Raw genomic sequence first — 288,358 nt, forward strand, 5'->3', positions numbered from 1 at the left:
TAAATATTTCAAACGTTAGCAAATTGGTTTGATTTCTTTCAGAAACATTGGAAAAGGGTAATCAGCAACTTGTCATGAAATGTACTGCAAATTGAAAAAAATAAAATAAAAGGTGGCAAAAAAAATTAAAACAGAGAGAGAATACTTAGAGAATTATCAAATGAGTGGAAAAAATATCAAGATGAATGAAAAAAATATTATAATTCCACATTTAAATTTAGGTTATAGAAATATGTTTATTGTTATTATTATTATTATTATTACTATAGTTTTATTTAGCGCCTTGTTCATGTAATTTCCTGTTATTCTTTTTCCTTTTTTTAAAGTTTATTTTGGGTAATTAAAGTAAAGTTTTGCTGTTTTTGTTTTTTTACGAATTTCTTATTTTGCCCTCTTTCCATGTTTTACAAGAAGCCAATTGGCTCAAGTTTCAAATTGTTAAAATTAATACAAAATGTGACCATGTAAAGTTCAACGACCCTCTTATAAGCCAAAAAAAAAAAAACAAAAAAAAAACTCCCTGCCCAGCGTTTAAAATATTATCGGAAGTGCCTCCCTCGTGTAACACCGCCCCCTCCCCGCTCATAAATAAAGACCAGTCCCTATCTTAGGACATATTTTTAAATGCACACATTGCTGCCTTTACTCAGGTAAACCACTGATGTTTCTACAGGACACATACAGTTTTATAATAGATCCTAAACCCTGTGCACAGTGCAGTGTGGGCCGGTGGCGGCCCCGGCGGCCGGCAGCGGTACTGAACATCCAGCAGGACTCTGGCTGCGTTGATTCAGTCAGCCGGAGCTCTGCCGACTGGAGGGATGTGACCCCGGAACAGGACGCCCTCCTACAACAACACACCATTCAAACTGAGCACAGAAGAAAGAAAAGCTGGACCAGGAGGGGTAAGCTCGTATGTCTCGTTTTCTTGACGGGGCGCACATTGTCAGGGGTTTTTTGAAACGAAACCTGAGATGGTTTCCCGGCGTTCACACTTCTGGCAGAGCAGCGGTACCTGGATGGTGTTTGCACCCATAGGAACTTCATTCAGGCTTTTGTCTCGGGCATGCTAGCGAGCTAGCTTGGCTGGTTAGCATTGGCTGCTTTGCCAAAGGTAGCGCGGCTTTGGTGGAGACTAAATGAAATTGTTGTCAGGTTAAAATAAACACGACGTGTAAATTCGTTGAGAGTACCGTCAGTGTGTTTTTTCCCACCACGGATATTGATTAAGATTCATGTCGAAAACGCGTTGAAGGCTTGCTGCTCGCTAGCAAGAGCGCTGCTACAGTTTGAACAGTCTGCGTCCCGAAACATGATAACAAGACGACTCACAGTCATGTGTGTCCAAACCAGCGCTTTTATTGTTGCAGTTCGATGCTTTTTGGTAATTTTTTTTTGCTGTGTTAATTTCCAGTCCGAGTTTGGCTTTGAAAAAAACTACCAAAAACTCAAAAATCTCAGCTAACGTGAGTGCACGTTATGCACACCCTTATTAACGTTATACTTTTATTTGACCGTTACTTGTACCAACCTCTGTCGTGTTAGAGATCCTGCAGATCCTTAAAAAGTCTTAAATGTGAAAATTAGCCCTTAATTTGTATGAGAATGTCTTAAATCAATCTTTTTAAAATCTTAAAAATTCCAATGCATAGGAAGTAGGAATTTGTGAATCATTTTTTTCTGATGAATTTTCAAAATAACCCCAACTTTGTATGTACATATATATATGGGCAAAATGTTTACCCAAGTAACTAGTGTCAGTTTATGTTTTCTTTTTCTTCAATTTTGGTATGCATAAAATTGGTCTTGCGTTTCATTGAAATGGCAGTAAAAATAGTCTTTAAAAGTTTTAAATCTAACCTGCCTTAAGCTGTCGGACCCCTTTTGTAAACATTGTGCCTAGTGAATATTAAATATCGATATAACAGAAATGTAGCTTCATGTACGTAATGATAATACAAATTACAGACCGTTAAGTCACTGCTCAGGCTTGGAGAGTATTTAAAATGCTGCTGTACAATGTGGTCACTTTCTTTGAATGTGGTTTTCATGTTCGAGTTTTCTTTTCTCACATAACTCCTTCATTGGTTTTCTATTTTTGGACCATGCCTCCCATGGATGCATTGTACCACACAACCTTTTACAGTGTCTGCTTTCCCCCACATGTCAGATAGCTGACAGCCCTTTGAGTGGTGAAGCTGGCACCCTGCCGACAGTGGGGCATTGATGAGTGCTGCAGCCAGTGGGTATCAGGGCTTGGCCACAGGCAAGCACTCTGAATTCTCCTGGCAACTAGCATACTTGGTCATAGACCACAGTATGTCAAGCCTGCCTTCGTTTGCACATTCTCCCAACTGGATGGGTTTTGGAGAGAGATTAGGACCCCTGGCCTGGCTTCCCTCGCCTTCTCACAGTCAGGGCAGGTGCTCTTCAGCGGCTGCTTGTTCCCCGAGGGGACCTCATCAGCTGCCTGCGAGCAGAGTTTGGGAGGGAGGGCTGGTTCATCTCACAACCTCTTGCGCTGCGTTTGGCACACACACTTGTCAGACCGTCAGCATTAACTCAGCCCACGTAGTGGCCTGTTGTGGCCTGACACGATGATACCAGAGCTGCTTGGATCCATTTGTGGTTGCGCCCAGTCCAGATGACGGAGGCCTCCAGATGACCACCAAGTCTTTTTGACTGTTTTAAAGAACTTGAAAGCATCTTTTCTGCTCGCAGTTCTTTGTCTGTTGTGCATGGTATCCTGCACATTTGCAATGCATTGTATTGTTCCAAGCACATAGATAGTATAACTTTAGGATTTTTATTCCCTGCCTTGATGTTGGCGCTTTTGAAATCTTGCAGCCGTACCCCCAAGGGACCAGCTTAAGGCAGCAGCTTCTGTTTCAATTCCTTTGAGGGACCCTGAGGAGTGAGCTAAGATGTTCTGAGATCATAGACCAGATTTAATTATGTTATATGGCGTGGTCTGTGAAAAACTCGGTGTATCAAATTTGGTATTGTGGAATCATTTGCATGATCATGTTCATGTTTGTAAAATGTTTTTGCTGAAAATGATCGTATAAGTTCTTAATTGAACTGTAGTATCATTGCAAATGTACAGTTTTTTATAGTTGCCTATTAGACGGTAAATAAAAAATTTTAAAAAAAATAATTAAAATTTTTTAAAAATTACCGTAATACAATAATTTTCCGTGGATAATGTCTATGTACAACGTGCAGTGTAATAAAATTTAAATTTGATATCTATGAAAAACTCCAGGCAAGTGGGAAATGAAAAAAAATAATAATAATTTGGGGTCCTTAAAAAATTACGGAAAAGTTTTGAAACATTGTCTGTGAAAATGTGTGGTAACCCTGAAAAATGATGGGGGTTTTTTTTCACTATCTAGGAAGCGTTTCTCAGTGTATTCCAGGTATGTGTGTTAAATGTCACGTCCTGCCCACTGAAACTCACTCTCTGCAGATCCGAGCATCAACTTAATGTGGCACAGAAATAGTCAAAGGACAGTTAATCACACACAGAAACCCAGCTATGAACTAAGCCCGTACAGTTGAGCAGGATTGTTTGAGTTCATGCCTCACGTGGTGACAACAAGACATGACCTACTTATCAATCATGTATTCACAATCCAGTTCATCACCATTGTCCCCAAATACTGTAGCCATTGTTGTGGGCACTGTACATGTGAGGAGATGGCTTCACACAAAGGTGGCATGCAGACATCCTGTAAGTCCAGAGCCTTTCTGGCCTGCGGTGTCTGCCCGTCTGGCTCACGCTGTTTCAGGACCCCAAGCTGCCCCGACGCAGAGGGAGTCAGTCTGCTGGGTGCACGGCTGGTCAAAGGGTTTTCATTGTGTTTCATGCAGGTTTGGATGGGAAGAAGCTGCGTTCTGTTGGCCAATAGGACTGACATCACTGCAAAATAGATAAATCTTTATAAGAACAAGCTAGGTGGAAGGCATGCACATCCAAAAGAGTTATGCAGGTGCTGGATCAAAAAATCAAGATCTGCACAATGCATTAAAACCTCCCAGTAGTTTTTAATTATGCAACCTTTATTGATTTTGGACCATTGGATTGGACAACATGTCATTTGAAGACCTTTCAAACCCGGTGCGGCATTTTTCACTCATTTCTACCGTTTTAAAAACTAATTAAATTCCTTGATTAAACAAGTAAATAAGTGACAGGTTAATTCATAATGAAAATAATCATTACTTGCAGCCTAATTTAAGGCTGCACAATTAATCAAATTATTTTTTAAAAAATCATAATATGGCCCAGTGCAATATCCATATTGCAAGAGCTGCAAATTTTCAATGAAGGTAAAATGTGTCACAACATACCATTTCAAATTAAGAATTTTGGTGCTCTAGAGATGCACTGGCCATGGCAACATGCTTGTTTGGTACAGACGCAAGCAAAAATCCCATCATGATCATTTTAATTTATTTATTTTAATGATAAAGAAATGCAAAAATTACCAGATTATGACTCATATTACAGTTGCTGTCAAAATAATCTTTTTGGTTTTTGCATATGCTGCAGTCCTAGCCCATTTTTTAAAAACGTTGTACAGTATGACGATATTACTGAAAAAAGTCACAAGATTAAGGGAGGATTTTGCTTAATTGTGGTGTTTAATGAGTAAATCTGTCCTGTTTTCAGTATGACCACTAGTTGTTTATTAGGTTTCGTGACACGGTTAGCCATCGTTTGAAGGGAGCATGTGTGCGTGAGTGTGTGTACCTGCAGTGACACAGCTGCTCTGCAGAACCAGGGCAGGTTGTTGGCAGCTCAGCTGGCAGCCACACCAGGCTTCTAGCCTACTTAAGTTTCTCACACATTTGCTTGGGATGTCGGAGCAGCTCATGATCGAATTCTAGTTATTTTTTCCTTCTCGGTTTTTGCTGTCTGTAGAGCTGACCTGATGGGGTCTGAAAGAGTTCAGGCTGTCAGTGGCATTCGGGTGAAACTAAACTCAGTTTGTCAGTCAACTTAGACATCTTGTTTTTCTGAGTGCTGAGGGAATTTGATTACTTAAACAATCGGACACTGTGCATCATGCGCACAGCTGATTCTGGAGCCAACGACAAGCTTGATAAGTGGACTGGGTCATGTGTGACTTGGCTGGTGCACTTTGGCAGCCTCTGGCCTTCATGACCCTCAGCAAATGTGAGGGCCTATCACATTGCATACTGTAATCTCTGGCAGCAGATCCTCACTGCACTGTGTGGCCCGGTCACAGTGTTGAAATGGTCTTGAGAAGTCTTCTCCATGTTTTTATTGCTCAGAGACACTAATGGGTGCTGATACACAAGTGTACATAAGAAATCTGGAACGCAGAGATGCCATGCAATGAATAGGCTTCTCTCTATTTTTTGAAGTGGCGTCACAGAATGTGTAATTTGCTGTGGCTGTATGAAAATTAGCAGTGCTTGTTATAAATGCTGCGGCTACAAAAACAGTTGTTCTAAATCAAGATATGATTTTATGTCTTGGGTATTTTTAAAAAGGTCACATTTTGACCCCAGAAGTTATCAAAGAGAAATCTATCTCAGCTGTAAGTTAAAACTTGACTTCAATGACTTCAGTCATTGAAATCACAAGCTACTGCTCCATGTTTTGTTTAACATGTTTGAAGTTTTATGATATAGCAAAACAGCGGAGCATCAATTTATGTACTTATTTATGCACTTATTTATTATTTATGTACTATCAGATTTTTCAAAAGTTAATTTTAACACCTTGTCATGGCTCAACTATAACCATTTAATGCTGTTGCCAGGCTGAGAACAAGGCATTGGGTCTTGGTTGCCAAAACTAAAAAAATTTATGCCATTTTCTTCACCTTATATTACGAGTAATTAATAAGATATTGTGCCGTTATACACATCTGTGTTATAATGATAATGTGACATTAAATAACGTTTAAAAGCTTAATTACAGTAACCAAACAAAATTCTTTGTTGTATTTGTTTTCCTGATCTTATCTATTCGTTCATGCTCATCTGCTTTTGTTTGTTTGTTTGTTTTGTTTTTTGTCAGTTGAGTCAGTTAGAACATTTATTTGGGATGTTGACAGGTTAGTCAAATTTGTCAGCACACAGTCAACTTAATTTTCTTTGCCATTATCTCTGTGCCATGCAAGTAAATGCACCAGTGAAAGTGCAGCATTGTTACATGCAGTGTTATCTGGCTCTGACTGTAACAGCAGTATTTAAATATCACTAATGCAACAATATTACCCCTTTTTATGTTAAAAAGTGGTTGCCGTTAATCACAACCACAGGCTGAGAATTGGCTTCCCGTTTCTCAAAATGGTTGCCAATGGGGACCAGGCAACCATTGCTACTGAGCCCTGTATCTTGGTATCTGAAAAAAGCGATCAAACTAATGCATGTTGCCAGTAGAATTGAAATTCAGGCCATTTTCCATTATAATACTGATTGTTAGACAACCAGCTGTGATAGATAACTTTTAAAATGTCAATAATATGTTTTGTGCGTATTAAATATACTGTCATTTTTACACACAACTCGGAAACAATATTTTTCAAAGTGCATATTGTACTAACATAAAACAGTACACATTTTAAAGCTTTTTAAGCACTTATGCAATGCAACTTATGTAATTGAATGCCATCATTTAAATACGAGAATCCCATAAACACACAGCTGACCTGTAAGAAAGTAGAACTGCTAAGATGGGTGCAGTAAAGATACACCTCAGCATCACAACCAGGGGTGGAAATAGCATTTTTTGTCCACCTGCTCTTTAGGCTGGTGGATACCTAAATCTACTAGAAACTCAATAGATCACCATTGGGTTTTTTTTTGGCTGGTTATTAAAACAAAGCTAGCAGTTGCTTGCACATTTTACCAGTATTTTGCTGCTGTTAATAATACCCTGGTCACAACAATATTCCGTATGTGTCCCACCACTACCATGTGTAAGGACTGGACATTTGAAGCTGGCCATCATGTTGTTTTGTGCCTTTTAGAGTTCTCATTCCAGTATCAGTGATGCTGGTTTAGCTGGGCTGCCTAGAGGGACTCGATGTCTCAGCACAACCCAACATCACAACACTCACAAGAGCCCAACACAAGCGGTGGGGGGGCTAGATCAGCATTAAAGAAAGCCTTTGATTACGTCTGGGATATTAGCCGCATGCGTCTGAGGCTGGCTGAGCATCCCTCGAGGGATTAGTGTTGAGCCAGCCCACCTCAAGAACCCAACATCAGGCACACACAAAGGATTGTGACAGGATCCTTATTGTGGTCCTTGAAATGATTCACGACATTTTCTACAGAATAGCGTGTACGTCAGAATAATGCTAGAATGACCTGAATAGGCTAAATATAGAAGGTTTTTTTTTTCTCCAGAACACTATATTAAGGTTTTTAGCTTAGTCTTGTCGCTTGTAATTTCCTCTTTGTCACTGCATTCTGATCAAATCAACCATTTTATAAAATATTTTTCTAATTTTGCACAATGAATGAATTATATACTAAAAATAATTGCATTTTATGTCTCCATCTGCTGGTGGGCCATCACAATAAGAGTATGCACAATATGATATTAATTCCGCTACAGAATAGAAATAAGGTGGGGGAATAAAGTAGATATATGTGATCGGTGTTGATTATTGGCCAAATGAGTTGTTATATACTGGCATATCGGATATCCGCAAAATATCTGATATCATGTGCCCCCACAACATGTTTTCTATTAAAAGAAGATTTTGTCTTCTCAGAAGAGTATAACCTGAATGCAGCTTTAAGAAATAATAAGACATATACAGAAAAATGGTGTCAATCTCTTGCTGTGAATAAATTGGTTGGTCTGCATTTCATGTAATAGAACATTGGCTGTTTTGGAGGGGTTGTTTTTCCAGGTCATTTTGGCAAAATAGATGTTTGTCTAGTGCTGAAACAATTAATCAGTTAAATGATTAGGGCAAAGACAAGCAGTTATGTCATTTTATTATGCAAAAATTTTAAGTGTTATATTTCTGGTATCAGCTTTTCAGATGCGAGGATTTAGTCATTTTCATCACTTTAGATTCAATATCTGTGGGTCTTAGATAGAGACGATCTGATACCATTTTTTCCTTTCTGATACCAATTCCTGTACCTGAACTTGTGTATCGGCTGATAATGAGCACAGATTAATTCCACTGTGTTCAAAAAGTAATAATAATAACAGTTTTGTATGCTACTAACCCTGTATGGATGTAAAATGATTACCATAATTGTTGTATGGTTTGGTTCAGTTTGAACCCTAAACTGGGGGGACTTTCCAGTGTAAAATGTTGCCAGATTTCTGGCATTTTGCTAGTGGCTAAAGTTACACTACAAATCAATTCTTCTTCATCACTCTAAAACAGTAGTCGCTTGTGTAGGCTACTGTTTCAGAGGGACATAGAAGAGCTGATTTCTTGTGAAAACTGCCTATCTGTCTGATTGTGAAACTACTTTAAAGTTCATCAGTAAATTGTGTGATACTGGGTTGGTACAGAGACTTCAGTATTTGCTGATGCTCAGTCCAGCATTTTAGACGGTATTGGCATTTCCGATACTTACTTACAGTTTTTAGATGACACCTTGTGCTTTGGCATTCTACAAGGGACATTTGTCACTATTTTATGAAAATCTTTAGGTTTTGGGCGATGCAGGCAATTAAAACTTCACTTTAGGCTCATGAAAATTTATGTAATTACATTTTTTTCACATTGTTTATACATAGAGAACAATAAAGTCATGATTAATTCATGATGAAAATAGTTAGTTGCAGCATTTATTGTCAAGTATTTCAAGATCCAGGCCTCTGATAATACACTTGTCTATGAGGACATGCAGTATGTGAGATCTGGCTTCAGGATCATGTTGAACTGGACTTAATCTCAACCCAGTGTGTTTAAAGTGTTGTAATCCAGCAGTGATACGCAGGATGGCATTATTTAGAGGTTAAGTCAGTGGCAGCCAGGCATTGTGCGCCAGGCAGCGAAGTACCATCTGGCACATTGTTGGAATTATAAACATGGTTGGAAAGCTAGTTTGTTCAGCAGGATTGCACGGATGAAACTACCCGTTACATAATCATATGCACAATGTTAATCACTGTTGTAAACATGATGTCGTCCAGTTCACAGAGTGCCAGAACAGAAATGATTCCAGTTCTGTCGCTACTCTGCTGCCCAAAATGGTCATTTACAAATTTGTCTTTCTGCCCCCTCCATCCTGCAGAAGCAAAGGTGAAATTCTCTTTGTGAGTGAAATGCGTCACGACAATGGAAGAATGATCACGATCACCCTCATTTACAATTCCACGTTGTTTCTACCTCCCACAGAGACTCTCCCTATGGGATTTTACACGCTACGTTTGTTCTTCTTATAGCAGATATCGCTGTGAAAGTGGGATGAGACAAAATGGCTTTTTTTTTCAGGCTGGTAAAAATACAAATTGCCGCCTGGGCAGAGATGCTACTAAGTATGGCCAGTTTTCAAACTTCAAACGCAAACATCAGAGGATCAGAAATGCCTCATTCATGAAAGCAGTAGGCCTATTTATACAGATGATGAATGCGAAATATATCGGCCTTTTGTGTGGTGACAGACATGAAAATGGTTAAGTTGTTAAGTCTTAAAATATGCCTGAATATTAATGTGGATGTTTGTTTTATCATCCTTGTCTTTTAAGAAAATGTCAAGAGAAGACACCTTTTGGCAGCCAGAGTAATCCTGTTCTCTTGCGCTCACACGCAGTGACCGTTTTATTCCCAGTGAGCTCCTGATGCCGACTGGTGCTCCTGAGTTTATATCATGCTTCATTCTGTATGTCGTCTCACCGTTGGGTCTCTCTGCCTGGAGTCTTAGCTCCTCCGTTTGTCTGGCGCGAGGAGTTGGGAGACGTGATCAAACGTGTCGCTGCTGCTGATACGAAGACACCCCCTTCACCCTCAGCACCAACATTCTCCCTGAAGCCGCTGCACTGAGCAACCGAGCTCTCTCCATCTTTTCATGCCTGTCTTGCTTTGAGACTTCTGTGGCTCGCCAATTAAACTGTGCCTGACGCTCAGGTGGAAGCGAATAACTAATGTATTCATCTTCGCCTCATCCAGTGTCCTGTAACCACTTTGTGTAGCTGAAAACAGACAAGAAGACAAAGTCAAGTGTTATTTTCATGCAGTAAACAGCCACCAAAGGTTGGTATAATTATAAGGACTATAGCCAGCAGCATGGTCTCCAGCTGCTCTGATCTGGATGAATCCACACGCTCACAGTGGCACCCAAACGCTAGCCAATGGCCAACGGTGCCCCATTCAGCCTTCTCCCCCCTCCGGGCTCTGGGAAGTGGGGACGGCGAGCCAGCTCCTCAATTAAATATAACCCCACATCAAACGGCCTGTCAACATGCATTAGTGGTCCTTTGTATAGATAAGAGGCCAAAATAAATTGCCAGAACTATCATAGTCACTGCGGCTCCCGTAGGCTTTTTATGAAAGATTCTTAGGGGAGAACAAATCCTGACTTGCATACTGATATTCTCTCCATTAAATCTTATTTTTTTTTTCAGACCAGATTTATCCTTTTAAAGATTTATGTTTTCTACTTTCTGTGAATAATTTCTTCTTGTAGCTTTTTCAATTAGCAAATTTTAGCTGGATCTCAAGCCGCTCTGTATGCCTCGTTTTGTTGGTGTGTTACACCGGAGATCTAATGCGACAACAGCCGACCTTGATGTGTGTGCGCGCTATCACAGCGGAACCTATCCCTTTTCTGTCATCCGCATTAGCTTTGGCAGCTCCTTTTATCGCCTTCTATTCCCTCCCCCTTTTTTCCTCCTCTTTTGCCTATATTTTGCATCTCTGCAGACTGACAGAGAAAATAGGTCATTAGTTAGACGGAGAATAAGAGATGGAAGGAGCAGGCAGGGGCGAGATCTGTGTGAAAACTGCTATGCAATATTAATGACAGCCATTCACGCTGTGAAGTGCCAAACCTGCACTGTGACTGCACTGAGACAAGGCCTCTGACTTCTAATATCGCCACTGTTTGGATTATATGTATGAAGTGCTTATCACACAGACTGCAGTCTGTATATTATTATATTATTTATTAATAGTGAGACATCCAGCTCCAGTCTAGTCAGGTTACAGAGACACCGATAATTGAAATGCAGTCAGTCTTATATGTGGTTATAACAATAATACTCTAGTGGGTGTTAGCTCAATGCTGCTGACTGCAAGAGCCTTAACTTCATATTTGCTAAAGAATACTGCCAGGGATTATATGACTTATACAGAGGTTATTAATACTTGTTTAACCCTTTAACACATGGATCAACATCAGTTTTTTTGTGCTGCATTCAGACATCGTTTACTAGCATTTAAACCTCTGAAACTGGAAAACATATAATGAGTAACTTGACAAGAAATGTTACACAAACTGCAAAAAAATAGTAATAGGTGACAAGGAAATTATGGTATAATGGTTTGGGGGGATTATTAAATATAATCAGAAAAAACAAGGGAAAAATGTCCAGAAAACTATACTTATAATTCTCTTAACTATATATTTAAAATTATTTTACAGGAAAAAAGAAAAAAATCTAAATATTTTATCACTTTCTCAAGGTGATTTTGTAGTTGTTTTTTTGTTTGCATGTTATTTTATTATTAAAATAACATGCAAACAGGTAATTTTCTTGTGTTGTTTTACTAATTTCTTGCTAATTTTGTACCATTCCTTATTAAGTTGCTCATCACCTTCCTGTTTCAAAGAGTTTAAAAGCTTTAATGAGAGATGAATTCAGTGCAGAACTCATGTAATACAGGACTCTCACGTACAATCACAAAAGAAACAAAGTAAAATCACGCTTTAGCTATTGTTTTCAGGTCTGCAAGGATGTGTGTTCACAGTCAAACGGTTTCTAATAAAGTCTCACTCTGTCAGTTTATGGCCGGTCAGATAGTGTGGCTGAAACATCGCAGTGTTTTTAACTTCTAATAACATAGTGTGTTTGCGTAGCTGTGATTTTTCTCAGGTCTTGTGTAACGTGGATTTGTTTGTGTGTCCAGAGCCACAGGAGCAGGGGGGATGAACCGCGAGGAGGCCCCGGGGAAGTCTCCTGAAGACATGTACATCCAACAGAAAGTGCGGGTCCTGCTCATGCTTAAGAAAATGGGATCAAATGTAAGTGCAGTGTCTTGACTAAATACAACTATGGTCAAGTGATAATTTAAATTTGAGTATTTACATTTTGCATATTAAAAATGTTAAGTATAGCGCTGACTGTAGTTTTTGGTGTAATCTAAAAAGTCACACATGATTTCAGGGGTGCATTCACATCAGTAGTACAGTTCATTTGGTCCAGACCCAGAGGAAAAAAATGATTAATGTTCAAACTGACTTTTCGCAAACTAACCAAAAGGAGTAAACACTAAGTCTTACACAATGACAGTTAGGTAAGTTGGCAGTTTTGGTGTTAGTCACTCTGCATGACTATCATGCTACGACTGCATGGCTGACCTTTCAGGATGCAAAATCTGCAGTTGCAAGCTAAAATGAGAGCCTTGAAAGTGGACGTTATTTCCTGACCTGCCTGGTCATCTCTGAATGTGGCGATTCTCTAAAAACCCAGTTTGTGTGGTTAAAAGCTTGAGATTGCGCATACCCTGAGAAAGTGTTGCAAAAGTGTTGTGAGATCAGTTATAGGCAAAAATCTATTAACTAAGATAATGTCTGATACTATGATTAAATGACTAATCATCAGGATAGGAAATAAAATGCTGCATTCAAATGGGATCGTGTTAACTACGTTCTCGAGACGTGACAATATGAACACCCCGATGAGGTATTCACAACCTGTAAGCTCAGAGTTCACGACTTTGTGGACACGACTCCCATGTTGTGACGATTTCTCTGTGTTCCATTTGAACACAGAGAAATTCCAGTGACTGATAGAAGTTAATGCAGATCTTTCATTCTTTTAATGTGTACATGTTCTTTGGTGACACAAAGAACTCGCTATGAAAAAACAGCATTATGAATAGACTATTATAGGACTGTTCATTGATCAGACAGATTGAGGAGGATGAAAAGGAGGCATCTTTTACAGTAATCATTCAAGACTTATTACTGTAGGATCACTGTTACACACATTTTAATGGACTTAATGAATTGTCAAAGTAACATACACAGAGTCAGTTATAAGCACAGCAGTTTTAACAGCTTTTGGATTTATTAGTAGTTTAGTGTTGAAATCATGCTAAAATCTCATATCTGCCATTGTAAAATCCTGTGGTCGGTTTGTTTGCTTTCACACAACAAACAAACCACACCAGAGTCTGCTTGAGACCCAGCTTTTCCCTCACAGTGCACACGTCACTTATTGGTCACTGTGTAGCGCTCTGGAAACAGTAATAATTTCTAAGGGAGGCTGCACACTTACGCAGAGTCAACGCTTTAATCACCCACCAGATATTTTCAGCTGATTTTGTATGTTTGCAGCAGACAGAGCAGATAGCAGCTCCAGAGATGTGTTTTTTCTCCAGCTCGAGTAATGAAAGATATTCAGGTGAATTCAAAATGCCTTTTGACAGTGTGGGGGAACTTAGCAGAGAAGAGCTAGTTTGCAGCCTCTGGAGAACAAAAAGCCAGACCCCTCTAAAGCTCGTAATTCTAAATGATCACGAGCTTACAGAGGCAAGTATGTTATGCAAACCTGCCGTCCTTCAAATCTTTCTTTTTAAGAGATTAGCGGATTTAAAGGTGGAAAATGTTTGTATTTGCAGAGTCTTTATTTTTAAACCTGCGCAGAGAAGAAAGTCAGAGAGACACCCCTTTTACACTCATCACTATTTAAGTCTTTTTGAAGAGCTGAAGGATTCAGTCCACAATCTTGTTCCAGCTTGCAGAGTTTAATTTTCTGATTTGTACAGCTCTAATAAATAATGTTTGATAGCTACAGCTGATAAAATCCATTTTTTGATTGTGTCAAATCAGGCAGCAGAATCTACAGTTTCTAGCTAAATGAGACCTCTGTCATCGTTGCTTGACCTGCCTGATCATATGTGTAACATTTTAGCTATAAATGCACAGTCTGTGTGGACATGAGCTTGAGAGTGTGCTGTAATTTGAAGGCTGTTGCACAACTGTTACGTGATCAAAGAGGCAAAAATCTCTTAATTAAACCTTTATTTAAGGATTTTCATATAAAGTAAACACATAGTATGTGACTTAAACTCAGCCACGAGTATCTTTACAAATAACATAAAGAACAAACCCTTCAACATTACTCCTAAAATAAAATACATACAGTTCACACAGCGATAGAGGGCTTACAGTCAGTCCTGATACAGGGCAAATATTTCACAAATTTGGGTTTTGTTCTTAGTAGAGAACCTTAATCTCTGTAAGTGCAATGCATTAAAAAATCTCTTAATTAAGATAACGTCAGATACTGTAATTGCATGACTTACAAACATTTCAGACATAATTTCTGTCCTTCTAGGTCTAATGTTGAGACATTCCTAACACATTTCCGTAGGTTTTTTGCTAAAACTTAGATATTTCTACAATTAGATGTCTGTTTCCAGGCAACAAACAAGTGTTTCCCAAAGCTACAAACCATAGAGTTGAAACACTTGTTACCAAGAGACAACATAAGAAGATCAGCTCTACTTTCAGCGACTGAAAAACTGACTTTGTGGTTGTTAACACTGCAGTAGAATAACATTTTCTCCAAACAGTCTTAAAAGCAACTCTTAAACTTTCTAAAGGGGCAGAACTGTCAAATATCACTGTGATCCTAAAATGACTGAAGAGAGAGATGTTTACCAAAACACAAAAGGAGAGAGAAAAATAACCTTTTCATATTAAAACTCAAAATACTTTGGATATAAATATGTCACAGGCCTACTTATGGGAGATCTTTTTAGATTGAAGTCTATGGTACAGATTGGTAGTCTGAAAGAAGCATCTGAGGCACTCTGATTGTAAATAAAAATCCTTTGTTAAATACATGGATGAGTGGTGCATTTAAATTAAACATTTGGAAGCTTTCTCAATTTATATTAGGGATTTTACTTATTATCAGAGTGCAAACCGATACCATGGACTTCTACATTAAGTAAGCTAGCAGTTATGTTTAGTTTTAATTCTTATTCAACTACTTGACCTATATGTGAAGAGAATCAGGTCTTTTTACAGTCACCAGCTCCCCAGTTTCTTCACACAGTGCAGCAATCCCTATTTTTCTCCAATGTTTTGATTGAAATTTGATTTAACTGATCAGAGAAAAACATGCGTGTTCTCCTTCTGGATAAAATTTTGTTTGATAACTTGAAATGTTAAACTTGTTTTTTCTTCTCTGCAGCTCACGCCCAGTGAAGAGGCTTTTCTCCGGAATTACGCAGGTGTGGTCCACAGTCAGATGAGCCAGCTACCACAGCACAATATAGACCAGGGTAAGGCTGTGACGCTCACACACACACACACACACACACACACACACACACACACACACACACACACACACTTATATGTTTATTCAGAGTTTGTTCTGAATTTTGTGTTAGCGTCGAGTGTGATTCAGTCACTGTTTTCTATGCAGGACAGTAGTTTATATAGTTCTAGTTTTAATATTTAGATGTTAGAAGGATAGAAGGTGTTTACGAAACAAACTTGCTTCAGCTCACAAACACCACCTTCACATGTCACAGGATTGCTACTGTGCCCAGACAGAAAACGAGGGAAAATCCCTCCACACACACTCACGCATCGCTCTTCTTGAGTCCTTAACCCCAGCAGGCCTAACGGGTTCCCTGACTGTGCTCTGAGGCTGAGTCAGCGGCCCACCAGCACTGTGAGATTACTCACACAGCAAACAGTGTGGCTGACTGGAACCAAGTGACTCACCCTCAGCGTGAGAGCAGCGCTGCTTTCACCGCCGCTGCTCCCCAAGAGGCCTATTCAGAGATCAGATATTGATGTGTTTATATGATGAAGCAAATCACTTCTCTTAATGGTTGTTATGAGACTTAAAAGAGGTTTACCCTGTAATTTGTCCTAAAATGTGATGGCCATTGTTTTTTTTAGTGCACCAGAGGGCAATGTTGAGCTTTCTTTATGTCCCCCACAGTTTTTACATGTTTCAAACCACAAGAGGGAGCTAGATGAAACAAAACAGTGGAGTGGAGAGGCACTGCAGTTACCTGAGAAAACAGCAGCAAATGGTTTCAGATGGTTTTTGTATTTCTGTATTTTCTGTTAGTAGACTTATCAGCTGCTTTCCAGGCTCAGCCTAAATACGGCTGTCAGATAGGAGCCCTGCTGTCCTCCTGTAGTAAACCTGCTGGGGCCCAGGCCTCGCTTTGTCCCTTATGATATTGGTCCCTCCGGGGAGCGTTAAGTAAGGAAAACTGCCTGCGACAGTCTACCTACAGTGAAGAGTTATTTCTCCTTGTCCTTGTCCTTTCTCTGCAAGGAAACAATCAGCGTTGTTTGAATGAATAAATATGTGATCTTCTGTGTTGGAGAAGGATTAGATTTATGATTATACAGCATGTTAAGGAAGGCAAGTAAAAGGCGCAGTGACTTTGTCTTTTTGGTGCATTTTTTATCATCTTTGCTTTAACCTGCGGGGTATTAAAAGTGCATCGTCACATTTTGTTAAATTGAGCCTCGTTCTGCAAAAAGGGACGCATCATTCGAATTTTAATGTGGATCGTTGCATCGTGGGCAGTGTGGATTGCATTATTACAGTGTGTTTCTTCATCAAGCAGCAGAACATTAAGCATTGCATCAGATTGAAAAGATGGTATCATTTCTTAAAAACAACGCAGTGCAAAAACCGGGATCAGCACTGACTTTAATTTATAAAGGATGTTTAAATGTCTGTTTAAACAACTACAGACAAGCAGACTTCAGTTTCTGTCTTCATGCCCTTTAGTAGATACAGGACTCCATGTCTGCGCTGTCAATACTGCTAAGAAGAGGCTTATTAATTATGGACAAATCTGACTGGTGAAAGTTGCTCTGAGTATGCATTATACATTACAAAAACAGACACATTTAGTGTCATTTGGCAGCCTGCCACCTCCTCTGTGTGCCAATAAATAATTTGTGGTGTGCATCTTATCCAAAGTACTGTGATTAGGCGCTGTGAGGATAGCTGAGAGTTAATCACTTTTAAATATTCAGTGCTGAAGGACAGCAGTTTGTAGGTATCAGCACATTCAGGATCCTTTGAGGTGGAGTGAAGAGGGAAGTCCACTATTTGATCTCATTTAGGCTCGGTAATAGGGGGAAATAGATGAAAGGAGACATTTTATTGCCTAGCAACGTGCAGTCATTGTGCTACGTTAAATGCAATTTCACAGAAGCGCAGGCTTCAAACAAAAATTACAAGTGTGAAATATAACAAAGTAAGATTTTATTTGATCTCTCTAAAATATATAGGTAATTGTATGAGTTCACATTTAAACTTCTTGGAGAAAAGACATTCAGTTAGTCTAATGCCGGTGCGTTTGTAATGTTCTTGAGTGTGTGGAGGTAAATCAGGTTGTGCTCGCTGTTCACTCTGTTCTCACTTCATTAAAAAGACCTTTTCCGCATGCAGCAGCAGTAGTATTGTCTGTCTCAGCTGACCATCGCAGCAGCCAGACAGACACCTTCTGTGACTAGCCAGCAGATTTCCAGGCAGAGGTTGTTTGTCTGTTCTTGAAAAATTGAGGTATCTGCTCTCAGCAGTCCCACCTGCAGACCTCATAGCGTCGAGTGGCTTCAGTTCATTTCATTTTTTCAATTGTGAGATAGACAATTTCAAGGAATAACATCTATGACTTTCTTCTGAGTTAGTGTTTTGAGAAATGAACTGTAGACATAAATTCCACATTGCTTTTTTTAAAGATGATTTTTTTGGACTTTTATTGCCTTTAATTGACAGGACAGTGTGTTTGTGAAAGGGGGAGAGAGAGAGGGGGAGCAAAGGGCTGAGGCTGGTTTCCAACCTGCCGCCGCTGCTGCTCTGTACATGGGGCGCCGCTCTATCCGCTGAGCCACCAGGTGCCCCCACACCTTGCTTTTCTGATACAGTTTTACAAAGCTTTTTTAACAGTTAACCTCCTCTCCTGCACAGCCTTATTATGGAAAGAGGGTAATATTGGTTTGGTCATAAAAACACTGTTTTCTGTCATTGCTGCTCAGCTTGCTCTTTTCAAAAGTAACAGTTTTGAGTGGATGACTCACCGTTTCCAGCTTCTCAAATAATATTGTTAATCTGCTACTTTTAAAGATACAGCTCAGCCCCAAATCAGAAATATATATTTTTCTTCTTACCTGTTGTGCTGTTTATCAGTATAGATTGTTTAGACATGAGGTGCTGAGTGTTGCGGCATAGCTCAATATATCATAACGGTCAATCAATTCGTGATAAAAGCACCAAATTTGGCAGACATGAGTATGGATACATTAGAAACAAATCTGGATATCGGGCCATCACAAACTCTGACCCTTGCTGCCATGGCAACCATTTTTCAAAATGGCTGCCAGCGTTTGGCTAAACTTTCCTATCCATTGGACCCACACGCAATAATGTACATAATCTAGATCCTAGTTACCCTGAGAAGCAAATAAAATACTCACTCACAATTCTGTGGACATTTACAAAGTAACTGGTCATTTCATTATACTGTCTTTTCATTATATTGTGCCGTGAATCAGTAAAGACTATTCTATTATTTTGTCAGATGGTGGATACCAGAGCAAATGTGGCAGATGATTTTTATATGTAATGGCCCAGTTTTTTATGTTATTCATGTATGCGCTTTATTTTGTATGTTTACAGACAACCCCATTCAATTTCAGGCATTTCTATTTAGAGTATTAAAGGCATGAGATCACTTGTGGGTATTTAAGCTGTGAGCTGTATTCTTCAGTTGGCAGTTAGCACCAAATTAATATTTGTGGTGTTGAAAACATGGACACAGCAGCTTGGGGATGGATTAAGTGCTATATACCAGTAAAATGTAAACATTTATAGCATCCTTCTCGGCTGAGCTGTGGATTATCTTAAATAACCGGGTAATGATTTTTCGAAAGAGACATAGCTGAGTTTTTCAGATGGTTTTTTTTTTTTTTTTTGCACTTTGAGCACCACAAGCTGAGTGCAATAATTTAGATTTATAAATAGCACTACATGTAAGAGAAAGATATGTATTTTTAAGTTTGGGTTATAAAGATTTATATAATCTTTTATCACCTGCCATTTAATGTGAGTTGTTTGAATGTTGTTAAACTGGAAAGGGATTTAGGCTATTCACACTGCAGCCACCATAAGAAGTCAGAAGGCTCCAACCAAAGCCAATTTTCAGCCACATTATCCAGCGGTGCAAAATAGAGGATTGTTTGAGCATGCTGATGCAGGATACTCAGATATCAGCATCCTCAAGGGGTCTCAGCATGGAGCAATAGTGTCACGTGTCAGACATGGCCTCATCGATCGAGTGGCGGCGTGCTTAGAGGGCGATGAGGGCACTATGGCGTTATGGAGACACTCGAGTATTGATTACTCAAAGTCAAGGCCAGGCTGTATTCAGGAAATGTTAAATAGAAGAGCAGGTGTGAGAGCACACGAAAGCTTAAGTTAGAAATGGATAACGTTGTTACTGTCGGCTTTAGCATATTCTGATAAGAAAACAAATTTGTAGGCGTTGCAGTTCAATCTTTCCAGAGGTGTTGTCGTCCCTCGTCGCTTGTGACCAGACTGACTGGAAGTGTTGCTCAAACCCTGAATCTTTCCTTCCGACTCTGCTCAGCTGTCATATGTTATTCTGGGTCTTCTCTGTAAAAAACAAGAGAAAACCAACTTGGGGGTTGCCGCTCATATTTCTTTTAAGTCTATGGGTCACGGAATTTGCATTTCAGATAGTTTTTAATTGGCTGATTACCATACATGCAAATACAGAATTTTGTTTTGCAATTTTAATCAGGCCAAGAGGAATACTATGCCAAAGGCTCTGGAGCTTTTTTTTCCTCATTCAGCCTTCCCGCTGAAATACCTTGATGTAGCTGAATTTTGGACGGTGGCTGAGCAGGAGTTTGCACGCTATGTTTAAATGTTGTTATTGTGATTGGAAATGAAGTTTGAACTCGTGTGAAAAGTGGGGACTTTTTGGTGATACTGAATAATAACAGTGTCGCTCTGTGGTGCGGCAGTTACAGCATAATATGGGTAGTACAGAAGTTTTGTCTTTACAACCAGGCTGTTCTTGCCCGCTCGTTATCTCTCTTCAGGGCTTTTTGTGACTGACATCATGTCACTTTAAACAATACAGTTTGTCAGAGCCGCACATAAAGCCAGCAATCTCAGGACTTGTTATCTTGTCTGGTTTGACGAGGAAAGTTTACTCCTCCCCAGAAGGACGTCTGTGGGCTTTAACAAAAGAGGATAGACAAGGATGAGGTTGCCATAGCAACCTCGGTTGTCCCGGGAAAGCTGAGGTTCCCTGTGGGCTTTGGTGTTGCTGCTGCAACGTGCAGCATCAGTAGATTGGAGCAGGTGTCATTAGGGGGCCTGGAGGCAAGCTGGAGTGCTAATTACACAGCCGGAGTGTGATATTCCAATCTCTCTGTCAGTCTCATCCTTTCTCACAGAAATGTGGCGTCTTGTTTTAAATGATTCAGCAGCCGTGCACTCCATACACAATCTTGTTTCTTTTTTCTTTGGTATAACACAATCCTTTTACCGACCTTTTCAAGTTAAAGCCATGTGACAGACCCGTTTTTGTTTGGCGACTCTAGCCAGGGCAGAGTGGTATTGATTGTGACTTTATCCTGTTTGTCACTGCAGCATGAATCACACAGACTCAGATTTATGAATTGCCACACTCACTGAAGTGCCGGATTCACTGAAACACATAGGCTTGATTTTCTACTGTTTCTAACTAAATTTTATTTCTAATTAAACTGGCAACAAATGACAAATGTTTAACAAAACTGATTTTGAATTCTGGACCTGCTCCCTAAAAATCAGCTTCCAAGATAATTACTTTCTGGATGTGGCCTTTAAAATGTGGATTTCATTAAATCCATCTTTAAAGGATCCATTTAGAAAAGAAAAATGCTTCAACCCAATTATGAAACTAATTAAATCTCTGAAATATCACTGTGTGAAGTGAAGAAGAAATTGTTGCACACATTTGACATTGACTGGAATCAGTCATTTGCATTTAGAAAGTACTTAATTTTTTAGGTTCACCTTTGCTGTTACAAAGCTGTAAAACACAGAACTGAAGTGAAGACGTTTCCATCTTTTTTGTACACTTCTATAAATTGTAACATTATGATAAACATCTATAATAAACAAAATTCCTAGATTCACTTAATTTTTATCCTTTAATTAACCAGGGCGTCTATGGAACAGTGACCTTGCCAAAATGGCAAAGATTTAGGGAGAATTATTGTACACATATCAATAAGGTGGAGGTTTTTTTTTTTGTTTGTTTTGTTTTTTTAAAAAAAAGACTTCGGGATTAAACATTTCCTCCCAGAAATAATGGAGGTTGTATCACGAGTGCTCTCACTGTGTATATGATATACAAATATAGGTTATATGTCTAAACAGTATATAGTCTGCAGAAAATAAAAATAAAAAAATAGTATAATAAAATGTATTAAAAAGAAAGAAAGAATTTAAAAAGAAAGAAAGAAAGAAAAGAAGGCAGTAAATAATGACTGAATTTTCTTTTTGCTTTGTGTTTATTGATGTCAGCATGTTGAGCTGGACCACACACACACTCCCTGATGTGTGTTTTGCGTCTTACCCCGCCCCGCTGTCAGTGGGTGGATCTCGTGTCTTTATACTCTCAGCTGACCCTGCACAGATCGTGACCTCAAATGATGTCGCTGCTCCGACTAATAACTGGTGTTTCATCACTGCAGCACTGGAGTCATAATATCTGCTCTGCTGCTTATTCAGAAAGGAAAGACTCGAGGGATGCAGCACAGTGCCTTTAACTTCAAACAAACTCCCTTTGGGTTCATTTCACAGCTTTTTCATCCACAGAGGTTTCAGAGGAACTTAAGTGTGTTTTTAGTTAATTTCAGGCTACCTGCTCTCAACCACATATTGATTTATAGACTGTAAGAAGTGTGAAGAAAGACTTCAGGTGACTATATATATATATATGTATATTTGAATAAAAAATATGTTTTGGTAGCAGATGTTTTAACAGTGGCAGGTCACCACAAATAAATATATGTGTGGAAAACCCTGACAATATCCAGTCTCACATCAAATATCAATATGTCAATACATCGCCGAGCCCTATCTGCACCTAATGAATATTTCTTTATTGGCCCTTTCTTCTGTTAATAGATTCGTTGTTTTGTCTATTAAATGTCAAAAAATATTTAACAGTGCCCTTCAGAAAATCTTTTGGAGTGTCTATTGATAACCCAATTTTTAGTTGCTAAACCTACAAAATAATTGTTTTAGCAATTAAAACACATTGTGAAGGTGAATATCTAAATTTGACAATTGACAGTTTGCTTGTTTATTTCTGAAAACAAACGCATTCTTTGACCCCATATCCAAACAGTTTTGCTCTTAACCTCTTTTTCTTCGAGAGGGCATTTTAGGAGGATTTTCCTCCTCTCAAAGTATTTATGGAGAATAAATTGAATGACATACCCATTGTTGCTGTTATTTATGTAATCCACCGTCCGGAGCAGCTCTGTTCACCCCCGCCAGTCTGAGTGGGGATCAGTGCACAGTGGAGGGAGGGGCGGAGAATGGACGGACACAGAGCCGCATCCTTACAAACTAAAAGCAGTTTTCAGTCCACTGTTGCAGTCTGATTTTTATCTGTCGCTAGGCAACAGCTTTGAGGGAACTGACATCTCTATTGTGTTGGCTAGAGCATGTTTGTGTGTGTGTGTTTGTTTGTGGTAGGGCGAGGTCCACACGAGACATTTTAAAAAAAGTGAAACCCATATAGCCCAGCAGCCGTCCATTTGGCTCTGCATGGATGTATTTTAAGAGCGTTTTTACTGGTCATTCAGCTGAAGTGGCACAGTGTCAGACGTGTCCTTCCTCTGAACCGCCCGTCACACAGCGGTGAACTCCTTCACACAGGCACAAAAGATTCAGACTGGCATTTATTGTGATAAATGGGTGTTACTGTGCCCAAACATCATGTGGAGCAGCAGTGTTTTCAGCAGTAGTGTAGCTGAGGTCGAGTTTCTTAGTGTATGGCATTACATAATTGCCTCTTGTTCAAGCATCATTATCCTTCATGCTGTCTCAAAACAGATGAGATTTATGTTATTAACTGAAGTCGAACGGCATGTCTTTCTAATATTTTTTTTATCACTCTGTCTCCACTTTCCTCTCCTGGTGCAGCTTCTTCTCTGCTGTAACCTCATTTGCCATGCCAATGAGCTTTCAAGAGGAGTTCATATTAAAAGGCACCCTCCCCCGAAAAGTCTTGATCATACCAAACTCAGGACGAGCTGAATTCAGCACAGAAACATGCTAATTCTCCTCCCTGTAGAGATAGCCAAATGAAACACAAAATTCTGTTTGGAGGGTCTGTGTTGTCTGACAAGGAGCCGCCCTTTGTGCCAAATACATGTGGAAGCCCACAGTCCCTCCCTGGCCTACTTTCATATCTTCACAATAATTAAATCTAACAAGCACTAGAGGGCTGTGGTGGAGAGGGTTTCTTTTTTGTTTGAGCAGACACGAGGTGCTACATTAAACCCTCTAAACCATCTGCAAAGGTGTGGAACTTGGTGTTAATGATATTTATGTGATTGTAGCTTGTCAAAGTGTTTTTATTTCTCATGCTTACTGGAGGCTGTAACACTCTAGTTGTCATTTGCCCCTCTCGTCTTTAAAAGATGTTTTTAATTAAGGGTTTGAGGAGAGTAGAGATGTTGCAGCATGTACTTTTGTGGTCTCGCAATCAATTCACTTCCATTACCAAGAAGCAAATGCATTTCACCAGGCTGCAGAGCATGACAGTGCAAGAGGGAATTTAATACTTTACTACTTCATCTGGTAGAAGCGTTTTCAGCTCTCTCTGTCGTTTCAGAGGGTCTACAGAGAACAGTGTGTATTGTAATCGTACTCAAATAGAATTAGAAAATCTATATTCATTTATCAGAGAAAAAGTGTCTCAGCAGGTGTGGGCAGGCCCCAAATGACTTGATGAATCGCAGTTGGCAGCAGACTAATGAGTGATTCCTGTTAAACAAAAGCCAGCTGACAAAGTCTTATTGTGTAGCTGGCAGGGTCCATTAGTTGACTCAACCCGTACAAGACTGTAATTATCGCTTGGTCCTCATTAACTTGGTAAAGGGGCACAAAAGGAGGAGAAAGAAATCTGTCCTCGTACGCTGTAGATCCTTTCAGCCTCTTTTCTTTTGGCCCGTTGATTCTTCTTTGACAGGTTAATATCATCAGCTACAATCTAGTATTGTTTACACACAGACAGTCTTGCGCCTCACAGCCTGAGCTGTAACAGCGGAGGATATTGAATGGCACTGAGGCCTCAGATCTAAGTGTTATCGGGGCAGAGCAGGATGCTGCTGTCAGCGGGCCACTCAGTGTGCTGCTGCATCTCCCGTCAGGACGCTGTGACGGCAGGCGGTGGATTTCCACAACAGGTGAACACGACAATAGATGAAATTACCTGCTTGCACTGAAAGGATTTTCACGGTGGCGTTATTCCCTCTCACGTTCATAGTAATCACTGATAGGATTTACTGGATACTCACAGGACCCAGTGGCATGTAAAAAAACTCCACTTGCGTCTCACTTTGCACTTAAAACCGATTTTAGGTGATCTGATCATGAATTAATAGTTCAAAACGTGTTCAAGCTCCAGTGATTCAAACAATGTTCAGACAGAAAAGCGTTCGGTGTGAGTTTAAACGGATCCTTGATCAGGCCTTGTTTGCATGCGTGCAGCACAACAGACATTGCAAACAATTTTGGATGCTGCGGATGTACCCGTTTTTAGATAACACGGTCGATGCCCAAGGTACTCTGACTCACAGGATGTAGACTGTGAGTATAAATCCTGTCTTTGGCAGCTTTTCTAGCAATCTCTGTTGCTACATGAAATCAGTCTCACATAGCCACACCTATCGCCACGCTTTTTTCAGCTCTGTGCGAGAGAAGACGATTACTTCTGAGCCAGTAACCTGCACAATAAAATATCTTTCAGTGCTCTTTGTGGTGTTGCCGTTTTAATGCCAGTGCCCACCTTTTGCAAGGGCACCATGACTGCATCCTCGGCCTCGCACCGCCCAAGATAATGATGATGATGATGATGATTTAAAGAAAAATACATGAAAGCCAGAGCATTTTTTCCCTTAGCTTGAAGTTCTGATGAGAAACGTCTAGCTACCATACATGATTGAGATGGCACTTTTTTTCTGTAGCAGTTGTCACACTTTCAGAAAAGCAAAATCTGATCTCAACTGATAACCTGCCACCCATTATAGCAGCTGAAGCCAGACTCTTATGGATATACAGATGGCAAAAAATATTTTAAAAAACCCAACGTGTAGTGTCTTAGTATGGAGTCAGGTCACAACAAGCCCCAGAAAGAGCTTAAGGGCTCCTTGTCAAGTCAGTCAGAGTCTATCTGTGGGATGAAAACCAAGACTTTCCCTCATTTATGTATATAGTCTTTATTTACTCTGGTAATCTCACTGAGATCTCTTTTGCAAGAGAAAGAAAAACAAAAAGCCAGACGAAACAAATCAACATCAGAGACAACCACAGGAATCGCTTAATAGATTTAAAGATAAGTTTATATCAAATCATTTGGTGTGATCGAGATGGTGGCGGAGCAAATTGTCTCGCTCGTTAGTCCAAAATCTTGCGTAGCTGTTCAGCCGGGTTGAGATGTGATGTCTGTAAAGGCTGTAGTATTTTATTCACATCATTTTCATGCTCACCAAAGCCCTCAGTGGGCAATGAAGCATCTGTGTTTGATGTTTCACCACGCTTTTATGCAGGTTTCTTTTAGATTGTCCTGCATTTACTACATCTGAACGCAGATCTCTTTTGTGTATCTTTCAGAGTAAATGTTTGGTGTATTTGGTCACTCTATAGAAAAACTGCCAACTACAGGTCACACCGAGGACTGATGCAAAGCAAAGAGACATTTCCTCTTAGTCATGAAAGTAAATCTATTTTTCTGTGCTAGAAGTTAACACTTCATTTGTCAGAATCTCACACTAATAAACTCATCAGACACAGTAATTAAATCAACTGATATAAGATTCACCTTTTAGATTGACTTACACCATGTTTTGATTTCCCCTTTTTGACACATTTACATTAAAAGTCTTCAGCCCAGAACTCACACATTCAGCATTTCTGGATTTTTTAGTTTATATTATAAATCCGATTTTGGCCCCTGTAATAAATCAACAGTAATACTAAACCTTTTCAATTAATAAATAATAATAACAACTTAATTTACATAGCAACTTTAAAAACAGAGGCTACAAAGTGTTTTGACAAACAAAGCAAACGCAGAAGCAAAATCAAAATACCCCGAAGGCAATAGAACAATAAAAAGCCAAACACTAAGGCCAAACAAAAATAAGACAAAATTCATTACGATTAACACAAAATAAAAATGCAATAAAAGCACTGCAATAAAAAGACAATATCAGAACAAATTCTCCTTAAGGCAAGAATTTAAAATGGCTTTTTTAGAAGTGACTTAAACAAAGTCAGCGATTCTGCGAGCCTCATCTACTGCGGCAGGTTGTTCCAAAGCCGAGAGGCGTTGATGGCAAAAGCGCCGTCACCTTCAGATTTAAGCCACGACTGAAGGTTTCATCAGCTGGAACAGCTGGAGGACCTGAGAGGAGCTGAAAATATTGGGGTGTTTTTTTTTAAACGTGAACTACAAACCTCTCTATTTAATCTTGCTTTTATGTAGTGTCTTCTATCAAAATTTGATGGTTTTTACTTATTCTGTTTTTTAAGATCCATTTTTGCTTATTTCATATGTTGTTTTTGTTTTTTCAATTAAACTGTAAAGCACTTTGAATGGCATTTGATTTTTCTGAAAGGTGCTGTGTAAATCAAATTTGATCGATTGATACGGGCTTAATGTTGGGGGTGTATTGGGATTGTACCCATATATGATGTTTCTCACATTCCTGTTGCAGAAGAGCTCGACATTTGAATAAAACTGGTTTTGGAGGCCCTCCCTGACATTCTGCTGTTTGTTCTCAGGTGCAGAGGACGTGGTGATGGCGTTCTCACGGTCAGAGACGGAGGATCGGCGACAGTGACCCTGGGCCCCCTATTCCACCCCACTGCATCCCTCCCCGCCCCCATCCCGCCCCGCACGTGATCCACAACAACCCAAACTCCCACAAACACGACACTGATGAGCTCAGGAGAGGAGGGGCGCCGGGAGGGACCGAAGAGGAGGGGAAGAGACACCAGGAGGTGGCTGCCTCGCTGCCCCCCCACCCAGCCTCTTCCATCCCCGACTCCTCCTCACACAAGCTGGCACACCGTCACCTGAGATGCACTCAAGTGCTTCACTGTGGGTTGAAGCCTCAGCAACAAGGCAGTCAGTGAAAACACTCACAGATTGTGTGGATGAATATCAGATGTAGTTTCTTTTTTTTTTTTTTTTGTGGGTGGGTTGGTTTTGTTTTGTATTATTTCGTCTGTGTTGAGACTTTAGGCAGTGTTATGTGTCATATCTGCTGTGGTCACTGGAGGAAGTGACCAGTCAGCAGCTGATTGAAGCAAAGAGAAATATAGTTTTGGTCAAGCAGCGAGTGTGATGATCGATCGTGTTAGGGGAGAGTTTTTTTTTTAATTATTTCTGCTTACCCTAATGGGGCTAAAATTGTTTTTGATTTAGCTGTCATGTTATAAAGGCTTTTGTATTCTGTCACACAAGGGGGCCTCACTTATAGACACTTCATGTGTATAAAAAAAGGCTTGAAAAACGGGCGCGCCATCTCCCACGCTGGGATGTTTCAAAGCGCGTCGACATGTCTACTGGAAGTGAAGGCAAAGTAGTCAAATGAACCCTAACGTATTATTATCACTTCTAAGACAACTTAACTTTATATCAAATGCTGGCCTGTTTATTTATCACTTTCTTGCAGCAGGAAGTCAGTGGTTGAACCCAGACACTCTAATCAACTGCAGGTCTTTTTTTCTTTATCAATAAGCAGCTACAGCATGTTTTTGGTAGGCGTGATGTTTTTTGCTTTAGAATCATGTGACTTTCTCATCACGCAGTGCTCACCGCTGCTGATTATCTCTTATCACTCAAACCGGAAATACTGACAAACAAAATGCTTACAGTCATTTTTCCTTGTCTGACCCTTTGTTCACGTACAAATATAAGTATGTCACGCTGGTCGATGTGTGTATTTACACATTTGTCATTAACTCATGTTTGATTATGGGAGTTCACGGCGCAGGATGACGAGGCTAGCGGCACGATCGACTGCGTTAAGCTGAGGGTTTTTCCGAGTGCATGCGGTCTTCCTCTGTGCACGGTTTTATAACTGAGGCCCCTCTTGTTCTTCTGCTGCTTTATTTTGAACCATAGGCTGTCGAGAGTGCAACACTGCTTTCCTCTTGAGGAGAGTGTAAGAATTAAAGACACTAGCAGGCGTAGTCACATGAAACACAGGTGTACACATTCTCCCCAAACACACACTGGTTTTGGGTTATTGTGACATGTAAAATCTTTTTTTATTGTACAGATAGTTGGGGGAAAATACAATAATGAATTGATTGTGCCAATTGTTATTTTGTTGTTTTTTTATCTGTAAGATAAAATTAACATGATGATTTAAATTGATAAGAGACGAGCTGTAGTTGTAATTTATTGTTTACTGAATTGACTTCCTCAGACGCATCGTTAAAGATGGAGAACCAGTACATCGTTAAACGCCATCGGCAGTTTGCCCCTTTGTTCACACTAAAAATCACACAAACTCTAATTTTTAACTACCTGCGACTACACACGTGAAGCCAAACATCAGAGCTTTGTGCTATTTCTGACTGTACTGTATCTCTTGCACCATTATCAATGGGATATTTGCAAAAAATACATTTTGATATTTAGCGCAGAGATTATATGTTTGGTCCAATGGATAAAAGAAAACCTTGTAACCATATTTTTATTCCTTCACAGATTTAAGAAAATACCTTCTCTGTGTTAATTGACTCAACTGGAATAGCTCCAATGGATATTTGTTAACAACCGACATGTTTTTCTAGTGACATGCTCAATATTTAATGTGTTTTACGTACAGTTTGTTAACTTGTATAACTTAAAAATAATTGTAACGTAATGTTTTGAAGCCAAGCATGTCTGCCTCGTGGTTTATAATGTTCATTCACGTGGAGCCGAGGATCTTTGAAGCCTTGGCACATTGACCATTGTTTGTACATTCTTGACGTTTGTGGAAGCTACTAGCTCTTTTAAAATGTTTCAGAAAAAAAAAATCATTTTTTTTTGTATGGGTAAAGCGTTATCCATTATTTGTTGTTGGCAATAACTTCTATTTGAATGTCCTCAGCAATCATTGCGATGTAATCAGCCAACAGATCTATCACGCTGTCTGCCTATGACAAAGACATTTTGTCTTTTTATGTTTACTTTTGTTTTAAAACATTCTTTATTTGTCTATGCATTGTTTTCTCTCTCTCTCTAAAAGTCGTCTTACTGTACATTTTACCTATCAGGGTTGTTCTGCAGCCTTCGTTCAAGTTGTGGATGAATGTCTGTGTGTTTGAGTGTGTGTGATGATTGTTGAACTTGCAACCGGTTTTGATTTTCAGCATGCTGTTGAGTTTGACTAGGATCGATGTATCTTTTTACTGTGATGACCTGTCGTTGCCTAATTGTCTTTTTTTCTTTCTTTTTTTTTTTTGACTTTTTTTGTGTTGCTTTTGTATTTTATTTCCCTCTCAGTCGACATTGATTAGTTGGTTTTGTTTTGTATGGCTGCTGACCATGTCTTGACTTAATGCTTCCAAATCCTATACCAACTGAACCATTAAAGATATTTTAAACAGTGAGAAGTCGCATTTCCATCATTTCTCAATGATTTAAAGGTCCATTGTGTAGGATTTTTGGGCATCTATTGGCAAAATTGGTATATGATATATTAATAACTATGTTTTCATCAGTCTGTAGTGACCTTAAAATAATTGTGCTTCTTAACCGTAGAATGAGTATCTATGTACGGAGCGGGTCCTTTTCCATGGAGTCCACCACGTTGTATCTACAGTAGCTCAGAATGGACAAACCAAGCACTGGCTTTAGATAGGGCCGTTTGCGATTTGGCTTTGGCCACCGTAGCTCTACACATGTGGCACACAGGAGAAGTTTCACTTCTGCTACCTCACAACTAGATGCAACTGAGTTCTACACACTGGATCTCACAGGGATGATAAAACTGGGGCCTCATTACAGAAACTTGTGTTTTTGAAAAGACTGAAATGATCTCTGTTTAGCATGACTTAGTTTTCCTAACTGCATTTAGGAAAGCATACAATAGCTATCACGGAACCGCCCTAACTTCAGAGGTCTAAGTTGGGAATCCTAAGCATAGACCCTAGAGATGTTCCCGACAACGAATTTCCATGAAGTTTAAACAGAACCTTAATGTTATACAACTCGACAAGTTTAAAAGTAAGAAAACACTCAGAAAACTGTCAAAATTGATCACAAATCTTAAAAGTTACACGTTTGAGCCATATGAGATTGGTAATTCCATTTTTCAATAAGAAAATCATGTTTAAGTTGCTGCTAATTTGTGTGCATTATGAACATTGAACCCTATCTTAAAAAACACCACAACTCACTAAATAAAGGCCAACAAACAATCACTGTTTATTGTGCCAACTCATCTCCACACAAAACTTAGGATAAGCCAAAGCACATCTATTGTTCAGCCTAGCAAGTGTGTGTGAATCTGAGAGCAGTTGTTAATCAGAGAGCCTTAAGTTAGTCTTGCTTGTCTGGCAAATCTCCTCCTGTTTCCATTTGGGTATTGTGAGACTAAGTTTAACTAAGAAGTATTTCTGGTGCCGATCAGTGAGGGAAGCAACTAGTTGACTAATTATGCATATCCCTAATAGACCTTGTTTAAAAACTGTCAAAAATGTCTGTATGGCATTGACAATGCAGATGAGGACAAACATGACCATGGAAGTATAATGATTAAAAGGCTACTTAAACTGTATGATAACTCGTAAAAAAATTAAATAAAAAAAACTTCCTGTGAAGGCTGGGTTTTATCTCCTGCTTCAGAACAAATAGTGCCTGTAACTTCTCTTAGTTAGGGGTGTATTTTGGCTTGTCTGCTTCAAGGAGCCTGCTGTTACTCTCTAATCAAAGATGCAGGCATCACAGGACAAGTGCTGAATTAAAAAGTCAAATTTATTGTTAAACCTGTGTTTAGGATTTCTCACCTTAAGATAGAAGGCCTGAGATATGAGGATGGCACACAGCCTCATATCTCATATCTATTGCCTTTGCAATAGAAAGATAGGATTTTTCCTATCTTTGAAAAGTAAGATAGGACGAGCAGAATATTTTCCTCCAATGAGGCTCCTGATTGTTACAGTCCAGAGTGGCTGCTTGTCTCTAGATAAGGTCTCATGCGCTGCATCCAGGGGAGAAAACATGCATCAAAGTCATAATACGGGTAAAACTTTGGCTTCTTTGTTTCTCTTATCATCTCTGTGTATGAAATAAAATGGTGTTTTTGGTTCAGTCTGATAAGTGAAAGATGCAGTTTGTATACAAAGACAAGCCTTGATATTAGATTACATCTGAAATCTTTATGGTCGGAAACTTCAGATGACAAAACAATTTCGACTCAAGGACCACTTTTTCGGGGGCCTTCAAACATATCTCTATCCTTTTCTTTTAGTCGTCATTTAGCTGCAAAAGCTCAAGAGCTCTAGTATTTTGCAGCTAAAGGCCCACTTACTTGTGTGTTTTGAGCTTGCAAAAATATCAGAGATTTCTCAGTTGTGATGAATTCTAAGAATTTCTGCAGAAGCTGTGAATAAAATACTACAGCCTTTCTGCAGAAGCTCAAAACAGTTTTCAATTTATGTGAACTTCTTTACTTTACAGTTGGATGTCAAGCTCTGTTTTGCTGATGAAGACTGTGCGAACTGGTCGAAAGCTTTAGAACAGCTTTAGAAGTTAGCATTTTGAGTTTCTTTTAAAAAGAGGTTTAATCATTTTACTGTTATGCAGTGATCATATGTACATGTTAGTTCTCGTGCACATTACTTTAAAAGACTTTACATTGACCTTTCAACTGCACAGACTGACAGCAACAGATAAACGCCTTATGTTGAACGACTCTGGTTTGTGACATCTTAACCCTTTAAAACCTGGATCAACATCATTTTTCTGTGTTCAGACGCCTTCAAAAGTATTATAACTTTCAAACCCTGAGAAAGTTTTTTTTCTTTTGAAAACATGGGGACAGGCAAAGAGCAACTTGGCAAGAAATGTTCCACAGATTGCCTTTTTTTAAGGCTGGGGGAAAAATGTCAAAACCCTAAATAATTACTTTAATTATATATTTAAAATTATTTTACAGAATGAGCATTATTTTTCAGGAACTTTACTAATGTTGTTTTTTTTAACTATTTTGTTTTGTTTTTATGGGTTGTTTTTTATTTTTGTTAATTTTCAGATTTTTATTGTACCTTTTATGATTTTATGCTCATTTGGGGGGCATTTCTTATATGTGGCTTATTGCCTTTTTATGTTTTTGAAAGAAATCAAGCCAATTTGCTCTCGTTTCAAAGGGTTAACTACTATAGATTTACTTGTCGTTTTACCAGTAACCACCCACAGCCTCATACATTTTCCTGTCAGGTGTTCAGGCAGATGTTGAAATTGGGTGCTGTCTGGTCACCATGTTGGGACGTGGGGCTGCATGTTTCTGCTGTGCTAATGATGAACATCTGTTCACCGTTCCCATGCCTCCTCACACAGATGCATAAAAAAATCCTGCGATTTAGAGGGAGCAAGCTCTGGGGATAACATGCCAGCTGTTGGCACATTTTCATGCACCACTTTAGACTGTAGCTGTCATTAACTGATATTATAACTTCAGTTTCTCACTAGAGCAAGTTGCAGCTGAGTATGCAGTCTCTAACTCGTGGTATTTCTTCCTGGTATGACAACTATGCATCGAAGCTTCGTTTATGAACGCCACTGTTGTGTGGATTGAAGTTGTCTTCATTGCCAGAGAACAGATGTTTTGAAAGACCTGCTAAGTTAGTTATCATGACAATATAATTATCTTTCAAACATAAGCTCTTGGAGGAGGAATAATGGTCGTCATCAGAGTGTCTTCTGCCGGCTGAAATGTAGACTGAGTGCAGCATGTGAGAGCAGCACATCCACATAAGCTCCCTCTCTCACTGTACACGTGAGCCTCGACGCTGTGTTTATCCGATGTCAGACAGATCAGACCCAGAGCTCGGCACACAGCACCAGCCAGCTGATAACTGCCACCAGCACTATCACATCACGTTATGTAACAGTGTGTGTGTGTGTGTGTGTGTGCCTGGACAGCATACTGTAGTTGCTCTGTGCTGAATGTGCACACACTGACTGACTACAGCTGTTCAAGAACAACAGAGAGATACATGATCATGATCAAGTGTTTATGGAAATACGAAATGTACAAAATGTAACATCAGTAGTTTGGAGAAACACACAGTGCCAAAATGTATTCTGCCGAATGGGTTGCCTTTACAGAGACAAGTGCCGATGTTTGAATTTGTATCAAAATGTCCATAAAAACTTTCCAAATCACTCCTGCAGCATAATCAACGTCTCCTATATCCTTTTGTATGCTCTGTATTTATCAAATAGTTGTAATTTTGGCAAATATATACACTACTTCTGACTGAGCTTTGGAGCTTAGAGGAGGATGACAACAAGAGACATAAGCAGTGTATTTAGAAATTTTGGGTATAAATAGGCGTGTAAATATCAGACAAGTTATTATACCGATTATTTGGAATTACTGCAATTTAAATTTCAGATCCAAATTTTGAAACAGAAGAATGACTCATTCATTTTTTGCTTTTGGCCACTTTAAATGTGGAGTGGAGTGTAGGTACGGGCGATTTACAGTTTCCAGTTCTACTGACATAAATGCTGATTAAATAAAACACAAACAAACAAAAAAGAGCTCATTCAAGTAAATACTAGGGTGAGAATGACCAAAAAGTGAACGTAAGCTTGCTGTTAAGCCTTCCAAAACGACGCACACATACAATCTGCCAGCAATAATAAGAGCAGCACATTGGAGTCAGAAAACAAAGAAATTACTCAGTGATCTCTGATGTCTCTGTGAGGGACAGTCAGTCCCTCTACAGATGGGTCTTGAAGGTGTAGCCGTGATTAGCTGCCAGAATTTAATGAGTTTTATTTCTGTGTCGTGCCTTCTAGTACCACATTAAAAACACACAAGTTACTGCAAGTTACTTGTGCTTAATTAATATTTACACAACTCTGTTATGTCTCTTCACTCATGTATTATATTAATTTTTCCCTTTGTTTGTAAGAGCGTACACAGGAAAAGGTTTATCTCTGTGGTGCTTTGGTGTCCTTAACATGCAGCACTTGTTTAAACATGATTGGAAGGAAAATATCCACATGTTGGAATTTATTTGTCAAAACCCCATCAGACAGTAAAACAGCAGGACAGAAAAAATAATTAACAAATAAATAATACTGATAGCAGTATCCGCCAATTCTGACAAGAGAACCTCTATAAAAGGAGTTGAATAAATAAAGTTATAGTAATAATATCATTTTATAATACATGTCATGAAAAATGCATTGAGAAAAAGCTTTCTCAGCTCATGAAAAGCTGATGGTTTGGAAATACATGATTTTCAGACAGGAAGCATCATGTTTACAGACGTACTAACTAAATAATTTAAACAAAATTAAATAAAACATTTTAAAACTTTATTTCCGGTATCTACTCACATTCGTCTGGGATCATTTGTGCTTTCACCTTTGACCTGAGTACTTCTAAAATCTTGACAAAGTTTAAAATCAACATAATTGGAAGGGAGTCCTTTATTGTAGAAAGAAAGTTTGAAGCCACATGACTCTCCTGACCCAGCGCTAAAATAACTCCACCCCATAAATTTGAGAGGAAGGATATAACTTTACAGGCCATATGAATGTGATCAGCTCCACCTTTCATCTTCAAAGCAAAAAAAAAAAAACGTGTGGCAGCTCCAGGAGCGAGGGAGGTGACTCGCCCTCCCACCTTATGACTCAACTTTATTAAGCAAAAAGCCAGGAGGGATCCAGAGAAGAGGAGGGTGCGGCATGATGCATGCAGAGAGGGTACCTGCTGTGGTGTAATGCAGTGCTGCACAATCACTCACAAAGCTGTGCAGATAAACTCTGGTCCACCCTAAACCTCATGACTAATAGATGAGATTTGCTCTCAGTTCCTTCAACTTGCAGCATCTAAAGCTGTCTTCACGGAGGGGAAACATCTCCGTCAGACTCTCAGCCTTTTCTGTTTGTTTGTCTCTCTCTCTGATCTGTAATCCCACTGACACAACAATGATCAGGCGTCTGCTTGTGCACCGTGTGAGAGCTATATGCAGGAATGTATTTATTTATAGTGTATTGACAGGTGAGTGATACTGTCCCAGACTCTGACTGTGTACTTCACACACTCGTCAGAACTGGCGTCATAGTTGATATTTTACGGGTCTCATGCTCGGGTATCATAAAATAGCTCAGCAGCACCACTACAAAAGCAACAGAAGTACATTTCATCTAAATGTAAAAAGCACATGTAACATCCTAAGATGTACAAAAAAAGTCACTTAGAGCCACACCCTAAACCCCCATCTGGTCAATCAGATTTCAACTTCAACTTCACTACATAAAAGTTGTGTCTGTGCACGGTGTTTGGTGCACAACTTGAGTTTGTAATGGTTGACTGTGGGAGGTCAGTGGAGTTAAGGAGGTTGATGCATCCATTGACTTTTCCTTTGGTGTCTTTTTTGAGGAGAGCTGTCTCTCCCTCTCACTGTTTTCAGGTCTGCCACACTTTATATCAGACAGGATGACTTAATATAGCCTAATATTGACTGGAGTGGGGTAGACCCTCCAGCAGATCTGGTGCCCCCCAATGCTGACTCCATGGCCACAGCCTGTTTTCCATTTAACTCTGTGGAGAGGGTAGTTTAAGGTGTGGACCTGGGCAACTGCCACACCCCTCTCTGAGTCCTGGAGCACCCACACCTGTGTGGATAATCACCCACACCTCCACTCATCCGTGGAGCATAAGATCAACCCCAGCACCAGTGTTTGTTACCTTTGGCCACTGAGCTGTTTAATGCTAATGCTGTAAGTGTTTTTGAGAGAAAAGTGCTCTGTTTGATCGGTTTGACCTACCCTTGTTCCTCGCTGATGAGTTGGTAAGATAAGGAAGCCTTGTTGACGTTCTCTCCCTTTTGTTTTTGCATCGCTTTTTCTCCTGTTTCGTGGTTTGTCGGGGTGCGTTTACTTGTTTCTATAGCTCAAGTGAGTTTGTATTTGTTTGTTAGAGTAGGTTTTTGTTAGTTATTTTGGCCTCTTAGACCCTGATGCCTATTTGCTTCCCTTTTCTGTTGAGTTCATCTGTTAATCTCTTAAAATAAATGACATTTGTTGGTCTTGTGTTTGCACATACTTTGGGCAAACTGGTGTGGTAATTCCTGTTTTCCACAACAGTCTGAAAGAGTCCAATCCGGGCCTCTAGATGACTTTGCAAAATGTGTAATTTCAAAAAAGTCAATAATACTAGAGTCCGAATGAGTTATCTCAGAGCAATGATTTTTTTTTTTTTTGCTGGAAGTTGCTCAAAGTAAAAATTAAATAATTTTAATTCCTTACATAGACTGGTACATTCCAGTTGAGGTCTTCTTTCTACATACAGACAATTTATAAATATTCCAAAGGAAAAGTCTCACATTTCTATTTTGAAAGTACTTAAAATCTAAAAAAAAACAAAAAAAAAACTGGTGCACTATAAAATATATATATATATATATATATATATATATATATATATATATATATATATACATATATATATAAACCCCTGAAATAAACTGAGTTTGACACCCCTGGTCAGGACACTGAGTAATGGTCGTAACAGAGGTCAACAAGAAGAAATGACATTCTCACTTTGTTGTTTGAGCGTTTGGCTGCAGGTGACCACTCTGTAACTGTGACAGTAGAGGAATGACTTGTCACTGCTGTTGTTTCTTTCTGCCTCAAACCTCAATCTCTTTCTGATGCATACCTCTGAAGGCATTTTAAGCCCACAGTGTGGTGTTTGTTTTGTCACCCAGGTTTTATTGCATTCACATGAAACCCTTCAAGCTATGAAAAGCATCTCTCCAATTCTGCACCAGACTGCTATAGCACCTGGTTGCTCCAAATCTGGGCCATGTGTTGGTTTAGCTTCTGTGGGGTCGTGGGTTGTGGACCACCTGTGTTACATCTCCCTTTGTGATTAAAACACCCATGTCTAATGCATCAACCACTGGCTGTAAGAGGCCGGTCCAACAACAATTTTTGCAGCTTCCATGCTGTCTCCTTCCTGACTGTTATGGCACACTGCTCCCCTGAAGGCGTACTGACTCCAGCCATCTGTTTGAGCTCTTTCTAGCTGTGATATTGCTTTGACAGAAGCTTATTTCCACCATATACTCTCAGGATCAACATACCTGTCCACCTCCAGGATTCCCACTCTGTCGCTTTCCCTGAGTGAGATCTATTTCCTGTACATGATACAGTGTGTAGGCAAAGTGCATGGAGATGTCATCTCTGTTTTTTGCATATGACACATGCAGAGAGGATATCAGTGTGGGAGGAATTCAAAGTGTTCAGTCTCCCGGTGGTGGAGTCGTATCATTCATCTTTTTAAGGTTTTGTCTCTCTTCCAGTTCATTTTTTGTGGCCTTGTGGTTGTTTTGTGTTTCTTTGAGGTATATTTGTGTTGTTGTTTGGTCATATAGTGTCTCTTTGTAGTTCCTTTGCATCTCCTTGTGGTTGCTGTGTCTGTTTTTGGTCATAATGTGTCTCTTTAAGGTAATTTTGTGTCTCTTTGAGATATATTTGTGTTTCTATAAGGTCATTTTCTCTCAATTTGAGGTATGTTTGAATTATTTTTGATAGTTATTTATCTCGTTTGTGGTCACTTTGTGTCTCTCTGAGGTATATTTGGGGAAGTCTTTTTTTGTTGTTTTTTTAGGGGGGGGTGGGGTTGTCTTTTCATGGTCGTTTTGCGTCTCTTTGCATCTCTGTCGTTGTTGCGTGTCTCTCTGAGGCTGTGTCCCTTTGAGGCATCTGTGTCTTTGTTGGTTGTATTATGTCTCTTTGAGTTAATTTTGTGTCTCTGAGACATATTTGTGTCTTCTTGGTCATATGTGACTCTTTGCAGTCATTTTGTATCTCCTTGTAGTTCCTTTGCATCTCTTTGTGGTGTTAAATAATCTCTTCGTGGACAATACATGTTGATTTAAGTGACATTTAGCAGGTGAAGGACAGTTGGCCTGTTTAGTAATCCATCCACATCTAAACTGTAGATTTCTATAAAATGCGTATGTCTTAAAGCTCCTATATGCAAAACCTCTGATCTAATTTGACAGGTGCTGAAAAGACAAATCCGTGTTTCTTCTTAACGAATATACTCTGTGTGCAAATATAAGCACACCAAATGTTATAAATGTAATTGCTATTCATGGATAAAGACACAAGTTTCTGCTGCAGCCTCAAAATAACAAGACAGCCCTGTAACTGGCTGTCATAACAAACAGACTCTGGCAGTGCCATCAGGCCTGAAGTATGCATCATGTTGACTGAAATAAGCATGAGTGACTGCTGTTGCTGCAGGAACAGAATATACTTAGACAGTGTTTAGAGAAGATCCAACTACAACAATAACATAAGTGCCGCAGCTAACTGCAATGTCTGAAACATGAAAGCTCGATAGGAATTCAGTCTTTGTCTGATGTGTCATTTAAGTAAAGTTTTGTCATTTTCAAAACTGATAGCTTCTTTTTTTTTCATGTTTATTGTCCCCTAGAGTGAGTGAGTTAAGATTAAAGCCACCTGATATAATTCTCCAAACTTACTTTCTCATTTTGATTCACCCAATGCGGGTGGAATTTCAAAAAGCTGAGGCTTAAAGTTATAACATTCCTCCCTGAGGAGGTTGGGGAGGGAAAAGAGATGCACAGCCAGCAGCGGCCCTGACATTGATTAATGGGACAGACTGCGAGCTGTAAAGTTCAAAGCTGTATTTATTACACTGTTTTCTCTTCAGCAGATGATGGAGTCTGTAAACCGAAAACATAAACTCTTTGATATGTTCTTAGAGGCAGATAAATCTTAGTGTATTTGTGTGACTAGATTTCATCAGCTCAAACTCTAACATGTTGGGATGATCAGTCGATTTCAGAGCCTCACACACACGATGAATGCAGGATAAGGCGTTTTGTGACTTGCTGGTGGCTGGGCTATTTGGGGACTTTGACCCCAGATAAATAATTGGAGCGGTGAAGCTGGTGCAGCATCCCACTGAATGCTGGGAATGCGTAGAATGACTCAGCGTTCTCGGTAGGAGTTGGCAGAGTGGATATCCATCACATCACTACAACAGTCTGGTGGTAGCCTATAGGAACTTAATGCCTCCTTTGACATTGTGACTATTGGCTCACTGCGCAGGCAGGGCAGATAATGCTGACTGATGTGAAAAAATATTACCAACCTTGCCCTGCCCAGGCGCCAAAGCAATCTTAAGAGTGTCGGTAAGGAAGAAGTAATTAATGGAACTAGCCAAAATTTAAGCCATACATCTGAAGTCATTGTGACTGTCCAGAGATTTTACTTCAAACTCATAAAGCCACAATATGATGCTGGTGTCTGCGCCACAAACAGACATATTAAAGGAGAAATCCACGTAAACACATTAATGTGTTTGTCTATACTGATTGTTTGTATCATAAGACCACAAACAAGCTTTCCTTTTAATGGAGAATAATAATTAACCCGAGAGAAATCCATTAATAAAGAGAGAGAGAAACCAATCTCTCCACTGACAGTAATTTCAATGAAACAGGGTTTAGGGGATGCATTTTGCTGTCGCTATCACTGCGACAGTCTGTCGCTATGGCTACTGCCTCTTCTCTATCTAACTATACATGTAGAGGCATGTATAGTTGACGAGCGATTAACGATGCCCAGCATCCACAACATTTGACAGATGTTAGCGTCACAACAGTTGTATTTTTTGCAAGGATACATTTATCTGCATAATACTCTACAGGTGTTTTACAGCCTCCTGTAGGTGTGTAACACTATACCACTAATGTAAAGAAATACAACTGTTTGTATATCCGATACTCACCATTTGTTATGTTAAATTAATGAAAAAAAAACCCATTGTTTTTCACGCATGCCTCCATGATGAACAAATAATCCAAAAATAGAAAAAAAACCCTGATGAATTGAAGTCAAAGGCAGCCACATTTTACTACAGCAAAACCTTTTCAAAACATCTGTCTACAAACTTTCACACAATTTGTGCAGTATAATCTAAGTCTCATTTATCCAGCCGTACAGACAGACCTTTCTGATGGGGAAACTAACTGAATCATTTTTCCTCACTGAACACGGGAGTTCCTGGTCTACTGCTGCCTCGATCAGTTAGCTTGCTGGTGTTACTGTGGGGCTTTGGTGTTTTACTGGGTCACTTTGGATTCACCAAAGTCACAGAGTAACACAAACTAGCTGATTGAGGCAGCAGTAGACTGGCAGCTCTCGTGTTCATAGAGGTAAAATGACTGTTTCTGTAAACGTAGTCTGGCTTTGAGAGCATAGATAAGTTTCTCTTTCTGTTCAGTTCACCGTCAGAAAGGGTTATCTGTTTGGGAAGTACTGAGCATACGACTCGATAAATGAGGTTTGGATTATAATGTACATGTTGTGTGTGAGTTCGTAAACAGATATTTTAATATATTTGATATATCTGATATTTTTTGTTTTGGATTCTTCATTTACTGGAAGAGATTTCCTCAGGTATTCAACATAATTCTGTGTGAGTAATTAATTTACAAATGGTCATTTAGAGAGCGCAGTAATCCTTTAAGAACCACATAGTACTTCTGCCTCTACTTTGGACATAAATACAGTTCTTATTCTTGAGCTCTTGCTGATATCCTTCTGTTTGCTCTCTCTCTCACACACACCAGAGATCAGGGTCACCCACAAAGCAGCAGCCCACAGTTTCTCATTTAAAGCATGGTGGCTGACACAGGGACACACAGGAAACTGCACACCAGCCTCTGGAGCGGCTCATTGTGACGCCCTGTATAACCTCCACATCAGAATTTGCAAATGCGTATGTCAATACTAATCCCCAACAGCTTTATTGGCATGAATGAAGGAGAACCAGCACTGCCAAAGCATTTCAGTACATCAATAGGCAGATGCTGATGCACAATAATGAACTGACTGGATCTTATGCAACACAGTAATTGATGACTGACACGGCAGCAGCTCTAACCAGCAGCACCTGCTTTCATCAGATGATGATGCAAATATGACTATTTAACCGGCTGATTATCTGCACTTTGTCATATGCACAATCAACTATACACAAAAAAAAGTGTTTACGTATTAACATACTGCATAAACTATGTATTCTCATTTGGCAATCACCTCACACACATGCCGTTCAATCACACCCTCGCGATACAGAGGTGGTGGTTCTGAGGTGTCACTGTGGGTTCCTTCATCTGTCTGCAGGTGTAGTTGCCATGGAAACAATGGGTGATATTCTTGCAGTGAATCAGGAGTTCACTGTAGGTTCACTCTCTGCTCTGAGATCAGGTCCTGACCTCTTCACAGGAACCCTTGAGAATATTATGTCAGAGAAGTCAGTGAAATGAGTTTCAGCCCTGCACATGCAACATGCAGCTTTTTATTATTTTTAACCAACTTTAACATCCACTGGCTCTCAGCGTTCTCCGTGACACCCATATCCGCAGGCCCTACACTTAAAATTAGAGAGCAGCTGTCCCTGGATTATCTTATCCTGAGACAGATTCCTAGAATACCCCGGACAGAATTATCCTGAGGGCGATGCAGAGAGGAGGAACAGAGCTGGAAACCATTTCTGGGGGGTGGGTGTACGTAAATGCCTATTTTGAACTGTGTCTGTATCCTGGCAGCAGCCCGGCAGACGTGAACGCTTGTTAGTTATGTTCCTATGAAGCTGCCAAAATGTGGGCATTGTGCTCAACCTCCCCCCGTGACAGTTTTTTAGGGTTAAGGTTAGAAATCTGGGGATTAGAGGTTGGGTAGTAGCTGTTGTCAGTAAATGTCTGTTTGGTTATGTTTTGCATTTTGTGTTAACGTGTGCATGTTGTCACTAAACAGTGTTTTTAATCCCACTTGTAAGCTCCTCTGAGAGTTGAAAACCAATAACAGATTTGGGGTTTATGTTTTCCAAAAACCAATTTTAAGAATTTAAAAAAACTTTTGCCAGCATGCCAAAATCTAGTTTATTTTTCAGCGTCCCTAAAGAGGTTTTGGCTTCGTGCATGTCTGTCTGTGCATTTATCTGAGTGTTTGTGCACTTGTCGCCGAGAGTGCAGCTGTATTTTTCTGTGTGTGTGTATGCTCCAAGGTTTCCTAACAGAGCCCCACTGAGAGCAGTGACAGCCTATTTACAGTAGCATCCCACAGGGCCGCCTGACGCTCTATGGAAAATATATACCCAAACCTCTCATGGGTGTAAACACGTCGGGGGCTTTTCACAAACTGACAGCCCTGAGCAGCAATCGCATCTCATCAAGAGGGCTGTTGCATTATCTGCACATTGAAATATGCAGTCTTGACCAAATAATATTATTCATTCACACCTTTAACTGCGGGGGCGTGCTCTTTAAGGGGAGACTCTCCCATTCAACTCAATCAGAGCTCCTTCCGTACAAATATGGAAGCACGAGGAGCATGCCGTGTTAAATGAGACTGTGCGAGGCTGTCGTTAGTGCAGGCAGAAGTGCTGGATTATTGATGCCTCTGAGCGCCTCTGCTGGGCTCATTTCTGGTTGTCTCCTCAGGGAAGAGGTGTGCTCGTTCACCTCCAGCCTGGGTGACAGCCGGGTATGAATTACCTTCCCATTCCCCCCCTGCTGACACTGCAGCTAGCGGCCAGCAGCTACGAATTTTAATATGGAGACAAGTCAGGGAGAAAACAGAGGAGGGAGACGCAAATGGGAGAGAAAAGAAGAGAAGATGTGTGTGTCTGTGTGTGTTTGTGCATGCGGCTGTTGTAGCGATTTTGTGCTGAAAGAAAACGGGCCAGAAAGATAAAAAGATGGGGAGCGGCAGCGAGTAAAGGGGAAGAAGGAGAGAGATGAGAGGAGAGATGAGGCCTAGCGAGCTGAAAATCAATAATTAAAAGGTCATGTGGAAAGAGAGAAACACAGAGAGGGAGAGATGGAGAGAGAAGGCCCTTTAACTGAGTAACACCTTAATCCTACATTAGCATGCCGCAGCAAAAATCCCGTATCACGTGAGGTCACAGGAACGGCAGCACTCGTGCACCGTGAGATTTATTCATGTACATTTTCTATCCTGCTATATGAATGCACACATATTGTATTTATATACTGAATGAGTTCTGAGTTGACATGTGCCAGTGATGTACTGTAATTGCTGAATAATACATTCTGTGGTTTGCCTCACCCAGTTCACACACGCATTATATTAAACGTACACTGCATACTGATGGAGACTAAGACCTCATTTATCAGTGTCTCTAAAACAGGATTGGTTTAATTCCACGTTTCATCCATGTTAACATGTTGGATCTGATCATTTGCTCCAATTATGGAGCTGCTCTCCATGTGAAAGAATAAGGCTGCAGGGTGATATCTCAAATATTTGTAATATTCAAATATTGTTGAATTTTTTCTTATATTCAACAAATACTATTAATTTATAACTTTGAGAATGCACACACAGTGAGGTGCTGACCAGGGGGATCCTCATGATAAATATGTCATTATTTATTAGTCACATAAAGGATCGATGAACTGTGTACAGTATATGGAAACTGGAAAGAGCCTTAGATGTCTGTGGATTAATTAATGAACTTTGAGTAAACTGTTATTCAAGTGTTCTGAAAGAAAACTTCTGCACCTCCTCTTGGTTCTTTTCTCAAGCTTTAGAAAATCTAGATTTTAGCCAATCACAGGTCATTGCAGAGGGAGGGCATTTCTATTGGATGTTTCTGTCAAATGCGGATGTGTGTGCACGTCCTGCAGAAAAAGTTACTACTCCAGCACAGGCAAAAACTGCCTACACTGCAAAGCAACCCAAAAAATTAGGACAGTCTAAAGAGAGTCTGACAAAAACCACAATTAAAAATATCAGTGTTAATATCAGTGAAGCGTCGTTCCTAATCAAGCTATATATTGCTATAATCTTAGCTTGACTTATCTGTGCATGTATTTATGTAGCTAATGTTAGCTGGAGCCTCAAACCCCAGTGCGTCCTTTACCTCACCCCCTGCCGCCACGCTGCTGAAAGGAGAGCAGGCAGCAGCTCGAGAGAAGGAGCCCCCGTCAGGGGCCACAGAAACTCCCCAGCACCAGGGGCCAGACAGCCCTGATTCTTCGCCGAACCAGCACACTTTCTGTTGCTGCTGTTATACCACTTAGACTTGACGCTGCTGCTGGCTGCCGGCCCCACTGTGCCGCCCCATGCTGGGATGTCTGTGCTGGCTAAATCGAAGCTGCTACAGCTGCAGAACAAAGGTCCGTCTCCTGAGGTGCTGCCTGCTCTCTTCCGCAGGAGGTAGTCCAGAGGCAGGGAGTGAGGCAGAGGGACCGTGCAGTGGCTAGCTAGTTAATCCTTGTCTCATTTATAGTCTGGTAAACGGAGAGTGAGAGACACCGTGCAAGGAGAGGTTGAGAAATACTCTGAATGCAGCTCTGCACTGAAATAAGATTAAATTAATTAATTTTTTGAAAACAATGGATAACTTTATGAAGTGCGTGCATATGCCCATGGTCATCTGGTGGGAAGATCTTTGGACAAAGAGGGGAGAGCTGCAAGAGGAGGGTGTATTTTCAAATTCTGCTATTTTTTGCAGATTTCTGCCTACACCAGCTTTAATTATCAAATCAAATCAGTCAGTCAAATTCCCCATGATGCATTAAGACACCCAGTGTAATCTTTAAGTGCATCACTAGCTGTCTAACTTGGGTAAGAGTCAGACTTTTGTAAAGAAAAGGACAAGCTCAACAGAATCCAAAATGAATGAACATAATTAACCTAATGGATGCATTAGGGGCAGCTTTCCACCTTCCTAAGCATCACGCAGCATTGATGTTTTGATTCTGATAAGCTTAGCCGGAGACTTTCTTAAAGGGGCTAAACGACCTCCAAAAAAAGTCACGTAATGACGAGCCTGAGGATCCTGTGTCATGTTTTATCAGAGCTCAGAGTCATTTCCAGTGGGAATCATGAACTGAGTTTGACCAGGGGGATTTTTATCCCTCCCCGTCTGCGGTGCTGACCTGTTCAGTTAATAATCACTGATCTCAGTTAACGGCAGGCTAACAACATAATTACGAGCAGCTAGGGAGCAAGACAGAAACACTGCAATGGGTCCTGAGCCACAATATCGCCAACAGACTGCTAAGACCCTGATACGTCTGTGTGATTTACTCCTTTAATGTTACAACACCAGATTTAAGTGTGTTTATGAGTGTGAGCGCCACCACAGGCCAGAGGTCAGTTGACCTCCAGCTTAATTTCATAGGAGGGGATCAGATGCTGTTTAACAGAGAGAGAACAAATATTCATCTTTAGACCTAACTGAACTCACCAAGAGGGGAATACTTTGCTTTTTAAGTCTTAAATTTGGGTAAATCTGTATTTAACGCTTACATAATACTTGAAAGAAAATGAAGAGCTTGAGTTAATCTTCCAAGTCTTTTTTTTAACTGATTTGTACTGTATTAGATTTTGCTCGGATATTATTTGTTTACCAGATTTCTGTTGTCCAGGCAAGTTTCAGGTCAGCCTGCTCTCAACTGTGCTGCACACTCGGTCAGGGACGACGGAGTACACACTGGCTCCAAGCCATTTTTAACCTCCTCCACTTTAATATCACCCACTCGCCATATGAGCCTCCTTCAAGGGTAATGAGGGAGCAGACTGCTCACTTCCGCTGTCTGGACAGCAGGTTTTGCCAAACACAAACACAGGGACGCAGATTTTAATCACAGACATGTCTCAACTTGGGGGTTGTTAAAATGGGTGGGCAATGTGTCTTGGGTCTGCTTCTGTGTTAATGTCTTTATCCGGTGTGTGGGTGTATAATGTAAGTCAAGTGTTTAATAAAAAAATGAGAGAAAGATTTGCAGAGAGATTTGACGTCTGCAGCAGTGGTTCCCAACAGTTTTTTCGGACTTTACCGCAGCTCTGTGAGATTAATGGAAGTACCTCTTTATAGAAACCACCCCTAATGTTCCACATGTTCATTTGAAGTTTAAAATTTTAAACTGGATGGTATTTAACACTATCACTTATATAGAGTGGGCATTATGCAAGTATGTTTTAAATGCAGTTGAACTGTCATTGTTTTGTTTAGTTTAGTTTACATTCACACTACTACTTCTTGAGCTCCCTTCCCATTAACCCATTAACACCAACGAACATCTGCCTTTTTTTTTTGGAAAAGGTTGCAACTGGCATTGACTCCCAAGACAAGTGACTCTGCAGTAGTCATGTCTATTTATCAGCTCCAGCTCCAATCGGCCCTGATCAGCAGTGACGAAAATGCGACACCTGGGTGAACGCACTAATTTGAGCCCCTTGTCTGGCCACCACAAAATACCGTGAGTTTCAACATTTTTTCCAATACTTCAGGAGACCTGTCTAGATGGTAACCCCTCAAGTTATCATTTCAACCCAAAACATTATCTTTCCCTAACCCTTACCACTTTTTATTGACTAATTCTTACCAGACCTTTAGCACAGCATTGTAAAACTCTCTTTTGAAGATGCTTTTGAGAGTTAGTTGTTCCACTCTACAATCTTTTTTTAAGTACCTCTCTGGGGTACAAGTGCCCCTGTTCTACAACACTGTTTGTCTACACACTTTTCCTGTGAGCACTTTTACATTTTACACTTTTACAGCACAATTTACATTTAAATGCAACAACTAAACAACGTCAAACATGTCCACAATCATCAGCTGCCATCCCCAGAGCCTTAATTTTCAGTGCTCAAAATGAGAGTCTCTGGGGAGCCAAAGGACCCTGCCTCTCACGGATGAATGATTGGACTCGCTGTGACAGCCATGTCAGTGCCCCCTCCCTAAACTCTCTGAGGCAATAAAGCCAAGGAGGTGAGAGTTTGACATCAGCGTGACCTACAATATGAACCCACCCCATGGCATGTCAGAGGTGACCTTCTGTGGGGGTCAGGGGTCATTGTCTTAAAACAAGAACATCAAAATCATGGCGTCAACACTGAAAAACACTCTGAGCAACCTGATGCCCATCTGGAGGAATCCGCCACACATGGGTGGCAAATAGAGACATTTGCGTTAATGAATTCTGATTTTATATTGAGTTTCAGATGAACATGACGAATGCAGATGTAGTCAAACATGTTTGACATCTGATATAATTAATAAAATTAAAATATGGCTCTCGTGAATATGGATGTGGCTCAAGGTGCTGACTGAAAGCTTAATCTGCAGGGTCCTTGAGCCCTAAAGAGATGAATGAAGTTCTCTGTGAGGTTATCAAGCCTCCATCTGTCAGATTCCCACTCAATCCTCCCATGTGTTTTGAGTGTCCTGGCCTTATATCAGTAACAATGGGGCCTGAGAGACAGCTGAAACTGCTTGGTATTGACAGTCAGTGTGCCATAGAATATCCAGAGGCAATTTCACAAGCCAAAAAGTGTCATAGCATATTACCAGGGTTTCAGGGCAGATGTATTTATCAAAAAAAGGCTTGATACGGAAGTGCGGAGGTATGTGATATAGATCACAGTCGTCAGAATCAAAAATCATATCTCCCAACAGTCTCTTTGTTCATAAACCAAAATAGACAAGCAGGATTCTGCATAGCATCAGTGTAGAAATGAAAGAACAAACACGGAAATAAATAGATTTCTTGTCTCATGAGGGGAATTGCAAAAACTTGCCTGTAGAACTGACAGGAATTGCAATGTGGTTTCTGATTAATAAGAGTGAGATTATTTGGGTTTTTTTTTTTTTTTAAAAGGCAATTGACGGGGCGTTTTCAGGACATTCATAGTGAGAGTGTGTGCTCATGGAGGAAGAGCCAGTGGTTAATAAATGACCAAGCGCGACAGCCCGGGCTGTAAGATAAATGAGAGCAACTTAAGTGGAAGGGAATCAATCACAGAGGGTAACTTTTAAATGTTCCCTGTGGAGAATGTATGAATTAGACAGCAGAGGCAGCTTAAAGGTGCACGGCTTCAATTCCCTGTGTGATTTGTTGCAAGACTCCTGCACATACAGACCCACTGGCTTAAAAAAAAAAAAAAAAATCCTGCGAAAGAACTTGATAACATCCGGAACTTCTAAAGTGAGATTTAATTTCCTCCAGCCAAGGATTTTAAAAATGTATTCATGAGCAAAGTCAAGCAGACATCCGTACTGAAGCAGAGGAGATTGAAGTCTTGCTGTATATGAAATTAATCTTTCAACAAAAACTGAGAATTGAGGCTTATAAATTTATGAGGCGACACACATTCAGGTTTTTCACGGGATATATCTTTGATTATGAGATAAAGAAACTGGGAGTGAATAAAAACTGTAGGCAAATTGTCATGCAGAGCTGTAATCCTCTAAAATAACTTTTCTGAGATTTTTCCTTGGGCCAATTAAATACTGGGACACTCTCCAAAAAACTATGCTGTTCCTGTTGTGAAAAAAGACACCGATAAACAAATAATTGGATCTTTGACATAAAATCACATTTTAGAAAAGTATTTAAGAAAAGCGTTGGCCTCTCCAAACAATTCAGAGCAATTATCTCAGTAAAAATCTACATGAAAATTTGAGCAAATATTGGAAATCCTGCATCTTTAGGGAAGAGAAGGAAAACTTAATGACATAAGCCGCAGTCCAGACACCACACAGGAAAGAGAATATCAAGAAGCCGTGGTATTTAATGGTCACGACCACTTTGATTCCCATGATAGCAAAGTCTTTTTCATGCTCCGTCTGCTGCCAACCACCCACCATGATCGCAGGCCACAGTGAAGTCTGCAACAGCACGATTCCTACGGTCAGTGACTGAGTATGTTCAACCCCCAGTGTATCCACTCTCCGTCCGCACTGGCAGAGCGTATAACTGAAGCAGAAGGATGGAAGCCGATGTGGAAGGATCTTGAATAATTTGAGCAGCCGTGAGGCATTCGTGACCTTCGACCACCCTAATAATGTGGTATATCTAATCCCCAAATCCTTGTCCCGGGGCTTGAGACGTGAGCTCTGTCTCTGAGACGGATGGCAAGTCAGATTGTTTTATGCTGAGCAGCCGCAGAGGAGGAAAATAGTGCTGCATCCATCCCTCCATCCATTCAGTTATTCATACATTGTGGGGGTATTTATTACTTTTTGTTACATTAAATAAACTAACTGATTAATCAAAAAATAATAAACATAACTCTTATTTGCCGCCCTGCATGAGATTAGGTAGTATGTGACACTCATTTATATTAGGCCTGTTACAAGACATTTTGTCATTTCACAGTGGATGCACACACACAAACACCTGTGCTTCTATCGAAATTCTGCAGTACATCTAGGGCAGCAACTAGAAATTCTTATTTAAAAATCATGATTGATATTTATTTTAATTATATTATTTATATATTATATTATAAATCAATGTATACTCATATTATAATTTAATGATTATGTTAAAAAAATATTTAAATTATTATTAAATTAATGTTGTCATATTTCTAAATGAGTTGTTTGGGCTATGAAACATAAGAAAACTGTAAAAAAAAAAAAAAAAAGCCCATCACAATTTTCTACAGCCCAATGTTACATCACCAAATATCTTGTTTTGTCTAACGTGCAGTCTAAAAACCAAAGATATCTAATATACTATAACATGAGAGATGGAAAGGCAGCATATTCATACATACTCAAAGTACAGACCCATCAATGTTTTATGTGAAAACTACTTAAAGGTCCAGTTCGTAGGATTTAGGGGCATCTATTGGCAGAATTGGTGCATGCTTAATGGTTTCATAACTTTATAATCACCTGAATTCAATAATAGCTGTATTTTTGTTGCCCTAGAGTGACCTGTTTATATCTACATTTCGAGAAGGTCCTCTCCCGTGGAGTCTGGCATGTTGTTTCTACAGTAGCCTAGAAGGGACAAACCAAACGCTTGCTCTGGATAAGGCTATTCATGTTTTTGCATCGGCCACATAGTTCTCCCACACGCTTGGAACAGTTTTAGCTCTGCAGCCTCACTACCGCATGTCACTTAATCCTACACACTAGATCTTTAAATTATTAATCAGTAAAAATCTCACAGACAGCTATCTTAAAACCTGGGAAACAAAAACTGAAAGTAACTCTGTAGATTATTACTGTTGGGGGCGCAAAGTAGCAAGTATGTCTGTTCAAAATTTGGAGCGAAACGACCCTTTAAAATGTGGCATTCAAAGTATTGAGGAAGACAGTTTCATAAAAGGGTGAGCAAACAACCATTGACCTCTACAGCTGTATATCAGTGAAATCAACAACAATTTGCAAATTGGGAAGACAAAGTGCTTTCCAATAACCCTGCGTCCATAACAAACAACAGTCACTCACAGCAGTGGGTGAGATGTTCTGGAGGAAGTCACACCTTTCTGATCATCCGCTGATGTCTCACACCTATCCACCAAGCCCTCCTATTGCCTTCCATTGTCCCCCAGAGGAATGATAATGGCCACTCTGTCTCTTCCCTGGAGTGGACATCTGTGAAAGGGGCGGATGGGAGGGGGGGGGCTTCCACTTTCTCTCGGCCACTTCATGTGTTGCCAAACTGGAAACAAACAGACATTGTGCTTGAGCTCTGCTGCTGCTGCCCTAATGCCCATAGACTGTCCCTGTTTATAGACCCATCACCTAATTGTGGCCTCACACAACTATGTCCATTCTCTGCTGTCCCTCTGTGATAATTGCAACTATTGAGGCTGCTCTGAGGTTTGGTGGGTGGCCTCTCTTCTTGCAACAGTTGTATATGTTTGGGGGTTTCTTTTAGCACGTTGTTAAATTTAAATTTTTTTGCTTTAAAAGTAAAGCTTATATAAGACGACATAGATAACTAGTTAACTTCCTATCATCAAACTCACTGTTCGACTTTCCATCTGGGACTGGTGACCTTTACACAAGAGCCTCTCTGATTCATACAACAGCAAATTAAAGTCACATATATCTGCATTTGCATGAGTAGCAGCCATATCAAGGTTGCTCAGTATTATGCAAAAAAACTGATGTAAATGTAGTAATTCTCTGATTGCATTGCATCCTCTTCTCCTCAGGGGTGCCATCCATATCTGAGGGTGTTGATTAGATAGCAGCCCCCACCCACATTTGCAATCCCAGGCTTTGCTATTCTCACATTACCATGCACTTGTGAGGATGTGCTGCAAGGTGAGGACAGTGGTTAGCTCATACATGATCATTATGATGCTCGTTTTTATTGAATGCTGCACAAGTCTCTGTGCTGTGGCTGTCTGAGAGTCGCTCTGTGGAATAAACTTGAGGGGGTTAAAGCATGGATGTACTTCGGATTTACAATTTCCATGTTTTGCCTGTCTGGACAAAAGATTAGGCCACTTTTTTGGCTTCAGAGGCACATAAGCATTTTCACACATTTTAGTTTGTCACATTCTGCTAGTGTCATGTTGTTGAAATATCAATTTTACCATGCCTGGATTATCTAGAAGGGCCTCAAGGCAGCATGCTGCATGGGTCTGCACTGTGCCACCAACACCCTCCACATCTGTCCAACCCTTAAACTAAAGAAACTGATACCTAAACTGTCTCATTTCTGGCCTGCAGTTACATAAAAACCATAGGTAGAACAAATTTATAATGAAATTTGTCTTTGTCTTTAGCAAGCACAAACCTTAAAGGGTACTTTGGCCCCTGAGTTTTGTATGCACTTGTTGTGTTTAGTCATGCACTTCACATTGTGATGATCACTGGGTGCCTGTTTCCTCACAGACCCCTTTGTAGCACCAGAAGGCATTTGGCCCCCGCCTTCAGTCTTAGTTTAGCCGGCTGTGCTAAACTAGCTGCATGCGCTCCCACAATAACAGTATTGACGTCACTGGCCATCGTTGGACACGTGCTGCCTTCAGGTTCTCCTCTAAACCTAAGATTTCCGAGCACTTGAGATGTAGATCTAACTTGAAATGGCTGGGGCTGGAGAGAAATATTTTTAAGAAATAGACCTAGTATCAGCAGAATAATGAGGGGAAGCTTTAGAAAACAAAAATGACTCCATCACTTCAATTAGGCTATATAATTCAGGTTCTTTATGAATACAGACTGGGTTGGTTTAATGACAACGGCTCAGTTGACCAACCTCTTTGATGTTGTCTGTGAGTATAAATCCTGAACTATTTAGCCTTCGTAGTCCACCAATTGGTCAGCACAAATCGTGCTGATTTATATCTGAGAATTATTTTGCAAATGTGAATACTTTTGCAATGTATGCACCTGCATTTAAACAATGGTGCAACACTCCTTGTTGTGTAAAATGTGTCACTCTTCCTAAATATGCAAATGGTATGTGACAGAGTATTAGTCTGTTAGATGAAGGCTGTTTGTATGAACCATTGCTTAAGTGGGTAAAATTTGGCTGATAATCTTGAAAAAACACTACGCTGAAACTGGTGGATATGTGTAGACTTTTCCTCTCATGTCAGACTGTTAGTTAACACAGAGGTTGTGATTTGTGCTTCACATTATTAGTGCAAACAGTTAAAAGAAAGATGTTAGTTTTCTCAGCTCTTTCATGAGACACCTGCAGACAGAAGGTGTCAAACATGCAGTGTAAACCAGGATCATTTTGTCTGGAGTCAAGATAGGTTTTTTGTGATTACCCATAAACACCAGAAACTTTTCATTTTACCATCAGTGAGCTGATTGGTGTGTTAATTAAACTGCAGAGTACAATCTTGAAATAGCAATGTTTTTTTATGATATTTTTGGCAGCCATCTTTATATGATAAGACAAATGGAAATTTCAGAGAACAAAACTGACCTCATGCATTGTTTGATTAACCTGACAGGAGACAAAAATAAACTGGCTGGACACTGAAAATTTCATCATTCCTTCTTGTTATGACGTTGCCATGTCCTCAAAGTACAGGTGGTCCCAGCCCTAGCTGTCAACTAGGTAATATAGCCTGATGTTTCAGTGCTGGTATAATAACTTAAAACACAGATTTACTGTGAATGGTTTTGAGATATGATACATTAAACACAAAACAATTACAATAATGAAGTTCTTTAAGCCTATATTTAGACACAAGACACCACAGGGCCTCACAATCAGGTGGCTGAGCAACATTTATTATGTCAGCTGACAATAATTCAGCCTTGCTCCCATGCAGGAACTCTTACTTAAAATGCCATTTTATTGTGGCTCTTTTTTTAATTTAATTTAAAAAAAAAAAGAGTAAAATCTTAGGTTTAGATTTATAATCAGAGATAGGGTGATTCTCTGCCATTACAGTTTTGCAGGTCAAATCTTCATTGGATACACTCTGGTTGCTGGCTAAACTGCCTTTTCATGGGTTTATATTATGATTCAACAGTTATCAAATTAATGCAGTTGTGGAATATAACTAAGCAGGCTATATCTATTCAAGTACTAAAGTACAATTTTGAGGTACTTGTACTGTACTTCAATATTTCCATTGTATGCTTTAAACTTCTACTCAATTACACTCTCTTTCATTGTTTTTACTTAACTACATTACACCGATAAGGTTTTGATTTCAGTTTATGTTTTGCACAAAACAAAATGACTGAAATACAACATCAAAAGAATAACAGGCTGCACAGATGAGCTCTAGGAAACTCCTGGAGGAAGAATCTCACCTCAAAAGTCATGTAATTAAAAAAAAAAGCAAACACTGGGCAGAGAGCAAACATAAAATAAAGCATGTTACTTTGCAGGTTTCAATTAAAAATATGAAAAAAAAATTATCAAAATTCCAATGTATTATAAGGCCTTGGTTAAGCTATCTCACAATAGATTATATAAAATAATTTAAATTGCCCCAAACATTATCAATGCATCAATAATTATCTCCAGTCAGTGATTCTGAAATGGCTACTCTGCATAATGAGTACATTTACTTTTGGTAAGTAGGCCTGCTGTATTTTGATACAAATTTTACTTGAAGTTTGATTTGCTTTTTTAGACGGCTGTTTACAGTATAGTATTAGGTTACTACTTTAACTTCAGATGAAGATTTGAATACTTCTTGAACCACGCAGGCTACACATAAAGAGGGGCGCAGGAGTGCACGGGCTCTAATATGGGAGACTGTGTGTGAATCAGTGCGCAGGGAAGGTGTCCCACAAATATCCGACAGTCCCTGAACGCGTCAAGCTGCAAAACTGCGAGAGAAGCGGTGATTGAAGGGGATAGCAGAGCGGCGGCGGCGACGACGGCCATCTTAGAGCTACCGTGGTAACCGACACTCATCTTCTGGATTTTATTTTTCTTGTTGGAGAAACATCCCGCCTGACTGACGAGGGAAGAAGAAGGTTGTTTTTTACTTCGCCGCGGTTGAACTTGAAGTCGGGATGCGGTTCCGAGGGAATACACCATTTGCATCCGCTGTCGGACTGGTCCTCGGACTATTATGTGCGGTGGAGGCAGCTAAAGGTAACTAAGCTGGGATTTATATCCCGTTGTTTTGTGTCTGCCTGTTTGTGTCACACTGGTTTCTCCGTGGTTTCGTCGGGGTTGACAGTTAACGGTTGTCCGGAGCTTTCCGTTTTTTCCCCCCCTCCGGTCGTTAACGGTTAAAACAAACGTTAGCTAGACAGTGCGGTCCTGAGGGATGTTCAGGAACCTGCTCAGGGATGGTCAGCTCCGGAGCCGCAGCGGAGGGATGTAGCGAAGGAGCCTATCCCGGCGGCAGCAAGTGCATCCCGCGACATCATATCCATTTTTACCTTCAATTATAACACACATTACTCATTATATCCAAACCACAGTTATCACAAGTGTGTAAGATTTTATCGCGAAGCGTAAAATCACCAGGCAGGCTACTTTGGAGATAATATCAAGGCCACGAAACGACCCCCTTCTGTCATCTGCATTCAGGCTATTTCTGGCTTCTGGTTTCTTCTTCTGCATTCTTAACAATGTGATGTGAAAATGTTAAATATTTCTCACCATCTACGGAGTTTGTAACATTTTTTTTTAAACTTACCTGTGTCTGGTACTCCCTGTACTTATCCCTTTTTAGAACATATTTGACTACATCTGATATAAGGCGAGTGATTATGTGTTTTCTTAGCTTTTCTTATTTATTTGTGATTTTTATTCTCCCATTAGTGGGCCTAATCCTTGGTTTGGCAACGTTGTGGTCGCACCAGGACGCAGCTTGGTTGGCTACGCATTGCAGATCCTCTCTCCAAGCCCCTGTTTTGTCGGTGGATTTAATAATTAATGTGCTGTGATCACAGGCTTAAGTAAAAAGCCCTCAGTAGGTCCGGGCCTGCTTACAATGCCCAGAGACTAAATAAGACCTGAAAGTGCAACTCTTCATTTGCAATGTCACCGATGGACATCACCACACAGTGAGAGGAGACATGCATTTATTTGCTGCAGGGCGGTCCACCTCCCTCCTTACAGCAGCTCACTGCTCAGACATGAACACCCTCACTGCATGAATTTATAGACTGTGTTTTCACGTTAAACTCAATCCACTGACTCCCCAGGGTGAGCTTCCTGTTTCAGGGTGTGTAAAGGCGGGTGCATATTAGTCACTAGCCATATCAGCATGCCTGGGCAGTCCCTATTGCTGGAGGCCAGTGTGTGTTGTTTTCTTTTAATGTTACACCCCGCTTTATTCTGTATGAACACACCATGAAAGGGATATTGGTGGCCATAAAAGTCTGCACAGGGGCTTCTAATCCAGCCATATTTTTTTCTGTTGCCATGTCAAGCAGCTGAGAATGCACAGCACCGGGAGGCCACCATTTGTAAAGCAGTAACTTAATTTATTTTTCCATCAATAGAAAGAAAAAAGGCCTGTAGCGGTTAGTCCTGGGTAATGTGTGATTCTGACTTTTTTATGTGGTAGCCAAGTGTGTGTTTGTAGAGTGCACCTGCTGACTTCCCTGCTCTTATCAGCGCAGGAGACCTGTGAAATCACCATCTTGGTGAGGTCTTATCTTTTATTAACCAAAGGTCACTCCCTCATTTTGCGCGCAGCCTCTTGTCACCTGCAGTCCGGCTTTGCCTTTTCACCGCTTGTTGATTTGTTGTTTTATTATCAGCCACCTTGTAGTGGATGAGACAGCATAACCCCCCCAGATTTTTCCCTTCATGCTCTTGAATCCTCTAGATTAGGTGTCTACAAATGATTTGATTTTATCACTGCAGAAGCAGATTGAGGTTTGGCACATTCAAGAGAGTTTTTCAGCCCTGGCAAGAGATATTGTAGCCTCAGCTATTCGCCTACACAAACATTCAGCACTGATGACGTGGCTACAACCAACCTTGAAGTATCTGGTGAAAAAAATATGTTTTTAAATTCGTACCTACACTATATGATTCATTACACTTCCAGCAAGGAACTGTCAGTGAGTGTAAAACTGGACAAACGCAGATCTTCTGTGGCAAGCCTGTTGAAGCTTCAAAGCGTTTTAGGTGATTAACTCTTTGGTGTTGTCCACTACTGTCAATATTTTTTTCCTCCTCCGCAGCTTCTCGTCTCGTCGGTGGCTTTTGTCGCTTGTTTTAAAGGTCTCACTCATGTAATCTTATTTATGTTGCTGTTACCGTGTGCAGCTGCTGCTGGGTGTCCTCATGTTCAAGAGTCAAACATTAGGTCTGCTGAAATGCACGAGCTTCCTCTGTGCACACACAGCCAGACAAAGGAAAAGCCGGCTGCTGGGAAGTTTCTCGGCCCATTCATCATCGAATTAAGTAGTTCTAGTTGAACAAATTGGACGCCCTGCTTTGTGTGCTGCTGAGTTAACATATGCGTTCTCCTTACATTGCAGTGAAGAATATTACAGGTTAGGTGCAGTGTTCTCTCCCAGTCGTCCTCGTCTTACATTCATTGGAGATGCTTGCCATTGATCCACTGAAAATTGCATGTCAGTTACGGTTAGAGCAACGAATCAGGTCAATATTTTTCTTTTTCAAATGTAACACCTCTGAGGTTTCTCCTGCAATGCAGCCTCATTAAAAAATTTTCTATTTTTATATATACAGAAGCCAGGCAGAAAAAATTACTTACTTTTTTATTTATTTTTTTAAAATGCTTTACTTTCTATTTTCAATGACAGATTTACAGGACATACAAAAAATTGAAAAGAAAAGTCAAACCCAAAACAAAACAAATGGGCTGCCAGCCAATATACAAACTTACATGAACAGTCTTTCAAAAATGTTGACATCTCAAGAGCATGCTAAAGTAACAATACTTTATTTTTTCCCAAAAAAATCAATACAGCATATTATTGTGATATTTTTGTGTGGCAATGTGGTATCAATACATGGATGCCAGGTATTGATTTTTGTAAAAATTGTATATTGTTAATATTACAAGTTCAACTTAAGCCTATTAGAACAAGAAAATAAATTACTTTTAAAGGCCACTCGATACATTTTGCTTCAATAAAATGCAGTGACGTAAGATAAACAGATTGAAAATTTCATCGTAAAATAAATTTTTTAAATAAGTTTTCCTTTTGGGATATAATTTGCTGTTGAAAAAAAGGTAATAAATTGTAATTTATCGCAATGTATGTTATCACATTACTCAGCATGTTACTACATCTTAAAAATCGCAATAATATTAATTAAGTATCGTGATACAATTGTACCGTGGGGTTTCTGATGATTCACACCCCTAATATCCTTTGTGTTCTTACTTAAAAAATGATTTAAATGATGATTATCACAAATGATTTATTAATCATTTCAGCTTTAGTCTAAATACATATTCACAGGCCTTTTCAGCCATACAAGTGGCCATCAGCAGCTTCACTCACTCAACCATTATTGAGATCTGCCTTCAAAAAACAACATTGATTGAAACCTTCTGCTTGGTTTATGAAAGTCTCTCATCCCAAATAGGTCTATTGATTAAAGGATCACAGAAAACAAAGCGTAACATGACTGCGAACAGTGATCTGGTTGACCCTGGGAATATGCTCAAGTTTTCTGTTAGTTTTCTGTTTGTTGTAGACACTCCGATTCCTTATTCCCACCCTTTTAGCTCCCTACAGTCCATGTGACGTATGTCATCTTGCTATGTTATGGCAAACAGACAGTATGTGGATGCACACAGCTGACAATGACTGCATTGTTTCGACTCTCCCATGCAGCTCCTGTAACACTGTTTTGTGCCGTCATTCAGCGCCAGTTTACAGACTTGCTTCTCCTCAGAAATAACATCATTAAATATCAACCATCAAATCAGTTAAGTTTCAGATGTTTGACTTTGACCATGTGAGGCCTTTTGTCATCTGGTAAAACACAAAAGAAAATGTCAGCTGTCATCAGTGCGTCACTCCAGGTGGTTTTGATTGATGGGAAGGATTTTGTCTGATGTTTTAGTGATCTGCTCCACGTATTCCTCAGTGTCTTGTCACTACAAGATATGTGGTTTAATCATCATTAGTCATTGCACACAGATGCAACTTAAAAGGACCCTGCAGGAACTGCATATTTATAAAAATGTGCTATTTAAATTTTGATCGGCCCACCCAGGATTTGTACAAGGCTTTGCACTGGGATGAATTTTGCAAAATTTCCATTAAACAGACTCATGGTCTGAGTCATGGCCATTTAATATTATCCTCTTGTACCACCCTATATGCAAATGCAACCATAACTTGCATGATTATTCAAAGTTGCTGTGAGCATGTCATCCAAATTTTATTTCAGTTTTGCAAAGTGTTAGAGTGATAGTGTCAAATATGCCATGTCCAAAAGATGTTTGCAGCCATTATATAGAAACAAAATCCAAAAAACAAATGAGTAAACATTCTCACGCTTAGACTATTATGTATCAAATTTGGGGAAGATTGGGTGCTGTTTGTTGGAGCGGTTAAAATGATTTCAGAGAAAGTTCAAGGAAGAATTATGTGAGACCAATACTCATAAATTTAGAAGCAAATTTAGGGGGAAAATATGCTTCTACTCCTCACGGAACAGGATTTAAGGGCCAAAAAATGCCTTGTAACTGACCGCATGGTGGCGCTGTCCATAATCAAACCTGATCACACACTCACTGGGTCGTGACCTACATTTACAGCTAATATCTTAAAGAAATATCATGCTGGCAAACTGACAATCAGGACTGAGATAATGAAAGGACTTTGCATTGTTATTAAAGTGGGATTTATAATTGATTACTGCTTCTGTTGAGTATTATAAGAACCATTACCAAAAAATGTACCTTCTATTGCCCTGGATAACTGTTTACTTGCCCTACATAGAGGCCCTGTTCCTACAAGTTAACTCTTGTATTTTTTCAGAATTTATTCAGAGATTTCTCAGACGAACAAAGGGCCTTCAGGGCCAGACTTCAGGGGTCGGGATCTTGTCTAAGAACGTCACAATGTGGTCACTGTTCGAAGGATCACGACTCAAGCCCTTCAAGAATGTGTTTATGAGATAATCCCCTGAAAGTGCTAAGTTGTTGAAGCATTTCGATTTGGTAATTTGCCACTTAGTGCTGGAAAGATAGGCCATGAGAATACTGGACTCAATTTGGGTCGGTGGTGACTTTCCTCTCATTGGTGCCTTCAGGGACTGAATGGAGTCAGTGAACTGTTAAGAAAGGGTCATTCAGTTGTGAATATTAAGTTGTGCCTGATGACTGGGAAGTTGTGTCAGCCACCAAGAAAGAAGTTTACATTTGTGTGAGTCATTGGTACTTATTTTATACATTTGGACCTGCAGGTGCAGAGCAAAAAGTAGTACCCACAAATAAAAACACCAATATGAGAAAGTGTCAGAATCTCCAGGATTTTAACTGTTTTACCCTCATACCATACCATGATACTGATTTGTTAAATCTGCTCAGTTAAGTTTTATTAGCTATATGACTTTACAGTAGCATTATCTTGTGAAGATGATATTGCAACAAACCACCAAAATCCACAAAAAATGTATGGCATAAATAGCATTTTTTTCTTCTTTAAAGAATTATTTTACCGATATAAACAGGGCCCTCACACAAAACCAGGTCGTCCATGCAGTAGAAAGACACAAATACTTTTGAACTTGGTGCTACATGACCAGAGACATTTGCTTTTGCTCAAGAGTCAGAACATCTACAACTACCAGAATGCACTGTGCTGTACCAGACAAATAAATGCTCCTGCTTGTGGGTCATGTAATGCAAACTTGCCCGCAATCTTATATCACAGTTAAACGGTAAGCTTTAACAAGTTTCTGAAAACATCTGAGGCATAAATGTGCAACTCAGTAACTGAATCTTGTTGTGTATTTGATCAGCGCTGCTTAGTTTAACTGTTGGATTATAGTTTCTTCTGCCTCTGTTTTTACTGTTCAGGCACTGGTTAGATAGTGGGAAGTTTACCACAGTTCATGTACACATATTACCTGCAATTTTTTGACATAAAGGTGGTTAAAATTGTCAAAATATACCTTTAAAATGTCATTATCAATGATTTATTTATTTGCAATAACAAAGACAGGGATGACATAAAGATGGATAGGAAGCTAGGGGTGGGTAAAGGTCAATGATATACAGGAAATTGAAATAGAGATATTAACTTTAGAAGTGCATGGAGAAGATGTAAATAGTTAGTGAATGGAAGCAGCTGTGTCGAGATGATTTGGGCAAAAAAGTATTTGAGTCTTTAATAGTACTTGCAGAAATACTAATTATAATAAATTAAGAAAGGACTGTTAATAAAAAGGAAAATCAATAAATGAATTAAAACAAACAAGCAAAAAGGGTTTTGAAAAAGAAAATAAATAAATAAATAACAGCAAAACCAATAGATGAATGAGAATCGTGTCTGTTCCTGTGTGACTTTTTCCATTTGTGTGTCTGCCTCTTGTGTATATGTTTGCATTTGATGCATGTTTGTGTTTCTATTTGTGTTTTTATATATGTTAATGCACATAAATGTTTTTTTTAAGGGGGGTTAGTCTAAACAACAATTAAATGTCACAAATGTAATTGAATACATTATCCTTATTGGTGTGAGTGTAATAAAAACCATAGCATACAGGTTTTAACTCGACCCGATTCTGCAGCTTATCCACCTCCTCCCTTTAGCACTGCAGATCTGTTCACATTTGGGCGTGCCCACATCTAGATTCAGGCTCCTTGGGAAATAGGTAACCAAAGTGCACATTACCTGCCGCAGGTCAGCTGCACCCGAGCGCCTGCGCAGAGCTCCAGCCATCTTGCTCTCACTTCTCCACTCTCACTGGCTCTTTTGTGCCATTCACACAGAGAGGTGATTGAGTTGCATTCAAGGCTCTGCGACTCCCAACCCCCTTCTTAGAGGAGCACTATGGTAGTCGAGGGTGTGTTCGTTCTTTTGGGTGGTTCAGACTGCTCAGAGGACAAACAAATGTTGTTGCCTGGCAGAGAAACTGAGAGGCTCTCCTGTGTGAGCGGGGTGTTTAGGGAGTGAGGGCCCCTGAGGTCTGGGTTTCCTATAAGGGTCCCTAGAACAGTCCTTGGTCTGTGATGGAGGTGGCTTTCGTCAACAAGCTGAGGAGCTTGTAAAGCAAGACAAACAGAGAAGTGTGCCCAGTGTTTCAGTCCGTGAGCAGATTGTCCATTGATTAATCCCAATCCTAAAATTAAAAGAGAGCCGCTCACCAGTATAATTGAAGTCATGACTTGACTCATATTTGCATGCATGTTATTCCTTCACTTATTTGCCTGCAATTTCTGTTTGTTTCTCAAAGATATTTCTGTCTGACTTCAGTAAGGCCTGAAGCTGCCTCCTAAACTGCCATGAAGGGGCCCTGTGGTTGTTGTTGAAAGCACTCCTGCTTCTGGCAAGCACAGAGATGTTGAATAGTTAGAAATCAGTCCATAGCTGGAATTGCCTACCGCTCATATTCTCTGAGGCAGTTGATGTAAGTGGTGCATTTTGCATATTTTTCTGTATTTTTTTGTTACAGTTTAAACATTTTCAAAGCTTTTTTTTATTTTGCTGTCGCCATGGAACCACCTCAAGGTCTTACTATTACCTGAACACGTGCTGCCGTCTCCTTTCGTCAATGTACCACTGCAGCTAAAGGGACAAATATGAAAATCAACCTGGCAACTGAGAGGCTTTATTTAGTCTCAAACAATAAAAAAAGACAGACTGCACACTCTGCTTGTAGACCGTGCTGCCACTTATGTTGCCTGTGATTGGCAGGTTTTCCTATTAAATTTAAGTTATTCATAATTCTGGCAATCAAACATTTGCAACAGAGCGTATTTGGTATTTTTAATCAAAGTTAAACACGTGCACCAGCTGCTTATGTTTTGATTAAAGACATGTAAGCATGCTAACATTTATTTGCTCTGTTTCGCACTATTTACAGTCAGCTTGAGAGTTTATTTAGTATGGAAGTTTCTTTAAGTGTGTATGAAAGGGAAATGTAAGTATTTTTGAACCTGGACCCTATGTTATCATGTTTTTGTGACAAAGTGACTAATGGACTCATCAATTTTTAAAAATGGTCCTGTATTGTGAGAGACCGCTCCAGCTGCACCTGCAACACAGGCTGCAGTTTAATCCCGATGGGCAAAGTGTTTGTTTTTGCCACTGAGGGTCTCATATTGTTATTAAAAGTGCCTGACAATATAACAGAAAGGACTTTACAGAGAAATCCCATAGGCTTTTTCACATTGTCGGAATCAGCTAGTTATTCAGCCATGACATTAAATATCTTTTAGATAAAACTAAAGGCTCATTTATGCTCCCTTTACGTACCAAAATCGATATGTACATTTCAAAAGTTGTAAATGTCACTGCCCTCATACTTATATGCGTCCTTTTTGATGGCATTGTACAGCCAATCAAAAGTTTCAGACAACAACAAATGGTGGAGAGGGACATGATTTTGTACCTTTTAACAGAGGCTGCACTGTATGTGGCATAGGTCTGTGCGGTCATATACATCCCTACATGTGGAAGGAGAATTCTTTTTTACTCATTTCAATACATATAACTAAAGATTACCGATTCATTCTGCTCTGCCATAATTTAAATTACTTCCTCATCTCTCATGGTCGTATCCTTCTTGAACTACATTACACTGGCACTCCTCTGTTTCATCTGTATCCATAAGCTTTCAGAAAACATGCACAAATACAGACAAATGAATGTAGAGAACGGACAGACGTCTCCGTCTTTCTCCGTCTCTCTATGTAACGATGAACATAAATGAGCCTTAAACCAAGCTTTCTGATCTCCGACACAACAAACTCTTGGTGGCTCTCCTCTGCAACTTTCACTAAAAGCTTACACTGTTGTTTTTCCTGTAACAAGTCACCTCTCACGAGACGGCTCCTAAGGGCAGAAAAGGTCAAATTAACAAACAGATTAGTGAAATGTAAGGAAAAATATTAATTTCTCTGTAGGGTCTTTATCATAATTTTGTCAGATACTCACACAGTCTGAGCCTGTCAGTGGCAAAAACACATTTAATGGATGTAAAATGACGGTGCACAATTGACCAGATTTCCTGTAGATCCTTAAAAAGCCTTAAATTAATCTAAAACTAAGGCCTTAATTGGTATTTTAATGGTCCTAAATCAATCTTTCAAAAGACCTAAAACTGCAACGACATGAAAAATAGGATTTTAAGATTGTTTTTCTTCTGACGTTGCATTGTAAAATCTCAGATACTTGGTAAAAACTCTTACTTAATTAAATGATCCCTAAATGCCTCTTGCATTAGCGAGACCATTCAGGATAGTGGAACCAACAACACTCACATTTTGTTTCGGGTCAGGATGCTCAGGGCAGTGAGTCCAATGTCTGCTAGCTAGTGTCAATGTACTCTTGATAACGTAGGGAAGTATAGATCTGAAGAAAATTGGGTATTTAACCAAAATTTTACAGTAAAGAAAACCAATAAAGGCAATGCACAAATGGAATTGAGGCAGAGTGAGAAACGTAAGAAGACCAACAAAATTGCCAACAAACAGCAGGTATTTCCCAACTCTTTTCTCTGCCTCAAGACAAAATCACATTTGATTTATAGTTACTGTAAACATTTAGGCAAAGTGATAACTGTCAGTTTATGTTTTTTTTGTCTTAAATTGAATCCTGGATGGCATTAAAAAAATCTTAAAAAGTCTTAAATCCAACTCGCCTTTAGCTGTAGGAACCCTGATTGACTGTAGGGATTACATTGCAGCCTGTTTTGCCACTGCAGCGTGAGTGGTGTCTTTCAATACTGGACCAGTTTATATTCAAAAATACCAAAGTTTTTCTTTGAAGTATCGCACTAGAAACTAAACTGCTTGCAAATAGATACTTGATCTATCATTGCACTAAAGAGTTAAGTGTTGCTCAGTAGCCGATTTGCCTTACAGGGAGGTGTAGTAGAGCTTCACATTTGCATGTAATCAAAGAGGATGAAAGCCCGCAGGCAGTCACACATCAAAAGTAAAATATGAGCTAAATCGATGAAGCAGATCTTCAGAACGCCCCCTAGGCCTGACACTTGGCCGCACCATCATCATTACACAACACGCCCTCAGAGGTTCCCAGGCATTATCGGGCTTCATCTGATAATTACAGACTGATCATCTGCTGCAGTGATGCTGCTACAATCCAGCCAGCTGTGGTAGTATTCCAGCAGCCTGCTAACAGTCTGGTATCATCGTATTTGGTTAAGTCCGTGGCAGTAGCGAGGGTTATACAGTAGCTGGACACGTGCTAAGCTTTTGGTGAGCGTTGGGGAGGCAGAGTGATTTTATTTCCCCTCCATGAAGAAGAGACATCACAGCACTGGCATAGAGGGAGAGAGAATGTGTACAGGCATCCTGTTGAATCTCGGGATTAGCAGGACCTATTGTGGCCCTAACGTTCTCACAGGAAGTTTTTCATCACGGTTAATAGGTCAAACTGTAAAGGTTAGGCTTCAATAAAAGAGCTAGGCAGCTATAAAGGGGCTTTGTCTTTTTATTCTGTGAATGGTCAGTGGTGTTACCCTGTTCTTTGGGGGTCATGAAAGTCTGTCTGACTGTTAAATATGTGCCTCCACAGAAAGTGAAAGTCTTCTTTGGAGTTTTATATTATTGATTGTTGATGTTGTTGATGGATTGCGGTTTCTATTTTAGGAAAATATGAAAAAAAGTGTCCATCTAGCCTTTTCAATGCAACACCATTTATTGTGAATAAATTAGTTGCTGTGCTAATCACAATGCACAACAAGTAGTTTTGTTCAGGCAACTGTCTGTGGTTAGTTAAAGTGGGGATAGCTTAATTTGATTCCTATTGAGTTGCTTTGTAAACAACTACAACAGAAGGCTGCAGCTTAAGAATTCATCCTACTTTAGGATTAACTAATCTTTACCTATTTCCACACATGACAAAGCGTGCATCATTTCAGGAACCACATCATTTGAAAGCATTAATGGCCTCTTAAAAAAAGTGCACAGTAGAGCCGACAGAGACATAGAGATGATCAGTCGATGGCTTGGCACGACACAGCTTGGCACCATGGATGTATTATAAGCCCACGTAGTACTTTATCCTCGTCCACCTATGTCAGAAGTCAGCTGTGTTTCAACCCTTGTCTCTCTCTCCCTCTCTCTAAAAAGTTCTTGTTCCCCTGAATTCTCCATTTATCATTTAGACATCTTCAAAGTGGAATCCTGGTGTTGGCAGACATCTTTTTTTCATGTCATTGTATCATGCTTGTCGTAAGACATGCATAATAAAGATTTGGCAGCTGTGCATGCTTTGTTTGATGACTTGCTTGTCGCCTGACCTTGTCAGTGAATGAAGTAGACGCATCCCATTATAGGATTAAGTGTCACTGGCTTATTTTGCTGCATAACAGGATTGAATACCAGGTACTGTGTTGCCCAGCTGTAAGTGGGTCCATTAACTGTCCATCTGTGCTCCTACATTAATGTTTTGATGTGTGTTTGTCCAATTCTTCTGACCTATCATTCCTTTCTCAAAGATCTGTTAAAGGAGTTTATTTTGCTAGAGAAATTTGTTTGGCAGTGGATACAGTATATGGGTCCATTTGTTGTTGGATTTTTGAGGTGAATCTCTTTTTTTTAAAGATGTTTCATTCTACGTCAGCATGGGATTATGTGGCAGGGTTATATCTATTATTTAGCAAGAGGCAAACTTCATCCCATTATATCTGTGTATTTATATCTCAACTCTTCATCTAATATTTATATTAAGGCCAGTGGTTCTCTGTGCTATAAATATGATGGTGGGTCACTGTAGTTCCTTAACTTCACAATATATGCATGTTTTTTTTTTTGTTTTTTTTTTTTACTTTTTTGCTCCTTTCTGTTCAGCTTTCTTCAATCACTCTTCTGCCATCTAGCAGTAAAAGACGCATTTAATGGAATTAATAATGTAACATCTTTACTTCTTGTTCCTTAAGGCATCCTGTAATAGCTTAGTGACTTGAAAATTAAGTGTCACAGCATCGTCTATTTTTTCAGCAGCTATCTTCCCAACAGATACATTTAGTGGCAGAGTCTTGCACAATCATTGTGCTCTTCTTGTCTTCAGTGTGAAATTTGCTGAAAAAATAGTAATTCCAATAAACAGTTTAACATTCCTTTTTTCCTGCCGTAACAATGACCTACATTGTTGTGACTTTCATAGGTTTGACTTGTGAGGATTTAGGAACATGATCTCTTTTGTCATTCTACACTGGATTAGCAGAAACAATCATTAGATTGGTTGATCAACAGAAAATTAGTCTGCAACATATTTTTATGAGTGAGTAATTGTTCAATGAATTTACACAGCAAAAAGTGTCAGCCATCATCTGTTTTCAGATTCTTAAATTGTAGGATTTGCCTGATTGGACAAAACAAGCACTTTGAAGATATCACTTTTGGCTCTGGGAGATTGTCATGAGTATTTCTCCCTGTTTTGTGGGGTTTAGGGCTGGACCCATATATTCAGCTATTGGAGTATTTGATAATTGGGTAGGTATTCGGTTTTCAATTTAGGCATTCAGATGTTTTTTTGCAGAGTATGAATGCCATTTCAGTGTTTGTGGTACTGCTGCTGCACCTGTCACACACAGTCACAGGAATGATCATTTTACCCAACCGTTATTAACTGAGTCGAATCATTTCTGTGTCGGTGTTTCCAGCACCGGAACGCAAACACATGAGCCTCCCTCACAACTCACCCTGAGCAGAGCCGTTTTTTCTGCAGCACAGAGCAGGTGGATTTCAAAATCCTCCATAAAATGAGGATACCTATCATTTTAGACACAATGAAAATTTACAGACTAATTTTACACTGGACAGATTGTTGTACTGATAACTGCCTGTAGTTGGGGGAGTTAAAAAAAACTCAAAGTTTCACAAAGCTGTCGACCAGTTGGAGGCACATTAGGCTCTCTCTCGCACAACACTGAAGCTCCGGGGTGCATGGTGTCATTCTCACCTGACACACAGTCTCTCCCCACCCAGCGGTGAAGCCGTGAAGCGCATGGTGTCTCCCTAACCTCCTGACTGTGAAGCTCTGGGGTGCAAGGTGTCACCACAGTGTCTGTCATTGTGGCACTGCAATGTTTTCTGAGATGATTATTGTGCCGTGAAAATTTCATACCGCTGCAACCCTGTGTATTAAAAGATAAGACATTATGTCGATTGACTGTGGATACACTGCAAAACTATTCTAATCTTTTTAAGCATCATCTGCAGAATGTCAGTCAGAGGGATCTTGACAGTTTAATGTTGATTATTCGTTTGGAGTCAAGAGATTTCTCCTAAATTATCTGCTTTTATGTGATTGAAGGAGTGAGTCTGCAGGTTGTAATTGGGCCAGTAGTGAGTATGCATTGCATTAGATGAATTGGTTTCCTTCTTAAGTTAAATTAAGAAAATGGCATTCCTCCACGCTGAACATCATCAGTGTTGCAGCAGCGGGTCCTCTTCCTAGACTGCCTCAAACATTTCAAAGCCCCTTTCCTAATCTCATTTTATCTTAAATCCGAAAAGCCTCCCCTCACGAAAAAACAACTCGTCCCTTGTTCACAATACAGTCTCTTATTTATAAGAAATCTTATCTTATAGGTAGTATATGTGATAAATCACCCACTTTCTGTGAATAATGGTGTCTGTATTTCTGCAAATAATGTCTGCAGTGAATGTTATTCCCATTCACTGCAGGCTTGCGGGGAGATGATGAAGCTTTCCCGTCTAAGGGGCTTTGTTGGCAATTTCACACAATGTATGTGAGAATTTCACGCATTAAATAACATCATGCTTTAGATTTCATTTCACAGGGGGTGTGTGTTAGTGAAAGGGGCTTTTATTTTAACAGTGATTTACGGTGGTAGTGCCTCTTTTGTCCTCAAACCTACTTTTATCTGTGTCATGTTTTTCTGCTCCCCAGTTTTCCATCTGTGAGCATATCTGCATTATCCCTTATTTCTATTGATCTCTGAGCATTGTTGGGAATTGGTCTCTCCTGTCAGACTTTGCTCGACTTCACAGCACAAAGTTGATGATCTGCAACAAAGTTGTCTGACTTCCAAAATACAGCATTTAGTTTAACCTGTGTCAGCAGCCCGTTGCTTGTTTACTGTGGATGAAATGCACTTTGTAACGTAAAAGTCTTTTCTATCCCCTTACTCATCAATCAAGGTGGAGATAAATACCATACAAGTGGACACAGTGCTTTTAAGATCAAAGGAATTTACTTTTAACTTAACCACAAAGAAAGAGTACATACAGACAGTCTTCTTAGTGAATTTCTGTGTTATTGGTCAGGATTAGGCTGAAATGTTTTGCATAAGCCTGCAGGAGCTTTGAGAATGCAGTTTGATGTTGTACCACTCAATGCTGGTTCAGTGCACCTCAGTCCTAAAGACTGTGGGTGAATCATGGACGAATGTGAGGCCCACATGTGACCTGGCTAACAGTTACTGTGACTCTGTTGGACGCTAAAGCAGATTATTGTAGTAGTCTGGCTTGGCAATCTGTCTAAAGACATCCACTTCACTTTAGGTCACAAGACGCTCAGTAAAGACGATTTATTGGGCTTGATCTATTATAAATTACTAGCTAACACAACAAGTTGTTCTTAATAAGCACTGCTTGTGTAGGACACAAAAGTAGAAATAGACAAGTTGTTTGCTTTAACTTTTCATTATGAAGTAAATGTTGTTTGCACAGTGTAATGGCTATAGAATAATGACCCTATTGGCATTTAGATTGGCTCCCTATAACCTCATTTTCACTATGCAATTTGATCTGTCACCAGGTAAGATCTCCTGGTTAGTACCAAACTTTGTACTTTTTAGATTACTGACTCATGGTCAATCATTCATGGTTAATCATCAGTGCCACATTTCGGTACTTGAGAGCACATCTGTGTTAGAGTACCCCGTGTCTAGACTGCAAGCGTATCAGACACGTTTTTCTCATTTCAATTCTATGCATCAGTTGTGTCTTACAAGTAGTAGTTGTTTTTTTTCTTTAAGTCTGTTTTTTCAACAATTGCATGCACAAACGTGAGGTTAATGCCCAATTAAGAGGCTCAGAATACATACAGTTATCTACATTTCGCAACCTAGATGGAGCAGAGTGTGTCGCTCTCTGGCTCTCTTCACATTAATAACAATTTTGAAATTGGGAACTTTGGACCTCTACAACTGAAATTAAATTTTTGTTACTAGAGAGAAAGTAAAGCACCAAAGAAAGGTACCACTGGGTACAGGAACCAGTATCGTGTCAAATGTGAACCCTAATCTGTAGCTATCCCTAGTTATCAAAGAGTATCAGTGCAGTTTCTTTACACTTACTGTCCCCAGTAGCAGAAATGGTGGATGCTGGAGTAACCAAAGTAACTGTGGACCTCTATTGCAGGAAAGAAAAACAGCACTGTCAGTAATACCACTTGGAAACACTAAGGGGGGAAAAGTTAAAAAGTTGTCTGTTTCCACTTTAACCAAATATACTCAAGTTCTAACTACATTAAGTAATTTATCTATAAGACAAACAAAGATATTTCAGCCATGTTTTTGAAAAAGAACTAGAAATTTTTAACAATGTGATTGATTAATGCTGCAGCACATTTAATGATGTTTATTAAGCCTCAAGGCACTCAAGAACATATTTACTTGGTGCATTGTGACAAACATTGAATACAGGTCAACTTCATTCAGAGGATACCTCTGAAAGAACTTTTCTGTCTGGAAAAAATAGTTTGGTGTGTAAGTAAATAACTGTGATGCCCACATCACATCAATCTTGAGCAAGAAGCTTGTAAATAATTTTCATTGATCGTGCAATCACTGAGAATTACACCAAATTATGTAAAGACACATAGCGCAGCGTCATTTGCTCTGCTGAAATTGGATTTGGCAGGCTGACATTTAAAGTAGGCTGAAAACATCCTCATTATTTATTTATGCTTTTATAGGTTTTCTTTTATCTGGTTACTGTTTAAGGCTCATAATATAATTGTAGCAAAGAATTTGCCACTGAACATCAGGCGTCCTTTTATTAGTCAGATGATGAATGTGTGATGTTGAGGCTTTCTTCAGCATGACATGGCTGCGGATTTAATTTCAGTATGCAAAACATATTGCAATCAGGATTTAACTGTAAAGACTCACAGAGGAAAAAATGATAACAACTGCCATTAATTCTGGATGCATTGTGTATTGTTTAACCTAAGGAGCTTTTTTGGATCAGCTAATGAGAAACAACTAATAGAACTGTTACTGGTAACTGGTATTAAATGGGTGAGTATATTACTTTCATTTTCAGATGTTAAAACACACAAATTGGAGACCATATATAGCAACAGTTACAGCAGTATTACGAGCACACAGGTGGCAACAACATTTTCATTCAGCAGTCTCAGTAAATGCTTGAATGGCGTAAGCATTTTGCAACAGAGACACAGTAATTAACCCACTGTCTGTTTAAATAATGGTGCTTGTTGAGATGAATGTCTTGCTCAGTGTGTCATTGTGTGCAGGTAATTGGATAGATGTGGGCGGGGGGATGAGATTCAGATTGTAAAGAAGCTACTAATATTGAGCATTTCCATTCACATACCCTTCGGCCAGATGCTGGAGTTGCCAAAGAGCTGATTAACATACTGCCCTGTCTAATAAAAGCAAAATCTGAAAATAATTGCAGTTTAATTTCATGGCAAAATAGCATAAGTAAGTTGAAAATATGATTTGCTTGTGAATGCGTTTGGTTGAATGATGGCCTTATAATAGTGTTGGAGGCTTTTTTATTTATTTAAGAAGCTCAGCAGTGCAACTTTGTGCTGCAGTGGAATAATTAAAATGAGAAAACGCTCATCAGGCGTGTAATTGATGTTTCACTTATTTGCTAGAAGTCAAATATTTGTCTCAGACTTATTCACACAGAGCATTAATCAAGACTTAAGCCATCAGTTGCTGCTGCAGCTGTATTGCAGCTTTTTGAGCATAATATCTCAGAAACTTTGACATGGTAGAGAAAGCCCACTTTTAGAGCTTTATTTTCCACTGCCTGAGATCTTTTGTGTGTTCTTTAACACTTCTGACAACTTCAGATTCCTCTGAAAAAAGTGAAAGCTCCTGCATAACCACTGCCAAATTATGCGTCATAAATTATTTAATAGATTATTGTTAAGCCCAGATGAATTATTATGTAACCAGACACATTACTTTTGGGCCAAATACCTGTTGTGCTGTTGTTGATGAATTCCTGCTGTTTATTGTTCAGGCTACTGCAGCAGTTCTTTGTGAGCATATGATTAGTTTAAATGCATGACGTGGCGGTGTGAGTGTTTACATTCAAAATGACCTTCTGAATGAGGGCAGTGGGTTTCAGATGAGGGCAGAGAGGCAGCCTGTCTGAACAGAGGATTTGAACAAGCTCTGGATTTCCTACATCTTTCAGTTGCTTCAAAAACAAAATATTGACTTATTTCTTTCAGAAATGGTTCAGAGATTTGACTCAGTCAGTGCGATCAAAGAGTAAAAAAGAGGAGCTGCTTGTAAATAGGTCTGGCACAAGGCAATTATGTAATTGCAGTCTGTGGCCCTGATTAATATTACCTCAATATGATATTATGCCTGAACTAAAATGATCACCTCAAAATACAGTCAGTTATTTATATGTATTAGAATAGATATGTGACCATTTCTGTATTTTTGCATTGTTAACATCTTATAAGCCCATGTGGGCTGGGCACAATTATGTGCATGACACTTGAATAAACAAATGAATCAATCAATCAGTCATATATAATTTGGACATACTTGCTTTTTTGGTTACTGTCTAGTCTTCAGGAAACATGCCTGATACATTTACCTCTCCCAGTGTTTCTATCCCCCTTAGTGGGTTGTCAGCTAGCATTAGCATCACCTTTGCAGATCAGTAGCACAGGAATGCCATCCACTCCCCTCACTCTGGAGCGAGCGCATATTGGCTGTAGGGGAGCTGCATCTCCCCTGCGTCAACGCTGGGTTCTAAGCCAGCCCAAATATGTCACTCACTGCAGCTTTTTCTGCAGCCGCCAGCTCCAACAGAGTCCAATCTGCAGCTGGGATGCTTCCCAGACCGACTAGCACACAAAGCTGTAAACGGCCCAACTTGTGCCCCACAAATGTGCCGGAAAGTCATAGCCAGAGCCTTTATCGTCCATGTAATCCCCTGTGAAAATTTACTAACTAATACAGACTATGGTTTTGTCTGCATCTTGGAACATTACTGGCATACAAAGTGCTATCAGAAAATCATCTTGAAAGAATTTGTCCTCAGTTTGGATAAATTGAAACATTAAATATTAGTGCATTGTATTAAGGATGGAGATTGATGTGTAATTTTGAGTCATATGTGGCAGAGTTTCACCCCACCAAACATTACACTAGCTGAAACCCTGCACAGTGTTGCTCCCACTTGACTCATGATTGCTGGCTCCTGTTTTGGGTGATCCCTCCATTGCATGGTGCTTCTTTAAATAATAGTAAAGCATCCAAAAACTCAATGAAAATTTACTCAAGCTGAAAATAAAATAAATAAAAGTCAAAGTAGGAATTTGAGAGAACACAGCTGAAATCTGATCATTAAACGTACAGAAAAAAGATGTAAATCACCAATTAGTGCTGGTGGGAGGAAAACAAGTTACCCATAAGCACATCATACCTCAGGACAGAAATTTTTTTAAATTATTTGCAGACACTTACATTTCCTCTCTCTGTTTCTCATAGTAAATAAGCACAAGCCATGGATCGAGACGACGTACCATGGGATTGTAACGGAAAACGATGACAAAGTACTTCTGGACCCTCCTCTAATTGCACTGGACAAGGATGCTCCTCTACGCTATGCAGGTGAGAGATGAGGTTTAATGCTGCTGCTGCTGCTATTCATTTACTCCGTCAGCTTCACTTCACTTGGAATGACTCATTTTTTACTGTAAATCAAAAATAAACCACACAAATTGCTCTGTACCGTAAAGCTTTGTGTTATAAGTAATGGATGCAGGAAAAATTGTTCATCTATGACTTATTACTTTTCATAGAGATTTCAAGGATATTGATGTGTATGTTTAAAAGCATGTCATCAGTTTGCTAACTGACTAGTTATAAACTGGACTCAGTGTTCTTTCAAAGGAGCAGTGTGTGAGATTTAGGGGGATTTAGTGGCATCTAGCAGTGAGGATGGCAGATTGAAACCAGCAAAATTTTCTCCCAGTTAGATCTCCTTCAGTGTTTATTGTTCAGGAGCTTTTACTGGGAGCATAATTATCCACAGAGGTCTCTTTCTCTCGAAAACAAATGGCCCAGGTGATTTGAATGGGTTAAAAATAAAAATAAAAAAGGAGAAAATAAAGCAGTTTCAGGACACAAATCAATGTTTCTCTGACATTATTTGGCATGTCTTATACGCCTTTCCCACAAGAATTAGCATGTGCATTTTCAAACATGGGTTAACCCGCTAAAAATAGGCGATTGGTTGTATTCCCACTGCCAGTGAACACACCGCTGGACCACATGAGTCTGCCTTTCTGTCAGCTTTTGTGTGTGTGGGGGGCTGTTTTGTTGGTGTGTCCGTGTGACGTTGCAGACAGGCAGGAGATCAGGTAAACTGTAGACAGCAACAGAAACAGAGGTCTTTGAAAACATTTGCTGTTTTTTCTCTCTTTATATCTTTTATTTATTCAGTTTCTCTTTCAAAGTCGGTGTTAGAGAGCTGCTTAGGAGGAGAGGGGCGTGCAGTGGGAATGAGGCTTTAGACCAGGCATGTCAAACTGGTCCACAGGGGGGCCGGTGTGGCTGCAGGTTTTTGTGCCAACCAACCAGGAGCACACAGTTTGACCAATCAACTGTCTGAAGACGGAGATCAGTTGATTAAATGAGTCAAGTCTGGTGTGCTGCTACTTGGTTGGAAACAAAACCTGCAGCCACACCGGCCCCCCTGTGGACCAGTTTGACATGCCTGCTTTAGACACAGTGCTAGCCCAGCACCTGCTAGTGTATGCTCACTTTTTATCTCTGATAACTAAAGATTCAGACGCTCAGGAGGTTTTTACCAGCAGCTGAATTATTCGCAAAGGTCTCTTTCTCTACAAAATAAACAACCCTGGTGATTTAAACCAGTAAAAACACTGAATAAAGCGGTTTCCTGTTACAAAAATCTGTATGTTTTCTGACACTGATCTTCTGATTGTCATGTGACGCTGCTAACTATGATGGCCAACATGAAACCACAAATGGCCCTATCTTGACCCAGGTTTTGGATTGTCTGTTCTGGACTACTGTAGAAACATGGCGGTTCAACATGGCGATCTCCATAAATGAGGCCCTGCATGTAGATATAGGTGGCTCATTCTAAAGTAATAAAAGCACAACGATTCTTATTTTCCAGTGATTATACACTAAAGAAAATATACGTATTAAGATTGTATTCCATATTCCATAAATCCTACACACTAGACCTTAAAATGAGAGCAAGACCACAAATCTACCCTCTGCATAATGCTTTGAAATTATGAGTGTGTCATGATCTTTCTCTCTGATATAGGTTATGTATGAAATTATATTTTTACATGACTCAAATGTTCACCTACTAGAGAAGAAGAAGATAACCTTGCTGATTGTTGAGCAGTCGTCGAATGCACTCCTGGTAGAGGACTGTGTGACTTGATGGCATGCAGCACATTTGATTTTTATGACATGTCTGTCATGCTGATGTACAGCTGGCTACCATATCCTCCAGATTGGCCCTTTTGATATTTAGCTCAAAATACTCTTTCATGTTTTGTTTTGTTTTGTTTTGTTTTTTCCCCCATCCATTGGAGAGCCACAATTAGTTTGCTTTTTGCACCTAGGCAGCATTCACTCTGGGGTTTTTAATCACGCCAGGATTGACTCTGGCCGGCACTCAAAGCACCACAGCATTGGAAATGATTTCCCACCATTTCACATCATATGATTTGGGTGATCTTTTGTCTGCTAGTCGCTTCACACTAAGCAGTCACTTCACTTGATATGACCATTTGTAAAATCTCAAATTACTTTTCTGATTTTGCAACTGAGGTTTTAAAGTCCATGCAATATCAAATGTAATATTCTTCACACAGTTATGTGAAAATTTTTTTCAAGAGCTCATCAGCCTGGCAGCCCACAGTTTTTAAGGTACAGTTTTAGCAAGAGGCCCATCATTTCTAAAGGGCAGGGGGTTGAATAATATGCCCATTCTCTACGTGATGTTTGTCTCCTTTCACAGCAAATTAGTGTTGGATACAGAGTTTGGTGCTCCCACTTCTCTCAGCTGGGGCTTCCTTTTTTGATGAGCCGGGCTTTGCGAATGGACAGCGTGTCCCTGTGAACTAGCTCTCTCTCTCTCTCTCTCTCTCTCTCTCGAGACAGAGCAAGCAATCTGGCTTCACGTGGCAGCAGGGGTGACCAGCTCTGTCGTGCCAGCCTCCTTCTAGTCGCTCCATCTGTGCCAACAAACAAGGTTCACTGTAAAGCTGATCCACAGGCCAAAAAAGCCCAATCACAGACTCTCAAGTCAGATTAGTGTGAATATGTAAATGTTTAGCATGAATGAGGATCTGCTGTGGGAGTCTGTGTTTATTACATTGATGTGCTGTGGGGCTTGCCTTAATAGTGTCTCTATACGTGTGGTGAGTTCAGTCAGGCTGACTGGAGCTGAAATAGTTTAAACCAAAGCTCTTGTGAACTTGAAAATGATCTCGGTGTTCATGGATGACTGTGCTCTAAAACAAGCAAGAGACACAAAGCAGGGAGTATTTCCCAACCAATCTGAGTTATTTGAGTCATGTAGGAACATTAGACATCCTTGTTTCTACAAATAGATAGAGAATATACAGAATATTGATCTATTAACCAATTAATATTCTGAATATAATTCACTGTATTTATTTAGTGCCAGGGTTTAGATTACCTCAGCAGATCAAGAGTGTACAATCAATACCTACCAAAGACTGGCCTGTGTGTGTTTGACCAGTGAAAAGCAGAAGGATCCCTGAATTGCTGGTGTGAGCTGGTCATTAGAGCTGTGGTGAACAGGGAGGCCCACAACTCCCACTGCATGACTGGCCCTGAACAGCAGTCCCTAATGTGAAATCCATTTCTAATTGTTTGGTAGGTGAAAACAAAATGACCAGGTCCAGCCCACTGGAGGCCCTGACAGGGCTTAAAAACAAACAGCCAAGCAGAACAGGATTTCATTATGTGGTTCTTTTGTACACCCAATCTGCTTATTACCCGATTTTTTCATGATTATCAAAATAAATTAATCAATCCATTATACTATTTTTAAATAAAATGTAGGGCTGTACCTGACTCAGAATTATGTCAGTCGAGTCAGATTCAACTCATTACCAGATAAGTTCAATAACCAGCTCAGTAACACAACAACGTGCTGATGGAGTCCGTGTTTTCAGCTGAGCTACACCAGGAATGTTCATTTAAAGCAGATCGATGCTGATGCTGTTTTGCATCCATTGTTCTCCGACAAGTTTAAAACATAACCTTTTTAATGCTGCATTGCTCATAAGCAACCTTTCATATGGTAACTTAGGGAGGCACTTTGGACTTGTGCGCTTATTTAGCATGTAGTTAACACACTGGGCTTGGATGGGATCTATTTTTTCGTAACTTGAGTGGTAGGCAAAGCAACTTAAAAAGTGACATTACTTTCTTTTTAAGTTAGTGCTGTGTGGTAGATGTAATTAATGCAGATGTGAAGAGTAGATCGCGTGGATTTCAAAAAGTAATGGATAAAAATGGAAAGAAATTGTTTTTGTTAAAGTGTTTAATTTCAGAATGGAATTTGGTGTGGCGATAAGTGGTAGAGTGAGTGTTTAAACGCCGTGCTGGGCCAAAGCAGTCAACCTAGGGGGAACTCTTGCAGTGTTTTGAGAGGTAAGATGAAGGGCAGAATCCCCAGAAACACGCTGACACTAAAAAGTTAGTCTACTGCCTGTTATTGGATGTTCTGTCACTTTTCGCCAGTTTGTTTCTTCTAAAATGAGCTTCTAAGCCATTAATAAAACTGCAACAGTTTGACATAACCAGCTTTTCATGAATGTTTTAATCCTTCTTTTCTTTCAACTGGCAGAAGACTTTTTGCTCATGAGAAACTGAATATTTTCTGTTGGTGATTCTCTAAGCTTATAGCAAGAGTATGTTTCCATCCTGTCCTCTCTGTGTTGTCTCTGCGATTCTAACTTTTCTTTTAACTGATCTGGGTTTATCTTCTCTCCCTTCCTTGTAGAGAGTTTTGAGGTGACCCTCACTGAAGAAGGTGATCTTGGGCTCTTTCTTCTGCCTTGTGCTTAGTTGTTACTATTAACCCACTAACGCAAAAAAAAAAAAACAAAACAAAACAGCATCCACACTTTTACACAGAAACTCCCACCATGCTCTGTAATCTCCCCATTTGGTTTTCTCGATTTTATGTTTTTCTCACCCTCAGTTTTTTGGACTTCCAACAGCTGGATGAAAAGTGTGATGTGGGGCTGACTGTACTTAGAAATATCTGTGCATGAGACATCCATTGCAGTTTGCAGACCCTAACAGTTTTTCAGCTGTCACCAGGAAACAGAAAGCTGCTTTAAAACAGGAGTTTTCAGTCACTTTGCTGCCATTTTGTCCAAAAAAAAAAAAGTAAGGAAAAGCCTATTTTTGGCACATTTTAAATAAAGCAAAATCTAAAAGGACACTTAAGATGATTTCACAACCAACACCCATGACAATTGGAGCAAAATTTTACACTAGAATTTGTATATTAAGAGGATAAAACCTCAGTGTGTTGAAGGCATCATCCATGTTTGTGGTGCCTCTCTGAGACCGATCAGATATATGCAGGTACAGTGACTCCTGTGGACTTTTCTGACATTAAAGTCTTCAACTGAAAGCTGCTGAGATTGTTAACTAATGCAAACTCTCTCTGCTACAAAGTTTCTGTTGTTGCATCTTTGCCTCAGTGGAACTCTTAAGTTAATTCTCCACCACTAATCTCTACCATTAGCATGGCTGCAGTTGTCATTTGATGTGGATGTCAAGCAAGTTGATATTTCTAACCCCAGTTCTCATCCAGTACTTTTTTGTTTGAATACTGTTGATTATGATTTCATTTTATTTTGATTCATTTTGCAGTAGTTTTGGGTGAGAGGCGAAATGACACGGGAAGACCATCTTTGATAAAGAACAAATATTTTCAGAGGTGTTGTCTGGGTTTTTTTTTTCTTTCAGACTTTTTAGGGTTTTGAAGAATGAATTGGTGCTTATCACAATGCTATAATGCACTATTGTAAAGATTTTATTTCTTTTATTTATATTAATTATTGTTTCTATCATGCAATAGGCTGTACTTTGTATTCATTACAGAGATAAATGATCTTGACTTCAAATACTGTTTTCTATGTACTTACGTTTTGGGCTGGGTTTCGTGAATTTGATTTCTAATATCCTAAGTACCCTTGTGAAATGCCTGTCCACATCTTTTCAGTTTCTGCCTGCATGACTGGATGCAATGTTTTCAAGTGGCTTGGAAAAATACACTCCGTCTACTATGATACTAAATGTCCCACACCCTCTCCCATCTCCCCCTCCAAGTACTCACCCATATGACAGTGCTTTTGGGCTTCCTCCACAGACACACCCACCCCAATCTACAACTCCCTGGCACCCAAAACCTGTGGCTGATCTTTTTTTTTTGCGTGGTTTTATGGTTTTGTTGTTAACATAACTTTTCATTTAAGCAATAAAAGTTAGTACCTGACGTCAGTTATTCTGAGCAAACTCTCTTTTGGCTCTTGACGTGTTCAGGTGAGATTTGCGGCTTCAGGATCCACGGGCAGAATGTCCCCTTTGAGGCAGTGGTCCTGGACAAGTCCACTGGTGAGGGGGTCATCCGGGCCAAAGACAAGCTGGACTGTGAGCTGCAGAAGGAGCACACCTTCACCATCCAAGCCTACGACTGCGGAGAGGGTCCTGATGGTGCCAACATGAAAAAATCCCACAAGTGAGTCAACATCTGCTACTTCAGGAGTGTCTGAACCTGATTTGAACCCCAAAGTTTCTTCTGTCTTGGCCATTTTCTGACATGAGTACACATCAGGACATGAGCGCATACATTTACAGTGATCTCCTATCCTGCTCCATGCATCAGCATCTACCAGCCTCTGACAGATAGATGTTCTAATTCACTGCCACTCAATACTAAATCATTTTTTTTGGTTTGAAATCTACCATATTTTACCCCCATTTAGCTGGTGGTTAGTGCTAAATTAAGTGTTGTGTCATTTGTCTTAAAAAAATGCTTGTCTAGGCTCTATTTTTGCAAAGTTAGCACTTGTGCCACTGCTTACGTATTGTCTTTTGTCAAAATCATAGACTTGCATGTAAAACATGCATTTATAAATGAGATATTCAGTCTTTACATTCAGTCAAGGGTCAAAGTATTCGCTGATGTCCTGATGTTCTTTACGTTTTCATTTCCCCTCCAGTCAGCATTCAGCATGGATGATAAGAGACTCATGTACAAGGTTAAGGAAATGATTAAAATTTTCTTTCCTCAATCACTTTATGTTACGAAGAGTTGTAAGATGGTTCTAAGATAGTTCTATCATTTGACAGAGAAGTTGACAGAAAATTAATCAGCATCTGTTTTGATCAACGAATCATGTTTCGGTCGTTTGCTGTTTTACCTTCTCAAATGTGACAATTTGATACTTTTTCCGTCTCCGTTTTCAGCTTGACTTTTGAAGATGTCCCCTTTGGCTGTGCAAAATTACAGGCATTTTATAGACAAAATGGTGAATGGAGAAAATGATGCCCCAAAGAGATCCAGTTGTATTCTAGACAAGGAATGCTTGTAGTTAAATGTTTCTTTGTTAGAAATGTGTAGCCACCAGACAGAAGATAAATAAACTTGCAGTAGCGAGCCATTTGACTTGCCTTCAGTCACCAGAATTAGATTTTTCCTATGTCCATGAAGCTGTGGTGATACTGGATGACAGTTGCCAAAATCACCTCATAGTTCATATGACCTTTGTTGACAAATATTTTGCTTTAAGTTTGTCTTTGACCATCTCCGGCCGAGTCCTAACTCAAGCATGTCCCCTGCAGGGCCACTGTCCACATCCAGGTGAACGACATCAATGAGTATTCACCAGTGTTCAAGGAGAAGTCCTACAAGGCCACTGTCATTGAGGGGAAGAAGTACGACAGCATCCTGAAGGTGGAAGCGGTTGACGCAGACTGCTCTTTCCAATTTAGCCAAATCTGCAACTACGAGATCGTCACTCCTGATGTACCCTTCACCGTCGACAAAGATGGTAAGAACCTACACCTCGTAACCTTGTGTTAGTGCATGTTGGGAAGAAGCCGCAGTGCAAGCCTAAGAGCCAGTTTTATTGACACACATCATATTGATCTATGTAAATGCAAGACTGTCGTTTAGAATTCAAGGCAGCTTGTTGCCGTGTAAGACGATGACAGTCTCCTTGAAATGTTACCACACCAGGGTTGGTCATTGGTGTCGGACCGTAGGATTATTCATCATCGTGTCTTGTTAAACAAAATTAAAGATCCAGTAAAAAAGACGGCAGATATCCAGGCTTGGCTGATGTGACGCCAGGCTCCGATAAAAAGGAGATGCAGAAAGGTGATAATATGAAGAGAACAATCAGTGTGAAGACGCACAATGTTGGCGAAGGTGCTCAACTGTGACAGCTAATTAGTGTTTAAGATGGAAAGAAAAATGAGATCTCATCTTAGTCAAACAAATTCCAGCACTTTCTTTTAATCACTTGCATGCTAATCAGACTCAGTATGCACATTAGCTTGGTATTGAACTCTCAGTATCACATCTTAAGGGGAAAGATGCTAGTCAAAATATTACGATGTGGCCCTAAAGAGATGTCAGTTAATATATTGCATTTGCAGTTCAGCTTGATAGTGATTCACTTTTGGGCCTTTTAGCAATTATTTCTATTTGACAGGTTTTTAAGATATTTGAAAATACTTTGATTTGCTCTGCTGCTTATTAGCTCTGAAGGTTTTTATAAATGTTCTAGCACATCTGCCGCTTTGAAATTAAACAAAGAGCGGCCCTGGCACACTCTTCTTTTTTCCTCACAGGCTTTATCAAGAACACAGAGAAACTGAGCTATGGCAAAGAACGCATGTACAAGCTGACTGTGACCGCCTACGACTGTGGAAAGAACCGTGCCTCCGAGGACGTTCTAGTCAAGATCAGCGTCAAGCCCACCTGCAAACCCAGCTGGCAAGGTATCGAAGCTCTCCTCTACTCGTAGTTCACCAGCCATCACTGTTTAGGTGTGTCTCTGTGTTGAACAAAAGCAATACACCAATGCAGGGTCCATAAACAGGCTGCCATTGTCAAAAGGGTTATTTAACTCCTTTAAGCTGCAAGGCCTTTTATCATGTTTGAAAGAACCGCAGTACTTCTTAATGAGTAATTACAACTGACAGCTCTTGTGTTGACTGTTAGCATGTTATCAGTGCTGTGCTGAAGGACATGTATTCAGTCTTTGCTCTCTCTCTCGTTTCGCCTTTCAGGCTTCAATAAGAGGATTGAATACGAGCCTGGAACAGGTAGCCTGGCCCTTTTCCCCAGCATGCACTTGGAGACATGTGATGAGCCAATCACATCCATCCGAGCCAATATCGAACTGGAAACCAACCACATTGGGAAGGGCTGCGACCGTGACACCTACTCTGAGAAGTCACTGCACAAGCTGTGCGGTAAGTTGCCTTTCAACTGGAAATGATTATTTTCAGCAGTGCATTATTTTTTTTAATAAATCCAAGTGCCCAATATAATTGCTTTTGTGCTCTTTTATTGTTTTCTAGGAGCCAGCTCTGGCACCGTGGAGCTCCTGCCTGCACCCAGCAGCTCCGCCAACTGGACAGTAGGGTTGCCCACCGATAACGGACACGACAGCGACCAGGTGTTTGAATTCAATGGCACCCAGGCCATCAAGGTTCCTGATGGCATGGTGAGCACCAACCTGAAGGAGCCCTTCACCATCTCCGTGTGGATGAGACACGGCCCCGGGGCCCATGAGAAGGAGACAATCCTCTGCAACTCTGACAAGACAGGTAATGTACCCAGGAAAGAGCCTAAAATGACAGCTTTAGCTGCATGGGAGCCGTTTCAAAACTCCAGTTTGACTTTAAGACTAATTGTTTTATAAGATGATATTGATTTGCAGGTAGTTAACTGTATAGTTAACTGTATAACACACAATAAACATACATAATTAACCCATTGAAACTTAGAACAAATTGGTATATATATATATATATATATATATATATATATATATATATATATATATATATATATATATATATATATATATATATATATATATATATATATGAAGAGTAGAATTAAAAAATATGGTTTTGGGACACTTTTCTATGTTTTAATGATCCTCCTCTCCTTTTTAAAACATTTTTTAGGGAATTTTCACCTTTTACTAATTTCTTGCAATTTCTGCTACATTTCTCGCCAAGTTGGCCATTGCCTTTTTTCCATGTTGTTAAAAGAAATCAAACTAATTTGCTCAGGTTTTAAATAGCTTGTGAAATGTACCTGAACGCAGCACAAGAAAACTGATGGTGATCTAGGTTTTAAAGGGTTAAAGGCAGAACCAGAATTTAGTTGACTGCCAAGTACATTTTTACATAAAAGAAATTTGCTTTGGTGCACACCATAAACATAATAAGAGGAAATTACATTAAAAATAAAAGCAAGTATTGCAGAAATCAAGAATAATGAATATAGAATAGAAGATAATGACATCAAAAATACAAATATAGACTGTAAAATGGCTGTCTCAGTGTGTTGTTCTTTGTTTTGTCTTGTTTTGTTTGTTAAAGGCATAATAACAGAAGGAAAGCAAACCCACAATAATATAGACATAAACCTGCTATTACTCCCACGTTGATTGGCAGGTTTTCTAATACAAAGAATATCGCTACAAATTATTTTTGTCTGGTGCTGTTAAAGGGTTGTTGACATAAATATTATTCGTGAAAATTTTCTAAACAAAAGACATGTACAGTTAGGGAAAAAAAACACATTTTTTTATTTTTCATTTCTAATTCAAGCTCTGAACTTATTAATATACCTGTCATTTATTTATACATTCAAAAACTACAGAATGGGCTGTTTGACATTGATGCCAGAATTGCCATTTAATGACATTAAAATATCTGGCTCTTCCTGTGCAAATCAGCTTTAACTCTTTTTTTGCATTCTCACTATCGCTGCACAAAAGGTGTCTGAAAATCTGCCTCCCATTAAAAAGCAACTCTGTTTCTTCAGGCTATAATCAGTGTTGGTGCTCAGCTGGCAGACTAACACATGGAAACTTTATGACCTTTGCCGGGCGCTCAATGACCTTTCCATTTTTGTCACTAGTTGTAAATTTTGCATGTGGTCACGAGCCTCTTGATCTTATTGACTGTAAAGTCTCTGCCGTGGTCCGTGAGAGGCAGTTCATCAGCTTCTGTTCGACTGCTTATATAAGACGGATTACATCAGAACGGCTGTGGCCTGGACAGGAAGCTCCCATACACATGATCTCAGCACCATTCATGACCTCCATTCAGCGCAGTGTCTGTTTCACAGACACATAAATGTCTCACATTCTGGCTGTTTCCTCCACACATTAGCTTGTAGCTCTCGATAGTGAAACTATGTGTTAAACACTAAAACTGTGACGCATGGACCACCAATGTGACCATGAAGCAGGTGAAACAGTCACGTTACTATAATTGTAATCTCTGGGTTATTTATTAAATTATGTTTTAATTAATTTATTCGTTCATTTGATGGTTGGTCTTGACATACATTTTATTCATCTTTCTTTAAAATGAAATTATATTTGACTTCCTGTCAGTTGAGTAATTGATTAAATGTCTTAAACTAGACTCCAGTGAATTCTGCTTGAGCGATGTGTTTAGTTTCACCCAAGGTAGGGATGTTACTAGGGCCATGATTTTCACTTAGTACAGGTAACACACTGTAATTTTCCCAAAATATCAGACCAGAGTCCAGAATCCTATTTCTGAAACATGATATGTTACGGTATTCCTAAAAGGGTGGCCTGTTGCTGTTGTTGTTGATTATCCTAATCAAATAATAGGAAGGTGCAGCTGTTGAGGTCTGTAAATGAACGATAAAAGTCCACAGTCCATTAGAATTATGTAGACCTATTACCTGATGCTCTCTAATTACAGCGCGTGATATCATATGACTGATTTTTATAAAATACTGTAATAGACTAAGTCTATAGGTACATATTGAAAAAAAAAAGTTCTTTAAAGATGTAAATCTTCAAGGCTTATCAGCCAGTTACTGTTTGTTATTTTCATTTATTTTATTTGTTTAATCTTAACCACAAGAGGTCCTGTTGAGATTAACAATCTATTTTTTTAAGATGACATTTTCAGCAGAAGTATGACTGTCTGAGTTATGTTGTTTTTGACGGCTTCCTCCAAGAAATGAGCAATCCTTGCATTCCTCGGTTAGACAACAGTGCATTTGTTAATAGCTGGTTGTGGATGGTGGTTTCAAAGTGATCTTTTCTGATCTTTTCCTGTTAAGGCATGTTTGTCAATTATAAGGGCAAAAAGCTCCATGGCCAACACTGTCATGGGTGAATGAAAATTCCCAGTAGCTTTATATTTCAGGGGTGTTATTTGTTCAGTCATTAGACACGTGGCTACAGGCTTGTGCTTATGACTTTCAGTGTTTAACAGTAATTCACTGCCCTCTTTTGTGTGGTTGTCAGTAAACAACACTTTGGCTTCACAAGATTTTTTCCTTATGTTATTGTGTTGTAGTCATTTTTTTCGCTCCTTTAGGATCAGTAGCAGTTGAATTTAAAAAAACAAACAAAAAACCACTTAATGTCTTCTTTTCAGTCTGAGTTGGGGCAGTTTATTAAAAAATAATCACTACCCATCCTCCAAATATTTACATATACAGTTACATATTTGGACACTGAGAATGATGACCTCAGTATCATATCAGAATCAGAAATATTTTAATGATCCCCACGGGGAAATTTGTGATTCGCTACAGTTGCTCTGATGCCAAAGAAAATTACAGAAGTAGTATTAACTAAAAATATAAAAAATAAGATACAATATGGTGATATAAAATAAATTAAAATATGTGCATTTGTAAAATATAAAAAACAAAATATGTGCATAATTTTACTAAATTAACTTATTTTTATTGTTATCCTTTTAGGCACTTGTGTCTTTACACCTAGGACTGTGCTGTTATTTTGTTGTAATCTTTCACCAATCTCTGGCACAAGAATTTCCCTCAGTATTTATAAAGCTTTGTCTAATGTGCGTTTATAGTTACAGATCCATATCTTGATCTCCCCTCTTGTGTTCTCAACTGCAGACATGAACAGACACCACTACTCGCTGTACGTCCACAACTGCAGGCTGATCCTCCTCCTCCGCCAGGATCCATCGGAGGCTGAGAACTACAAGCCAGCCGAGTTTCACTGGAAGCTTGACCAGGTCAGCTGCTTCTTAAACATTTTGTTGCAGAGTTTAGAGGATGATAGCCTGTGTCACATGACATTTAACCCAGAAAAATGTAAGTTACAGCCCCAATTTCAGCTTTTCATTCCCTCTGTGGTGTGTTTGCAGGTGTGTGACAAAGAATGGCACCACTATGTGCTGAATGTGGAGTTCCCCACTGTGTCTCTGTTTGTGGATGGAACCACCTTTGAGCCTTTCCTTGTTACAGAGGACTACCCACTGCACTCCTCCAAAATAGAAACTCAGCTCACCATTGGTGCCTGCTGGCAAGGTAAACTCTTGAATGCATTTTTTTGTGGAATGCTGTAAAATTAAAAGAGCAATAATCAGTCTCAGGCATAAACGCATCAGAAAGAAACGCGTGAATCCCTCTTATCTATAGTTTAAACATTTTGCTATTTTTGGTGGTTAGAACAGTGACAAGATGCTTTAATTCTTCTTGATTATAAAAAAATATAATGTGCATGTTATTTTGTTAAATCTTAGAAATGATTTAGAAATGTTAAATTCTCAAATGATACACCTCATATTGAGCATCTGACTCTATACTACAGATCCTGAACCTTCTTCCCTGTCTCTCCCTGCTTTCTTGTTTCTGTCCTTTACAGACAACTCAGGACATGACAATGACACTGAGTCAGTCTCTGAGCCCACCTCAGGTTGCTCAAATCTTTCCCTTACTCCTCAAATATGTCCATGTGTCCACAGTGTCCCACCACGCTAACTGCATCCTCATACCATTTTGACTAGAATGATTATGACACATTCTAGATGCAGAAAGATTTGTATTTTCATAACTGTTTGGAGCATGAGTGGGATTTTTTTCTTTCTTTTTTTTTCTTTTTGCATTGTATTTGTCCTCCATTTTTATGCTCCTTTCACTGCAGCAGCCGGGCAGTTGATATACAAGCTGGGCAGAAATAGAAATAGACATATAATGAGCACAAAACTGTGACCTGGCTGCAGCATTTTGGTCGGGCAGGCTCTTCTTTCAGAACATGACCTTTGGGTTAGAAGCACTAACTCCTCCATATCAGATAACGCTATAGCTCTCTCTCTCTCTCTCTCTCTCACACACACACACACACACACACACACAGAAACACATAAGTGGATGACTGTGTAACCTTGAGATGTGCAGGTCCAGGTTTGTTTCAGACTCTGCAGTGGCGCAGACTTATACTCATTATGGTTCAGCAGAAAGACACAATGTTTCACCTCTCATGCAGAGTGATGCACCTCACATCAACACTGAAATACTCAGTTTATTAATATTTCAAGGCTCATAATTCTTGTGTATTTTGAGCATATTGCTGTCTTCAAGATAGTTCCATTATTAAGTGAAAATAAGAAAATAAGGTGATTAGAGAGGATTCATTTCACCGTTATCTTAAATAATCCCCTCTTTGAGTTTCTTTCTTTCAGTTGATGTCGTTTTTTTTCCACAGTAAGGCAGCAGCTCACCCTGTTAATGCAAACGGTGCATGTATAAGGCGTGTATAAGCTCATCCATCATTCTCCTGTCTCCCTCACTGGGCCTCAGGCCTTGTAAGGGCACACATACTAATTTGCATGAACGCCATTCACGTCAGTTTTGTACATTGAGACAGCATGCTTGAATCACCAGCCCAGAAATGGTGAAGTCTGTGGAATGTGACTAACTTTTTTTTATGTGTGTGTTACTGTTTTTTTTTTCTCCCCTTCACTATCGTGACGTGCCCAGGTGGAAATGCTCGAATGGCCCAGTTTTTCCGGGGGAACCTGGCGGGGCTGATGATCCGCTCTGGCAAGCTGGAGAACAAGAAGGTGATCGACTGCTTGTACACCTGCAAGGAAGGACTGGACGTGCAGCTGCCTGAGGAGGTAGCTTCAGCTGTCAAGGTGAGGAGTTCACAAAACACACTCAACTTCAGTCAGGCTGGATCTGAGTGTATTTGTGTGTCAAGACAGTGGTGGTCGCAAACCTTTTTAGGCTTTGAGATTCTAGTCAGAGAAGGAAAGTGTTCTCTAAACTCCTTTCACAGCTAGCAGTTATGTGTGAATTGTCCAACCAAAGAGTGATTTAGAACAGTTTGTAGAGGCCTGAAGAAGCTGGATTGTCCAGTCTTTATCTTGTTACCCCTTGGGGGACTCCAGACCCCAAAGTTGGGAACCACTGCTCTAAATGAAAGAGCATTTGAAAGAAAAACAAAAACAAATAAATTAAAGGAGTTCTATACGATATTTACGGTGAATCTATGATGCAGAGATTTTCTGCTCACTGCTCTCAAAAAGGAGGCAGCTGAGCTGGTGGCTAGCAGCTAAAGGTGCTGACAGCATGAACAGTGCAGGTCGCCAAGAAGCGCACCAGCCTTTGAAGCCAATTTTACATAGTGGCCGAACCGTGTAACTTCTGGGTCCATCATGTGATGCCACTGGACTTTTCTAGCAGATGTTTTCTGTAACTAAGAAAGCCTCAATTCAAGTTACGTGAAATTATTCTTTAATTCTATTAAGAAAATTGATAAGGGACTAGATAAAGAATCAAGATGATGAAGAGAACCAATAATGGCGTAAGGACCAATAAAATGTAGTGATCCCCATTCTTACTTCTGCAGTGCAGCTGCACCTGCTGTGTGAGCGCAGTGCAGAGCGGCAGCGATTACAGTGGAATACAGGACTCACATGCGCTAACATGCACACACAGCCAGACCGTCTTCCCCAACAGAGACCAGAGAAGTTCTGATCACAACACACACAGAGGAAGCATGACTTCCTTTTCTGCTCAGGATGCCATCACTCCGCTATAGCTTTACAAAGCAAAAGGCTGATTGCTGCTGTATTAATACTCTGAATATTTTATGGATCTTCTTTAAATGTATATTCAAAATTTTACCATTTTAGCTGTATTGGTAACACATCATGGTATCTGTCTGGCAGCACACACTAACAAGTTATTGAGTGTAAGCGCTGAGTTAAACAATCATGCCGTGAATCACACAGTCTGTCTCCTTGATGTCTTTTCTCAGGTTGAGTTCAACCCCAACCAGTCCTCTCTGACAGTGGAGGGCGATGACATTGACGCCTTTGACAAGGTCATGCAGCACATCTCCTACCTGAACTCCCGCCAGTTCCCAACCCCAGGCATCAGGCACCTTCGCATCTCCACCACCGTCAAGTAAGAAGCAGAAGCCAAAAATACTTCACTCGTTATTATTATCTCATGTCACCTCACCTGACAGTCAGCAGCAGAACCACCGTTTTATGAAACAGGTTTTTTTGCCTACTAGACATTCAGAGAGGGTTCGTCTGTCTGCTTTAAATGTAAGGATGGTTTCATGAGGTAAAATAGAGGTCAAGTGTTTTACCCAATTTCCATAACAAAGGGAGTAAACATGAAATGTTTCAGGGTTAGAGAATGACAGCTGAGCTATAAGATTCTGCATTTTGTTTTTCAGTTCTCTTTGATGTGTTTTTTATGACAATGATGTATTCAGAGGTTGAAATGTGAGTAACAAAACAGCATTACATTAACGGATGATGTACAAAAAGAAAGTTTTACAACTTAGGTTTCTGCAGAGTGCACTTTTAGATCACTTCCAGTCAGTGTTGCAGTTTAACATTGCTTCTTACTTGCATATGCACAAATCTGAATGAGTTTGATTGGGTGGACTGAGCAATTAGACCAAATGATGAATTGTCCTTACACCTTCAGTTTCTACCTGTGAGGGCACCTCTCCAGCTGTTGGTGCCATTACAGTTAAATAACTGCTGAGGAAGCACTGTAACAAGCAGTTGTATGTGGAGGTGCATTCACAATGAAATGGAAAATGGCTTTTATTACCTTGCAAGATTTTTTCTCCACACCATTAAGCACATCTGTTTACAAGAATATGTTCCTGTGTTTTGTGTTACTTTTCGTCCTGAAAATAACTTAGTATTTACAACACACCTGAACAGTTGGAACACATAAAACGGCACACAATTACTCCAGAATAGCCCTTTTTATCAGCCCAGTGTCACCACTTCATAGCTTTCAAGAGATTCTCAAGTTGTAATCTTTTAGGGTGGCACAGTTTTTTTTTTATTTCCTTTCCCTTTGTTGAAGTCCAAATGGCTCAGATTAATTCAATTTCACTTGGTTTGACTTATTTCTTATAACCCTATCTGAACCTTAAATACATTAGAGGATACATGCAGGGCACATTCAAAATGTCCCTTTTTTTAGTTTTAAAGCAGAAGGAGAAGATAAGAAAGATCGTCTTTTTATAAAACTGAGCTGTCTGTGCAGTAGAAAGACACAAAAACTTTTGAAATTTCTGCTGTATGACCAGAGAAAACAGAAAAAAAAGCCTTTGGTATTTGCTTTTGCTCGAGACGTAGAAAATCTACAAATCAGAGTGCACAGCATCACACCAGACCAATAAACACTCCCACTGGTAGGTAACATAATGTGAGCTCATCCGTTTTGACACAGGAAACAATATGGCAGCGGGTCGGTAAAAAAAACAATCTTGGATTACAGTTAAACATTAAGCTAAAGCTAATTGTCAAACAGAATCCTGGTTTATATTTTATCAGTTTTATCATTTTTTCAGCCTCCATTTTATTCATTTATTCATTCACACATAATACCAACATTGTTATGATACAAAGTTGGCTCAAAATCGGCAGAGTATCCCTTTAATCAGTTAAGGGTAAAACATCCAGGTTTCCAGATATTCAATATTAAATCTCCCCCAGATGCTTCAACGAGGAGTCCTGCGTGACAGTGCCAGATGCCGAAGGTTATGTGATGGTGCTGCAGCCTGAGGAGCCAAAGATCAGCCTGAGCGGCATCGACCACTTTGCCCGCAGCGCTGCCGAATTTGAGAGTCAAGAAGGTGTGACACTGTTCCCCGAGCTACGCATCGTGAGCACCATCACCCGCGAAGTGGAGGCCGACACTGAGTCTGAAGCCGCAGAGGGAGCTGATGACGACCCTACGGGTGAGGGGAATGCTCATATGTCCCTTTCGTTAACCCCAGATAATGATATAGGAGGATTGCAGATACAGCTAACCTATTTTCTGTAGATAGGTTGTTTGTTTAACAGGTTGCTCATCCTCTGAGTTATGTAACTGTTCCTTCAAAACAACCACATATGTAAAATTGTGCCCCATTAGTTGCCTTGGTTGAATTACCTTGGACGCTGATTGTGCATTTGATGGCGGTGTAGATGTACAGTAGCTGGTGATGGTGAGGATTATGCCTGGAGGCAGAAAGGATTGGACAGACAGAGCGAGAGGGAGGGAAAAAAGAGATAAGTTGTTTACTACTTTATGGGAGGGGCAGTGACCAGCCAGCCATCTGGCTTGTATATGAGCTAAGACGTGGAGAGACAATAGGCGTGACACAGATACATGGAAATGCAACGTCCTGTGGTGAACAACAGGCCATATGGACAAAAGGGCTTACAGAGATCTGTTGCTATTACCTGCATTAGCCTGCCCCACCTCCCACAAAGAACAAACACGAGATGTCACCACAGATGACAGAGAATCACTTAACAGCAGCTTTCACAGAGTCAAAAGGTGCAAACTCTACGTGTGTGAAATATTATTTGTTTCATTACCAAAATGATAGGCTGCCTCAGCTGGGCTATTAAAATATAGTAACATTTTATTTGAGTTTCTGTGTTTCTAAAACAAATAAAAATATGCTAACAGAAGACACTCTAATTAAGATGATATTAAAAAGACCTCTACTGACAAAATAGCACCATGCTAATATGTAACCTTAAACACTGAACAGTATTTGCTGGTAGCAACACTGTGGTCAGCCTGCGGTAATGTATGATGAAGGACAGCTATCTCTGATGACCAGGGCTGCAACTCACGATTATCTTTATCGTCAATTATTCTGTCATTTATTTTCTGGCTTTTTTGATTAGTTGTTTGGTCTATAAAATGTAGGAAAGTGATAAAAAAAATATTGATCAGTGTTCCCCAGAACTGCAGCTACGTCCTCAAATGTCTTGTTTTGTCCACAACAACAAAACAACAAAAACGTCCATTTAAGAAGCTGAAATTTTGACTTTTTTCTTAGTAAACACTTCAACCGGTTAAATGACAAGCAAATAAATTAGCAATTAATTTGATACTTGAGAATAATTGATACATTTTTGCAGCTGTGCTGATGGCTGTGTTTGTAAATGTGGTACAGTAACAGCGTAGCTCAGCCTTCCTGTTGTATCAACGGTGGAAGTTGCAGCAGTTCAGGTTGGGCTGTGCTATTGCTGATCAACCAAAGATCAAACTGTGGAGACTCGTATTGTGATATCTTCTCTAGGATGCTTACTCATCTAGATTCTGTTTTTCATCCTCCCCCTCTAACCCTCACCCTGTTTTCCATTAATTGCTCCCCAAAATAAGAGATTCAAGCAGCTCATTAAGTAGTCTTTGTTTTTGTGAGCTCGAAATTTTTACGTCAACAGGAGGTTATTTTAATCTTGGAGATTATTCAGAACAGACCTCTGTGTCTTTTTTACAGGAATATCATGTTTTCCACATCTTGTTTACATTCGTAGTGTTTACTTGTTAAGGCACAGGCATCAAACAACTGATGGTGACGAAGGCTGACTGTTTTGTTGCCTAACGTCACCTGTTTCTCAGCCAAAAGGTTTCAACCTCAGTACACCCTAAAGACTACAGTAAATAAATAACTAGCATGTCCATTCTCTGCCTGTGGGAGAGAATATAACTCTCCATGTAATCTCCAGTTAGCACATTAACACCTCAGCCCGATGTTAAAGGAACGGTGGATATTTACTATACGTTCACGAACCACAACACAAACATTGTGAAGTGTTTGTGCTAAAGAGCTCAATGGCTGAAAAAAATCCTTCCTAATATAAAATGTTTGTTTTGATCTCACTCCGTCTTGACTTTAGTCCTTTGTTTGCTTTCCTCACTTCCGTTGTTTGTTTGCACTGAGCTGAACTGCCAGTCAGAGTGATTTCATTCACCAATAGTCTCCATCTGCTCTGATGCCAATTCAACATGCTGAATCTGCAAAAAAAAAAAACTGCTTTCAAGGACTGACTAGTGCCAATGGTGCAGGACAGACAGTTAGGGAGACAGACACTCACCGACTGGCCCACATTAACCAACGAACAACCTTCAGCCTGGTGTGTCAGGGCTGAATCAGTTGTTTTGTGGGCAATTTAGGCAACATGATTTGACAAGGAAGAAGAATGCATGGAAAGAAAATCTCTGGCTCTGTTGTATTGACTTGGATCCATGTTAGTTTTTTAAATATCTGTAATGTTCTACATATTACAGGAATGCAAAGCTAAATAAGTGGAGTACTCTTTTAACCTGAACAAACTTACATTACAAGCCCACTGGACAATCCTCAATCTGAGAAGAGCCCTGCAGCTCTCCATTCTAAATCTCTTCTCTCCATGTTTCATTCAGTCCAAGAGACAGTGGTGTCAGAAGAGATCATGCATAACCTGGACACATGTGAAGTGACTGTGGTGGGAGACGAGCTGGACGGGGAGCACGAGGGCCTGGAGGTGGACATGTCGCAGCTGCAGCAGCATGGCCTGGAGATGAGCTCCTCTAACCTGGGCCTCGTTATCACTGGTACAGATCACAAGGCTGTCTGAATTAGCACATAGTGGAGATAAAAAAGATAGCTCTAAGGGTGTAATAATTCTGAAGGGTACATTTCTACATTTGTACAAACCTGCAATTACGCAGCAGTGCTTCAATTTAGCTCTGCTGGGCCTTTCTGGAGATGTTTTATTAAATTTCTTTTTGACACTAGCTTCCTTCTCTGTGTTCCAGGTGTGAACACTATGGCCAACTACGAGCAAGTCCTGCATCTTATCCGTTACAAGAACTGGCACACTGAGGCTCTCTTTGACAGGAAATTCAAACTGGTCTGCTCCGAACTCAACGGCCGCTACATCAGCAACGATTTCAAGGTCGAGGTATGACTGTGCATTTATCAGTCATGTCATATAACAGTGACGCATTGGCATCAGAGGAGTGTCCGCAGTGCCACGGTCTTAGTGAAGCATGCTCGTGTCTCCTCACACTACATTTAAGAGAGACAGTAGACATGTGTGCTGTTTTTGTATTCTGTCTAGGTGAATGTAATCCACACAGCCAATCCTGTGGAGCATGCCAACAACGCCATGGTGCAGCCTAACTTCATTAACCCCGTGCATCATGCCTCTGTGGATCTGTCCGGTCACAACCTGGTCAACGCTCACCAGGCCTCAGGTACTGCAACATGTGAAATGTTTTAACAACAATACAGATTTTTTCTTTCTTTGTGCTTTGAATCATAATAAACAAAACTGTGTTCACTTTTTTTTTTATTTTTTTTTTTACCTTTACTAAAAAATATCTTAGCTACCGGCAGTGTTAAAGGACACGAAACAAAGAATGAATCGAACTCTTGTTTGCGATTTACTTAAACACAACCTTTAATATTTTTCCAAAAATGGTCAGTTACATTTTTTTGAGTGCCTGCCACAGAGGCAAACAGGGAAGAAAATTCATTTCAGACCCTGGTCGTAATCAAACTAGTAACCTGCTTAATTGTCGTTGCTGTAGAAAAAAGACTCGGCCTCTGGTGTAAAATGCATTGCTGGGGATGGATTACAGTCTATTAACCAGAAGTAGGACACGTAGGAAACGCTGGTTGTTTGCCCGTTTTTTTTAATGGCACTCGAGCTGTCTGTGACATCTGTACAGGCGGTGGTCTTAACACAAACCTTTTATTTCCTGGCTTTAGTAATCCTCCGGGCTGTCAGGCTCACTAAGCCCGCAGCGCAAAAGAGAGGCCCTTTCTGCTAATATGCGGCAAAGTGGAGCAGGTTGGAGGGAGACAGGCAAAGCTATTTATGGAAAGACACACACCTAGAGCTGCCGAAAGCATCTGCAGTTTACTGAGAAGCCATTAACATCAGCGCTGGTGCACCATGAAACTGCAGCCCTTGAAATGCCCTCAGACAGACGGGAACACTGTGTCTCCCCTCATAAAGCTGCAGCAAGGTTTTTATGCGCAGATTGAACATAGTTTATGTATAACTTGTCATTCTGCATTTGCTTCGTCACAGTTGTTCCCAGCGCTGCCACCATTGTCATTGTGGTGTGCGTTAGCTTTCTGGTGTTCATGATCATCCTGGGCGTGTTCCGCATCCGGGCTGCACACCAGCGCACCATGAGAGACCAGGAGAGCGGCAAAGAGAACGAGATGGACTGGGACGACTCAGCCCTCACCATCACCGTAAACCCCATGGAGGTAAAAGCATCACAGTGTCTGCTGGGAGGCAAACTAAGTGAACATTTTTTGGGTGATTAGTCAGTGAAAAGCTGAACAGAGTTTCACTTCTCAACAAAATGTGGTCGGGCTGCAGCCCAGACAGCTTTTCACCTGCTAATGCTGTCTGGGTGATGCTGTGACTGTGGCCTAGTTTCATCTGAGCTCTGGTGATTGACAGCCCTGTGAGGATGGGGGGAGAGACTTTGTTATAGATATTTATGGTGTGTTACCTGGCTAATTAGAATGAAAGATTTACGCATCAGTGTTTAAATTGTTTTTGTGCAGCCAGTTGGTCTTGTGGAGATTTAGAGCATCTGTAGTGCCACGGCCAATCATGCAGCAATATTATTTCTGTCTCCCAAAAGTCTAAGGTGAAAGTCTCACATTAATGAGTCAGCTTGTAGGCAAAATGAAAAAGACTCACACCTTTTTGAGTTATGTCTGGGCTTGCAGCTTTTTTTTTTTCCGTTGCTTATAGCCAGTCAAAATAATCCAGCAACAAACATCTTAACTTAAAGAGTAACTGAGTACCAGGATGGGCAGTGTTCCCTCTCCAGTACCCCTTTTCACCAAAATTTGGGTGTGTATGCATGTTTTTTAAATGCTGGAAAAGCTGCTAAAAATAGACTCCTTTCCCTTTGCCTATGTTGAGTGAGAATCCAGAAAAGCTGAATTCAGCGTTAGATCTGCTGTTTCTTTTGTCGAGAACATCACAAACCAGTTGAGTTGGTCAACATGAGTTTGCTGCATGCAGCTAACTCCATCTCATTCGATGGATTTTCAGTATTGAAATTTTAACTTAAAGTTGCCCCAGGGATGACCACTATCGCTGGCCACAGTTTAAATCATAACCACCATATCAATGAAGATATTTTTGATATCAGTTTATATCATGATGAAGGCAAATGTAAGCAAAATGATATATACTAAAAAAAGGCAATGGGCTTTGCTCTACTGTTGTGTATTAAGTGAGTTAAAACTCATGTTTTTAATGATATTTTGGGCATTTTGTGGCTTTATTAGAGAGCTGGTGGTTGAGAGATGACAGGAGATGATGTGACAGTGTGTGTCAGAATCCACTGTTTAAACTACAATTTAAAATAATAATAAAATAAAAAAAAAGTGGTTAACACTATACATCACAGCTAGTGTTGCTTCATTGCTGTATTTTAAGGCATAATTTCAGTCAATTTAAGTAAAATACGGACTTCTCACAGGCTTGCTATCTCATGCGAATGATCTGCACGAAACAGACGTGGAGGGTAATTTCTCAGTCACATGAGGTTCCTTTATAATACTGGTGCCATGCAAAAAGGGCTTAAGACAAATTTGAAGCAGCATGTCAAGATGTGTTTGTTACTTAATATGAAGTTAGTTGGTTTTGGTTTTTGAAAAAAAGAATGAAGCTACACGTGCACGAGCAATTTAGATCCCTAAATTCTTGCAACTGCTCACAAACAACCCCACCCTCTCATGCCCTCTGTCTCTTAACACAGACATACGAGGACCAGCACAGCAGCGAGGAGGAGGAGGAAGAGGAGGAGGAGAGCGAGGATGGAGAGGAGGAAGACGACATCACGAGCGCTGAGTCAGAGAGCAGCGAAGACGAGGAGGGCGGGGAGCCGGAGGACCAGCAGGGGGCCAGCAGACAGCAGCAGCTGGAGTGGGACGACTCCACCCTCACCTACTAAAACAACACACACGCACACGCACACACACACGCACACACACACACACACACACATAATACTCAACACACGCTCTCTCACACACACACACACACACACACACACACCACCAGCTCACACTCACTCAGATCCTCATACTCACTGCTCCACGCACACACTCCCACCCCTCTACAGTTTCATGTCCAAGGAGCCATGATGTAAAAAAACACAAAAAAAACAAAAAAGCAAAACAAAAATTCCCTTCCACGTATATTTGGTCAAGGCTTTCCTGTTGTTATCTTAGTGGTGGTACTCAGTGTAGTGTAGTCATCACCGGATTGCTGATTTTTACTGTTTATTTTTTTATTTATTATATTTTAATTCCCAGGAAAACTTGGCCTACATTTGTTTTGAACTGTGTGAGAAAGCCAACCCTGCACTTTTTGTTTTCTCTCAGACGTAAAGCTTTCAGACGGAGACTTTTTTCCCCCCCTAATGTATATTCTTTGCGTAATGCTTTTTTAGATTTGTTTGCCGCTAATCTCACGTATAGCTTTGACTTGAGTTTTCTTGACTTGTAGTCCACGGTGAAACGAAACAATGCTTTTAACAAGTAGACCGCTTTTTTTTTTTTTCTTTTTCTTTTAGTGCATGAGGATATTTCAGAACGTCATGTGTAGAGAAATAAATTGCTTTTTAAAGATTTTGTAAATATAAAGAAACCATGTAATTAGTTGATGTGTTAGTGAAGGCCTACTCAACGGGGTCCAATATCTAAAATGACGCAGTTCGTAATGTAGAATATTTGTGTCACACAGGCTGTAGCATGTCGCTAAATTTCCGCAAAAGCTGTTCCATCATGCTTGTAAAAAAATGTCTGCTTCATGATGAGAAACCCAGGACTGTTCAGCGGAGGTTTCCATGACAAAGTGGTGTCCATTTTGTCCGTTTTCTTTTCTTTTTTTCTTTTGCCAAGAGGAAAATCATTTCTTTTGCTTTCTCGTAGGCAGGACCTGTCGATGGTTTCAGCATCATACATTGCTTTGCTTGCACAGGTGGCAATGCTCTACTCCAGGCGTCGGTGTATTTCATTCCCAGTAGATCTCACTGTTGTACAGAAGGGATTTTCTTTTTGTTCAGAGTAATCATACTCAGAGAAATGCTATCGCACTGTCCTGCTAGATCGTTTGTGAACCCTTTAGAATTTCTGTATTTCTGCAAAAATCTCAAATGTGATAAGATCTTCATTCAAGTCCTAAAAATACACAGAGAGGACCCAGTGGTAGAAATAACACAAAAAAACATAACACTTTTTTCCTTTTTCAGTGAACAAATTTATACAGCATTAATTCTCCTTGTTGGAAAAAGTACACAGATGAGCCAAAACATTAAAATCACTGGCCGGTGAAGTGAATAACACCGATCATTTTGTTCCAATGCAGTGTTTTTTTGCCTTGAGGCTCACATACTTTCCCAACAGAGAGATGTTTGAATCATTTTGCCAAATAAACAAATACGATTTGTTAATTTGGATCCTCTTTTTTTTTTAGTTTTAGGACTTGATGTAAGATCTGATCACACTTTGACTCACATTTATGTAGAAATACATACATTTTGAAGGGTTCACAAACATTTTAGCCGCGTTGTGCGAAGCGACATTTCGTGTGAAACGGTACAAACACTCGGCCAGCAGGTACTGCAGTGCTGTCGATCTTGAAATATGGGTACAAACATTTCTTCCAGTATATTTGGACCAGAAGAGAGATTTCCTCAGCAGCTTTAAAAGCCTTTTTGTCCATATCACAGTCCTGCTGTGCTGACAGAAGTGGGCAGGAAAAAAACCCTTCAAACTACTGAAAGAGCAGATTTATGGCAGACAGAGCTTCAGTGGAGCCTGGGTGAATAGTGCAGTTGCTGGCATTGTTTTAGGGAGAGAATTGAAATGAAAGTACTTTTCAGGATTGCTTTGTTGCAAATTTATTTTCCATGGCACGGCTATTTAACCTGAAATAATAACACATATATTACGTGCATTTGATTCCTTTTGCAAAACATGCACTGTCTTTGTAGTTCAAAGGAATTACAGTTATGACTGCATAGTTTACAAAGGAAAACACTTTCAAAAATGAATCTTAAAATAAAATATTTTTTGCCATAGACCACTAGATTTTATTGTATATGGAACTGTACTGTAGAGTTGTTCTAAGATATTTGTTTACATTTGGTAAACTTATTTTCCTCCCGGTATTAGTATAAAGCTTATTATACAATTGATTGGGAAAATGTGTCCAAGCTCTGTCTCCTCTCAGACACTGTTGTCCATCATTGTTGTATATATCTTTCACAAAAACCAGATCCAAATGTACCGTCACACTTAACTATGTAGTGTTTGTCTCATGTTTTTGGGTACTAAGTTAAAATGTTTTCCCAAACCTGCTTCAGTACAAGCAGATCAGACTCGAAGTGAACAGAACGTGGCATTATTGGGATTGTAAGTGTTGGCGTTTTAAGTCTCATATTTTGCTCAAAAATCTAGTTTCAGAGGCCAAAATTGAATTCAAAAACTTTTTTTTTTCAGAGACAGTTTCCAGGCTACTTTTTTGTTGGTTTGAGTTGTGTGTTTCTTAGCTTCAATTAATTTATAATTTTAAGAGGTCTGTGGTGGAAATGTAGTGAACAGTCTCCCCTCCATGATGACTTGGACTTTTTAAAATAAAGAAGACCAGGTCTGAGCCGGCTGAGATGGGAGTGCCTTTTTTCCGATCATAGCGCAATTAGCAGGTCTAAAAAAAAAATAATAAATTGCAAAAAAAAAACAAACACTCATCCGTGCTCTTTTATTTGTGGCAATTTTTGTTTGTTTCTTTGTTTAATGCTAGATTTCTTACAGAGCTGGGGATTATAATTTGTTTCATCACAAAAATAGTCCACTGCTTGTTTTATTAAAAGTGAAAAAAAAAAACGTTTTACATAGATGTCATGTGTCCATGTTGATGTGTAGAGGAAGTAGATCCATATTGTATCTTCTATAGATATTGTACTAAATCATTGACGGAATCCACCTTTAAAAAGATGTACAGTACATTATGAAATCGCTTTGGCAGCATACATGGGTATACTGTTAACTGACCTATTTGTGTATAGTGGAAGGTAACTTTGAACAGTGTCCTATTGCCTGAGTTGTTGAGAAATGATTTTGAGGGCAGCATGAAATTCACAAGAACCAGAGTATAAGCCTGTCGGAGTTCTCCGCTTCATCAAACACTAAATGTCCACGTTTCATCTACAGTTTTAAAGTACAATACCAAGGGTCACCGATACGTGCACACTGACTGAAGTCTCCACAGTGACTCCACCATCTCCAGTTTTCTGGGTTTAATGATTTCTGATCAGCCCCCCTGAGCGAAGTGTAAGTTGGTTGAACTGAATGTCACTGCCTAACAAACTGAAACGCAGCCATACTGTAATAACACTAAGATTTAAGGGGAATTTACTTTGCATGAACCACAAGTTTGTGTAGTTCCATGTGGGGTTGTGAGACCGGAGTGAGAAAAGGAGACGTGACACACTACTGATTCTCAGATTGTCTGTTTCACACGTCCACAACACTCCAGATATAAATATTTTTTTCTTTTCTTTTCTTTTCTTTTCGAAATGTGTTCAAAATGGAAGGTGACGATGTTTTCAGAACGTTTGGATGCTTCCTTTGTGCTTGTTGGAGCTGCTCTCACTTTTCTACCAATTGAAAGGCAAATTGTAGTGAAGTTGATGCTTGCTCATAAACAAAATAAAGGATGATGAGATGGGGTATAACTTATGCCTGCTCTTGTTTTTCTTCGTCATCGGTAGGCGAGTTGTGGTACACACTTTGGGCAGTGCGACTGACTGTGCTTTAAATCTTGAGCAGTAGTGTCCTCTGGTGGTAAAAATGAAAACATTAAAAAATCCCAAAAGCAAAAGATCAAACAGAATTCCACAAATGAACCAAATGATTACATAAAACAAACACCATTGATATATTTTACACGCTTTCAAAAAAAATGGCTTCAAAGCTGAATATCAGATATGAACAATGCCGTCAACATTAAAGGGACGGTTCACCCCAAAATCAAAAATACATATTTTTCTTCTTTCTTGTAAAGCTATTTGTGAATCTAGATTGTTTTTGGTGTGAGTTGCCGAGTGACAGAGATACAGATGCACGCTTCCGTCCGTGTGATGATACAGTAGGCGGATGTGGTTCGGTAGAAAGAAAATAGTTCCTGCAAGAAACGGCTCAAAACAAGGTCTGTGGGTTATCTTAAGTAACAGGGTCATGATTTCTGAACATTTCTGACATTGCTTTTGAGTTTTTTAAATGTATTTTTTGGCGCTTTGAGCAACATGAGCCGAGTGCCATTGCATTCAAGAAAAGGTCTTTTGAAATTGGGTGAACTGTCCCTTTAAGTTCTAAATAAGTTCAAGTAGGCTAGTAACACTTGAACAATAATGCAATACTGCAATTGTAACTGCAGTTGTCATATTTACAATGCTTGATAATCAATGATAGAGAGGCTGGACAAAATAGTGAAATATCCATAATCTAACGAGGTGTGGTCCTCCTGCGTGTACGCTCTCAAATGTTCGAACATACTCTTCCATTGTCCATTTTCAAGATGATCCTGTATTTCTTTTTGAGGTGAAAATCTGCTTCATATTCAGCGCTCTAGTGTGTTCTTCAGAACTGCTGATTCACTCTCATGTCTAGTGACTGAAAACGTGCTTTTATTTAATCCTGTCCATGCTTTTGTGTGTAACACTGGGGCCTCAATCATTTTACAAAGTAAGGACACCCCAAACAGCAGTGCGGGCTGCATGCGGTGCTGTCAAGTGACCTCATGTTCACTGACTGTTAAACATCCACACAGACTATTAATCAAACTGAAACACTCTCATCTGATGGAAGCTGAAACCATCAAAAGATCCTCCTCAGTGTTTGACAGATGGCAACTAATCCACCCGCTGGATCTGTAATCACACTGCCGTCAACTGGACAAACACTCATCTGATTATGTTTTTTTCAGTTCAGAGTGGTGCTCCTTTCATTTCACCTAGTTATGCATCTTAAAGCGACATTATGCAACTTTTTATTGATTGTTCATTCTCATCCCCCAGTCATCAAATACCGATGTGTTTGTTTCACGGGACCAAAACTTCGGTATTTGACAACTTGGGAATGAGACTCAACAATAAAGAGCATGTTTTGTTGAGACGGAGAGAATTAAGGCCAAACTTGCATCTCTTGCTGTTTGAAAGCCGCAGGCTTGATTGTGAGTAAATGGGCTGCTGCGCACAAATATGCAAAAGGACCCACCACGATATGAGCCAGACAGACTTAGTGGTGTTTTTGTCTTTTTTGTTTTGCATCTCATTAATCCTTATTTATCTTTTGTCTCTTGGAGGTCGTGTTGTGTCTTTTTTGGTCATTTTGTGTCTCTTTGTGGTTATGCTGTGTCTCATTTGACTGTGTTGTGTCTATAGCTGTTTTGCCCTTTTTGTAGTTTTTTGTGTCTCTGCTGTTCTCTTTGTGTTTTTCATTTTTTTGTGCCTCAGTATGGTCTTTTTGAGTCTCTTTCTGGTTGGTACATGTTCATTTAAGGGACATTTTGTGTGTCTGGGAGGCCCATTCAGTAATTGCCCATCCATGCACAGAGCTGTTACTTATTACCGCCGCCCCCCTTTGTCAATTTCATATTTTGCATGCGTTCATTATTTTTGAGACATTCAACGATTATTAATCCTTCGTGTTTGACATACCTGTGATTCAGGTACTCTTTGGATGAAGTTTGATTGCATTAAAAGAGGTGACTGACAGATACGTTTGAGCTGAAACCCTGCTGAATATTACATAATGTATGTGAACTGCATACAAACAGACTTTCTCATAAAACTGTCTTTGTAGTGTATTTCAGTTACTTTCAAATGTCCACTCCCTTGTAAACACAGCTTGATTAAAATGAAATGACATCTTGAATATTTGCAGCACTCATATAGGAAATGAGCAATCTTCAAAACAACAATGTTGAATTTTCAGGATTTAAGACAAATGCAACCCAATAAGAAATACAGCACAAATCACATCAGAGTATTCCTCTTGAACTCTTATACATTCATGTACACGTCTTCATATTCAACAAATCACATACTCGTACCTATAATACAATTTTACACGCATCTGGACACGTAAAAGACATTTACAAAAGTTGAGGGTTATAAAACAATACTGTTAAAAAGTGTTAGCATCTACAGCAACGCCTAGAGGTGCACTGGTCATTTATAAAACCAATGATCGATTGGCACATTTCTTCCTTGGTAATAACAGAGTTAAAATTGACATTTTGTAGAGTTACTACGCCTTGGTTTTCACACCGGAGCTAGCTAAAGCCATAATTTTGTCTTCTGAGCCTGAAAGAGAAGGGGAAAAAAAGTAAATATGAATTTTTGTCCAATAACTTGTAAGAATTGAAATCCCATGTTTATTCTCACCTAAGTTTGCAGTCACTTTTTCAAACTGGCTCAGAGTAGCTGTAGCGTTTTCAGTGAGAAAAGTCTCATCCTCTGAAGTGAGCTGTCCACAAACCAAAAAGAATGCATTAATTCTCACTTTCAGCAGACAATTGTTCTTAAATGTTACTGCTGCTGCTGTAGCAACTCTGCCAGCGACATAACTAAAATTAGTCGAATGGCGTCATGGGCACAAGCCTCTGAATCACCCATGAACCCGTGAAAAAACATCACATCTCTGCTGTGAGCGTTTCTCACCTTCTCTCCAAGTTTTCTCAGGGCTGTGAGGATTTCCATTTTCTGCTGCGTGTACACATCCCGTGACAGTTTCCCCACCATGACATCGCGGTCCATCTGCACAGAATATCACACATTAGTTGGGCAATTTTCAGGCCAAGCAACGCACAGATAAACACTAAAGAGTGATTGAGCAGCTGGATTAACCAGGTGTCCTCAGGTATCACACGGTTAAATTGAATGCTTTTTAAGACCTTTTCAAGAAAGGATTAATCAATTTAAGAATTATTTTTTGTAACATCACAAAGGTGAACTTAAACCACAGAAGAGCTCGGCTCATTTTGACGAAAAGTTATTAATGATGGATAAATGTGTCAATTTAGACGTCACAAATTCAAATTTAAGCCTAATTTGTTACTTCGAAGGCCTAATATTTATCAAATTTAAATCAAGACATTTTAACACTTTTTACAGACCTGCGGACACCCTGATTCAACACGTACGACTCAGCTGTGCAATACACAAACACAAAGATCATGTCGTTGACACTGCAGTGCAAACCTCTGCTAGTCTGGTTCTCAGCTGCCCTGGTTGCTTCTTGGCAAAAAGTCGGATCACCTCTGGGGTTTTGAAAGCTTGGCTGATGGCAGCCTGGGTTGCCTGATGAAAACACACATCGGACACATTGTAACATTTCACAGATCACTGTTAAACTAGGTTATTTTAAGATACTTGCTCTACAAGCTCTCTAAGTCACCCTTAATACACAGTAGTTGCATATTATTCATTGATGGTTCATACCAGCTGCATCCCACTGAGCTCATCCACAAGTGTCATGTCTCCTGTCATGATCTTCTTCAGCGAATCGTTGAATTCACTCAGTTGTTCCAAAGTTTCCTTTTTTGTCTCCTCATACTCTTCCTCATCCAGTTCTTCTCTGAGATTAAAAAAAAAAAGACCGAATGATGTGACATGTAGAAGTACTTTCTGGCATAGATTTAATCTTTACTTGTCAGTGTTAGGTATAATTTGGTAATTCAGTAAATGTGCAGGCGTGTCAAACTCATTTTAGTCCATGGGTCACATAAAGCCCATTTCAGCCAGAAAACCATTGCACCACAACATATCAACAGTTTCAAATCTTTCCCTGTCTTTTTGCGTAGAGATGTACAAGGTTTGTGGTGTGTGACAGCTGTATTTGTCTTAAGCAAAATGACTGTAACTTCAACACAATGTCTCAGTTTTCCACATACATTGTACAACTCACTGTGTAACTTGCTCCTGAACCCTGGCACGTCTCAGCCAGTGCATCAATACCAGGTGTACCAAGTCATCCAGTGGGCAGGATGCGACCTTTGCGATGTCATATGTTTGACACCCCTACATTAGTAATTTGAATGATTTAATGAATGTGTCTATAATGCACCTGCATTCCTCCAGATCCTGAAGCTGCTGCATCAGTCTGTCAAGTTGCTCTTCCATATTTTGCCTCAATTTCACAGTTTCTGATTTCCCGCGAGAAGCCATCTTTAGTTAAAATCTTATTTCCCACCTACGGAGAACAAAATAAACAGTCAACAGATATGAATACTATAAGGCATTATCACATTAGTGTGGCACAAATAACTTCAGTAGACCTAGCATGCTATTTAGACTTCATTAGATGCCGTTTTGGAGCTAAAATTACAATAGTGTTCAACATTTAGCAAGACATCAACTATATAGACAAACTGTTGATGATCACATTTGCTGGAAGCTCATTATGTGCAGTTTTGACTCTTTAAGTTGTTTAGTTAGCTCAACTTCTAGCTAGCATGCTAAAAGCAAACATCTCACCGAAACTCTTTTTGTAAACAGAAGCAAATCAGTCGCGCGCTGACTTAAATATCTGCACCAGCTTGACGAATATACCAAAAAAAAATCTGAATCAGTAAATTGGAATTCCGCGAAAAATAACTACTTTCGAGAAGGGTTACAAAACCTTTATCGCGGCGTTAGCAGTTTGTGGATTTGTGATTGTGAACGCAGCCTGGCATTGTGGGTGCGGCTCCCTGCTTCCTGGTCGACTCTGTCCAATCAGATCCTTCGATCTTAATGTTGACGTCCCAAACAGGAAGCAGATGACCCACTTGACAGACATCACAGAGCCGCCGCTGACTGCCGCTGTTTCTCCTGGTAATATAAAGAATATTTACTTTATTTTACTGTGTGGTGGAAAACGTCTTCTTTATTGTTTATGCTAAGCTCTACGTTCATGTTTTGTCTGTATAAGCAACCTATGTTGGTGGGAGGCTAGCGTTGCCTGGTTACAGATAAAGCTAACTGCTACAGTGTACTCGAGGACACGCTAACGTTTAATTAGGTTAGCTAACTCACCGTATACATTATACTTAGCGTGTGTCACTCCTGTCACAGAGAGAGTCACACTGATATACCGGACGCAAAGCTTCGCCTCAAAGGTCAGAGAACCAGAGGGATAATGGACAGATAACCTAGCTGACTCCAGTCTTTGTTTACTTCCTCTTTGTTTGTTGTCGTAGAGTAAACACAGCCCCATTATGAGGCATGGACGATCAGAATATAACCAAAGTGGTCCTGCTGGCCTGCGGGTCCTTCAACCCCATCACCAACATGCACCTGAGGATGTTTGAACTGGCTCGAGATCATCTGGAGGACACAGGTGGAGTGACATGGCAATTAGAGCTTTTAAAGTATTCAAATCTTTTAGCTGAGTCAAGTCAATTTTATACATAAAGCCCATAATCACAATGTGCCTCAGAGGGCTTTATAGCATACGATATCCCTCTGTCCTCAGACCCTAACATCGACTTAGGAAGAACTCCCTAACAAAAACCTGTAATGGGGGAAAAATGGTAGAAACCACAGGAAGAGCAACTGAGGAGGGATCCCTCTTCCAGGACAGACAGATGTGCAATAGATGTGGTAAAGAACAGTAAAATTACAATAGATGACAAAATGATACAAAGGAAAAAGAGAGAGGGGGACAGATGCACAGCAACAATAACAGTAACATAACATATAACAATAGTAATATACATACAATTAATACATGTAATTTATGATAGCATATAGAATGCAAATATTGTAGTTTGTGTATGTGGCAATAACAGTCACATGTATATATTAATAGTGGAGTCATGACTAATAATATTGGCAGTAGTAGTTGGCGTCGAGTAGGATCACAGCATCAGTGCAACCATGACCATGATCCAGGTGCAGCCATGATCTGAGAAATCAAGCAAATACAGCTGTGCAATAATGTAGAAATACTAATTTATTACATAATGCATGCACTGAAGTAGAAAGTACATAATCAGTAGCAGCAATGTTGTGTTAAAAAGTGAAATTACTCATTATGCAGCAAAATGTCTCCTGTCAATTATAGCATCATATTTACTGGACAAGGCAATTCAAATTCTCTGCATAAAATATCATAGTATAAGAGAAACAAGTTATAAAAGGACATTTTAATTGAATTTTAAAACATATAACTTAATAACTCGCATTTAATAGCTTATATGAATACAAATAATGTAAAGAAGATACAGTGCAGTGTAAGAAATGAATAAATATTTGATTTAATGAAAGGTAGTGGCAAACAAAGTCTTCAAGAACAGAGAGTTGCAGCGGACGTATATGCTCCAGTTATGTGGTGCATGAAAACTAGACGCTGCCTTCCCATGTTTAGTCTTGACTCTTGGGACATGAAGCAGACCTGCCCCAGAAGACCTGAGGATGGTTCTACATTATTAGATTATGATTACTTACGCATAAATGTTAATAATATTGAATATTGCAGATGGTTGTGGTTGAGCTCAGTTTAAATGCTTAACATACTGTTGGGTAGTGTTTTACTACCTTTTACAAACTTTTTTTTGTTTATGTGTGAAGTCACAAGTACCTACAGCTGAAAAACAAGTGTGGTTGAGTAATGTTGTATTGTATTCCTCTAAAACATAGTTGAATAAAAGTGTTCAGTAGCAGAGAATAGAAATGGAGGCTAAGTCCTCGTCGCAGTGGCTGCAGGTTCGATTTCAGCCTTGGCCGTTTGCTGCATGTCATCCCTTCTCTCTCCCCCTTTTCACGCTTTAGCTGTCCTATGGAATAAAGGCACAAAAGCCCAAAAAATCATCTTTAATACATTTTTTTTAGGGTTAGTGTTGTAACCCAGTAAATTAAAAACACTGACATCTCGAGGATTCTACCTTTTAGCATTTAACAGGATTATTGCTTTGAGTTCCAAGTCACTCTGACACATTTTCAGTTTATAGGGTACTGAATACATAAATGCCTATTCTGAAATTTCAAGTTTTTAATTTGTGGATTAAACAAATTAACAGTTCTCTGCACCTGCCGTGCCATCACTGGTAACCATTTGTTAACACCATGTCTTTCAGGTCAGTACAGGGTGGTGAAAGGCATCATCTCTCCGGTGGGTGATGCCTACAAGAAGAAGGGTTTGATTGAGGCCTGCCACCGCCTGGAAATGGCCAGATTGTCCACAGAGAGCTCAGACTGGATCACAGTAGATTCCTGGGAGAGCCTGCAGCCGGAGTGGGTGGAGACAGCTAAAGTCATTCGGTGAGTTGACATTTCGTATGTCTGGTTTAACGCAGTGCCTGTGCTGTCAACAAACACGTTTGTTATTATAGGTGTAAAGAAATGTGACTGTCAGACACTTCATTATCCTCAATCAGAGACTCCTTGCTTGATGTTTTCCTCTAATTCTTCTTGGTTGACAGCTACACTTCAAGCCACTCATACATCAAAGCTCTTAACGTAACTACTGTAGGTAGTAATGACTGTTAAACTAATGATTTACAAGCAGCTGCTTCAGCAGTGTAGGATTTGATGTGATCCTTAAGTGCCAGTGATAAATGGTGGCAGTAAGTCTTAGTTATATTATCTGAATTATCTAGACATTGTTGCAACTCTTGTATCATTGTTATCTGTGCTGTTTGTACATAAAGTGCATAAAAACCTTTACAGTTTTCTAAGGATCACACGGTTGTTAATGTTCAGTGTCACACAGGATTTCCTTTTACTTCATATATGTATCACTGTTGAAGTTTTGTGCTACTTTGTGGTAGAAAATATTAAATATTATTTTTAGAGCAATAGTGATAGAATAATCTACCTCTAAATCCTCTATCACACTTTTGTTTAAAAGCGGCAACTTCATCTACTTCTAAGGTGCATGTAGAGGGGACTAAAGTCTGAATAGATACTTTTCAGCTTATTTATTTGTTGTTGTATTTTTATTGTTCTGAACAGATTCATAAAAAAACATTTGTCTGTATGAAAACAAAGGCCTGAGCTGAAGAAATGTTGACACTTTTGACTGTTTTCTACTGCAGTGTGGCAAGACGGTTCCAGATTGTAAAAAAGGAACTACATCGTTAAAGAAGTTTAGAATTTCCACTTCTTGAAAACTTCGTTAATTGCACAAATACATTTAAGAAACTTGCGGTTTTTGCTTTCAGTAGCATTTCATCTTAAAGGTTTTGACTTACTGCAAGATAATTATTAATATTAATCATTGAATACTGTCCACAAACTTGAGATCCAAACTAGAAATTAAAGCTTGGTCGAAGTCAAAATAAAATATTTAAGTCAGACTAACAGACTGACAGTATCACTGATGAAGACATACAGCTGTTTTTTTTAAATGTTCTTGATTAAGTGGTCAGGATTGAGGATTTGATGTTTCAGACAATACCACAGTGAACTCTGCAGACTGCTAAGAAGCACCTAAAAGGTATCTAAACGGTAGACTCACAAGCCAACCAACAGAAAACAAGTGTGAAGAGGTTCTTAAAAAGTTGAATTTAATGACCTTTGCAAGAAGATAAAATTACTTTTAGGTGGTAAGGTACATATTTAGTGCAAAGCAAAATCACAAAACTTCTATTTTACTCGCTGTTTGATTCCCCAAAAGCTTAAGCTATGGTAAGCAGTTGACTGTATACTGACTGTTGTCTTGTTAATATGACTAACACTGGTTAAAACTATAAGCAATGCATTTATCTCCACATAACTTTTTTTGATGTTGCATTAATTTTTTCTGTATCCAACCAGGCATCACTATGACGAGCTGCTTGCAGCAGAGCAGAACAAAGATGATGTGGACACGGTCAAGTACGCAAAGAAGAGACGTATAGAGGAGAATTATTTTGAGGGTTCGTCTCATCACAAAAGGAGAGGTAGGCTATGTACAATTATTTAACTTATTATTCTTTTCAGCTCCTCCCTTTTGTTAACTCTGACTCCAGACTATTCTGATCCTGCATCCATGGTATTCATTTTTTATTGTATTCAGTTTGACTCATAAAACACGGGACAGTGGTGTAGTGGTGCGTGATGGGTGACACCCTGTCACGCCACCTAATAAAGACAGGTGTTTGACAGCAAGAGACGAGCGTCAGTGACGCAGAGATTACAGACAACATTCTTTACATCAGAGACGAGATTGAACCGTGTGCATCTCTAGCATGTCGCTGCATTGCTCAGGATTATATACACGAGCAGGAGAGGTTCACACTGTCCTCAGTCATAACTATTTTATACACTTTTTTTTCACAATATTTTTGCCTACAGAGCACGTAGTGGTTGTAAAATTGTAGATTATTATTGTAAGTGTATTGTAAGACTTTATTGTTAAAGATTAAGATAATATTTATTCAACCAGAAAAAGCCCCAAAATCGTTATTTTCACGTCTAACTTGGTGAATTAAGAGTTTATTTCAACATAGACAGAGTTGGGACAGTTTAGATAAGTTTTTCTTTTTTTTTTTGTTTCTGTTGACTTAAAATTTAGTATGTTTTACAGTCATAAATTACTCAAAATATGCTGGCTGGTGGCTTTGGCAGTAGTAACTTCGGGGCAGTTTTTGGTTAAACAAAAGGTATTGCACTTACTTACTCTTGAACAAAAAGGTCTATCTCTGTAGGGATCCATCCATCCATCCATTTTCTACCGCTTATCCGGAGTCGGGTCGCGGGGGCAGCAGCCTAAGTAGGAAAGCCCAGACTTCCCCCTCCCAGCCACTTCGTCCAACCCTTCCCCGGGGGATCCCGATGAGTTCCCAGGCCAGCTGAGAGACATAGTCTCTCCAGCGTGTCCTGAGTCTTCCCCAGGGTCTCCTACCGGTGGGACGTGCCCTGAACACCTCACCAGGGAGGCGTCGGGGAGGCATCCTAATTAGGTGCCCGAGCTACCTCATCTGGCTCTTCTCAATGCGAAGGAGCAGCGCTTTACTCTGAACTCCTCCCGGATGACCGAGCTTCTCACCCTATCTCTAAGGGAGAGCCCAGCCACCCTACGGAGGAAGCTCTTTTCGGCCGCTTGTACCCGTGATCTTGTTCTTTTGGTCACTACCCAAAGCTCATGACCATAGGTGAGGGTAGGAACAAAGATCGACCGGTAAATCGAGAGCTTTGCCTTTTGGCTCAGATCCGTCTTCACCACGACAGATTGGTGCAGAGTCTGCATTACTGCAGATGCTGCACCAATCTGCCTGTCAGTCTCCCACTCCATCCTTCCTTCACTCGTGAACAAGACCCCGAGGTACTGCTCCACTTGGGGCAGGATCTCCTTCCCGATCTGGAGAGGGCACTCCAACCTTTTCCGGCTAAGAACCATGGCCTCGGATTTGAAGATGCTAATTCTCATCCCGGCCGCTTCACACTCGGCTGTGAACCTATCCGGTGAGAGCTGATGGTCACGGCCTGATGAAGCCAACAGGACCACATTATCTGCAAAAAGCAGCGACCCAGTCCTGAGGTCTATGATATTGCCAGAGACTCAATAATAATCTGAGCCTGTCAGTCGCGAAATCATCATTAGTGGACGTAAACTGACGGTGCAAACATGCCCGGAGTGTTTACATTGCAGCCTGTTTTGCTGCTTCCGGCTGCGGCACTCTTACCCAATTGTGAACCAATTTTTACAAAATCTTGTCATTATTATCATTTATTGTTATAATTATTATTAACTCTTCTTTTTCTTTGTGATCAGATGGCCCTCAGCTAATGTTGCTGTGCGGGGCCGATGTCCTGGAGTCCTTTGGTATCCCCAACATGTGGAAGCAGGAGGATATCGCTGAGATTGTTGGCCACTACGGTTTGGTTTGCATCACCCGCAGTGGCAATGACCCCCACAAGTTCATCCACCAATCAGACACGCTGTGGAAGTATCGTAAGAACATCCACGTGGTCCACGAGTGGGTGACCAACGAGATCTCGGCCACTCACGTGCGCCGGTCACTGCGTCGAGGTCGGAGCGTCAAGTACCTGCTGCCAGAAGCCGTGGTTTATTATATACAAGAGCACGGCCTCTACAGCGCCGAGAGCGAGCAGAAAAATGCAGATGTGGTTCTAGCACCCCTTCAGAGATATACGGGTTCCTCCTCAAGCTGAAGAAGTTTACTGCTGCAATAACAGAGATGTAAGCTGTCTCTACACTGAAGTGCTGTGAGTTTACTGAGTATCTAAAACATATCATACACCGTTCAGTTTATTTAAGCTTCCAACAGTGCCTGCCATACAGAACAGCTCTTTTTAGTAATGTGTGTGAGGTTTTTAGACTTTTCCTAAGTGAAATTAGTTAGTAACACTGAAACTAGCTTGTGTGTGTGGAAATTACAGTAGTCAAAAAGAGCAACAATAACTAAACTGCAGCTCAATTAGCTGTGTGGTCATCTAAATGTCACAACTACTGTGGAAATAGATTTGGCGTGGTTTTTTAACCAAGAAATCAGCATACAGTGTGTCTGGTATTTCATGAAATACAAGTAGGAACAAATTGATTTTAATTTTTTTATTTGGTTTACCTCAAGAGGACAGTGTGCAGGATTTAGGGGCATCTCTTGGCAGAAAATGATTATAATATTTAGAACTGTTTTCATTAGGCTATAGTCACCTGAAACTAAAATTTTTTGTATTTTTGTTACCTAAGAATGAGCTGTTTATATCTAAATATGAACCGGGGCCTCTTCCAGAGTCCGCCATGTTGAAAAATCAAACATTGGCTCTATTATAGGGCCATTCTTGTTTTCACGTCCACCGCTGTCGTTCTCCCACACACTCGGCACATGGGAGAAGTTTCAGTTTCGCAGCCTCATCACTACAGTAGATGCCACTAAATCCTACTGACTGGGCCTTTAATAATGCGTCAGTAAACTCAACTCTAGACTCATCACATTTTGTATTTACAATAGGATTTGTTTATGCACTCCTTCAGGCAAAGCAGATAAACATGCTTTCAATTTAGTGCCGCAGATTTGAAAGTGGAGGTGTGATTTGTATCAACTGGAAATAGAATAAACATCCTCTTTGTTTTCCACCTCGGGAGCTTTTCATTGTTGTTACAATGGTTTTGTCACACAGACAAGAAACTCTGAACATCCTCAGTTACAGTAGTGCCAAACTGACACCTTTTCTCTTTGGTTAGAATGCTGACATGAGCTAAAATCACAAAATGCAGCAAACTGAAGACTCTTTGTGTTTGCAGTGTGTTGAAATTGAAGTTTACCTGAGAACATCACGTTAGTATCAGAGATGTTGCCTTTTGCTGTTGGAGAAATGGTGTTAGATTGCATTACCTGAATAGTATTCAAACGAGCGAGTATTTTTAAGACATTGGACTTGACTTGAGTGCAAAGATTTAAGACTTGTGACTTGTAAAACAATGACTTGGTATCAGCTCTGACGTCGGGTGCATGTGACAGAGTTAATGCATGTGCAGAAGTCTGTATGTTCTACATTGCATCTCAAGCTGTTTACTGCTTAGTTGAAGTCACGAGGACAAAAAAGTCTCTCAGTGTTTGGACAAAGTCCAACTGGACGTGCATCAGTTCCTTTGGGCAGCATGCCAAGATAAAATGTCAGCATTATTTTCCTCATTGCACATTTAGCTGTGTCATTTCAATATAGGTCATCTTTATGAAACAACAGGTGAAACAAGAATATTGAGCATTTCAGAACTGTGCCTATCCATAGCATTCAGGGTGATAAATATGATGTTTTCTCACTTTTTACAGATTTTATCATTTTACAAAGTTTTATCACAGAAAGCGTTTGAGTTACTATATTTACATTGTTTATTGTAATGAGGAAAAAAAATACTAGACAAGAAGAATCATAATTAAGCCTTTCAAATGTTAAGGTCAACATATTTTCCCCTGTGTTATTGTGCATGTGTACGTAAATGATGTACAACACACGACAAATTCTGAAGGGTGCGTTATTCAGTGAAGTGTGCGGTGAGACCAGTCTGACATGTCTGTCTTCTACTCTTCACCCCTGGCACTGATAAGCACCTCTTCATGGGACAGCGAATGAGGGAAAAGACACACCTCCCTTTATACCTTCAGGTCTCTCAAAAAACATCATTTTCTCAGCTTCTTTGCAGAGCTCCTCGTCTGCCCTGCAGATTGATGATTGCATTTTATTAACACAACACCAGAAAAAGGTAATCAAAATGCCAGCCAGCCTTTGTGGAACATGGGACATGATCAGCAATGTCAACCTGGAGGGCTATATGATTGCAATCGGTAAGTCCTTAAGGCATATTTAAATCCAACAGAATTCTATATTAAATAAAGTATCTTCTATCTATTTTGAATAATTTTGAGTTTTTCGGGTGTATATATATATGTATGTATAGATAGATATATTGTATATATTTTATTGGTTACTTATATTTGTAATACTTAAAGCACATGTTCCTGGTTATATCTGCATACTTTCACTTAAATACCAAAATTTCAATGCAAGACTTTTACTGGTGACAGAGTATTTTCACAGTTTGGCATTAGTATTTTTACCTAATTAAAGGATCTGAATACTTCCTCTGCCAGTGTTTTCATAGCAATGCTGTGTTGTGGTATGCATGGGATTGTGTGAATGTGTTTGTCCCCCTAGTTTTGTACTCTGTTCACACAAGGAAACCACCTCCTCGATCGTTTCAGGTATCAGCTGCTGTGTACGTAAAGTTGCTCTGAGGCTGAAGTTTAGGAAGGTGATTGAGCAGCATGGGGATCAGTTTATCATCAAAACTATCAGCAGCTTTCGAAACTACACTATGTCCTTCAGAGTTGGTGAGGAGTTTGCGGAGTTCACCCAGGGACTGGACAACAGACATGTCAAGGTGAAGGCAGAGAATTGTGTATTCAAAGTGATGATGAGCATAATCAATGATTTCAGGTGTTTTGTAGATCATGTGACTTGTCTAATTTTTGATCCGGGCTGCTAAACCTGTTTTGTGTTGTGATTGACACTATATTTCCTCCTCTGACATCTGTGCAGTCACTGGTGACATGGGAGGGAAATAAACTGGTATGTGAACAGACAGGAGAGAAGAAGAACCGGGGCTGGGCTCACTGGATTGAAGACAACAAGCTACATCTGGTAAGAATATGGACAAATTCATCAAATTCTTTTCCTCATAATGCCCAAAACTTAATTGATATTAGTTCCGGTATTTATGTTCTTGTTCTTAAAATCATGGTATCTAATGCAATTTTATATAAATATTTCTGTGTCCTATTACGCCTCAGGAGCTGTACTGTGAAGGAGAAGTCTGCAAACAGGTTTTTAAGAAGAATGTGAACGAGTGAAGAGGAATTCAGGTTGTGTTTCTAGAGAAGTTACTCTGTGATTAAAGCCACTGTGTGTTAGATCCACCACTGTATAGCTGTGAATAACAAAAACCAAGCTAAAAGTTAAGTTTGTGGTATTTTCTCTGTAATGTGACTTAGTCAAGGAGAGAATGTTTTTCCTGTCAGGGTGTGGCTTTACACCACTAGATGGCATCACTGCATTTTTTTTTTTTTCTGATACTCACTGATCTGAAGCTGAGTGGTGCAGGTCTCAGTTTAAAAAAAATTGAACTTCAAGTCTGTTTTGGTTCTTTTAAGCTGGTTTAAGATGCAGTGCAGGCTCTGTTTAGTGGAGACTTTTTGTTTCCTTTTTCTATGTCTCTATTTTCAGATAGGGCGAAATTTAAATACCACATTGTCTTTGCACTGGCTTGTGCTGTCCATCTGACTTTGAGTTGAGCTATTTGTCAAAATAAAATCCCTCATTCATGTGGATACATTTATGCAGCAATGTGCAACAGAAAGTGAGGAGTATGATATGAGAAATACAGTTTTATGCAAATTGTGAATAACTAAATAGGTTTTGAAAGAAATCTGAGGTGGCATATGTTGTTATTCAGTCGTTCATTTTGGCATTTTATCTTCAGTGAAAAAAACAAAACAACAACAACAAAAATAATCTGTATGGCATGTGTCATCCAACTGGTGATGATGAGACAGCTGTGATGTAATAATACAATGAGGCTACAAGGTGATCGCAAAAAAATAATAATATGATGGGGCTTCCATTGCCTATTGTGTCATCTATAGCTGCAAATTATGATTTGGGATATCGGGCTGTATAAACTACACTGAAATTAATTAAAAAATGTAATAAGTAATGTAAATATTTTAGTAATGTCAATTAAGGAATGTATCTCATTACTTTAGATTTTTTTTAAAAACTATTTTTCATACAAATGTTTTGAGGTGGGCAATAAAGATGACAATGCTGACTGTTCATGTACTGTACTGTTCATGTGCTGTTTTTTGTTCAACCCTTTGAAACCTGGATCGACATTATTTTTCTTGTGCTGTGCTCAGAGTCTTTGAAGCCTGAGCGAATTGATTGATTTCTTTCAAAAACATGGGGGGAGGAGAAGAGAAACATCATCTTGGCAAGAAATGTCTCAGAAATTGCAAGAAATTAGTAAGAGGTTACAAGAAAATGACCTTAAAAATAGTTTTTAAAAAAGAGGGGAGGATTATTAGAATGTTACCTAAAAATGTCCAGAAAACTGTTTATGATTATAATAATTTAAATTAGAACTATGTTACAGGAAATAACATGATAAAATGTATGGAAAATAAATACATATATTTTAGGATTTTCAACACTTTTTAAAGGTCTATTCCGTGTTTGTTTTCACCCCATGTTGGAGGAAATCAAACTAGTTTGCTTATGTCTCAAAAGGGTTAAGCGAGAGGGGGAAACTGTTGTTAGCATGGATCTGATTAATTTAAGGCACTAGCACAGTTCACTTGTAGCAAATACATTACAGTACTGAAAACCATTAGACTGAGACAAGAACATGCACATACATAACAGGTGAAAAAATACATTTCTCTGTGCGACACAGTGCAGCCTCACACCTCCACCCCCAAGTCTCTTTAGTCACGTGACACCGTGTAGAACCAAAATGGCCGCTGTTGTATTTTGACGTATAATAGCTAGCTACTTTTCTTTTTGTTTCATTCTTGGTAGAACACTAGCAAACGACAGACTTTTTGGAGGAGCTGTATCTCGCCACCCTCCGCATCCTGGTGTCCTAGTTTTTATCTTGTAGACAATCAGGACTGACACTTATTTGTTGAACGAGTTGGACTATGCATATTTCGGTCTAATACAGGCTGGCTAGCTGGCTCTGGCTGGCACACATTGAAGCAGTCGAAAGTGAAATAGCTAGCTAGCTAACCTAGCTGCGATGGAGGAGTTGAGCGCAGATGAGGTAAGGTGGCAATGGAAAAAAAAAGCTCAAAATTATGCCGAAAATTAATGTAGCATTACTTTGTTAACGTTACAATTTATACTTAATTTATTTTTTTCCGTTTGACATCATGTCAGTCAAATTGTTCGCCACTAGCTGACCTGCTACTAAAGCTCACTGAGGCTAGCACAGTCCAAACTAAAGAAATGTATCCGCGACAAAATCACACGTTTAACGCGAGGTAAACACCAACATACACAAGTGCTTGTTACACGATGCGACCCAGAAGATGTTTATTTAGGAGAGTCGGTCAATAAAAAGTTTGACGTGTATATTTCAGTCACCATTGCCAGAACGTTAATTTAATTTAGCCGGAGCAAAATGCTAACGAGCTAACGTAACTGTTCACAAGCTGGTTTACGGGTTGCATTTTTCCTCACACAAAACAACTAAATTCATATAAATTCACTGTGTTGTTTTCACGTGGCAGGTGTTTGCTACGTGTGCTGTTTTTCAAGATAACACTACATTGATTGATTTGGTATGTTTCTCTGCGGAAAGCTAGCTGACAGTTGCTAACGTTGTTTTGCTAACAGCCAAAAATTAGCCTGCGAGACGACTCAGCATAAAAAACACACCGGGCCACCATTGTGCAATCAACTGTGGGCCGACTTTGTGGACACTGAACTGTTCCCCTCGAACCACACACAACATTTATACAGATTTCTTTCTTTAGCACCTTGTGCCGGTATTTTTCTACTCGATCAACTAATGTACTGTTGATTACTGTAGTAATGGTCCTCTGTTGGACGACTGAGCACCATTAGTACATTAGTACTCACGTTTGACTTTGTTCATAATGTAGATTACACTGACTCTTTTTAACAAAGTCTACCTTGATCATGTTAACGCAACATATGAATGAAATCCGGTCACTGCTACAGTCATTGTCTTTATGTGTGGGGTTAGAAAGAAAAAATGAATTTAATAAACGCCTCACATTTCACATCTTATCCAAGCTGATCCATTCATTTATTCAGATAAAAATATGTCAATGGTTCATATACATTTCAATGGTCCTGCTAAAATATACGTTCAAATTATGTGGGCTGTACAGATAGATATTTTATTAATCTGGAGAGAGATTTAGGCACCTAGTAGTTCATTACATGACACCTACAAAAACAGATATACAAAGGGATATGAAATATAAACATGAGACTAAAACATAGGAATAAAATCATGCAGCAGCGAAATGATGGCTGAGTCCCAGGGTTGCTACAGAGAGTTGTTGCTACAGTAAATTTGCCCATGATGTTGTGCAAACGCAGGTTTACAGTGCAGGTATTGCAATCAGGATTCCAGCAAATCATTAAAAAGGACACAGAATTTCCATAATCTAAAGATAAGGCCTTAAATGCTAATAAATTGAATTAAATTAATTTTTCAAAAGGCTTAAAAATGCTCTGACATAAGAAGTTGGATATTATTAATCGTTTTTATCTTAAGTTATTTTGTAAAATCTCAAAATAATTGGTAAGGTCTAATTTTTCGTTAAATAATTTAATAGGTTCCTTTACTTACACCTGTCATGATGGGAATCCAAGCAGTGAAATCTCACATGTAGAGTAAGAAACACAAGTTACCCAGAAAACTGTCCATAAATGCCAGATATTTCCCACTTCTGTTGGGAAATATCTGGCATTTATGGACTGTATGTATCTGGTAAACCAAATACATACAGTTATAATAATATGTTTATTGTCCTCCATGTGTCCACTCTAAAAAGGGCTGTTTTTTCATCGTTTGATGGAGATGATCTGACTTTTTTTTATGGGACAAAAAAAATTAATCATATTTTATGTGAAAATAACAATTTGCGCTTAAAAAATGTCTTTCAGTTGTTAAACTCGACTCTGAGTGGCATAAAAAGTCTAAGTAAAGTATTACATTTGCCCTGCCTTAAGCTGCAGGAACCCTGTGTAATGTAAAGTGAATAAATTAAATTGCAAGACCAGTGCAGGAACAATGAATACTGTGCCATGAATAATATGAAATACAGATTGAAGATACATTTATGAACAGATACCAATGCAAATACAGCTTGTGCAGAAGGCTAACTTAGCCGATGACTTGCTGTCCAGTTAACCTTTTTTTCTGAGCTTCTATAGTACTTCTAGTGAATGTTTTAATTTGCTGGTATATTCATTCAAGATCCGCAGAAGGCGGCTGGCGCGACTGGCAGGGGGACAGACGTCACAGCCCTGCACCCCTCTCAGCACACCCCTGACATCCCCACAGAGAGAGACACCCCCTGGACCCCTCCCTGGACCCTCAGGTGCCGCACCCCAGCCACCAGCTGCCTCTCAATCATTGGGGCTCAATGTCCACAGTGGTACCCCTGCCACATCCCCTATGGGCACCTCCGGTAAGAACTGAAAAAGATATACAGCTTTTGAGACGTATTTAGCCGTTTTTTCAGAGTTTCTGTCATTGCAGGCTACACTGTCAGTCATTCTTGCAGTTTAAGATTTAACAGCAGGCCAGGATACAATCAGCTTTCTCCGGTCGTCGCCATAGAGTTATTGTCGTCAGCCTCTTTTGTGATTTGTCGTCAAACCGTATCATCCTACTCATCCTGAGGCATATTATCTCGGAGGCTTGGAAGATAAACAACTTGGTTGTTTGCGACGCTGAAAAGGAGCTTTATATTTGGACCTTGATATTTGAACAGCAAGAACCCTGAATGACATTAACACAAACTGCAGCAGCTTGTTGTGATCGCCGGTGTCCCTGTGCGACACAAAGTGTAGGTCTGCTGTACAGACTGAGAATTGTTGCTTTTATGCATTGCTCTAGAAAATACACTAGTGAGCCATCTATGGGTTGAGCAACAATTTCCTGTCATTGTTTGCTGGTATGCACAGATGTGGTGTTGTTGCTGTAAAATGCTGGGTTTTAGGGTGTATAGCACCAGTAGTACTTTCCATAATTGGTGAAGTTTGTAATTTGCATCTTGGAAGTTTGGCAAACCCTCATTGCATGTTAATGCACATGTTATGAATGTTATCCTTGACACAGTGCAATCAGTAGTGACTTGTTGATCCCAGCCCTTCACCCACAGTAAGATCCTGGGTGTTAATCAGCTTTCTCTCTACCTGTTTGCTTTAATCAGGGCTTATAAAGGTATGGCACACCATGTTGATCTTAAAAACAGGATTCTGAGCCTTTGCTAATATAGTGTGGCTAAACAATTTGTTCTTCAACAAACAATCCTCCTGACATAAACAAAAGGTGGCTGCTTAAAGTTTGTTAACAAAGACTACTAAAGTGCAATCTCATATTGCATAAAAACTACATCATAGCATTATGAATATAAGATATTAAAAAAGAAAACACATGAAAGACTTAAGTCAAGGGCTGCACTGGCTGCAAGTACAAAACTATAAATTAGCCTCAAAATAGGTTTTTAGAGGAGAACTTGATGATGAAACTGTGTTTGAGAACCTTTTTTCTCTGGTAGGTCTCTCCAAAGTGTGTGGGCTTTGATTGCAGAGATATGATCAGTTTAGTCTTTCAGAGAAAGAGAAAGGCAAAGAAACAAAACCTCCAAAGGTACTCAGTTGTGGTATTTTTCTTTTGCAGGGGTGGCATATGGTAGTCAGAGCAGCGAGGGTGTGAGCTCCCTCTCCAGCTCCCCCTCAAACAGCCTTGAGACGCAGTCCCAGAGTCTGTCCCGATCGCAGAGCATGGACATTGACACTGCCTCCTGTGAAAAGAGGTAAGAGTGCTTTCAGTTGCATTTTGTGCTGCCCAATTGAAAAGCTTTAGAAATCCCATGAAAATACAAATTTTAAAATTACACTCGTTCAAAAATCAATGTTTTGATGATCAAAAACTCCTCTCCTGTGGGCTTGAAAGGTTGCTGTGCTCTGCCTGATTTACAGTTATAGTATATTCCATCTGCAACAAGTTTTTACGATTAACACCGAAAAAGTATACTGGAACTCTTATTCTCAAAATGCTTACAGAAATGCTATGATTGTTTTTATATAAAGATGTAACAACATTGAAGAGACATTTTTTCCTTTGATGTTACTTTAAAAAGTTATATTCTTCTTTTGTTGTTTTTTTTAGCAAACATTAATAAAAAAATATATAGTGTTTCATATCATGGCTGCATGTTTTGCTTTTGTGGGATCTGGTTATGAAGTCTGTAGTAAAAGAGACGTGACAAATGTGACACGTCATATCGAGGTTTGATTGTTAGTATGGTCTGCTTAAGGATGAAGAGAATAAAAGTCGTGTTTTGACCCAAAGTTCCTGGAACTTTTAGTCCCAGGGAAAACCTTTCAAGAGCTAAAAGATTCCTTTGGCCCATTGTTATCTGCGTTTCCACCACAGTGAGAAGACATGTGAAGATTAGGCAAATTAGTGCGCTGACATTTGAAAAAGCAACATGACAGGATGAGGGCGGCTGGTGGTCACAGAGGTGAACACTCTGCTGCCTGCAATTCAGTGTGCCTGCCTGCTTCATCTAAAAAATATATTAAAAAAAAAAAAATGCACTTAGGTTGGTTTGACTGCAACATTTCACCTACTGCTGCATAGTATGACTGCAAATTGTATATCATGAATGAAATGCAAAGGAGGAGGATGAATCCAAGAGTATCTGTCTCCATAGTAAATCAACTGTTAAGTGTTGGATTTATTTGTGCTCTAGACTGTAACTGCTTTGAAAAAAAAGAAAAGAAAATAACATTGGATTTCTCTTATTCACCAAATTTTCTCACAGCATCACAAGGCTGTCTCTCTCTCTCGCTCTGTCTTTTTTCCAGACAATATACAGTCATAAAACACATAACTTAACATACAGTTACTACAGAACAAAAAAGAGAGAAAAAAAGGGCTATCTGTCTTTTCAGAAGTTTATTGGGAAACTGTCAGTAAGGCCTTATTTTACTTGTAATGTTATCATTAAAGAAAAATATTCTCTCCTTGTCCTAAAATGACCCTTTATTTATACTTCAGTATTTCTTTCTTTTATGAATTAAGCGATACATGAGTTCAAAGCAGTAGCGCTGTTTATGTTTGACCAATCGGCGACAGCCTCCTTGCAAACCTCACCCTAAAATTTCCTGCACTCTCAGAAAGTATGACTCCCCGATCAGGGACTCTTTTTGGGGTTAAAATGTCCTGATACCTGTGGTGGAAATGCAGTGAGCTCCTCAAAAGGTGCCTTGTCCGTGGAGAAAATTCCTGTGTTCAAAAAAGGGTTTTACTGAATACTGTGCCTCGGTTTTATTGCAGCATGTCCCAGGTGGATGTGGACTCAGGGATAGAGAACATGGAGGTGGAAGACAGCGATCGCAGGGAGAAGAGGAACTTGACTGAAAAGGTAAACAGCAGCAGTGAATATTACTCAAAAGAGAATGTCTTTCATCCTTAATTACTTGGCCTGCTTGACTTTGATCATGCCGATCTTGAGATCAAGTGAGTCTTAAAATGAAGAAACATTAGAGGAGTCTTTGGGTGTTTACAGAAGGTGATTAGGGATGCTATGTTTTCTTGGTTTCATTTTCATTAATTTCGGTTCATTGTTATGTACCAGTTGTCTGTTGATAGACCAAAATGATCATAAGATACAGAGAGTATCATAAGAATCAAATTAATGCTTGTCCATTTGGCACTTGGTCTTTAAGTGGTTCTAGACTGTTATCAAACTGTGACTGTTGCATCTTTATTTCTGCTCCTCAGGAACCCTCTGCAAACTCAGATGTCTCAGAAGAACAGGCCCTGCAGCTCATTTGTAAGATCCTCCGCGTATCGTGGAAGGAGCAGGATAGAGATGTCATCTTTCTCCCTTCACTGGCTGCAGAGTTCCACCAGAACCCTAAAGATGGTCGGTCACTGAGCAACGTCGTAACTCTGTCACCTTCATAGGCTGAGTGACTCTGAAATGGCAAAGTTTTGTTTACTTACTGCGTTTGATAACTTGACTGTTATTTTTTTTTTCTCTCTCTTGTAGTATACTCTGACTTCAAAGACCTGATCGGTCAGATCCTGATGGAAGTCTTAATGATGTCCACTCAGTCACGTGTTCACAACCCTTTTGCTAGCTTGACCGCCACCTCTCAGCCAATTGCAGCAGCCAAATCCCCAGACCACCGTCTGACGCTGCTGCAGCCCTCCAGCCAAGGTGGCAGCCCCATGTGCCCCAGTGCTGGGTCATTTGGAGCCAGCTCTCTGTCCAGGCAAGTTCCTCGAATCAGTGTAATGAGCTCTGACAGTAGCCGCGTTTACACAGACATTGCGCTATACGGCCACAACAAAGTCCCCTCTTTATCTGTCTGCATTTTTACACAAAACCAGTGTGTTGTTAGACATACATGTTGAGCGTGTGTGATGATACATATGCATTGCGGCATCCCGTAAAAGAGGCATGACAGGCGTTACATGTAACGCAACAGCATCGACCTCTCGTGCGGCAGAGAATATAAACATAACAAAGGCATAACATGTTGATCACAATCATTTACCGTCTGTTACATGACGGCTGATCTTGCCTTCTGCTCAGAGGATAAGGAGCTCCTGAATGTCATTGTTCTCATTATTTGCAGACATTTACGCCCGTTGTTCTTTTTTTTTATATTAGCCACTAATTGCTACAGCTGCCTTTTAAATCTCTCGGGGTGGGTCGTACACAAAAACACGTCGTCAAAATGTCACACCCGTGCAGCCCATGGTGACTTCTTCCCGGCTTTATGTTTTACACTGGTGTTGTTACAACGATGTTACTACCTCCAGTTCTGGCTCAGAGGCAAGACCACTCTGCCCCCCCCCTTCAGCGACCAGACATTATAGACAGAACGAAGAGGCAGCATAATGACGTCATATTCCTGCCTTGAACAGGCATTGTAAACGTGGCTAGTTTAACTCCCAGGGACAGATCAAGGATCTGAATTGGTCGCTTACACCCTTCCTCAAATGTGTGCTCATTGATACTTAATTGATTTGGAGCTGCCATGTGTGATTTGTTTTTTTGTAGATTCTGCTTTTATCATTTCTTGTTTTTAAGACTTGGAGGTTTGATGAGTTTTGCCAATCATCGTCTCAATGTTGTCCACAGTCTGTATGGGTGTGGTAGTCCTCAAACGGTGGCTTTTGATGCAGCCAAGAGGACCTCCCCATCTCTCCCCACTTCTAATACAGCGTCTGTACCTTCCACACCCTCGACCCCGCAATTCACCGTGCCCCCTACCCCACCTGCTACAGCTGCTGCTCTGAGACACGGTCTCAACCCTCCATCTGCCCCCATGCCCATCTCCCAGCGCTATCGGCCTTACTCCATCACCTCTCCCTGGGGGGCTCCTTCCCCCTCAAGCCCGGGTCAAAGAGGATTTAGTTTCTTTGGACCCTCTCCTAGCCCTGCAGGGCCCTCTGTTCCTCCCAACACCCCAGTTCCCGTGCCACCACCCAGCCCCCAGTCCCTCTCCTTGAGGTCACCTCGGGCTCGCAACCAAGCCTCCTCCACACCCCCTCCCCTGGTGCCCCCTTCTCCCAGATCGAATACCCGACAGGCCGCCTTTGCCTCCAGGATCCCACCGTCTAGGTATCTCATCTGCCATTTGCATGTCAGCGTGTGGTGCACACGCAAGCAAACATACTAAAACCTTAACGTTTTGTGAACCACCAGATTTTTGGGTTGAGTGTGAGCTGAAAGTCTTTGGCCAGATCCCTTTTTGTTGTTTACTTAGCTTCTAATTTAGCCAGTTCTCATCTACACAAGTTTATAATGATCTCAGCTGGCTAATATTTGGACTGATATTCTAAAAGTCAGTGAACAACCTAATATTTTAGCATTTTTATGTTTAAAATCTTAAGTCTCTTAAAAAATGGAGAAAAAATGAATAAATGACGTGTATCTGTTACAAGTACCCAAATTGTGCTTAAGATTGAGGTAATTAATAAAACACACAAATTAACATTTAGACTCCTTATATTTCAAATGAGTTTCAATCACATTACTTAAGAAATATCTAAAATGCTAATATATGAGGTGTTCTGACAATTAACAGGCATTTTAGTTTTAGTTAGTGTTAATTTAGTAGTGCTTGATGCTTTCATTTAAAAAGATCTAACCCTTCTGCAACCAGCTTATATTAGAAATAGTTTAGCAAACATGTTTTATAGGTCTCGCATTGCTGTGAGATTCTCGAGCAAATAAGACGTGGCTCACGCCTCCTTGCATTGGCTTGCTCAAGACAAGTTGTGTGAGTGAATGTGACAGTCAGTTCAGCTATCGGTTAAAAAATGTTCTGACAGTGTGTAAAAGCTGCAGACAAAATGGCATTAATGAATATTTAAAAAGCAGCACGAAAAGTAGTCTTCAAGCAAGCATGCAACCCTCCAGCATCCTTTCCTCTTCCTTGTCCTCTTTTGTTGTGACTTGTTACCATTCCACATTTGTCTTTGTGCTTTTTCACTTCCCTTCTGTCTCCTCGTCTTCGCACAACATCCTCTTTTCTTCCAACCTTTCTCCTCGTGTCTTTTCCTCGTCATGTTAGCCCCTTGTCGTTCCTGTTCTATGCCCTCTCTGACATGTCTCAGGACAGCAGTGATGAAGATTCTGAGGAGGAGGAGGATTTTGCACGGGTTCAGTTTGGGTCCAGGTACACCGCTGCACGGTGTGTGTGTTTGTGTGTGCTTGCTCAGTTATGTGCCCACTGCATGTTCCAGTGGGCCCATGAGGCTTGCCACTAACGGCGCACAAACACACCTGAGTAGAGTGATTCAGAAAACAAACCGATGTGGTTAATTCATCTTAAATCACATTTTCTTCCTTTAAAACCAAAAATGATGTGGTCTGCTGATGCACAATAGTACTGACTAATAATACTCAATGATACACACCCACCAATCTGCAATCTTTGGAAACACAGCTAAAATCAAGTTAGTTAGGTAGTAAACATGCTGCCCCTAACTAACTGCCCCTAGTGGGATTAATAACGTTGTTTGAAGTGAATTCTGTTGAACTGAATTATGTCTGTTTGTCTTTGTTTCCCCAAAATATCATGGTTAATGACTTGCGGGCTAGAACTTATTGGCTTTTAGGAAAGTGGTAACTGTGTCAGCTCCACGTTATAAGCAAGGCATTTTACAGCAGACGTCTTCCGCAGCTACACGGAGCCCGTGGTGTGCTTCGTCTCTCACTACCTAACCCATACAACTTTCTTGTGGGCAATGTATTACCTCGTCTGAAACTTGTTATTATGAGACCCCCACTTTTCAGTAATCAAATCAACTTCCTCCCAATGTTATATCCCACCTGCCTTTCCTGTTTCAGTTGGAAATAATTTACGATACTGAAGCTAGATACTCGATACATGAAATGCTATTTCATCTGGATTTATTTGAAGATATTTATTGGCCTAGTTTTACCCATTTAACGGGTGAAGTAGGCTCACTTTGTTTTTTTTTAATTTCAATGAATATGAGCAGTATATTTTTATGAACAAGAAAATCCTGCACATCCCAGATAAATAATCCTCAGAACATGTAAACTTGAAGGTAAAATTTCAATGTAATTTAATCCAGTTAGCATGAGATCATTGTATGTAAGGTAGACATAATCTGTGTGTTTTATTTATTGAATGCGTGGGCATCATCATTGGTGAGAAAGGGGAGTCTGATTCCCTCCTGTGTGCGTTTATTTTGCTATCTAGTTTTTAAGTGTATAGGTTTAGTTCAACTTGCATTGCATCCCTGTCCAGGAGAAACTGTTGTGAATTAAATTACATTGTTATTTAACATTATAATGTGTTGATTTCATTTTTAGCTTCGAGAGCAATCGTAACCCCCGGCAGAGGAGGTCCCTGCTTTGCCTGTGTCTAATGGACAAATAACAAGTTAACTGTGTTACCTCCTGAGGTTTTTCATGCTTTGAAACAACTCGCATGCTGGTTTTACAGTTACAGCTGACCACTAACAGCAGTTTAAATCTTGTCACCTTGACAATTAAATGTGGCAAGCTGAATCTTAAAATCAGAAGCAAAGACTTAACAGAAACAGCTCTTGAATGTTTAATATCATAAGTTTCTCTTTCAAGAGCCCGCTACTGAGATGCTGAAATGCTGGCATTAATGCTTCATAGTTTGTTTCTTTCAGGATCCTTGAGAGTGGGTTTGAGTTTATTAACCATACGTACAAGATTGTTTTTGATGCTAACCGTACATTTGTCTGTGCTGCAATGTTTTCTGTTATCTAATGAGCCCATCTGTGTCCCTATTTTTGTGTTTTACCTTTTGGTGTACAGTCTTGGTGCATGTGGAGGGGGAATGTCCTGCGATTCAGCCAGCGACCGCTTTACCATTGAAGCATGCAAAGAGACAGAGATGCTGAACTACCTCATTGAGCGTTTTGACAGTGTTGGCATGGAGGAGAGGAAAGCTCCCAAGGTAAGAGTTAGAGATGAGCTCAAAGCATGAAAGCGTATCCAACATACTAATTATTTAGGTTTATACTTGTAATTTTGTGTTTCTACTAGAACACACTTTACCTTCAGATCCTTAACAAGTCTGAGAAAGCATTAAATTCATTCATCTATAAATAAAGCCATAATTTGTATTAAAAATGTCTTTAAGCAATCTTTCTTTCTCTCCTTCTTTTTTAAATAATCTATTTTCTTCTTCCTCTTTTTTTTGTTTAATAATTTATTGAATCTAACATCACACAGATTAGGATAGAGTAACCAACATCACTCATCCATTTACCATATCCAATCGAATGACAGATTTAAGCATTTTGTCAAGGCAAACCAAAAATATCCAATCTTACTATATATGTTCATTGTTTTCTGCTTGTTCCATTCTAGAAAGTTTTTAATCTCATCAGCATTTGAAGTAGATCATTTAACTTTTGACCTACAAAATCAAAAATCACAGACAAAAGCATCTAAACACACATGTTACAGCAGTAATATGATCCAAAATTGGGGAGAAATTGACAACATTTGTATCCTCAACATGAGCATGTAGCCTGGAGCAAATGATGATCATCTCTCATGAGCTGATGTCAGCTTCTCTTAAAGGTAGAAAAAAACCTGCTGAAAACAGAGTATCCAGAACACCTTAAAGCCTGATGCTTTTGCTCACAGTGATTACTTTATTTATATTTACTTAATTATTCGATTTATATATATGGCAAAAAAATCCTTGCAACCATTCTTCTTATTATAAGAACTGCAGAGTTCTTTTAAGCTTTTTCACCGTGTCTAAAGTGGTTACAAAATGTCCTGAGGACGGAAGAACAGTCTGTACCTCAGACACTAGCTGCAGGCCAGATGGTCTGGAAACAAGTGAGGGTTTTGCTCGTCAAAGAACATCGTGATTCAAGTCCAGAGAGATTTTCTGTGAAATCAACAGCATACATTTTTATCACACCTCTAACCGTTTTCTCTCCTCTCCTATCCTTTATTGCTCCTCTCTCAGATGTGTAGCCAACCAAATGTCAGCCAGCTTCTCAGCAACATTCGCTCTCAGTGTATTTCCCATGTTGCCCTGGTCCTGCAAGGCACCCTGACCCAGCCGCGGTAAGAAAGCCAGTCACATGCTGTGACAATCTTTGGGTTATTTTCTAATCTGCCATTACATTTGTGTGCATTCTGTTCTGTTTTATTTCAGTCTCCATAGCAACTACTCTGTCACCTTGACTCCAGAAACATTCATTTGATTTCTGCACAATGCTTGTCTGTTTTCTGCGTGTAGGAGCCCCCTTCATCAGTCTTTGCTGGTACCTTATCTGCTGTGTCGGAACCTTCCTTATGGCTTTATTCAGGAACTGGTGCGCATTACCCATCAGGAGGAAGAGGTGTTCAAACAGGTGGGAAGCACGTCCTACCATTTTTGATACATGATGATACGTACTCAGGTTTCAGCCAAACCAACACTTCTGTTCACTCCTATAGGCAGATGGAACTTCATTGTACTGTCTTTTTTTAATTAAAAAACTAAATCTTGTCTCTTAAGGCAAGAACAAACCTATAAGGCCACACAGTCCATGTACATGGAGTGATACCAGGTTTTGGGCAGTAGTCCTAAAGTATCATCACAGTGATGAAGAAATGTCAGAAAACTTTATACTGAGAGCTGGACATGCAATTCTGCAGTTTTTACATAAACAGTTATATCCCTATGTTAAAACACACTTCACATGAAGTTGACTTAAACAAAATAAAAAAGAAGAAAATCTTGGTTTGTCTTTCCACTGTTCCAACAATCACCAACTCAGTATTTTTTTGTGTCAAAATAAACCCTAGATTCACCCAGTTAGATCTGAAAACATGCTGCCTCTGTGCACATTAAAATTAATATTTTTTTTACATGGGGTCTGGTTGGTTTGGTGATAGTGCATTTGGGGCTGTTTCTGGTTAAAAAGAAATGATCTTACTTTTAAACCAAAAGGCCTGTCTCTTTAAAGTCCTGTCCATTATGTCGTCAGACACTTAGAGTAACAATCTGAGCTTATCAGTGGCAAAAACAAACACTAATATTTGATTTAACTTGACATGCGTAGATTGGTTGAGTGCAGTCTGTTTCGCTGATGCTGGCTGCAGCAGTCCTGCTTGACCAATTTTGAAAATATTGCCCTACAATCTGTGTGTCACTCAGACACACAAACATGGGAAAATAGGGTCCAGGTTGAAAAATGAAGAAGTTACCCTTAAGTTCTTCTCTTATCTCTCCTCAGTATCATTGTTGGTAGTTTTTTTTCTACCATTTGCAAATCCCTGTTATATTTTTGAAATAACTGATTCAGAACCACCACTCGATGCCTGTACAGTTAATTGTATTCCATTAGGTTCTGTGCTAGCCTCACTTTTCCCAATTTCTTGTAAAAGATATTGGCAAAACTGTCATTACTAGAATGGGATTTCAGTGATATACCAGTTTCAAGGTATACTGTCGTGTGAAAATGGACGGTTATCATACCTTGTACATTTGCTTATTTATTGTATTGAGAAAAAATGCAACTGGACAGAGAATCTTACCTGTGCATGCACATCTCCTTTCCTCCTTGACTGCTTTTCAGACTTTTTACACATACTTCCATAACAAAAATGGTTTTAATTTTCAGGTTGTTGAAACAAAAAAAACCCTTAAGTTTTCATTCCTTTAAGGGTCATGGTAATGCAGTCGTATTATATACCATGAAACTGTGATACATGGGATTTTCTAAAATGGTTATCCTGAAAAGCTTACACAGTCGCAACCCAAGTTCTGTAAACACAATTCTAAAAAACTGACATGACAGAGATATATGACATGTTTGATGTCTTTTTTTTCAGATATTCATTCCCATCCTCCATGGGCTGGCACTTGCAGTGAAAGAATGTTCCTTTGACAGTGACAACTTTAAATTCCCCCTCATGGTAAGGAGATGTTATCTTGGCCTGACGAATACAGGCAGGAGATGAGACTCAATTAAGTAAAGATTGCAGGGGGACATGCAGAACAGGAGGCCTTAATGAGGTCCTGTTAGCCTGTCCGATAACCTGTTTACTCAGTATATGGACAGCTCCGGATGTCCCACAAAGGAGAGCACTAGTTTTGTTTGTGTTTGTGCACATGGGTATCTTTTGTGGCAATGATGATAATACAGTGATGATAATCCTAAAAGGAATCCTACAGATCTTTTATACCAACATAAACAAACTACTGAAGACAAATACTCTGTTGCTGAGATGTTAAGACTGTTTTTCTCTAGTTCGTCTCCACCCTCCACTCCTGCACAAATAGCTAATCAACGAAACGCCCGACTTCGTGTGAATGCAGCATAACAAATAAATAATATCTTCACAGTTAAATTGTTTCTTTTTCTTAATGTAGGTGGTCATACCAGGCGACCCGGTTAACCTGTAAACCAAGTATGAGTTTTGAGGAAATTGTCACTTGATGCATTGGATCAGTTGTGTTTTTTGGTTTTTACAGGCATTAGCTGAGCTTTGTGAAATCAAGTTTGGAAAGACTCACCCATTGTGCAATTTGGTGAGTATACCTTTGGATGGCCAAACCTACATTATGGCATTGAAATGTTCATCATCATGTCCTCATGACTGATTATTCAGGCTGTTTATTCCTCAAGTCACCAAACAATTTAGTTCTATCAAGTATGTGCAAGTCTGGCTTTTGTCTCTGTTGTTTATAACTTCATCATACCAAGGTGGCCAGTTGACATCAGCATGAAAGAACGTGTTCTGCTTATTTTATAGCACTGAGTCTTTGTGCCTCACAGACGAAGGGCAAGAAAAATCCCCTGTGCGTGGAAAAGGACTGAACTTTTATTTGAAAGGCTGTTGCTAAATATAAGTTCTTAATCTCGTTTAGCTGCTTGTTAATTTATCATTTTATAAATATCACAATTATTGCATATTTATTGTAAGTCAAATTACAGAGGACCTATCTTGCTAAACACTTGATTTCTCTCATTCTGTCTGTCCTGGAACATTGTTATTCATTCTCTGTCTGAAATTATCTGTTGTAGTACCTGTCTCTGTAAGACTGCCTCCTGAAAAGCCCAGCTGGGGAAATGACTGTAACAGAGAATAGGGGTGCTTTCCACCTTGAAAACTCAACAAAAAAAAAAATCGAAACAAAACTCTAAGTGTAACTTAACCCCCAGACTACTTTTTTTCAGTTGAAAAGCATTTTTTATGGTTATGAAGAAGTGCTGTGGCTTAATTCAGGTCCAGCTCTCCCCTCTAAAGGCTGAAACCTGGCTATTGCACTTTAATTTTGCAATTGGCTGATCAGTTCCTATTAAGCATGTTTTCCTCATTAGCCAAACCCCTCGTCGCCACCCTCTTACCAAGTGACACCACCCTGTTAGTTATTCAAGTTTTGAGCACAGTCAACATTTTAGATTTATTTTTTGTGTATGTGTGCAGGGGGGCAGGCTGTGAATAGACAGGCGGCACAATTGAATGACTGGGTGTGTCTAAGCCCCCCTCCCATTCCTGCCCATTTTTGATACTTTTTTCACATTCCAGGGAGGAGGCACTCAAGCCAAAAGTGAGGAAATTAGTTTCTCTCTTACAACCCAGGCAGCCAAGATGACATATTAACCCTGATGTTCGCATGTAGCTTTATGTAGCAGTGTATTTAATGTGTTAAATGTTTGGGGAATGACAACACAAACCTGTCTAACCCTATTTAATATGTCTGTTGTGGTTCTTTTGTGCAGGTAACGTCGCTGCCTCTGTGGTGTCCCAAACCTCTGAGCCCTGGTTGTGGCAGAGAGATCCAGAGATTGTCCTATGTGGGAGCCTTCTTCAGCCTCTCTGTGTTTGCTGAGGATGATGTGAGTTGTTCTAATCAGTTATCAACAGACCACCAGAGTTTCGCAAATATACAATGAATTCTCATACTTTAAAGTTCTGCCAAAAGCTGACAAGTATTCTGGAAAGGAGAACAGACTTAATGCAATAATACAGCAAAAATAATGCAAGAAAAGCTGTTAATGTACAGACAATCTTAAATGACTTATTTTTCTTTTTCTTCAGACAAAAGTAGGAGACAAGTATTTCTCTGGCCCAGCAATCACCATGGAGAACACACGAGTCGTCAGCCAATCATTGCAGCACTACCTGGAGTCAGCAAGAGTGAGTCTCGGCTTCATAATGGATTAATTCAGTAGCTGTCCTTTTATTGGAGAATAATGTGTTAAAGTTATTTGTCATCTTTTTCAGGGTGACCTCTTCAAAGTTCTTCATAACATCCTGTTAAATGGAGAAACGCGCGAGTCAGCTCTTAATTACATGGCAGCTCTAGTCAACTACAATGTGAAGAAAGCTCAGATGCAGGTAAGTTGCAAAAGGCATTTGTCACTTCTCCAGAATTATTAAAGTAAGTTTCGTTTTGAATTACCAAGTACGCACAGGAGAGAAATCAGTCATCATTGTTATTGCTACGCTTGCTTGCTAGATCACTCAGGCTACATAGAGGCCACACTCTGATTTCATAGATTGACAGAATGAGGAGCAAATGTTTGAATGTTGCATGCATATTTTGGTATTTTGCACTAAATCATAAAAAAAGTGTACTTCTATTAAGTTTGAAATTTAAATAATTGAATGGAGTATGCAAAATATCTCCACAATTATGTAATACAGACTCACTATACTGTACTTTAAATAACTGAAATTAATGTATTTAATTTCTATATTTTCTGCTGATTTTTTGTCATATTCTGTTCAGCTTTTAAACAAGAATTTGACATTGTTCTTTTCTCATAGACTGATGACAAGCTGGTGTCAACAGACGGCTTCATGCTCAACTTCTTATGGGTGCTGCAACAGCTGAGCATGAAGATCAAACTGGAGACAGTCGACCCTTACTACATTTTCCACCCACGGTGTCGCCTTGTTGTCAGCCTGGAGGAGACGCGTCTGAAAGCCACCATGGAGGAGCTCAAGAGCTGGCTGAATGAGCTGCGTAAGTTGACATAAATCAAACCAGACAGATTTATGATTGTGAGGAATGCTTGTTTTTATTAAACGTTTTGTGTTTGATGTTTGAAATGCATTATTGATATTTGACATTAAAAGTTAGTTGAATCCATCGTTCATAGGCTGCTACCATTTTGAGAAATCTGTTAATTACATTTGGAGGAGCCATTTTGCATACCATCAGTTTTCAGAGTGATTCATCAACAAGCCAGATCTCTGATTTCTTTTTCTATGAATCTAATTAATCTCTGATGAATCATCCTTCTGCCTCTGCCTCTGCTGTGTTTGGAGTCACTGACATAAAATAGCAGCTCCACATGCTGTACTGTAGACAATTTATGTCATATGTTGCGATTTAAATAATTCATTAAAAAATGTGGACATGTGACCTAATTTGGCATGATACACTAGCCTACGTTTTTTTTAAGGCAATTAAGCTATATATGATATTTAACTGTATGATACTGGCAGACTGTTTCTGACTGATGGTGATATGTGTTTTTATATCAGAAACAATTTATTTTATTTGTTCAAATGGACAGATGAAGACCCCACCAAGTTCTCAGAACCCAAGTTCCCCACCGAGTGTTTCTTCTTGACGCTGCACACCCACCATTTGTCCATCCTGCCTGGCTGCAGGCGTTACATCCGCAGGTTGCGAGCAATCCGCGAACTAAACAGGTATTTATTCATTATTCAGGGACAATGCAGATTGATCATTGTCACTATAAAAGTACACACTTTTATTCATAGCATGTTCAGTCTGTGTGTAATATAAAGGTGTTTTTCCCATGCTAGGACTGTAGAGGAGCTAAAGAACAGTGAGAGTCAATGGAAAGATTCTCCCTTGGCTAGTCGACACAGAGAGATGCTGAAGCGATGCAAAACCCAGCTCAAGGTCAGTGTAACGTCCTCAGAGATGCAACCACCATTTTTCTGTAATTGGTAAAATCCTGAGCACTGATATAAAAGTTCAGCTCTGCAAGTATTTTGCTCTCAGTTTACTGTATTTGGACATGAGAGGACTCAGGACTATCCTTAAATGCTGAAACATGCAAGATTCCATGACAGAGCATATTTACGGCGACTTGATCCTCATTGTTTGTGACTGTGTCCTGTCAGAAACTGGTGCGAGCCAAAGCGTGTGCTGACGTGGGCCTTCTGGATGAGAACCTGCTCCGCAGATGTCTGCAGTTCTACAGCACGGTCATCCAGCTCATTCTTCGCATGGTGGACCCTGCTTACCCTAAGTGAGTTGCCTCGCCACTGACAGACGGACTGTTGTGATACTGATGTAAAGAAACAGATGTAGCATCACACAAAGAGGATATTATTATAAATCAAGATGTGTGGACCATATTTTTTTTCTTCATTCCTCATACAGCATTAACCTGCCACTGAACCCCGAGATTCCCAAAAGCTTTGCTGCTCTGCCTGAGTTCTACATTGAAGATGTGGCTGAGTTTCTGCTTTTTGTCGTGCAGTAAGTTTATAATTCAGTCTTGTGCATTTGTGCCGTCATTCAACTGTGTTTTATAAAGATATCTTTTAGATTGGAATCGGAAAATCTTCACCCTGTAACATGTCTATTGAGAAGAAAGGGCAATGTAATGTGAGGAAAACATAGATATGAAATGTCTACAAAACTTGAAAAATGTGTTTATCAGTACACTGATAATTTTTTTGTGCTATACATCAGTGTCAACATTAGGATTGCAGTGGTTTGCCATCATGGTATGAAAGTTATTTATGGTACTGTGTACATTTGCGTATCTACAGTATTTAGAAAATGCTACCTGATGGAGAATTTTACCTTTATTTTACAAAGGAAGACTTTTTACACAAACTTACACTCCAAAAATGGTTTCAAGTTTCAATTATAATAAAGTGTTATTAGACTATAATTTTGTGATGCATTGTAAGAAACACACAGAAACTAAAGTCAAAAGTGAGCTCAAAGCTGTTTTGTTTCATCCCTTCTTCCTCCAGGTATTCTCCCCAGGTTTTATATGAGCCGTGTGTCCAGGACATCGTCACCTTCTTGGTCGTGTTCATCTGCAGCCAGAACTACATCAGGAACCCCTACCTTATCGCCAAGTTAGTGGAGGTGCTGTTTGTCACCAACCCTGCTGTACAGCCTCGTACTCAGCGATTCTCTGAAATGATGGAGAACCACCCGTTGTCTGTCAAACAGCTGGTCCCCGCCCTCATGAAGTTCTACACTGGTGAGTTCTATGTACACTGTAATAGTAAGATGTTGTTGTATTAAATGGGATATAGTGTGAATTGTAATCTGAAAAAGAGAAAGAAAGTCGTTTCTGGTCTTTGTGTAGCTGACCCATACTTATTTGTTGTTGTGAGGTCTGGATTCTTTCCTCTTTTACTTAAAAAGTGTCTCTTCTGGTTAGATGTTGAGCATACCGGTGCCACCAGCGAGTTCTATGATAAATTCACTATACGGTACCATATCAGCACTATCTTCAAGAGTCTGTGGCAGAACCTCGCCCACCATGGCACCTTCATGGAGGAGTTCAAGTGAGTTAGCGTTTCATAATTTGTGTTACATAAAAATGACACAATTTAGTTTTGAATCGGTGGCTGTTTGACTTCATTGAATTTTAACCTGACATACTCTTCCACCTTCTTTCGTGTTTATTCCCCTCCAGCTCTGGCAAGCAGTTTGTGCGCTACATCAACATGCTGATTAATGACACCACCTTCTTGTTAGACGAGAGCCTTGAGTCCCTGAAGCGTATCCACGAAGTTCAAGAAGAGATGAAGAATAAGGAGCAATGGGAGCAGCTGCCTAGGGTCAGTGCTGAGCAATATAGGGTTTATTTACCATGTATTAAATGCATGCAAATGAGCTTAATGTTCAGCAATAAAACACAGAATTAAAGTAATAAAAAGTGGTTAGGAATCACAGTGCTAAATCTCCAAAAGGAAGAGATAAAAACATTAGGCAGCAAAGTCAAAATGGTATCAAACCGTAATTGTGTGAGTTGGCGCATTTAATCACCTCACTCATATTTGTGCACATTTGTGAAGGTGGCTTTGCAGAATAGCTTACAATAATAGCGTTTGTATTTACCTGCAAACTTCCAGGAGCAGCAGCAGAGCCGCCAGTCCCAGCTGACTCAGGATGAGAGGGTGTCTCGCTCCTATCTGGCTCTGGCCACAGAGACAGTTGAGATGTTCCACATCCTCACCAAGCAAGTCCAGAAGCCTTTTCTCAGGCCTGTGAGTGTCGCTGACCCCACTGCACACTTTAAAAAGTGGTCACACTTTTAACTTGATATGTTCTAGGCTCTATGAGTGGCAATGTATTCTCAATTATAGAGTAAGAAATATTGTAAAGGCAACATTATCAGCCTGAATTTGGGCACCCTGAGACCCACAAGCTTATTCTTAGCATTGCCGTCGTCTTCTTACAGGAGCTCGGGCCTCGTTTAGCTGCCATGTTGAACTTTAACCTCCAGCAGCTCTGTGGGCCGAAGTGTCGGGACCTGAAGGTGGAGAACCCGGAGAAGTATGGCTTTGAGCCCAAGAAGCTCTTAGACCAGCTGACGGACATCTACCTGCAGCTAGACTGTGCCCGCTTTGCTAAAGCGATTGCAGATGATCAGGTTGGCACTGAGGTTTACAGTTTGTCACAAATACAATATTTTCCCTCTAAGATTAAGATCTATTTTGTGCGAAACACTTGCTGACTCTAAATACAAAACACAAGTAGGAGTTTGTCAGATGAATTATGAGAAAAGGCTACAGGCAATTGTGGTAGACCTTCAAAGGCATGGTCAAAACTTATGAGCATGATCATTTTGACCATGCCTGTAGGGGTGGACGATAAATAGAATATACTTGATGTATCGTGGCTTGTTCCACATGCGATGCATAAAATGACTATCATGAACATCAAGTATAAATTGTCTCATTTTCTTAGCCACCAGAATGAGACTCACATCAACATTTTGTCTTTCCCTCTCTCTCCAGCAACTCTTACAGACACACACAAAAAGCAGGGCTTTTTGCAGAGTTCCAAACTGTGACTATTTAGTTGCAAACTTAGCTTCCGTAGGTTAATATAGCGTGCACTGAGGAATTTATTGCTTTAAATGACTACATTTTTGCTTGACATTGATCAGACATCCATCTTAAAACTAGCAAAAAAATAATTTGGATGATAAAGTTCTAGTTAAAAGAGGGTAGTTATATGCACATTACGTAGGTGCAAGGCGACCAAAAAACAAAGTACATGAGGAAAAAAAGGTAACACCTACACACTTCCTCCATGCCACACAAGTTTATTCAAGACGTTTCGATCCTACAATGTTTCAAAAAGACAGCGTTTCGTACCTGCTTGGATCCAAGTAGGATCTGTTGCTTGTTGCACACACAGTCTTAACCTATGAAAGTCAGTAAAATAGAGTTAAGGTAGTGAATACTCACATCATCTTAAAGACGCTCTTCTCTTGCAGCTCCTCTATAACAGTTCCCTTTTTCTGGTTTATGTGCAGCGGTCGTACAGCCGCGAGCTCTTTGAAGAGGTGATCTCAAAGATGAGGAAGGCTGGTATTAAGTCCTCTATTGCCATTGAAAAATTCAAGCTGCTATCGGAGAAAGTGGAGGAAATAGTCGCAAAGAACTCCCAGTCTGAAATGGACTACAGTGACGCACCTGACGAGTTCAAAGGTATATGTGTGTGTGTGTGTGTGTGTGTGTGTGTGTGTGTGTGTGTGTGTGTGTGTGTGTGTACACAGTGTGGTTAAGCAATATACCTTTTAATTCTACATATCTAGTACAGGTTAACTTGTCCGCTTTTCTGACAGTCCCATGTTATCAGAAGAACCAAAGGCCTGTCTAGTGTACATGTTTATTTTTCTTTTTTCTGCATAGTCGCCATTATAACAGAGGCCTAAGCCTGCATGTGTTTAGACGTTAGTTCAAAATTCCAAATCCTTACATTTGGTCACATTTTTAAACAAAATTTTCAAGTTTAAATTTAAAAATAAACTTTTCTGTGGTTACCCACATATACGAACTAAATGAATCTTTTGCCCCAAGCAGGAAAATTCACTCGCCTTGAAATGTGATGTGACCTCAGGTCAGTCAGTGCAGACAGACAGGATCATCAACAGCGTTTGTTGCTGTTGAATTCCAGACATTTGCAGGGGCTTTTGCAGCTCATAGAGGTCATATAGACAGCTTAGAGCAAGGCTATCCTGTAACCACAGACTTAATATAATCTAGAAAGAGAACGTGGCCCACATACCTCCTTTGATTCCCTGATATGCCAGCCAACCCACCACAGTTGACGGGAGTGTGCCATACAGGAGGCTCAAGTATCGTCTTTCTCTGTGGTTAAATTCTCCCACGCCAGGTGTTATTTTTATAATGCATGAGTCCTACTGTAAGAACCCTGTGACATTTCAAAATAGGGCACACTTTATCAAAAGCTCTCATTGAGTGTTTATTGGATATTTGCTTTACTGGTGTTTTGATAGGTGCATCAGTATTTCTGTCATATAAAACACAATTTTTTGAGCGGTTGGAGTTCAACTTGTCACAGACGTTTGATGAAGACATGGGGCTGTTCACAAATTCAATTGGCGGAATTATAAAACCAGGAAAGGTAGCTCCACCAGATATTTTCAGCAGCCTATACAAAACCATTTATAGCTTTGGTTTATGAGAATTTTTTTTACAAAATACAAATGAATGTTGTAAAAATATCAGTTTTTATGGTTTCACATTTGAAACAACAGTGAAGAACCAATAAAAAACTGAAGCGTGGATGGAACTGTGTCGCATGAGAAAATGTTGATTTATGAAAGAAAGATTGGCGGCGGCGCTATACTTTCGCTGCACTTCGTGCTCAGTCTTTACTGCATATGTGTAACTCAACAGACATGAGAAGGAAGCAAGATGGCTCACTTGTTTGCTATTTCCGACCACTACAGACCGAATTAAAAAGTTATGTACAATAACTTTTGGGTAGATAATCCGTGTGCCACATGCATCGAATAAAACTGTGCAGTGCAAACACTAACTCAAATAGTTTTTAGCCACATTAAAAGGGCATCCCACAAAGAAACTCAGTTTAAGTGTATGCTATATTTAGAATATTTTTCACCGCTTTACCTTGACATCAGACAGCCTTTTCTGAAAGGGAATTAAAGCTATTAAATAAAAGCCACCAGATTGCTTTTATAAAATCAATAATTTTACTTTGCAGAACACTGCGTTGCTGGTCTACCACAGCCTAAATCATTTGGTGTGTACAGTAAAGTGGACCAAATATTCAAAAATAGCACACAGATAGACTTTTTTTTTTTAGGTGGCTAAAATATGTTTTGTTGTGGCCCTGTCCTCAGAGATAATCAAAGATGATAGAAAGCAACAAAGTACATAAAATAAGCATAGCAGAAACATCAGACAGGTCGGACCACTGTGTTTAACCATACATCTGTTACAGTTACAGATGAAAACGACAACAGAAATCAACAAGTTAGCTGTCACAGTCTATATATAGGTAACATATTTATTCACAGCGGTATACCAGATTTATGTACGTTGGACCACCTGGAGGTTGCTTCTGGGCCGGATGCCAAATGAAAACGCCTACCTTACATGGTAGTTATACTGAATTTAGTTGTGGGTTTTTTTTTGTTCTTTTTTATTATTTTATTTTGCTTAAATCTTAAGCTAAGGTCAATTGCAAAAGCTCGAGGGTAGATTATCTAGATGAATGCACAACGTTTGGATACCAGCCCTTCTCCAAACACAAGGAGCAGCCTGTTGAGCAGGCTATGATGTTTGTTTTTGCCTTTTGAAGTTAAAAAGAGGAAAATGGGATACGATGACAATGGCTTTCTCTCTGATAAAAGAAAGGTGCAAGTGCTGCTTCTGAAAAACTCACAGGAGCATAAGCTCCAGGATTGTCAGCTCAGTCTTTTGCTTACAGTGTCAACAGTGTTTGTAAAAATGTACATGTGACTTTATTATAACAGACCCTCTGATGGACACACTGATGACCGACCCTGTGATGCTGCCGTCGGGCAACATAATGGACCGATCCATCATCCTGCGCCACCTGCTCAACTCCCCAACCGATCCCTTCAACAGGCAGCCGCTCACAGAGAGCATGCTGGAGTCAGGTAATGTTACTGCAATGCCTTTTCACCATTAACTTACATGTAAAGTTTTGTTCGAGGTAGGCCGGAGCAGAAGTCTGTCTTACTAGGAACGGCAAAGTAATCATGTAGTTTTAGATTTGCAACAAGCGATTGCAGAACATCTAAAATGAATGAATGAATGTCAAATGAACTTATTGTCTGTTAGATTATTAATATCAGTTTCTTAAATGCTGTTAACATCTGTTCTTAATTCTGCAGTCCCTGAGCTGAAAGAGAGGATCCATACCTGGATGAGAGAGAAACAGGGCGGACGGCCTGTCTGAGGTCCACATGTCACCAACGTCTGGCCTGCTAACCATCATTAAGAGAGCTGTCCAAATCGCCTGAATTCAGTGTCACGACCACCAATGACAACAACAACAAAAAAAAAAAAAACATTTTGAATGGAGAAAAATAAGAGACCTGATTTGATTTTTATTCGCATTTACCCTTTTTGTCTCAAACCATTATCATGGTTCTAAAAAACAAAATATAATAAAGTTAAGACTTTTAAGTTTTTCTCATGAGTTTGTGTATATATATATCAAAATATATACATATATTTAACAAGAGTTAGGTAATGCATTTTAGTGCTGCAAAAATACACCACCAACAGGTTTACCAGAGAGGTGCGTAGAGTCACTTCATTGATCATTTTCCTTTACGGTTCTCATTTTGTTTTGTAATACTCTGTATGTTGGCTTCATTAAAGACTCGTGATTATAGGGAGAGGGGAGGGCAATACATTTGGGAGAGTGTGGGTGGGTTCTGAATAAATTGCTAGCCCCGGGTTTTCATTATCGAGACTGTGACAATGATGAACTTGAGTCCACATGATGTATGCTGGGGTCCCAGAGCTAACAGATGCACAATTTGTGCTAGTAGATGAATTTCAGATCTGGGAATATCCATTAAGGATGTAGCTTAACGTGAACTAATCCTAAATGTCAGCTTCCTTTTGAGTGCAGTAGGAAGATAAGCAGTGGTTAGTGGTTTACCAAAATACAGTATGTTCAGTTATTCCTTTTAGTCACATGTTCCCTGCTGACTTCCATAGACTGAATTTACTTCTTGTGTGTGCATGGCCTCAAGTCCAGAACCTCCTAAGCGCCTCATGGACAAATAACCCTCTTTTAGGCGAATTGGAAGGAACATGAGAGAATGTAGCATGACCACCAGTAACACCATTGTAGGAGCACACCATTAAAAGTCTGCTCTCCAGAACCACTGACATCTCACGTTAAGATGGGTCTCTTTCAAACGGCACTGTACCTAACATGACCTTGCTGACCTTAACTGTACAGGAAACAATTTACTTTAACCACATACCTGTTTTGGAAGCTAGGGTTTTGAACTGAAATAAATGATGATGCACATTATTTCACAACTCGTCACTGTGTTTTCCTCAGATTGATGCCTTAGATCGTTTTTGGCCATTTTTAAAAATTAGTTTAGCATTTTTGACCCCTATGAAAAGGAATTTGCATCACACACCACTCTAAAATGTCAGATTACACAAAGTCTTTAAAGAGAGCAGGCATGCAGCAATCCAGGTTACTGGGTAATATATTACAAATACAATAAATACCAACATTGCCGATGAAATCACTCAGGCAAAGGCAAATGGCATTACAAAAACAAACGAACAGACTCATTTCACAAATGTTGGCCCCCCTAATCAATATCAGTATAACTTGTCTGCCTGTCAGTCTAATGTCAGGCACACATGGACATATCACCACCCCAGTAACAACCTCCCTCTACCAGTAACATCAGTGCCCCACCTCCACATTCCTGCAAGGACCCTCAATACTACAGCAGCTGATACATCTAAATATCAAACTACTGTCCCCACCACCACTACATCCATACTATTACCACTGCACCAAGCTGTTTATTTTTTTTCTAAAATACAAATTACTATAATTTTGTTTTTGCTATATGTATTATTATTGTTATTTATTTCATTGGGTTTACCCATTGCACACATGCAGTTACACACATTAACGTGGGTGCCATATTTCACATTTTCCTAAATTTAATTGCTTTTGCAAGATAATAGAATTATTTGGACTACTATTTTACCATTTTTTCCCTTTTTGTTGTTAAATGAAATCAATTAGGAAATTTTTAAAAATATATATACACGTTACAACTGAGAGGGTTAAACTATACTTCCAGGTCTCTCAGAAGCCACAATTTCACTTTTCTACTTAAAATAGTGATGGATAGCGATTTTCTTTTTTTATGTGCAAAGATAACTTATTCCAGTTCCCAGCAGCACATGTTTTCGTAAGTGTGATTTCCTAAACACAGCAGCTTAGTCATTCTTCTACTGTAATAGTTTGAAACTAATGGATTAATCTTGGCAACTGGCCCAAGTTTATTGGCAAGATTTAAACATGGGGCATAATTCACGGTAAACTGGAGCAGTTTGTCTAGCAGAACAATAATTTCCCCTTAGTCCAGCAGTACTCAACTTTCTTTGCCCGGGGGCCACTTTTACAAAATGACAGGAGACTGAGAACCAAACAAATGTCAATAGTATATATCAGCATATATAAAAATTTGAACTGCCTGTCACAACCTTACCATCTTTGCTGTCCTCACACATCTGTGCCAAAAGACACATCCAGTCACAGCAGCATTGCAGGTCAGCTGTCTGCAGGGGTGTTTCAGGGATTGAGGGCAATTGTGACATAGCCTGAATCTCTGTCAAAGGATCAGGGAAGGTAAGGAAAGTGCCCTTGGCACTTTAAAAATAAAAATCGTAAAAATGCTCAAATTTTATGTTTTATATGCACTCTGATATCTTATATACATTGAAAGGACAAAAAAATATCCCAGGATGCACCCTTTTGCAGGCCACATTTGGCCCACGGGCCACAAGTTGGGTCTCACTGCCCATTTAAGTGATAAACCATGATTTTAAAGTTAATATTTGTTGTTGTTGCAATCAACCTCAGTATAGTATTGCTGACATTGTGAATTTCATGAAATAAGTATAAGAATCTTTTTTTTTTTTTTTTTAGGCATTGAAATGTGACCATTGACTGGATGCTCCATCTCTCGCTAGACGGCGCTCTTTGCGGTGACCCTGGGTGTTGCGGTGACAGCGGTGCGGGGAGCGGTGGGTAGAAATCCTGCAGTGTGGCGTCACGGCAGAAAAAACAGAGAGGCCCCACCCACTCCCGCCTCCTTCCCATCCAGAGTATTCCCATTGGCTCTGCCACACATTAGTCACCGGTATCTCGTCCTTGATTGGCCCTCCCGGCTGTCAGTCAGCGTGGCCGAGCGAGGCAGTTGACGTAATCTCTTCGGTAAATCAAGGCAATCTATCAATTCTCCTCTTCGCTCGTGTGCAGATAGACGTCCGCCTTGTGTCTCTTCTGGAAAATAAACTCGCCTAGGAGTCACCGGGCGCAATCACTCGTCCATCCGGTGGAGGATACCGCTATAATGGGTGTTTTTCACCAAAGTGGACTTTTTAACAGTTTTCGTGCTCTCGGATTTTGATAGAAAACAACACATCCTGACACCCGCTAGCTAACGTTAGGTCTCGCCACTGTCCTGTGGTGTTTTCTTGGTGAGAGTCTTCAAACGTGAGTAAAAAAAAAACCAAAACGTTGAAATGATTCATTTGTTTCTATATTTAATGTTTGTAGTGCGTGAGGTTGTTATTACAGATTAATTTCAGGCAGTAGTTCGTGGCTGATCAGCAGTTGTCCGATTTAGCTAACAGACGGGTGAGTGTCTGGCAGCGTATTTGGACCGTTACACCCTCCTGATTCCAATAACAGTTTAATATTTCAAATTAATTCACAAATTAATTAACATTGCTTGTGTACGAACACAATGTGTTTCTGCTTCGGATAGTCGTAGCTTTTAGACGTATATACCGGAGGTTAGCTAGTTCCGTTTCGTGCCATACGCTGAAGTCAGCCGTCACATTTCTACTGCTAGCTTGCAATAAAAGATATAACATTTACCGTTTAAAACAAGCACCCTTTAGACTTTAATGTTAAATTCCTGAAACTCTTTCATACAGGGAACATTTGGGAACATTGTGTCGAGTCTGTGCAGCTAAAATAAGCATGCAACTCCTCCCGGCACAATTCCACAACATACAACAGCGGAGGATTAGCCTACTTCTTAATATCAAGCGAATTTAATTTCTTAAAAACGAAAACGTAAGCCTTCTGTGTGCACGAGATGGACAGTGTTGGATGTAGCAGACAGGCCCAGCTCGCTGCCCGTCTGTAGCCCACACTAAATAGGGTAGATAGAATTTCATGGGCGTATGCTTTAGCAAGTATGGCTGACTGCAAGGACATGGAAAAAACTGAGTTATTTGGCAAATGTAACGTAAGTCACGGAGCAAGTAATGTTTCGCTGTAATTGACTGTAAACGTGTTCGAAGGTTGTGTTTATAATTATTTAAAATACATTTTTGTTCATGCATTTCAGTTAATACATGCAAAATTCAGATTCTGTTTTTTTCCGCATATGCGACGGATTTGTAGATTTCATACATTACCTTACATGCTTTTTTTAATTGTTAAGTGTGTGATTGGCTAATGTTTACAAAATATTAAAGCGCCTCAGTGGTTTTGGTCGGCCATATTTGTTGTATGCTGTCATGACTGGAAATTGGGAAGGGAAGGGGTGGACTGTCATTGTGTTTTTGTGTGATTCATTTATATTATATGATAATGGTTTTGCATGATTACATTCTTGCAGGTAATCCCTTTTTTTTTTTAACAAAGTAACAGGCACAGTCCTGCTTCATTTATATAACACCAGATTTTCCTTTTACAAAGCAGATGCAAACATCTATTTTTCTATGTTTCCTTTAGGAGGGACATACAAGGAATCTTACAGGGACGCATTCCTAAACCGCGAACATGTCTGGGGCGTCTGTAAAAGTCGCCGTTCGAGTTCGGCCCTTCAACTCCAGGGAGATGAGCAAGGAGTCAAAATGTATCATTCAGATGCAAGGCAACACTACAAGTAAGTCTCCCACCGGCATGTACACAAGGACACACACAAAATCAAACACCATGTTTTGAAACTACGCAGGCTGTCTGCTAAGGGAAGTTTGGTACACCACACATGCTCCCACACACTCTTCCTTCAAGGCTCTTAGCAGAGAACAGTAGAATGAGCAAACTGAATAGCGGACGGTTGGGGACAAACAGCCTGAAAGAGAATAAAAGGCTTACAGAATGAAATTCCTCCTCCTCTGAAGGGGCCTGCATGCCTTAGGAGTCTCTGTGTGAGAAAACGCTGAGTTGGTTCATACTGGGAGACCCAGGGGTCGCCACACAGCCTGGCCTGCTAATACCTTCAATTCATCAAGGCTTTATCACACAGTTGGTGTTTTAGAATAGATATGTGTGTCACTTTGTAGTTTATGATTATGTTATCTCGTAGTGTACACAAACAGTTGTGTTTTAGAGATGTATAAAATGTTATGGCAAGAAGTTAATGATTAACAAGATGTGCTGCTTTTTCATTTTGCTGTAAATGTCACACGAAATATGAAGCTGTGAGGTTATAGTTATGAAGGTTTGCTGACTTTGAAGAAAATTGATCACGATTTCACACATGTCGCAGTTATCAGATTTGTCTCACCTTTGACAACATGTTATCGGGATCAGTGATTAACCCTTTAATACCTGAGCAAATTGGCTTGATTTCTTTCAGAAACATGGGAGGAAGGCAATGAGCAACTAAAGAAGAATGACCCAAAAAAAGTACAAGAAAACTATCTGAAAATTTGTTCAATAAAGGTGGTATAAAAAAGATACCACAAAAATGTCTTGGAAAAAAAGTGCCTAAAACTATCATGATTTTGTGCCATAATTTTAAATATGTAAATATGATTATTATAAATATAGTTTTTCCACTGTTTTTTTTTTCGTTTTATTTGTTTCCCTAGCATTTTAAAAGTAATCTCCCAAATCTACTAATTTCTTGCAATTTGTGAGACATTTATCACCAAATTGCTCATTGCATTGTCCCCATGTTTTTAAATAAATCACACCAATTTTGTCAGGGTTCGAAGGTTTACATACTTGAGAAAGGCGTCTGAAAGCCGCACAAGGAACGTGATGTTGCTCCAGGTTTCAAAGGGTTAAGGAGGATGTTGTATAGATGCACTTAATAGACTTCCTAAGTTTTAGTCTTATATTGAGGCTCATAATTTATGATTATGCACATTGTATGAATCCCTGCTTAGCTTTCCATGAACATATCAGTTAATCTGTGACGATATGCTGTGCATCCGTGCTGTAACTGTGGAATCAATGGGGATATATGAAAGGAGAGACAACAGCAGGGCAAGAGGAGAATGTGGTTGTATTCTCCTGATTCAACCTGCTTGCTTGTGACTGTGAGTCATCAGGTACCGTGAAGTGCTAGCTGGCTCCTTACTCATGGTTGTGCTGTGTGTCCCATTTCAGCTGGCAGGTGAACACAGTCTCCCTGACACGAGCACGGAAACATTTAATGACCCAGTAACAAGACAGCATGTGACGGCAGAAACCTGTTCTTCCAGCAGGCTCCCGTATATGCCTCAAGTTTTGTCTGTCAGTTTTACTGGGCTCATTAGACTAAGCCTTTATGAATCTTCCATAAGATCAAGTGTCCCAACCAGTTATGGCTCACTTGCTTTTATCTCTCACACTCTACCAAAGAGAAGCTTTATGTCAAATCCCCAGTATTTTTACTCCATATCCTCGGGTTTTCATTATGCCAATGTCACTCGGAGGTGCTGGAGGGTGACTCGTGGTTTGTAGCAGAACTGCAGTGGAATATGCAGTGTTTTTAGGGGTTAGTGAGTGAGTGTGTGAGCGAGGGAGAGGAGGAGGCTGCAGTACTGCCTACTCTACCTCCTATCACATGGGCAGATTGCAGAGCAGAAAGGGAGGCTGGCAGACGGCCATACTCTCCCTTCATCAGGACTTCATTGCAGATGGTATGCTGAGAATGCTGTCTTATTAGGATGCTGAGAGGTTACCTAGTGGCTCAGAAACACACAGGTTCATGCATGCAGTTGACTTTATATGACATGCAGTGAGAAATCTGACCTCTTTGTTGTTGTGGTTTACTGGATTTCCTCACACTGTCTGTCCATCACTGTCCACCAAAGGAAAGCAACTTGAATTTTTACTTTAAACTATTCAACAGCAGTGTGTTCGGAAGGCGGTCAAGGTTTTAACTATGTTTTAATGAATGGTCACACTTACTTTAATTATTATAAATAAAGTATGTAATGGCAAAATTCGAATTTGCTAACATTTCTTTATAAATTGTGCAAAGTATGTTTGTTTGATTTTGACAAGAGAGTGTTTTTGTTCACACAGTGATATGATTGGCTTTCATTAATACCAGATGTGCATAATTCCCTAAATAATCCTGTTAAGAATGAAAAGACATCATCAAAAAACAGATGGACTTTTTAATTTTTGCCCTGTTTTAAAGGCAGTGTAACTATGACTCATCACAACTTAATGTCATACCCCACAGAAATGTTTGCAGTTTACTTGCTTTTTGATCAAATTCATAACAATGGATTCCCAGCATAATCTACATCTCTGTTTCATTTTAAATTTCAGTGTTTATTATGACAAGCTGCTTTAATCACAGTCAACACTGCGGTAGTGGTAGCCTAGCGCTGTATACCATGCCTGTTAATTTCTATGATTTTATGGTGTCATGGGCAGTGTTGAAAAGGTTGCTTGTGAAATGTAATTGGTTACAGATTACTAGTTACCCTGTTAAAAATGTTATAAGTTATATAACTATTTTGTAACTTTATCAAAGTAATGCAACTTATTACATTTTAATACTTTAGGATTACTTGTCTAACAAATGTTTTAAACAGGGCAATAACACTGAAAAGACCTAAAAACATAAGTGCATAAATGTTGCTGACCCACATTGTCCAAAAACATGCCAAAAGAAGGCATTCCTGCACGGCAAAAAAGATGTAAAGCATTGTGTTTTTCAACACAAACTTTTTACTGAAACAGTTTTTTTCATATGTAATCCCTTTGTAATCACCAACATTTTGTTTAGTAACTGTAATTTAATTACATATGATTACATTTAAATCTTTTTTTATTTTAATTACTGTAACTGGTTACATGGAATGAGTTACTCCCCAACACTGGTCATTGGTGATGGTTAACATTTAAGCGAGACTGAGAGCTGCCTCATGGAAATAGGGTGTTTTATGGAGTTGCTTTGTCAGCGTGTAGGTGCTTGGCAGATGTGTGTGGATGAGGTCGTGACACTCCCCTTATTGTTGTGACTCATCCAAGGGCATATGTGTCGGTGCATGTGTGTCAACAACACGGAGAAAGAGAGTGCTTGGGGGCAAGGGCAGGATGTGCTGTCTCTCTCTTTCTCCCTCTCTCTCTTTCACCATGCAGGGAGGGTTGTCAAGGATAGGGTGCAGGCAGAGGGGCAGCAAATTGATTATCCAGTGTGCAGGAAATGTGTCCAAGGCCTCTGCAGGCAGGCTGGAAACAAGCAAAGGCCTCTTTCAGTAGAGTCTCTTAAACATACCAGAGCTAATGTAATTAGAAAGGGGTGACGCGATGGGCTGTTGCATTGGTTAGTGTTGGTGCTCCAAATGTTGAATAACGTCAGGACACCCAAAGCCTGGCTTCACTGGGGCTATGATGTGTTCTCCACATCGGTCTCTGTCTTGTTATGTAACCCATGTGTTGTTTTCCCCTTCAGCCGGTGAGCAGCCACTCATGAATGTATGGCCAAAGATGGTCGATAGAGCTCACACGGTGCACAAGAGAAGCAGATCCTCGGATATGTTAGACCATTACATTGACTTTAGTGGAACAAACCGGCATTCAGATAGATTTCTTCCCATAGTATTAATTTTTTACGTTATAGAAGATTAATGGCTTATCAAAAGATAGCAGTCTAGCCTATGCACATTTTCAAGAACTTGATGTAGCACAATATTATCCCCTAAGCTAGTGATACTCAATATATACAGCCCACGGGCCAAATCTGGCCCCAACACAGTGTTGGGTGGCCCCTCAACCAATTTATAATTCACAAAAAATAAAGTGATTCACAGTGGGAAATTTTTTTGTACTTTTAATATACATAAAGTACCAGAGTGCATAGAACAGCATCAAAATAGTGCTTGTTTATGAAAAAAAGAGCCAGTGGAGGATCCCCACAGAGCCCCTGATGTCCTAAAATCCTAGAGACCTCCTAAAATCCAAGAAATGTCCTTATATCCTCGAAATGTCCTAAAATCTTAAAAAAATCTTAAAATCTGAGAAATTTCCTAAAATCCTAGAAACGGCCTAAAATCTAAGAAATATCCTTAAACCCTAGAATCTTAAAAAAAAATCTTAAAATCTGAGAAATTTCCTAAAATCCTAGAAACTCACTGGAAATCCTAGAAACATCCTAAAATCCTGGAAATGTCCTAAAAGAAACATGTATGGGCTGCTGCGATTGGCCCTTGGCCCCCTGTTATTTTGCAACAGTGGCCCCAAAGCAAAGCACGTTGAGTATGCCTGCCCTAAGCTAAGAGTAAATAAATTGACAGATTGATAGAACAGACAGAAGGTCACCGTATCATTAAAGCTTCACCTTTCAGATACAGTTTTGCTGAGTGTCCTCTCAGTATTAGCTAAGTGGATGGTGCCCTTACAAAAGCCCTACAGGGATGAATCAGCTCAGCTCCAGTGTCAGTTACACATAAGAGGAGGCGATCACCACAGCAGAAATGAATATGAGCTCATATCATACGAATGAATCATGCTCATTGAGGGGAGATAGCTGTCATGTGGGGAGTAAGATGGGGACCATTGGTTTGGTTGAGGGAATGTCGTCCTGCTGCTGAACCCTGTGCAGACAGGGCTGATTGACCTGATTAGGACCAGTAATCCACAAGCTTGCCTCAGGTCGCCACGCCCTGCTGCTGTAATCCTGGTGACCCTTGGAGGTGTACACACAACTACACACACACACACACACACACACACACACACACACACACACACACACACACACACACACACACACACACACACTCACACTCTCAGGGTGTTACATTCCTCATCGCCTCATGCTGGGATTGTTTTGGAGGGACACATTTGCCCACATGCACTACTTACTTACACATTCCAGTCTGACCTCCTAATGAGGTGGGAGGACAGGCAGATGTCTGCGTCTGTAATCTGCTCATGCTGTGTCACAGCACTTACAGGCCAGAGGCGCCATTGCATGACGTGCAGCTGGGCCGTTTTTCAATACACCTGCCTATACAGCTGCTGTTACACCCCACAGCAACAGAGAGTGACCTATGCTGTCTTGCAATTTTGCATTTCTTTCTTTTTTTTTTTTTACACAAAGTTGAAAGTATTTGATCTGTAATGTCATTGATACTGTGAGCATTAGAAAGTTTTGTGAAAGTTTTTCATAAGAACAATCAGGAAGAAACAATAATCTTATGAGTCAGAGTGTGACAAACTGTATCTCACGCACCTATCGCTGTCATATCCTCTGTGGTCGGCCTTTATGCTGGGTAGTCAAGGCAACAGCAACCTTTTTCTTCTGTTGCAAAAACATCTTGAATAAATGAGTGAATGAAAGCTTTTCACTTCAATTACTTTTCTTTTTCATAATGTCATGTGCTCTGGTTTACTTTGGCTCGTGATGTTCTGCCTTTCATTTCTGCTCTGATACTCCCTTAAGGAAGCAATCTCATTTTAGTTTTCAAGTTGTTGTTTGACGCTGAGGTTTGGCAGTTATTGAAGAAGAATCGTTGTTAACAGTTAGGTTAAGGTGAATGTTTATGTAGACCGTCTCAATCAAGGTGTGAATTTACATGAATGATCAGATTTTCTTTGATAATAAGATTCTGTTATCAAAGTTGTTTTTTTTAAACTTCTTTTTTGAAAATGAGACATGCATAAAGTGTGCATTCAAGTTTGATTCGATGAAATTTAGTTAGTGCAATCAGCCCTTCAGTGTTTGAGTTGTAAAATCACATTGCATCATTACTCTTTATATTACAAACTAAAATGTGGCACAGAGCCATGTTGGCTTTTCCCACTGGTACTGAACCATTTTTCATTAATAAGTGTTTTGAAATGAGCGAGAAACCACAATGTGGCATTGCATATGAAGGGATAGGCTGAATGCTGGAATGTCCTTAATGTGGCCGAGCTCAGAGAGGGAAAGTGATAAATACCTTCTCTGACTAAACTGTGGTTTCAGCTTTGTAGCTGACCAAGCCACTTGTGGTTTTCACTCCACAGTTTCCGTTGACTCTTCGTAAACCTACTCAATTTATTGCTTTTGTTATTTAGCTTTTGTCTATATCTAAACATAAGAGACTTGACGCCTCCTTGCCTTAGTGCTGCATGGATTTTATCAAATTAGCACGTGTTAGCATGTAGTTATCTTAAAGCCCCCCCAGACATGTTTTAAGTATGTAAGTCTTATGTTAATATTTTGTTGAGCATGCTTTTCGCACATATAAAGTAAAAAAAAAACAACAAAAAAACACTGTCTGGAGGTAGATCCATTTTCTCCCTCAATGTAAAATTCGTCGCCCGGCCCAGCACTGCAGCTTACGTAAAGTTTTGTTTTCCACTTTCTCCAGAGCCGTTTGCGCTAGGTTGATCGATGAAAATTCTGTGTGCATCATAATGGCTAGCATTTGGCTTAAGAGGAAACACTGGAGAGATTCAGTCATTCATTTTTTGGCCTCTGTTGACCCAACCTCAGATGAGGAGTTGCACCAAAATCAGCGAATAGCAGACGTTTCAGAATGGTAAGTGTAGGAAGGAAGCCGCGAACTCTGCACTCTGTACTGGCAAGTCTGTACTGCTACGAAGGTTTCAGCTTTCTTTTCCAGGGCTGTGTTGAAGTCTGTTCCTGTCAGTATGTGTTTCTCGTATTAGAATATTATTTGACAACGATTGGCTTTTGTAAAAGTTATGTTACTTATCTAGTATGCCTGCTCTGAGTTTGAATCTCAGATTTTAGAAAAAAGATTTTAGACAAACTTTGCACAGATACAACTACAAGTCAATATAGTCCAGGTCAGACATTTTAGGGGATATAAACACAAGGAAAACACATTTTTTGAGTGGAGGGGGACTTTAAATTAGGGCCTTATTATTATTTATAGAAACATAGTTTTGGCAGATATCAAGACATCTGGAATGAGGCTGTATAACTGGTGAATTTGTTGGCATTTTTTCTGTTAGTATGAAAGGGCCTGAGGATCAGCTACAGATGACTTAAAGTATGTTAGTGACGAAAAGCAGTATATCTAGAAAACGACTGAATCTCATGAGATTTACTTTGTCACTCATTATATGCTTGTGTTGAATAAAGTGATCTTTTGTCATATCTGTAGCCCAGTGAGTGTCTTTGTAAAGGATCTCACATAGTATACTAGCTATATCGATGATTTTACTGTAGTTTCTCAGTACTCACCTCACATCAAAGGATTTCTTTGACTTATTGTTGTTAGCTTACTCCCTTCCCCATCCTGTGATGGGGTTGAGTGGAAACTGGGAGCCTTTTTTGCAGAAAATGTGGGATAACAGAGGGGAGGATGGGATTGGAGCTGATTCCAGGGGGGGAGGGGCGGTGTAAATGCAGCCTCAGAAGCAGAGACAGTGAAAGTCGTGCACGAGCCCTATTCACGTGTTTTACAGCGTGAGGCAGCACCACATACAGTCGCCCAGTGAGAGATGATGGTGATGCTCATATTGGTGGAGGTTAAGAAATATGATTCATGTAGATGAGCTGAATCTAAAGAAAAGGCTTTTATGTTTGCATTCTTCAGTATGTTGGCATTGTCCTGCAGTTTGTGCTTACACTGCAGGTCAGTGTCACAAGAAGCGAATGTCTTTGATAAAGACATCAAGGTAAAGCAGCCTCAATAGTAGCAGATCATCAGAAATGCGGAATATTGATTTTAACTGCTTATTTTCAGAATAATGCATGACTCAAAATTAAATTAAATATGTTTATTTTGATGATATTTTTGCAGCATAGAACCCCTCAGAAAAACAAGATGAACAACATATCGATGCTCATAGGGTGGTGTTCCTAGGGGGCTTCTGCTTCGATTGGCTTCTGGCATCCAGACCACACAAATCCATTAATATTTGTATTACTACCAGTGATAAAAGGCCAACCCCCCGCCTGCCCGCCCTCACATGGCAAGGTGGAACAAACGCAATGCTGAATTAGTCTGGTGAAATACAGTTCAGCCAAGTTCTGAAATGTGTCCCAGTTTTACAGCAGCACCCAATCAGTTGAAGGGTTATAGAGATTTTCTGTATAACAAAAGGGTCACCAGCTGATTTTTGTGCACGGAGAAGGGGGGATTAGGAAGGTTTGTGTGCCCATGCACCAATTTTGCTGTATGATCATAGGTTAGGGCTGGGCGATATGGCTAAAAATGTTACCATTATATAAAATTTTCACATTGATCGATATCGATAATTACCTACGGGAAAAGTCAAATCTTTTTCTTTTTTTAAGTTTAAAGGGTGATTTTTGCTCCTAGGCAAGTTGATTAAGTGTGGTTTAAACTGTTATTTATAGTCAGAACATGACCAACATTTGCCAGACAGCAGAACATCTCTCAAATCCTAGGTAGACTCAAAACAATTGTAATTAAAGTAATGTTAATAAATAAAATAATAAACAGATGAAGACATGTTAAGTCTGGTCAGCAAAATGTCAAACTCTGTAAAGATGGTTTCAAACATTTTGTAAATGTTGCAGTTACAATGGAAAAAGAATAAATAGACTAAACAAATCTCAGTTGTGGTCAGCACTTTCTGTAAGAGTTTAACACTCACAGTTTATCATTTCTGATGTTTTTTTTTAAACAAAACAAAAATAAAAGACAGACTGTGATGACTACAAGAAGTAGCAATAAAGGCTGTCTGATGTGACCAAGGCAGAAATCATCTTTACAGATGTGTTAATGTATAAAAGTTTTATTCACGTTACTTTTAGTCACGTTATGTCATGTTTTATGAAATAGCTGGTTAGTCAGTCACGGTAACTTGCTAATATACCGTTGGCATAGATGAGTACACGTAACAGCTGCTGAAGGTAAAATAATGTTGGGAATTCAGTCACGGTGGGATGTTATCCATGGTCAAAACAATCATATTAATAATAACTTTTAATGTTGCTGTAACGTTAAAACATTGCTGTATGCATTAGTGGATACAAATGTTATAAATTCTATTAAAACATCATAAAAAATTTCTTGTTTAAAGATATTTATCTGCACCAGGCACATGGTAGGTATGGTAGCCGTCTTTTTCAGAGGATGATCCTACACAACCACTCAGCTGAGTTTGACACTGTTCATCCCTGACTTGGTGATGCATTCAGGGGATGTTGTGTTTTGTTTTTTTAAGTTATGGTACTCCTGGCTTGCTCCTCTTACCTACTCTTTGGTTCATTGCCTAAGTTGGGGGAAATGGGTGCACTTTCCCACATTCAAGAGAGTGAATGTGTTTTTTAGTTTTTGTGCCCTCGTCGACACAGCTCTCTTTCCAGACTGTATTGTTTGGTTTCCTCCCACAGTCTAAAGGCTGAATTCAGAGGCAAACTGGAGAGCTTTGCAGTCCAGGCACGGGTAGCTTGGTGGTGGGCATGATGTTCACTTTGTATTATTCATGAGTAAAAAGTCGTGAGGGTTGGCAGTATATTAATTTTGAAGGCTTAATTAATAAGAGTCGGCCCTTTGATCTGGTTGGCTACTGGAATCTTTTGCTGCTTCAAAATGTATCTGTCTCATGCTGCTGTTTGAATACAATGAGGCTAACTGAGATTGGTAGTATACACACATACACATAAATGCATACACACACGGATACACAGTTTCATGCGTCATTTCCGCTCTCCACAGAGAAAATACTGGATAAAACGTGTCAGTCGTGACATTAGCTTGAGGCGTCACTCAGTGCTTATCCTTATTAATGTTTTCTGGCTTCACAGAACATGTCAAACATGCGGTGCAGCTTCTTTTTTAAGCTTTTTGATTTTTTTTATGTAGATATTGGCCTTGACTAAAAAGATGTGAGTTTTTCAGAGATCCATGTGCCAGAGTTGTGTTCATGATGTCATGGTGCTTATATAAAGCCAGAGAGCATTTAAAGAGAGACTTCAGTCTTTGAGTGGAGGCTAGTTGAGGAAATCCAGGTCACTGCTTTGTAAAATGGGTGCCTGTTGTGTGCAGTGAATGTAAGGGGCTCTGTATTTCCCTTGTCTGCACAGCCTGGCCTACACTGTTGTCTACGCAATGCCTGGATCATATGATGAGCTGTATGTTGTTTTGAAACTGTTTAATCATGAGTTGGGATTTTAAACAAATGTACAGCTGTTTTGAATGGATAGATTACATTATAATGCAAATCCAGTGTTTTATATTATAATATATTATATTTTATATATTAATATGATGATAATAACAGTCCAGTCGGCAATGGCTAATATTTGAAAAGCTTTCTGGGAAAATACACTTATTTTAAAGTCAGATTGTTGGAATCAGCATCTTTCTTATTGCAGAGAAGTTTCATTAATGTTCCTATTGTAGGCTAATATTTTGTGCCATCTCAATTATGTGCGCTCTAATAATTCATTATTACTATTATCTGTAATGTTGATAACCAAAGTTGAGCTTAGACGGAAAATTTGTTCCACATTTATAATATAGATATAAACTGTGAAGGGAATGCTTAATGTTGAATCTGTTTTAGCTTTAGTTTGTTAATGCAGCACACACAGAACTACTTCCTTAAAGTAAAATTGTGATAAGGTTGACGCAGGCAAGTTAAAACTGTCAATAAATTAAGTGCTATTTTTAAACTGGAAAATACCAGACAGGTCTAAAGCTGTAGAGGTATTACTACTATAGCTTTCCATGACACAGGATGTGTTTGGAAAGACCTCTGACCTTTTCGAGGCAGCACCTGCAAAGAGGAGAATATCCTCCTTGGATGTGATCCATGAGAAGCACTGCCTCTTTTAGCTGTGAAAGCAGCTGAAAACCCTGACTAAGGATCCGGTTAATGTTAACATAGAGGTGCAAACAATAAGTTAGCTCATTATACAAGCTGGTGGATGTGTCCAGACTTTGTTTCGACACACTAGGCATTAGGCCGACAGCCATTGGTATGTGATTTTGATATGCATTGTTATCTCATTTCTGATTTCATGCCAGTCCTGTGTGCCTTGTGGGTTTAACCCCCCCATGTCATCACCTGAGAGGCTGCCTGATATCCCGCTCTCTTTGTTGTAGTTCTGTGTTTGTTTAGCTTCTGAATGGAGTCCTGCTGGCTTAGCATGTTTTCTCTGTCTGGTGGCTTCTAGAAGCTTCTCTTTAGTCTCTGTTATCCTGGACTCAGTGAGTCTGCGTGAGCCTGCTAATATCAAAAGGCACTCGCAGGCCTCGCTGGCTATCAGTGTCTGCAGGCCGGGAGCAATGTATGGTTTGGCTATGAGTTTGGCAGAAAGGTTGGGCAGCTGAAATCTGTCCATTCCTTCCTGTCACTGACAGTCTGTCGGCATGCAAAGCACTAGCTGCCATCTGCTGCTGTATAAATAGACAGTAGTCAGAGCTGGAACAGCTGGCACATAGGCCAGGACCGGCCCTTTCCTACTGCTTTCGAGCTAGGCAGGCAACCCCTCTGAAAGCCATTTTAATGTATTAGTTTTTTTTATTTGTATATTTTGACATGTTATGAGAAGAAGCTCATAAATTTGTTTACATGCACCATTAATTTCACATTTCTAATGACTTCTGATTTCCTGCATTTTAGCAAGAAACACAGATTTCTTCATATGACGAAGAAATGGAGAGAAATCTTGTAACCAAATATATGTGCTCTCCCACAAAAGTGTGTGTCTTTTCAGTACACTGTCACTCCTGGCATGCTCAGGAAAAAAAAAAGAAAGTTGCCAACCAGCTGCGTGTAAAAGTGGACTTATTTATTGTAGTGTAAACACATACTCCTGACTTCCTGCCCAAATCAGATTTTTTCAAACACTCTTGTTTCTCGGATAGATGTAAACACAGTTTCTGAATTCATTTCAAATATCTCTATGATATTTTTCATTTCAGTCCAGTTGCTTTTAACCTGCACTTTACATTTAACTCCATATTAACAAAATATTGAATTTATTTATTTATTTTTTAAAAATGTGGTGATCACTTTTTCTAAAGAGGAGGGCGGGTAAGGCGTGTGAAAAGGGTCATTGTGATAGAGGGGACTGGGCACATAAAGCCTTGTCATAACAGATTACCTAATGTGTTTTGCAGGCTCTGTTGTCAGTTGCAATACCCTGCATTCAGTGCATTGTTCTGGTGTCTTCCTGTGCTTTTTTTCCCCTCTCCTCTCCCCGAGTAGGAAGAGAAAAATGACGTGATCAGCCTTCTGAGTAGAAACAAAGGATTTGTTAGTAGGACCTCAGTGCCTTCCTTTACTTTTACACTTATTAGTTTGATGTAGTGGCTTCTCTAATGAAATGACAATAGCTGCTCTCATTAATAGAGAGTTTGTTGTAGTTTGTTTGTCTGAGTCGATGACGGTGATGTGGATTCTGGTGTCTCCTGGCTAGACACATTCGTCTGCCTGCCCAGAAAGTTCCAGGGTTTTTTTGGCAGGAGTACTCAGCAGATGAGTATTGAATTGCTGTGTGGATACTTTTTAATTAAAGGCCACATGGCATCTGCCTGACCAGACGTGAAAGTGCATTGCGTCCAAAGGGGGAATCAAGATACCACATGTTTGTTTCTGTTTTGGAGATGTTGTACGTCCTCTGTTGTGGCTGTGACAAGCTCAGCTGTTTGTCAAATGAGCACGGCAGTGCTCAGACACTACTTTTAGCCCTCGATTCTGAGCTGCATCCAGTGACAACTCTGTCACCTGTGCTGCAGCCGTGGCAACCGGGTCATCACACACTCTCTTCCAAAGACACTGGATACAACACACGGAGCATTTCTGTGGCCACGTCAGAATGTGCCCCATCCAGTCTAAATGCTCCCTTTTTAACACTGAACAACAGTATTCGCATTACTGTGGCACTGCTCAAACCATCTGCTCATGTCAGCAGCTGCTTTGCTTCACCACTCATGCACAAACTGTGACACAGGTATGCATTTGTAATGTTGCGATCTATAATGGTATGGATTTCGCTTGATGTGTTGATGGCACAGAGCGCACCAAAGGTTAGGCTGTTCACCAACATAATGTATGAACAGTCCTATACACTGTTTATATTTCCCATTAAACACACAGTATATGAAACACGTTTGATGTACTTTTCATGAGCAACTATGATCACTACCAGTGATGCTTTCCCATACAAAAACTAAATGTGCTGCCTTCCTTGGTGATCTGTTGTTGGTTTTATCAAACCTTTGGCAGAAAAAAATTAACCAACCTGTGAACCTTGGTCCTATGTAGTGAACCACTCTGCATTCTCACCAGTTTTGCACTAAACCATTGTAATGAAGGATGTTTCATCAACGTTAAGTGTTGCAAGATGCATGATGGAATTAAACAGTAGTGTCCAAATTGTTGAAACTTTTGTTCTGTTATTACCCCAAACCAAGCATGGACCAACGATTAAAGAGACCACTACACTACTTCTACACACTACTTTTGTTTCTATTTCTCATCTGAGTTCCCCACCATTGTTCCTTTTTCATCCTGTCTTTGCAATCTGTAGAATATGAATAATGTCATCACGGTTTGCACTTGATGTCAAGGAAAATCTGCTACTTTTTGGTTCCAGCAGAGAACCAACTTTTCAGGTTCTGAGCAAATTTAGCAAAATTTATGACTGGTCGAAATGGTTTGAATGGTTCAAAATTAGGTGTGGGAAACTGGAAAGGAACTGGTTTCTATGATTGTGGAAAAGGGTATGAGTGTGTTAAACTGGGTGTCCAAATGAGAATAAACATCCATTTAAAAGATAAGAAATAAAAAAAGTTCTGGTGTTCTTGCCTTAGAGTCGTGATTTTTTTTTGTGTTTTTTTTTTTTTAGTTTTTATCATCATCAAATCATCATCAGTTATCATCCTTGGGTACATTATAAACAGGAACTGCTAATAGCTAATTCAGCATACTTTTAATTGTGTCAATTAACCAAAATGTACACAATATATTAATTTAGGCTAATGAAAAGGGGGCTCATGTTGTAACCCACAGCCAACTCCCTGACTCTTCCTGCTTACATCAACCAAAATGAAATTATTGAACTAATGTGCTTTTATTTTGATGCAGTTCTGTTTCTGCCTTTAGGCTTTTCACCCCAAATATAATCAATCATATATAATCAACATCATGAAAAATATGGTCCCATTATTCCAGATGTAATGAGTTAAGTGCACATGGTTAGGGTTGTATGTTGCTGCTGGTGTAACTAACAATTTTATTTGGTAGAAAATTACAGTCTGTAGTCTGTAGTAGTGTTGTGAATTAAATGAATTAAATAATGTTCCTCAGAAGTGAACCGTTACATCACACTGCTGCCCATATGCACACAGACCCCAGGGATGCTATTAAAATTCCTCAGTCTTGCTGAAAGAAGCACACATGGTAATTACTATTCTGCACAGATACTATTTCTCTAAATGCCTGGGTTGTGTCAGCAACTCACCCATTTGTTTTCCTTCATATTTTACATATGCATTTATTTAATGCCCCTTCCTGTGACTGCAGATGGGCATCGATCAGCTCCAACTAACAGCTAACAGATCCTTAGAGGGTTACTGGAAGGGAGAGACAGATACGCACAGCCATTTTAGACCCTGCTTGTCTGCTAGTCTCAGGTGAATGGGTCTAGCTTTTAGTCCCCATCTGGTGCTCAGAGACCTCCTAACAACCTAATTACGGAGGGGTAACTTTGCTTTCCTGGCCGGATTATAGGCCCCATGTTGAACACTGGAGCACAAAATGTCTGCCGGCTACAACCAGCTGAGTGATGTTCTTTAGATAGCAGGATGTGGTTAGTTAACGGGTATCCAGGCTTCCATGAAATGGAAAGCTCCTGTGGAGTGCCAGCATCATATCAGTCCTGTACGCTGCAGAACAGGAGCTGAAAATGCAGAGCTGTGGCATTTTGGACAAATAAACATTTGAACTTGTATACCACCTGGTAGCTTGTGTCTGTTCCCTGCACATGGGGTTGTTGGCTGAATGTCTTGAAAGAATCGTGTACTACTACATAGTCTCCCACACAGATTTGCACGTCACCCATTTATGTAATGGAAGTTTAGTGTTGTTTGGTAGCCTGATGTTGACACAGTAATGATAAAAAAACAGTCTTCTATCTTTTACTTACTGATAATTTCCTTATGTGGACCTTAAGCTTAGTGTGTATGTAATGTGTACTGTCTGTGTCACCAAGGGTAGTGCCTTGGGTGTTTAAATTATTCTGTGAAACGTTTGTCTTTTGTACTTTACTACCATATTCCTGTTACTAATTGTATTCTAAAGGTGTTTGTGTCATAAAAGTTGTTTCTGCTGTTGCTTATGCTTATGATAAGCAGCTTAATGTCTTAGTTACAAATCCTAAAGCTTTTCACACTATGCAATTTGCACGTCTGTTTTTTTTGTTTGTTTTTTTTAAGAATCCTGAAATCAATATTTAATAAATAATTTGAAAATTTTAGTTTTTATATAGTTTCTCCAGAACAGTAATAAGGGATGCTTGAGGAGGGAGAAAACAGAACGCAATGTGCCGCATCCTCCCCTTCTGTGCCAAGTTGAGGTTGTTATGGCAACCAGAATCTGGTCCTATACCTGTTGCCATGGTTGAGAAAGACAGAGTGATGACGTTTTTTAAGCAGCAGAATGCATCTGCCATTTTAAGCCCAGGAAGTGACTCTGTTGGGAATATTTACTATAAATGGAAAGCAGAGGAATCCCTTATTGACATCTTAATTTGTGACTATTGCTATCTTCAGTGCTTACATGGATGCTGCTTGCAAGTGGGATGTACAGATGTCAGTGTAAAAATTGAAGCGAGTGACTGATATACAGTTGAGACAAAGTAGGTGAGTCATGCTGGAAGATATGGGGCACTCCTGTCATATTTACTCAATCTGAAGCGGCAGGGAAAAAATTCACCCTATTCTGCCTCAGTCTTCAGTGCTTAGATGCAACAGTTCGACAGATGTGTAATTAGGCTTTGGCAGTATGTAATATTTCATACCTTTTCACACCTTCCTGGAATTTCACTGGGGTATACGATATATGACAGTGTAAGTGTTCTACTTACTTTCAGATTTTTAGACTAATAAATACACAATAGAAACCGACAAAATGCCAAATGTAAGGAAAAGTAATAAATCCACACTTATTTTCCTTATTAAACAGCGAAAAACAATTGTACACCTTTGAATTCAGCTTTCTTTCCATCATGGAAGACTGACGAGGCTTAATTGCCTCATTAACTCATCATAAAACACACTTCGTTCAAACTTGACAAAAACAAAATAAAAAATCATCCAAACTGTCATGGTTACTTTTGCAAGTAATCTAGTCTGTAAGTCCACTGTTCCAACAATCACCAGCTCAAGTTTGGTCAAAATAAATTCCTAGTTCACGGAGTAGTATGTAAAAAAAAACACAAAACAAAACAAAAAAAAAACATGCCCTGTGGTGTCCCTCTGCCGTAGCGGCCCGCTGGCTGTTTTCAGTCCTGTGATGTATCCCTCAACCACTAAGTGTCCTGGTGCTGTGCACTACATACAATCAGTCTAATAGAAAGAGGGCCGCCTGTATTTATGGCAGTGTTGAAAAACATAAAATTGGGATTTCTAAATACCCTGGTGTACTGTAGTACCACGGCTATGTGTGATAACATAATAGTTGGATATACCTTGAGAGGCAATGTACTCTTCTCAATTAGAAGTGATAAAAAAATTGAACTGCACACACGTGACCACTGCCAGCCACATCCCTTGTCTTCAGTACACATTTATAGACTCTTACATGAGAGTCCCACTCTCATGACGCACTGATGGGACCACATCGGTGAAGCAGCTGTCTGTTCTGAGAGCAAAAGAGTGGGCAATCGAATGACACGTTCATTCCACGTCGTGAGCATGATTCACCTTTAAGAGTTAAGCTGTCTTCCACTAACTGCTACCATGTAGCTTTGCTGCTGTGCTTAGGTGCATTTTTACACCACGACATCCACCTTTGTCTCTGATGAGTGCCCATGTAAGAACCAGGGAAGCTGATTATGTGGGAGATTAGAAAGCTTACATATTTTATTGTCTTCTGAGAGCACAGCTGTGATTCCCAGTTAGGCCAGTTTGTCACTCTGCTGGCCTGTCATGGGCATCCCACTGTCTAAATCACATGCCTGGCACTGTCTCATCATCTTTCTGTTTTTATTTCTAAGTTGCCCTGTTAACACTGAATTTGGCTGACACTGAATGACTGAATAAGACTGTCTCTTCATTAATAGCCACTGTAGATTGTTCCAGGAAAGGGGGATAGGGGCACTGGTAATGTAAATCCCCCTTCGTTTCATCATACCCAGGCTCCAATTTCCCTTTGGAGGCAGGTCAAAGGTGATATTGGGCTTAATTTAGCCACCTGTCTTGCTGTATCTTCTTCCAGTGCCCAATATGGAAGCTGCTGCTCCGCCTGTGCACCTTAACCTGATTGCAGGGCGGTACAGACAAATGCATTCTTTTTACCTGTGCTAGACTGTAGCTGAATTTCAGTGCAATGGCAGCTGCTATAATCATCACATATTTAGCATGAAGCAGTTAGTGTTCTGGTTTCTGAGGACACGCTGTGCTTTTCTGTCAGCATGTGACCTGTGGAGGGTGATATGCAATCCCTGTCTCTCCACATCTCCTGCATTATTGATAAGTGCGCTGAAATCCTCTGAACACACAAGGCACTCTGCCTGGGACATCTTGATGCAAAAGCCTCACAAGCAACCTCATGTCGAGGACCAGACCTGGCTTTAATTCGCCCATTAGCAAAGAACACAATTTGCATTAAACAAAGCTAATTACTGCTTTGTGGCCTACACTGATTTGATTGGAAATAGTGAAAGTGCATTAAATACATGGTTTCTGTAATTCTTACTAAGATGCATATTTACAGTTTTTCCTTTCACCCTGCCTTTGGTTTCTATTGTTGCTCTGTTTGGACTGTTGCTAGGTCCTTGAGCACACCCATTAGCCCATCAAACCTTTTTTTTTCACTAGCCTCTTTGTCGCTCCCTCCTCTCCCCTCTACTGATGTTAGACGTATGTGTTCGTCTGCTTAGACTGAGCGAATTCTCTACGCTGACGCAAAGCAGCTTTAGCCAATAAAAGTGCATTTTGTTTAAGAGGGGGATTTGAGGAACGGATATCTACAAATACCCTACAGTAATTTCTTAGTCTCCTCCTCTGTTTCCATCACATATCCAGTGCAGCGTGTGGAAAGCTTAAACACAAGTCCCAGGGGTACCAGCAAGCATGCTTGAGAGGGATGACATGCCAGGCATGGCTGCAGATTCTTGTTCATTAAGAAATGTCAGTGTGACCATGGGGAATGGCTGATAGTGCCGAAACATTGTGTCATTATGCCTTTTGCCGATAAAACAGGTGAAGGAGGTATAATGAGAACAGGCTACATGTGTTATTATTGAAATCCTGTATTGGTTGTCTCTGTAGCTGTGTTATCAGTTAAGACCCTGATTAAAGATGCTGTACTTGGTAAAAGTTGACACAGCAGTTGCAGTTCTCCAAAAAGCCCGTGGCTCATAATCTGTCACTGGTTCATGTGACTTTCAGTTCCAAATATATCACCGTTAGTGCTCTGATTGAAGAATGGGATCTTTGCAGGCACACAACTTGCTAACCAGGATAAAAATAAACAGTGTGTTAATCGGGGTCCACTGAGACAGTGCATTAAGAGAGGTTTGTTTTTTTAAACTGAAATGTAACTTTTTGTGTGTGTGTTTTTTTTTAAGAAGGATCAGTAGAAATACATGAATAATCTCTTTGAATGACGGATGGGAGTTTGATTAGATATTATTAAGAAACAACCCTCCCAATTGGCATGCAAAAGAAAGAGAATGTGCCAGAACAGCAAAACAAACTAAAAAGAAAAGGAATAAACTAAAACATATTTGATTTGATGCTTTAAACTAGAACTAGAAAAAAAGATAATGTATCATTAATGAAGTCACTGAAGGTAGAAGTTATGATGAAACTGAGCGTGGGAGTAGTTTTGCCTCATAATCACATTCAAGCCAGATGTTATTTATCAACCACATTACTACTTTTCTTTTTCCCCCCACAGCTATTCTCAACCCCAAAGCCCCAAAGGAACCAGCAAAGACCTTCAGTTTTGATTACTCCTACTGGTCACACACTACGGTGAGCGCTCTTTTTCACAGTCCAGTGTAATGACCAATAAGAAGGGAAATTTAGATATAATTATACATATGTTGTCAGTTTGATACCAATTCCACAAGTTTATTGAAATTCTATACATTTTAATTCCTCTCTCTGTCTTTGCCACAGCCGGAAGACCCCAGCTTTGCATCACAGAACCTTGTCTACAATGACATTGGCAAGGAAATGCTGGCACATGCTTTTGAGGGCTACAACGTTTGCATCTTTGCTTACGGCCAGACTGGAGCTGGCAAATCCTACACCATGATGGGCAAGCAAGAGGAGGGGCAGGAAGGAATAATTCCCATGGTTTGTTCTACATTACATCCCACTTATTTTACAAAAGTGCATAGAAGAGATTTTGAGGCTTTACCAACTGTATTGGTTATGTCTCACTGAATGATCAAAACACCACCTGAGTCACAGTCTTGGTCACTTTCTGTAATACAAGAGCAGTTTTTATCAGTTCTTTAATCATTCCCTCCCATCAAACTTCTTACCCAATTTGTTCCAGCTCTGAAATGCTGAGACTGCATCTTTACCTTTACATTTCTCTTCAGCTGCGTTTAAGAAGACAAATAAATCTACCTTCTACATTTCCTGTAATGAGAATGTTCTGTTTTCTACAAATGTTTGCCAACTTAACCCATATTGTCATTTGACATAGTCAGACCCGCCTCTAATGTTTGCTTAGTTTATTGTCTGATAGCCACTCTAATGGCATTAATAAGAAGAATATGGCCTACATGATGCGAAACTCTCAGAAAACGGTAGTTCTTCTCTACAATCTGCTGGCAAAATCTGTCTTGTCAGATGTTTTTTTCCAGCTTTGGATTAATTCTTGCATTCAGACTATATTTTACTCAGTAATGATTTTAATTGTTTAGTCTCATCCATGGGTGCTCTAGATTTAATGGTCGGATCTTTGTAATTCTATGGGTGTGACATTTTATTGCTTAAAAAAATGCTTTAATGATTTATATGTAAAATAAGTTTTTAGAATATTGTTGTTCCATTGATCTCTCTTCCTATTCATCCTCCCTCTCGCCTCCCCACATGCTGTTAATTTGTCCTAAACATCTTCTTTCTCTGCCTCTCAGCTCTGTGAAGATCTATTTGAGAAAATCAATGAGGACAGCAACAAAGATGAGCTCTCCTACTCAGTAGAGGTGAGTGTCAGACTGCTTTGCAGTGTGTAATCCCTGTTCTCAGCCCCTGCCGCTGGCTCTTTTGTTGGCTTGTCTCTAATGAACCATTTCTCGCCTTCTCCTAACTGTATATCTGGTAATAGTCAGTCATCAATCACATATTGGCTGAACCTTCAGTTTCCTCAGCAGTCAGTCCTCAAGCAGAGAAACACTAGAAGTCTCAGAACAGCAGATGATTCTGATATGGATCAGCAACTACAGATGCAAAAAATATATGGTGATATACCAACATTATTTAGACCTGAACTATAATAGTTCTACATTCAGCTTCTTGTTACTGCTTTGTGATGTTGCAATGTGGCTCCAGAACTGACAATCTGTTACTTTTGCTTCTAATTCTAGGTCAGTTACATGGAGATCTACTGTGAGCGAGTGCGAGATTTGCTAAACCCTAAGAACAAAGGGAATTTACGAGTGCGAGAGCACCCGCTACTGGGTCCTTACGTGGAGGACTTGTCCAAGCTGGCTGTCACCTCCTACACAGACATCGCTGACCTAATGGATGCAGGCAACAAGGCCAGGTGAGTCAAGCCCTGGGATCATGCTGAGGTCAGGGGAAGCAGGGGAGTTATATTGGTGATGATAGCTGTGATGATGTGATAACCGACATCCTCAGAATAATGAGTTTATGAAGGATGAAAATTTCCAGCAAGATGAAGTTAGCTGTTGAAGAAACAGCTAATATTCTCCATTGACAGAACCTTATTTAAATTGCAGATAGTGAGTGTTGCTCATTGAAATTAATGCATGTGATATGTGTGTTGTTTTTTCCGTGTGTGTGTGTGTGTGTGTGTGCGAGTGTTTTTCACGGAGCTCCCGTAGGGAGGAGTGAACCCTGCCTTAATCTTTCTGTGCTGACTCAGAAGGCTTATTTCTGGAACATGGCATGAAAAGCCTGTATCTCCCCTGTTACTGTCCCTCTGACTGTGTCTTGTGTATTTGTGTTTGGTGTCCTCACAGTATTATCCACCTCCGCCATACAAAGTAATCCTGTAGACTCAATTCACTCTAATGGGCGTAAAACCCAGTGATGTTAGCTCCAGTAATAGCCAAGACCATGAATTATTTAAAAGTGATTAAAGTGCTCAGAAAAAATGTGTTGCATGCTTTTTTTTTTTTAAAAAAAAAACCCTAACTTATGCCGTTTGTGCTCACCTGCAGAACTGTCGCTGCCACCAACATGAATGAGACCAGCAGCAGGTCCCATGCTGTTTTCACCATCGTCTTCACACAGAAGAAACATGACAGTGAAACAGATCTCTCCACAGAAAAGGTCAGAGGAGACTAGAAAGACAGCCTTCGTCTGATTCTTAAATTAGATCTATTATCTATTCTCACTTAATCTTTTTTTTTTCAACTTAAAACTGACTCTGATGCTATGCTTTTGGGAGTAATTTTCTTCATGCTGATTTTTACTTCCAGCCCATTTATTTAGTTTGCTCTTTTGACTTTGACTTTTTGACTTTGGCTAAAATGTCTCCTGTGGTCCTCTTAGTCAGCGGTGATCGCCATTTTAGATTTGACTTTTAACATTTCCTCTCAATGCTGCAGAGACAAAGACCACTGTGTCGTCGTAAACACAATGTCCATTGTGTTCAGCCACTCTATCAGATTTTACTGCTTAGCTGCGTCTCACTTGACAGTTGTATCCAAATGTTTAGAATGTTTTGCAAAAATGTTTGAAATATTTTTGAAAACATTATGAACTTTTTATTTGGTAGACAGTGCTGTTATTATTCCAGTAACATTCTCATCTTCTCTCAGGTTTTTATCGCTCTGATTTAAATCATTCATAAGCTTGATGCATCTAAAATTTACTCCCTCTTCAGGTCAGTAAAATTAGTCTGGTAGACTTGGCAGGAAGTGAACGAGCAGATTCCACTGGAGCTAAAGGTACCAGGCTAAAGGTAAGACTCTCTTTATCACAGACACCAAGCACCACTATTAGCAAATAGTCAACTAGTATTACTGTTATGGTTCTTACTGTTTTTTTTGTTCATCTATGGTTGCAGGAGGGAGCAAACATCAACAAATCTCTCACCACATTAGGAAAAGTTATCTCTGCCTTGGCTGAAGTGGTGAGTGTTTTATGTCTGTTTGTGCTTATTTCTGTCTTCTTCTCTCCTCCTCCTTTCCTCTCACCCTCGACAGCTTGACCCTGTCTTCTCAAGGAATTAATGTTTGTATCCTGGCATGCTGTAATGTCTGCCCTTCTGTTTTCTCTTCTCTTGTCCTTGTAATGCTTGCTCACACAGGATAACTGTACCAGCAAGGTAAACCCTCTGACAGCTCAACCACTAACGTCTGATTCCTCCCATGAGTCCAATTTGACAGCCTTTTGCCATGTGCAATGCTAGAGTTGCTGCATAGTGTTCTTCCATCAACATTTTATTTTAATTAAGTGCTGTGCTTTTAGGCACCATGCGCATTAAAAATCCACAATCCTTGCACCATAGCAAACGGTAAACAAATCAGGCCTCTACTGGTTTTATCCCACCACTTGTCCATTAAATATGAGCTGTTTGTCATGGTACATCATAATATTGCTCGACCGCCATCTCTAATTTGCAGCTTTAAAACAGAAAGTGTTCCGTCAGTGTTAACATAATGTTTGTTTACCGCAGAGCAAGAAAAAGAAGAAGACTGACTTCATCCCGTACAGAGACTCTGTTCTGACATGGCTGCTGAGAGAGAACCTCGGTATGATCATTAATATCACCTGCTAAATACACTTTATTGATGGAATATCTTGAAATTTATGTCTGTAAACTGTGTAGCAAAATCCTTGTTCATGGACAGCAAGAAAAATTGAACCATCTGTATCCTGTAAGATGAAGTGGGGGATAAAAAAAATGACTGGAGCTAGTGTACATTACTCTCTGCCAATTTAAGAAGAACGCTGTCAGCAGACTGTATTTCAACCTAACTAGACAAGCACACCCATCTCCTTGGCTCAGACATGTATGGAGGAGAGGCATAGTGTGTTTTCAATCTAAGCACACTTGACAGATGCAGTACTTTGCAGTTTAGTCTAATTAGACTGAAGACGTATATCAGTGGAATTAGTATTCAGCACTCTGTAGTAGTGTTTTCTACTGTGTTGAGCATTTTTACTATGCATTTCAGTGGAAATCATGTTGTATTTTGAAATAAATCTTTTTTTTCTTCAGGCTAAATATAATATATTAGAAAACAATGGTCTACATAGTAAGGTAACTAAGCTCTTTACTGCTCTTTTGTTCTAAGGTGGAAACTCAAGAACAGCCATGGTAGCTGCCCTCAGTCCTGCGGATATCAACTACGATGAAACCCTCAGCACACTCCGGTAAGATTAACACCCAGCACAATTTACAAAATAATTCCAGTTATTTGTATGCATTGGTTGCGTATAATCCTTAACTACAAATACAGTTAATCTGCGTTATGATTTTTAGCTATGCTGACCGAGCTAAAAACATCAAGTGCAATGCTGTCATCAATGAGGATCCCAACAACAAGCTGGTGCGTGACCTGAAGGATGAAGTGGCTCGACTGAAGGAACTGCTCCGTGCTCAGGGCCTGGGAGACATCTTAGACAGTGAGTTGAATGCTATCACAGCAGGCCACATCTGCAGCCACACAGCTCCTCCTTTCTCTGTCAGGGTCTAACACATGCTGGCAGCATCTCCTTTCTACTTCACGGTTTCATTTCTGTCAATCATCCGACTTTGTTTTCATCGCTTTGCCTGTACTTATGCTTAGTACAAAACTAAAAAGACTTGTAAGAGCTTTAAATTATTATTTTTTTTGCCATCATACAATAATGGTTTATTATGCCTCCTTTATAGAGTAAAATGTTCAGTGTATATTTTGTATAATATGAACGGTAGCACAGTACATTCTTAAAATATTTAAAGCTACGTACTGTATAGTTACAAATTATTTAATGGAAATATAAATGTTCATATTTGGCTTATTGTGAATGGCAACACAAATGGTAGTTTAACCCTTTGAAACCCGAGCAAATTGGCTTGATTTCTTTTAAAACATGGAAAAAAGAAAAGAAGAAATGACACAAAATTTAGCAAGGAATTAGTAAAAGGTACAATATCTAAAATTTTGTATAAAAAAAGAGAAATAATTTTGGAGCATAAATTAAAATATGTAATTATTATAATTATAATTATAAGTTTAGTTTTTAGTTTTTAGTAATTTCTTGCAATTTGTAAAACGTTTCTCACCAAGTTGTTCATTGTGCTTTTTCCATGTTTTTGAAAGAAACCTCGCTAATGTGCTCAGGCTTCCAAGTGTTAAAGCTGCATTAAAATATTACACTTAATTTTCTGTACACAAGATTAATGGCTCATAGCCTAGCGAACTAGAGACATAATGCATCCATGAATAACTTCTAATTTCTGAACTGATTAATAACTTGCCTTGTTGCTAATCACTGCTTAGATTAAGCCTAATAACATGGCACTTACTCAGTCACTCCATTGCCATTTCTTCTCATCCTTGTTACGGTTCTCATCCAGCTCACTAAGAAATGTCTGTAACCGTTTCCTCCCATTCTACTGGAGCTGACCTCTGACCCTTCTCATCTTTTCCTGCTTCCCCTCAGTTGATCCTATGGGGGATGATTGCCCAGGAAGTGGAATCAAATGTGTGTATAAGTGTGGTAGTCACAAATTGTCGATCACTATCTGCCCTATTAATAGTAGCTAACATTGCTTATGCCCCCATTACCTGCATTTTAAATTTGCTACCAGCTTTGCATGTAAATGCTAAAAAAAAAGCAAAAGTTAATAGAAGAATACTGAAAAATGCAAGGCTTCTGTAGGTGTGCTTATGTGGCAAGGTTGAGCATGCCACTACTTCAGCATGCTTTGCGCTTGTGTTTCTGTTATATCTCAGAATGATGGGGGTGAGGCAGCTATTTGCAGGCTCAAATCCAGCTGTATCACAAGTTGCTTTTGGAATATCCCTTTCAGAAAATTTACTTTTAGAATAGCTTGTCTGTATTCCCCACCCCAATGACACGCATAATTTTCTTACCAAATCACCTTTTCAAGCTTCCCTTTGTTGACAGTGGTTTTTCTGCTTTTATGTTTTGCTCATTTTTACTAACCATCGCTGCAGGTGACAGTGCTCAAATCTTTAGAACGGCAGCTCTCATTTCTCAAACTGAGGCTCCGAGCTACAGACGAAAAGGTGCATGATTTTATATTTCTAAGTAGCCACACCAGATCTGTGCTGTATGTATAGAGTTGACTAACTTTATATGTTATGATACTGAGTGTGTTATCGTTTTGAATAGTTAGTTTGCTAGTGTGTCCTCTGCTGTTTTCTCTGATATCCCTAATAATCCCCCCTGCTTGCCCCAAATTAGGTGTTCACCTACTTTGCATTATATGTGTGGGGTAAAGGCTGTTATCCCAATATGTACTGGTTAAGTTGAGTAGCTCAGTGCTTGTGTCTTGATTAGGCATGGATGGCATTATGGTATTACTGTATACCAGGATACTGCGAAATCCTAACGGTGTGATTTTAAATACCTTCAATAATATGGACCCTCATCTTTCTGTACTTCATTCAGGAGAGGCTGTATTGAGGATGTTTTGCATGCAGTGCACATCCTACTGTTATTACTACTGTATTTCCACAATTAAAAGCACATATTACTCCACTCATCAATGAAGCGGTGCAAGCTACTGCATCATCAACAACACCGTGTGATATTTGTTCGGTAGATTAGAAGCTTACGTGTTAATGTCAGGATGGCTGTTGTTTAATTTTAGCCCACACACAGCCTTTAATCAAAACAGGTTTTACCTACCAGTCCTCATGTGGCCTCTGAGCTTTACTTCTCTCACGCTCGCTGTAGACACGGTCCTGCAAATGTTTCATAGTAAAAGGCCTTGTGTGGGCAACTGAAATGATTCTGTTGACAGAAACGTTGTCAGAGGGCTTTTATTTTTAAACAGAAACACGAGAGGTTGAATAAAACAAAGAAAACTGTATTTCCTCGTGTCTGTGACAGGTAAAGACATTGACACTGTGGTAAAAGGTGATATATGGTCAATGTAGGAGACAATTGTCACTGTATATTTTTGTTGAAAATGGCGCGCGTCATGCGGAAAAATCAGTGGTGAGGTTTAGTTTCTCTAGATGTGCCACAGTGCTGCTCAAGCCGGCAGTGTGTATGCTCTAACCTGGCAATATGGGAACCAAAAAAAAAGAACCTAACAGCTTCTGTGACATGGAAGTCTTTGTTTCTGTAAAAGAGAGAAACTTGAAATCAGAAGGTGTATGGTTATGTTTCTCTGTTTGACAAGGAAAATAGGAGTAAGAATATTACCTTTTGTTGACCATACCATGGACCCCAGTGAAATTCAAGGAAGGGATGAAAAAATAGACACCCAAATCTTGTCTTGATACATGATGAAAGCTGTTAGCACCTCCCCAGTCATTTAAATTTTTACTTTTATTTGGCATTTGCTTTTGTTTTTTGTCTCTTATTTAGTTCTTTGAAAGCACAGTCGGTGTTATCTCAGAGGTCTTGAGGTCGTTATTTTGGCATGAGCTGCCTGACCTTTAGTAAGGCTGCTGTGGCTTCACTATGGTGGATGTGAGAGTGCACGCGTGTATGTGTGTGCGCGGTGAATCAAACTACTCGACTGCAGGCTGAACTTTGGCAGCATGTGTCAGTGACTCTAAGCTGTCTCCCCATGGACCGTCTTCCAGTCTCCATCCCCCTCCCATCCTGTAGTCTATACACTGATAGCAGTTTTCACACAGTGTGTTCTCATTCAAGACAAAGGCCTGCAAAGCAACATCCTCCTATTCCTCAGAATTGTGCAAACTAGAAATTAAGTGCTCAGAGTTAATTCCCCTGCTGTGTAATTTTGGTCCACATAAAAGCAGCCCTCTGGAAACTCTCTAATAAAGTACAAGCTGAAATTTGCTGTATTTTCTCTGAGAGTTGAAGAGTTGGTGCAAGCAGACTAAACCGCCTGGAGTGAAAACTGCTTCTCTCTCTAGCTGACCATAATGCTGGGTTTTTGTCTTAACCCTTTAACGTGTGTCTTACATTGGTCTTCCTCCCCTTTGTCCCCTTTGTCCCCTCTTTCCCCGTCTCTTTCTTCCCTCTCTCCTCCTATTTGTTATTTGGTTCCTCCATTTTATGTGGTTTACCCCCCCTATCCTGTCCTGGGCCTATCCCACCTCTCTCTGTGTGTTTTGCTCTTTTTCTCTCTCCCTCTTTCTCTCCTGCTGTTGGCTCAGACCTCAAAGACATTCAGAACAATAAGCATAGATACTTGATAGCCTCAGAGAACCAACGCCCTGGCCATTTCTCCACAGCGCCTATTGGTTCCCTGACAGCCTCGCCGTCCTCTGGCTCACTGTGCAGCCAGGGGGGCCTCCAGTCGGTCACCAGCATCCAGGAGCGCATCATGTCCACCCCTGGAGGAGAGGAGGCTATCGAAAGACTCAAGGTAAAGTTGACCAAAGACTTCAGCAGCCAAATCACACTTTTTGTGTCAAGAGAGAAAACGAGTCCCACGGCTGGCTGCCCACCCTGCAAAGACCCTCAACCTTGGTTACTTTTATCTTTAACCCTTTAAAACCTGGATTGACATCAAATTAAAAAAAATTAAAATAGTAAAAAAAACAGACAAACAAACTATTGTCCAGAAAACAATATTTATACCAATCATAATTACATATGTAAATCTGTGTTACTGTAAAAAGAAGTATACATACAGGCTTTTTGTTCATTTTTTAGTTATGTTTGTTCAGGTCATATTTTTCCAGCTTACTTCAGGTCATTTTCTTATAACTTTAGTTTTTTCACTTTGCTATTTAAACATTAGGACTAAAAACTACCTCATGTGGTTCTGTGTGGGGCAACGGACTGGCTTCTAAATGTTTATGCAAGATATGCTGACATAAATTTCCATAATATTATTGCATACAGTATATCTCAATTATTGGAAACACCATTTAAACGAATGTAAATCATTATAAATCAATTGATTGTCAACATGATTGTCTAATGTCTTCCACTGGCCCTTCTTCTGTATCGGTCAACAAAATATTTTCTCCCCTGCCTGCAGTGGTAAATACATAATTACCACAAATGTGAATATAATCTAAATGTAGCAATCATTGTCACATTGCATAAGAAAATATCACTTAGGTAAATATTTGAAAAGATACCTCAGAAGATTAGAGCTGTAGTGTTTAGAATTATATGTTAGTAAATGTGGAAGGTTCATTTTTCCTAAATGCTGAAATATCTGTGAAGAGATGAAGGTAAACTGATGAAAAATCTCACACAGCACGTCGTGTAATATTTGTTCAGTAGATTAGAAGCTTACGTATTAATGTCAGGGTGGCTGTTGTTTAATTTTAGCCCACACACAGCCTTTAATCAAAAGAGGTTTTGCCTACCAGTCCTCATGTGGCCTCTGAGCTTTACTTCTCTCACGCTCGCTGTAGACCTCTCACTCTGCTGATAAGGGAGCACATAGCATTGCAACAACCAACCATGAGGAGCTGCAGTTTCCATGGCAACCATGGTGCCCAGTCTGTCTGTCATCCAATGACGTCAAACACCAACGCAGATACGGAGGAAATTGGACCAAAATAGATCCTGTCTTATTGACTTTTAGCTTTAGTGGTGAGACACATGATATTCACATTCTTTGATAATGAAGGTTACCTCTATAATTCTTCTAAAAGCTGCCCAACATAACAGTTCATTATGTTGTCAAACTAAGATTATTAAACCTTTACAGCAATAAATATCACAGAATTATTAATACCCAGAAGAGCCGTACCTCACTGCTTTTAAAAGATGAACAACAGGTGTAGCCGCTGTACTGGACTTTTACTGGAGCTTTGAGCTACATTACCAGAGGGGATAATGTTGTGGTGTAACTGCTAATACACAGCAGCATGTTACCCTGCCCCTCTCTGCTTTTATGCCTGAATCAAAACTTTTTTTTAACAAACAAAGGACCTGAACTTGACCAAAAAACCCATGTTTGACTCAAGTATAACAAATCAGATCTCTTGAATACTTTACTGATTTAACACTACTGCACTGCTAATAGTTAAGACTACATTTCCACTGTTCGTGTTTTCCTCACACTTCTCCTCTGCTGTTCAGGAATCAGAAAAGATCATTGCCGAGCTCAATGAAACCTGGGAAGAGAAACTGCGGAAGACAGAGGCGATCCGCATGGAGAGGTCAGTTTAGCCCCCTTTATCTCTCGAGGGGGGAGATGTGTGTCATACGTTTGTGTGCCTCCCCACCTCTTCAAGTCGTCTGCGTGCTGTCACTGTTTGACCACCCGCCTGCAGCTTTGTCTGTGTCTTTTTACCCCTCTGTGCTGTCTGTCTCACTTTCTTCACCTATCTGTCTCATATCCTCTGGGCTCATTCTGTCCATTTCTCTTCCCTTCTTTGCTGTCACACTCTGCTGCACAAACACTCCTCCAACTTGATCCCTTTCTCCCCCTTTATCCACTCATCTGTGGCTCAGACATCGACCATGTTACCGTCTATCCATTGAGTCTCACTGGTGCCATTCTCTGCCTGTTTGTGTTGATTCCACAAATCACTCACTGTAATGTTGCACATAATCACTTCTCATCTTCTTCCCAACATTCTTATTCCTGAACCTCACAAATGTTTTTCCGTCACTACAGGGAGGCCTTGCTGGCAGAGATGGGTGTGGCAATCCGTGAAGATGGAGGCACTTTGGGGGTCTTTTCTCCTAAAAAGGTAGAACAGACATGAGACACAAGCACGCACGTTGATAGCATGGGACCGTGTCAAATTTTCCATGGGTGGTGATGCACACCCTTCCACCATCACTTCCTCACTTCTGTTTCCCATGTTATCTTTTTCCATGAGAACCCTCCCTGCACCGTCACATGTTTTTTCTCATCTGCTCACTTTATCTTTCTGCCTGTCTTTCTGTCTGTGTTATTTGCTTCCTTCATGTACTCAGCTTAGCCATGAAGGGCCATTTGATGAGCAGTTTGATTGTTTGCCCACTAAGAAGGTTTGTTTAATTAAGTTAGCAGACAAAGCACCTAGATGAGTTTAGTCGGTAGTAGTCATTTAACATTATAAATGTGCTTGTTTCTATGATGAGTTAGACAGATCCGCATTTTGTGTAACTACTGTGTGAAGCATCTATAGTTCATTTTTCACCCACGTTTGAGTCTATTAATATACAGTGTATGAGCTTTAAAAATTATGTATAAAGATTTGACAAGGGATCCCTTGAAGCTTCTTTGAAGTTAAATGTTACACAGACCACTTGAATCAAGGTTTATCTTTTGAAGATAATGCTCAGCTCTGAGTAGATTATTTAAAGTTTTCCTTTAGCTACTTAGACCCATTAGTGCTGTCATGAGGCTTATTAGATTACAGGCAATTATACATTCCCTCACTCTCCTTACCTGTCCTGCATCTTCCAGTAGAGACAGCAACATAAAGACCAGTAGATGCTTATCGAAAGAAGCACAATTATAACGGAGAAAGAGATTTGTTATCCTTTAATCACAGTTCAGTGCTAGCTGTCACTAAATCATCTCTGGTTTCAGAAAATGTCCCTGTTTGAAATGAATCTTTCTTTAGGTGTGTTCAGACCCTCTTCCTCTGCTATTGATGTGTTTTATGTTTTTCTTCTTCACATCCATTGTCTTCCTTTCATTTTTTTCTCCTTTCACTCATTGCCGCTCCATGGGTTAGCATTTCGTTGAGAAGCAGTGTGATCTTTATACAGACTTTAATGGGGTGTTTTCCCCAAAAAAGGTTGGTGGTTTTGCAGAGTAGCTGCTAGCATTATTTGTAGTGGTACTGTGATGTATCAGACTCTAGAGGTGTCAGCACTGTAACAATGTGATCCTTTCTGTCCATGTTCATGTTCAATATATCACGAATCACTGACTGTGCCCATTCAGTCATTATTCCTACTACTGGTATACTTTGGTTACTGATGAGAACTGATGAAATTAGAGAAAAATGCTAGAAGTGTTTTTGTGATTACTTGTCTGCCTCTTGTGTTTCATCTGTAGACTCCACACCTTGTTAACCTGAACGAGGATCCTCTCATGTCAGAGTGTCTGCTCTACTACATCAAAGACGGAATTACAAGGTAACCAAAACTTGAAAGACGACACTGAAATGCGGCAGAGGATGTGGAAAGTTTTTGAATTTATTCCAGTATCTCCGAACAACTATGTATTTCATTTTTCCTCTTTTGATGTTCTGAACTTTCAGAGTCAGAGAAAAAGTGGCTTAAAATCTGCCACTGATCACATAAAGTTTTGTCGTCTTAAGTTACTTTCTTCCTCTTTGTCCTTTTGCCCCCCTCAGTGGATTATTCCTGTTGAGTATTTTGTTACATTTGTGCCTCAGGGGGAAAATAAGAGATGACAGAATCACAGACGAAACAGTCTATAGTGCTTTAGAAGTGCCTCTTTCTGACAGAAATGGTTTAAAGGTTTTGTTTAAATTTTGTCGACTCCTTGATAAAATGGCTGCCAATACACCAAGAGGGCAGTGCTTACTCTCTCAAAATGGCCTCTTTGATTGTTTCAGGGTGGGTCAGGCTGATGCTGAAAGACGACAGGACATAGTTTTAAGTGGTGCTCATATCAAGGAAGAGCACTGCATCTTCCGCAGCGAGAGGAATGCCAATGGAAATGGTGAGGCACCATATTATGAGTTTGCTTGCTTGTGTTTGCCTCTGTTTGTATGAATGTGTATGAATATATGTTTTTTTCAAATTAAGCAGAGCTGATTGATAATTTTTCTGCAATAATTTAAGAATGGATACCTCTAGTCCCTAAATACATGCAAAAGAAACCAAGGCACTTTGTTAGAGGATGACATAAATTATGACATTCATGCTCTAAATGTCAGTAGTCATCCTTTACCATTTAAAAATGAACGGTGATGATCTTTTAAGAATGAGTCACTTATGATTGGTTGATTTGTTTTTGCTGAAGTTATTGTCATGCTGGTGCCCTGCGAGGGATCGGAAACCTACGTCAACGGCAAGCGTGTTGAGGATTCAATCCAGCTTCGTTCAGGTGCACATCTCATTTTTGTATATAAAGTTATTAATTATCTGTAAATGTGATATTTGTATTATATCTGTAGGACAAGATGGTTGGTCCTGGTTTCCTATTAACTGTAGATAATTGAATTCATTATTGGGTTTTTCCTGGGGCTTTATAAGTCATTGTTGTACAATGTAGTTCATAACACCCCTTGTGATGTTCTAAATTTAACCAAAAAATAAGGTAAAAACAAAAGTTAGGGCTCTTACATTTAGCTTGCTTTCACATCTGTAGTTTGGAACACATGGTGTTATTTAGGGGTTTCAAGGTTCATTGTTGCATTTTTCATTTGATTCAGATAGCATTTTAAATGTACTTTATTTAGCGTATTAAACATTGTAAACAATCAAATTGGTTGATTATCTGTTTGACAGAATATCGGAGTGAAACTTACCGAAAACTCCTGGTCTCAGAAACAATGGAGCAGCACTGAACTTAATGCAGTCTTGGGTTTTCTGGTTCTGCTTTGGTGTTACTGTCATTTAAATGTTTGAGAAAAGGCAAACAATATGAGCAGCTGACAAGACATTGAGTTGTTGAGCATTTCATTCTTGGAATAAGATGACTGAGATGTTAGCGAAGGAGAAGGCGGGCCCAGATGGGAGAGAGAAATAATGATAAATTCTGTGATGACCCTATATTTGAGTCAGATCATGTTCTCACCTAAAGTAAGCTGAACTCTGTAGTTTATTTTGAAGCAAGCAGAGAGCCTGGTTTCAGGTGAGACCAGAGTTTTGGTGTTTGGTCCACACCAAAGTTTAAATGAGCTTTCACACTATCCCAAACCAACTGGATCACCTGACAAAATGCACCAGGGTTCGGTTAAAATGAGCTGAATGGCTCAGGTAGTTCTATCAGCATTGAAGGTACAATGTCTTGTCATGTCAACGCTTATTTCGGCCCCATCCTCTTCCAGGTAACCGTATCATTATGGGAAAGAACCATGTGTTCCGGTTCAACCACCCAGAACAGGCCCGAGCTGAAAGGGAAAAGACACCAACTGCAGAGACGCCCGTGGAGCCGGTGGATTGGACCTTTGCTCAGAGAGAGCTTCTGGAGAAGCAGGGCATCGACATGAAGCAGGAGATGGAGAAAAGGTATGCAAGCCATCCTGCAGATTATTTTTAAATGAACTTGTAATAGTGTCAGTAGTTTTTTTATACATATATATTTTAATCTATAATATACTTGACTTATTTACTTAGGCTCACTGAAATGGAAATCTTGTACAAAAAGGAGAAGGAGGAAGCGGACCAACTTCTGGAGCAACAGCGACTGGTGAGTACAAAGAAGCCGAAATTAAATCAAACCCACTTTTTTAGTTTTATGGTTTCAGTCTGCTTTTTTTGTTATCATTATGTTAGAAGTTGTAGACAACTTATTACTAACTACAGAGTGGGTTTAATATTGTTAAGCCGTAACTTATTTCATGCTGTTTGCAAGTTAGTTTTAACTCAGAGGCAGCTTTCTGAGTGATTCAGCTGGTTCGAGATGTTTTGTGTGATTTTGTGTGAAATGTCTTAAGTGGAATTCAAAGTTAAAGCATGGTTATTCTATTGTCAATTACAATTGGAAAGCTAGTTCTTGTTTTTGGATGATAGTTTCACTCGGTCCATTTAAATCTGACTAGTACTAATTCTCACTCTGAGCTCTGACACTTTTGAGATGTGCGTGTGTGAAACACACTTTTACTCTTAGCGCATGCCTGTTCTTCTTGCATGGAAGATTTTCTGGTTTGAGATATGAGCTTTTACTCGCCTTCCTCTTGAGTTTACTGATTTTTTTCTGTAGCAATTTGATTGAGCGAGAATTAGATTGTAAAGCTTTCCCCTTTCCAAATCCCTGTTTTCACCTTTCTTATGTCTTCTATAGTGGATCTGAATCTTGCAAAACAGCAACCTAAAGCTAAAGTTGATTTGATACTAAGATAAAAAATCATTTAAAACTGCAAAATTGAATAGTACTTAGTAACCTTGAAAGACATGGCTTTGTTTTTTGTTTTTTTTTATAAAGTGACGCTGCTTTTGCATGGTTCATGTTAATAGCATGTTTACTTAACTCATTCAGTACTGGTTCTGGACTAAGTTGCAGTGTTTGCTGTTGAGCTGGTTGGCTTTGAAGTGGCTGTTGATTTGCTTGGATTAGACTTCTACACTAGTTTTCTTGCTCTGTTTTGTCCTGAGTTTCATCTCTTCAATGCAGTTGCTGACATGTACAATGCATTGTGATAACAAAAATTCCTGCTGTAGTTTTTTGACAGATAGTGACAATGTGGTTTCTCATTGACTTCTTTGGCTACCTCTTTTTGCTAGCCTTACCTGGCATCTGTGTAGCACACTGAGGGCTCGGCTCAACAACAGAGTTATCACTGCTTACAGCTGAATCAATGAATCACAGACCTCTTCCATACTCTGGTGGTTTTATGTGCAGAGCTACAGGCATAAGGGTTCAGACTGCCAGTGACATAACATGTCCAATTCTAGCCATAGTCACAGTATCATACACAAGATCCTGAATTATCTGTACCAAATGGTTGTGATCTGTAATGTACTTTGTCTACAAAAAATGAGAAACTGCATTTTTTCCAACTAACATCTTTCTTGTAGTGGATTAACACTTACCCTTACTCCTGCCTCTTCTCTCTCTACTGGCTTTCTGATCAACTGCAAGAACACTCTTCTTCTAACTCACTGCTAATACTAAAGCCACTCAAACCTTCTGGACTAAGGGAGACAGCTCCAAAATCCCACCTACATGCATGCCACTGTAGCATGTTTGGGATCCATCTTTGAAATCATTAAATTTTCAATTAAGAAGAGGAATATGACAAACGATACAGAAGTGCTCCAATCAGCAACTATTCTCTATTGATATTTCTTTTCTAATCATGATAGACATGCTTTATCTTTACTTTTAATATCAATATGCAACATTGGGAACAATACTGTTAGAGCGGATATCCCCAAGATTTTATCAGCCTAGTTTTTGCAACAGGTATTTTAAAGAATATACATTTTTCATATCCATGTCAACATTTTGCTAGAGAAAAAATAGGAATATCAAACTAACAAGCAAGAAAGTCAATGAAAGCCACTATTTATTGGATTTTCATTTGCGTTTCTTTATTTTGAACATAACTCTGTATGGATGGATTCTGCATGTTGCCATACATCTTGTACAGTAATGATGTATGCTTAATATTTAGACAACATTATAACAGAGAAATAGTTATCTCTGGTAAATATCCAAAATCTCAAAATTATGAACTGCAAAAATCTGTCTACGCTGATGTATTATATACAGATTTAACTTCAACTTCACTCATCGTTGAGGTTCCCATGTTGCATATTCATACCTTTATTCATTCTTTTTTTTTTTAAAGACATCATTTCATCCTCTCTTTGATTTCCCATTTTAATTTCTCCTTTTTTTTGGGAACCCTTTGGTTTGTTTCCTGTGTTGTTTTCTCAAGGATGGAGACTCTGATAGTGGGGATGACTCAGATAAGAGGTCTTGTGAAGAGAGCTGGAGGCTGATCACTTCCTTGAGGGAAAAGTTGCCCCCCAGCAAGCTGCAAACCATAGTGAAAAAGTGTGGATTACCCAGCAGTGGAAAGAGAAGGGAGCCAGTTAAAATGTACCAGATCCCTCAGCGGCGCCGCATCACCAAGGACTCCAAGTGGGTGACCATCTCTGACCTGAAGATCCAAGCAGTCAAAGAAATTTGTTACGAAGTAGCGCTCAATGACTTCCGCCACACACGGCAAGAAATTGAGGCACTTGCCATTGTGAAGATGAAGGAACTTTGTGCTAGCTACAGCAAGAAGGACCCCAACGAGCGGGACTCGTGGAGGGCGGTGGCTCGGGATGTCTGGGACACTGTAGGGGTTGGTGATGAGCGCATAGAGGATGTCATTACCAATGGGACTCGCCCAGCACCGGCTGTTATGGACGATCTAAAGGTGCACATTGATAAACTTGAGGACATCTTGCAGGAGGTGAAGAAACAAAATAATATGAAGGATGAGGAGATCCGTGCTCTCAGGAACAAGATGGTCAAAATGGAAAAGGTCCTTCCGCTCATCACCCCAGAGAGCCAAGAAAAGCCTCAAGTAGGATCCTCTACTAGTGCGGCCAGCGCTGCCGCAACTCCAACCCCTCTAGAGGGAAAGCCCCCTTTGCCGGAAAAGCCTGACGGAGAGGATGCAGATTCACAAACAGGCCAGAGTACAGGAGACGACTCAACCCTAAAGCGAGGGCACATGCGCTGGATGCGTCAAGAGCAGTTACGCCTCAAGAATCTTCAGCAACAAGAAATTTCCAAGCAGCTCCGCCGGCAAACTGGACCACATCGCTTTATACCCCCAGAGGACCGCAAGCTGCGCTTCCCCTTCAAAAGTAATCCTAAACATCGCAACTCATGGAGTCCCGGGACTCATATCATAATTACAGATCAGCAGGTCATTGAGCTTAAGGTGCCCAAAGAAGCTGTAGCAGAAGAAGATGGAGAAAACCAAGCTGGAGAAGGACTGCAGTCGAGAGAAAAGATAGCTGCTTCTCTGATCCAAGTCACCCCCCCTTTGCCAAACCCATCAGTCCAGCACAGGAGCAAAGACTTGGAGCAAGGCTTAAGCCAGGGTCACAGACATAACTATAGGAACAACCAGAACCAACAGCCCCATGAACGAGGCCGCAGCAACTCTTTTAATCACCGCCAGCGGCCTTCTGGCTCCATGGAGTCACTGCAGCAGTCTGAAAGCAGCAGGAGGCACACGCAAGCTTTCTACCAGCCCCGCCACCACCAGAACCAGCCGCCATATCCCCAGCCGCACTATCAGCAACAGCCTTGCCACTACGATAGCATGATGTTTACAGATGGCAGATTCAATGGCTACCAGCAGTACCATCACACTGACCACCCTAACCATCCAATCAACTTTCAGGCACCTCCACGAATGCGCAGGCAAATGTCTGCTCCGAATCTAAAAGCCAGCAGAGAGACGGCAGTCTGACTTGTGGATTGAGGAACTATTTTTTTTTTTTTTTAGTAGGCAAACACATTACAGATCACAACAGCTCAGAATCATGTGAGTCAGACAGCTCAAATGACTGTGACTTTTGCACTTGTTCAGTGTGTTATTGGTTGATCCAAAAGTATTGTATGTACTATAAGAAGACATTTTATCATCTTCATCATAATATATGCCGTTTTATCAGTTTTTGCTGCATTGTGTGCGCTGTCATCACTAGCATTGGGAGAGCTGTCATAAGGAATTGAAGCCAACAGATGATAAAGGGACTGTTTTTTTTTCTTCTGAAGAGACATGCCATGCCTACTCAGCTCATTTTTTCAGCATTTGAGACAATTCATGAATCATGCTTTGATTTGCCAAAACTATCTTTTCATGGTTGAATTCCTGAGTTTACATCTTTGCCATTTTAGTATTGATTTGTCATGAATGTTTTTTAGCCACTATTATGAACCACATGGAAGTGTCAAATTCTCAACAAGACTTTTTTTGTAGCCCAAATCAGGAACCTAGAAACACCCTATATTTATTTCATTCTGTGTACAATGTAACTGAGGGATAAAAGAATCAGTTCTTTTTGCAGTTTTGTGTTGTACCTCCATAAAACATTTTCTGTTATGAATCACCATTGGCCTAGATCTGGAATCATAAGACCAGTATTTTGGACATTTTAACTTGATGCACTACTCAACTACGTGACTGCCTTTTAAATAGACTGAAATAGTGTTCAAAGAAAGTGGTATTCAAAAGGTGCCTTTTTATGCACTAACTGTATTAATCCTGCTGTGCATTTAAAACTCAATGTTGCCTTTCCCTTCTTTTTAATTCAGCACAAGTTTTCAGCTTTTGCAAATATTCACCACTTGCCTAACCAAACTAACTTTTTAGTAATAACATACTGATTTATTCAAATTCTTAATAATACACTTGATTGATTGATGCCATTTTTTCCCTTTTTTGGTGATTTATTACAAATATTTAAATGCCACCTAAGTTTTTTTTTTTTTTTTTTTAGTTTTTTGCACTTCCTCAAGTCGTGGATGGTTAGTTAGTTAGTGAGGACACACTTTTTATTCTTAAGCAATGGGTCTCCCTATTATTAAAACTGTATTTCTTTTAAAGAAAACCTTACCAACTACCCACAATTATATATTGGTATGTTTCTCTTCATGATATTTTCCTGACAATGCTATTTTCGCTTTGTTTCCTGGAGTTTAGTGGCTATCAAATGTAAGAGCGACTATGCTGAAATGCCAGGAGTTTGACCTTACTGTAACATAAATTTGGAAAAAATTGTATCAGTTTGAAAATTTACTGTAACCAGTCCAGAAAGTTCAAAATAATTTCCCGTCTCTTCCTGTGTAAACCACACATCATGAGCTGAGGTCTGATTTCATGCAGCCTTAAAATTACATTCTGGGTTTGTGGTTCACTGAGTAAGCACAGAGTTCTCCGTGTTTCCATTGGATGTCCTACAGAGTGTTGTCATGGCTCCCAAAGACTCGCCTTAAAAATGTTGGAGGGAAGACAAAGACTTGAAGTGTTTGCATAATGTTATTTGGGAGAAATATCCATGTCAAATGAGATTTTGAGGACTGCTCGATTTTAGCTGCATCTAATGCGAAAGACTCATGCATCCTGGATAAATATCTCAGAGTGATACTCGATGAAATCATTCACCCATGTCAGTTTTTTTGCTACTCTGCTAAAGCTCTTGCTTATTTGAATTAGCAGCCTGTCAATCTGTCTTTTACTTGTGGCATTTGTAGCTTCAAAATAACCGATTAATTATAACATTTAAGCACCAGATGTCCTTCAAATCACTTTAGAGAAACAGTGACACTCAGTAGCATGGGCGAGACCTTTGAGGACTATCAACATGTTAAAACGTGGGCTCAGAATGATACAATGGTTTTCCTTGTTTATACAGTAGTTTTGACAGTGTGTATTCTGCCGTACTATGCTGTAACAAAACCAAATGACATAATCACATATGCAAGTTGAGTCTCTCCACCCTATGCCTCATGTCTTTGACTATCTTTGCATGCGATAGCTTACATTTCTTCATCCCTAATAAATGCTCCGTTGAAGAATGTTATTTAACATATGCACTGGTACTGATGGCAACCAGACAAGCTGGAAAGTATACAACATCAAACGGACAGTGAACTGTTCTTTTTAAATATACATATATGTCTGTGTTAGGTCTCAAGTGTCTGAGTGTTGTACGTCTGCTTTTTGAATCTGCAATATGAAGTGCCTCACTGTGGCTGTGTACCAAGCTATGTTGCTCCTTAATCAAGCACTTTGTGCAAACATGCAAGTGCATATGTGAACGAGGAAAGAATATACTGAATCCCTGTGTTGTTGCTGGAGGATTTTCAAAATCTGACTGAAATAAAATGACATGCTCCTAGTGCAGTTATTTGTTAGACATGGGTGGTATTTGTTTTTCACTGCCTAAAAAAACAGTTTAGGGACAGAATCAGATCTCTGATTCTGATACCATTTCTTTCTTAACTTGCATATTGGTGGATGCCGAGAACTGATCTGATACAATAGCGTTTAAAAAAAAGAGGAAAAAAAAAGCTGTATACTAATAACTTTGAGATGATGTGAAATGATCTCTATCATTGCTGTATGGCATGGTTTAGGTTAAAACCATTTATAAAACATTAACAAACACATCGAGAAAATGAATACCAGAGAACTTTATTTTATCCAGTGATTTGTTTGAATGAATTCCTGACATTTTGCTAATGGATAACATTCCACTATTCACCAGAAATCAATTATTCTTCACAGCTCTAAGAATTAGAGCCAGTGGCTACAAGTGCAACTTGTTACGTAGGCTACTATTTTAGAGAAACGAAGAATAACTGATCACCGGAAAAACGTATCTAAGTGTAAAACTACTTAAAGTTTATGGATAAATTACATGGTATTGGATCAGTGTATATACCTACACACTCACCAATACCAAATCTAGCATTTGAGGCAGTATCAGAGGGATTTGTACAGCACCTCAGGTCACGTCACAGGCTTTGTAAATGATTGAAATAATGCAATTTTAATTTTTATTTTCTATTTGAAGCTAGTACCAATTATTAATTGGTATTATTAACTATTATGCCTATACGTTTCAAAAAGCCTTATTATTAGCCATTTCTTATTGCTGTAATCACTTAATGTTACATCATGACACATTGCTGCATGGGGCAGGGATGAAAGTTGGATTAGTAAACACTTACGTCATCTCATTAACGTGACTGTAGACATTGCCTTTGCGATTTTTTCAACTCACTTGTGACTTTAAATATTCATGTTTTGAAAGTGCCTCAAAAATTGTCTTCACATGGTGCATTATGCTACACATGCAGACGACTCCATGCAGCAAAAGCTGCTTTTCGGATTTCCAGTGTTGTTTGAATGGAGAGATTTCAGCTTTTAGCTTGTTGGTTGGATTTCAGCAGGGAGGAGGTTAATGACAGATGAAAAGGCTGCATTGTCTTCCCAGAAGACACTGAACAAACAGGATGAGGTCATCGGGACCACAGCCTGTCCCGCTCTGATGATGATGGCGCCCCTCATTGGATTTCAGTCGACTCAGCTTCTACCAGCACCTCTCCTCTTCCATTCCAGCGCTTTCTCTCAGAAAACATGATATTTCATTGTTTTGTGAAGTTTTGTTTCACGAATGTTGTATACTGATTTCAGACACGAAAAAACAATTTAAAAGGTGAAAGTTTTTCATGTATAACATCGGCTTAAGAAGTGGGTTACCTACTTAATTTTAGTAATATGGAAAATGGGAATTACAATAATTTCTTCTACTTCTTGCTTTTTTCGTGCAAGAACTCTTCACTTGTGTCTGATTTTGCATTATGTCCCCAGTTTTCTTTAAGATAATAGATGTGGTTATTGATTGTGTTATATATTTTATCCTTTAAGGAATCAAAAGCTTTCACTGCAAGTGTTTTACATTCAGTATATAAAAGCATCGTAATATGTAATGTTTTGATGCAGGATAAGGAAAAGCCGACCTAAATTAATCTCAAGATTCCAAATGACCTCATTTGTCCCTCAGGAATCATAAAAGCTGCCACATAAAAACACATAAAATTAAAGAGCAGTAATATGAAGTGCATTAAGATATGTGCAACACAGCCCTTCATGTTACATCCTTGTTATGTCCTGATTTTGGGAGATTGATTGATCAAGGTATGAAAGATTTTATGCCTATTCAGGCATCTTCTTATGTATTTAGTTTGAACCCTATAATGTCTACCTGGTGGGAGCAGTTCTCATTACACATTTCATATAATTTTTAACACACTTCCATGTCACATTGCATTATTTACACATCCAGCTGCATGTATTCATAATCATTTGATACTTTAATGTAGTACTAAATCTCTGGTAGTGGATTTAAGGTAGAGATTGTGTAGTAATCCCGACATAATACTGTGTTTTTTGGGATGAAATGTGGTGTGCATGGCTAGCTGAGGTCGCCTGTTGTTGCGTCTGATGGACAATTGTCCGTGTCCTCTTTCCTTGTCCCTGTGTGTCGGCGTCCAGGTGTACGAGAGCAAATTGCAGGAACTTCAGAAACAGGTGGAGACTATCTCTCTGGTAGCCGAGACACCTGATGAAGAAGAGTTGGAGGAAGAGGAAGAAGAGGAAGGTATGTGCTGTAAATCTTTGGTCCTGCAGATATTTCTTTACTTCATGTACTAAAGCCCAAAAACGTCTATAAAAATGCACTGTATATTTTCTTCTACATTTCTGTCCAGAGCCTAAACTTCTGGGATGTGCGTATAGTATTTCCTGTTTTCTGATCAGCAGAATGTAATATCAGCTTCATTCAGATTAATTCAAATTTGTTAATATTGCCATACTAATTACTCATGTAAGATATTAAGTCGAACTAGTCCATAAATAAACAATCATTTAATTTCTTTAAAATCAAACATAGTACTAATGATGAAAAACATTTTGCTTTAAAGTCTAAAGGACCATACTTACAGTTTTTCATGTTTTAGCCCATCAACTACAAATTGTTCCAAAGCAAGCAGTCTTTCAAGTTGTGTGTTTAGAAACATTATTGATTTCAGCAAACCTTTAACAGCATCAGATTGATTAACTTAGACTCGTCATGCATTTCGAGTCATCTCATCCATCAAAGTAATACGATGTTTAGTCGAAATAAAACCATTCACTGGAATATAGTTGTTAATCAAGTTGAGAGCAATAGCAGCTTGTAATTGTAATGTTTTGAATTTGGTAATGGGCCTAAACTTTTCTTTGCATCTGGATGACAGAATGTGACTGATACAAAAACAAAAAACAATCTCCGTATTTCCTCCCTGTTTGTCTGCTGGGGTTTTATTTTCCTAAAACGGTGCAAGGGGATTTTATCTGCAGCTGACTGTAAACTCTGAACACACATCATAAAGGAAATGTTTTCAGCACAGTCACTGCTTGCAAGAAATACTGACTGAAAATGTAGTTGACAACATATTCCACATGATGGATTACCTAGAAGTTTAGGCAACAATGTTAAGTAAATTGAGTTTGTAGTTGGGCTAAAACAAGTGAAACCACTGGTATGGTCCTTTTTTGTTTTATTTGCATTTACATTATGTGTCCCTGGGCTTTTGTGTGTGTGTGTGCGTTTCTGTGTATATGCATGTTCACACCATCTGTGTCTCCTGTCTCCCTGCAGTGCCCTGGACTCAGCACGAGTTTGAGTTGGCTCAGTGGGCTTTCAGGAAGTGGAGATACCATCAGTTCACCTCCCTCCGTGACCAGCTGTGGGGAAATGCCGTCTACCTGAAAGAGGCCAACGCCATTAGTGTGGAGCTGAAGAAGAAAGTAAGCAAAAGTGTAGTTTAGTATTTGTTAAAAGACAGTTTTCCAGCTTTGAGAGTAAACAAAAAAAAGGTTTACTCAACACAAAATATTAAGATATGGAAAAGAAACATTTGGAGACCTTCTGAAGGAGTAATGTTAAAAGCTGAATGAAATATGTTTGCACGTGATGATATAAATATATGATCCTGACTGTTTCAGAAGGCTTTTCCACATACCTACACAGTCCAACAATAATGTTCATTGTCATGATTTATTTTTCCAGTATCCCAAAAGCTTTATTTGGGGAATATACTGTATTTTAAATGGTTGACCTTGTGCCTCTAGATTGCTCCCAAAGTAGAGACAACATGACGTGCTGCTTAATAAGAGTAGTTGTCGTCTGATACCATACTCACCTGGCAGCCACATTAACAGGTGAATCACTCTCAGCCATTTAGCATCAGGTTCTGAGATGTTCCCCCGGGAAGATGACAGCGTCATAATGTCATGAAAGACGCCACGAGATGAATTAAGATTCCTATCCAGGTGATCGTGATACCAGTAATTCATTGAACTGGATACTCAAATTAAAACATAATATGTGTTTGAGATAGTGCAGTAGGCAATATTTCACATCAACCAAAGTGTTGACTCATTGTCACACACGGAGGTGAAATTTGTTGCGGATTAAAAGCTGGTGTGCGATGGTCCACCTTCCCCATCAGGAGATCAGTGTGATTTATGTTCTGCTCCTGTTCTAGGTGCTGCATTATTGATAATGGAGATGGATTGTCTGTCACAAAGACATTTTCAGAGGATTTTTATTTATCTTTAGGGTTTCTGTCCGTTATTTATATCCAGGGTTGTTAATTGGTTTTAGTGTTTTGCCCCAAGAGGATTCTGGGAAGGGAAAGGCCACAAATTGGCAATGGTATGGATTTGTTTGACCTTTTCAACCTTGGAAATATCTGCAGTTAAATAGAACCGTACTAGAAAAGACGGTGAGCCCTGCATGCCCTCTGAGGCTTTTTATTTGTAAATTTATTTTTGAAAAAAAAGAAAAAAAAAAGAATAAAGGCTGGGAGAATTAAGTCAGAATGGATTCTTATGCTTGTTTTTTTGTTGTGTTTTGCTCTTGGCTTGGCTTGATGTTTTTTTACTTTCTGTTTTATTCTTCCCTTTGCTACCACCTCTCCCATTCTTCAGGTCCAGTTCCAGTTTGTCTTGCTGACAGACACCCTGTACTCTCCGCTGCCCCCTGAGCTTCTGTCGCCAGAACCAGAGAAAGAGCGTGACTCTAGGCCTTTCCCCCGCACCGTGGTGGCTGTGGAAGTTCAGGATCTGAAGAATGGAGCTACGCACTACTGGTCCCTTGATAAACTCAAGTAATGCCCATACCTTAAACAAGTCCTGGTTTTAGTGAAATGCATTTTAATGAATCACTGTTTAGATCTCAGTTTTCTCAATTAGCTTATCAGATAATTTCTCATTCCTTCAATAACATAAAAAATAGTACTCAAAATACAATGAATCATGAGACTGACATATGTACATCTCTTCCCTTGATCCATTAGGGGAGCCATATATTCTCTTTCTGCATCTCATCAATGTTACGTGTGCTCTGTCATCATTTGCAGACAGAGGCTGGATCAGATGAGAGAGATGTATGACCGAGCTGGAGAAATGGCCTCCAATAACCAGGAGGACGGCGAGGGCACTCTGACAGGGAATGACCCCTTCTATGACCGCTTCCATTGGTTCAAACTTGTGGGGAGGTATGTAATGTCACTACAGAAAAAAAGCAAACATTATTGCACATGTTTTTGTAGCTCCTGTTAAAATACTGTTTGTTGTGCTGGTTGTTTCCTGAGTTCTAAGTGACAGGTTTTGTTTTTGTGGCTTCATGCAGTCAACTTTAGGGATCCATTTATAAGATTCATTCTTCATTTTCACGGTCAAATGCTGTTAAACAGATTCATTTTCTGTCATTAGAGTCATGTGTATCAGTGATTATCACGTTTTGGCATAATTTATGTCCCGTGTTATTTTTGTTGCTCATTATAAATCTTTCATTGTATTTTTTTTGTTATCACGTTTATAATTTGATTTTACGTTTGCAATTTTATTTGGTGTAATTGATTTCATGTCACTTATTGGTATCCCTTTGCGTATCACATTGTGGATTGTTTTTATGTTTTTTTTTTTGTTTTTTGTTTTTTTTTAAATCATGAAAACTGTCACTTTCATTTATCCGTTGTATCATTTTGCTGTGTCTGTTGCCAAACTTGTGTCGATATCCCATCCAGTTCATACAAAAGCTTGTAAACAACATAGTGGATTTGGATATGGAAGTGGAAATCTGTGGCATTTTGTATTTCATCCCCTTTCAGCCAGCATACATTATAAGATTTATATGTTAATCCTTTTAAAGTGGCATTTCAATTTGGTATAAAAAAGTCATGTTTCTATAAACTGCTGTGACACTCAGCAGCTTCTTGTAATACCTGCTCTTTATTAAATGAATCCCCTGCGGCATTTGCGATAGCTCCAATGTATTAGTATTAGAGAAAATAATTTTCTCAATTGATTTGGTTTTGCTAATCGTCAAATTACCACAAGGAAGCAAAATGTAATCATGTGGTGTCTGTGAATGCGCGACTACTATTGGTGGTTAATTAATTTGCAATTCAGAAGATTAAAAAAAAAACATTAAAAAAAAGCTTATCTTTTTTCTATTAGTACATCGTTTTCAGGGGTATAATGCTGCCGGAGCACACTGGAACAATGTTTAATCACATTTTTACTGTAAGTGAGGAAATCAGAAATGTGCAGATCACACTATCTGGTTGAAACGAGTGAATATTTTAAAGTAGGCTACTTTAAAAAGTTGTCATATTGACAGTTTAAGGTGTTGTGATTGACTCAACTCATGGATTGAGAAACATGAGAGAAAACAAACCATTTAACAGTTGAGGGTAGCCGCTGGAAGCCTTTGATCAGCACAGCGAATAAAAGTATAACTCGTAAATATTATTTATATTCACAGTTGACTAATATGTAAACATGCCACCATGAACTGTGGTTATATACCCTTCGAAAGGAGCCATTTGTTGTATTATTTGTTGTCAGAAACCAACAAATAACAAACCATTTGTGAGAAAACAATGCCAAAGTGAAATGTCACATCAAAGCTGTACTCAATGAAGTTTCCTGTTTAACTCCTCGATCACTCCCATGTTACCTTTCCCTGGTTCTTGCCACTGTTCCCAAACTACCAACCTACTCAGCTCCCCCATCTTCCACGGTTGTGTCAACGAGCGCCTAACCGACCGCACGCCCTCGCCTACCTTCTCCACCACTGACTCGGAGATCACCGAGCTGGCCGACGAGCGCCAGAGCGAGATGTCTGACTTGATTGACGACGAGGCTTTTGTGGACGACACCAGCTCAGACGCTGGCACTGAGGAGGGCTCGGATATCTTCAGCGACGGCCAGGACCCCTTCTATGACCGCTCCCCCTGGTTCATCCTGGTGGGAAGGTTGGTGGTTGGTTTCCACGTCCTCCACACAGAGCCTGGGACAGGAGTTTGGGCGGATGATGGCTTGGTTTAGTGTGTGGTTAATTTTTAACCATACAGATGTAGAGTGAAGTGAAACAAAGAGGGGGAATAAATATTAAGATTAATGAGTGTTTACTCAAAAACACTTCCTGTAAAAAGTATGAAACATGATAATTAACATTTTATGAAACAGGCTTTATGAATGAATATGAAGATGATATGATGCAGATGAAGGACAGACAGATGTTGCACCCAACAACAGTGCTCAGCAGATGTTGAAGCTGCACTAATGGGATATAAGCTATCATTTTAGGTTTCTTCAGAATCTCTTAAAAATGTGAGCAAACACTAAGAGCATATCCCTTATTAATTATCAGTAAAGCCTTCCTTGGTAAAAGAATAATTTCAGCATCAGATCGGGTATTCATAGCAGCTTTGCAGAGATAAATTGGACCAGTCTTGGATTTAATATGATTAGTCATGCTTCTGTGCTCTCAGGCCTGCTTTGTGTGAGTTACTTTTAATTTAGACTCCGTTCCCAAAAATTGAAAAAGCCACCATCCTTTTCTCTCCCACCTCCTCCCAGCGTGATGTCTCATCCTCCGCCACATCACAGCGCTGACTGTATTAACTCCCATCTGTGTGTGAACTACATGTATCTGCTGTGTCTAAGTTGATTAGCTGTCTGTCATTTTGTTATATTTTTTTAATCCTTTCAACCTTGTTTTTTTTGTTTTATTACATTACTTTTGTATTTATAACCTTGTTTGTTTTAACATTGCTCCTGGAACTATGCAGATAACATTAACTCACGGGTAGTCGACAATCACATAATCTTGCTTATTATGTTTGTTTTAATTCATTGTCAAGATGTAATAATATGCTGCAGCAGCATTTGAAATCACAGCACACGTTGTACCGAGGCTGTTGCCGCCGCGCCGTAAACGTCATAGCTGAGTAACAAACAGCGAGTGCTGATCAATGCAGGCTACAAGCCAGCCAGACTCTGCAACAGCCATAGCTCAGCCACCTACCCCGTCACTGTGACTTCAGAGATCTCACAGATTGATGTGGCTCCTCCGCCTTGGCCTTGAGTCTCCCAGCAGAGGGAAAGGAGGAGGGAGGGAGGGGCGACAGAGAAAGAGCAGGTCACCAAGGGTGCAGCAAAACAAATCAAGCCCCACAAAACAAAAAGTCAGTGAGTGTGTGAGTTAGAGACTAACGTCGCCATAATACGACACAATAAACCACTCTTTTTACGGCCTTTACTGCTGGATCCCTGGTGATCTGTCATCACCCCGTCACGCAGTTTAAAAATATTGTGTATGGTTTGAACTGCTGCTGATTTCAGTGCCCTGGAGCAATTAGAGTTTTGTTCACTTTTTATTCTTTGTTTTAGTTTTGCCTATTCCTTAACATATTGTCACTAATATTTTACTGTATGTTATAGTTGTTATTAATATATGTTAAACACTGGGTATTTTTGTGCTTAATTCAAGATGTTCAAATCATTAGGAAAATATACTTGATAATGTAGAGCTATCAGAAAATTGTCTCTATGTGACTGCTCCTGTTTTTGAGAAATTGCGTATCTAATTTACTTTTAATGGGCATAATTAAATGCAACAGATGGCAGTTACATAACAAAATATGCATTATAATAAATGCAATTTTAATATCCTCTGGATTCAACGACTGCAGTTGTTCCCCGCTGCACCAGCATCAGATTTTCACGTCTCTCTCTTCGTTTTTACTCTCAGAGCTTTCGTGTACCTGAGCAACCTGCTTTACCCTGTGCCACTGGTGCACCGTGTTGCCATAGTAACAGAGAAGGGCGAGGTGCGTGGTTTCCTGCGTGTGGGGGTCCAGGCCATAGCTGGTGAGTAATTAATGAGATTGATGAGCAATAGTGTCAGGATTTTCATGACCAGGCTACATCCTGCTAATTATTGGTTTGATGTTGTCGTTGTGAAGCAGACTGTTTATCTGTAGTTGTCTGACAAACCTATCTGCAGAAGAGCAGTTAAAAAACAGACATTATTGCCAATATTTAGATACCAAAATACATGTAACTCAAATCAGATAAATAAGTGGTTCTAACTTCGATTTTGACATCAGTGTGAAAACATTTTTGAAAAGCGGCTGATCTGGTGGCAAAGAGAAGATTCCCTCAGATTCTCTGTGTATTCCTTTTGATGTGCTTTGACAGTTTAAGTCAGCCGTGTCTGTGAGCGATCCTGATAAAAGTATGGTTTGTCTCTTTGTAGCTGACGAAGAGGCCCCGGACTATGGGTCAGGAGTTAGACAGTCAGGAACCGCCAAGATTTCCTTTGATGATGAGTACTTCAAAAAGGTAAGCCCCGAGACAGATGAAAGTACTTTTGAACTTGAAGACACACTTTTCTGTCTCTTTTCTGTGCGAGTGAGAGAGTGGGTGTATAATATTTGGGTTAAAACAAGACGGCAGAGGAGGTTGGTTTTCTCTGAATGTTGTATGCTGTTTGTTCATTTCCTATTTATCTTATAAAAACAAGTATAGATAAGAAGTAGCAGTTATCAGCCTCACTCCTTTTCATTAAGTATTGCTCAATAATATAGAAATGCCTTCACACAGGAGGTTTGTCTACTCCTTATCTTACTACGAGCTATATACTAATGCCTTCCTCCTCTTGCATCTGTCTCCTTTTCAGAATGACTTTCCCTCCACGGTTATGACCCGCTCTGGCATGTCCCTGGAAGAGCTGCGCATTGTGGAGGGTCAGGGCCAGAGTTCAGAGGTCATCACACCCTCAGAGGAGCTCAACAGAATCAATGACATGGGTACGACTGCCAGACCTTCACCTCTCCACTCATAAATTTCGACCTCTCAGCCCAATGGGAAACACTCTTGGCAGATGGTCCTGTTGAATGCAAAGGAAGGCTTTAAATGTATAGTTATGGAAATGAGACTGATGCAGGTTTTCTCACTTTGTGAAGGAATATTTCTACAAATCACAAGCTTGATAATGTGCAGAAACCAGTCTGATTGTATGGTGCAGAGCTTGGACTTCATACGTAGATTGCAGAGCACAGATGCAGGTGCAGCTCATTTTCGATAAATCACAGCTCAAGTCCCCCTAACCTTCCCCTGTGGCTTTCCTCAGACCTCAAGCTGGGTAACATCGCAGACACCAAGCTGAGCTGTGGTGACGGTCTGGCAGGCCAGCTGGAGGTGGGCAGCATCTTTACCTTCCGTGTTACAGTGCTCCAGGCCAGCGGCGTCCCGCCGGAGTACGCAGACATCTTCTGCCAGTTTAAGTGAGTGTCAATCCTCAAAAAATAGTCTGTCAGAGGGGGTCATGGAGCCTTTTGAAGTCTTAAAATGAATTGAATTCACATTAACTAACAAAAGGCCTTAAATGTTATTAAATTGTTGTTGAATTCAGATTGGATGGGTCTCAAATGTTTTTTAGTCAAGTCACTGCAAGAATTTCCAGTGTTGGCACTATTGAACACATAATTTTACCAGTGGGAGACAATTTGGCAAAAGACCAACAGACTTTTCACCTAACACCTGTATTTTTGCCCCTTTTAGGCATTTCAATCACACAATGAAACTTTATGGTTAAACTAAGCTCTTCTAGCCAGCCTGCTTGTTGTTGTTTTTTGATAAACACAGAGAGTATCATCAGTGACATCAATGTGTTTACTTGGTCTTGGAAAGTATATATTTTCACTTATGGTGTGGGTTTCCATTGCAGCTTTGGTCTTAATTTTATTTAATTTTAAGCAGTTCTTAAAAAATTCTTAAATTTAGCTTGTTGACACCCATACGCACCCTGGTCTGTGGTAACTTAAATCTAAATATCAGTATGGTATAGTAAAAAAAAAAAAAAAACAGCTTACTGAGGGATAAACTAATAAATTGCTATAATATTACAAAACTAAAATAAATTTACAATAAATATTGTGACTTGGCAGGTTTGAAAGCAATTTGAGTTCATTAATCAAGTCAAAATCAATAAAAAACATTCGCAGTCGAGAGAATAATTGCTGTCTACCCAGCTGTCATTGTACCATAAGGAACATCTTTTTTAAAAAAAATTAAAGTGACTCTCTTTCTTTCCTTAGTTTCTTGCATCGTCATGATGAGGCTTTTTCCACCGAGCCTCTGAAGAACACTGGGAAAGGAGCTCCACTGGGCTTTTACCACGTCCAGAACGTGAGTGCACACACACTCAAAACACGCTCACACAAGCTGCATTTGAACAGCTTTTTGTTCATAAATTTTGACAACCCTTTTTTTAAAATGTTTTAACAGATTTCAGTTGAGGTCACAGAGTCCTTCATAGAATATATCAAGAGCAAACCCATTGTGTTTGAGGTGTTCGGCCACTACCAGCAGCACCCGCTGCATCTTCATGGCCAGGACCTGATCAGGTTGGTGGAGTTTCAGTCAGACATTATTCCGTGAAGATGCTAAATTTTTTTCTATTGCTGTGATTATAATCCATATTTAGTACACCGAATGGACTTTGTTACAATTTTCCGATTGGTTTCTGCAATTTAAGCTTTTTGTGCATTTATTTTAACAGTCCTCCAACACCATCAAGGAAATACTACCCTATCCCCATGCCTCTGTCTAAACCAGGTAAAGTTTTTAATGTCATCGCTCTGTAACAGCAGTATGTTCTGCACCTGTCACCCTCATTTTATCATGTTTCTGTTCTGTTCGTTACGGTTATATCAGCATGCCTCATATTTCCTTCCGCTTTTCTTTCATTTCTCGCTTCCTTTGGATTTTTGTTGTCTCATTTTTTCACCATCCATAATCCTCTTACCCAACTCCATGCTCCCTCTCCCACATCTCCTATTTCACATGTCCCCTCCAATCTCTCTCGACTTTCGTGCATCATACACTTGAACCCCAGACCATACCCGTAAGATAGAATTGGTCCGCTACCTGATGAGTGGCTATGTGAACGGCAAAGTGCTGGACACGCTGTCTGAGCATGCCAACGCTCTGGCCTCCTCTGCTGTGGCCAGTCTGGAGGACGAGGCCGACCAGCTCTCTCACTTCATCTTCCTCCCAGTGCCCAATGACCCTGTGCTAATTGTGCCCAGGCACCATGGTTGGTACAGCGCGCACTGTAGTAGCCGAGGCATTAGATGCACCTGTGTTGTAGTGATTAGACTAGTGCTGTGCTTTGCTCACGTGGTGCTCTGGGACTGCAGACAGAAGCATCACAAAGCTCTGCAGTGGTTGTGTGTGCTGCACCTCGCTGCAGGTCTATTTAGGTCCAGTCAGCTCAGTCCAACCCTCCCCTGTCGCTTACACACTGGCCTGAGCTGAACCCTGCAGGTAAACCTGCTGCGTGTGCCGAATCTTAAACCGAATAATGAAATGAGTATTTATCATAATCACAGAGGATCACTGACATGACGTTCACAGCAGAATTCAGAGGCTTAAGCTTTTATAGGTTCAGCTGCAGTCCAATTACGGTAGTTTTCATGTGGAATAATGTTCATTTCAACTGTATTGAACACAAATGAATGTAGCTGTGTGCCTCAGAGATTAGTCCGTTTCAACAGGAACATAATCCTGACGTGTCTGACAGCAGGGTGCTGTCAGTGGTGGTGTAATCTGTGATTTAGCTTCTCATAGCATCTCAGTATGTGCAGCTGTTGGGTTTGTATAAAATTATGTTTTATTGCCTGTTTTCTGTGTCCAGCTTTTGCAGTAATAATGGACTTAATGATTAACACGTCCTTTAAAGATATACTATGCAGGGATTGTCGTTTACTGTTTGCAAACATTATAGGCAGTTAAAGCTAACGTCAGATTCATTTTTGTTTGTGATATTTGCAATTTATTTATTTTTGTAAATTCCCCTCGGATGCATGCTGCTTACGATATTGCACTTGATCGATGCCTTTTTGTAAAGTCCGGACCTCACCTGCATGCTGTGCTCAGGAATGTCCTGAACACAACAAAATAAGAAAATAAGTGAATACGGGCAGAGGGCTGTGTCTCTGAAGATGAACACACCACCATGCACTTGTAGTGGGAAAGGTAGAAAAAAAGGGATTACCTTTGTATGGGCCTATACATCATTTGTTTTGGGGATCCTGCAACGTATACCTTTAAATATCGGTGGTACAGTATGTATGTGGGCAAATAGCTCAATCCAGGTTTAGCAGTGTGTTCACATCACATATCCAACTTCCATTTATTGATCTTACTTTCAATGTAAATATCTATTACTCATTTTCCTTGATTACCCTCTGACATTATGTGTGTGTGTCTGTGTGTGTCAGTTCCAGCCACCAAGTTAAACACCATCACCAAGTCCAACCTGGGTCAGTGTGTCAGCAAGTACGACCTGCTGGTCTGGTTTGAGATCAGCGAGCTGGAGCCCACTGGAGAGTGAGTGTCTACACATTCATCTCATATTCACGTACAGCAGCAAATAAAGCACTATGAAATACTTTAATTATACAAATCAAACACGTTCATGTTTCATTTAAAAAAAGACATAACGTCAGATATATCAGATTTATTTCTGAGTGCTGTTGAAGTTGAAAGCAGTACTCAGACAAAGAAAACAAAACATAATGGGTGATGAATATATGAAAACAAGTAAAAGGTTATTACAGGAAGAAATACCATATATAGATTAAAACATTAAAGATGTACACAGTATTTCTGGGTTCCAACAAGAGTCACACTACATGAAACAACACTTGTTAAACATGTCTCCTGATGCCAGAACCTATCAGTTACCTCTCAATATGAGCCATGATATCATATGACAAACCTGATATGACAGGGCCATAAAAATGGAAGTTGTTGTGAGTTTTGTAAGTGTCAGTGTGGGTGAGAGTCTTTGGACCTCAGGGCTCTACTTTGGCATATATCAGCAGCATATGAACAATAAGTCAGTCTTAACTCCATGGAAAAAATAGATTTGAGGGGTTTAGCTGAGAACCAGAATAGTCCTCACTTATGTGTGCCGTTTTCCAGATGGTGGATGTCTTATTTTTTAATACATGCATTATTTAAATAGTCCTCCAGAACACCATGAGGTATGTTAAAAGACCTCTCTTCTTCCACAGGTACATCCCAGCTGTAGTGGATCACAGTGGAGGACTGCCCTGCCACGGCACCTATCTACTGCACCAGGTACCGGAGATCTTCACAAATTGCTGAATTTTCTGCTAATTTCAGCAGAAAATTTCTTGTTGTGGGACTAATTTAAGATTATATTATCTTATCTTATCAAGTCGTCAATGTATTGCGCACATTGTTAACTCACAAAAGCAAAGGAAATGTCATATTTTATTCATTGTGTTCTGGAAAATAATATTTATTCTTTACAAAAAAACCCCTACAAGCTTAATCTAGTTGCAGCTGTGTCTACTCTGATCATAAGCTCCTGTCATGTGTGCTGCAGGGGATCCAGCGGAGGATCACAGTGACTCTTATCCATGAGAAGGGAAGTGAGCTCCACTGGAAGGACGTCCGCGAGCTGGTCGTGGGTGAGCAGTCTTTCTTCAGGCATTACTAGTTCCACATTTTTACAGCAAACAGGCACCAAAGATACAAAACGCTGCTGTTTCACAGGTGAAGAGAAGAGGGTGTTGCTTGTTTCCTCATTCACACAGCAGACTCAGTGGACACCCTTATGATAGGATTCGACATCTTTCATTGTCTCAAAGGAAGCTGAGTTTGTGGGGCAGTGCTGAAAACATTTCCTCAGTCACAATTCCAGTCTGAGGAACTGTCTGTGTCGCCTCAGGCCGCCTTTCTCTTTAAGTAGTTTATACTGTAGCTGTGGCTGATGGACGATATAATTACATTTCACTTTGAGCTGCTGACATATTTTTATCACAAGTAAGCAGACATGCGTGTCTTAATGCTGGACGCTGTGACAACATGGCTGTTAATGGACAAACTGGCTGGTAAACTACTGTGTGGCTGAGCTCCGTTTATAATCTGTGACAGGATGTTGATGTGTTGTGCTGCGTTGTGTCCCACCAGGTCGTATCAGGAACAAGGCTGAAGTGGACGATAGTGCTGCTGATGCCGTCCTGTCCCTCAACATCATTTCAGCCAAGAACATCAAGTCGTCCCACAACTCCAACAGGTAACTAATGCCCACTGACTGTCCAAAATAAACAGCATACTGCTTGTTGTCTGTATGATTATTAGTTCAGGTCTAACCTAAATAACTTTGTTTTAATGCAGCAAATGTCAGCTCAGCTATTTTCTCATTTTTCCATTATTCCATAATTTCTTTTTCTCATGTCCAGCATACACTGAAAGACTTTTTAAAGACTTAAACCTGACACCCTCCCACATTTGAAGGGAAAATCTTACAGTGTGTGACTCGTTCACACATACACACTTTTACTGTTACTCTAGAGGGTTTTTGCAAAGACAAGGGATCTTGCAGAGTCACTATTTGCAAGACTACAACTAGATTCCTTTGAGATTATTTCCCATCCTGCTCCCTGTGAAAAATAACTCCCTTTAGGAAATATGACATATTACTACTTCTTTACATGTCCACAAAAACACATAACTAGAAACACAAGATAAAAGGCGTCATATGTCAACAGTATTATTGTCAATTCTGAATTAATATAATCCATAAAAGCTTGTGTACGAAGTTAACAATTTGGATTTGATTGTCTTAACTTGCTACCAGCCTGTGTCGGTTAGCTGCACTATTTTGGTTGGAGGAGATCTTAAGATTGTTTATCACTAGAATAAGTGCTGGTTGTTGATGGCGAATTAAACAGACTCTTGCCGCTCCGTGCTTGGTGCTGGAGAGAGCGCAGATAATATTCACTGTTTGCGTGAGCCAAGAACAAAAAGTTACAATAATATCAAACAAGTTCAATTTTGTTGCGGCGACGAGACACGAAAAAGACTAACTCAAGTCCAAGTTTAATGACCTCCTTGCACCAAATGTTCGAGATCACAGGAGTGCACAACAGAGGTAAAACTCTCAAGACTTTATTCAAACATTGAAAATGTGCCTTCGACAGTAAAATAGATTGAAAAGCTGTTTGGTGTAAGGCTGGCAATAAAAACGGTAGAACAGTAACAGGCAACATCTGTGTGTGTCCCATGTCTTTAAATTTGCTGAAGGCTCAGTGGAATCATTGCATGAAAATTTCCATTTTCACTGCTGTTGATTTTCATGTTAATTTGCTCCATTGTCTGTTGCCTGACTCTCTGTGCCTCTCTCTCTTTTTTTTGTCTGTGCACTCTCTTCTTTCCTCCTGCTGCGGCTGGACTCTTGATTGTGCTCAGGCTTTCTATTGATAAGGATATTGATAGGTACCAGTGACCAGAGAACATAAGGCTCCTTCTGTGAAAGACCTTTATGCTTCTCTTTAGTCCTGTAGATCCATAGAAATAAGTTCACCACAGTTTGTGTTTTCTGTTGGCATGTTGCATTAGGTCTGCCTTTATTTCCATCAATATATAGAGTTTAAAAAAAAAAATCCCGTTCCAACATATTTATGGACAAGTAAAGGCAATCTTACATGCAAATGCAAATCCCTTTTTTGTATTCGTTTGTGTCATGGTATGTTGATCTCCTGTGGCACCCGGATTCAAAATGAATGCTTTCCTCTCAGCTGTTATTCACTGTTTGAGTCCTAGCTCAATAACAACCAAGGCCATTGAGGCACCAGCAGGGCAGCTCTGGCTCTCAGTCTGTGGGTAAGAGTGCCCCCTGCTGCCAAAGACAGGAACAACGTAACACTGAAGCAAGCAACACAAACAGTCATTTTATATTAAACAATGTGCCACAAATTAATGTGTTCCCTTTGGTTAATATATCTGTAAAGTAGTCTGATGGTCATTACATAGATACTATGAGGTATACTATTTGTATCATAGTTTAAACATGACATGCAGAACATACTGTGTGCTCTGCCTGCTGCTGGCTTCACTCGCCACATTCCTGACACTCTGTTAATGACTGTGGCTCCTGATCACGTTGTGTCTGTTGTTAAGCTCTCACCTCGCTGTGCTTCCTCACATCTTGTCATGACTTAGAATAAGTGTGAGGGCCACTTCAGTCACTGCAAAGTTCACCGTCATAATCGTTCTCCACCACTACAAAATGATCTATGACTCTCTGTGTGGTTATTTATAAAATTAGACTAGTTCCTTGTAGTTTAGTCACAGCTGCTCTTTCCACACAGATCCCACACTTCCTGTTGTTTACAAATCACTGACTACGACTTTATGGAAGATAACACTGTGTAAGTTAATTTCGCTGTAATTTTGCTAAAAAGTAAATATATTTTTGTTTTTTTCCCCTTCAGGACTTTCTACCGCTTTGAGGCAGTGTGGGACAGCTCCCTGCACAACTCCCTCCTGCTAAACCGAGTCACTCCGTACGGAGAGAAGATATACATGACCCTGTCTGCATATCTGGAGGTCAGTCACTGCTCTACTGTGTTGCACCTTTTTGCATAGAGCTGTGTTGCTGCAAGTCCTCTGCATTACGCAGCACAGCTTTATCTATCTCTAGTTGTTTTATTTTGGTTTTTGCATTTGCAAAAGCTGTAAATAGTACACAGTATTTATTTATTTATTTTTTTGTTACCACTTTGGACAAGGTTTCGAGCAAGCTGAGCCAATATCAGAAAGTGGTGTTTAAACCTTAAAAGGACTTGTTGGTCAGCGGAAAGCATCACTGTGGTGCCCCAGTATTTCACAGGGTAGAGTGCATACTACTAAGGCATGAAGTCTTTACCAGAGCAGCTGGGTTAGAGTCTGAGGGGGTCCTTTGCTTTGCCTTTACACTCTCCTTTTGTATTTTTATCACTATCATAATAAACGCCAAAAAATCTATGTTTAAACAGAGAATCATCACTTGCATGTCGCAGGGCATCTTGGAAAAAAAAGCTTGCCATTTTTTTTTTTTTAATTTCTAATTTTTTAAAAATTCATTCAACCCAGATTTTATAGAAATGTGAGCCAACAAAGCTATGGTTCATAATTGACAAAGTGCAGATGTTCCTCTGTTTGGTTTTGCATAAAAAATTTCAGCAGCTGTCATGTTGAAGATGATGTGATGGCAGTTTAACGCGGCATTGCTAAGGCCATCTGCTAAGAATCTCGCCTACACTGAGGGAAATAAAAAAAAGAGAGAGAGAAAGACCTGGTACTAAAATGTGGCATATGTTTTACCCCCTCGGATGTCAGCGTATCTAAAACACTGGCTGTGTCTCCTCTTCACAGCTGGACCACTGCATCCAGCCTGCTATTATTACCAAAGACATCTGCATGGTCTTCTACTCCAGAGACGCAAAGATCTCTCCTCCCCGTTCCCTCAGGAACCTCTTTGGGAGTGGGTACTCCAAAACCCCTGACTGGTGAGACTTTAGACTTCAGACCAAATTTAAGACAGATGGATCATGTTAGATCCGTACAGTCTTCTTAAAAAGAATCTCCTCTGCTTTATCGCAGCAATCGAGTTACTGGCATCTACGAGCTGAGCTTGTGCAAGATGTCTGACACTGGGAGCCCAGGTGAGCAGACTACATCCACAGATGATTTAAGAGAAGCTGCCATTTTATCAGCTTTGTTCTAATGTGTGCGTTTGTCTCGAGCAGGGATGCAGCGGAGGAGGAGGAAGGTTTTGGACACATCAGTGGCTTATGTGCGTGGAGAGGAGAACCTAGCCGGCTGGAGGCCCAGAGGAGACAGTCTCATCGCGGAGCACCAATGGGAGCTGGAAAAAATGGAGCAGCTGCATGAGGTGGGTCCTTAAAAAACACATTCAACTGCAATTTAAAAAACAAATCCTCCTTTTGACCTGCCAAGGCTTTGCCTTGTCTCCCCATTGTCCCCATCTAGTATCCCACAGAGAAAATTAACCACTTTCCTTGTACAAAGTCCCTTCCTACAATGGAAATAATTAGCACCTAACTCCATCTCTGTAATTTGTCCAGGTGGAGAAGACCCGTCACCTGCTCCTGCTGCGGGAGAAGCTGGGAGACGCAGCTCCGGTGGGAGCAGCTCCCACCACAAAGTCCCTGAGCGAGTTACTGTCCCCCAGCATGAGCTCAGACAGCCTCTCCACATCCACCTCCATCTCCTCTCAGATCTCCAGCACCACCTTTGAGAGCGCCATCACGCCCAGCGAGAGCAGCGGCTACGACTCCGCCGACATCGAGAGCCTGGTGGATCGTGAGAAGGAGCTGGCTACTAAGGTGAGAGCAGCGTCAGTACTGTGGGACACTGACAGTGATGATGTCTTCGCTGCAAAGTTCAGCAACTGGTGGCAGCTGCCTCTCCTCCTCTAACAGATCAGTGTGATATTTGTTCTCATGTAGTGCCTGCGCCTCCTGACACATACCTTCAACAGTGAATATAACCAAGTGGTCAACAGTATTAGTGACTGCAAGGTAAGTAATGACAGAAAGAAACTTCCTTTAAAAGCAGTTCATATGTTTCTCTCAATAATCTATATTAACAAATACTTCATGCTCTTTTTTTTCCCTCAGCTGTCTGATATCTCACCAATGGGACGAGACCCGTCAGTGACCAGCTTCAGCAGCGCCACCCTCACCCCGTCCTCCACCTGCCCCTCTCTGTCCGACTCACGCTGTGGCTCCATAGACCAGAAGTAAAACATTTTACACTCAACACACATTTTTTTTTTTGTAGATTTAGTTTAAAGGCTGTCACCCCGATGTTAACTTGGCGCACTTTGTTCCTAAGGACCCCAGAGAACAGCTCCCGTGCCTCCAGTCCCTCCTGCTCAGACTATGAAAACTTCCCAATGGTTCCCACTTTGGAGACGTCCTACCTAGCGCGGGCTGGGAAGAACGAGTTCCTCAACTTGGTGCCTGATATTGAAGAAATGAGGCCAGGGTGAGTGCTTGCATTTTGGCTCTTCCGCTAGACTTAAAGATTTTCTCTTCTTTTCACTTTTATGTGCAGTGATGTAATTTTAGAAAGTCAATATGAGATGCATCTCACAGAGCAAACACAAATAGATAATCCTGTTTTCCAGTCCAAGCAGAGACGATGTGAATTGATTTCTTAACTCTGGTGTTTTCAACCAAACCTAATTTCCTTCTGCAGACAAACAAGCACTGCCTCAACTTTTTGCTTTTTTCACTGAGCTCTTTCTTGCTCCTTTTTCAGATCGGTAGTTTCGAAGAAAGGTTTCCTGAGCTTTATGGAGCCGCGCTCCAATTCGTGGGTGAAGCACTTTGTGGTCGTGCGCCGACCCTATGTCTTCATCTACAACAGCGACAAGGACCCGGTGGAGCGGGGTGTCCTCAACCTCTCCACAGCACAGGTGGAATACAGTGAAGACCAGCAGGCCATGCTCAAGGTAGAGTGTCGAGTCATCAGGTGTATCCTGCTTCCCAACAACTAATTTGTCACCTCCAACAGATAATTAACTGAACATCCACACAGTACAATACCACCGTCTGTGTGATAAAGATGAATGACATGACAGCTCCCCAAAGGTGAAGCAAAACATTATAATCTCCCCTCAAAGACCGGCTGCAGTACAGGTCATAAAGCCGACCTCTTCCATTTTAGGGAACGGGACATGAGCCAAATTGAGAGATCAAAATACATTAAAAAAAGGAACATTTGGACAATAATCAGGAGGATAGGAACTACCTAAAATGACACAAACTATCATTGGAGAAAATGTGTATGTGGTTTTAATTAGTTACATTATGCCATAAAAAGAAGATTTGACATGATTGACGGCTGTGTGTGTAATTAGTTTGCTCATGTCAGTGGAGCTGCTCGTCATTCGTTTAATGGCGAGAACTCGACATCAGAGAGACTTCTGCTGCGCCGACACTGACTCCAAATGATGTCACCAGTGCAAGATGGCAGCACCCTTATCTGGGATATTTCAACTTTATTATTTTACATCTCTTTATAAGAGCATCACATTTATCAGTCTTTTGCAAAAATCTGAAAATATATAGTTTTTTTCTATCGTCATGGCAATGTAAACTTGCAGGATACACACATTGCAGAAGACTGTGATATTGCACTGAGAGATTTTTTTGAGTTAGTTGAATGGGAGTATCAGTAGAAAACTGTGTTTAAATGTAAGTATCATTTTTTTATTGGCGCCATTTGTATTCAGGTCAGTGTGTAAATGAAAGGAAATAATTGCCTTTCAAGTTTTTTAAAATTCAAAAAGCAATGTTGCAAACAGATCTGAGGAAACGTTTGTATCAATTTATCACAAGTAATATTATCCCAGTTTTCAATGCATACTTTCCTCACATCGTGTAGCTGTAGGAAAAAAATAACCTGGACAACAACTTTGAAAAAACTATTCTTCAGCAACCTGAAATCTGCATATATAGAAAACCCCAAAGACGTGCAGAATAAAAATATTTGTTGTTTTCGTTTTAGACTCCCAACACATTTGCTGTGTGCACAAAGCATCGAGGAATCCTCCTGCAGGCCAACAACGAGAAAGATATGAACGATTGGCTGTACGCGTTTAACCCTCTGCTAGCAGGAACGATAAGGTATGCACACACACACACACACACACACACACACACACACACACACACACACACACACACACACACACACACACACACTGTCTCTCTTTTTCTCTCTCTTTTCTCTCCTAACCCTTAGCAGGAGGTGTTTCTTTTTTCTCCAGGAGCTGCATTCTTGTCTTGTCACAACATAAAATCTTGTTCCTACAGATCTAAGCTGGCGAGGAGGCGTAGTGGCCTAATGAAGAACTGAGCGGGTCGACCGTCACACGGGAAACCACGGCTTCCATTGTTTCTGGAAAGCCTTTTGAACATACCAAGTGTTAACACTTATTAATCATTGTGATTCTTGACAGTTTTCTCTTGTAAGTAGACTTGTGGCTTAAGTCTCCTTTCATGCGACTAAAAGTTTCAGTTCCAGAGAAATTTGCCTCCCCTCTCTCCCTCCAACGACCCTCTGCCAACTTAGCTTTCTTCCTCTCTATTTCTCTCCCCCTCCTCCTCTTCCTCCTCAGCTGTTTGTGTTTTTGTTTTTATGACAATGTTTGGGTCTAATTTTGTTCCGCTTTGTTGTCATTCCCTAACTCCCTAACTAGTAGCATGTTGTAAAAGTCTACTTGTGTGTGCACGATTCTTCAGAAACTGTTCTTTCTGGCCACTAATTTTTCAGTTTTGCCAATCATCTGTAAAGAAATGGTCTCTATCAGTGTTATTTGTCTCCCGAGAAGAGTTAAAATTTTTTTTTGGTGTCGTTTTTTTTTTTTTTTTTTTTAAATATGCCCGCATGATAACTGCAGCAGTCCTCAGGAGAAGAGCAAGTTTGCTTAATCAAAAATAATTAAAATCAAACAGATAACCTACAGTTGAAACCATGACAGGAAAATATACAGATATCTCTAAGCGATGTATTAGTTTACATTTTGCTACAGAAAGCAAGGCTAGTTAAAAATCTATTGCTGCTAATGAATTCATAGGTTTTTCTTCTCCTCGTGAGGTTTTCATCAGGCCGCTGCCTCTATAGCTCCCCTCTGCCTTTAGAAACAAAATGTTAAGTGTGAAAAACGTCTCCAAACTCAGTGAGACCGGAGGGCAGTGCTGGATTTCCACCCTCATCCATGTGATATTTAGATCCTTCTCCTCAGCCCGCGTGCATTCACAAATGCCAACCCCGATAGTGCCGCCAGTCAGCAATTACTTAAAGTCATGCATTTGTGTCAAAATCCAAAATACATGCAAACATGTATGAAGATTATTTCATATCTTAGCAGCGAAATGTGACAATGGATTGTTCCTGCAGGAGTAAATATTTATCCCTGTCGTTTTTGCTATTTCATCTCAAGAAAAAAAACGGTTTCTAGGAGAGGAGGAGGAGGACGGACAGTTAAGAGAGATTTATGATTTGTACATACAGTCTGTTCTGGGATCAGTGTGGTAGTTAGCTCTCATTTAAAACATTCCTCCCAGCTCCTCTTGCCGTTTTTCTTACATGTTTAGGCCTCGAGAGAGTCTCAACATCTAGTTAAACCATCACGTCCGTGTGACACCGAAGACAAAACAAAACCTGGTGAAACAGGAGAAAAGAAAGGAGAATGAAGTTGCAATGCTCTAGCCTTGATGCCAGTAGATAATTGATGCAGCTGCTAACACATAGCCTGCAGGACAGTTAATAGGCTACCCCATGACTCCCCTCACTGTCACGACGGTGTCGGGTAAAATCTCTCAAGTGAAGTACTTACTGTTCAGCAGTGTTTTCATTTTCTGTTTGTGTCCTTGAATTGAAACTCATCTAATGCATTAGGTTCACATTTCTTTTTTTCTTCTTTTTTAATATAATTATTAACATTTTTTCTATTATGCTTTTAATCATTCCACAGTGAAGTTTTATATGAAATGTAACAGAGGGCATTTATTCTTAAGTTGTAACCAGCTCTATTGGTGTTTAACCTTATTTTGCACATTAACACATATCTATAGCAAGACGAGGGCAGGTCACACACGATGAGTCCAAGATTATTTCTGAGTATCAGGATAAGAGCACATATCAGGGCTACACTGGATAGCTGTTTCTGAGAAAGAAGGAGGAGATAATAAAGGGACATCATATGCTCAAAGGTTTTATTTCCGGTATTGTTTATGAAAATATTTGCTCTGTACATTGAACCACAGCTGCTACATTTGGCTCCTGATGAATTATGCCTCTGTTTCTTTAAAATAGTCGAAATGTGATGAGCACAGATAGGCTTTAAAAACTCTGGCCAACCAACCAGTAGTCTGCCTGCTGTGTCATGATAGAGATGTAATGATCGAAGGTGTTGAAACAGAGGCCACCATTGCCTGTTACAAGAATTTGCAGTGACACATCTTCACTGTTTGCTGATGTAAAGACAGAAAACATTTGCCTCAGAAATCAGAATTGCGGAGCATCACTGCCCTCGGGTTAGCCAACCTGCTGGACAGAGAAACAAAAACCTTCTGAAAAGATGTTTTGTCTGTCAAGAGAAAAATTAATTTTGAAAAACCATCTATGCACTGATGAAGGCTCTAAGTGCAACGTACCTCACGTTAACCTCAGCGTACTGCATGAGATGCGAAATGAAGACCCGTCAGAGCAAACATTTTCACTTCACTGACTAATTTGCAGAGGTATATTATTTTGGATTGTGTATTTATTGTTTGCAATGTATATATTAGTTTGCAGCTCTTTGCACATATTAATAAAAGGTTCAACTAACTGATCAAATAAAGTCTGTGCGGTTTAGTTGTTCTACTCAGAGTGAACCAAATGATGGTGTGGCAGCCTCCTCCAGTCTGAACTGGGAGAGCGTTGAATGTACTATGAAGGTGTGTTTTTCCATCTTTCAAAAAGAAAAAGAGAACTAAAAGGGAGGTGAGTTACATTAGCGCTTCCTCTTTACCAGAAAGTGATTTGAGTGAAAGTCTGCGTTTAATTTGAAGAATATTTACTCACTACTCATGCTAGCCAGCCACTTGAGTCATAACAAAATAAGGGTGGTTTTTAACTTATTTTTTTCTAATATCAGGGAATATAATACAAAGTAGCTAGTGACATCTATGATGACAGTATACTATTGTTGTGCTGGTGTCTTTCTTCACCTCAACACTTTTTTTTCTTCCGTTGATGCCTTTCAAAACAAAACTAGCCATGATATTTTCCATCTTCCCCTCTGACAATTAATATTAGTTCACTGCGTTCCCTTTGGATTTGTTCACCAAAAGACAAAACAAACCCACAACATCAACACTGTACATTATTTGTCAGACTGGTTTCATTTTCATACTTATTTTGTAAATATCTGTGTTGTATGGAGCTTGAATTAAAATGTAAATATGTTTACTGTATTTGTAATAAATATAATCCATTCGCTGTATAGCATAGATGTGTCATGCAGATATCCTAATTCTGTGTATGGTAATCTTGCACCATTGAACTGTTTAGTGAATGAGGCAACAATAAAAGTACAAACTGTGCATTAGCATAACAAGTGATGCCTGTTTGTCCTCTCCTTTATGCAGTTTGATGACCAGTCTTCATCTGTTTTCAAATTTTAAAACTTCCCGATACCTGTGCGCTACAGGAGCATCTCTGCCAGGATTAGATTAGATTAGATTAGATGGGTTAAAAATGAGGAAAATAAAGATACCCATGGTTGGTCAGACTCAGTAGTAAATCAAAACTAAGAGAGTAAACAATCATTTTTATTTCTTAAAAAGAAAGTACTTGCAGTTAGGTGCATAATTTGTAAATTAACTTTGTAAATCAAACTCTTGACCGATCTATTAAATTTGACATAGAAGACAAAGTATATTTAATTTTCATAGTTTTGACTTAGTAAACTTGGCTTATCTTCTCATTATGTTTTATGATATCGCATACTTTTGATATAGACAAAATCCCAGCTTTGCTTCAATTAATTTTGTTAATTAATTGGTTAATTTTGACTTAATTGTGATGATTGATTTAAGAACTTGCTTTTGAATTTGTAAGACATGTTGACTTAGTATCTCACCATCATTAAGCACTTTTATTCTGGAATCTTTGCTACAACTCCCTCTATACATAGTATAGTATGTCGTGGAGAATCATGTAAAAACATAGTATAGTATGTCAAAGTCATGAACAAACATGGTAGTATGGTATGTTCATGCACGCTATTTTAGGTGGTTTTCAGATGTTTTCAGTTGGTTTTGGGACGTCATATTTTGAAATTTTTCGCCATATTGTAATATGGCATCGAAAATCGTTTGTTCGACATGTTGTTTTTTGCTGTTTTTGCAGCAGTCTATGCTTACAGCACGTCTCGGCATGGAATTTTCGGCAGTTTTCAGATGTTTTTGGGACGTCAAGTTTTGACATTCATCACCATACTAAAGTATGGCATTTTTTGTCGTATTTTTGACATGCTGTATTATGGTGTTTTAGACAGTTTTTGCAACATTCTAAGCTATGGCATATCTCGCGACGCTATTTAGCGGGTTTCAGATGTTTTCAGTTGGTTTTGGGGCATCATATTTTGAAATTCTTCGCCATATTATAATATGGCATTTAAAGTCATTTGTTCAACATGTTTGACATGCTTTGACATGTTTTTTGCTGTTTTTGCAACAGTCTGTGCTTATGGCTTATGTTCTGTGCTCTCGGCATGGTATTTTCAGCAGTTTTCAGAGGTTTTTGGGACATGTCAAATGTTGACATTTATCACCATACTAAAGTATGGCATTTTTGGTCGTTTTTTGACATGCCATGTTATGGTGTTTTTGGCCATTTTGCAACATTCTATGTTATGGCGTGTCTCAGTACGCTATTTAGGCAGTTTTCAGCTGTTTTTGGGACATGTCAAATTTTGACATTTTCGCCATACTATAGCATGGCAATTTCGGTAGTTTTTCCAACATGCTGTATTATGATGCTTGGGCCGTTTTTGCATCATTCTGTGCTATGGTGTGTCCTGGCATGCTGTCTTAGGCTATTTTCAGCTGTTTCCAGATGTTTTTGGGACGTCATATTTTGACATTTCTTTCGCCATATAGTATGGCATTTTTGGTCCTTTTTTTCGACATGCCATATTATGGTGTTTTGGGCCGTTTTGCAGCGTTCTATGCTATGGCATGTCTCTGCATGCTTTTATAGGCAGTTTTCAGCTGTTTTGGGGATGTAATTGGAATTGGAATGGAATTTTCTACCTTTCTCGGTATGCTATTCTAGGCTGTTTCCAGATGTTTTTTGGACATTTCTTGTGTTGACATTTTTCACCATATTATAGAATGGTATTTTCGTTTTTTTGACATGATATATTGTGTTTTGGGCCGAAAAAATGTCAAAAGTTGACATGTCCAAAAAACAGCTGAAAACCACTTAATACGGGTAATAGACGCATGTTATAGGGTACAGTGTTGAAAAAACATGAAAAAACGGCCCAAAAACCTATAAAATACAATGTTGAAAAATTGCGAAAAAATCAAGGCTATAGTAAGGCAAAAATTGTCAAAATTTGACATGTCCAAAAAAAAGGTAAAAACCACTTAAGTGGTTAACATTCTATTTTATAGGTTTTTGGGCTGTTTTTTCATGTTTTTTCAACACTGTGTACTATAACAAGGCTTTAAAAGCAAGTTAAAATAGTTTTCAGCAGTTTCTTGGACGTGTCAAATTTTGACATTTTTCGGTTTTATAGATTTTTATTTAATATGTTTTTAGGTCGTTGTTTCATGTTTTTTCAGCACTATATACTATAACATGCCTCTAACAGCTACTTTAAGGAGTTTTCAGCTTACTTGTGGACGTGTCAAATTTTGACATTTTTCGCCTTACTATAGCCTTGCTTTTTTGGTCATTTTTTCAACATTCTATTTTAAAGGCTTTCTGGACGTTTTTTCATGTTTTTTCAACACTGTGTAGTATAACATGGCTCTAAAAGCAAGTTTAAATAGTTTTCAGCTGTTTTTAGGACGTGTCAAATTTTGACATTTTTCGCCTTACTATAGCCTTGCTTTTTTGGTCATTTTTTCAACATTCTATTTTAAAGGTTTTCTGGACGTTTTTTCATGTTTTTTCAACACTGTGTAGTATAACATGGCTCTAAAAGCAAGTTTAAATAGTTTTCAGCTGTTTTTAGGACGTGTCAAATTTTGACATTTTTCGCCTTACTATTGCCTTGCTTTTTTGGTCATTTCTTCAACATTCTATTTTAAAGGCTTTCTGGACGTTTTTTCACGTTTTTTCAACACTGTGTAGTATTACATGGCTCTAAAAGCAAGTTTAAATAGTTTTCAGCTGTTTTTAGGACGTGTCAAATTTTGACATTTTTCCCCTTACTATAGCCTTGCTTTTTTGGTCATTTTTTCAGCATTCTATTTTAAAGGTTTTCTGGACGTTTTTTCATGTTTTTTCAACACTGTATAGTATAACATGGCTCTAAAAATTATTTTAAGTAGTTTTCAGCTGTTTTTAGGACGTGTCAAATTTGACATTTTTCGCCTTACTATAGCCTTGCTTTTTTGGTCATGTTTTCAACATTCTATTTTAAAGGTTTTCTGGACATTTTTTCATGTTTTTTCAACACTGTGTAGTATAACATGGCTCTAAAAGCAAGTTTAAATAGTTTTCAGCTGTTTTAGGATCGTCAAATTTTGACATTTTCACTTTACTATAGCCTTGCTTTTTTGGTCATTTTTTCAACATTCTATTTTAAAGGTTTTCTGGACGTTTTTCATGTTTTTTTAACACTGTATAGTATAACATAACTCTAAAAACAAGTTTAAATAGTTTTCGGCTGTTTTTAGGACGTGTCAAAATTTGACATTTTTTGCCTTACTATAGCCTTGCTTTTTTGGTCATGTTTTCAACATTCTATTTTAAAGGCTTTCTGGACGTTTTTTCATGTTTTTTCAACACTGTGTAGTATAACATGGCTCTAAAAGCAAGTTTTTGAAAAAACATGAAAAAAACGTCCAGAAAACCTTTAAAATAGAATGTTGAAAACATGACCAAAAAAGCAAGGCTATAGTAAGGCGAAAAATGTCAAAATTTGACATGTCTAAAAAACAGCTGAAAACTACTTAAAATAGCTTTTAGAGCCATGTTATACTATACAGTGTTGAAAAAACATGAAAAAATGTCCAGAAAACCTTTAAAATAGAATGTTGAAAAAACATGACCAAAAAAGCAAGGCTATAGTAAGGCGAAAAATGTCAAAATTTGACACGTCCTAAAAACAGCTGAAAACTATTTAAACTTGCTTTTAGAGCCATGTTATACTACACAGTGTTGAAAAAACATGAAAAAACGTCCAGAAAGCCTTTTAAAATAGAATGTTGAAAATGACCAAAAAAGCAAGGCTATAGTAAGGCGAAAAATGTCAAAATTTGACACGTCCTAAAAACAGCTGAAAACTATTTAAACTTGCTTTTAGAGCCATGTTATACTACACAGTGTTGAAAAAACATGAACAAATGTCCAGAAAACCTTTAAAATAGAATGTTGAAAAAACATGACCAAAAAAGCAAGGCTATAGTAAGGCGAAAAATGTCAAAATTTGACACGTCCTAAAAACAGCTGAAAACTATTTAAACTTGTTTTTAGAGTTATGTTATACTATACAGTGTTGAAAAAACATGAAAAAACGTCCAGAAAACCTTTAAAATAGAATGTTGAAAAAATGACCAAAAAAGCAAGGCTATAGTAAGGCGAAAAATGTCAAAATTTGACATGTCTAAAAAACAGCTGAAAACTACTTAAAATAGCTTTTAGAGCCATGTTATACTATACAGTGTTGAAAAAACATGAAAAAAACGTCCAGAAAACCTTTAGAATAGAATAGAATAGAATATTTCTTTATTGATCCCCCATTGGGGGAAATTCCAAATGTTACAGCAGCATGAAAAAAAGAAAAGTGAAATGTAACAAGAAAATAACAATAACAAATAACAATAAATAAGTAATAAAATAAGTATGTACATAGAGGAAATAAGGTATGTACACATAATAATAAGTAAGTAATAGAATAGCATGTACACAAAAGATGGATTAGAAAATAGTACAAAAAAATTGTTGTGCAAATTACTCTGGGATGAATTTTGGATGAAGCCAGTTTTGTTCCCATCAGCCAGTGATGCTGATGTTATAGAGTCTTATTGCAGATGGGATGAATGACCTGCGGTAGCGCTCCTTCTTGCAGGGTGGATGTCTCACTCTGTTGCTTTAAAATAGAATGCTGCAAAAATGACCAAAAAAGCAAGGCTATAGTAAGGCGAAAAATGTCAAAATTTGACACGTCCTAAAAACAGCTGAAAACTATTTAAACTTGCTTTTAGAGCCATGTTATACTACACAGTGTTGAAAAAACATGACAAAATGTCCAGAAAACCTTTAAAATAGAATGTTGAAAAAACATGACGAAAAAAGCAAGGCTATAGTAAGGCGAAAAATGTCAAAATTTGACACGTCCTAAAAACAGCTGAAAACTATTTAAACTTGCTTTTAGAGCCATGTTATACTACACAGTGTTGAAAAAACATGAAAAAACGTCCAGAAAGCCTTTAAAATAGAATGTTGAAAAAATGACCAAAAAAGCAAGGCTATAGTAAGGCGAAAAATGTCAAAATTTGACACGTCCTAAAAACATCTGAAAACTATTTAAACTTGCTTTTAGAGCCATGTTATACTACACAGTGTTGAAAAAACATGAAAAAATGTCCAGAAAACCTTTAAAATAGAATGTTGAAAACATGACCAAAAAAGCAAGGCTATAGTAAGGCGAAAAATGTCAAAATTTGACACGTCCTAAAAACAGCTGAAAACTATTTAAACTTGTTTTTAGAGTTATGTTATACTATACAGTGTTGAAAAAACATGAAAAAAACGTCCAGAAAACCTTTAAAATAGAATGTTGAAAAAATGACCAAAAAAGCAAGGCTATAGTAAGGCGAAAAATGTCAAAATTTGACATGTCTAAAAAACAGCTGAAAACTACTTAAAATAGCTTTTAGAGCCATGTTATACTATACAGTGTTGAAAAAACATGAAAAAAATGTCCAGAAAACCTTTAAAATAGAATGTTGAAAAAATGACCAAAAAAGCAAGGCTATAGTAAGGCGAAAAATGTCAAAATTTGACACGTCCTAAAAAAAGCTGAAAACTATTTAAACTTGCTTTTAGAGCCATGCTATACTACACAGTGTTGAAAAAAACATGAACAAATGTCCAGAAAACCTTTAAAATAGAATGTTGAAAACATGACCAAAAAAGCAAGGCTATAGTAAGGCGAAAAATGTCAAAATTTGACACGTCCTAAAAACAGCTGAAAACTATTTAAACTTGCTTTTAGAGCCATGTTATACTACACAGTGTTGAAAAAACATGAAAAAATGTCCAGAAAACCTTTAAAATAGAATGTTGAAAAAATGACCAAAAAAGCAAGGCTATAGTAAGGCGAAAAATATCAAATTTTGACACGTCCTAAAAACAGCTGAAAACTATTTAAACTTGCTTTTAGAGCCATGTTATACTACACAGTGTTGAAAAAACATGAAAAAACGTCCAGAAAACCTTTAAAATAGAATGTTGAAAAAATGACCAAAAAAGCAAGGCTATAGTAAGGCGAAAAATGTCAAAATTTGACACGTCCTAAAAACAGCTGAAAACTATTTAAACTTGCTTTTAGAGCCATGCTATACTACACAGTGTTGAAAAAACGTCCAGAAAACCTTTAAAATAGAATGCTGAAAAAATGACCAAAAAAGCAAGGCTATAGTAAGGCGAAAAATGTCAAAATTTGACACGTCCTAAAAACAGCCGAAAACTATTTAAACTTGTTTTTAGAGTTATGTTATACTATACAGTGTTGAAAAAACATGAAAAATGTCCAGAAAACCTTTAAAATAGAATGTTGAAAAAACATGACCAAAAAAGCAAGGCTATAGTAAGGCGAAAAATGTCAAAATTTGACACGTCCTAAAAACAGCTGAAAACTATTTAAACTTGCTTTTAGAGCCATGTTATACTACACAGTGTTGAAAAAACATGAACAAATGTCCAGAAAACCTTTAAAATAGAATGTTGAAAACATGACCAAAAAAGCAAGGCTATAGTAAGGCGAAAAATGTCAAAATTTGACACGTCCTAAAAACAGCCGAAAACTATTTAAACTTGTTTTTAGAGTTATGTTATACTATACAGTGTTGAAAAAACATGAAAAAATGTCCAGAAAACCTTTAAAATAGAATGTTGAAAACATGACCAAAAAAGCAAGGCTATAGTAAGGCGAAAAATGTCAAAATTTGACACGTCCTAAAAACAGCTGAAAACTATTTAAACTTGCTTTTAGAGCCATGCTATACTACACAGTGTTGAAAAAACATGAACAAATGTCCAGAAAACCTTTAAAATAGAATGTTGAAAAAACATGACCAAAAAAGCAAAGCTATAGTAAGGCGAAAAATGTCAAATTTTGACACGTCCTAAAAACAGCTGAAAACTATTTAAACTTGCTTTTAGAGCCATGTTATACTACACAGTGTTGAAAAAACATGAAAAAACATCCAGAAAACCTTTAAAATAGAATGTTGAAAACATGACCAAAAAAGCAAGGCTATAGTAAGGGGAAAAATGTCAAAATTTGACACGTCCTAAAAACAGCCGAAAACTATTTAAACTTGTTTTTAGAGTTATGTTATACTATACAGTGTTAAAAAAACATGAAAAAACGTCCAGAAAACCTTTAAAATAGAATGTTGAAAAAATGACCAAAAAAGCAAGGCTATAGTAAGGCGAAAAATGTCAAAATTTGACACGTCCTAAAAACATCTGAAAACTATTTAAACTTGCTTTTAGAGCCATGCTATACTATACAGTGTTGAAAAAACATGAAAAAATGTCCAGAAAACCTTTAAAATAGAATGTTGAAAAAACATGACCAAAAAAGCAAGGCTATAGTAAGGCGAAAAATGTCAAAATTTGACACGTCCTAAAAACAGCCGAAAACTATTTAAACTTGTTTTTAGAGTTATGTTATACTATACAGTGTTGAAAAAACATGAAAAAATGTCCAGAAAACCTTTAAAATAGAATGTTGAAAACATGACCAAAAAAGCAAGGCTATAGTAAGGCGAAAAATGTCAAAATTTGACACGTCCTAAAAACAGCTGAAAACTATTTAAACTTGTTTTTAGAGTTATGTTATACTATACAGTGTTGAAAAAACATGAAAAAACGTCCAGAAAACCTTTAAAATAGAATGTTGAAAAAATGACCAAAAAAGCAAGGCTATAGTAAGGCGAAAAATGTCAAAATTTGACACGTCCTAAAAACAGCCGAAAACTATTTAAACTTGTTTTTAGAGTTATGTTATACTATACAGTGTTGAAAAAACATGAAAAATGTCCAGAAAACCTTTAAAATACAATGTTGAAAAAACATGACCAAAAAAGCAAGGCTATAGTAAGGCGAAAAATGTCAAAATTTGACATGTCTAAAAACAGCTGAAAACTACTTAAAAAGGCTTTTAGAGCCATGTTATACTATACAGTGTTGAAAAAACATGAAAAAAACGTCCAGAAAACCTTTAAAATAGAATGTTGAAAAAATGACCAAAAAAGCAAGGCTATAGTAAGGGGAAAAATGTCAAAATTTGACACGTCCTAAAAACAGCTGAAAACTATTTAAACTTGCTTTTAGAGCCATGCTATACTACACAGTGTTGAAAAAACATGAAAAAACGTCCAGAAAACCTTTAAAATAGAATGTTGAAAAAATGACCAAAAAAGCAAGGCTATAGTAAGGCGAAAAATGTCAAAATTTGACACGTCCTAAAAACATCTGAAAACTATTTAAACTTGCTTTTAGAGCCATGCTATACTACACAGTGTTGAAAAAACATGAAAAAATGTCCAGAAAACCTTTAAAATAGAATGTTGAAAAAATGACCAAAAAAGCAAGGCTATAGTAAGGCGAAAAATGTCAAAATTTGACATGTCTAAAAAACAGCTGAAAACTACTTAAAAAGGCTTTTAGAGCCATGTTATACTATACAGTGTTGAAAAAACATGAAAAAAACGTCCAGAAAACCTTTAAAATAGAATGTTGAAAAAATGACCAAAAAAGCAAGGCTATAGTAAGGGGAAAAATGTCAAAATTTGACACGTCCTAAAAACAGCTGAAAACTATTTAAACTTGCTTTTAGAGCCATGCTATACTACACAGTGTTAAAAAACATGAAAAAACGTCCAGAAAACCTTTAAAATAGAATGTTGAAAAAATGACCAAAAAAGCAAGGCTATAGTAAGGCGAAAAATGTCAAAATTTGACACGTCCTAAAAACATCTGAAAACTATTTAAACTTGCTTTTAGAGCCATGCTATACTACACAGTGTTGAAAAAACATGAAAAAATGTCCAGAAAACCTTTAAAATAGAATGTTGAAAAAATGACCAAAAAAGCAAGGCTATAGTAAGGCGAAAAATGTCAAAATTTGACACGTCCTAAAAACAGCTGAAAACTATTTAAACTTGTTTTTAGAGTTATGTTATACTATACAGTGTTGAAAAAACATGAAAAAAAAACGTCCAGAAAACCTTTAAAATAGAATGTTGAAAAAATGACCAAAAAAGCAAGGCTATAGTAAGGCGAAAAATGTCAAAATTTGACATGTCTAAAAAACAGCTGAAAACTACTTAAAATAGCTTTTAGAGCCATGTTATACTATACTGTGTTGAAAAAACATGAAAAAACGTCCAGAAAACCTTTAAAATAGAATGCTGAAAAAATGACCAAAAAAGCAAGGCTATAGTAAGGCGAAAAATGTCAAAATTTGACACGTCCTAAAAACAGCTGAAAACTATTTAAACTTGCTTTTAGAGCCATGCTATACTACACAGTGTTGAAAAAACATGAAAAAATGTCCAGAAAACCTTTAAAATAGAATGTTGAAAAAATGACCAAAAAAGCAAGGCTATAGTAAGGCGAAAAATGTCAAAATTTGACACGTTCTAAAAACAGCCGAAAACTATTTAAACTTGTTTTTAGAGTTATGTTATACTATACAGTGTTGAAAAAACATGAAAAAATGTCCAGAAAACCTTTAAAATAGAATGTTGAAAACATGACCAAAAAAGCAAGGCTATAGTAAGGCGAAAAATGTCAAAATTTGACACGTCCTAAAAACAGCTGAAAACTATTTAAACTTGTTTTTAGAGTTATGTTATACTATACAGTGTTGAAAAAACATGAAAAAACGTCCAGAAAACCTTTAAAATAGAATGTTGAAAAAATGACCAAAAAAGCAAGGCTATAGTAAGGCGAAAAATGTCAAAATTTGACACGTCCTAAAAACAGCTGAAAACTATTTAAACTTGTTTTTAGAGTTATGTTATACTATACAGTGTTAAAAAAACATGAAAAAACGTCCAGAAAACCTTTAAAATAGAATGTTGAAAAAATGACCAAAAAAGCAAGGCTATAGTAAGGCGAAAAATGTCAAAATTTGACATGTCTAAAAAACAGCTGAAAACTACTTAAAAAGGCTTTTAGAGCCATGTTATACTATACAGTGTTGAAAAAACATGAAAAAAACGTCCAGAAAACCTTTAAAATAGAATGCTGAAAAAATGACCAAAAAAGCAAGGCTATAGTAAGGCGAAAAATGTCAAAATTTGACACGTCCTAAAAACAGCTGAAAACTATTTAAACTTGCTTTTAGAGCCATGCTATACTACACAGTGTTAAAAAACATGAAAAAACGTCCAGAAAACCTTTAAAATAGAATGTTGAAAAAATGACCAAAAAAGCAAGGCTATAGTAAGGCGAAAAATGTCAAAATTTGACACGTCCTAAAAACATCTGAAAACTATTTAAACTTGCTTTTAGAGCCATGCTATACTACACAGTGTTGAAAAAAAAACAAAAAAAAACGTCCAGAAAACCTTTAAAATAGAATGTTGAAAAAATGACCAAAAAAGCAAGGCTATAGTAAGGCGAAAAATGTCAAAATTTGACATGTCTAAAAAACAGCTGAAAACTACTTAAAAAGGCTTTTAGAGCCATGTTATACTATACAGTGTTGAAAAAACATGAAAAAAACGTCCAGAAAACCTTTAAAATAGAATGTTGAAAAAATGACCAAAAAAGCAAGGCTATAGTAAGGGAAAAAGGTCAAAATTTGACACGTCCTAAAAACAGCCTAAAACTATTTAAACTTGTTTTTAGAGCCATGCTATACTACACAGTGTTAAAAAACATGAAAAAACGTCCAGAAAACCTTTAAAATAGAATGTTGAAAAATGACCAAAAAGCAAGGCTATAGTAAGGCGAAAAATGTCAAAATTTGACACGTCCTAAAAACATCTGAAAACTATTTAAACTTGCTTTTAGAGCCATGCTATACTACACAGTGTTGAAAAAACATGAAAAAATGTCCAGAAAACCTTTAAAATAGAATGTTGAAAAAATGACCAAAAAAGCAAGGCTATAGTAAGGCGAAAAATGTCAAAATTTGACACGTCCTAAAAACATCTGAAAACTATTTAAACTTGCTTTTAGAGCCATGTTATACTACACAGTGTTGAAAAAACATGAAAAAATGTCCAGAAAACCTTTAAAATAGAATGTTGAAAACATGACCAAAAAAGCAAGGCTATAGTAAGGCGAAAAATGTCAAAATTTGACACGTCCTAAAAACAGCTGAAAACTATTTAAACTTGCTTTTAGAGCCATGTTATACTACACAATGTTGAAACAACATGAAAAAACAGCCAGAAAACCTTTAAAATAGAATGTTGAAAAAATGACCAAAAAAGCAAGGCTATAGTAAGGGGAAAAATGTCAAAATTTGACACGTCCTAAAACAGCTGAAAACTATTTAAACTTGTTTTAGAGTTATGTTATACTATACAGTGTTAAAAAACATGAAAAAATGTCCAGAAAACCTTTAAAATAGAATGTTGAAAACATGACCAAAAAAGCAAGGCTATAGTAAGGCGAAAAATGTCAAAATTTGACACGTCCTAAAAACAGCTGAAAACTATTTAAACTTGTTTTTAGAGTTATGTTATACTATACAGTGTTGAAAAAACATGAAAAAACGTCCAGAAAACCTTTAAAATAGAATGTTGAAAAAATGACCAAAAAAGCAAGGCTATAGTAAGGCGAAAAATGTCAAAATTTGACATGTCTAAAAAACAGCTGAAAACTACTTAAAATAGCTTTTAGAGCCATGTTATACTATACTGTGTTGAAAAAACATGAAAAAAACGTCCAGAAAACCTTTAAAATAGAATGCTGAAAAAATGACCAAAAAAGCAAGGCTATAGTAAGGCGAAAAATGTCAAAATTTGACACGTCCTAAAAACAGCTGAAAACTATTTAAACTTGCTTTTAGAGCCATGCTATACTATACAGTGTTGAAAAAACATGAAAAAATGTCCAGAAAACCTTTAAAATAGAATGTTGAAAAAATGACCAAAAAAGCAAGGCTATAGTAAGGCGAAAAATGTCAAAATTTGACACATTCTAAAAACAGCTGAAAACTATTTAAACTTGTTTTTAGAGTTATGTTATACTATACAGTGTTGAAAAAACATGAACAAATGTCCAGAAAACCTTTAAAATAGAATGTTGAAAACATGACCAAAAAAGCAAGGCTATAGTAAGGCGAAAAATGTCAAAATTTGACACGTCCTAAAAACAGCCGAAAACTATTTAAACTTGTTTTTAGAGTTATGTTATACTATACAGTGTTGAAAAAACATGAAAAAACGTCCAGAAAACCTTTAAAATAGAATGTTGAAAAAATGACCAAAAAAGCAAGGCTATAGTAAGGCGAAAAATGTCAAAATTTGACACGTCCTAAAAACAGCTGAAAACTATTTAAACTTGTTTTTAGAGTTATGTTATACTATACAGTGTTAAAAAAACATGAAAAAACGTCCAGAAAACCTTTAAAATAGAATGTTGAAAAAATGACCAAAAAAGCAAGGCTATAGTAAGGCGAAAAATGTCAAAATTTGACATGTCTAAAAAACAGCTGAAAACTACTTAAAAAGGCTTTTAGAGCCATGTTATACTATACAGTGTTGAAAAAACATGAAAAAAACGTCCAGAAAACCTTTAAAATAGAATGTTGAAAAAATGACCAAAAAAGCAAGGCTATAGTAAGGGGAAAAATGTCAAAATTTGACACGTCCTAAAAACAGCTGAAAACTATTTAAACTTGCTTTTAGAGCCATGCTATACTACACAGTGTTAAAAAACATGAAAAAACGTCCAGAAAACCTTTAAAATAGAATGTTGAAAAAACATGACCAAAAAAGCAAGGCTATAGTAAGGCGAAAAATGTCAAAATTTGACATGTCTAAAAAACAGCTGAAAACTACTTAAAATAGCTTTTAGAGCCATGTTATACTATACAGTGTTGAAAAAACATGAAAAAAACGTCCAGAAAACCTTTAAAATAGAATGCTGAAAAAATGACCAAAAAAGTAAGGCGAAAAATGTCAAAATTTGACACGTCCTAAAAACAGCTGAAAACTATTTAAACTTGCTTTTAGAGCCATGTTATACTACACAGTGTTGAAAAAACATGAAAAAACGTCCAGAAAGCCTTTAAAATAGAATGCTGAAAAAATGACCAAAAAAGCAAGGCTATAGTAAGGCGAAAAATGTCAAAATTTGACACGTCCTAAAAACAGCCGAAAACTATTTAAACTTGTTTTTAGAGTTATGTTATACTATACAGTGTTAAAAAAACATGAAAAAACGTCCAGAAAACCTTTAAAATAGAATGTTGAAAAAATGACCAAAAAAGCAAGGCTATAGTAAGGCGAAAAATGTCAAAATTTGACATGTCTAAAAAACAGCTGAAAACTACTTAAAAAGGCTTTTAGAGCCATGTTATACTACACAGTGTTGAAAAAACATGAAAAAATGTCCAGAAAGCCTTTAAAATAGAATGATGAAAACATGACCAAAAAAGCAAGACTATAGTAAGGCGAAAAATGTCAAAATTTGACACGTCCTAAAAACATCTGAAAACTATTTAAACTTGTTTTTAGAGCTATGTTATACTATACAGTGTTAAAAAAAACATGAAAAAACGTCCAGAAAACCTTTAAAATAGAATGTTGAAAAAATGACCAAAAAAGCAAGGCTATAGTAAGGCGAAAAATGTCAAATTTTGACACCACCTAAAAACAGCTGAAAACTATTTAAACTTGCTTTTAGAGCCATGTTATACTACACAGTGTTGAAAAAACATGAACAAATGTCCAGAAAACCTTTAAAATAGAATGTTGAAAAAATGACCAAAAAAAGCAAGGCTATAGTAAGGCGAAAAATGTCAAAATTTGACACGTCCTAAAAACAGCTGAAAACTATTTAAACTTGCTTTTAGAGCCATGTTATACTACACAGTGTTGAAAAAACATGAAAAAACGTCCAGAAAACCTTTAAAATAGAATGTTGAAAAAATGACCAAAAAAGCAAGGCTATAGTAAGGCGAAAAATGTCAAATTTTGACACGTACTAAAAACAGCTGAAAACTATTTAAACTTATTTTTAGAGTTATGTTATACTATACTGTGTTGAAAAAACATGAAAAAATGTCCAGAAAACCTTTAAAATAGAATGTTGAAAAAATGACCAAAAAAGCAAGGCTATAGTAAGGCGAAAAATGTCAAAATTTGACACGTCCTAAAAACAGCTGAAAACTATTTAAACTTGCTTTTAGAGCCATGTTATACTACACAGTGTTGAAAAAACATGAAAAAACGTCCAGAAAACCTTTAAAATAGAATGCTGAAAAAATGACCAAAAAAGCAAGGCTATAGTAAGGGGAAAAATGTCAAAATTTGACACGTCCTAAAAACAGCTGAAAACTATTTAAACTTGCTTTTAGAGCCATGTTATACTACACAGTGTTGAAAAAACATGAAAAAACATCCAGAAAACCTTTAAAGTAGAATGCTGAAAAAATGACCAAAAAAGCAAGGCTATAGTAAGGCGAAAAATGTCAAATTTTGACACGTCCTAAAAACAGCTGAAAACTATTTAAACTTGCTTTTAGAGCCATGTTATACTACACAGTGTTGAAAAAACATGAAAAAATGTCCAGAAAACCTTTAAAATAGAATGTTGAAAAAATGACCAAAAAAGCAAGACTATAGTAAGGCGGAAAATGTCAAAATTTGACACGTCCTAAAAACAGCTGAAAACTATTTAAACTTGCTTTTAGAGCCATGCTATACTATACAGTGTTGAAAAAACATGAAAAAACGTCCAGAAAACCTTTAAAATAGAATGTTGAAAAAACATGACCAAAAAAGCAAGGCTATAGTAAGGCGAAAAATGTCAAAATTTGACACATCCTAAAAACAGCTGAAAACTATTTAAACTTGCTTTTAGAGCCATGCTATACTACACAGTGTTAAAAAAACATGAAAAAACGTCCAGAAAACCTTTAAAATAGAATGTTGAAAAAATGACCAAAAAAGCAAGGCTATAGTAAGGCGAAAAATGTCAAAATTTGACACGTCCTAAAAACAGCTGAAAACTATTTAAACTTGCTTTTAGAGCCATGTTATACTACACAGTGTTGAAAAAACATGAAAAAACGTCCAGAAAACCTTTAAAATAGAATGCTGAAAAAATGACCAAAAAAGCAAGGCTATAGTAAGGCGAAAAATGTCAAAATTTGACACGTCCTAAAAACAGCTGAAAACTATTTAAACTTGCTTTTAGAGCCATGTTATACTACACAGTGTTGAAAAAACATGAAAAAACATCCAGAAAGCCTTTAAAATAGAATGCTGAAAAAAATGACCAAAAAAGCAAGGCTATAGTAAGGCGAAAAATGTCAAATTTTGACACGTCCTAAAAACAGCTGAAAACTATTTAAACTTGCTTTTAGAGCCATGTTATACTACACAGTGTTGAAAAAACATGAAAAAATGTCCAGAAAACCTTTAAAATAGAATGTTGAAAAAATGACCAAAAAAGCAAGACTATAGTCAGGCGGAAAATGTCAAAATTTGACACGTCCTAAAAACAGCTGAAAACTATTTAAACTTGCTTTTAGAGCCATGCTATACTATACAGTGTTGAAAAACATGAAAAAACGTCCAGAAAACCTTTAAAATAGAATGTTGAAAAAATGACCAAAAAAGCAAGGCTATAGTAAGGCGAAAAATGTCAAAATTTGACACATCCTAAAAACAGCTGAAAACTATTTAAACTTGCTTTTAGAGCCATGCTATACTACACAGTGTTGAAAAAACATGAAAAAACGTCCAGAAAACCTTTAAAATAGAATGTTGAAAACATGACCAAAAAAGCAAGGCTATAGTAAGGCGAAAAATGTCAAAATTTGACACGTCCTAAAAACAGCCGAAAACTATTTAAACTTGCTTTTAGAGCCATGTTATACTACACAGTGTTGAAAAAAACATGAAAAAACGTCCAGAAAACCTTTAAAATAGAATGTTGAAAAAATGACCAAAAAAGCAAGGCTATAGTAAGGCGAAAAATGTCAAATTTTGACACGTACTAAAAACAGCTGAAAACTATTTAAACTTATTTTTAGAGTTATGTTATACTATACTGTGTTGAAAAAACATGAAAAAATGTCCAGAAAACCTTTAAAATAGAATGTTGAAAAAATGACCAAAAAAGCAAGGCTATAGTAAGGCGAAAAATGTCAAAATTTGACACGTCCTAAAACAGCTGAAAACTATTTAAACTTGCTTTTAGAGCCATGTTATACTACACAGTGTTGAAAAAACGTCCAGAAAACCTTTAAAGTAGAATGCTGAAAAAATGACCAAAAAAGCAAGGCTATAGTAAGGGGAAAAATGTCAAAATTTGACACGTCCTAAAAACAGCTGAAAACTATTTAAACTTGCTTTTAGAGCCATGTTATACTACACAGTGTTGAAAAAACATGAAAAAACATCCAGAAAGCCTTTAAAATAGAATGCTGAAAAAAATGACCAAAAAAGCAAGGCTATAGTAAGGCGAAAAATGTCAAATTTTGACACATCCTAAAAACAGCTGAAAACTATTTAAACTTGCTTTTAGAGCCATGTTATACTACACAGTGTTGAAAAAACATGAAAAAATGTCCAGAAAACCTTTAAAATAGAATGTTGAAAAAATGACCAAAAAAGCAAGACTATAGTAAGGCGGAAAATGTCAAAATTTGACACGTCCTAAAAACAGCTGAAAACTATTTAAACTTGCTTTTAGAGCCATGCTATACTACACAGTGTTGAAAAAACATGAAAAACGTCCAGAAAACCTTTAAAATAGAATGTTGAAAAAACATGACCAAAAAAGCAAGGCTATAGTAAGGCGAAAAATGTCAAAATTTGACACATCCTAAAAACAGCTGAAAACTATTTAAACTTGCTTTTAGAGCCATGCTATACTACACAGTGTTGAAAAAACATGAAAAAACGTCCAGAAAACCTTTAAAATAGAATGTTGAAAACATGACCAAAAAAGCAAGGCTATAGTAAGGCGAAAAATGTCAAAATTTGACACGTCCTAAAAACAGCTGAAAACTATTTAAACTTGCTTTTAGAGCCATGTTATACTACACAGTGTTGAAAAAACATGAAAAAATGTCCAGAAAACCTTTAAAATAGAATGTTGAAAAAATGACCAAAAAAGCAAGGCTATAGTAAGGCGAAAAATATCAAATTTTGACACGTCCTAAAAACAGCTGAAAACTATTTAAACTTGCTTTTAGAGCCATGTTATACTACACAGTGTTGAAAAAACATGAAAAAACGTCCAGAAAACCTTTAAAATAGAATGTTGAAAAAACATGACCAAAAAAGCAAGGCTATAGTAAGGCGAAAAATGTCAAAATTTGACACGTCCTAAAAACAGCTGAAAACTATTTAAACTTGCTTTTAGAGCCATGTTATACTACACAGTGTTGAAAAAACATGAAAAAACGTCCAGAAAACCTTTAAAATAGAATGTTGAAAACATGACCAAAAAAGCAAGGCTATAGTAGGGCGAAAAATGTCAAAATTTGACACGTCCTAAAAACAGCTGAAAACTATTTAAACTTGTTTTTAGAGTTATGTTATACTATACAGTGTTAAAAAAAACATGAAAAAACGTCCAGAAAACCTTTAAAATAGAATGTTGAAAAAATGACCAAAAAAGCAAGGCTATAGTAAGGCGAAAAATGTCAAAATTTGACACGTCCTAAAAACATCTGAAAACTATTTAAACTTGCTTTTAGAGCCATGCTATACTATACAGTGTGGAAAAAACATGAAAAAATGTCCAGAAAACCTTTAAAATAGAATGTTGAAAAAACATGACCAAAAAAGCAAGGCTATAGTAAGGCGAAAAATGTCAAAATTTGACACGTCCTAAAAACAGCTGAAAACTATTTAAACTTGCTTTTAGAGCCATGCTATACTACACAGTGTTGAAAAAACATGGAAAAACATCCAGAAAGCCTTTAAAATAGAATGCTGAAAAAAATGACCAAAAAAGCAAAGCTATAGTAAGGCGAAAAATGTCAAATTTTGACACGTCCTAAAAACAGCTGAAAACTATTTAAACTTATTTTTAGAGTTAATTTATACTATACTGTGTTGAAAAAACATGAAAAAACGTCCAGAAAACCTTTAAAATAGAATGTTGAAAAAATGACCAAAAAAGCAAGGCTATAGTAGGGCGAAAAATGTCAAAATTTGACACGTCCTAAAAACAGCTGAAAACTATTTAAACTTGCTTTTAGAGCCATGTTATACTACACAGTGTTGAAAAAACATGGAAAAACATCCAGAAAGCCTTTAAAATAGAATGCTGAAAAAAATGACCAAAAAAGCAAGGCTATAGTAAGGCGAAAAATGTCAAATTTTGACACGTCCTAAAAACAGCTGAAAACTATTTAAACATGCTTTTAGAGCCATGTTATACTACACAGTGTTGAAAAACATGAAAAACGTCCAGAAAACCTTTAAAATAGAATGCTGAAAAATGACCAAAAAGCATGGCTATAGTAAGGGAAAAATGTCAAAATTTGACACGTCCTAAAACAGCTGAAAACTATTTAAACTTATTTTTAGAGTTATGTTATACTATACTGTGTTGAAAAAACATGAAAAAATGTCCAGAAAACCTTTAAAATAGAATGTTGAAAAAATGACCAAAAAAGCAAGGCTATAGTAAGGCGAAAAATGTCAAAATTTGACACGTCCTAAAAACAGCTGAAAACTACTTAAAATAGCTTTTAGAGCCATGTTATACTATACAGTGTTGAAAAAACATGAAAAAACGTCCAGAAAACCTTTAAAATAGAATGTTGAAAAAACATGACCAAAAAAGCAAGGCTATAGTAAGGCGAAAAATGTCAAAATTTGACACGTCCTAAAAACAGCTGAAAACTATTTAAACTTGCTTTTAGAGCCATGTTATACTACACAGTGTTGAAAAAACATGAAAAAACGTCCAGAAAACCTTTAAAATAGAATGCTGAAAAATGACCAAAAAGCAAGGCTATAGTAAGGGAAAAATGTCAAAATTTGACACGTCCTAAAAACAGCTGAAAACTATTTAAACTTGCTTTAGAGCCATGTTATACTACACAGTGTTGAAAAACATGAAAAACATCCAGAAAGCCTTTAAAATAGAATGCTGAAAAAATGACCAAAAAAGCAAGGCTATAGTAAGGCGAAAAATGTCAAATTTTGACACGTCCTAAAACAGCTGAAAACTATTTAAACTTGCTTTTAGAGCCATGTTATACTACACAGTGTTGAAAAAACATGAAAAAATGTCCAGAAAACCTTTAAAATAGAATGTTGAAAAAATGACCAAAAAAGCAAGACTATAGTCAGGCGGAAAATGTCAAAATTTGACACGTCCTAAAAACAGCTGAAAACTATTTAAACTTGCTTTTAGAGCCATGCTATACTATACAGTGTTGAAAAAACATGAAAAAACGTCCAGAAAACCTTTAAAATAGAATGTTGAAAAAACATGACCAAAAAAGCAAGGCTATAGTAAGGCGAAAAATGTCAAAATTTGACACATCCTAAAAACAGCTGAAAACTATTTAAACTTGCTTTTAGAGCCATGCTATACTACACAGTGTTGAAAAACATGAAAAAACATCCAGAAAACCTTTAAAATAGAATGTTGAAAACATGACCAAAAAAGCAAGGCTATAGTAAGGCGAAAAATGTCAAAATTTGACACGTCCTAAAAACAGCCGAAAACTATTTAAACTTGCTTTTAGAGCCATGTTATACTACACAGTGTTGAAAAACATGAAAAAACGTCCAGAAAACCTTTAAAATAGAATGTTGAAAAATGACCAAAAAGCAAGGCTATAGTAAGGCGAAAATGTCAAATTTGACACGTACTAAAAACAGCTGAAAACTATTTAAACTTATTTTTAGAGTTATGTTATACTATACTGTGTTGAAAAAACATGAAAAAATGTCCAGAAAACCTTTAAAATAGAATGTTGAAAAAATGACCAAAAAAGCAAGGCTATAGTAAGGCGAAAAATGTCAAAATTTGACACGTCCTAAAAACAGCTGAAAACTATTTAAACTTGCTTTTAGAGCCATGTTATACTACACAGTGTTGAAAAAACATGAAAAAACGTCCAGAAAACCTTTAAAATAGAATGCTGAAAAATGACCAAAAAAGCAAGGCTATAGTAAGGGAAAAATGTCAAAATTTGACACGTCCTAAAAACAGCTGAAAACTATTTAAACTTGCTTTTAGAGCCATGTTATACTACACAGTGTTGAAAAAACATGAAAAACATCCAGAAAGCCTTTAAAATAGAATGCTGAAAAAATGACCAAAAAGCAAGGCTATAGTAAGGCGAAAAATGTCAAAATTTGACACATCCTAAAAACAGCTGAAAACTATTTAAACTTGCTTTTAGAGCCATGCTATACTACACAGTGTTGAAAAAACATGAAAAAAATGTCCAGAAAACCTTTAAAATAGAATGTTGAAAAAATGACCAAAAAAGCAAGACTATAGTAAGGCGGAAAATGTCAAAATTTGACACGTCCTAAAAACAGCTGAAAACTATTTAAACTTGCTTTTAGAGCCATGCTATACTACACAGTGTTGAAAAAACATGAAAAAACGTCCAGAAAACCTTTAAAATAGAATGTTGAAAAAATGACCAAAAAAGCAAGGCTATAGTAAGGCGAAAAATGTCAAAATTTGACACGTCCTAAAAACAGCTGAAAACTATTTAAACTTGCTTTTAGAGCCATGCTATACTACACAGTGTTGAAAAACATGAAAAACGTCCAGAAAACCTTTAAAATAGAATGTTGAAAAACATGACCAAAAAAGCAAGGCTATAGTAAGGCGAAAATGTCAAAATTTGACACGTCCTAAAAACAGCTGAAAACTATTTAAACTTGCTTTTAGAGCCATGTTATACTACACAGTGTTGAAAAAACATGAACAAATGTCCAGAAAACCTTTAAAATAGAATGTTGAAAAAATGACCAAAAAAAGCAAGGCTATAGTAAGGCGAAAAATGTCAAAATTTGACACGTCCTAAAAACAGCTGAAAACTATTTAAACTTGCTTTTAGAGCCATGTTATACTACACAGTGTTGAAAAAACATGAAAAAACGTCCAGAAAACCTTTAAAATAGAATGTTGAAAAAACATGACCAAAAAAGCAAGGCTATAGTAAGGCGAAAAATGTCAAAATTTGACACGTCCTAAAAACAGCTGAAAACTATTTAAACTTGCTTTTAGAGCCATGTTATACTACACAGTGTTGAAAAAACATGAAAAAACGTCCAGAAAACCTTTAAAATAGAATGTTGAAAACATGACCAAAAAAGCAAGGCTATAGTAAGGCGAAAAATGTCAAAATTTGACACGTCCTAAAAACAGCCGAAAACTATTTAAACTTGTTTTAGAGTTATGTTATACTATACAGTGTTAAAAAAAACATGAAAAAACGTCCAGAAAACCTTTAAAATAGAATGTTGAAAAAATGACCAAAAAAGCAAGGCTATAGTAAGGCGAAAAATGTCAAAATTTGACACGTCCTAAAAACATCTGAAAACTATTTAAACTTGCTTTTAGAGCCATGCTATACTATACAGTGTTGAAAAAACATGAAAAAATGTCCAGAAAACCTTTAAAATAGAATGTTGAAAAAACATGACCAAAAAAGCAAGGCTATAGTAAGGCGAAAAATGTCAAAATTTGACACGTCCTAAAAACAGCTGAAAACTATTTAAACTTGCTTTTAGAGCCATGCTATACTACACAGTGTTGAAAAAACATGGAAAAACATCCAGAAAGCCTTTAAAATAGAATGCTGAAAAAAATGACCAAAAAAGCAAAGCTATAGTAAGGCGAAAAATGTCAAATTTTGACACGTCCTAAAAACAGCTGAAAACTATTTAAACTTATTTTTAGAGTTAATTTATACTATACTGTGTTGAAAAAACATGAACAAAACGCCCAGAAAATCTTTAAAATAGAATGTTGAAAACATGACCAAAAAAGCAAGGCTATAGTAGGGCGAAAAATGTCAAAATTTGACACGTCCTAAAAACAGCTGAAAACTATTTAAACTTGCTTTTAGAGCCATGTTATACTACACAGTGTTGAAAAAACATGGAAAAACATCCAGAAAGCCTTTAAAATAGAATGCTGAAAAAAATGACCAAAAAAGCAAGGCTATAGTAAGGCGAAAAATGTCAAATTTTGACACGTCCTAAAAACAGCTGAAAACTATTTAAACATGCTTTTAGAGCCATGTTATACTACACAGTGTTGAAAAAACATGAAAAAACGTCCAGAAAACCTTTAAAATAGAATGCTGAAAAAATGACCAAAAAAGCAAGGCTATAGTAAGGGGAAAAATGTCAAAATTTGACACGTCCTAAAAACAGCTGAAAACTATTTAAACTTATTTTTAGAGTTATGTTATACTATACTGTGTTGAAAAAAACATGAAAAAATGTCCAGAAAACCTTTAAAATAGAATGTTGAAAAAATGACCAAAAAAGCAAGGCTATAGTAAGGCGAAAAATGTCAAAATTTGACACGTCCTAAAAACAGCTGAAAACTACTTAAAATAGCTTTTAGAGCCATGTTATACTATACAGTGTTGAAAAAACATGAAAAAACGTCCAGAAAACCTTTAAAATAGAATGATGAGAACATGACCAAAAAAGCAAGACTATAGTAAGGCGAAAAATGTCAAAATTTGACACGTCCTAAAAACAGCTGAAAACTATTTAAACTTATTTTTAGAGTTAATTTATACTATACTGTGTTGAAAAAACATGAAAAAACGTCCAGAAAACCTTTAAAATAGAATGTTGAAAAAATGACCAAAAAAGCAAGGCTATAGTAGGGCGAAAAATGTCAAAATTTGACACGTCCTAAAAACAGCTGAAAACTATTTAAACTTGCTTTTAGAGCCATGTTATACTACACAGTGTTGAAAAAACATGAAAAAACGTCCAGAAAACCTTTAAAATAGAATGTTGAAAACATGACCAAAAAAGCAAGGCTATAGTAAGGCGAAAAATGTCAAAATTTGACACGTCCTAAAAACAGCCGAAAACTATTTAAACTTGCTTTTAGAGCCATGTTATACTACACAGTGTTGAAAAAACATGAAAAAACGTCCAGAAAACCTTTAAAATAGAATGTTGAAAAAATGACCAAAAAAGCAAGGCTATAGTAAGGCGAAAAATGTCAAATTTTGACACGTACTAAAAACAGCTGAAAACTATTTAAACTTATTTTTAGAGTTATGTTATACTATACTGTGTTGAAAAAACATGAAAAAATGTCCAGAAAACCTTTAAAATAGAATGTTGAAAAAATGACCAAAAAAGCAAGGCTATAGTAAGTGAAAAATGTCAAAATTTGACACGTCCTAAAAACAGCTGAAAACTATTTAAACTTGCTTTTAGAGCCATGTTATACTACACAGTGTTGAAAAAACATGAAAAAACATCCAGAAAGCCTTTAAAATAGAATGCTGAAAAAAATGACCAAAAAAGCAAGGCTATAGTAAGGCGAAAAATGTCAAATTTTGACACATCCTAAAAACAGCTGAAAACTATTTAAACTTGCTTTTAGAGCCATGTTATACTACACAGTGTTGAAAAAACATGAAAAAATGTCCAGAAAACCTTTAAAATAGAATGTTGAAAAAATGACCAAAAAAGCAAGGCTATAGTAAGTGAAAAATGTCAAAATTTGACACGTCCTAAAAACAGCTGAAAACTATTTAAACTTGCTTTTAGAGCCATGCTATACTATACAGTGTTGAAAAAACATGAAAAAACGTCCAGAAAACCTTTAAAATAGAATGTTGAAAAAACATGACCAAAAAAGCAAGGCTATAGTAAGGCGAAAAATGTCAAAATTTGACACATCCTAAAAACAGCTGAAAACTATTTAAACTTGCTTTTAGAGCCATGCTATACTACACAGTGTTGAAAAAACATGAAAAAACGTCCAGAAAACCTTTAAAATAGAATGTTGAAAAAACATGACCAAAAAAGCAAGGCTATAGTAAGGCTAAAATGTCAAAATTTGACACGTCCTAAAAACAGCTGAAAACTATTTAAACTTGCTTTTAGAGCCATGTTATACTACACAGTGTTGAAAAAACATGAAAAAATGTCCAGAAAACCTTTAAAATAGAATGTTGAAAAAATGACCAAAAAAGCAAGGCTATAGTAAGGCGAAAAATATCAAATTTTGACACGTCCTAAAACAGCTGAAAACTATTTAAACTTGCTTTTAGAGCCATGTTATACTACACAGTGTTGAAAAAACATGAAAAACGTCCAGAAAACCTTTAAAATAGAATGTTGAAAAATGACCAAAAAGCAAGGCTATAGTAAGGCTTAAAATGTCAAAATTTGACACGTCCTAAAAACAGCTGAAAACTATTTAAACTTGCTTTTAGAGCCATGTTATACTACACAGTGTTGAAAAAACATGAAAAAACGTCCAGAAAACCTTTAAAATAGAATGTTGAAAACATGACCAAAAAAGCAAGGCTATAGTAGGCTTAAAATGTCAAAATTTGACACGTCCTAAAAACAGCTGAAAACTATTTAAACTTGTTTTTAGAGTTATGTTATACTATACAGTGTTAAAAAAAACATGAAAAAACGTCCAGAAAACCTTTAAAATAGAATGTTGAAAAAATGACCAAAAAAGCAAGGCTATAGTAAGGCGAAAAATGTCAAAATTTGACACGTCCTAAAAACATCTGAAAACTATTTAAACTTGCTTTTAGAGCCATGCTATACTATACAGTGTTGAAAAAACATGAAAAAATGTCCAGAAAACCTTTAAAATAGAATGTTGAAAACATGACCAAAAAAGCAAGGCTATAGTAAGGCGAAAAATGTCAAAATTTGACACGTCCTAAAAACAGCTGAAAACTATTTAAACTTGCTTTTAGAGCCATGCTATACTACACAGTGTTGAAAAAACATGGAAAAACATCCAGAAAGCCTTTAAAATAGAATGCTGAAAAAAATGACCAAAAAAGCAAAGCTATAGTAAGGCGAAAAATGTCAAATTTTGACACGTCCTAAAAACAGCTGAAAACTATTTAAACTTATTTTTAGAGTTAATTTATACTATACTGTGTTGAAAAAACATGAAAAAACGTCCAGAAAACCTTTAAAATAGAATGTTGAAAAAATGACCAAAAAGCAAGGCTATAGTAAGGCGAAAATGTCAAAATTTGACACGTCCTAAAAACAGCTGAAAACTATTTAAACTTGCTTTTAGAGCCATGTTATACTACACAGTGTTGAAAAAACATGGAAAAACATCCAGAAAGCCTTTAAAATAGAATGCTGAAAAAAATGACCAAAAAAGCAAGGCTATAGTAAGGCGAAAAATGTCAAATTTTGACACGTCCTAAAAACAGCTGAAAACTATTTAAACATGCTTTTAGAGCCATGTTATACTACACAGTGTTGAAAAAACATGAAAAAACGTCCAGAAAACCTTTAAAATAGAATGTTGAAAAAACATGACCAAAAAACCAAGGCTATAGTAAGGCGAAAAATGTCAAAATTTGACACGTCCTAAAAACAGCTGAAAACTATTTAAACTTGCTTTTAGAGCCATGTTATACTACACAGTGTTGAAAAAACATGAAAAAATGTCCAGAAAACCTTTAAAATAGAATGTTGAAAAAATGACCAAAAAAGCAAGGCTATAGTAAGGCGAAAAATATCAAATTTTGACACGTCCTAAAAACAGCTGAAAACTATTTAAACTTGCTTTTAGAGCCATGTTATACTACACAGTGTTGAAAAACATGAAAAAACGTCCAGAAAACCTTTAAAATAGAATGTTGAAAAAATGACCAAAAAAGCAAGGCTATAGTAAGGCGAAAAATGTCAAAATTTGACACGTCCTAAAAACAGCCGAAAACTATTTAAACTTGTTTTTAGAGTTATGTTATACTATACAGTGTTAAAAAAACATGAAAAAACGTCCAGAAAACCTTTAAAATAGAATGTTGAAAAAATGACCAAAAAAGCAAGGCTATAGTAAGGCGAAAAATGTCAAAATTTGACACGTCCTAAAAACATCTGAAAACTATTTAAACTTGCTTTTAGAGCCATGCTATACCATACAGTGTTGAAAAACATGAAAAATGTCCAGAAAACCTTTAAAATAGAATGTTGAAAAAACATGACCAAAAAGCAAGGCTATAGTAAGGCTTAAAATGTCAAAATTGGACACGCCCAAAAAACAGCTGAAAACAATTAAAACTTGCTTTTAGAGCCATGCTATACTACACAGTGTTGAAAAAACATGGAAAAACATCCAGAAAGCCTTTAAAATAGAATGCTGAAAAAAATGACCAAAAAAGCAAAGCTATAGTAAGGCGAAAAATGTCAAATTTTGACACGTCCTAAAAACAGCTGAAAACTATTTAAACTTATTTTTAGAGTTAATTTATACTATACTGTGTTGAAAAAACATGAAAAAACGTCCAGAAAACCTTTAAAATAGAATGTTGAAAAAATGACCAAAAAAGCAAGGCTATAGTAAGGCGAAAAATGTCAAAATTTGACACGTCCTAAAAACAGCTGAAAACTATTTAAACTTGCTTTTAGAGCCATGTTATACTACACAGTGTTGAAAAAACATGGAAAAACATCCAGAAAGCCTTTAAAATAGAATGCTGAAAAAAATGACCAAAAAAGCAAGGCTATAGTAAGGCGAAAAATGTCAAATTTTGACACGTCCTAAAAACAGCTGAAAACTATTTAAACATGCTTTTAGAGCCATGTTATACTACACAGTGTTGAAAAAACATGAAAAAACGTCCAGAAAACCTTTAAAATAGAATGCTGAAAAATGACCAAAAAGCAAGGCTATAGTAAGGGAAAATGTCAAAATTTGACACGTCCTAAAAACAGCTGAAAACTATTTAAACTTATTTTAGAGTTATGTTATACTATACTGTGTTGAAAAAAACATGAAAAAATGTCCAGAAAACCTTTAAAATAGAATGTTGAAAAAATGACCAAAAAAGCAAGGCTATAGTAAGGCGAAAAATGTCAAAATTTGACACGTCCTAAAAACAGCTGAAAACTACTTAAAATAGCTTTTAGAGCCATGTTATACTATACAGTGTTGAAAAAACATGAAAAAACGTCCAGAAAACCTTTAAAATAGAATGATGAGAACATGACCAAAAAAGCAAGACTATAGTAAGGCGAAAAATGTCAAAATTTGACACGTCCTAAAAACAGCTGAAAACTATTTAAACTTATTTTTAGAGTTATGTTATACTATACTGTGTTGAAAAAACATGAAAAAACGTCCAGAAAACCTTTAAAATAGAATGTTGAAAAAATGACCAAAAAAGCAAGGCTATAGTAGGGCGAAAAATGTCAAAATTTGACACGTCCTAAAAACAGCTGAAAACTATTTAAACTTGCTTTTAGAGCCATGTTGTACTACACAGTGTTGAAAAAACATGAAAAAACGTCCAGAAAACCTTTAAAATAGAATGTTGAAAAAATGACCAAAAAAGCAAGGCTATAGTAAGGCGAAAAATGTCAAAATTTGACACGTCCTAAAAACAGCCGAAAACTATTTAAACTTGTTTTTAGAGTTATTTTATACTATACAGTGTTAAAAAAAAACATGAAAAAACGTCCAGAAAACCTTTAAAATAGAATGTTGAAAAAATGACCAAAAAAGCAAGGCTATAGTAAGGCGAAAAATGTCAAAATTTGACACGTCCTAAAAACAGCTGAAAACTATTTAAACTTGCTTTTAGAGCCATGTTATACTACACAGTGTTGAAAAAACATGAACAAATGTCCAGAAAACCTTTAAAATAGAATGCTGAAAAAATGACCAAAAAAGCAAGGCTATAGTAAGGGGAAAAATGTCAAAATTTGACACGTCCTAAAAACAGCTGAAAACTATTTAAACTTATTTTTAGAGTTATGTTATACTATACTGTGTTGAAAAAAACATGAAAAAACGTCCAGAAAACCTTTAAAATAGAATGATGAAAACATGACCAAAAAAGCAAGACTATAGTAAGGCGAAAAATGTCAAAATTTGACACGTCCTAAAAACAGCTGAAAACTATTTAAACTTGTTTTTAGAGTTATGTTATACTATACAGTGTTAAAAAAACATGAAAAAACGTCCAGAAAACCTTTAAAATAGAATGTTGAAAAAATGACCAAAAAAGCAAGGCTATAGTAAGGCGAAAAATGTCAAAATTTGACATGTCCTAAAAACATCTGAAAACTATTTAAACTTGCTTTTAGAGCCATGCTATACTATACTGTGTTGAAAAAACATGAAAAAATGTCCAGAAAACCTTTAAAATAGAATGTTGAAAAAATGACCAAAAAAGCAAGGCTATAGTAAGGCGAAAAATGTCAAAATTTGACACGTCCTAAAAACAGCTGAAAACTACTTAAAATAGCTTTTAGAGCCATGTTATACTATACAGTGTTGAAAAAACATGAAAAAACGTCCAGAAAACCTTTAAAATAGAATGATGAAAACATGACCAAAAAAGCAAGACTATAGTAAGGCGAAAAATGTCAAAATTTGACACGTCCTAAAAACAGCCGAAAACTATTTAAACTTGTTTTTAGAGTTATGTTATACTATACAGTGTTAAAAAAACATGAAAAAACGTCCAGAAAACCTTTAAAATAGAATGTTGAAAAAATGACCAAAAAAGCAAGGCTATAGTAAGGCGAAAAATGTCAAAATTTGACACGTCCTAAAAACATCTGAAAACTATTTAAACTTGCTTTTAGAGCCATGCTATACCATACAGTGCTGAAAAAACATGAAAAAATGTCCAGAAAACCTTTAAAATAGAATGTTGAAAAAACATGACCAAAAAAGCAAGGCTATAGTAAGGCGAAAAATGTCAAAATTTGACACGTCCTAAAAACAGCTGAAAACTATTTAAACTTGCTTTTAGAGCCATGCTATACTACACAGTGTTGAAAAAACATGAAAAAATGTCCAGAAAACCTTTAAAATAGAATGTTGAAAAAACATGACCAAAAAAGCAAGGCTATAGTAAGGCGAAAAATGTCAAAATTTGACACGTCCTAAAAACAGCTGAAAACTATTTAAACTTGCTTTTAGAGCCATGTTATACTACACAGTGTTGAAAAAACATGAAAAAACGTCCAGAAAACCTTTAAAATAGAATGTTGAAAAAATGACCAAAAAAGCAAGGCTATAGTAAGGCGAAAAATGTCAAAATTTGACACGTCCTAAAAACAGCTGAAAACTATTTAAATTTGCTTTTAGAGCCATGTTATACTACACAGTGTTGAAAAAACATGAAAAAACGTCCAGAAAACCTTTAAAATAGAATGTTGAAAACATGACCAAAAAAGCAAGGCTATAGTAAGGCGAAAAATGTCAAAATTTGACACGTCCTAAAAACAGCTGAAAACTATTTAAACTTGTTTTTAGAGTTATGTTATACTATACAGTGTTAAAAAAAACATGAAAAAACGTCCAGAAAACCTTTAAAATAGAATGTTGAAAAAATGACCAAAAAAGCAAGGCTATAGTAAGGCGAAAAATGTCAAAATTTGACACGTCCTAAAAACATCTGAAAACTATTTAAACTTGCTTTTAGAGCCATGCTATACTATACAGTGTTGAAAAAACATGAAAAAATGTCCAGAAAACCTTTAAAATAGAATGTTGAAAAAACATGACCAAAAAAGCAAGGCTATAGTAAGGCGAAAAATGTCAAAATTTGACACGTCCTAAAAACAGCTGAAAACTATTTAAACTTGCTTTTAGAGCCATGCTATACTACACAGTGTTGAAAAAACATGAAAAAATGTCCAGAAAGCCTTTAAAATAGAATGTTGAAAAAATGACCAAAAAAGCAAGGCTATAGTAAGGCGAAAAATGTCAAAATTTGACACGTCCTAAAAACAGCTGAAAACTATTTAAACTTATTTTTAGAGTTATGTTATACTATACTGTGTTGAAAAAACATGAAAAAATGTCCAGAAAACCTTTAAAATAGAATGTTGAAAAAATGACCAAAAAAGCAAGGCTATAGTAAGGCGAAAAATGTCAAAATTTGACACGTCCTAAAAACAGCTGAAAACTACTTAAAATAGCTTTTAGAGCCATGTTATACTATACAGTGTTGAAAAAAGATGAACAAAACGCCCAGAAAACCTTTAAAATAGAATGTTGAAAACATGACCAAAAAAGCAAGGCTATAGTAAGGCGAAAAATGTCAAAATTTGACACGTCCTAAAAACAGCTGAAAACTGTTTAAACTTTATTTTAGAGCCATGTTATACTACACAGTGTTGAAAAAACGTGAAAAAACGTCCAGAAAACCTTTAAAATAGAATGTTGAAAATATGACCAAAAAAGCAAGGCGAAAAATGTCAAAATTTGACACGTCCCAACAACAGCACGAAACGGCCCAAAATAGCATGCCAATGCAGGCCACAGCGTAGAATGTTGTAAAAAGAGCCAAAAACACCACAATGTGGCATGTCAAAAAAATTAACAAAATGCAGTACAACTGTATGGCAAAAAATGTCAAAATTTGAATTGTCCCCAAAAAAGCTTGAAAACGCCTAGAATAGCCCGCAAAGGCACACCATAGTATAGAAAGTTGCAAAAAGGGCTGAAAACACCATAATGTGACATGTCGAAAAAATTAACAAAATGCAGTACAACTTTATGGCAAAAAATGTCAAAATTTGACATGTCCCAAAAACAGCTGGAGACTGCCTGGAATTGCCTGCTGATGCACTCCATAGTATAGAAAGTTGCAAAAAGTGCCAAAAACACCATAATGTGGCATGTCGAAAAAATTACTGACAATGCAATACTATAATATGGCGAAAAATGTCCAAATTTAACATGTCCCAAAACTAGCCATAGCATAGAACATTGCAAAAAGGGCCAAAAACAGCTTAACATAGCATGTCGCAAAAATCAACCGAAAATGCCATACTATAGTATGCTAAAAAATGACAAAATATGACATGTCCCAAAAACAGCTGAAAACCACATAAAATAGCATGTCCAGAGACGCCATAGTATAGTTTCATGAAGAAATGGCCACAAACTTATAAATATAGCAGGTTGAAGAATTTACCAAAACGACATAGTATAGTGTGGCGAAATATGATATGTCCCAAAAACATCTGAAAGCCACATAAAATGGCATGCCAAGACATATCATAGCAGAAAATGTTGCAATAACGACCCAAAATGCCATAATATGGAATGTTGAAAAAAAATGTGAAAAAGATCATGATGGTCATAGTTCAGCAGGATGAGGACCCAAAAATGCAGACAAGCAAAAAGGGAGCCAGAAGCGCGAACTTAAAGCGAGCTTTAATGCCGAATGTTAGACACACAGAAAAACCAACAGGTGAACAAAAATGCAAAATACAAATAAAACATAGGGAAAACTGAACTAAAACAAACCAGGAACTCAGGAGACAACAAAGGGAAAGCCAGAGGATTAAAGCAACAGGAACACAGCAAGGAAAGCAGCAACATGGTGAGGAAAACAGAAGAACAGGTTTTCTGGGGGGAATTTTTTTTGCTTTGTCGATATGAGGGTCTAAGGACAGAGGGATGTTGTCTGCTGTAAAGCCCTCTGAGGCAAACTCTGATTTGTGATAGTGGGCTTTATAAATAAAACTGACTTGATTTGACTAGCATGGCGTTTTGTGACATGCTATGCAACAACTTTAAAACACTTAAAATATTGACTTTTTGGACCATTTTTTCAACATTTCACACTATAAACTTCTTCGACATGCTGTGCTATGACTTTTTCCGACATTTGGAGTGATCGCTTTTTTGACTGTTTTTCGACATGCTATAGTAAGGCGTTTTTGACATACTATATTAAGATTAACACAACAATTTCAACCATTTTTCGACGTGCTGTAGTATGCCGTTTTTTGATATACTATACAATGGCTTTCAAACACTTAAAATATTGACTTTTCAGACCAGACATTCCACACTATAAACGTATTCAACATGCTGTGCTATGATTTTTTTTTTACATTTGGAAGGATCACATTTTTTGACAATTTTTTCAACATGCAATACTATTAAGAATATATCTAAGCATTATTTTCTCAATGAGTCAGAAAAAATGCTGAAATTAAGCATCCAATAATATTGCAATACCCTAGGAATAAGGCTAAATTCCCCTGGAATTTACAGAGAAAAATACATTATGCTTAAAAATCAGTAAACCTGAATAAGATAAATGTAATTAACTACAGTTGTGATAGCATAGCTTAAAGAAAGATATGAATTTCAATGAATTTCCTCAAACTTTATTTTCTTCAAGCTGCCATTAGCAGAACCAAAACATGAAGATCATTGGTAGTCAAGGTTAAGATGAAACGGCCTTTGCTGTATGAGACGATAACAAGTGTGCAACCAGCACTTAAAACCTTGTAACAACAACCACCCTCTTTTTTTTAAACAACCTGCCGCCTTCAAGGGTTAAAATACAGCAATGTGTCATTTCTATGACGTTAGTAATATTCAAGCATAAGACCTGAAATAACTGCAAATTTAGTCCACACATCAGATAAATGTAGAGGAATACAAAACACAACATTTTCCTCTAAAATGCAAACAAAGGACGAGTAAGACTTTCGTAACAATGGTGGACTCAGATATTGAACAGCTCTTGGATCAGCCAATACAGTTCTGTTATCCGTACGGGAAACAAAAAAAATGTCATTTTTCAGCCTAATCAGTGATGAAGTTTTCCTCTCAGCCATAGCCTTTATGAATGAAAAAGTCATGTCCCGGTCATGGATGGCGTCCAAGAGGACTTCTGTCTGCAGCACAGACAGGAGTGTCGCAACGCACTTAGGATATGTAAGGTGAAAGGCATAATAACATGCCATGAGATACATTACACTGGTAGAGATGTCCTCTTTGGGGAAGGTCAGCACAGGCATGAGTCTAATGGCCAGTATGCAGCTGGTTTTGCAGACAATCTCAACAGGGCTGAAGAGCGGTCTCGACTGAAGAAAGGTGTTGAGGTCTTCATTGGACTGGCACAAACATAAAAACATAACCAAATTTGACAACAAAAACAAACCACTTTTTGTATCTTATGGTCAAGAAATGTGAAAATTCCCATATATGCACAAATTCTTACCTCAAGGATCTGAAGCATAGCCTCACTTGCGTGTCCTAACTTCTTGGGGAGGAGCCACAGGTAATGGGAACATGTCTAGAAGCCTTCATCATGGCAATTAAGTGTTTTACTGTTAGAAACAAAAAATAGTCTCGTTAATTTACTGCAGCCAGTTATTTAAAAATCTTATATTGGATCTATTGTCTGAATCTGTTACCTTTGTCCTGCAGAGGAGGCCTCATGACATTTTTGAAAACTGTGCCCTCTCCAAAAAGGTCTCGGTCCCAGCGGTTCTTCAGTTCAGATACGAACAGATACGATCAAGTTCCCTTGATCAAGGATTCGCTGGAGTTCATCCAATAGCTTACACACATACACAGGCAGACAGACAAATGTGACATTTCAAAGAGATAGAAAACAAATGTTAAAAATATACATTTCAACTGAAATATGGTTACATTAAATGTCCATTTTGGAGCTATTATTTTCTGTGAAATTCGTAAATTTTATATCGTTTAGCTGGAGGCCTGGGAATCATTATCCAGGTTACAACTGAACCAAAGCTCACTGTTGTACATTTGTCCAGAAAATGTTCATCCCCATCCCTGTTATGGCCTTTAACACTGCTCAGTTCCCATATGGAATTAGATGAGCCTCATTAATGAATGTGCATAGAGAAATTAGCGTACATATTTCATCATTTACAACTTTCCACAAAAATATTTCAAGTGCAAACAAAATCACTTCTTGTTGTATATATAAATGTAAATAAACCTCCACATGTAAAAGGGTTTGCTAATGTATTTCTGATACATACAATCATTTTAAATTCATATTTGTGGATTATTACTACAAACATTTAGATCAAGAAGTATTTGTGAGGATTAGAAACATGTTAATGAACCTTAACGCTTTATATGTGAAAGTTTTTCTAATATTCATATACAATAAATATTTTTGTGTGCATTTAAAATATTTTTGTAGAGTCTATATATACTGCAGATCTCGATATAAATCTTTGATCTGTGATAATCATTTGTGATTAATCATCTGACTCTATATTCCCAGACTATTTCTCATTTTAGATTAAGCATAAGCCTACTTGAAATGAAATCATTTGCTTACGTGATCCAGTTCTCTGAAGCAGGGATATGCTTGAAGAATCTTGGTAGGCCTGTCCTGCTCTTTCATGGCATCAGAGTCAATGAAGGTTTTGCTTGGAATTCGACGTCTAGCAGCTGGGAAACATCCTTCTTGTTGGGTCTGGTCTTGGTTTTGTATATCTCCTGAAGAGTTTTATAATGTCTTGCCTGGTTCTTTTGGCTCTCAGTAGTTTTGGATACTGGAAAACATGAACCCTACCAATTAACACTTCAAACGTAGCCTGAAATTACATTGTTTCCGTTTGGGACATTTAGATGTGTAATCTAAAACAGTAAGTGTTGAAAACTGCATGATGACAAAGTTGAATTTACTTAATTAAAGAGATGGGGTTGTCCCTTGTTTAGAGTAGTTGTAAAAGCTGCATTCACACTGAAGCACTATTCACTGTGTCCATTTGTGTACTTACCATCCAACCATTCAACCTCTGGGGTGTTGCATCTAGATTGTGGTGATCTTTCTAAGATCAAAGTTGAGCAGGTGGACTCATCTGTGTCGTCACTGGACGTCTCCTGGCTGCTCTCAAAGCTCTCTGTGGCCTCTTCCTTGAAGGAGTTGCTCCCTGCTTCTTCTTGGGGGTTGTCACATTCTGCACCCTTTTCAAAAGCTGCTGCTTTACAGATTCCTAACAAAAACAAGACATGCAAAACATAGTCAAATAAATCCCATGAAACAAAATTTAATCCTGAATACTTGAATAGTGACTTGCCCACTCAGCTCCACTGGTCCCAGATCTGTCCCACAGCATTGGATAGTACTCTATGAGGCACTTCACTATTACAGTGAGTTCACGGCTGCATGGACACTGGAAGTCATTCCCTGCTGCTCTCTTAATGGAAATCATGCTTGTTACTGTATTCCTGATTAATCAACAGTGAAGATCTTTGGAAAGGACATAGTCTCCTTCTGGTCCAGCACACTGTTTTGCAAAAAGGTGCTTCTGGATTACTCCAACTCTGTTTCTGTGTATAAGACATACTGTGGGCTGACTTGCTGTACGGTTCTGCTGGCACCCTGTTCTCTTGGGTTTGGGGAGCGGAGGGGGGTGGAGGAGAAGGAAGGGGTGGGAGAGGGAGCTGGAATGGGGTTGAAATCACAGCTACCAGAGGAGATGCCTGGTCTGCACAGGTTTGATTCTTGACCCTGGATTAAACATACATTTTTTTAATGGTAAGTATAAGAAAAGGAACACTACACTGAAAAAAACAAAAACAATACAGAAAAAAGACTATATGTTTAGATCAATGTAAGATGTCCAGGAAATGCTTCTCTGATAATAGTAAACACTGCATGATTAACATGTGGTTGATGAGAGATCTTTCACTGAATGGTAGAGTACTTTTTTCTAAAGCTGAAGGTATATCCAGATCTGTTTATGTGTACTTGTCATTTGAAATGGCCCCTATAGTTTACAAAACATAGATAAGGCTTTATATAACTTTACCTGGAGAAATAAATATCATTATTTAAAGAAAGAAATTCTTTAAATGTAATCCCAGAAGTAAAGGAGGTATGGGGGTGATATATTTTGAAACCTTAAATAATACTTTCAAAGTAAACTGGATCTCTAATCTAATTGATGAAACGGACAACATCTGGAACACTTTTCCTAAGCATGTATTTAATGTCTTTGGTGGAATCAAATTTTTGTTCAAATGTAATTATAAAACTGAAAAGCTACCTGTTAAACCATCAAACTTTCATAAACAAGCTCTAGTGGAGAAACACCATTCAAGTTTGAGTGGAAGCTTGGTATGTCATCGAAAATCATGCAAAACAGCACAGTATAGTAGTATGCTGTCAAAAATCCTGGAAAGGAATCATAGACTTGTATGTCACCAAACATGAAAAAGAAAAACAACAACAACAACAACAACAACAACAACAACAAAACAACAACAACAACAACAACAACAACAACAACAACAACAACAACAACAGAGGATCACAAGTTTGTTTTCTTTTTTCCTCTCATGCATATACTTATTTAATAAAATATTGGACAATACTGAATAATGCATTGGACAATGCACGGTATTTGATATGCTCACCCTCTGTTGCTTTACATGAAAAGTAACTACAGAGTATATCTGTCAAATAAAGCAAAAAGTTGTACCTCTGATTCTTTTTATATTGACTTTTTTTTTTAAAAAAATTCTAAATTTCCTTTACACTGAATTTCAGTACAGTGCTTGGTAAATGTTCTTTTCAACACTGTTTTTTGAGGACACACATTTAAGGCAGGTCCTCATATAATCGCTCACCATTCATTAGGGGGTGTGAGCCTACGTATTTTGACTGACGGCCAGTTGGACCAATAGAAGAACAGATACGTCTCCTCAGGATTCTGGACCAATGAGAATTCGCGAATCACGTCCTTTCAGTTTGACAGCCGTCATCTGATTGGCTCATACTCTACATGGGGCGTACGTGAGTTTCCCCTTGTCGTCGTCACGTTGAGAAGAGAACGAGGAAGTAAAAGGCGAGTGAAGAGGACTGGTGTGTGAGGCTGACTGTCATTTGAGCACTGTTACTTCACGGATACTTTACGCACTGAGAACCATGGCTGAGTAAGTTCCGAAATTAGTTTTTACTTATTTAGATAGTCGGTAAAGTGGAGAGGTTATCGTTGATACGTGAGGTGAAATCATTGCAGACTTTGCAGTCGTTTAGTTTTGTGAGAGTAATCTCCACCAGTTAGTACACGGAGCGGTTAGCCTGTTAGCTAACCAGCCTTTAGTGGAAACGTATGTAACATAATATTTTACGTGGAAATCAAACAGCCATTTTTTTTTAGTACAGAAGATATTAAACATATGGGCTTAATATACATTATGAAAAAATATATTCTTAACAATAAGTCCGAAAGGTTTTCGAGTGTCGTGGTGAACTTTTATCCATTCATTGTTGGTGCTCAGTCTCTGATCAGATGCTTAGTAAATTATATTGTTTCTTTTCTCCTCACAGAGCGGATATTGCACTGATTGGTTTGGCTGTCATGGGCCAAAACCTCATCATGAACATGAACGACCATGGCTTCGTGGTAAGATGATCCTCTCTGTGTTTAAGTCCCAAAACTCCTGGCAGTAAAAGCTGTTCCACTTTACGCTTTTTTATTCACCAAACCTCTTCAACAGGTTTGTGCCTACAACCGAACCGTGTCCAAGGTGCACGACTTCCTGAACAATGAGGCGAAGGGCTCCAAGGTTATTGGAGCAGAGTCCCTGGAGGACATGGTGTCCAAACTGAAGAAACCCAGGAGGATCATCCTGCTGGTCAAGGCCGGGCAGGCTGTGGACGACTTCATCGACAAACTGGTTGGTAGTTTATGCTCAAATGTGTTTGCAGTCACTTGTGGAAAATTGAGTCCTACAGATACATCAATTGGCGTTGTATCACTCTTTTTCAGGTTCCCCTTCTTGATGCCGGGGATATCATTATCGATGGTGGCAACTCTGAATACAGAGACACAACAGTAAGTCAAAGAGAATCACTGACTAGCAGTAAATCTGTATTTCTCTTTGAAGATATTGTCATAGTATGTATGTGTTTCTGTCATACAGCGGCGGTGTAAGAGTCTGAAAGAGAAAGGCTTGCTGTTTGTCGGCAGTGGAGTGAGCGGTGGAGAGGAAGGGGCGCGTTATGGGCCCTCACTCATGCCGGGAGGACATGAGGAGGCCTGGTGAGTCTCCTCACACTTTCAGCTGTTGTATTAAGGGCATAGACTACAAAACAAACATAGTTATTACTAATTAAGTCAGACATCTGTGAATGGCTCTAAGAAGATTTTAGTATGATAGTCAGTTGAAACTCTTGCTTTATTTTGAAGGCCGCACATAAAAGACATCTTCCAGAGCATTGCTGCCAAGGTCGGAACAGGAGAGCCTTGTTGTGACTGGGTGAGTTTAATTCGTGTTTAATTTTTACTACAGTGATTTGTTGTTATCATGTAAAGTTGTCTCGCAGTGATCTGACTGGCTTGCTTGTGCAGGTTGGAGATGAGGGTGCAGGTCATTTTGTGAAAATGGTCCATAATGGCATCGAGTACGGCGACATGCAGCTGATTTGTGAAGCCTATCACCTGATGAAGGATGTCCTGGGCATGGACCACGATGAGATGGCACAGGTGAGCTATATGATGTAATTTTTTTGTCATGCCAGTTCTGTATTATCCAATGTGAAAACAACGTTTCTGACATGAATCACTCAGGCTTTCGACAGCTGGAACAAGACAGAGTTGGACTCCTTCCTGATCGAGATCACGGCTAACATCTTTAAATACAGGGACTCTGATGGTACACATCTGCTGCCCAAGATCCGCGACAGTGCTGGACAGAAAGGCACAGGGAAGTGGACGGCAATTTCTGCCCTGGAGTACGGCACACCTGTGACTCTGATTGGTAAGAGGAAGAAAGGAGGTTGTAGCCAAGGAAGTATCTGGTTTCCTTGTGTGTTCCAAAGCTGGCTGCTTTCAGTAAACTGTGTTTGTCATGATGACATGGCAAAAGACATTACGTCACACAAGCTAAGATTTCAACACCGCTTAAACAAATTAAAGGGCAGTCAATGTAGGTCTAATGACTTGTTTTGGCTAATGTTTAGCTCTGCCAGTTAGCCGGCACAGTGTTTCCAGTGAGCTTCCTCTAGAGAACTTGATCGATATGTTGCTGCCACTAAGAAGATTGAGGGCTTTTCTAGTGGCCTGCTCATCTCTAGTGACATAAGGAGGATTTGTGATACTCCTCCGCAGATTTGGTCTTTGCTCTGACTTTAAGACCATCAGTTTCATAAACAGCCATGGAGGTCAGGGGGCAAGATTAATAATCCAGGACATGTGCATAGTTTAAATTAGAGGGTTCAGGGTTTCTACATCTCACAGCAAGTTAGATTTAAGACTTTTAATTCCACTCTGAATGAAATTTAAGACAAATTTTACATTAAACAAAAGTGGAAAAAAAAACTTGAACCAGGGTCAGTTACCTAGGGTCAGGGACAATATTGCCCAAATGCTGAATGGAAAAGCATGACTTTTTTTTGTCTCATGGCAGAGATGAAGGTAGAACAGGATTGCGTAATAACTGGAGGTTGTACTTGTTTCCATTTCCATTTCCATACAAAAAACTTTCGAAAATCTTTTTGCATAAAATATTCCGTGTCTCTTATGCATTTCCTTGTCCTGGTTTCAAACATGCTGCAAAATCTTGACTAAATGGACAATTTTTGTTGAATTGTTAAACATGCCTTCAACGGTACAATGAAAGCTAGATAGCGTTTCGTTCCTCTGTTCTGATCTCTTTGTGTGAGAGATATTCTGTCAATTATTTTTTTTTTAATATGAGATTGGCATTTTACAATGCAACTGTGACATTTTTGAGACTTTTTAAAAATTAGTTTAAGACATGTTATTACCAATTAAGGCCTTATTCTTAGAATGATGAATTCAAAGCCTTTTTAAGACTTTTTCAGGATCCCCAGAAACCCTGCAGGAACTCACATGATAAACTTGTTAAAGTTAAGTCATGCAGAATTTTTTTAACAGAAACTTGTCACCAAATTCCTGCAAACACTGATCACTGATTTTTTTAAAAAAAAAAAGATGTTTCCTCATCCCTCTCGACACTGTAGATCCTCTTGTGATAGAGAGATAGAGGCATTACAAAAGCTTCATTGTGTGAGAGCTGAGCCAGTCAGTGTGGAGCAGGCGGACAGGCCGGTACTGTATGCATGGATGGATTTCTGCCCCCAAAAGAGAAAACATTCCTTACCAGGATAGTTCACTCACATTTTCTCTCGCCGTCTCCCCTGCCTGTGGGTTGCATCACCTAGCTTAGCTCATGCTTATCCAACAGTTGTTTCCTCTTATCTCGATACAGTGGTGATACAGTGTAATTGGCGTTTTTAATGTGGAAGCTGGCAGTCCCTTTTTTCTAATGCAGAAGAGGCAAGCCCTGTTTTTCTGACAGCGTTATTACTGCTGAGTCATGCTGATCTTTTGTTTTTATGTTAACATGGTGTTCTGGCTACATGGCTGTGGCTTGAATAACATATGTAGCCATCTGTTGTGAGAAGTCTCAGGAAATCCAAATTACCGTTTACCGAGCTGTCTTGAGTGGCTCTTAAACAATGTGACGTATGCGGAGAGCTAACCTTGTTGTCCGTGTCTTTTCCTGTGTCTCCTCCACTCTTCCTCTCCTTCTGTGTGTCTCAGGGGAGGCTGTCTTTGCCAGATGTCTGTCTTCTCTGAAGGATGAGAGAGTGGAGGCCAGCCGCAGCCTTTCAGGGCCGCAGGGGATCAAATTCAGCGGTGACAGGACCACCTTCCTGGAGGATATCAGAAAGGTAAAACAAAATATAGAATTAACTTATTTGCCAGTTTATTGGGTACAGCATGCTAAAACTGATGCAGTCTTATACAACAGCGTGTTGTCATGAAGGTTCACAGTTTGCAGTTTAAAATTATTACCAGAAACATTTTTAAGCACTCTGTAAATCAGCAAGTTTTCTGAATGTAAAATGTACTTTTTTATACAGTGATCGATGTAACAGCATTTAGAATTTGGCCACTATGTCAAAATTTATTACTTAATTCTTTTTTTTCCTCCAGGCCCTCTATGCCTCCAAGATCATCTCCTATGCGCAGGGCTTCATGCTGCTGAGGCAGGCAGCCAAAGAATTTGGCTGGTCCCTCAACTACGGTGGAATCGCTCTGATGTGGAGAGGAGGCTGCATCATCCGAAGGTACATTTAACCTTGTGTTTGCCTCACCGCTGCCCTGCGCAACTTCATGTCAACAGGCATCTTTCACATTGATGGTGAAAGCTGTGGTTAGTCAGTGTAAGAGAGAACTTCTTGAGAAGAAAGAAGAATAAAATGGAGAAGTTTCCTGTGGATGTAATTCAACTTGTAAGATTTCCTTAAGTTTTATTAAGAATTTGCATATGATTAAAAATGCTAGAGGAATAAGTCTTTCAGGAGTCTTAATGTAGCACCATAAAGGAAGTTATTAACTGTACTCTGTCACTGCCGTATGAGTAACACTGGAGTGAGAAATCTAGATTAAGGAAGAAATTTTGCTTCCTGTACAGTCAGGGTGAGAAAAGAATGAGGAAATTCAGGTTGAGACACTCGTTTCCTTTGTGTAATCTGGCAAAGATGTTGCGTAAACCTAAATCAAATATAACACTCAGTGTGACTTAACCTGGTAATGGTATTTTACATGCATTTTACAGTTATCTAGCCCAAGTGTTCCCTTACTGTAAGCAGTCTTTTCTCTGTCACCACTGTTGGCTAACACGGCCCTTTCCCCTCCTCCAGTGTCTTCCTGGGTAAAATCAAAGAGGCGTTTGACAGGAACGCTGAGCTGCAGAACTTGCTGCTGGACGGTTTCTTCAGTGATGCTGTGCAGGACTGTCAGGTATGAGGAAGGAGGAAGTGGCCAAAGGCCAATCTGCAATAACCACCTTGAGAAAGACACACAAAACAAGTTATTTCCTCTTTCATAACAAAAAGAGCAAACAGCACCACTTGTTGGTTAAATTGTCAGCTGTCCGAGATGCCATATATGGCAAATAGTTTTCGAACAGAAGCCTGATTATTTGCTTTTACGTTGTATTGTTAATAAGAGAAGTGGATTTATTTTCTTTGTTTATACATTAATCAAACAGTCTTCTGAGACTAGTCAAGAGTTCTTAATTTAAATCTTCTATTAACGGACAAAAAATCCTACGTCAATCCACCCCAACAAAACAGTCTGCAGATAGTCAGACCTGAGTCGCCTCAAAGAGCCACACTGGAGGCAGCATAAGTAATAAAGAAATACTTCACCCCAACCAAACAGTCACTCGAATCCGGGAAGAAGTTGTTTTTTTGCTAGCCTCCACAGTGAACTAAGAATCCAAAAAACTGAGAAATTCTTGATAAATTGAAGGAGCCGTTAAACAGGAGGCCGCGTTTAACAACAGTAAAAGTATATTAAAACATCTATTTACAAAGTAAGCAACATTTGAGCAAAAAGGCATGTTTCTGGCATATGGCATAAAAAAAGAATTTAATATTATAATTAGAATTTAATATTATTATTATTTATAATTTAAATATAGTTTAGCTCTTGGCAAACGTAGTTACCTATGACTTCAATTCATCAAGAATTTTCTCTTTTTTTGGACCTTTCATTCACCGTGGAGGCTTGTGGAAAAAAATAAAGTTTTCTTCACAAATTCAGTGTAAAATCAGCCAAGTAATTGATATGGAAGTGATCATTTGGTAGGTGAAGTATTCCTTTAACAAGCAGCCATGCCAAAAGCAGCATTTTTTTTCTCTGCTTCTCACTTTCCATCTTTTCCTTGAAAAACAAAAGCTCATAGTGCGCCCACAGCAATAGGCTGGACTGAATATAATTTGGAACTGGCTTGAATTGGATCTCAGTTACCAGGAACTGAGTGGCCTTGTGAAGACCTCTTGCTCTTGGCTTCACATGAACAAAGCTTTATTAAGACTAAATTGCATTACATTCATGAAAACAAACTGTTGTTAACCTGTCAAATCTCTCTGTTCAGGAGTCATGGCGCAGAGCAATCAGCACTGGAGTGCAGCACGGCATCCCGATGCCGTGTTTCACCACAGCTCTGTCGTTCTACGATGGTTACAGACACGAAAAGCTGCCAGCTAACCTCCTCCAGGTAAGACAACAGCTGATGCTGCAGAGCCGAGCCCACTGAGCATATGGCCAAGTGTGGAGGCGTATCGGATTAAAAAGATCCCGTGTAGCTGTTGTGTGTGTTTGTGTTGAGATGGGGGGGCTTTAAGACCCCGACACTTGTTTATGTCTACGTTACTCATCTATGTTTAGACTTGTTTTTTGTTGTCTTGTGCATTAGCATAAATATACAGAGCAGTAACATTTTGTCATTTTTTGAATCAATTAGCAAACAAAAATGTCAAATACTGCTGGCTCTATATATGAGATTTGTTTGTTTTAATCATTGTAGATTTAATATCAGGCTAACACTTTATAATCACCATTCACAAATATTAATTTGCTAGTTATTTAAACTTTGGTTGACAGTTATTTTACTATGAACAATAAAATGCTAATGATATATTTAAGTAATAGTAATGCTATAATTTATGTTATTTTAACAGTTTATTGTTACAGACATTGTAACATTCTATATATTATATGTCAAAGTACTTGTTTAAGGGGTAGTTGGTAGCTTCTAAAAACTTGGTCATATTTGCTGAAACTGTCAGTACATCCTGACAGTCGTACATTAAACAGATAATCTGGGGTGGGAATCATTCCTCTGTTTTCTCTATTGCCTTGTGGCATTTTAATACCTTTCCTTTCTGTGAACGCAACAATAATAGGAGTTGATGAGTCTCTAACGTAGCTGTCACACTGCTCATGAACGGCGGTCAAACTTATGAATCAAGAGTCTGTTACTGCATTGTCCGTTTCTCACCTCAAATGTTTTCACAAAGATATGTCAGTGTACTGTTAAGATAAACAAAAAGATATTTGTAAGACTTTGTTACTGGTTAATAATTGGCTAATAAACCATCTATAAACAGTATTTGGATGGCCATTATAAAGTCACAACTGATAATATTACCCTGTTAAATGTCAATAAATACGGGGAAGCACATCTGTAAACATTGCAGATACCATAGAAACACCCATAGAAATTTAACTTTTCATTCTACTTATGTGCGTCACCAAAATAATGGTTTTAGACAGTTTGTACGGCAATTAACAATTAAAGTTTTACAGATTTCTGCTACATTTATGTATCTAATGCTTATAGATGTTTTACCAACAATTTCTTAAAGTTCCACAAATCAACAGATGTTTCGTTTAGTATATATAATATTGTGTGCAACAAAAACAAAACAAATATAGTATAACTAACAATTATGGAAAAATACCTAATAAACTTTAATTAATTATCTGTTTAACATGTATTATTGATGGTTTTTAGAAAATGTTAAATATCTGTTGGTTGAATAGAACGAGCACTGTCGTATGACTGATACAGCAGCGTCTCAGTGTGGGTATCTCACGTTAATGTTTTTTTTAATTAATTTATTTTTTTTAGGCCCAGAGAGATTACTTTGGAGCTCACACATACGAACTGCTGTCAAACCCCGGTCATTTCATCCACACCAACTGGACTGGCCATGGTGGAAATGTCTCCTCTTCATCCTACAATGCCTGAGGATCATCTTCATGTTATCTAAAAACACAAACGAGAAGAAAGAATGAGGGGAAGTTATCTGTGAGAGAGGAAGACATGTTACACATTCCAGCTTAATAATCATGCCCAGATATTTAAGACCCCCCCCTCCAACAGTCAAATTAATCCAACTCTTTACTCTTCTTGAGTAGTGCAGTTTTATTTATCAGGATGTGGAATCATAAATTATGTGTGTTGTAATCTCTACACCCTGTGTGGTTTGGCGTAGCAACTTTTATCACAGAGGGAGGAGCTACAACATGTTGACTCCACCTATATACTACGGATATGATGCTGGCTATCAGGCCAATGTTCACCAGTCATGTTGGGCCCAGGGTTCATGGGGTTAACACTGGATTAAGCTGAACCGTTGCACTGTACTGTATTAGGCTAAATAAAGATTTCAATCCCTTTATAATTAGCTTGTGTGGTCCTTACTCTCTGGGTGCTGTGAACAGGATTGAGATGTGTTTGTGTGTGAGATGCTAAATTAGGCAACGAGTGACATAAGTTGCCTGATATATAAACAGGAAATACGGTTTAAAAGTCCTGTCTGGTGACAGATGATTTGAACCTCTGGCCTACTGAAGTGCAGAAAGATACAATGATTATTATTATTATATGATGGCCACACCTCCACTATGGCTGCACAATCCTGCATCTGTATCAAACATTTTATTTGGTGACAATCATTGGATACTTGCCAGTATCCAATGAGCCAGATATGTTTCATTCAAAGTAAAGTGGCTTAGCAAATAGTAGTAAAAATGCTTTAAAATGTCGTGAAAAAAGGGAAATCCCATCTTCATTAATAGACCTCTTCTCCGGCCTGTGGCCGAACTTTCTACTAAATATATATGAAAATATTATTTGGTATATCCAGCTTACTAAACAAGGCTGTAAACGTGACTGGTGATAAGGGGTTACAACCAATGAAACACATCCTGGACCTTTTCGTGTGATGTCCTTTTAGTGATTGTCCAGCAGGTGGCCCTAAGACCCTGACACATATCTTTTTACACAGTGACAGGAAATCATAAAACAGAAAAGTGTTTTCAATGCAATGCATTTTGTTTAGGTCATGTAAAGCCAAGATTTAAAAAATAAATAAATAAAATAAAACAAGGACATACTCACTGATGCAGAGTACAATATGAAAGCTCTAACATTAAGGTGGAACATTACGTGTTTTTTTTTTTAATATCCAGATTAGTTTTATTGTATTGTGATGTGACTGATGTTCTCAGTCAAACAGAAAACAGAAATGGTGTTCATATACTCAGAACATTCACCTGGGTGATCTCAGTGTGTCATTTATAACATTTTTCAGGATTCATTATCTATGCTTATGTGAGGCAACGCATCAGTCAGTCTTGGTTGGTTTAGTGCGTCCAAACCTTATAGGTTAACCTCAACATCCCTGGTTTACATGCTGCTGTGGACCTTTATTGCATGTCATTCCCTGTCTTTCTGTCCCCTTATTTCCTGTTATGTCTCTAAATTTGACAAACAGAGGCAACATATGCCCAGGTTTTTTTTTCTTCCTTTTAAATAAAAAAAATATTTTTACTGTGTGTTACTAGCTAAAAAAGTTGGGCACCACTGTCTGTCTAATCAAAAGATAAGGTAATAGAAACAATTTTGTCAAAAGAGAAAAAAAACTTGTTCTACTAAAATACACTAAAATAGAAACAATAGAATCGCCGGGGATTCTCAGCTGTACTGACAGCTGCTGAAACAAATGTGCTAACAGCGCTGCAGTGAGGGACGTTGTACCTGACAGGAGTGTGTCACGGCTGCTATTACACCTGCTGTTAAACAGTTAACAAAGCCTCACCTCAGAGCACCTGTGCTGCGATAGCTCACCGTCCTGGGACGCTTCAAAGGCCTCCTCGTTTGACTCCTCATGTCAGAGCTCTGATCCTGAAGGGAAACACAGCAGAACAAACAATATGAACACTCTTATTCTGCGCTTTACTACACACACAGACAGTGGGAGGCCCTCTACCACATGAATGCTACTCTGTCATTTGGATTCCTCCCATTTTTTTAATGAAAACTAAACGTCTGTCTCTGTCCCTCTTCTCTAAAGCTTAATTAAACCAAAGGACAGAACATTCTCAACAACCAGAGACCTTGTTTCTTAATAAGGCCCGACGCCAAACAGAGGTTGCACTAGAGCACAAGAGGCCATTAAAGCTTAGAGAAGGCAGTGCAGGTGGAGGATGAGGCCGCTGAGTCATCTGCGGACAAAGCTGGCAGCAAGGAGACACCAGACAGTCTGATGATGCATAATGAAGCAGGAGGAGGAAGACTGGACTACAAACGGTAATGGATTTCATCAAGATCAAACATTCTCTGCCCCCTTAGTATCTGATACACAGCCAACCTAATAACCAGACAGTGAGTATGAACTTAATTGCTTAAAATACTTTTTGTTGCACAACATTAAAGCTGCTGAAATATCTGTGACTTTATAAGAAACAGTCAGTTGCAGCTGTAACTTACATAGTACGTTATATTCAAAAAAGGTTCACACTCTGTTTGTTAGCAAACTTGTTAAAGTCCTCACTCTGTAGTACAAGCACACATATCACACACATTTTAGTGCACTGACCCCTAAAATAATCTAGTTTTCTAGTTTGGCAATATTCTAAATGTTTCTAAAACCAAACAAATCCTGCTGAAATACCAAAATCAACAAACTGTCCTTTGTTTTCTACTGGAGATGTAAATCAGACGAAGATTTATTGCCGAGTTGATTTTCACTGGCATAAATTTGCCTTGCCTTGTGTTTGGTGCATACAATGAACATATTAACAGACGATAAAAATAGACGCAAAGTACAGCAACAGTCAAAGCATAAATTCTGAATAGACAAATTACAATAAAAATCTGAAAAGGATACTATAAAAATGCTTTAACAAACATGTACAAAGAAATAATTTATGCTGCATATGCAAAAATATGAATAGAGATATAAATCTTTCAAAACAAGTAAACTAGTGCATTTGTAGGAGGATATATTCATATATTCAGCCCCGGATCTGCTGCCATAGTGAGTTTGTAGCACCAGAACGGTGTCAGTGAGACTGAATCAGATCAAACTACAACTGTTGATCATCATATTCAAGAAACTTGTCAACCACTGCAACAGTGTGTCTCAGGAATCTGTTTCTAATAGTTTGGGGTAACAATGGGAGTTTGTGTTACACAGGGATAAGCTATATCAGGTTTTAGATGCACAAGCAATACTTGTCATTGTCATGGCAATTCTTTTCATTGGACTTATTGGGAATAAAGAAAACAGAATATCACCAAACATATCCCAAATGTACAGTCACAGTCAGGTGTTGGTTTCTATGAGTGGTCTGCTTCTAGTAAATCAGGATAAAGCTAAATATGACAATACCTTATAAGACACAAGTTCACTTTTAAAATATAGATTGCATGAATATTGCAACAAACATCCAACTTTAAGGATTATTTATAAAGACTAGTCACCAAATGAGGATAAATATGGACATGACTACATTATGTATGGGTACATGGAGAGTTGTTCACTTTGGATGACCATACTTCTGGTGCTAACTGGATCACAGTTGAGAGCCGAGGAATCAGGCGGCGGTGGTTAAAATCTGATCTTCATAAGACTGAACACAGTGGCCAACATGAGAGGGGCCGGTAGTCAAATCTCTCTGGTCTTTATAGTATGTAATGCCAAATGTATTATTCATGCTCCACCATCCAATGACAACCCAGGACTGACACACAATCAGGTGAGTTTAGCTTTGGGGATTTCCTTAAGCATTTACAGTTTTAGCTGTAGTGATTCCTTGTATGCAGACATACTGTAGGTCTCTCTACCTGTTTTATTCTACAGCAGGATGCACCTGAGTTTGTCTTTCATTACACTGTGGGAGCAGTGGATGTTGCAATAGATGCTTTCAGGTAAATAACTGAGTTGCAGTTTCTCACCTCAGTGACAAGCTGGCAGAGAGGACCCTCAGAAACGACATCGCCTCCTGACACACTACCTTGCAAGAAGTTCTTCTGGAAGACCTTCTTAACCTGCTAGCAGCGGAGGAAAGCACATCACTTCACAGTGTTCACATGTTAGCAAGGTTCAAATAAACTGCAGTCTCTATGGTACTGGTATCTTTTTCACGTCAGTACAATTACAGAGGTTAGATTAGACATGTCCAATGTTTTGTTACCATCTTTTTTGGACTGCAAATAAATCTGAACAGGAGTTCATCGTGTCCAGATTTAAAATTTACGTTATAACTACTTTTTTTTTTAAATATATAAATGTGTATATATGGTGAAACAGAAAATAATGTAATTCAGATCAACTGCTTTTTTTAATAGTTTGCCAGTGTTCCAGTTTTGTACCAAAATTAGTATTAATCATTACTAACACTCAACAAAGGTATCATTTTTGAATAACATCAACTTCCTTCCAAATAAAAAGTCCCTTTGATGACATCCAGCAGGAATGTACTCAAGGTTTGCATTTTATAGTGTTTTACAAGCTTTTACAGGATCTGAATGGGCTTCCGAGGTATTTCTGTAAACTTTAATTTGGTTTCAGGGGCTCATAATATCCATTTAGATTCTTAGTAGTACTCAAGTGGTGTGCAAACAATTCCCCACAAGCACAAAAGCTCCCAGAACCATTTTCAAGCCAAACCGTTATAAGGAAAAGATTTCAATAAAGAAAAGGAGTCTTGGGAGTGTTGTCCCACAAGCCAATACAAAATGGCACATCAGCACCATCAACAGGCAGATCATTAAAACTACCACCATGAAACAGCCAGCATCAATATGACAACGTGCAGAACACTTGTCAGCCTATTTTACACCGACGACATGGAACTTCCATAAAGTATCTGAAAGAAAAAAGCTTCAAATTGAAGGCAAGAAACCTTTAAAAAACAAAAAGCAAGAGCTGGAGCCCGGTCGAAAAAACACTTACATCAATCTACATTGAGAGACGACAGGCGATTAAAAACTCAAAACCTTTATTTTATACCGCAATACTAAAATATTTCAGTACAGAAGGTGTGAGTTCCTGCTGGCATGTTCATTCAGCTGTTAAAGTCCCTTTGAAAATCTCTTGGCTCATACAATCCAGACTTTTTACAATAAGGACAAACAAAATAAGAACACATCTTGCAATACTGAAATGCTTTTTGATCACACTGAAAAGAAACCTACCAGTTCACACTTCCATAAGTGACTGTAACTAGGACAAAGGATAAAAGCATTCACTGACAAAATAAGTGTTTCAGATTGAAAAGGCAGACTTTGTGTTTCACAAGTTTGGAAAACAATCCACACTGCAACACTGCAGTTGTGACTTTGGTCCTATTTGTGACATTTGTAGGTATAAACAAATACCTCAGCCCAATTGAGTATGGTCCGCTCTAAATTTCACTACGGGATGGTCCGAGGTTTCTTGCTATTGAGGTGAAGAGGATCCTTTTCAGGAATTAAGGCAGTCGTGCAGCATTGTTGGTTTATGCTGGTCCACCCAACAATGTCTTCAGCTTCTCCGTAACCGACTCCAGCCTGGGTTCGAACGAAAACCTGGGCTGTCCATATCCGAGGCCCCTATACATGTGAATTAAAGTGTTGGTAGTTCAATTAATGTAAAGTCAAAAATAAGTCACTGTCAAGAGTGTATTATACCTAGTCAAAGTCAGTTTTATTTCAGACTTCCCTTTGATTCACAAAACATAGAAAATGCATTCGTAACCACTTCAAACTCTCAATGGGAACTTGTCAAACATTCGCCACATCAACCTCAAACTTCAACACACTGTCAGTGTTTTTCCCCACACAGACTTCCCCAGCACAGATCCACATTTTCACACAGAGAGGGTGGTAACAAGGAGAAAATAAAGCACACAACCAGACACTGCATTCACATCAAATCAGACAGCAAGAGAAAGCTACGAAAAAGGTACAAATACTCAAAGCACTTGACATTTCACTGTGTTTTTAGAGAATTAAAGTTGATAGAAAACGATGAGAGAAAGCAGAGACCGTAGGGATCTCGAGACGCAGTAAATGTCCTTGTGATGACCATTAGGCACACACTCGTACTTGCTTCCTCCGCTCACACTCGCACAACGCCACAGGTCCTTCTCAACTCTCGCAGGCATTTGTCTCTTTAAAAAAAAATCCACAAACAGTCCTCCTCACACTTCTTTCATTTTGCTCTCCCGTTCGCTCACTCTCACTCGGTCCAACATCAATCCCACTCACTGATCGTGAAAAGCGACAAGAGCAGACAAGATTTCTATATCCGTAAAAAAAGGGGAGAGGAAAAAAAGACAACACCCACCGTCTAACACAGTATATGCAGAGTGAAGCTGTGTTCTTTGATGGCAAAGCATTTACACATGGGAAGAGGGGAATTGATACTGAGATCTGTCGAACATTGCTGCCAATGAGGCGCTTCCTCCCGGGAAATTGGGAAAGAGTTGGTGAACTGCAGAAGAGACTTTCATGAAGGCGTTTCCAAAAGACGTCAAACAAAAACAAACAAAAAGATGCAAACATCTGCATACAGATACATAATTATATCAAGCCCATTCTACAAGGGGCTGGGGGGGGGGGCTCTCGAGATACTCGTGCATGTTTATAAATATTTATCTTGCATGCACAGTCATCTCTGTGTAACATTTTCTCAAAAAAAAAACTGAGTGTGGCAGTTTCCACTAAAAAACTACACTCTTCAACCATTCAATGCATGACTACATAATCAGTCACACCCGAGTATAAATTTTCTCTTTAACAAAATAAAAGGCAGTATCTTTTAAATAATAGGAACATAAGATGTAAGCACTTCCCAGCAGTAGGTATACTTACCAGATTAGCCTAATAGCAACAGAAAAGCTCCACCCAAAGCTATCTACATTCCCCAACTAGAAGACTTTGACTCCATAGCGGTGCCAAAGCCGGAGCTGAAGCCACTGCTGGAGGCTGTGTTAGTGCCTGCAGGCCAACCGAGGCTAGCTGAGCTGGGGCTGCTGTAACTGGTGCTGGAAGAGCTATAGGTCTGGTCTCGGGTCGTAGTGGCTGTGCCTGCCGTTGTGGTCACACCCTGCTGGTTAGCCAGCATGCCCATCATCCCCCAACTGCTCTGCAGCGCTGCCTGTGCAGCAGCAACCATTGCTGGGTTAAGACCGAGAGCCCCAAAGTTAACCCCACCACTACCGCTGCCTAGCCCACCACGATTACTGCCATAGCCCTGACTGAACCCACCAGCCCCAAACCGCCCTCGATCCATCATTTGCCTACTATTGTTGTGTTTGGGCTCAGCGTTGGAGATGTGCACGCTTATGCCCTTGATGATCAAGTCCTCTCCACACAGGGCCTGGGCAACCTGGGAAAGAAGTGCGGAGAAGATTATCACTATAGAAAACTTTTTTGCCACCGACAGATATTCCAACTCTGTCATTTATGTTGAGTCTCACCTGGTCATCGGCAAATGTGACAAAAGCAAATGCCCGAAAAGGTTTGGGGATGAAGACATCAGTGACTTCGCCATACTGCATGAAGTACTGCCTCAGTTCATCGGTTGTCATGTCTTCTGTGCAGCGGCCAACAAAAATTTTACGGCTCCGCATGGGCTCATCAGGACACGCCTGAGAGGACATGGACGGCGATGAGTTAAGCAATCTACGTGATGGGTGGTGGGTTTTTTTTTTTATAAAGTAACACTTATGACTAATTAAGAATGAGTTTTCCAACATTTAATAAAGATTTATAGCATGGATTTAGGGTTGCAAAGTTAAAGCAGATTTTCTGATCCATTGCAATCCAGTGACGGTATAATTTTAAGTCAAATAAGCAGACAGCAAAAACTGCTAAATGATTTATCTACTTGCAAAGTGTCATTGTCCATAATAAATAAAGGTATACTATGCAGGAATAGTTTGCAACGGTTGTAAACACGACATTCAAATGTGGCCCCTCCTCCCCACACTGCAAGCTACTGTATTATTGTAGCAGCATTACAGTTCTAAAAAGCCGATACTTCAGCAGGCTCACTAAGCTAACTGCCGGCACCGACTGTCCGACAGAAAACAGGCCAACTCCACGTTGCTCCCCATCCTCTCCTTCAGTGTTCTCTAGCAAAACTGAACGTGACAGCCAACCCAACATTCACTGTGTTTTACCTTGCTATGTTTGGGTTTTCTTTCAGTGCTGTGTGCGCAATTTTCGAAGCTTTCGTTTGGATGCATGCTGCTACTACCTAATTACTACCTTTTTATTAAGTCCTCACCTGCGTGCTGTTGTCAGCTGGGAGCTACGTGCCTATAAACATCCCAAATACAGCAAAATAAGAAGGAAATACAGCAGAGGGTAGAGTTTCTGCAGATAAATACACAACTACACACTTCTAGTGGGTCATAAGTGATAATTGAGAGGGATTATTTTTGTATGAGTCTATTCATTATTTTTTTGTGTTTGTTTTTTTTTTTAAAGGAAAATCCTGCATAGTATAGCTTTAATGGTTGTTTGCTGTTTGTATTCCAGGTTTTACATAATTTGTAAATTCAAAACTGTGAAGCACACCTCCATAAAACTGCAGTTTATGATTTTCTCAAGAAAATGAACTCAACATTAACTAAACAAAAAGCCTAATGGCAGAAATCTAGATGATGACCAGCAATAGATTTAAAACTGATAATCTTAATACATTTATACAATGAGGTTCTTGACAATACCAAGGGGAAAAAAATGGTGCCTAAAATACCTTTGAGTTCGGAAGTTTACAGTCACACCATCGTCCATCAATCATGTGTCTCTGAGCAATCACTTTGGTTTGTGTCTCATAGTCGGTGAACCTCACGAACCCAAACCCTTTTGAATTGCCGGTCTTTAGATCTCTCTTAACCTGTGGTGAACAAAGAGGACATGTACGCTTCATTACCAACTTTAACAAAACCTGAAAAACAACAAGATATTCTTATTATCGTCTTAGCCGAACAAAGAAATGTTGACAATCATATTCAGAGCCAGACGAGATGTCCCTACCTGCACCATGATGACCTCCCCAAACGTAGTGAAATAATCTTTTAGATCTTGTTCGGTTGTTTTCCATGGCAGCCCGAGGACAATGAGATCTGATGTCTTCTGAAAACCCCTTTTAATTTTCACAGCTGAGGCAGCATCTATTTCTTCCATCTTCCTTTTGTTATCTGTGGAGAATAAATAGTTATGAGTTATATCGGGGAAAAAAGCCAATCACATGTAAACACAAATCTACTTTAAAGGAGATTAAACATCCAACATTGATCCTCTGAGCTCTTGACTGTCTGTTGATGACAACACATGGCGACTAAGGAACAATACATGACTAAAAGTACAAAAACAACTTGACATTAACTCCACATAGAAGTCTAACATCTTACTCAAAACCCACATTAACATGTTGCTACAAGCACATATTCCTTCACTTACAGGATTTTGGGACCTGGCTGCAGGAATTTACTTCAAATCAGCTACAAGGGCATTAGAGAAGTAATGCTGGGTGATAGGCCTTGCTCAACCCACTTCACCCAAAAAAATGTTTGAGGGGCTGAGGTCAGGGCTCTGTGCAGGCCAGTCGAAATCATCCACAACAACTAAGAGACCTTTACTTTATGGATCTAACTTGGTGCATGAAGGGCATAACCATGTTAAAACAGGAAAGGGTATTAAGTGTTGCCACAAAGTTGTTTGCACAGCACTGTTGTCAAAAGATAATCATTGCATGATGGAGCATTAAAGCGACAGTTCACTCTAAACATCAAATATTCATATTTTTCCTCTTCCCTGTACTGTAATGTATCAATCTAGATTGTTTTGGTGTGAGTTTCTGAGATACTGGCCATAGAGATGTCTGCTTTCTTCCCAGTATTATGGAACTAAATGGCAATTGGCTTATGGTGCTCAAAGCGCCAAAAAAATAAATCTGAAAACTAAACAGCAATGTCTCTTTCTGGAAATCATAGCCTGGTTAATCAAGATAATCAACAGATCTTGTTGTGAGCAGTTTCATGGAGGAACTATTTTCTGCATGCAGTCTAATATAACAAGCCCTGCAGAGACAATTATATAACTTTTAAGTCATCACAGAGGTTGCAGTTTGTTACATTTTTTATATGTACCGCTATTTATTTAGAGGCGCTCCACATTTTAAGACCACGCCATTAATAACAATGATGAGAGGCTTAAAGTTCTAGTGCGTTGGATATCGTGGCGTCTAGCTACAAGATTACAAAATGCAACAAAGAGCGTGTAGGACAGGGGTGACCCAACTTTTTTGAATGGGGGCCAGATTATATAATGTGAAAATACCAGGGGGCCAACTGCCTCCTGCATCAAATAGGAACTTTAAAAGAAAATCACATGCAAACAATTAAAATGCAACAGTTTCATCTTTCTGTAAAAATGTATTTAATTTCCCACTGCGCCTGAAAAAAGTGGTACTAACTGTCCACTTTACACGTCTTTACTTTTGCCATGTCTGGTAAATGGCAGGAAATATCTGCTGTTTGGTAACCGTTCATTTAGCTTGATTACTGTCTGTTTATGAAAACACATCAACTCCTACTTGATGCATGCCTTAAAGCTGCATCATAGTCGTTTTATAAACTCAATTAACCAATATTTTGTTTTGTTAATGGGCTTACGTATTAGTTTTAATTAGTTGTGGCTAGATGTGTGTACTTACCTATCAAATGAGTGTTTGTAGAAAGGGTTGACAACATACTTTTGGTCATATAAAATACAATCACAACAGGAAAAGTCGTTGTGATTTGCACCAACACCTCACCTTTGGGGTAGTTGACGACATAGACCAAGTTTCCCCAGTCGTTCTCAGGTGCATGCAGGACTCCCTCCACAAGCCGGACCCCCCTCATGCACTGGGACTCTGGGTTCCTGTACCGCAGCCCGCACGCCCCTGGAAACTGTGCTGCTACAGACGACAGCAAAATAGTCCCGTCGTCCTCTGAGGGGATCTCCATGGGCTCTTCGTTTTCATCCTCAGCCACACGAATGTACAACTCTGACATGGTCTCTACACGGCTGAGTCCAAGCGGAGGCAGCTGATGGAGCCCAAGTTAAACACAGAACTGACGCACACGAGTTCGCAGCGTCGACCCTAGCTGAAGTTAACTTCTATTAACTGGGTGACGCAACCGAAATGCAATGGCAGTCAAACGCAGACAGACAAACGGCTTGAAACGCTAGCACTCACCCCACAACTCTCTAACATTCAATATGTCGCGGCCATGAGGTCTGTATATGTTCCTCTCTGGTCGCAGCACGCGTAAACAAGTTAGCCAGCTAGCTAGCTAGCTATCAAGCTAGCAAACTCAAGACGGCTTGAAAAAATGAATGACCAGCCAGTTTCGCGCTCTGTTTGTTGTCAACAAATGCACGAGCTTGCCTCTTGTCTACGAGCGTATGGATGCGAAGTTTGCGCAAATAACAACATCAACAAGTTCTCTTAATCGGTAGTATTTGAGTGCTAAATAGCAACACCACAGAGAGCGTTTGCGGCAGTACACGGCTAACCTCCGTAACCTCAAGCTAGCTAACAAAATGGCTGCGCACCATAGAGATGACATCATCTAGTTGGGAGGGCACACTGTCAGTTTTCGTAGGGATGCCAAAAAAAACCAAAAAAACATTTACTCAACAGTTTAACTTAATATGACCAGTGATTGGTTAAACTTTCATAAACTCGACTTACACTTTATGTATTTAACGTTATTCATCTTGTCGTGTTTCATAATTTGCACTGGGCAAAGGTAAAAGGTCCTGATTTAACCCTTTGAAATCCAACCACCCTTGGAGCCCGAACAAAAGACGCGCGCTGAGAGTGTAATGTATTTAATACCATGCAACTATGAGTCATGTGAGAACACTTAAAAGTGAGGGGCAGTGAGGTTTAAAATCATGAATTAGTGAAATGTGGTTGTTATGTGTCTAACAGGCCTATTTTTTTTAATAAAATGTACTTTGTGTGTGTAAATGTGCCAACTGATCCACCAGTGTCACAGATATTGCTGACTTATTCTGTGCAGCCAAACATTGTTCAAACCCACAAAACGTCATATAAACTATAGTGGTGATCCCAACGTATTTAATATAGCCTATCAGACATGTCAGGATGAATTTTAGGGAGATGTGACGAAATTATATAGCATACGAAATATGGAGCATTCAACACTGATGCACACTCTGTCAGTAGGCTACATGTCTATTTATATTTTTTTAGGATTGTTTCTTCTTGTTTTGTCGTGCAGTCAATTTGTTTGTACTTATGTTTTATCACTGACTTACCCACTAAAATGATGAACAAAAATGACTCCCTTATATTCACCGATTTGTCATTGTACCTAATAAATGAATAAAAACATTTATCAAAAAGAAAGAAAGAAAGAAAGAAAGAAAGAGCAATTTTTTTTTAAAATATAGAATATTTGCATTGCATTTAATGGAGTGGTGCATAATATATGTTAGACTGTAGGCATGAGGTTATTTTGAAGCAATTCATGATAAAATAAAAGGGGCAGCCTTGATGTTAAGGGGTAAATAGATCATCACAAATTCTTTAAAGAAAAAAAACTTAAGCAAATAAGGGTGTCTACAACTGCGTTAAACTTTATTGTTCACACATGCTGGAGACAGAGCTTGTTTTTTAGGACTTTTTTGTCACTTACTATGTCAAAGCAAACACACCTGCGTTTTCCCTCCTCCCCAGTGACATCAGCCCACTGACCTACAAATAAGCTTGGGTCTGACTGCTCATGTAAGTTTGCATGAGTGGAAGTGACATGGATCAGATAAGATTTGGCATCCTACTTAGAGCTATGTGAGTATCATAATACAAAAATTGACTTGAAAAATGGAATATTCACAGTTTTTAAAATGTAAGCTGAACTCTACCTTCTTTTTTCAGTGTTTTGCAATGTTTTATCACAGAGAGTGTGCTTTCCATTCAGAAAAGAGAATGGATTGATACCCCAACAGCCAGATTAGCAGGTATGCATTTTCTCTGAGATGAAAAGCTGTCTTAATGATGCCTCCACCTACATTAATAGATCATTTGCATTTTCAGAAGGAGATGTTTCTTGTTTTTCTGAATACATGGAGCTGTGGATACACACTGCAAGGATTGATGGGTTGGCACTCTGGCTGTCTGGGGCCTTACGGATCCAAGGTAATACTTTCTAGCACAATAAATGACAAAATAATGACATAGATATGACTTAAAATGCCTCTGAGTCATCCTTTTCTGTCTTCAAGTCAACCTTGCTTCTCTGGATCACCTTAACCTCCAGCTGTCTGCCTGTGGATTCTCACTGCACAAAGACCCTGACAAGAACTTTATTTTTAGAGTCAGTTACGCTGGATGTTTCATCCAACAGCAGGTACATCACTCAGAGATATCTATAACACATATACACAAACTCTGACATTTGACCTTTGCAGTTAGACCTGGTGGTAATAATCTCCTGGTTGATTTTTCAGCATGGTTTCCATGTCCTAAAATTGAATTTGGTTAAGAGGATAAGTCGATTCGGGGACAGACCTCAGAGTTTCCTGATGAAGTGTCCTGTTGTTTCTGTACTGCCCAGCAGAGAGCAAATCCAGTGTGACCCAGAGTATATTCAGGTAACTGCTGACTGGAGCTTATCATATGTAACGTTTCACAGTTTTCGTTTGGCATTGCTTCATTTAAACCAAGCAGTAACCAAGATTTGTATGTGTCCGTAGGTCACCAGAGAAGTTCCTTATGACAGCTGGCTTATTGAGGTAATAACTGAAATCAATCCGATATTGCAATCAGCCCTTGAAAATATTCCGGCATTATAAATGTGAACAAATATTTTGCAAATGTGTTTGGATGAGATAAAGAAAACAGATTCTTTGACTGTGTTCTTGTGTTTGCATTGCAGCATCAGTGGTCTCTGTCTCTGAGCGATCACCTCATTGTAGCTCTGGAGGATGCCAGCCTGATCCAGATGAACGCTGACATAAACGGACCAGACATCACAGTTCAGGGCAGGAGAGAGGAGCTCTTGAGTCCTGTCAAAGTAAGAGTATTCACACAGCATCCTGCCACCTAGTGACCAATGGGGACATTACAACTAACATTCACTTTATTGTATTTTGGACTGTCTTTGGTTAATACAGGTAATGGGAAATGAAGGGGACTTCTTGGCCTTGAAGTTGGTCAGTGGTCAGTATGCCTACAGTATGGAAGCTATGTGTCCCAAAGGTGAGTCGCAAGCAGAGAATCAGTGCTGGGAGTCATTTGCCTTTATCACTCCGAAAACTTAATACGTTTATTGCCCATTGGGCCGACTCAGTGAGTTCTTAAATCCTTTAATTAGGCACCACTACAATAATGTAAAAATATAGCATTAAAAGTAAAAATCCTGCATCCATAGCCAAAGTGCAGAGGTTTTGAAAATGTTCTCAAATTATATAAAGCAGCCTGAGAGTGATTCCTTATTGGTCCAGCCATCCAGATTTTGTCCTTGGTCATTAGTTCAAGGTTCACTCATAAGATAAATTACAACATATTCTATTTCACAAAATGTAAACAACATATAGGCTTTAAATTAAATAGATTAATTTGCAAGAATAAAGTGCAATTATTTAAAACTTACTAAATAAATAACATTGCAACCAAAAAAGTGCATATAATTGCTTCAAGATCAGTGACATGAAAATGCTGCAAAGGCACAGCATGATGCAAGTAAGACCTAGGCAATAATGTAGCAGCTGAGCAGCAAAAAATAACACTTCAAAATAAGAGCCCCATGGTAGAAATTTAAAATGAAGTGTTTTTTTTTTTTTTTTACAAACTTAACATGTCTTTGGGAGTTCCTTGTGGTCCATTCTTAATGGACCTGTCACCCACTTTTGGACTGTGACACCAGAGTTGGGAACCATTGTTATAGGCTATTATTACTAGCTGCAACAGTGGGGCTGGTATTGTTTTCACCTTGTGACTCTGTGTGAGTGACATAATGGGAAAATGTGGTTCTAGAGACACCTATTGTAATAGGAACTACCACAAAAACCGTTTTGAATACTTTGCCAGGTGTTTACATTTCTATGGACAAATTTTGTCAATGTGACAGTGTTAAAACCGTGTAAGATACAGTCACGAAACTTTACAGTTGTGTATTTTAAGATCACAAGGATGGTGAAGATGGATGTGGTCTGAGCAAGGGCGTTGAAAGTAAGTGAGTAGGAAGTAGGGAAGGGGTCATTGATTCCCCTATTTTATATCTTTGGCAAATATTTGTTTTAAGTCACACATTGCTGTATTGTGGCAGGTGTGATCCTATTATAAGAGGATCTCTAGTTCCATGGTTAAATTTAAACACTCTAAGAAGCATTTTACTGTTGCAGCTGGTAAAGGTGGGGCTATTTTTACATGCTTAATATAAGGTTAGGTAGTGTAATGCAGTGGTTCCCATTCTTTGTAACCACTGCATTACACAAAGGGCCCAGTGGGTCACAAGATAAATCTGCATGTCTTTAGCTGAATGGAAAAGAAGAAAAACAAACAAACTTGAGAAGATACCGAAACTGAACCATCTGAGAAGTTTAGAGAGGCCTCAGCTACACTCTTCTCTTCTGTAAGGGGTCACAAGCCTGAAAGTTTGTGTGCTGCCTTCAGTCCTTAACCATAAATTGTATTTTTATAAACTATTTTTTTCCATCCTAACTTTTAATCTGAAAAATAGTTAGTCACTACATCTGTCCAATAAATAAAGTGGAGTAAAAAGTAAAATATTTCCATCTGAAATCGTAGTGAAGTAGAAGTTTAGAGTAGCATAAAATGGAAATACTCATGTACAAGTAACTCAAAAGTGTACTTAAGTATTGTTCTTGAGTAAATCGGCTTCCATCAATGAGCCCAGTAACGTGTTTTATCCCTGATTTAAATTTCAGTGCCCACGTCCACACCAGAAGAAACTGTGCTGCACATCTTCAAACGACATTTGGGTTTGACTAAGCGAGGCAGCTACGACAGCAAAGCACTTACAGTCGGTAATGTGTCAGTGAACCAGACAGATCATTTCACTGTGCATGAGACGAGTGAATTTGTGACACTGATCATCCCTACAGCCCAAATAATCCAGACCAAGGTTTGTGCTAAAACAACAGTTAGAGTTCATTGTCGTGGTGGTGCATTTTGTGTTTCTGCATTTCTTAAATTTTAAGTAGCCTTCTCCCATAAGTATTCATCACAGTGTAAAACATCTAAACCAGGTTTGTTTTACAGACCTGCGAAGACAGCAAACAGCTCCTGCAGCCGTTCTACAGGGTGGATGTTGTTCTCACCTTCAAAGAGACAAATCACAAAATGCACTGGACCATGGAGAACACACTGCCATGCGCAGGTAAGTGTGCTGCTGATGAACACCGTAAAACTAAAGTGGTGATTAATTATTGGATGATATTTTGACCACTAGCCATTGAAAGGCTTTTACTGTAGTCACACCAGACACTTACTTTTGTTTGTTGCTCTCTCAATTAATCATTTAACTTTATGTGGCACCTTTCATCCACTTTAAAGTGAGATAGAAGTTAAAGCAAAAGTGATTGATGGAAAACAAATCCAAACAAGATTTTTAAAAAGCCTAAGAGCAAATAAGAGCAACACAATAGAAAGAAATGAAACTTAAAAATAAAATCATAATATATATCATGTGTATAAAGTATACTCATAAGCTGTCAAATCATAAAAGACTATAACCTAAAACAGAGGAGGAAAGAATCTAAATGTTTTTAAGATGTCAATCTATTTTCAGCTGTTAGTCCTGCATGTATTATTTAATTATTCATTTTTTAAATTTCTGCATATGAACAAGTGATCTGACACTTTAACCTTATAACAACACTTATGAAACCTGCAAAATCATTGCAGACAATAAGTGAAATTTTACGTGCAATTAGAATTCACACAATTACAATTACAAAGTAATTAGAGTTAAGATCCCCTTCAGACATGTTTTAAAACAGCTCTCTCAAAATAATCTGATTTGAGTTCTGTATAAAAATTCAACTACCTCGTAACAAGTTCTTAAAATTAAATGTACCTTCTCCCTTCATTTAATGAGCAATGTATATTGCAAATATCATTAACTTCTAAAGTGCTGCTGGACACAAGATTTCTCCCATTCTCAAAATATGCATTTGCAGTGTATGTACTTCAAATTTCAACATCACACTACGGTGTAAGTCACACACTGGATCATAGTTGTCTTTGTGATATCACAAAAGTCCTGCTCATATATGTCCACATAAACAACACTCTTTATTCTTCAACAAATTAACATGATAACTGCCTGTTAATGTCAAACTCCAACTTATACTTGATTCTGCACAGTGAAGGTCAAACTTACACGAAAAGTGACATAAGTAATGAATAAATAAAACCATTATTTTTAAAGGGGCTTTAAACAGCAGGCCAAGTTGGAGCAACAATGTTAAAGGGATGTGTTAGTTTACGGAGTTACTGCAGGGAAGCTGAGATTAGCTATTTTAGTGTTATAAAGGAAAAAAGTTTTTAATATTGTGAATATATTCCTACCCATTAAAGCAAGCATGTTTTTCTCATATTTGCTGAGACTGTCAAAGTATTCTGACAGTGGTACATGAGAAAGATGATCTGTGAGAAAATCAGGTTCCTCTGGATCCTCCTCGTGCTCCTAATGGCATTTGCAAGAATCCACCAGGCCTGAACGAAAACAACAAATCAGGGCCAGGAGGAGTTCCTGATGCAGCCCCCCCGTGCATGCTCTCACGCAGACAAGATCCATACCTCAACCTGTGGCCTTAGTTTCAGTTTTGAATCTTTTTGTCTTGTAGCTCTTTCTCTGCCTCAGAATATCTGCTCCAGTATTTACTCTGGTTTGATCTGGGGCTCCATTTAACTCTTTCTTTTCAGCTTGCTTTATGTCGTCTGTCTCCTTCCGCGCACTTGTCTTTGCAGTATACGCTGTTGCGGCAGTGCAGCATTTGCACAAGCAATGACTGACCTGCGCCAGAGACTCCCTCCGGCTCTGATTGATTGTTGTTGTTCAGGTGTGGGGGAGTCTTGCAAATGTCATTAGGAGCATGAGGAGGAGCCAGAGGAACCTGATTTTTTTCTGTCTCATACACTACTGGATCAGGATTAAAAAAAAAGTTACCCACTGAACCTTATATAAAAGTTTAAAAATCCACATTATTAGTTAATCATAATTAGGAGTTTAGAATCATACATATTTCTAATGGATGTTAATTTTTTTTCACTGTAATGTCCACAGCCAGGCCTGCTGTCTCACACGTTATATCCTCTCCTGGTCCAAACACCACAGCCTCGTCCATGCTCAACTTTAAACACCAGAGTTTAACTACAGAGCAGCCGTTGATGGACCGCTCCACGGTCCCTGTAGAGAAACTAAATGAAAGCGCTCCATTCGAAGAGATGACTGCAGAGTTTTCCACGACTAATTCACCTCACACAGAGACGGAGGCCCACAGCTTTAATTTCCACACTGATGAGATGTCAAAAAGTCAAAGTGGAAATCTGTCTTCCGGGTTTGACGGAGACACTTCCATTAAAGCCACTGAACTAAGCTTTTTTGATTTTCTAAATGTGACCATACATACTTCAGCAGAGCCAGATTTCCTTGAGTCATCAGCCACAGCTGAACCATCTGAACCGTCTGTCCTCACAACGGTTCAGACTGAACAAGATTACACACAATTCAACACAACCAGCGGGAATAAAGAGCAGAAAAAGCAGAGAAGACTGGAGTGGATTTGGAAGGAGTAGAAACCTGACAGAAACATTATCCAGTGTGCCCGTTCTGGAAGCAAACAAGCTTTTCCATTATCCTATAATGCAACCTGCATCTTTTCAGGTGTCAGCAAACATAATTCACATCACAGTCAAATTCAAACACCATGTTTTCTATCAATAAAAGCTTTATATGGATTATTAAATCAAATGTCTTTAGTTTTGTGTCACAGACTTCTAATGCTGGACAACACTTGTTTTAAGGCCTCTTATTTCGCTTAATTTCTTTCAATTCTCATTGGTGCCACGTGCTGCACGTCTGTTTGCAGTCTTGAAAGGTGATGCTGTGGTCAGTCAGCGCTGTGAAGGTTGATTATACAAGCAGAAATACAGCCAGACCTCTGCCAGCCGCTGCCTCAGGGCAGACGTTAACCAGACGCAAACGAGGCAGGCGTTAAATAAACATGTCTCTATCCAAGCAGCACAACAAGGCTGACGTAGAGAAGACCCTGCAGTTATAGCTGATGCCACCTTACAGAAAGGCTTTGTGTTGGAGAAGCTCATAATAAAGTCTTGATTTTCATTTACACAGACTCTCTGCTTGTCACTGAATCTCAGTTTTGTGTTTCTTAGGGTGAATTTGATGTTTTACAAACATTTTTTACAAACACATATACAATTTCTGAGTCATAACATTGAGCTGTGGTATTGCTTTATGCTTCTTTGCTACCGTATGCTGAATCAACAGGAGAGGGCACTATTGCATGTGTTTTTAGAGAAATCTGCGGATGGGCCAGCAGCTCCCCTGCATATGCTCGTTCTAAAATTAACCAGTTTTACAAATACATTTATTTTCATTTTTTGTTTTTTTATGTCTGCATTGTGTGTTGAGCTGTATGTAAATCATGAATTACCTCTGAGCAATGCGAAATGTAATAGAAAGGGAAGTTTATTTAATTTGACAGTCATCTTTGCCACTGTAGTTATTTAGTTTTTTCATACCTTAAATGTCTTCCACACATTATCACAGTGAACCAGCCAAAATCACAATGAACCAGCCTCTTTTGACAAAAATAACTTAAGATGTTTCACTTTTGCATCCACACTTTTTTTCCGCTATTGTTATTGTGACCTCCTGGTATGCACCAAAGCGTCTGTAAATGATAACAGTGCAGTGTTACGCAGTTACATGCATCATATACAATGGGCTGTGGGGCAGAAAATCTAAACTTCCTTGTGCCTTTGGTCCCCATCTGCTCAGTGAACTTATGAGCAGGAAATGGAATGAGTGGTGCAAAAAGCACGCCAACATCCCCGCTTCTTTCATGTGGCCTCTCTCGGTCATTACCCTATCTGTACTGACTGTTAACTGTCTTTACAAAGTTAAAAATCCCTTTCATGTTTCACTGTTTCTTTTTTGTTTTAATTTCAGTCAGAGCATATGGTTTGCACATCTGGGAGATGCTAAGCATGGTGGCACCCAACCTCCACACACACTGCTTCTGTGAAGTGATCCATATATGGTCTTCATTGTTATTGCTCATAATCACTCATCATTATTATAAACAAGCCCTGTCTTGATTGGCCGCTTTGAGTTTGCCGTGTAAAGACGTTCAATAATGCGAGCTTTCAGGATTTCAAACAAACACAAGACCTTTGAGGAAAGTGGAAACTTTTGCTGGTTTTATTTAAAGATCTGAAACATCATGGAGGCATCTTTCTTCACTCTGCTCTGACACTGAATTCTGATTAATCCCAGTCTCTTTAAATGACCAATTGTGCGGGGGTGTCATCGTTTTTTTAACACTTTGTGGAGACATTTACAGTAAGGTCTTGTGTGCAGAAGCATAGCAGAAAATCCTGGGCCCTGTGCAAAAGCAGTTTCTGTGGGGCCCCTGTCCTCCCTCTCTCGATCCATGTCACACGCACACCTTGTTTTTTTGTTTTGTTTTGTTTTGTTTTATTTTTCAAAGTCAGTTAACCTTTTTCTCCTTTTCATTCTATCTTTTATTTTTTGGACCTCTGATTTACTTTTTTTTAGAAAAAGACATGACTGTATGCTGGCGCTTCAGCAGCATTCACTCACTTGGCTCTAGCTGTGTTTACAGTTGAATCCTAGTACAGGGATCCTTTTTCAGGACAAAACCATTTTGCACTTTTAAGGGGTGAGACGGGCCCAAGGGAGCCTCCACTATTTTCTAAAATATAAAGTTCAGGCTATATACCATAGACTCTATAAATAATGGATGCAGCTACCGTGATGTCACCCATTGGTTTGTGGACTACTGTTTTGAAACCTTGAGTTTCGGCATTTCGAATGTCGCCATCTTGTTTTTTGGAGCCAGAAGTGACCGTTTTGGACAAGAGACGGGAGCTGTGAAAAAATGATCTGACTTGAAGCAGAGGAAACTATCAGCATACAGGCTGTCACTTAAGCAGCCTCGCCCTAAAAAATTCTGAAATTTGGGCCTTGATAAAATGCATCCCCTGTACAGTTCTCATGAATGCTGAAATTGCCTCCAGAGACCTAAACTATTTTTTGTTCCCGACTGTTAACCTGTTTATTTCTGCTTTTAAATTGAGCATTTTAACATGGGGTCTGTGGGGATTTATTCAGTTTTGGAGCCAGCCTCAAGTGGCCATTCAAGCAACTGCATTTTTTGGCATATCTGCATTGGCTTCACTTTTAGCCTCGGATGTTGCCGGATACCAATTTAGTCGACCAATTTTAATGTATTTATGGCACTTGCAGAAAAAAAAACTGCAAACAGAACTTTTCTAGCCAGGCTCTTCGCCTCCACTGAGGTCCTGTGAAATCAGTCCTATTTCCCCCCCATTAGCCCCTGTTTGCATGGCCTATAGTATGTGTTTTTCCTGATAAGCTCATCTTCAGAAACAACCTATGAAGCTGCAAAAATAAACATTTTTAGTTGAAATTTGGTGAGGTCAGACCTCCCAAAGTGGCCCAACAAGAAGACTGGGTGGGAAAAATGTGCAGCCATGTGACCACAAACAAGGAATCAGATCAGATCGGGAAATTTGATAAGTGCATCTCATCCCAGCTCATTTGAGAATAACCACATTTGATCCGTCATAATAGAAAGAGAGTGTCATTAACTGACTGGTAATTTAATGACACAGAAATTAAGTTAAAATTACTGTTGTGGACAACTTTGGGTCATTAAATGCCACTTCAGCATCCTCTGCTCTCAAGCTACCAGCTCTCAGCACCACGTTTTTGGCGAGGCAGACAGGATTTCATGCCGCTGGAGAGACGCGGGGAGGATGAAGGGGGGCGGGGAGGAAGGCTATGTGTAGCTTTGAGTGGTTTGCTGGGCCTCTTCATCTCGCTCAGCGGGTAATTACAGAATCATGGGTCAACCACGCATGTAACCACGGTTACGTTGCACAGTAGCAGATGTGCTCATGACATTATCCAGCACCAGAGCAAAAGGTAAATAAAAACAGATGCAGCTGGTTGCTACGGACCTTCGCCAAACTTGCGTATACCCCTAATTGTTCCCATGTGGGCCTGCTGAGCTGGAGTAGTAAAAGGGGCGGGTATGCCCTGTTTAAGATATGCCCGTGTTTCTCAACGGGAGAAATTTATGAATGGGCCAGTGAGCCTCTGATGGTGGTTGTGGTGTTGTGTTTATATGTGTGTTTATGTGAGTGGCAATATCCTCAGTAGAAGTACAGTTTTTCTCATTCTCTCTTTCTTCTCCCGGGGACAGAACACGACTCCTGTGTTGTGTTGGACCTCCAGGCCTTCTCCGAGAATCGTGCTAAGCACGTGCTTAGAGGCCTACTGGTCTTGACGTTTTCTTTGTCAAATTGTGCCTGGATGTGTGTGCGTGACACTGCACAATGTCAGGGAGGATCCTGGTTGGACCTGAGCCAGGCCTGCTGCAGGCCAGATGAAATATTGAGGAAGAGGCTCGATTTCAGTGATATCCTGTCTTTGCTCGGCATCTGATTAGTGGACGCAGCCTGCACAGGGGCTAAGATCTGCTATGGTTTGTGGTTGTGTGTGTGTGTGTGTGTGTGTGTGTGTGCAGGTTTACAGGTGTATTTGTTACAGAGTGTGTGCAGTAATGACCAGGGGCGTAGCAGCCAATTCTGCCCTTTATGCGCTCGTAGCATCTGTGCTCCCCCACACCCCTTTCTCTCTTTATGCATGTCTCTCTCATGCACCTTTTGAATTTTTTTATGAAGTTAATTTGCTTTCGGTCCCTTTTCTTTCTTTCTTTCTTTCTTTCTTTCTTTCTTTCTTTTCTCATTTTGGAACCCCAAATTTCTTGGGGAGAGATATGAGCAGCATATAGCAGTCACTCACTCAGCTATAACTGAGTTTAGAGATAATCCTAGTGCATCCCAGTACAGCGCCCCTGGTAATGACACGCAAGTTAAGAGACCTCGAGCTGGACTTTTCCAGATTTAGGGGCTTGGTTTGATAAGTCGATAAACAGTTTGATGTTTCCACGCATCTTTTGTGTTGCAGGAGCTGTATGTGGTCTATCGTCTTTTTCACTCCACACACACACTTACACGTCTTACACTATGAAGCTCGCTGCCAACAGTGCGTGCCTCCTCTCTCTCTCATTAACCGCAACTGTCAGATCCTCCAGATGAGGAGCAATTAAACCAGATAATAAACACTCGCCATCAATTCCTGTTTGTTGATGTTGTTGTTGTTGTTGTTGTTGATGTCGACGAGCTGGGGGCTCCTCTCCTGCCACCTTAGTGCTAACTAGTACTTGAGTAACACACGAGAGCAGCAAGGGGAGAGTCCTTCATAACACTGAAAAGGCCTCTACCTGCTGCATGTATGGCTACGCCAGGCTGATAATAAAAAAAAAAGGCACCGTGAATGTTAACAATTAGATCCTAATCAGACACAGCTCACAGAGGCTGCTATTTTATCCCCAGGCTTCACAGAAAAGGCAAACAAAGCGCTGCAAACTGTCAAGATAAAACACTACTTGGGATTGGTCGTGTCTTAGGGCTTCTTAAAGGGCAGTAATCTTGCCGTACGCTGCTTCCTGAGACGACATGCTGTAAAGACTCCTGTGTTTGCTCTTGTATTGGAGTGATAAGGCCGCTTCTCATCACGCCTCACTTCTGACGAGGCTCGTCTCCCCTGACGATGAGACGATGGGGCCGTGTTGGGGGGACAGAGAGGGCAGCCATGGAGGTTTTTTTTTTACACTATAGATGATTAGGTGATGACAGAAAAAGGGCAAAATGTCTTGAATAAAGGTGAACCTGAAGCTTTTCTGTTAATTTGACAGTCCTGCTGAATAACAGAGTTCTTTTTTTTAAATAAAGGAGTACTCAGCTGATAAAGCATTGCACAAAAAAGGGTAGAAATCGATGCAGTGGAACCAGAGATATTGTCTTTTTTATTCCCTGAATTCTTCCTTGTCAAAACTTGGCACCGTCATTAACCAGAATCCAACTGCACCCTGCACCCAGAAACAAAGCTGGGGTTTGAAGCCAATTTGACTCATTGGTCAGACCATAGAATTACAACTTCTGGGTCATTCTATGGGGCCCAAAAAGACTTTTTCCCATAGGCCTGCATAGTGAAAGAGAAATCAGTGTATCAATGTAAATCAGTGGAGGTTTTTTTTTTTTTTTTTTTACGAAGTACAAAGACTAAAGACAAAATATTCCTTATTTAAATAATTTTATCCCAAGTTTTAAAATCCACAAGCTGAATCCAGAGTTATTTTTCTACTGTCATTCATTTGAGCATGCCTGAGGCTGAGTGGTTGGGAGGTTAAAAGAAACATGTGTGCGCTTGTTGCCAATTTTCCCAGTGGCAACTCGCAGTACTGTGGCAAAAAAATCCCCTGCGACCCAAAAAGCATTTTCCTCATAGACCATCATCGTAAAAGACACGTCTGTAACACTGTTCACAGGACACCTTGCACTGCAAGCAAGGTCAATTATGACACTCTCTACTCAGAATTCTTGGTCCATCGAGTTTCATTTATAAAATTTTCCTCAAGCTAAAAAAAAAGCAATTTCAAATCCTTGACGTCATCACAATGTAAAGTCGGTAAACCAAGCGGGAACTCACAGAAGGGGCCAGCAGGAGAAACACTACTGTGAATGTTCAGTGGGCTGCATATCACATAAGTAAACCTGAGGGTTTACAAATCTTTTTAATATATACACCAGGCGAGCAACTCCATTGGAATCAATAGGCGCCATCTTTGGTGCTTTATCTTGGTGTTCTTAAGATCTATGACTTGCGCATAGGACCACATGATGCATAAGATACAGGTAATTTTATACCCAGAAAACAAATATAACCAGATGCTGCATCCATCATGCAAATTTTTTTACATAGGATGGCAAAGGCATGACCCACTGTACTCTGCCTGAATGGGGCCCATTGATGTATAAATTAACTATATACCAGATGTCATATGAATTGCTCACCTAGCATATCGGCCAAAAAAGTTTCTAACTTCCGGGTTTACTTCTGTAGTAGACCTATGCGGCCCACTAAACATGCACAGTGGTGTTTCTCCCGCTGGCCCCGCCCACGAGTTCCTACATGACTCATAGACTTTAAATCGCGATGACATCACCGATATTTAAATGGATTTTTTCAGCTTGAGACAAGTTTTAAAACCTCTGTGAATTAAATATTCAGTAAAGTGGCCACTAGAACAAATTGGAAGCAAGGCTGAGCTGAGTTCTTGGGGGCCTGACAGGGGCCCTGCCTCCAATAGTGTGTCCAGTTCTCTCTATACATCCATGATTCAGGTGTGTTAAACTAGTAGCATCTAATGTAACCTCAAGCCTCAGGCAGAGATGAGAAGCAGGCTGCAGGAGTCTGGTAAGATCACTTTGAACTCTACACCTCCAGATTTTTTTTTCAATTTTTAAACTTGTAGACTTAAGCTCCAATTCACACTTTATCAAGTGACAACACTTGAGGACATTTATCAGATTTCATGCAGCCACAAAAGGCTTTATACCACCTTTTTTTCAAATATGCAGGAGAACCTCTAGGAGAACACCTGTAAAAAGGACTGTTCTGTGGAAAATCTCCCTTCATATACACTCATATAATAAGAAAAGTAGATGACCTGGATTTGCTCTAATGACATGAACTCTAGCTGACCTCAAGAATAAAGCAAATGTGCATGTTCGCCCGTGATTGTTATGCTTGTTAAAAAAAACAGCGCCTGGGATGGTTTTCCACTTAAAATTGAAGGCCGGACAAAGCATTCTTAGGAATTTAAAGACAATACCCTTTCTTTCAAAGGCTATAAAAACATGTATACAGCTGTACAAGGAGTTTCCTGATCCAAAGGCAAAATATGGTGTCAGATATTCCTATTACCGACCAGGATGGCGTGGCCTGGAAAGTAACATACAAGATGAAACTTGAAAAAGCAGAAAAAACTTATCCGATTTCCCTTTCTCTTTGGAAAAATAGACGTGGCTTCTTGTTTTGAAACCATATTTCCCTCAAAAACACTCTGAAAACTAAACAAAATTGACAGTGTTGGATTTATTGTCTTCTGCTCTTTTGTCTTCGGCTGCCACTGTTTGTGTCTTTGCCATGGAAACGGCAAGGTTATTTATCTTTACTGCTCTTTTACAATAACGTCCCTTTCCTGACCAAACAACAGAGGAAATATCAGGTCAAGCCTCTTCCCCCTCCTAATGATCAGGTCAATTCAGCCTCTGTGTTTCAGACGGTTCATGCACATTCACACGTGTGCCCACACGCTGACACGCTATTGATGAGATATGTACAGTTTGTGATCAAGATTTCCGTCTTGCTAGTGTGTGGATGTTGTTTTTAGACCAATTGTTTTTTTAAACGGTGAAGGAAAAGGGAGGCGATGGTTCTTTATTCATGCTCTCAGCACACTGGAGAGCTCAAAAAGAGGCTGCAGGCAGAAACACTAGATGGAGACAGAGAAAACTGACTCCCAGGTTGCTTTTGAGAATACATTTCACAAACACACGTAAAGAGAAAGCATAGTCTCTATTTCTTTGCAAATACTCTTTTGGTTGCATAGAAAATATGCATCTCCCAGGTTTAGAAGCCTCTCTTGGGCAGAAATTTGGAAAACTTACTTGTTCTGAGAGCTGCATTCTTCCTCTTCACAGGATAAATCTAATAATATACTTTTCCCAGATAAAATGTGCTGTGTGCAGTCATCTGCGAACATTTTGCAAATCCTTGTGACTTGTGAATACTCCAGTATACTCTAGCTGTCGGGTGCTGTCCCCTGTCTTAGCACAGCGGAGACGAGCAATTACTCCTTTTAAGGAGCTGTTCTCATGAAAGTTGCCCAGAGTATATGCAGACTACTTTTCTCAATCCACACAAACAGCGCAGATAATAGAGGAAACTGACATTTCAGATGAGGAGGAATAGGCATAAAAGCATGAGGTGCGTAGAAAGTGCATGTCACAATTAAATTACTTAATGGGTGGAAGTCCCACGATAGATCACATGAAATTTACATCAAGAGTCACTGTAATAAAGACTTTGTAAAACTTACATTGAAATTCAATTAGAGTGTTGAATGCATAACCAAAGCCGTGAAAAATGAACTCATTGGGGGTCCCTTTTCATTACTGCCCTGAGGCAAAAGAGACCATTAATTTAATACATTCCATGTTTTTTCACATGAGCATTTTTAAGTTAGTGCACATTTCCGTCCTAATGTATCTAATACAAAGAGAGAGCCTGCCAAAGACTGCATTATACAAGCAGCAAAGAACCCCCCCCCCCCCCTCAACACACACACACACCACCACCACCACCCCCTCTCCAGTTGTTACCTTGAGTAGTCAGACCACTTTCAATCAGTCAAGCTTGAAAAACGACCTGGCCCTAAAAAAACAAAACAACAAAAGAAGAAATTATGATATTGTTTTATTGATTCATAGTGCGGTGAATATTCCTGTACGGCAGGTGCCGCCCCTGGCACAGAGGTACATACAGCAGCGCCGACTGACTGTTAACAGTTAAACAGCACGTCTTAATTAAGATATTACTGTTTTATCTCAGAACAGTGGATCTGCACCCTTCAGTCAACCACAAAGCCAAAACAAAACAGGAACACCTTCAGAAGTCCCACCCTTAAGAGGAGTGCTAATTAAAAGACTATTTCATTAACTGTTCCGGCTTGGTAAATATAAGTTTACAAGGGGTCAATAGACTTTACAACGCATAATGATTTGGAATATAATTACTGTGTAAAGGGAGCCATGAAAATACCTTCAAAATAAAACAAAGTTGTTTGTCGGTCCCATAATGACCCATCGTGTCAACAGAGTTCAAAGGGCAGGTCATGTTAGCTGCAATCGACTTGATGCACCAACAGTTTATCAACCCTCTTTTTGCACCTTTATACGGCACACGTGGCTGCCATTTAGTGAGCGGCTGGGGAGCCACAATAAACCCCAGACTCTTTAGTTCAGTCTTGTTGCAGACAGGTGAGGTAATTACTAGCTATTTGATATTATCTATAACATTTCTCCTCTGTAAAGAGAATTAGCCGAAAATGCTTAACCCCCTTTTAAATATTATTCAAAATCTCATTTCTCACATTGCAGGAGAGAAAAAAGTTTCTAGCACTTTTTTAATTGCTTGTCTTCATGCTGAGAGAAAAAACACATATGCAGATTTTTACGTGTTAGTTGGAGTTTCTATAGTCTAAGTGAAGTCATGACTTTTTATTTTTCCTCCCATTGTTTTTACAGTTCTGTACACACACAGGCTGCTAATGAAATCGGCTCATAGAACAATGCCTCATATAGTCAACAACTCCTTTAATGAGTGGATGCAAACAGCAGTGCTGCATTTGAAAAGTCATAAACACATATTGGGTTTTTTTTAGGATAAAGATAAGAGTGACACTGAAGCCAGACTGGGCGAGTCCATGCAAAGCAGAAAAAAAGCATGTATTATTAATTGAAAAACTGTGAATGTTAGTGCTTCTTTTCCTTGTTTCAGCACGCATTTTTCCATTTGTCTTGTGATGCTAAATTTTTAACGTTTTCCCCACATCGCATCGACGTTGCATATAATTAGTGACTTTGCAGCAAAATCACTTCTGACACCACTGTGTTTGCAAATTAGAATACTTCAGATAGGGGAAATTCAGCTGGGAGAAAGGGGCTGGGAGAAGTATGAGAGTAGTCTAAATATTATATGCACTGCCCCGGAAAAGTGACAAAATCATTTGAATTAACAGAAAAGATGCGAAAGCTAATTGCAAACTCTTGGTTTATTTATATACGTTTAGAAAGCTCATCATGTTTTCAAGAGCAGGATGTGCCCTCCACAAACACGGCAGCGTATACTGCACCGAAAAAGAGCAGGAAACGCTGAAGTGCATATTTGATTTATTTATTTTCACCCAGACGGATACTCAGAGCTTTATACAGATTTTGCCATTTGGAGGTTGAAATAATGGATGGGGCGCTCATCCATTTTTAATTCCTCCATGTTGTGTGAAGGGTAAACATGCTGTTTGAGATGTCTTTTCTCTGCTGAACTGTGTTTTCTCATTATGAGACTGTGTATAGAGCGAAAACTAGTCACGAAAGTGCTTAAAGTGTATTGCAACAAGTCATTGAGGGTGCCTTTCCAATAATGCGTATTCCCAAAAGCCTCTAATTTCTTTAGAGCAAAAAAGAAAAGAAAAAAAAGACCCACTTTCCATAGGTGCTCCTTTTTTACAATATGCTGTATAAATACAAATTCAATGATGGTTGTCATTTTCCTTTAATTAATTTGTAGTGTTCAGTGATCTAAGGACAGGGATCTTTGTTGACAGACCATCCACCCATGGGAAGTTATTCTGCGAGTAATACAGTGCAACAGCTCTCAGTTTGGACCCAGACACCAGCCCACAGATCCGCTGATAATTTGGAATCATTTTTAATAAGTCGTAATTACACAGAGGGTCTGATTGTGCTCTGCAGCCCTTGAAAATGAAATATGTTACATTGGGGCCTGATGGTAAAGGATATTGCTTGCCGTTCATACATAATTGAGCGATCTTGAATGTCAAACCAGTGGGAGAAAATGCAACAGAAGCAACAGTACACCTCACCACAAAACTACACAGCATCCTCTCCATTCTGAGCCAGCCAGCAGAGAGGAACATGTGTTATGTGGTGTACCAAAGTGCCCGAAGGAGGTGTACATTGACAGGTTTTGTATTCAAGAATGCTTTCCCCAAACTGCTGCTCTTTAAGTAACTGCTGCTTTTTTCCCTCCGTGAAACTTAAATAGAAAACAGCCTCCTTTTAACCCTCAATGGACAATAAAATTAGCTGGAAAAGAGTATTTTTTGCATTTAAATTAAAAGCTTAGACGATGAGAGATGTAAACGTCTTCTTCTTCCAGTGTCTTTCTCTCTGATGGAGGTCTGGCAGGAGGAAGAGAGTTCTTTGCAAGCAGATAACCTGACTTTGTTAGTAAATGAAATACACAAGAGCTCGGGGATGGAGGCTTTTTATTTCCTCCTCCTCTTTATAGATAAATGACTGGCTGTCTCCCGAGCAAAGAGCCATCTTTATATTTTTGACGTTTTCGTGTTTAATGTGCTGTATATTTCATATGCAACACGTCTTTATGCTCTGCCTTTTTGCATTTTCTTTTAAAGCTCAAATGCAGTTATTGATGCCCTGCCTCGAGTACATTATGCATTATTTGTTAGTAAGTACCATTTTTGCATATTGACGGTAACAAGAAAATGCATGTATGGAAATTCTAATATAAATTGACTTATATGTATAGGGCTTAGACTCTGCTCACTAAGCTCTTCTGCAAATAATATATAGTTCTTGGTGCTGCTAATCCTGAGGAGCAGTCTTAAAGACTGCTGGCTCGGAGGAGAGAAAAAAAACAACAACGCAGGCCTTTAGCTTTTAAAGACTTTTATCTTATATTACAGGAATGACAGACTGTGCCTCTTTCTAAGGCTTTTATGCTTTGTTTCAAGAGGGGGAAGAGAGATGCACAAGAAGACAAAGGGTGATATTGATAAGGATGGAAGGTGCAGAGGAGTGTACTCCAGTGTAATGCAGCTTTATGATGCCCTTTTTCATTTAGCATGAATGGTTTTTATGATTCCATTTCTTGGGTGAACAGGGATGAAAGAGGACTGAGGGGTTGAAACAGACAGAGGACACATCAGAGCCATTGAGAAACACTTTGCTGTCTTCATCTGCAACACAATAAAAAACACTTTCACTCAAAATGTCTCAACTAACCTCAGTTGTTGAATGTCTGAAGTAGATATTCAGGCAAAAAAAAAGAAAAAAACTGAATGAACTTGGCTGTGAACTGAATGTGTTTCGCTCCAAGCAGCTTCTCCTCGTACAGCCTGGCTGATAATAAGCTGCAACAGCTGCTCTCAAAGTATTCACCCCTCATTAACAATTTGCACATTTTGGTTAAGCTACACAGTTATTACCTTATTATCAGATTTTATTTGTCTTGGATTTCTGGTATGTAGAAAAACCTATTTTTGTCAAAGCACTGCGTTTAACACTCTCATTCACACAAGAGTGTGAATGAGAGGATTTCTCACTGTCAGCTGATTCAGTACATTTAAATGGATCTTGACAGCATTTAAACATATGTAAACTTACATAATATATGTTTCCAGTCCATTGTTAGATAAATCATTACCTCTCTGTCACCTCAGTAAATGCCAAAAAACAAATCATGCAATCTCTGCACCAGCCTGAGCTACAAAACATAAATTCATTGTAATTCTTTGTATTTTCAAATACAGATACAGGAGGAAAGTTATTTTCATGTTTTATCCAACCATCCACAACATGATGTTAAACAGAGACATAATGTTGTCTTTGTTAGCAGGTAAAACAAAAAACTAAAGATAAATCCAGTAAATTCTACGGAGGTTATTCCCAGTGAAAGTGAAAGAA

General features: G+C 38.8%; 10 protein-coding genes and 1 pseudogene across 41 annotated transcripts; 8 read left to right on the plus strand and 3 right to left on the minus strand.

Annotated features, from left to right (window-relative positions):
• The first annotated feature begins 747 nt into the window (after nt 1-747).
• On the plus strand, nt 748-30,115 carry ctnnbip1 (catenin, beta interacting protein 1). Its single transcript, XM_042492581.2, has 4 exons — nt 748-905; nt 12,090-12,204; nt 15,389-15,479; nt 27,284-30,115. The coding sequence occupies exons 2-4, from the start codon at nt 12,109-12,111 to the stop codon at nt 27,340-27,342; spliced, it is 246 nt and encodes an 81-aa protein (XP_042348515.1). The 5' UTR covers nt 748-905; nt 12,090-12,108; the 3' UTR covers nt 27,343-30,115.
• A 24,718-nt stretch (nt 30,116-54,833) lies between these two features.
• On the plus strand, nt 54,834-101,495 carry clstn1 (calsyntenin 1). Of its 4 annotated transcripts, XM_042491300.2 has the most exons (19): nt 54,834-55,099; nt 73,844-73,966; nt 78,384-78,413; nt 79,940-80,135; nt 81,242-81,450; nt 82,256-82,405; nt 82,697-82,882; nt 82,991-83,239; nt 86,571-86,692; nt 86,825-86,987; nt 87,325-87,375; nt 88,440-88,597; nt 89,725-89,873; nt 91,439-91,683; nt 94,152-94,322; nt 94,527-94,672; nt 94,832-94,967; nt 95,810-95,994; nt 97,512-101,495. In XM_042491300.2, exons 1-19 carry the CDS (start codon nt 55,018-55,020, stop codon nt 97,704-97,706), a joined length of 2,946 nt encoding a protein of 981 aa, XP_042347234.1. In that variant the 5' UTR covers nt 54,834-55,017; the 3' UTR covers nt 97,707-101,495. The 4 variants fall into 4 exon arrangements, with proteins under 4 accessions (XP_042347234.1, XP_042347236.1, XP_042347235.1 ...); XM_042491302.2 differs by lacking the exon at nt 87,325-87,375; XM_042491301.2 differs by lacking the exon at nt 78,384-78,413.
• A 2,248-nt stretch (nt 101,496-103,743) lies between these two features.
• Nucleotides 103,744-106,573, minus strand: lzic (leucine zipper and CTNNBIP1 domain containing). 3 transcript variants are annotated; one of them, XM_042491966.2, is made up of 7 exons: nt 106,444-106,573; nt 105,889-106,014; nt 105,264-105,399; nt 105,024-105,122; nt 104,484-104,579; nt 104,208-104,289; nt 103,744-104,126 (listed from the first exon to the last, which is right to left on the minus strand). In XM_042491966.2, the coding sequence occupies exons 2-7, from the start codon at nt 105,987-105,989 to the stop codon at nt 104,071-104,073; spliced, it is 570 nt and encodes a 189-aa protein (XP_042347900.2). In that variant the 5' UTR covers nt 105,990-106,014; nt 106,444-106,573; the 3' UTR covers nt 103,744-104,070. The 3 variants fall into 3 exon arrangements, with proteins under 3 accessions (XP_042347900.2, XP_042347899.2, XP_087938373.1); XM_042491965.2 differs by having other exon boundaries at nt 106,299-106,474; XM_088082247.1 differs by lacking the exons at nt 105,889-106,014; nt 106,444-106,573 and adding an exon at nt 105,730-105,880.
• On the plus strand, nt 106,522-113,826 carry nmnat1 (nicotinamide nucleotide adenylyltransferase 1). 2 transcript variants are annotated; one of them, XM_042492172.2, is made up of 5 exons: nt 106,522-106,637; nt 107,003-107,142; nt 108,881-109,064; nt 110,562-110,686; nt 112,501-113,826. In XM_042492172.2, exons 2-5 carry the CDS (start codon nt 107,028-107,030, stop codon nt 112,899-112,901), a joined length of 825 nt encoding a protein of 274 aa, XP_042348106.2. In that variant the 5' UTR covers nt 106,522-106,637; nt 107,003-107,027; the 3' UTR covers nt 112,902-113,826. The 2 variants fall into 2 exon arrangements, with proteins under 2 accessions (XP_042348106.2, XP_042348105.2); XM_042492171.2 differs by lacking the exon at nt 106,522-106,637 and adding an exon at nt 106,680-106,921.
• A 136-nt stretch (nt 113,827-113,962) lies between these two features.
• rbp7a (retinol binding protein 7a, cellular) lies at nt 113,963-117,089 on the plus strand. The gene is made up of 4 exons (XM_042492173.2): nt 113,963-115,036; nt 115,454-115,632; nt 115,791-115,892; nt 116,042-117,089. Exons 1-4 carry the CDS (start codon nt 114,964-114,966, stop codon nt 116,099-116,101), a joined length of 414 nt encoding a protein of 137 aa, XP_042348107.1. The 5' UTR covers nt 113,963-114,963; the 3' UTR covers nt 116,102-117,089.
• Nucleotides 117,090-117,740: 651 nt separating this feature from the next.
• ube4b (ubiquitination factor E4B, UFD2 homolog (S. cerevisiae)) lies at nt 117,741-143,108 on the plus strand. Of its 2 annotated transcripts, XM_042491448.2 has the most exons (29): nt 117,741-118,071; nt 120,265-120,478; nt 121,696-121,831; nt 123,361-123,448; nt 123,808-123,952; nt 124,079-124,304; nt 125,180-125,662; nt 126,618-126,722; nt 128,366-128,507; nt 129,540-129,640; nt 129,816-129,930; nt 131,396-131,479; nt 132,039-132,095; nt 133,291-133,407; nt 133,610-133,708; nt 133,796-133,909; nt 134,342-134,540; nt 135,097-135,235; nt 135,353-135,452; nt 135,677-135,804; nt 135,939-136,037; nt 136,544-136,779; nt 136,963-137,089; nt 137,221-137,365; nt 137,660-137,794; nt 137,989-138,180; nt 139,072-139,246; nt 141,565-141,711; nt 141,949-143,108. In XM_042491448.2, exons 1-29 carry the CDS (start codon nt 118,048-118,050, stop codon nt 142,011-142,013), a joined length of 4,137 nt encoding a protein of 1,378 aa, XP_042347382.1. In that variant the 5' UTR covers nt 117,741-118,047; the 3' UTR covers nt 142,014-143,108. The 2 variants fall into 2 exon arrangements, with proteins under 2 accessions (XP_042347382.1, XP_042347383.1); XM_042491449.2 differs by lacking the exons at nt 125,180-125,662; nt 126,618-126,722 and having other exon boundaries at nt 117,745-118,071.
• A 1,943-nt stretch (nt 143,109-145,051) lies between these two features.
• On the plus strand, nt 145,052-211,978 carry kif1b (kinesin family member 1B). Of its 24 annotated transcripts, none has more exons than XM_088082248.1 (55): nt 145,052-145,331; nt 146,586-146,739; nt 166,095-166,171; nt 166,319-166,498; nt 167,290-167,358; nt 167,740-167,918; nt 168,559-168,670; nt 169,227-169,304; nt 169,410-169,475; nt 169,653-169,670; nt 170,022-170,097; nt 170,644-170,722; nt 170,832-170,974; nt 171,998-172,039; nt 172,516-172,587; nt 174,661-174,872; nt 176,552-176,631; nt 177,093-177,168; nt 177,398-177,451; nt 178,147-178,209; nt 178,473-178,552; nt 178,999-179,105; nt 179,409-179,492; nt 180,439-180,619; nt 180,728-180,800; nt 189,130-189,235; nt 189,345-189,362; nt 190,277-190,425; nt 191,611-191,789; nt 192,042-192,179; nt 193,692-193,943; nt 195,725-195,843; nt 196,232-196,317; nt 196,655-196,784; nt 197,108-197,261; nt 198,075-198,165; nt 198,265-198,383; nt 198,539-198,594; nt 198,875-199,075; nt 200,262-200,370; nt 201,060-201,126; nt 201,398-201,482; nt 201,985-202,090; nt 203,266-203,292; nt 204,291-204,405; nt 205,213-205,346; nt 205,441-205,502; nt 205,587-205,732; nt 205,926-206,186; nt 206,310-206,381; nt 206,481-206,602; nt 206,698-206,850; nt 207,127-207,319; nt 208,378-208,496; nt 208,686-211,978. In XM_088082248.1, the coding sequence occupies exons 2-55, from the start codon at nt 146,634-146,636 to the stop codon at nt 208,726-208,728; spliced, it is 5,919 nt and encodes a 1,972-aa protein (XP_087938374.1). In that variant the 5' UTR covers nt 145,052-145,331; nt 146,586-146,633; the 3' UTR covers nt 208,729-211,978. The 24 variants fall into 24 exon arrangements, with proteins under 24 accessions (XP_087938374.1, XP_087938379.1, XP_087938377.1 ...); XM_088082253.1 differs by having other exon boundaries at nt 145,053-145,331; nt 174,739-174,872; XM_088082251.1 differs by lacking the exon at nt 203,266-203,292 and having other exon boundaries at nt 145,053-145,331.
• Nucleotides 211,979-244,843: 32,865 nt separating this feature from the next.
• On the minus strand, nt 244,844-247,193 carry LOC121946512 (uncharacterized; annotated as a pseudogene).
• Nucleotides 247,194-248,764: 1,571 nt separating this feature from the next.
• On the plus strand, nt 248,765-256,999 carry pgd (phosphogluconate dehydrogenase). The gene is made up of 13 exons (XM_042491110.2): nt 248,765-248,919; nt 249,317-249,392; nt 249,487-249,666; nt 249,759-249,824; nt 249,913-250,031; nt 250,179-250,248; nt 250,341-250,475; nt 250,560-250,749; nt 252,558-252,688; nt 252,954-253,087; nt 253,664-253,763; nt 254,905-255,027; nt 256,444-256,999. Exons 1-13 carry the CDS (start codon nt 248,912-248,914, stop codon nt 256,561-256,563), a joined length of 1,452 nt encoding a protein of 483 aa, XP_042347044.2. The 5' UTR covers nt 248,765-248,911; the 3' UTR covers nt 256,564-256,999.
• Nucleotides 257,000-261,588: 4,589 nt separating this feature from the next.
• On the minus strand, nt 261,589-268,189 carry tardbpa (TAR DNA binding protein a). 2 transcript variants are annotated; one of them, XR_006106067.2, is made up of 7 exons: nt 267,419-268,187; nt 265,636-265,799; nt 265,355-265,495; nt 264,069-264,239; nt 263,893-263,977; nt 262,934-263,080; nt 261,589-262,197 (listed from the first exon to the last, which is right to left on the minus strand). XR_006106067.2 is itself a non-coding variant. In XM_042492176.2 (5 exons), the coding sequence occupies exons 1-5, from the start codon at nt 267,657-267,659 to the stop codon at nt 263,504-263,506; spliced, it is 1,191 nt and encodes a 396-aa protein (XP_042348110.1). In that variant the 5' UTR covers nt 267,660-268,189; the 3' UTR covers nt 262,270-263,503. The 2 variants fall into 2 exon arrangements, 1 of the variants encoding a protein (XP_042348110.1); XM_042492176.2 differs by lacking the exon at nt 261,589-262,197 and having other exon boundaries at nt 262,270-263,977; nt 267,419-268,189.
• Nucleotides 268,190-269,029: 840 nt separating this feature from the next.
• On the plus strand, nt 269,030-275,933 carry ciroz (ciliated left-right organizer protein containing ZP-N domains). Its single transcript, XM_088082268.1, has 11 exons — nt 269,030-269,467; nt 269,555-269,637; nt 269,714-269,815; nt 269,902-270,026; nt 270,127-270,270; nt 270,373-270,411; nt 270,555-270,692; nt 270,793-270,877; nt 272,569-272,765; nt 272,903-273,020; nt 274,932-275,933. Exons 1-11 carry the CDS (start codon nt 269,415-269,417, stop codon nt 275,441-275,443), a joined length of 1,596 nt encoding a protein of 531 aa, XP_087938394.1. The 5' UTR covers nt 269,030-269,414; the 3' UTR covers nt 275,444-275,933.
• The last annotated feature ends 12,425 nt before the right edge of the window (nt 275,934-288,358 follow it).

Source organism: Plectropomus leopardus, chromosome 9 (genome assembly GCF_026936395.1).
Source record: "Plectropomus leopardus strain MGB_pleo_1.0 chromosome 9, ASM2693639v1, whole genome shotgun sequence".
NCBI lineage: Eukaryota > Metazoa > Chordata > Actinopteri > Perciformes > Serranidae > Plectropomus > Plectropomus leopardus.

Coding starts and splice junctions, on each gene's coding strand:
- ctnnbip1 (XM_042492581.2), top strand. CDS start 12,109: ATGAACCGCGAGGAGGCCCCGGGGAAGTCTCCTGAAGACATGTACATC. Junction 12,205..15,388: donor TTAAGAAAATGGGATCAAAT/GTAAGTGCAGTG, acceptor TCTTCTCTGCAG/CTCACGCCCAGTGAAGAGGC. Junction 15,480..27,283: donor ACAGCACAATATAGACCAGG/GTAAGGCTGTGA, acceptor GTTTGTTCTCAG/GTGCAGAGGACGTGGTGATG.
- clstn1 (XM_042491300.2), top strand. CDS start 55,018: ATGCGGTTCCGAGGGAATACACCATTTGCATCCGCTGTCGGACTGGTC. Junction 55,100..73,843: donor TGCGGTGGAGGCAGCTAAAG/GTAACTAAGCTG, acceptor TGTTTCTCATAG/TAAATAAGCACAAGCCATGG. Junction 82,406..82,696: donor CTGCAAACCCAGCTGGCAAG/GTATCGAAGCTC, acceptor TTCGCCTTTCAG/GCTTCAATAAGAGGATTGAA.
- lzic (XM_042491966.2), bottom strand. CDS start 105,989: ATGGCTTCTCGCGGGAAATCAGAAACTGTGAAATTGAGGCAAAATATG. Junction 105,123..105,263: donor AGCTCAGTGGGATGCAGCTG/GTATGAACCATC, acceptor TGTTTTCATCAG/GCAACCCAGGCTGCCATCAG. Junction 104,580..105,023: donor TGAGAACCAGACTAGCAGAG/GTTTGCACTGCA, acceptor TATTCTGTGCAG/ATGGACCGCGATGTCATGGT.
- nmnat1 (XM_042492172.2), top strand. CDS start 107,028: ATGGACGATCAGAATATAACCAAAGTGGTCCTGCTGGCCTGCGGGTCC. Junction 107,143..108,880: donor AGATCATCTGGAGGACACAG/GTGGAGTGACAT, acceptor CATGTCTTTCAG/GTCAGTACAGGGTGGTGAAA. Junction 110,687..112,500: donor GTCTCATCACAAAAGGAGAG/GTAGGCTATGTA, acceptor CTTTGTGATCAG/ATGGCCCTCAGCTAATGTTG.
- rbp7a (XM_042492173.2), top strand. CDS start 114,964: ATGCCAGCCAGCCTTTGTGGAACATGGGACATGATCAGCAATGTCAAC. Junction 115,633..115,790: donor TGGACAACAGACATGTCAAG/GTGAAGGCAGAG, acceptor ACATCTGTGCAG/TCACTGGTGACATGGGAGGG. Junction 115,893..116,041: donor AAGACAACAAGCTACATCTG/GTAAGAATATGG, acceptor ATTACGCCTCAG/GAGCTGTACTGTGAAGGAGA.
- ube4b (XM_042491448.2), top strand. CDS start 118,048: ATGGAGGAGTTGAGCGCAGATGAG. Junction 136,038..136,543: donor TTTCTGCTTTTTGTCGTGCA/GTAAGTTTATAA, acceptor TTCTTCCTCCAG/GTATTCTCCCCAGGTTTTAT. Junction 137,090..137,220: donor ACCTTCATGGAGGAGTTCAA/GTGAGTTAGCGT, acceptor ATTCCCCTCCAG/CTCTGGCAAGCAGTTTGTGC.
- kif1b (XM_088082248.1), top strand. CDS start 146,634: ATGTCTGGGGCGTCTGTAAAAGTCGCCGTTCGAGTTCGGCCCTTCAAC. Junction 195,844..196,231: donor GGGGGTCCAGGCCATAGCTG/GTGAGTAATTAA, acceptor GTCTCTTTGTAG/CTGACGAAGAGGCCCCGGAC. Junction 202,091..203,265: donor TCGTCCCACAACTCCAACAG/GTAACTAATGCC, acceptor GATTGTGCTCAG/GCTTTCTATTGATAAGGATA.
- pgd (XM_042491110.2), top strand. Junction 249,667..249,758: donor ACGACTTCATCGACAAACTG/GTTGGTAGTTTA, acceptor ACTCTTTTTCAG/GTTCCCCTTCTTGATGCCGG. Junction 249,825..249,912: donor CTGAATACAGAGACACAACA/GTAAGTCAAAGA, acceptor TCTGTCATACAG/CGGCGGTGTAAGAGTCTGAA.
- tardbpa (XM_042492176.2), bottom strand. CDS start 267,659: ATGTCAGAGTTGTACATTCGTGTGGCTGAGGATGAAAACGAAGAGCCC. Junction 265,800..267,418: donor TGTCGTCAACTACCCCAAAG/GTGAGGTGTTGG, acceptor TATTCTCCACAG/ATAACAAAAGGAAGATGGAA. Junction 265,496..265,635: donor GGGAGGTCATCATGGTGCAG/GTAGGGACATCT, acceptor TGTTCACCACAG/GTTAAGAGAGATCTAAAGAC.
- ciroz (XM_088082268.1), top strand. CDS start 269,415: ATGAGTGGAAGTGACATGGATCAGATAAGATTTGGCATCCTACTTAGA. Junction 269,816..269,901: donor TGGGGCCTTACGGATCCAAG/GTAATACTTTCT, acceptor TCTGTCTTCAAG/TCAACCTTGCTTCTCTGGAT. Junction 270,027..270,126: donor GATGTTTCATCCAACAGCAG/GTACATCACTCA, acceptor TTGATTTTTCAG/CATGGTTTCCATGTCCTAAA.